The following is a 243,793-nucleotide window of genomic DNA, read 5'->3' on the forward strand; positions in this document are numbered from 1 at the left end:
GAGCCTACCACACAAAAAAAGCCCAGGTCCAGATGGGTTCACAGCTGAATTCTACCAGATACACAAAGAGGAACTGTTACCATTCCTTCTGAAACTATTCCAAATAATCCGAAAAGAGGGAATCCTTCGAAAATTATTTTATGAGAAAAACATCATCCTGATACCAAAACCCGGCAGATACTCAACAAGAAAAGAAAACTTCAGGCCAATATTCATGATGAACATAGATGCAAAACTCTTTAATAAAATACTGGCAAGCCAATTGCAACATCACATCCAAAAGCTTATCCACCATGATCAAGTAGGATTCATCCCAGTGAGGCAAGGCTGGTTCAACATATGCAAGTCCATAAGCGTAATTCACCACATAAACAGAAACAAAGACAAAAACCACATGATTATCTCAATTGGTATAGAGAAGGCCTTTGACAAAATTCAACAGCTCTTTATGCTAAAAACCCTCAATAAATTCGGTATTGATGGAATGTATCTCAAAATAATAAGCTATTTACGACAAACCAACAGCCAATATCACATTGAATGGGCAAAAACTGGAAGCATTCCCTTTGAAATCTGGCACTAGACAAGAATGCCCTCTCTCACCACTCCTATTCAATATAGTACTGGAAGTTCTAGCCAGAGCAATCAGGCAAGAAAAAGAAATAGAGGATATTCAAATAGGAAAGGCGAAAGCCAAATTGTTTCTATTTGCAGAGGGCATGGTAGTATATCTAGAAGACCCCATCGTCTCAGTCCAAAATCTCCTGAAACTGATAAGCAACTTCAGCAAAGTTTCAGGATACAAAATCAATGTGCAAAAATCACAAGCATTCCCATACACCAATAACAGACTTAAAGAGAGCCAAATCAAGAATGAATTACCATTCACAATTGCTACAAAGAGAATAAAATACCTACGAAGACAACTAACAAGGAATGTAAAGAACCTCTTTAAGGAGAACTACAAACCACTGCTCAATGAAATAAGAGAGGACACAAACAGATGGAGAAACATTCCATGTTCGTGGTTAGGAAGAATCGATATCGTGAAAATGGCCATACTGCCCAATGTAATTTATAGAGTCAACACTATCCCCATCAAGCTAACAATGACCTTCTTCACAGAACTGGAAAAAAACCACCTTAAACATCATATGGAACAAAAAGTGAGCCCACATAGCCAAGTCAATTCTAAGTAAGAAGAACACAGTGGGAGGCATCACACTATCAAACTTCAAACAATACAACAAGGCTACAGTAATCAAAACAGCATGGTACTTGTTCCAAAACAGAGATATAGACCAACGGAACAGAACAGAGGTATCAGAGGCAACACAACATATCTACAACCATACAATCTTTCATAAACCTGACAAAAACAAGCAATGGGGAAAGGATCCCTGTTTAACAAACGGTGTTGGGAAAACTGGCTAGCTATGTGCAAAAAGCAGAAACTGGATCCCGTCCTGACACCTTACACTAAAATTAACTCCAGATGGATTCAAAGCTTAAACATAAGACCTACCATTATAAAAACCCTAGAAGAAAATCTGGGCAAAATCATTCCGGACATAGGAGAAGGCAAGGACTTCATGACCAAAACACCAAAAGCATTGGCAACAAAAGCCAAAATAGACAAATGGGACCTGATCAAACTCCACAGATTCTGCACAGCAAAAGAAACAGTCATTAGAGTGAATTGGCAACCAACAGAGTGGGATAAAATTTTTGCAATTTACCCATCTGACAAAGGGCTGATATCCAGAATTTACAAAGAACTAAAACAGATTTACAGGAAAAAAACAAACAAGCCCATTCATAAGTGGGCAAAGGATATGAACAGACCCTTTACAAAAGAAGACATACATTAGGCCAACAAACATGTTAAAAAATGCTCATCATCACAGGTCATTAAAGAAATGCAAGTCAAAACTACATTGAGATACCATCTCATGCCAGTTAGAATGGCAATCATTAAAAACTCTGGAGACAACAGATGATGGAGAGGATGTGGAGAAAAAGGAATACTTTTACACTGCTGGTGGGAGTGTAAATTACCTCAACCATTGTGGAAGACAGTGTGGTGATTCCTCAAAAACCTAGACATAGAAATTCCATTTGACCCAGCAATCCCATTACTGGGTATATATCCAAAGGATTATAAATCGTTCTACTATAAGGACACATGCACATGAATGTTCATTGTAGCACTGTTTACAATAGCAAAGACCTGGAACCAATCCAAATGCCCATCGATGATAGACTGGACTGGGAAAATGTGGCACATATACACCATGGAATATTAGGCAGCCATCAAAAAGGATGAGTTCATGTCCTTTGTAGGGACATGAATGAACCTGGAGAACATCATTCTCAGCAAATTGACACAAGAACAGAAAATGAAATACCGCATGTTCTCACTCATAGGCGGGTGTTGAACTATAAGAACACATGGACACAGGGAGGGGAGCACTACACACTGGGGTCTGTTGCGGGGAATAGGGGTGGGACAGTGGGTGGGGTGGGGAGTTGGGGAGAGAAAGCATGGGGAGAAATGCCAGATATAGGTGAAGAGGAGGAAGGCAGCAAAACACACTGCCAGCTGTGTACTTATGCAACTATCTTGCATGTTCTTCATATGTACCCCAAAACCTAAAATGCAATTTAAAAAAGTATTTGATAAAATTCAACACTGCTTGATGATTTAAAAAGAAAAAAACCCTCAAAAAACTGGTTATAGAAGAAACATAGCTCAACATAATAAAAGCCGTATATGACAGACCCTTAGTTAGTATCATACTTAATGGTAAAAAATTAAAAGCCTTTCCTCTATGACTGTAAACATGACAAAAATGCCTACTTTCACCACTGTTGTTCAACATTGTACTGGAGGTCCTAGCTGGAGCAATCAGACAAGACAAATAAAAGGCATTAAGATTGGAAAAGAATAAGTCAAATTATTCATGTTTGCAGATGGTATGATGTTATATTTGGAAAAACCTAAAGAACCCACCAAAAAACTATTCAAACTGATAAACAAATTCAGTAAAGTTGCAGGATACAAAAGCAACATGTAAAAATCAGTAGCATGTTTACATGTCAACAGTGAATAACCTGAAAAAGAAATTGAGAAAGTAATTCTGTTTACAATAGCTACAAATAAAATTAAATACCTAGAAAATAACCACGAAGTGAAAGATCTCAAAAAAAAAAGTATAAAACATTGATGCAAGAAACTGAAGGTGACACAAAAAATGAAAAGATATTCCATGTTTGCGGATTGGAAGAATCAATATTGTGAAAATATCCATTCTGCCCAAAGCAATCTACAGATTTAATGCAATCCCTATCAAAATTCTAGTGCCATTCTTCACAGAAATAGAAAAAAAGTCCTAAAATTTAAAAAAAAAATTCTAAAATTTATATGGAACCACAGAAGACACAGAATAGCAAAAGCTATCCTAAATAAAAAGAGCAAAACTGGTGGAATCACATTACCTGACTACAAATTATACTACAGAGCTATAGTATAGTATTGGCTGGCACAAAAACAGACATATAAGCCAGTGGAGCAGAATAAAGAACCCAGAATTAAATCCATACATGTACGGTGAACTCATTTTTTACAAAGGTACCAAGAGCATACATTGGAGAAAGGATAATCTCTTTAATAAATAGTGCTGAGTAACCTGGATATCTATATGCAGAAGAAAGAAACTAGACCCATGTCTCTCAACATATGCAAGAATCAAATCAAAATTCATTAAAGACCTAAATCTAAGACCTCGAGCTATGAAACTACTCCAAAAAGACATTCTAGAAACTCTCCCAGAAATTGGATTGGGCAAAGATTTCTCGAGTAATACTCTATAAGCATAAGCAATCAAAGGAAAAATGTACAAATAGGGTCACATCGAGTTAAAAATTTCTGCACAGCAAAGGAAACAATCGACAAAGTCAAGAGAGAGCCTACAGGATGTGATAAAATATTTACAAACTACCCATATAACAAAGGATTAATAATCAGAATATGTAAGGAGCTCAAACAACTCTATAGGAAGAAGAAAACTCAGAATCTGATTTTAAATGGACAAATGATCTGAATAGGCATTTCTCAAAAGGAGACCTACAAATGCCAAATAGGCATATGAAAAAGTGCTCAACATCATTGATCATCAGAAAAATGCAAATCAAAACTACAATGAGATATACTCTCAATCTAGTTAAAATGGCTTTTGTCCAAAAGACAGGCAATAATGAATGCTGGCAAGGATGTGGAGAAGGGAACTCTTGAACACTGTTGATGGGAATGCAAATTAGTACAACCATTATGGAAAACAGTGTGAAGTGTCCCCAAAATACTAAAAGTAAAGTTACCATATGATCCAGAAATCTCACTCTTAGATATATATCCAAAAGAAAGGAAATCAGCATATTGAAGAGATATCTTCACTCCCATGTTTCTTGCAGTTACTGTTCACAATACCCAAGATTTGAAAGCAACCTAAGTGTCCATCAACAGATTAACAGATCAAGAAAATGTGGTATTTATATGCAATGAAGTACTATTCAGCCATAAAAAAAGAATGAGATCATATCATTTGCAACAACATGAATAGAACTGGAGTTCATTATGTTAAGTGAAATAAGCCAGGCACAGAAAGACAAACATTACATGTTATCACTTATTTCTGGGAACTAAAAATAAAAACAATTGAGCTCATGGAGATAGAGAGTAAGGATGGTTATCAGAGGTTGGGAAGGGTAGTGGTGGGGTGAGGAGAAGTAGAGATAATTAATGAGTTCAAAAAAGTTAGAAAGAATGAATAAGACCTAGTATTTGCTAGCACAAAAGGGTTACTATAGTCAAAAATAATTTAATCACACATTTTAAAATAATTAAAAGGTTATGATGGTATTGTTTGTAACACAAAGGATAAATGCTTAAGGAGATGGATATCACATTTACCCAGGCATGATTGTTACACGCTGCATGCCTATTACAAAATATCTTATATACTTCATAAATATATACACCTAATATGTACCCACAAAAATAAATAATTATTTTAAACTCTAAGAAAAAATAGGTATTCAGCCTTAGTACAATAAAACACTTAAATTAACAATTTTTACTTGATTACATGTTGAAGTGGTATTTTTATATATTGGGCTACATAAAATATATTTTAATTAGTACAACAAAAGGCTTAAATTAATAATTTTTACTTTGATTATATGTTGAAATGATATTTTTATATATTGGACTAAATAAAATAAATTGTATTTAGCTTCTCCTGTTTCCTTTTCCTTTCTTTAATGTGGCTAACAAAAAAACTGAAAATCTTTGGGTTGAATTTGCAGCTTACCTCCTAATTCTGGTGGGGACAGATTACAATAGGAGGGCCAACTTTGCAAATTCAAGCCTAGAAACTTGAATGATAAACACTAAAATCCCTTTCTGGTTTCTTGCTTGATTATTCCAGGAAGCATCAAGAGTCAATATTATAATAAATACTTGCTTTTGGCTACATTCTTTTTCTCTTGAGTTAATTGTTTAATGTCTTCCTAAGATAGTACATTTTTATGCCAAGGACTCCAGTAGTAGAATTCCTGACAAAGCAAATGCCACAGAGGGTAGCCACAAAATGCCCTAGGTACATGAAATGTCTTACTCATTAATTTTGATGCCAGACACAGTCTGATATCTCTCTTTTTAAAAGTCTCACAAATTAAATCAGCAACACTGAAAAAATTGGCTTCTCTCAGTTTTTACTCCTTTGCTATCTACAGTTCATACTGTTCTCCCTTCTTGGGATTTCCACTTCATTTTCATCAATTTCAAATGTTTTCTTTTCTGTTGATATTAACAAAGAGGCTTGAATTTTTGCTTATCTACTTTTGAGGTCTATTTATTGTGTCCCTCATCACCCAGAGTGAGATTAAATTAGATTTTATCCAGTAACTGTAAGTCTTAGAGGACAAAGCCTTCTAATTTTTTGCTTCAGTCCTGGTTCTCAGGAGACAATAGTCAAAATGAATGAATGAATCACCTAGGCCCCAGGAATATTATCTACATTGTTCATCTGATTTCTCAAAATCAAAAAAAAAAAATCCAGAGGAAGCACTCTTATTTTCCCTAAGTCAAGGTTTAGATGCCACACATGGCCCATCCCTGCTTTCCCATGCCAAGTCCAATGGCTAGACTTGTTTTTAGACTTGTTTGGCTAAACTGGGAGGCAGGGAGATCAGATAGTGTGGTCCTCAGACAGATACTTGAGAATCACCTAAGTTAGAAATGCAAATCAGTAGGCCTCAACTTATACTTCCTGAATCAGAAATTCTGAGAGGATTTCTGGAAAAAATTTCCAGTCTTTGCCTGGAAATCTGTACTTCAGTAAGCTTTTCATGTACATACACCCTAAAGCTTGCAAACCAGAGAGAAGTGTAAGTAACAATATGGAAGGAAAAATGCAGGGAGAAGACTAAGGAAAAAGCAGACAGAAAGGCAGGGATAAGCCTTCTCAGAGGGTGGTATTGCTGTACATTTTCATACTATCATGTAACTTTTTTTTCTTTCTCAAACACTTTTCTTTAGAATACATTGTACAACACTCATAAGCACACTGTCTCCCAACAAGTCTTCACCAATGACAGCTGAAGCATTGTGTCAACATTTATGGAAGATATGTGAGGGTAAGCAATGTCTATTGCTCTCTTCTGGGTAGTCTTGTGAAATTCTTGACCAAAATAAATTGAACCCAGACAGGACACTCTAAGGGAGAAAACACAATACAGCTTACCTGATAAAGACAGCCTGTTTCACCCACCCCAAGGCCAGGCTGATGATAGTAACTATGGACCCCTTCGTGGTATCTCCAAAGCTTCCCAAGGTCCTCTGAATTTCTCAACCCACCAGCTCCACAAGCCACACTTATACAACATGATCCTGCTCCTAAGTCAAATTTGCCTGTCCCTTTTTTTGGGGAATGTGAAAGTGAGGCTGAGAGATTCTTCTTCAGTCTAGGCTAGTCTCTTCAATGAGGTAGATATAAATTTAAGAGCTGTAACATGGTATTCCAAATCTCATGTACTCACATTTCAAAACCAGTCATGCCTTCCCAACAGTCCCTAAAATTTTAACTCATTTCAGCATTAACCCAAAAGTCCACAATCCAAAGTCTCATCTAAGATAAGGCCATTCCAAATGGAATAAATTGGCCAAAATAAAGATGTGTCCCATTTGAGACAAGGCAAGTCCCTTCTGCCTATGAGCCTGTAAAATCAAAAGCAAGATAGTTACTTCCTAGATACAATGGAGGTACAAGTAGGTATTGGGCAAATACAACCATTCCAAATGGAAAAAGTTGACCAAAATAAAGAGGTTACAGGGCCCATGCAAGTCCAAAATTCAGCAGGGCAGTCAAATTTTTAAGCTCTATAATGATCTTCCTTGACTCCAGGTACCACATCTAGGTCATGCTAATGCAGAGGTGGGTTCCCATGATCTTGGGCAGCTCTGCCCCTGTGGCTTTGCAGGGTACAGTCTCCTTCCCATTGACTTTCACAGGTGTTGAGTGTCTGTGTCTTTTCTAGGTGCATGGTGCAAGCTATCAGTAGATCTACCATGTGGGGTTTAAAGGATCGTGGTCCTCTTCTCATAGCTCCACTAAGTAGTGCCCCAGTAGGGACCCTGTGTGGGGGATCCAACCCCACACTGCCCTAGCACAGGTTCTTCATGAGGGCCCTTCCCCTGCAGCAAACTTTTGCCTGGGCATCCAGGCATTTCCATACATCTTCTGAAATCTAGGCAGAGGTTCCCAAGCCTCAGTTCTTGGATTTTGTGCACTCACAGGCTCACACCATGTGGAAGCTGCCAAAGCTTGGGGCTTCCACCCTCTGAAGCCATAGCCTAAGCTATACATTGGCCCTTTTTGGCAATGGTTGGAGTGGCTAGGACACAGGACACTAAATCCCTAGACTGCACAGCATGGGGACCCTGGGCCAAGCCCACAAAACCACTTTTTCATCTTAGGCCTCTGAGCCTGTGATGGGAGGGGCTGCCATGAAGGTCTCTGACATGGCCAGGAGACATTTTCCCCATGGTCTTGGGGATTAACATTAGGCCCCCACCTAATTAGGCAAATTTCTGCAGCTGGCTAGAATTTCTCCCCAGAATATGGGTTTTTTTTTTTTTCTATTGCATAGTCAGGCTGCAAATTTTCCAAACATATACGCTCTGCTTCCCTTATAAAACTGGGAAGCAGTTTATTTAAAAAGCAATGTATAAAGAAAGCCTTTAACAGCACCCAGGTCACTTCTTGAATGCTGCTTGGAAATTTCTTCCACAAGATACCCCCAATCATCTCTCTAAAGTTCAAAGTTCCACAAATGTCTAGGGCAGGGGTGAAATGCTGCTATCTCTTTGCTAAAACATAACAAGAATCACCTTTTCTCCAGTTCCAGTGGAGAAATTGGGAGAATATTACTGTCAGCCTTTTGGACAAAGCCATTCAACAAGTGTCTAAGAAGTTCCAAACTTTCCCACATTTTCCTGTCTTCTAAGCCCTGCAAACTGTTCCAATTTCTGCCTGTTAACCAGTTCCAAAGTCACTTCCATATTTTCAGATATCTTTTCAGCAACACCCCACTCCTGGTACCAACTTGCTGCAGTAGTACATTTTCATGCTGCTGATAAAGACACACCCAAGACTTGCAAGAAAAAGAGGTTTAATTGGACTTATAGTTCCACATGGCTGGGGAAGCCTCAGAATCATGGTGGGAGGTTAAAGGCACTTCTTACATGGCAATAGCAAGATAAAGTGAGGAAGAAGCAAAAGTAGAAACTCATGATAAAATCATCAGATCACTTATTCACTATCATATAAAGTAGAAACTCATGATAAAACCATCAGATCACTTATTCACTATGAGACTTATTCGCTATCATGAAAATAGCATGGGAAAAACTGGCCCTCGTGATTTAATTACCTCCCCTGTGTCCTTCCTACAACACATGGAAATTCTGGGAGAAAAAATTCAAGTTGAGATTTAGGTGAGGAAACAACGAAACCATCAAAGATCAACCTTTTGTTCTATTCAGTTTTCAGTTGATTGGATGAGGGCCACCTACATTAGGGAGAGCAATCTGCTTTACTTAGTCTACCCATTCAAATGGTAATCTCTTTCAGAAATACCCTCACAGACAAACCCAGATCATGTCTAACCAAATATTTGGGGACCCTGTTGCCTAGGCAAGTTGACACATAAAATTAACAATCAGAGGGACTCTCTCAACCCATTGCAGACAAACCTCATTTGGCTTCTACTACAACTCCAGCTACAAGACTCAGGATTTAGCTTTCGTACATGACCTTTATCAACGCCTGTCCAGTAGGTGCTGGTTTTTGTAGAGATACAATGCAAAGGTGAAACAAGAGGATCTGAACATCTCACTTACGTAAATCACACTTTGATAAAGAAAAATAAGAAAAAATGAGTGAAATAAGGGTAATGCTGCTGCCATACAACCTGCAGTGAGACCTTGCATCTTGACAACTGTCAGAATATCCTCAATCCATGGACAGATGTTCAACTGGGGAGTCAGAAGCCTCAAGCTGAGGAAGCAGTATGTTTGGAATAAGGGAAGTCCCCACGACTATCCCAGGTTTGCTCAGAAAATTCACTACTCAAAGCCATGATGTATTATGCTGAAAAGATAAAAATCAAAATCAGTAAATAAAACAGGCACATGGGCAAAGTCCAGAAGAAACCAGGAACATACTTCCAAGAGTCCTCTCCCAGTGGAGCTACATCTCCTCTGTGCTTAATTCCTCCAGTATCAAATTGTGACAATATATGTGAAAAACTGTCTACTAGGGAAGCTTACTGGAGACTCATCACCCAGGGTTCTTATTAGGGGCTGCTTATGTAGGTACCCTCTACATGGCACAGACACAAATTCCAAACTCCCAGAGAAGCAAGTGTGAAGTATAAACCTCATTGTTTGCACAAACAATTTAGGCACAGTGAGGGAATCAGGAAATGATGAGAACTACACTCATGCCCCTTACTTTGCATTTTATCTAAAAAGACATTTCCTTTAAACAAGTTCCAGACACAGGCAAGAGTCAGTCTTGCAAGTAAACTATTCTAAGAATAGCAGTCTCAAGCCTACTACATTTTATCACAAGGAGGAAAGAACCCTGCACATAAACACCAGATCTGGGGTAAGTATGAGAATGGTGAAAGGGCACTGCTACAGAGAGGGAAGTGGGAAAAGTGAAATTTATTAACAAAAGCTTGTGAAATGAAAGAGTTCCCTGACACCCTCATGGGACCTGCAACAGGGGTGCTGCTCATTTGCTCAACTGTCACAGGCTCAAGCCCCTTATGAGAGAGGGAACATGTAGAGGGGCAGGAGCAGGAGCAAGGGCATGCACTTTTTGGCTCCAGCCCCATGGTAGCATCCAGGGGTGTGTTACAATTAATGCTCTTTTAGCAATTGCCATCCATAAAGTGCTAAGTGTTACACCAGCTGAGTGGAGAGTTTTACACCCTACCCTCTTGGTATCCAGGTCCTTGTCCAGCATCCAGGAAGAATCAGGTTGCATGAACTTTAAGGATGTGAATTCAGGGATTTTTTGAGTGATGGAGTGGCTCTCAGTGGGATGGATGGAAAGTTGAAAATGGGATGGAGTGGAAGATGATCTTCCCCTGGAGTTGAGCCATCCTGTGGCCAACCTCCTCTCCAATGATTCCCAGCCAAACTCCTCTCAATGTTCAGACACTCCTCTTCTCTCCTCTGCCATGCCACTCTGCTGCTCTGTCAGTGGTCTGGGGTTTACATGGGCATAGGTTATGGGCATCGTGGGCCACAGTGGTCTTGGAAAAAACAACATTTGGGCACAAAAACAGGAATGCCTGTTCCCACTTAGGGCCGGGGTTTTCAGTATTGAGAGTGGGGCCTTTCCCACGGAACTGCTCTCTTCTACCCAGCATTTCCTTTCCTCCCATCTGTATCAGTTGGACCAAGAGCTGGACTTTGTTTTGCCACTTTCTATTGCAGGTCTCACTGCAGAAACTTGGAGATGTGTTGTCCCTAGTTCAGAAGTCTGTGGAGGGTGAGAGTGAAAGCATTTACTTCAATGGTCACACAAGACGAGTAACAGATTTTACCAACTCTCAAAGAATTTGGGTACTGAGCCAGAACACATGGACCGAGATCATAAGATCATCACTGAGTGCATCAATATATCCAGAAGTCCTATTTACAACCGTGATCAGCAGAAATGTAAAATTCTAAATGCTCACATGAACTGTCTGCAGTAAGTGGATGAGTGGAGCAGAGCTGAGCATTCTACACAGGGTAAAAAAAAGGGGGGAGACAAAGGTTGCAGGACTGTAGCAAGAAAAGGAACACAACTACGGAACACTTGCAATTGAATGAACGTATCTTCAAGATGTTACTATTTAATTATTCATTGCATACAAGTTCTAAAGATGCTAAATAAAGTAGAATTTGCTGTTACTAAAGTTTATTCCATTGAAATAGAATATTCTCTTTTTGTTACTTGGAAAATAAAAATTAACAACTCATCTGTGATTCAAGAAACATTTGCAAAAATATTTTTGCTTTTCTTTGGTCATGAGGTTAGAACCACAAATATTTATCATATGTTGGAAAAAAACTGCCCTTAAATGAACAAGATACAAGAGCACTGTAGAGCAGAGATCTTCAGGGAGAAAAAAATCCCTGGTGGCAAACAATTGCTCTTGCCTTAGGATTAGGGCTGTGTGTATTTAAAAGGCAATTGTTTTTATTTTGAAAGTGGTTGCCTAAAAATTCTTGGCATCATCTGAGAAAAACCACAAGGACAAAGGCAGAAGCTAAATGCAAAAATCCTTTGGATGGCCTTACCAGCTCTCCATCACAGACTAAGAGCTTTGCTACATTTATGCCTTTCCTTTGCATTTTAGCTAAAGGGACATTCCCTTTAAACATGTAAATATCTGTTATAATCATAAAAATCCTTCAGATATCAACCCCAGGGGAAGGCTTAAAAGCAAGATGGGCCCATCTTTTAGCTTAAAAAGAAAGGCTCCAAGCCTGGGGAGGGCATAAACAGTACTTTTCAAGGAGCATCTTTCTCCCTCTCTCTGACTCTATTATGCTGATAGACATCTATGTAATAGTAACTTACTTTTTAACAGACTGAAAAGTTCAATGTCTGAAGTCAAGGGTAGCTACCATCTTTGTTGGATTACATAGGATCGAGAAAATTGCAAAGATAAGGTGAAATTTCTGCCTGAGTCTATAGATGACAAAGCAGTCTGTCCAGAGATGTAATCATCCAATAAATAGTGCTGTGTCCCAACTCATGGGAAAGATACTCTAAAAGCTTTCATTATTGCGAGCATCTTGTGTCTTCCTCCATCTTCCTTATCACTAACAAGTCATAGAAATAGTTGTATTTGGTTTTTACCTTTGGGGGAAAATCTTTTTATGTTAAAATGCACTTGATGATTCTATCTTTCATAAATCTAAGTGTAAAAACACAAAACACGGAGGAAGAAAACTAGATTGTGCTCCTGCTGAAAAGCAGTGGGTGGGTGCAGAGACACTGATGGAGCTCTCTCCATCCTGCAGCTAGGCTGGAGGATGACAATTTTTTCCATCACCCTCTTGGTTCCCAAATGGTATTAGACATCTTCCTGACTGTCTGCAGTTTCTCCCCCGCACCAGATTTCTGAGTTGCATTAGAGACAAAATGGAACAAGCCTGGTATACTCTCACATATTAGAATTATCGGGGCCAGAAATCTATTAGATTTCTTGTGAAAAAAGTTACAGGGTCAGAGTTAAGATACAATATGCGGTCATGAACTGGTTATCTAATTGGGCCATAGCCCATGATTCTGTGGAGTATTCCAAAGTGGGTGAAATAAAAACCAAAAGGGTAGAACTGGCCACTACTCCTACTTTGGTCAGAGCTGCTCTATCTTTATTTATCTGCATGTGTGTACACAAGTGTATATTCATGTATCTATGCATAGGAATGTGCATATATGTATTGCTTATATGATTAATCTGGAAAAAAAAGGATTGAGTTGCCCAGAAAAACAATTTAACAGTTTATGAACCACTGCTGGAGATTACAAAGTAGTGAACTAAGAATCAAAGGATTAATTTCCTACGTGGCCTCATGCAAGTTACTTCACCCCTTTAAACCCTTTTACCCTGATCAGCTAAATAAAAGCGGTTGCCTTTCTGTTGTCCAAAGTTCCCTCCATCTCTGAAAGTTTATGATGCTTTGATGGAGAAGGGAGCAGCTCGAGAAGAGTCAAACTGTCACAAGCATGCAGAACTCTCCTTAGAAATCAGAGAGGCCATGAACAGCTTGGGAAAGGGTGAAATGCCTTTTCTGTGTTAAAGCAAATGCAATACTTGCCAAAATGCCACTCCGAGCTATGTCTCAGCCCCGAGATACTTTCTGATACAGCTTCTGGGCCGTAGAAAACAGAAGTCCACATCTTGTACTGAAAGTAATTGCTTTTTGTTCCCCTAGAAACTCTACCTTACTTCTGCTGTAAACGAACAATAAAATTCTGAGGCCCTACAACCATCTGAATTGACTTCCTCCTTTTCCAGGAAACTCTAAGAAGCATTTATACTTGATCCAAGATGGCTGAATAGGAACAGCTCCAGAGTGCACTTCCCAGTGAGAGCAGTGCAAAGGGTGAGTGCTAGCCACATTTCCAAACAAGTTTTCACTGTCCACAGACCAGGAGATTCCCAGGCCGAAAAGCACCATGAGTTTTCAGCACAGCGGTTTCAGCCAATGCTGCATTGGTACACAGAAACTCACACAAGTCTGGTCTGCCTTTTTGGCTGGCACCTGGAAAGCCTGAAAGACAACTGAAAGGAAGAGGGCTGAAAGGGAGGGGGCTAAGACAGGGATCCAGGAGATCTGGCTCAGAAGGTACCACCCACACAAAACAAGCAATCTGAAACACCCTGGATTGAGTTTCACAGCAAGCACAGCTGGACCCAGGACCGTCCAGCTCAGTGGGGGAAGGGCATCCCCCACTACTGAGGAAGTCCACCATGACCCAGGCAGTTCACACAGCAGCAGGGCAGAACCTGCAGCAGCTCACCAATGCCTCTGCTGGCAGACTGACTAGACTACTATGTGCAGGGCAAGGCATCTATTTTTAAAAAGGCAGAAGCACAACAGGGACTTATAAATAAAGTCGGCCTTCCTAGGACAGAGCACCTGGGAAAAGAGGAAGTTATGAGTTCAGCTGCAGCAGACTTAAAGGTACCTGCCCAGCAGCTCTGCATGGAACAGCGGAGCTCCCAGCACAACACTTAAGCTCCGTCAGACTGTCTCCTCAAGCAGCTCCCTACCCCCATATATCCAAAGAGACACCTCAAAAAAAGGAGCTCACACCAATATCTGGCATATATCCTTTTGGGACAAGGATAGTAGGGGAAGAATCCTGCAGCAATCCTTGCTGTTCTGCAGCCCCTGCAGGCAATCCTCAGGTGAGCAGGGTCTGGAGTGTACCTCCAGCAGTCCTGCAGCAGAGAAGCCTGATTTTAAGAAATAAAACTAAGAAGCAGAAAGAAATAGCTTCAACATCAACAAAAAGGAAATCCACTCAGACACCCCATCTAAAAGTCACCAACTACAGAGACCACAGGCAGATAAAACCACTATGATGACAAAAAAAAAAACAGCGCAAAATGGAAGAAAACACCAAAAACCAGAAGGCATCTCCTCCTCCAAGGGATCACAACTCTTCACCAGCTAGGGATCAAAGATGAATGGAGAATGAATTGGATGAATTGACAAAAACAGGCTTCAGAAAGTGGGTAATAACAAATTTCTCAGAGCTAAAAGGACATGTGCTAACCCAATGCAAAGAAACTTAGAACCTAGAAAAAAGGTTAGATGAGATGCTAACTAGAATAAACAGCTTAGAGAAGAATGTAAACAACTTGATGGAGCTGAAAAACACAGCACAAGAACTTCGCAAAGCATACACAAGTTTCAGTGGCTGAATTGACCAAGTAGAAGAAAGGATATCAGATATTGAAGATTAACTCAATGAAATAAAATAAGAAGGCAATAACAGGAAAAAAAAGAGTGATGAAATAAAATGAGAAGGCAAGAATAGAGAAAAAAGTGAAAACAAATGAAGAAAGCCTCCAAGAAATATGGGATTATATGAAAAGACCTAATCTATGTTAGATAGGTGTACCTGAATGTGATGGAGAAAATGAATCCAAGCTGGAAAACACTCTTCAGAATATTATCCAGGAGAACTTCCCCTAGCAAAGCAAGCCAATATTTAACTCCAGGAAACACAGAGAACACCATAAAAATATTCCTCAAGAAGAGGAGCCCCAAGGCACATAATCATCAGATTCACCACGGTTTAAATAAGGAAAAATGCTAAGAGCAGCTAGAGAGAAAGGTCAGGTTACCCACAAAGGAAAGCCCATCAAACTCATAGCAGATCTCTCTGCAGAAACTCTAGAAGCCAGAAGAGAGTGGGGGCCAATATTCAACATCCTTAAAGAAAAGAACTTTCAACATCGAATTCATAACCAGACAAACTAAGCTTCATAAGTAAAGGAGAAAGAAAATCCTTTATGGACAAGCAATTTGCTGAGATTTCCTAAAAAAAGCACTAAACAAGGAAAGGAACAACCAAAACAAGCCACTCCAAGAACATACCAAATGGTAAAGACCATCAACACAATGAACAAAATGTGTCAACTAACAGGCAAAACAACCAGCTAGCATGAAAATGGCAGAATCAAATTCACACATAACGATATTAACCTTAAACGTAAATGGGCTAAATGCCCCAATAAAAAGACACAGACTGCCAAATTGGATAAAAAGTCAAATCCTGGAGGCGGACTCAATATGGCGCGGTGAGAACAATGCAGGATAGAAGATCTCAGTGAACGCAAGAAGGGTGAGTCAGGGTTGCATTTCCAGACGGATCTTTGTTGCCCAAAGAACGGGGAAATTCCCAGGTATAAAAAAGACGTGGGACGCCAGCACAGTGGTTTCGGCTGGTGCAACCGGCAGCCGGCGCTACAGCACAGTGGCGCTCCACAGCGCTCTGCACAAAGCACACTGGTCCGGGTGCCCTGTTTAACTGGCAATGTGAGACTTGAGAGGGCAGATTGGCATATCCATTTGATTGAACAGGACTTGGACAGTGAGCCAGGCCAGGAGATTTCAGGGAAACAGCGTTTGGGCCAGCGCAGTAGGACAAACAAAACGGTGATTCCAAATGCTCTGGGTGTACAGTTTCACTGCGGGCACAGCTGAACCCAGGATGGTGAAGCTCCGTGGGGGAGGGGCGTCCGCCATTACCGAGGCAATCTGCCCCTACTGAGGTTACACTCCCATTGCTAACGCAGTCTGCCGTTGCCGAGGCAACCCGCCACAAGAGAGAGACTCCGCCACACAGCGAAGCCCAAGGTAGCAGGGCAGAGACTGTAGCAGCAGGGCAAAGTCTGCAGCAACAGGGCAGACCTCACACCAGCAAAGCAGAGCCTCAGCAGGCAAAAAGTGACTAGACTGCCTCCTAGCTGGGCAGGACAGCACAACGGACACTCATAAAGCCCAAAGCCCCTGAGACAGAGCATCTGAGAAAAAAAGGGGTTTTTTTTTTAATGAGTTCTGCTGCACAGAATTAAACGTAGCAGTCTAACAGCCTGAATGAACAACAGAGCTCACAGCTCAGCACTTGAGCTCCTATAAAGTACAGACTGTCTCCTCAAGTGGCTCCCTGACCCTCTATATCCAGAAGACTGACATTTGGCAGGCATCATCCTGGGACAAAAATAGCAGAAAAAGAAACTGGTAGCATCCCTCACTGTTCCACAGCTCCTATAGGTGCACCCCAGAAAAGCAGGGACTGGAGTGGACCTCAAAAGTCGTACAGTAAAGGGGCTAGACTGGTAAAAGGAAAACCAAGTAACAGAAATACTTCACCATCAACAATCTCGGTGTCCACTCAAAGACCCAAACAAAAAGTCAGCAACTACTCAGACAACAGGTGAATAAATACACAAAGATGGGAAGAAACCAGTGCAAAAAGGAGGAAAACACACGAAACCAGAACACCTCGCCTCCTACAAAGGACCAAAACTCCTCAACAGCAAGGGAACAAAGCTGGATGAAGAATGACTGTGACAAAATGACGGAATTACACTTCAGAAGGTGGATAAGGAGAAACCTCTGTGAGCTGTAAGAACATGATTTAAATCAATGCAAAGAAACTAAGAATCTTAAAAAAAAGATTTGAAAAAAGATACGAGGAAATGATAACAAGAATGGATAACCTGGAGAGGAATATGAATGAATTGAAGGAGCTGAAAAACAAAATACGAGAACTTCACGAAGCATGCACAAGTTTCAACAGCCGAATTGACCAAGCAGAAGAAAAAATATCAGAAGTTGAAGATCAACTCAATGAATTAAAATGAGAAACCAAGATCAGAGAAAAAAGCACAACAAAGAATGAACAAAGACTCCAAGTTAGGACTATGTGAAGAGACCTAACCTATGTTTGATAGCTGTACCAGAATGGGACAAAGAGAATGAATCCAAGCTGAAAAATATTCTTCAGGATATTATCCAGGAAAATTTCCCTCACCTAGCAAGACAGGCCAACACTCAAATGCAGGAAATAGAGAGAACACCACAAAGATATTCCGCAAGAAGAGCAACCCCAAGGCACGTAATCGTCAGATTCAACAAGGTTGAAATAAAGGAGAAAATACTAAGGGCAGCCAGGGAGAAAGGTCGGGTCACCCACAAAGGGAAGCCCATCAGACTCACAGCAGATCTCTCGGCAGAAGCAATACAAGCCAGAAGAGAGTGGGGGCCAATATTCAACATCCTTAAAGAAAAGAACTTTCAACCAAGAATTTTATATCCAGCCAAACTGAGCTTCATAAGTGAAGGAAAAATAAAATCCTTTGCAAACAAGAAAGTACTCAGAGATTTTGTCACCACCAGGTCTGCTTTACAAGAGCTCCTGAAAGAGGCACTACACATATAAAAGAATAACCAGTACCAGCCATTCCAAAATCACACTAAATACTAAAGAGCATCAACATAATGAAGAACCTACATCAACTAACGGGCAAAACAGCCAGCTAGAACCAAAATGGCAATATCAAATTCACACATAACAATATTAACCCTAAATGTAAATGGACTAAATGCACCAATCAAAAGACACAGATTGGCAAATTGGATAAAAATCCAAAACCCATCAGTGTGCTGTATCCAGGAAACCCATCTCACATGTAAATATACATAAAGGCTCAAAATAAAGGGATGGAGGAAGATTTACCAAGCAAATAAACAGCAAAGAAAAAGCAGGAGTTGCAATTCTCATCTCTGATAAAATAGACGTTAAAGCAACAAAGATCAAAAGAGACTAGGAAGGTCATTACATAATGGTATAAGGATAGATACAACAAAAGGAGCTAACGATCCTAAACATATATGGACCCAATACAGGAGCACCCAGATACATAAGGCAAGTTCTTCATGACTTACAAAGAGACTTAGACTCCCACACAATAATAGTGGGAGACTTTAACACTCCGCTGTCATCATTACAGATCAACCAGAGAGAAAATATACAAGGATATTCAGTGCTTGAACTCAGACCTGGAAAAAGCAAACCTGATAGACATTTACAGAACTCTCCACCCCAAATCCATAGAATATACATTCTTCTCAGCACCACATCACACCTAATCTAAAATTGACCATATAATTGGAAGTAAAGCACTCCTCAGCAAATGCAAAACAACGGAAATCATAACAAACAGTCTCTCAGACCATAGTGCAATAAAGTTAGAACTCAGAATTCAGAAACCTAATCAGGACTGCACAGCTTCATGGAAACTGAAAAACTGGCTCTTGAATGTTGACTGGATAAACAACAAAATGAAGGCAGAAATAAAGAAGTTCTTTGAAACCAATGAGAAAAAAGACACAACATGCCAGAATCTCTGGGACACATTTAAAGCAGTCTCTAGAGGAAAATATATAGCAATAAGTGCCCATATGAAAAGAATGGAGAGATCCAAAATTGACATCCTATCATCAAAATTGAAAGAGCTAGAGGAGCAAGATGAAAAAAACTCAAAACCTAGCAGAAGACAAGGAATAACTAATATCAGAGCTGAACTGAAGGACATAGAGACACAAAAAAAAACCTTCAAAGAATCAATAAATTCAAGAGCTGGTTTTTCAAAAAGATCAACAAAATAGACAAACCACTAGCCAGACGGATAAAAAAGAAAAGAGAGAACAACCAAATAAATTCAATAAAAAATGACAAAGGGGAAATCACCACAGATTCCACAGAAATTCAAACCATCATCAGAGATTATTACAAACAACTCTATGCACATAAACTAGTAAACCTAAAAGAAATGGATAAATTCCTAGACTTCTGTGTCCTCCCAAGCCTAAACCAGGAGGAAGCTGAAACTATGAATAGACCAATAACAAGGACAATAGTCGAGGCAGAAATTAACAGCCTACCACACAAAAAAAGCCCAGGTATAGATGGGTTCACAGCCGAATTCTACCAGACACACAAAGAGGAGCTAATACCATTCCTTCTGAAACTATTCCAAATAATCCATAAAGAGAGAATCCTTCCCAAATCATTTTATGAGACCAACATCATCCTGATACCAAAACCTGGCAGAGACCCAACAAGAAAAGAAAACTTCAGGCCAATATCCATGATGAACATAGATGCAAAAATCTTCAATAAAATATTGGCAAGCCGATTGCAACAGCAAATCAAAAAACTTATCCATCATGATCAAGTAGGATTCATCCCGGGGATGCAAGGCTGGTTCAACATACACAAGTCTATAAATGTAATTCACCACATAAACAGAACCAAAAACAAAAACCACATGATTATCTCAATTGATGCAGAGAAGACATTCGACTAAATTCAACAGCCCTTTATGCTAAAAACCCTCAATAAACTCGGTATCAATGGAACGTATCTCAAAGTAATAAGGCTATTTACGACAAACCAACAGCCAATATCATACTGAATGGGCAAAAACTGGAAGCATTCCCTTTGAAATCCGGCACTAGACAAGGATGCCCTCTTTCACCACTTCTATTCAATATAGTACTGGAAGTTCTAGCCAGAGCAATTAGGCAAGAAAAAGAAATAAAGGGTATTCAAATAGGAAAGGTGGAAGCCAAATTGTCACTATTTGCAGACGACATAATAGTATACCTAGAAGACCCCATCTCCTCAGCCCAAAAACTCCTGAAACTGATAAGCAACTTCAGCAAAGTCTCAGGATATAAAATCAATGTGCAAAAATCACAAGCATTCGTCTACACCAATAACAGACTTAAAGAAAGCCAAATCAAGAACGAACTGCCATTCTCAATTGCTACAAAAAGAATAAAATACCTTGGAATACAACTCACAAAAAACATAAGGGACCTCTTCAAGGAAAACTACAAACCACTGCTCAATGAAATAAGAGAGGAAACCAACAGATGGAGAAACATTCCATGTTTATGGTTAGGAAGAATCAATATCGTGAAAATGGCTATACTGACCAAAGTAATTTACAGAATCAACACTATCCCCATCAAGCTACCATTGACTTTCTTCACAGAACTGGAAAAAACCACCATAAACTTCACATGGAACCAAAAGAGAGCCCGCATAGCCAAGTCAATTATAAGCAAACAGAACACAGTGGGGGCCATCACACTATGGGATTTCAAACTATACTACAAGGCTACACTAATAAAAACAGCATGGTACTGGTACCAAAACAGAAATATAGACCAATGGAACAAAACAGAGGAATCAGAGGCAACACAACCTATCTACAACCATACAGTCTTTGATAAACCTGACAGAAACAAGCAATGGGGAAACGATTCCCTGTTTAATAAATGGTGTTGGGAAAACTGGCTAGCCATGTGCAGAAAGCAGAAACTGGACCCCTTCCTGACACCTTACACTAAAATTAACTCCAGATGGATTAAAGACTTAAACATAAGACCAGGCACCATAGAAACCCTAGAAGAAAATCTAGGCAAAACCATCCAGGACATAGGAGTAGGCTAGGACTTCATGAACAAAACACCAAAAGCATTGGCAACAAAAGCCAAAATAGACAAATGGGACCTTATCAAGCTCCACAGCTTCTGCACGGCAAAAGAAACAGTCACTAGAGTGAATCGGCAACCAACAGAATGGGAAAAAATTTTTGCAGTTTACCCATCTGACAAAGGGCTGATATCCAGAATTTACAAAGAACTCAAACAGATTTACAGGAAAAAAAAAAGCCCATTCAAAAATGGGCAAAGGATATGAACAGACCCTTTACAAAAGAAGACATCTATGAGGCCAACAATTATATGAAAAAATGTTCATCATCACTGGTCATCAGAGAGATGCAAATCAAAACCACATTGAGACACCATCTCACGCCAGTTAGAATGGCGATCATTAGAAAATCTGGAGACAACAGATGCTGGAGAGGATGTGGAGAAAATGGAACACTTTTACACTGTTGGTAGGAGTGTAAATTAGTTCAACCATTGTGGAAGACAGTGTGGCGATTCCTCAAGGCCTTAGAAATAGAAATTTTATTTGACCCAGCAATCCCATTACTGGGTATATATCCAAAGGACTATAAATCGTTCTACTATAAAAACACATGCACACGAATGTTCATTGCAGCACTGTTTACAATAGCAAAGACCTGGAACCAACCCAAATGCCCATTGATGATAGACTGGATTGGAAAAATGTGGCACATATACATCATGGAATATTATGCAGCAATCAGAAATGATGAGTTCGTGTCATTTGTAGGGGCATGGATGAATCTGGAGAGCATCATTCTCAGCAAACTGACACAAGAACAGAAAATGAAATACCACATATTCTCACTCATAGGCGGGTGATGAAAAATGAGAACACATGGACACAGGGAGGGGAGTACTAAACACTGGGGTCTATTGGGGGGAAAAGGGGAGGGCCAGCAGGGGGTGGGGAGCTGGGGAGGGATAGCCTGGGGAGAAATGCCAAATGTGGGTGAAGGGGAGAAAGGAAGCAAAACACACTGCCATGTGTGTACCTATGCAACTGTCTTGCATGTTCTGCACATGTACCCCAAAACCTAAAATGCAATAAAAAAATTTTTTTAAAAAGTCAAATCCCATTCATGTACTGTATTCAGGAAACCCATCTCACATGCAAGGAAACACATAGGATAAAATCAAAGGGATGGAGGAAGATTTATCTAGCAAATGGAGAGCAAAACAAAAGCAGAAGTTGCAGTCTTAGTCTCTGATAAAATGGACTTTAAACCAACAAAAATCAAAAGAGACAAAGAAGGGCATTCATAATGGTAAAAGGATCAATGCATCAAGAAGAGTTAACAATCCTAAATATATACGCACCCAATACAGGAGTACCCAGGTTCATAAAGCAAGTTCTTAACAACCTACAAAGAGACTTCGACTCTCACAAAATAATAGTGGGAGACTTTAACACTGCACTATCAATATTAGATCAACGAGACAGAAAATCAACAAGGATATCCAGCATTTGAACTCAGATCTGGACCATGTGGACCTAATAGACATCTACAGAAATCTCCACCCCAAATCCACAGAGTATACATTCTTCTCAGCACTGCATGGCACCTACTCTAAAATTGACCACATAATTGGAAGTAAGTCACTTCTCAGCAAATGCAAAAGTACGAAAACCATAATTAACTATCTCTCAGACCACAGTGTAATCAAATTAGAACTCAGAATTAAGAAATGAACTCAGAACTGCACAACTTCATGGTAACTGAAAACTGGCTTCTGAATGTCAACTGGATAAACAATAAAATGAAGACAGAAATAAAGATGTTCTGCAAAACCAACAAGAATGAAGAAACAGCATACCAGAATCCCTGGGACACATTTAAAGCAGTGTCTAGAGGGAAATTTATAGCAATAAATGCCCACCAGAGAAGGGAAGAAAGATCTAAAATCAACATCCTATCATCAAAATTGAAGGAGCTAGAGGAGCAAGCTCAAAAAAACTCACAAGCTAGCAGAAGACAAGAAATAACTAAGATCAGAGTGGAACTGAAGGAGATAGAGACACAAAAAATCCTTCACGAAATTAACAAATCCAGGAGCTGGTTTTTTGAAAATATCAACAAAATAGACAGACCACTAGCCAGATTAATAAAAAAGAAAAGGAAGAAGAATCAAATAGATGCAAAAAAAAAAAAAGCGATAAAGGGGATATCACCAACTCCACAGAAATACAAATTACCATCAGAGACTACTACAAACAACTCTATGCACATAAACCATTAAACCTGGAAGAAATAGATGAATTCCTGGACACCTGCACCCTCCCAAGCCTAAACCAGGAAGAAATTGAAACCTTGAACAGACAAATAATAAGGGCTGAAGTTGAAGTAGAAACTAATAGCCTACTAACCAAAAAAAGTCCAGGTCTAGATGAGTTCACAGCTGAATTCTACCAGACCCCCACACAAAGAGGAGCTGGTACCATTCCTTCTGAAACTATTCCAAACAATACAAAAAGAGTGAATCCTTCCCAAATTATTTTATGAGACCAACATCATCCTGATACCAAAACCCAGCACAGACTCAACAATAAAAGAAAACTTCAGTCCAAAATCCATGATGAACATAGATGCAAAAATCTTCAATAAAATGCTGGCAAACCGATTGCAACAGCACATCAAAAAGTTTATCCATCACGATCAAGTAGGCTTCATTCCGAGGATGCAAGGCAGGTTCAACATATGCAAGTCTAAAAACATAATCCACCACATAAACAGAACCAAAGGCAAAAACCACATGCTTATCTCAATAGATGCAGAGAAGGCCTTCGACAAAATTCAACAGCCTTTTATGCTAAAAACTCTCAATAAACTAGGTATTGAAGGAACATATCTCAAAATAATAAAAACTTTTTACAACAAACCTACAAACCTACAGCCAATATCATACTGAATGGGCAAAAACTGGAAGCATACCATTTGAAATCTGGCAGTATACAAGGATGCCCTCTCTCACCATTCATATTCAATATAGTATTGGAAGTTCTAGCCAGAGCAATTAGGCAAGAAAAAAATAAACAGTATTCAATTAGAAAAAGAGGAAGTCAAATTGTCTCTATTTGCAGATGACATTATTGTATATTTAGAAGACCCTATCATCTCAGCCCAAAATCTCCTTAAACTGATAAGCATCTTCTGCAAAGTCTCAGGATATAAAATCAGTGTGAAGAAATTACAAGCATTTCTATACACCAATAACAGGCTTAAAGAGAGCCAAATCATGGGGGAACTCCCATTCACAATTGCTACAAAGAGAATAAAATACCTAGGAATACAACTAACAAAAAACATAAAGGACCTCTTCAAGAAGAACTACAAACCACGGCTCAAGGAAATAAGAGAGGACACAAACAAATGGAGAAACATTCCATGCTCATGGTTAGGAAGAGTCAACATTGTGAAAATGGCCATACTGCCCAAAGTAATCTATAGATTCAATGCGATTCCCATCAAGCTACCAATGACCTTCTTCAGAACTGGAGAAAAAAAAAAAACCACCTTACACTTCATATGGAATCAAAAGAGAGCCCAGATAGCCAAGACAATCCTAAGCAAAAAGAACAAGGCCAGAGGCATCATGTTACCCGATTTCAAACTATACTACAAAGCTACAGTAATCAAAACAGTGTGGTACTGGTACCAAAACAGAGATATACACCAACGGAACAGAATAGAGGTTTGGAGGCAATGCCACACATCTACAACCATTTGATTTTTGACAAACCTGACAAAAACAAGCAACGGGGAAATAATTCCGTTTCATAAATGGTGTTGGGAAAACTGGCTAGCAGTGTGCTGAAAGCAGAAACTGGACCCCTTCCTGACACCTTACACTAAAATTAACTCCAGATGGATTAAAGACTTAAATGTAAGACCTCATACCATAAAAACCCTAGAAGAAAACCTAAGCAAAACCATTCAGGACATAGGCATAGACAGGGACTTCATGACTAAAACACCGAAAGTATTGGCAACAAAAGTCAAAATAGACAAATGGAACCTAATTAAACTCCAGAGCTTCTGTTCAGCGAAAAAAACAATCGTTAGAGTAAACCAGCAGCCAACAGAATGGGAGAAAATTTTTGCAATCTACCCATCTGACAAACGGCTAATATCCAGAATCTACAAAGAACTAAAACAGATTTAAAAGAAAAAAACAACCCCATTAAAAAGTAGGAGAAGGATATGAACCGACAGTTTTCAAAAGAAGACATATATAAGGCTAAGAAACATGAAAAAATGCTCATCATCACTAGTCATTAAAGAAATGCAAATAAAACAACATTGAGATATCAACTCATACCAGTTGGAATGGCGATCATTAAAATATCTGGAGACAACAGATGCTGGAGAGGATGTGGAGAAATAGGAACACCTTTACACTGTTGGTGGGAGTGTAACTAGTTCAACCATTGTGGAAGACAGTGTGGCGCTTCCCCAAGGACCTAGACATAGAAATTCCATTTCACCCAGCAATCCCATTAATGGGTATATACCCAAAGGATTATAAATTATTCTATTATAAGGACACATACACAGGTATGTTTATAGTGGCACTGTTTACAATAGCAAAGACGTGGAACCAACCCAAATGCCCACTGATGATAGACTGGACAGGGAAAATGTAGCACATATACACCATGGAATACTATGCAGCCATAAAATGATGAGTTTGTGTCCTTTTTAGGGACATGGATGAATCTGGAAACAATCATTCTCAGCAAACTGATACAAGAACAGAAAATCACACACTGCATGTTCTCACTCATAGGCGGGTGTTGAACAATGAGAACACATGGACACAGAATGGAGCATCATACATTAGAGACTGTTGGGGTGGACCAAGGGAGGGACAGCGGGGGTGGGGGTGAGAGGTCGGGGAGGGATAACAAGGGGAGAAATGCCAGATGTAAATGACAAAGGGGAAAGAGGCAGCAAACTACATTGCCATGTGTGTACCTATGCAACAATTCTGCATGATCTGCACATGTACCCCAGAACCTAAAGTACAATTTAAAAAAAAGAAAGAAAAAGAAAAAAACAAGAAGCATTTGCAATCTATTCTCTCTGAAGCCTGCTACCTGGAGGCTTCATCTGCATAATAAAACTTTGGTCTCTACAGCCTTTTATCACAACCCAGACTTTCTTTTTCTATTGACCCCAGGTCCTTAAACTCAACCAATTGTCAATCAGAAAATTTAAAATCTACCTATAACTGGAAAGCCCCCCACTTCCCAAGTTGTCCCACCTTTCTGGACTGAACCAATGTTCATCTTAAATGTATTTGATTGAAGTCTCCTGTCTCCCTAAAATGCAGCCAAGTTCCACCCCAACCACCTTGGTCACAGGACCTCCTGAGGGCAGTGTCACAAGCCATGGTAACTCATATTTGACTCAGAATAAATCTTTTCAAAGACTTTACAGAGTTTGACTCTTCATCAACAGTGTATACCTCCTCCCACTCACACACACACACACACACACACACACACACACATATATTATTGTTCCCAGCACTAGTACACTAAAGGCAAGGAAATCCAGCATCTCCCTGAACACATCAGAGGAACTATGGGCTGAAATGTGGGATTGATTGACATCCAACCCCCTGGAAAATGTCAGTCTATTAGGAATTCATGAATGTGGCAAAAAAAAAAAAAAAAAGTATCTTCAGCCCATCCAGTTACACTTTCTGAAACCTCTTTCTCTTAAACTCTTGAAGCACCAGGCATCAATTTGGCAATTGTATGAGATGCTATGCTAGAAGCCAAGGGTACAGAGGTGAATAGAGCATTGTTTCCACTTTGAGAAGCCCTTGGCCTGTGGGTAGGGAAAAAACACCCACTATAATGTATAATACTGAGGACTCTGATAGCTGAGGGTGGGAATGTCTTGGGCATTATTCTCTACTTAGTGCCTAGCACAACTTCAGTAAGATAGCACATGCTTAATAAAGATTTGTAAAATAAATAGATGAACTAATGGAAATGTAGGAGGGAAAGCAGTTAGTTTTGACTGGGTTGTGGGTGGGGTTGAAAGCAATCGAAGCTGTATCATTTGTGCATAGAAAGATTCTGATAAGCTGTGAAATGCCTGATGACACTTGTTACTCTTCTTTCTAGGGATTTGTTCATCTTACCTGGATACTGAAAACTTTCAATCAAGGGAATAAATATTTGATGCTAAAGTATTAGACACAACTGAGTGAAGTTTCTGAGAGTTGGTTTGTTTCAGTTTTAGGTAGAAATGGGTACACTGAAATTTTCCATCCCAATTCTAATTATTACCGACTTTTTTGCATTGCCATCACTCCTGCCTTCCAGAAATATGCACCAAGGCAATAAGAGATTCATAATTTTGTGCCCCAAGCACACTAGTTTAATTGAAGGGGCCCAAAACACTAGAACCTCAAAAAGTATGTTTAACATATTTTGATTTATTCAAACCTTCCTCTCCACTTATAATTAATGGTGCTGGGGGTAGAGTTACCAGATAAAATACTGGATACTAGTTAAATTGAAATTCCAGACAAACAACAAATAATTTTTTCATGTATGTGTGTCCTCAACATTACATGGAACATATGAACCCTAGGCACATGTAAACTCTGGAAGACCTAGCTGAAGGGAGAAGAATTAAGGTAAACAGGAGCAAAGAGCTATGTCCCTAATAAAAATTGCCACCAATTCCAAAGTTTATGTGTTAGACTCAGTTCCAAACTTTCCCATATAGTCCCATTTCCTTGGAATTTCATTAATCCTGCAAACATGTGCCCTCTTCTGGGTATTTTTGTGAAATCCTTGACCAATATGAATTGAGCCCAGAAAGGATATTCTAAGGAAAAAAGCACAATAGAGATTAGCTGATAAAAACAGCCTGTTTCATGCACCCCAAGGCCAGACTGATGACAGTAACTGTAGACTCCTTCATGGTGCCTGCAAAGCTCCCCAAGATCCTCTGAATTCCTCAGCCTACCAGCTCCACAAGCCATACTTATATAACATGACCCGACCTACCCCTAAGTCACAGTTGTCTGGTCCTTTCTTTGGAGAATGTGGAAATGAGGCTGAGAGATTCTTGTTCAGTTTAGACTAGTGTCTTCAATGGGGTAGATATAAATTCAAGAGCTGTAACATGGCTGTATTCTGGCATCCCTTATGATCTACGAAGAAGAGAAAATGGGTGTTTGGGGTTAACAAAAAATAATAGACAAGAGCAGTGTATTCATTTGTTTTCATGATGCTGATAAAGACATACCCAAGACTGGGAAGAAAAAGGGGTTTAATTGGACTTACAGTTCCACCTGGCTGGAGAGGCCTCAGAATCATGGCAGGGGGTGAAGGGCACTTCTTACATCATGGCAGCAAAAGAAAATGAGGAAGAAGCAAAAACAGAAACTCCTGAAAAACCCATTAGATCTCATGAGACTTATTTACTATCATGAGAATAGCATGGAAAAGACCAGCCCCCATGATTCAATTACCTTCCCTTGTGTCCCTTCCACAACATGTGAGAATTCTGGGAGATACAATTCAAGTTGAGATTTGAATGGGGACAGAGTCAAACCGTAACATTCTGCTCCTGATACCTCCAAATCTCATGTACTCACATTTCAAAACCAATCATGCTCTCCCAACAATCCCCCGATGTTTTAACTCATTTTAGCATTAACCCAAAGTCCACAGTCCAAAGTCTCATGTGAGATAAGGAAAATCTCTTCTGCCTATGAGCCTGTAAAATCAAAAGCAAGCTGGTTACTTCCTAGATACAATGGGGGTACAGGTATTAGGTAAATACAGCTGTTTCAAGTGGGAAAATTTGGTCAAAAAGGGGGGGTTACAGCACCCAAGGATCTCCGAAATCCAGTGGGGCAGTTAAATTTTAAAGCTCCACAATGATTTCCTTTAACTCTAGGTCTCACATCCAGGTCATGCTAATGCAAGAGGGTTCCCATGGTCTTGGGCAGCTCTGCCCCTGTGGCTTTGCAGGGTACAGCCTTCCCCCCACATCTGCTTTCATGGGCTGTTATTGAGTGTCTGTAGCTTTTCCAGGTGCACAGTGCAAGCTGTAGGCAGATCTGCCTTTCTGGGGTCTGGAGGACAGTGGTCGTCTTCTCACAGCTCCACTAGACAATGCCCCAGTAGAGACTCTGTATGGGGGCTCCAACCCCACATTTCCCTGCCACATTGCCCTAGCAGAGGTTCTCCATGAGGGCCCGCCCCTATAGCAAACTTGCCTGGGGATCCAGGCATTTCCATACATCTTCTGAAATCAAGGCAGAGGTTCCCAAACCTCAATTCTTGACTTCTGTGCACTTGCAGACTCAACAATGCTTGGGGTTTCCCTGAACTGTGGGCTTCTCTGAAGCCACAGCCTAAGCTGTATGTTGGCCCCTTTCCACCATAGTTGGAGTGGCTGAAACAGTGGACACCAAATCCCTAGGCTGCACACAGCATAGGGACCCTGGTCATGGCCCACAAAAACACTTTTTCCTCATGGCCTCCAGGCCTGTGGTGGGAGAGATCTCCCCTCTTTCAGGGGGAAGGTCTCCGACATGACCTGGTTACATTTTCCCCATGATCTTGGGGATTAACGTTAGGATCCTTGCTACTTATGCAAATTTCTGCAGCAACCTGAATTTCTCCTCAAAAAACTGGGTTTTTCTTTTTTACTGCTGCAAATTTTCCACTTTTATTCTGTTTTCCTTTTACAATGGAATGCTTTTAACAATACCCAAGTCACCTCTTGGATACTTTTTTGCTTAGAAATTTATTCCACCAGATACCCTAAATCACTTCTCTCAAAAAATGTTGCCAGTCTCTTTGCTAAAACATAACAAGAGTCACCTTTGCTCTAGTTCCCAACAAGTTTCTCATATCTATCTGAGACCACCTAAGGCTGGACCTTATTTTTCATGTCACTATCAGCATTTTTGTCAAAGCCATTCAACAAAATCTCTATGAGGTTCCAAACTTTCCCACATTTTCCTATCTTCTTCTGAGCCCTCCAAACTGTTCCAATCGCTGCCAGTTACCCAGTTCCAAAGTTGCTTCCATATTTTTGGGTATCTTTTCAGCAACACCCCACTCTACAGGTACCAATTTACTGTATTAGTTCATTTTCATTTTCATTCGTTTTTGTCATGCTGCTGAAAAAAACATACCCAAGACTGGGAAGAAAAAGAGATTTGATTGAACTTACAGTTCTACATGGCTAGGGAGGCCTCAGAATCATGCGGGAGGTGAAACACAGTTCTTATGTCTCAGCAGCAAGAGAAAATGAGGAAGAAGCAAAAGCAGAAACCCCTGATAAATCTATCAGACCTTGTGAGACTTATTCACTCTCACAAGAATAGCATGGGAAAGACCAGCTCCCATTATTCCATTACTTAGGTCCCTCTCACAACACATGGGAATTCTGGGAGATACAATTCAAGTTGAGCTTTGAATGGGGACACAGCCAAACCATATCAAGCAGACATTTAGAAAAGGACAGAAGTAAAGAGACTAAAAAATCTCATCATTATTGTAGTCCCTTCTGAGAGTTCAGCTGCATTTCTGCATGCAGTTTCCATGAAAACAAGCTATATCCTTAATCAGTTCCCTCATTTTACTTGATCCAATTCAAGTCAGTTTCTATAAGTACCAGCTGTACTGCAAATAATTTATTTTCTTTACCTGCCTCTTTCACAAGGGATTTCAGAAACCTATGAATAAAAGATTGATGGGCAGATCAATAGAAGACAGACAGATTGACTTCTTCCCAAGAGTGAAGTCACTGATGGACAGAGCAGCCAAATCACCCATTCTGTTCTACAAATCCATCAATTAATTCTGCAAGATGTCCATTGAGCACTTGCTCTGTTTCAGGGTCTTTTTGGGGTGCTAGGATGCAGCAGTCAGTAAGGTGACAAAAGGTCTTCCTTCCCAGAATTATATGTATATACACACACACACACACACACACACACACACAGTATGGCAGTAACCTAGACCCAGATGATGTTGGAAAATATAGGAAAGGAAATTCAAATCCAAGATATGTTTCAATAGAAGACATTGAAAGAATTGTTGCTCCATTAAATATATGGAATGAAGAAAAGATTGTATTTATGTCCATTGTCCAGGAGAATGAAGGCGTCTTAACAAAAAGAGAAACTAAAAGTCAGGAAAAACTTAAACTAATCTTCTGCTGGGATCTGTGTACAGCATAATTGTTTCTACCATTTTTTCCAAATTATCAGCCTTCCTCATTCTTTCAACTAACCTATGTTCTCCCTATATTTCAAAAAGGTAATTCAAAAACTATCACCATAGACCTTCTAGTCATAAAATCAAAGCAAATATTAATAGAGCTAAAAACTGATAGATTTGACTATTAAAAAAGAAAAATAGGCCAGGCAAGGTGGCTCATGCCCATAATCCCAGCACTTTTGGAGACTGAGGCACAAGAATCACTTGAGGTCAGGAGCTTGAGACCAGCCTGGCCAAGATGATGAAACACCATCTCTACTAAAAAATAAGAAAATTGGCCAGGTATGATGACAGGCACCTGTAATTCCAGCTACTTGGGAGGCTGAGACAGGAGAATTGCTTGAACTGGGGAGGTAGAGTTTGCAGTGAGACAAAATTGTGCCACTGCACTTGAGCCCAGGTGATAGAGCAGGACTCTGTCTCAAAAAAAAAAAGAGCAAGAAGAGAAAAGAAAGATATATGGAGGTCATAAAAAAGATAAATATCTCCGTATAAACATTCCCCAGGGAAAATTGGATCACATAGGAATGAGAAAATACAAAATGGGTACAGGTAATTGGTAAATTAAAAGCCTATCAATTGCTCCAATAATCAAATAAATGTACATCAAAATATAAAGCTTATTTTTCAACTATCAGATTGGCAAAGTTGTAAAAAAAATGGCATATATATATCAGGTAAAAACACTGCAGTGGACAGAAGTGAGATTCTTAGCACTTCACAGAGAGCAGTTTGGTAATACATACCAAAATATTAAACATGTTAGCTCCGTGGCCCAGCATTTTACTTCTCAGAAGCTTTCTCTAGGAAATAGGAAGACAATGGAAAATAGTTATAACTACAATATATTCACTGTAGATATGTTTGCAGTAGAAAAAAAGGAAACATTTCAACACATCAGTTAATACGGGAATTGATCAAATAAACTAGGTGTATCATGTATAGTATCCATGAAATACTAGTCACAGAGTAAAGATAATAATATAGGTTTATATTACATTTACTGGTATGGAAAAGAAGTTCACAATCTACTACATGAAACAATACAATGACAAAGTAGTTTAAAAATAGGGACCCTATTTTTCTCATTTTTGACATATGTCCCTATTTACATGCATATATATGATCATGAAAAAATCTGAAAGAAAATTCACCATCTGGCCAGGCATGGTGGCTCACACCTGTAATCCCACACTTCAGGAAGCCAAGGCAGGAAGATTGCTTGAGCCCAGGAGTTGGAGAACAGCCATAGAAGTATCGTGAGACCCCAGCCCTTAAAAAAAGAGAGAGAATATTCACCAGCATTTTAACAAGGGTTATTTCTTGGTGGTTGGATAATGGCTGATACTGACTTTCTCTTTTAAAATGCATCTTCATTTTCTGATTTTTCCAAAGAGAAATATTATAATGACAAAAAAGGCTATTAAAAATATTATTATAAAAAATATTTCATTCAATTATAAGAAAATATAATTATAATATAAACAATTGGAAGATGGCCATTTAGGAGTAGCTCAGGATTGCAGCTCCCAGTGAAAGCGCAGAGGGTGAGTGGACACTTCATTTCCAGATGGATCTTTATTGCCCAAAGACCAGGAGATTCCCAGGCAGAGGAGCCCCATGGTTCGCCAAGGCGGCTGTTTTGGCCAGCATGACTGTTTTGGCCAGCGTGGCTATTTTGCCAGCACCCCAGCATGGCAGTTATCCATACAAAATAAGTTGATCTGGTTGCCCATTTAAGCTGGCAATTGGAGCTCCAGGAAGGCAGAGTCACCCATTCATCTGATTAAATAGGGGACTAAAACAGGGAGCCAGGCCAGGAGATTCCCAGGCAAAAAAGTGCCATAAATCTCAGCACCACTGTTTCAGCCAGTGCAGTGGGTCACCACATTGGAAATCACAGAGATCCTGGCGCCTTTTCAGCAGGCTACTGGAACACCTGAAATAGAGTCAGCCATTCAACTTAAAAAAAAAAAAAAAGGCTCTGAGGCAGGGAGCCAGGTAATCAGGCTCAGCGGGTACCACCCAGATCAAAGAAAAGAAAAAACAGCAATTTGAAATGCTCTGGGTTGAGAGATTCATGGCAAGCACAGCTGAACCTGGAACAGTACAGCTCTGTGGGGGAGGGGCGTCTGCCATTACCGAGGCACCCCACCCCTACAGAGGTAGTCCGCCATTGCTGAGGCAGCCTGCCATTGCCAAGGCAACCTGTTGCTGCCGACACAACCCACCATTAAAGAAAGAGTTAACCATTACAGAGGTGGGCCATCATTGCCGAGGCAGTTCTAACCACACCCATATAAACAGGACTGCAGGGAAGTTCACACAACAGCAGGGCAAAGCCCACAGTAGCTCAGCAAAGCCTCTGCAGGCAGACAGTGACTAGACTGCCTCCTTGCTGGGCAGGACAGCTCTGAAAAAAAAGGCAGCAGCACAAGGAAAACTCATAAAGCCCTAACTCGCTGGGGCAGAGCACCTGGGGGAAAAAGGGGGGTTTGTGAGTTCTACTGAAGCAGACTTAAATGTACTTGCCAAGCGGCTCTGAATGAACAACAGAGCTCACAGCTCAGCACTTCAGCTCCTACAAAGGACAGACTCTATCCTCAAGCAGCTCCCGGACCCCCAAATATCCAAAGAGTCACCTCAGAAAGGGCTGATCCAACTGACATTTGGCGGGCATCCTTCTGGGACAAAGATAGCTGAAGAAGAAACTGGTAGCCACCCTTACTGTTCTGCAGCTGCTTCAGGTGATCCCCAGGCAAGCTGGGCCTGGAGTGGACCTCAGCTGTTAGAAGAAAAACTAAGGAACAGAAATAACTTCATCAGCAACAAACTTGACGTCCACTCAGAGACCCAATCTGAAAGTCAGCAACTACAAAGACGACAGGTGGATAAATCCAAAAAGATGGGAAGAAACCAGCACTAAAAGGAGAAAAACACACAAAACCACAATACCTCTCCTACAAGAAATCACAACTCCTCACCAGCAAGGGAGCAAGGCTGGATGGAGAATCAGTGTGATTAAATGCAGAATCAGACTTCAGAAGAGGAGTAATGAGAAACTTCTGTGAGCTAAAAGAACATGTTCTAACCCAATGCAAAGAAACTAAGAACTTTGAAAAAAGATTTGATGAAATGCTAATGAGAATGGACAACTTAGAGAGGAATATGAGTGAATTGATGGAGCTGAAAAACATGACATCAGAACTTCATGAAGCATGAACAAGTTTCAACAGCCAAATTGACCAACCAGGAGAAAAAATATCAGAGGTTGAAGATCAACTCAACGAAATAAAACCAGAAGGCAAGATTAGAGAAAAAAGCATAAAAAGGAATGAATAAGGTCCCCAAAAAATATGGGACTATGTGAAAAGACCTAATCTATGTTTGATAGATGTACCTGAATGTGACAAAGAGACTGAATACAAGCTGGAAAATACTCCTCAGATTATCCAGGAAAACTTCCCCAACCTAGCAAGGCAGGTCAATATTCAAGTCCAGGAAATACAGAGAACACCACAAAGATATTCCTCAAGAAGAGCAACCCCAAGGCACATAATCATCAGATTGATCAGGGTTGAAATGAAGGAGAAAATGCTAAGGGCAGCCAGAAAGAAAGGTCGGGTTACCCACAAAGGTAAGCCCATCAGACTCACAGCAGATCTCTCAGCACAAACCCTACAAGCCAAAAGAGAGTGGGGGCCAATATTCAACATTCTTAAAGAAAAGAACTTTCAACCCAGAATTTGATATCCTGCCAAACTGAGCTTCATAAGTGAAGAAAAAATAAAATCCTTTGTGAACAAGCAAGTACTCAGAGATTTTGTCACCACCAGGCCTGCTTTACAAGAGCTTCTGAAAGAGGCACTACACATAGTAAGGAACAACCAGTACCAGCCACTCCAAAAACATACCAAATGGTAAAGAGCATCAACAAAATGAAGAATCTGCATCAACTAATGGGCAAAACAGCCAGCTAGCATCAAAATGAAAGTATCAAATGCGCATATAACAACATTAATCCTAAATGTAAATGGACTAAATGCCCCCATAAAAAGACACAGACTGGCAAATTGGATAAAAAGCCAAAACCTATTGGTGTGCTGTATCCAGTAAACCCATCTCACATTCAATGATACACAAAGGCTCAAAATAAAGGGATGGAGGAAGATTTACCAAGCAAATGGAGAGCAAAAGAAAAGCAGAATTTGCAATTTTCATCTCTGATAAAATAGACTTTAAAGCAACAAAGATCAAAAGAGACAAAGAAGGATATTACATAATGGTAAAAGGATTGATACAACAAGAAGAGCTAAAAATTCTAAATATATATGCACCCAATACGGGAGCACCCAGATACATAAGGCAAGTTCGTAATGACTTACAAAGAGACTTAGACTCCCACACAACAATAGTGAGAGACTTTAACACCCCACTGTCCATATTAGACAGATGAACAACACAGAAAATTAACAAGAATATCCAGGACTTGAACTCAGACCTGGAACAAACAAACCTAATAGACATTTACAAAACTCTCTACCCCAAATCCACAGAATATACATTCTTCTCAGCACCACATCACACCCACTCTAAAATTGACCATATAATTGGAAGTAAATCACTCCTCAGCAAATGCAAAACAAAGGAAATTATAACAAACAGTCTCTCAGACCACAGTGCAATCAAGTTAGAACTCAGAATTCAGAAACGAACTCAGAACCACAAAGCTTCATGGAAACTGAACAACTGTCTCCTGAATGTTGACTGGATAAACAATGAAATGAAGGCAAAAATAAAGATGTTCTTCAAAACCAACGAAGACACAACATACCAGAATCTCTGGGACACATTTAAAGCAGTCTCTAGAGGAAAATATATAGCAATAAGTGCCCACATGAGAAGAAAGGAGAGATCCAAAATTGAAAGAGCTAGAGGAGCAAGATCAAAAAAACTCACAAGCTAGCAAAAGACAAGAAATAACTAAGATTAGAGTGGAACTGAAGGAGATAGAGACACAAAAAAAAATCTTCAAAAAAATCAACAAATCCAGGAGCTGGTTTTTTGAAAAGATCAACAAAATAGACAGACCACTAGCCAGACTGATAATAAAGAAAAGAGAGAATAACCAAATAGATGCAATAAAAAACGATAAAGTGGATATCACCACAGATTCCACAGAAATTCAAACAATCATCAGAGATTATTACAAACAACTCTATGCATATAAACTAGTAAACATGGAAGAAATGAATAAATTTCTGGACACTTGCCTCCTCCCAAACCTAAACCAGGAAGAAGTTGAAACCCCGAATAGACCAATAACAAGGACTGAAGTTGAGGCAGCAATTAAGAGCCTACCACACAAAAAAAGCCCAGGTCCAGATGGGTTCACAGCCAAATTCTACCAGACACACAGAGAAGCTGGTACCATTCCTTCTGAAACTATTCCAAATAATCCAAAAAGAGGGAATCCTTCCAAAATCATTTTATGAGACCAACATCATCCTGATACCACAACCTGGCAGAGACTCAGCAAGAAAAGGAAACTTCAGGTCAATATCCATGATGAACATAGACACAAAAATCTTCAATAAAATACTGGCAAGCCAATTGCAACAGTACATCAAAAAGCTTATCCACCATGATCAAACAGGATTCATCCCAGGGATGCAAGCCTGACTCAACATATGCAAGTCTATAAACGTAATTCACCACATAAACAGAACCAAAAACAAAAACCACATGATTACCTCAATTGATGCAGAGAAGGCCGTGGACAAAATTCAACAGGCCTTTATGCTAAATACCCTCAATAAACTAGGTATTGATGGAACGTATCTCAAAATAATAAAAGCTATTTACAACAAACCAACAGCCAATATCATACTGAATGGGCAAAAACTGGAAGCATTCCCTTTGAAATCTGGCACTAGACAAGGATGCCCTCTCTCACCACTTTTTATTCAATATAGTACTGGAAGTTCTAGCCAGAGCAATCAGGTAAGAAAAAGAAATAAAGGGTATTCAAATAGGAAAAAAGGAAGCCAAATTGTCTCTATTTGCAGATGACATGATTGTATATCTAGAAGACACCATTGTCTTCTGAAACTGATAAGCAACTAGAGCAAAGTCTCGGGATATAAAATCAATGTGAAAAAATCACAAGCATTCCTACATACCAAAAACAGACTTAAAGAGAGACAAATCAAGAATTAACTGCCATCACAATTACTACAAAGAGAATAAAATACCTAGGAATACAACTAGCAAGGAACGTAAAGGACCTCTTCAAGAACTACAAACCACTGCTCAACAAAATAATAGAGGACACAAAGAGATGGAGAAACATTTCATGTTCATGGTTAGGAAGAATCAATATTGTGAAACTGGCCATACTGCCCAAAGTAACTTACAGATTCAACGCTATCCCCATCAAGCTATCAATGACCTTCTTCACAGAACTGGAAAAAACTACCTTAAACTTCATAAGGAACCAAAAGAGAGCCCACATAGCCAAGTCAATTCTAAATAAAAAGAACACAGCAGGAGGCATCACACTACTGAACTTCAAACTATACTACAAGGCTACAGTAATCAAAACAGCATGGTACTGGTTCCAAAACAGAGATATGAACCAGTGGAGCAGAACAAAGACCTCAGAGGCAACACAACATATCAACAACCATCCTATCTTTGACACACCTGACAAAAACAAGCAATGGGGAAAGGATTCCCTGTTTAATAAATGGTGTTGGGGAAACTGGCTAGCCATGTGCAGAAAGCAGAAACTGGACCCCTTCCTGGCACCTTACACTAAAATTAACTCCAGATGGATTAAAGGCTTAAACATAAGACCTGATACCATAAAAACCCTAGAAGAAAATCTAGGCAAAATTTCAGGACATAGGAGTAGGCAAGGACTTCATGACCAAAACACCAAAAGCATTGGCAACAAAAGGTGAATTAGACAATTGGGACCTAGTCAAACTCCACAGCTTTTACATGGCAAAAGAAACAGTCATTAGAGTGAATCAGCAACCAACAGAATGGAAAAAAGTTTTTGCAATTTACCCATCTGACAAAGGGCTAATATCCAGAATTTACAAAGAACTAAAACAGATTTACAAGAAAAAAAACAAGCTCATTCAAAAGTGAGCAAAGGATATGAACAGACCCTTTACAAAAAAAGACATACATGAGGCCAACAAACATATGAAAAAATGCTCATCAGCACTGCTCATTAGAAAAATGCAAATCAGGAGGAACTCAAGATGGCGCTGTGACAACAACCCAGGATTTAAGCTCTCGGTTAATCCACGGACAGGTGAGTCAAAGCTGCATTTTCAGACTGATCTTTTTACCCACAGAACAGGGAAAAGGAGATGCAGGACACCAGGCAGAGGCTCTGCCTGGAGAAGCCAGCAGCCAGGGTGGCAGCGGCCAGCCCTACCCAGCGATCCCCACAGGGCGCGCTTGTCCAGGTGCCCTGTTGAAACAGCAACCTGAGACTTGAGAGGGCTGAACTCGAGGCTGAAAGGGACTTGGGCAGTGGGCCAGCCCAGGGGATTGCAGGGACACAGCGTGTGGGATAGCGCAGTGGGACACACAAAACAGCGATTCCAAACGCTCGCCGTGGAGACCGTCCCTGAGGCGCTCCGTGGGGGAGGGGCGTCCACCATTACCAAGGCAACCCACCCCGACTGAGATACACGCCCACTGCTGACACAGCCTGCCGTTGCCGAGGCAACCCGCTACAACAGCGAGACTCCGCTGCATGGCGTAGCCCGTGGTGGAGAACGCAGCAGAACAGCAAGAGCCTGCAGCAACAGGGCGAGCCTCACAACAGCAGGGAGGAGCCTCGGCAGTCAAATAGTGATTAGACTGCCTCCTAGCTGGGCAGGACACCTCAACAGACATACAAAAACAAAGCCCCAACCCCCCAAGACAGAGCATTTGAGAAAAAAAGGGTTTTTTTAATGAGCTCTATTGCAGCAGAATCAAACATAGCAGCCTAACAGCCCTGAATGAAAAACAGAGCTCACAGCTCAGCAATTGAGCTCCTATAAAGCACAGACTGTCTCCTCAAGCAGCTCCCTAACCCCTCTATATCCAAAGACTGACATTTGGCAGGCATCATCCTGGGACAAAGATAGCAGAAAAAGAAACTGGTAGCATCCCTCACTGTTCTGCAGCTGCTATAGGTGTACCCCAGACAAGCAGGGCCTGGAGTGGACCTCAGCAGTCGTATAGCGAAGGGGCTAGACCGGTAGAAGGAAAACCAAGTAACAGAAATACTTCATCACCAACAATCTGGGTGTCCACTAAGAGACTCAATCGAAAAGTCAGCAACTACGCAGACGACAAGTGGATAAATCCACAAAGATGGGAAGAAACAAGCGCAAAAAGGAGGAAAACACCCGAAACCAGAACACCTTGCCTCCTAGAAAGGACCAAAACTCCTCACCAGCAAGGGAACAAAGCTGGACGGAGAATGACGGTGATGAAATGACGCAATTAGACTTCAGAAGATGGATAATGAGAAACTTCCATGAGCTAAAAGAACATGTTCTAAATCAATGCAAAGAAACTAAGAACCTTGAAAAAAGATATGAGGAAATGATGAAAACAATGAATAACTTAGAGAGGAATATGAATGAACTAAAGGAGCTGAAAAACACAATACGAGAACTTCGTGAAGCATGCACAAGTTTCAATAGCCAAATTGACCAAGCAGAAGAAAGAATATCTGAAGTCGAAGATCAACTCAATGAAATAAAACGAGAAACCAAGATCAGAGAAAAAAGCGCAAAAAGGAATGAACAAAGTCTCCAAGAAATGTGGGACTATGTGAAAAGACCTAACCTACGTTTGATAGGTGTACCAGAAGGGGACGAAGAGAATGAATCCAAGCAGGAAAATACTCTTCAGGACATCATCCAGGAAAATTTCCCCCACCTAGCAAGACAGGTCAATACTCAAATGCAGGAAATACAGAAAACACCACAAAGATATTCTGCAAGAAGAGCAACCCCAAGGCACATAATCGTCAGATTCAACAAGGTTGAAATGAAGGAGAAAATACTAAGGGCAGCCAGAGAGAAAGGTCGGGTCACCCACAAAAGGAAGCCCATCAGACTCACAGCAGATCTCTTGGCAGAAACACTACAAGCCAGAAGAGAGTGGGGGCCAATATTCAACATTCTTAAAGAAAAGAACTTTCAACCCAGAATTTCATATCCAGCCAAACTGAGCTGCATAAGTGAAGAAAAAATAAAATCCTTTGCGAACAAGCAAATACTCAGAGATTTTGTCACCACCAGGCCTGCTTTACAAGAGCTCCTGAAAGAGGCACTACACATAGAAAGGAACAACCAGTACCAGCCATTCCAAAATCACACTGAATGCTAAAGAGCATCAACATAATGAAGAATCTAAAACAACTAACGGGCAAAACAGCCACTTAGCATCAAAATGGCAATATCAAATTCACACATAACAATATTAACCCGAAATGTAAATGGACTAAATGCACCAATCAAAAGACACAGACTGGCAAATTGGATAAAAATCCAAAACCCATCAGTGTGCTGTATTCAGGAAACCCATCTCACATGCAAGGATACACAAAGACTCAAAATAAAGGGATGGAGGAAGATTTACCAAGCAAATGGACAGCAAAGAAAAAGCAGGAGTTGCAATTCTCATCTCTGATAAAATAGACTTTAAAGCAACAAAGATCAAAAGAGACAAAGAAGGCCATTACATAATGGTAACAGGATCGATACAACAAGAAGAGCTAACGATCCTAAACATATATGGACCCAATACAGGAGCACCCAGATACATAAGGCAAGTTCTTCATTACTTACAAAGAGACTTAGACTCCCACACATTAATAGTGGCAGACTTTAACACTCCACTGTCAACATTAGACAGATCAACCAGACAGAAAATCAACAAGGATATCCTGGGCTTGAACTCAGACCTGGAGCAAGCAAACCTGATAGACATTTACAGAACTCTCCACCCCAAATCCACATAATATACATTCTTCTCAGCACCACATCACACCTACTCTAAAATTGACCACATAATTGGAAGTAAAGCACTGCTCAGCAAATGCAAAACAACTGAAATCATAACAAACAGCCTCTCAGACCATACTGCAATCAAGTTAGAACTCAGAATTCAGAAACCAACCCAGAACCGCACAGCTTCATGGAAACTGAACAACTGGCTCTTGAATGTTGACTGGGTAAACAATGAAATGAAGGCAGAAATAAAAAAGTTCTTCGAAATCAATGAGAATGAAGACACAACATGCCAGAATCTCTGGGACATATTTAAAGCAGTCTCTAGAGGAAAGTATATAGCAATAAGTGCCCATATGAGGAGAATGGAGAGATCCAAAATTGACACCCTATCGTCAAAATTGAAAGAGCTAGAGGAGCAAGATCAAAAAAACTCAAAACCCAGCAGAAGACAAGAAATAACTAAGATCAGAGCTGAACTGAAGGAGATTGAGACATGAAAAACCCTTCAAAAAATCAATAAATCCAAGAGCTGGTTTTTCTAAAAGATCAACAAAATAGACAGACCACTAGCCAGATTGATTAAAAATAAAAGAGAGAACAACCAAATAGATTAACTATAAAATGATAAAGGGGAAATCACCACAGACTCCACAGAAATTCAAACCATCATCAGAGAATATTACAAACAACTCTATGCACATAAACTAGTAAACCTAGATATGGATAAATTCCTGGACTCCTGTGTCCTCCCAAGCCTAAACCAGGAGGAAGCTGAAACTATGAATAGATGAATAACAAGGTCAGAAGTCGAGGCAGCAATTAAGAGCCTACCACACAAAAAAAGCCCAGGTCCAGACAGGTTCACAGCCGAATTCTACCAGACACACAAAAAGGAGCTGGTACCATTCCTTCTAAAACTATCCCAAATAATCCAAAAAGAGGGAATCCTTCCCAAATCATTTTATGAGTCCAACATCATCCTGATACCAAAACCCGGCAGAGACCCAACAAGAAAAGAAAACTTCAGGCCAATATCCATGATGAACATAGATGCAAAAATCTGCAATAAAATATTGGCAAGCCGATTGCAACAGCAAATCAAAAAACTTATTCATCACGATCAAGTAGGATTCATCCCGGGGATGTAAGGCTGGTTCAACATACGCAAGTCTATAAACGTAATTCACCACATAAACAGAACCAAAAACAAAGACCACATGATTATCTCAATTGACGCAGAGAAGGCATTTGACAAAATTCAACAGCCCTTTATGCTAAAAACCCTCAATAAACTCGGTATCAACGGAACGTATCTCAAAGTAATAAAAGCTATTTATGACAAACCAACAGCCAATATCATACTGAATGGGCAAAAACTGGAAGCATTCCCTTTGAAATCCGGCACTAGACAAGGATGCCTTCTTTCACCACTCCTATTCACTCCTAGTACTGGAAGTTCTAGCCAGAGCAGTCAGGCAAGAAAAAGAAATAAAGGGTATTCAAATAGGAAAGGTGAAAGCCAAATTGTCTCTATTTGCAGACAACATGTTAGTATACCTAGAAGACCCCATCTCCTCAGCCCAAAAACTCCTGAAACTGATAAGCAACTTCAGCAAAGTCTCAGGATATAAAATCAATGTGCAAAAATCACAAGCATTCGTCTACACCAATAACAGACTTAAAGAAAGCCAAATCAGGAACGAACTGCCAATCTCAATTGCTACAAAAAGAATAAAATACCTTGGAATACAACTCACAAGGAACGTAAGAGACCTCTTCAAGGAGAACTACAAGCCACTGCTCAACGAAATCAGAGAGAACACAAACAGATGGAGAAACATTCCATGTTCATGGTTAGGAAGAATTAATATCGTGAAAATGGCTATACTGCCCAAAGTAATTTACAGAATCAACGCTATCCCCATCAAGCTACCATTGACTTTCTTCACAGAACTGGAAAAAACCACCATGAACTTCATATGGAACCAAAAGAGAGCCCGCAGAGCCAAATCAACTCTAAGCAAAAAGAACACAGTTGGGGGCATCACACTACTGGATTTCAAACTATACTACAAGGCTACAGTAATCAAAACAGCATGGTACTGGTACCAAAACAGAGATATAGACCAATGGATCAAAACAGAGGCACCGGAGGAAACACAACATATCTACAACTATACAATCTTTGATGAACCTGACAAAAACAAGCAATGGGGAAAGGATTCCCTATTTAACAAATGGTGTTGGGAAAACTGGCTAGCCATGTGCAGAAAGCAGAAACTGGACCCCTTCCTGACACCTTACACTAAAATTAACTCCAGATGGATTAAAGACTTAAACATAAGACCTGGCACCATAAAAACCCTAGAAGGAAATCTAGGCAAAACTATCCAGGACATAGGAGTAGGCAAGGACTTCATGAACAAAACACCAAAAGCATTGGCCACAAAAGCCAAAATAGACAAATGGGACCTAATCAAACTCCACAGCTTCTGCACGGCAAAAGAAACAGTCACTAGAGTGAATCGGCAACCAACAGAATGGAAAAAAATTTTTGCAGTTTACCCATCTGACAAAGGACTGATATCCAGAATTTACAAAGAACTCAAACGGATTCACAGGAAAAAAACAAACAAGCCCATTCAAAAATGGGCAAAGGATATGAACAGACACTTTACAAAAGAAGACATATATGAGGCCAACAATCATATGAAAAAATGCTCATCGTCACTTGTCATCAGAAAGATGCAAATCAAAACCACACTGAGATACCATCTCATGCCAGTTAGAATGGCGATCATTAAAAAATCTGGAGACAACAGATGCTGGAGAGGATGTGGAGAAAAAGGAACACTTTTACACTGTTGGTGGGAGTGTAAATTAGTTCAACCATTGTGGAAGACAGTGTGGCGATTCCTCAAGGCCTTAGAAATAGAAATTCCATTTAACCCAGCAATCCCATTACTGGGTATATATCCAAAAGACTATAAATCGTTCTACTATAAGGACACATGTACACGAATGTTCATTGCAGCACTGTTTACAATAGCAAAGACCTGGAATCAACCCAAATGCCCATTGATAATAGACTGGATTGGAAAAGTGTGGCACATATACACCATGGAATATTATGCAGCAATCAGAAATGATGAGTTTGTGTCGTTTGTAGGGACATGGATGAATCTGGAGAACATCATCCTCAGCAAACTGACACAAGAACAGAAAATGAAACACCGCATATTCTCACTCATAGGCGGATGATGAAAAATGAGAACACATGGACACAGAAAGGGGAGTACTTAACACTGGGGTCTATTGGAGGGAAAAGGGGAGGGCCAGTGGGTGGAGGAGGTGGGGAGGGATAGCCTGGGGAGAAATGCCAAATGTGGGTGAAGGGGAGAAGCAAAGCAAAGCACACTGCCATGTGCGTACCTACGCAACTGTCTTGCATGCTCTGCTCATGTACCCCAAAACCTAAAATCCAATAAAAAATTTAAAAAAAAAAATCTGGAGACAACAGATGCTGGAGACGATGTGGAGAAAGAGGAACACTTTTACACTGTTGGTGGGAATGTAAATTAGTTCAACCATTGTGGAAGACAGTGTGGCGATTCTTCAAGGACCTAGAAATAGAAATACCATTTGACCCAGCAATCCCATTACTGGGTATATATCCAAAGGATTTTAAATCGTTCTACTGTAAGGACACATGCACACGAATGTTCATTGCAGCATTGTTTATAATAGCAAAGACCTGGAACCAACCCAAGTGTCCATCGATGATAGACTGGACAGGGAAAATGTGGCATATAAATACCATGGAATATTATGCAGCCATCAAAAACAATGAGTTCGTGTCCTTTGTAGGGACATCAATGAACTTGGAGACCATCATTCTCAGCAAACTGACACAAGAACAGAAAATGAAATACCGCATGTTCTCACTCATAGGTGGGTGTTGAACAATGAGAACACATGGATATAGGGAGGGGAGCATCACACACTGGGGTCTGTTGGTGGGAAATAAGGGAGGGACACTGGGGGGTGGGGAGTTGGGGAGAGATAGCATGGGGAGAAATGCCAGATATAGGTGAAGGGGAGGAAGGCAGCAAATCACACTGCCAGGTGTGTACCTATGCAACTATCTTGCATGTTCTTCACATGTACCCTAAAACCTAAAATGCAATTTTAAAAAATAAATAAATAAATCAACAACAAAATATACATATAAACAATTGGCCAAAATATATTAGCAATTCATTAAAAAACTTTAAATCACATACAAACATGAAAACATATTCAACTTTACAAGTAACTGAAGAGATGAAAATTAAAATGTGCCTTTGATTTTAGTGAATATTCTTTAAAATTTTAAATACACAGTGCAGGTAAGGAGTAGTTAAACAAGCATGATCAAACATTGTTAACAGACATATAAAATGATACCACCCTTTTGAAAAGCAATTTTGCAATATTTTTAAAAATCTTCAATTCTTTAATTTATTCATATAGTTTGATACAGTATTTCTACTTTATGTAGTATTTCAAAACAAATAAATCTAAATGCAGACATACATACATGCAATATTTAGTGAACCATGTTTATTATAAACAGAAATTTTTAAACAAAATAAATATCTATCAACCAGGGAATGATTTAGTATATCTTATAATAGAATATTATGGCCCAGCACAGTGGCTCAAGCCTGTAATCCCAGTACTTTGGGAGACCAAGGCAGGTGGATCACTTGAAGCCAGGACTTCAAGACCAGCCTGGCCAACATGGTGAAACCCCATCTACACTGAGGCAGGAGAATTGCTTGAACCTGGGAAGTGGAGGTTAAGGTAAGCCAAGATAGCCCCACTGCACTCCAGTCTGGGTGACAGAGCGAGACTCTCTCAAAAAACAAATATACATATATATATATATAATGAGACACTGGATATTATATTTATAAAGAGTTCCTAATAATGCAAAAGCACTTATGTTTTTTAAATATATAGAACTTACATAGGCATATTGCATATGTATATGTTAAAACTAAGTACAAAAAAGAAAAACTATACCAAATTCTTAAAAATATCTATGAGTAGTAGGACTAAGGGTAATTTTTTTCTTCTTATACTTTCCTATATTTTCTAAATGTTAAATCACGAATATAGATTATTTTTATAGTTGAATTTTTCTCCCAATTTTCTTCTCTAGGTTTGGTAGATTTTCTACTCCGTGAAGCTACAGCACTTAAATATTCAGTTTGCCATATATAGTCTTGTCCAATAGCTCATTTTATCATATCATGCCCTTCTCAAAACCTCCTCTAGTTCCCCATTGCCTAAGATACCAACTTGAGATGCCATGTTGGCATGACTTTCCAAAATTCAATAAGCTGCCCCCAACCTAGCCTCATTTCTCACTCTTCATCATGCTCATTCCCAAGCATTTTCATTCCTAGTTTCGAACCTTCATCCAGGCTGTCTCCCAACCGGAATGGCCCATCACCATCACCTCTGCCTCTCCAAGAGCTCTCTTTCCTTATGAGGCTCAGACTAACTCCACTTCTTTGGGAAGCTTCCCATAATCACTCTGGCTGTCCTGATCTCATTCTTGTCTAACTCAGTCTCTACCACTTAACAGCTCATTTTGACCTTTACCTTACACTGCCCTCTATAGCTAATTGGAACAGTATTTTTCAGGTGCATTGAGTATTGGCAGGAAGAGGCGCTACACATGAGCATCCACTAAATTTTTCTGTCTACTTGCTAAAATAAATCAGAAACATGAGGCAGAGCAAAGCAGCCATGCAGACCAAAAACCAAGGCAGCATCTTTCAAATGTTCCCCAAGTCTCCTAGTAGGAACCAGAAGCTGCCCATGACTTCCTTCACCACAGGTATGATCTTCCCTGATCTCCAGATTGAGTTAGCTCTACAGTGATCCCCCCTTATCTGCAAGGAATATATTCCAAGACCCCCAATGGATGTCTAAAACTGCGGATAATACCAAGTCCTTTATTATACTGTTTTTCTTTCTGCACATACATACCTATGACAAAGCTTAATTTATAAATTAGACATAGTAAGAGATTAACAATAGCTACTAATAAACTATAACAATCACAACAATATGCTGTAAGAAAGTTGTGTGAATGTGGTCTCTCTCTCAAAAATATCTGGTTATCCTGTACTCCCCTATTTTCAGCCTGCGGTTGACTGCTGGTAACTGAAACAGCAGCTAAGCAGGGACTACAATAGTACAGTCCTTTTGTATCCAAGCCCACCTCACCATTCAGGAAGAATTTACCCAATAGTCTGTGTATGTAATGATCCCCTGTGAGAGGATATTTCTAGATGTTAGACTCCCTGGTTCTTAAAACAACTGCAGCATCAGTGAAGCAACATCTTCTCCTAGGAGAGAAAAGTAGAGCCTGTGTGCAGGAGTTTCTGAGGCGCATAGCACTTTTAAGCATCTCAGGTAGCCATGGCCCCTCCCTTGATCATCCACCATTTACAACCATAGGACTTCACCCTCAGCGAGATTGTTAAGGGTAAGGGAATGGGAACCAATGCTTTTGGATCACTTGCCATAATCATCAGGATCATCATCATAGTATCATATTAAGCACCACCAGTTTTGAGCTGCTCATGTGGGCCAGGGATGTGACATGAATTATCCCATCCACGTGACAATGTTGTGAGGTGAGTATATCATCTCCACTTTTTCAGATACAGACACCGGATTTCAAGGTCAGTGTCTCACTCAAGGTTGCATACCTTCAAAGTAGCAGGACCAGATGTAGAGCCTCTGCCTGCAAAGCACCACCCGATGGGGCTTTCTGTAAATCCTTCACACCTACTCTCATGTGTTAGTGACCATCTCAGTCAAGAGCTCAATTGTGACATCTAACCTAATTCCTGAATGTTGCAGCTTCACATCCTTTCTTCCTGATCTCTTCTTGTAGGAACTGGGCTTTGAAACAATCGCTCTTTTTCCAGAATTGTTAAATCACTCCTTGGCCATCTTTCAGGATGAATCATTCTAGATCTTCCTAGGCCTAATATTTTGAGCCATTAATCATTTCCATTTCCCATTCTCTGCAGCCCTCTGACATGCACTCTCCATTTTGAAAGGTCCTTAAGAATTTCCAGAGTTGTTTTGGGTTTTTTTCTTTTTTTCCCAAGGGACTTTGGGAGAGGCACGGTGGTCAGGGATAGGAAATTTTTCTATCTATCCAAATAAAATGGCTTGTTTCTGAGGGAAGAGAAATTAGAGGAAAGCTCAGAGGGCTGGGGCCAGGAAAATAACTTTGAGACTTAAAATAGATGAATTCAAATAAAGATGAATCAGAAACACAGGATTAAATTTTTCCAAGGCCTCCAATTTAGCAGGAAATGTGCCGATAAAATAGATTTGGATTTGATTTATCAAATGCAAAATTTTTTTTCTTTTTAAAAAAGTTGGTAAGATTCTGAGTATACTCCCAGCCCTCTCACTATCAGAATCAAGCACCACCAAGCAGCCATTGCCTGCGACTAGGAGCCAGGTTAAAGCTGGATGCCTGGCTGAGTCCCTCCAGAGCTAGCATTTTCCAGTGGCTTCCCATGTTAATCAGCATAAGAAACACCAGGGATGTAGAAGTAAGAATTCCAGGCAGGAAATCAAGAGACCTGGGTGCTAGCCCCAGTTCAACCAGATGACCTTGGCAAGTCCTGGGCCCTGGACCTTCCTGGGCCTCCATTTCCCCAACTTTAAACTCAAGGGTTTGAGACTACATGATCACAGTGGTCCTTTCTAGGTCTCATATTTCATAGTTCTCCAATGAATATCAGCAGTTTTCAAAACGGCTTCCACCAAGCACTGATCCTACAAGATGCTCAGTGGAAAAAGCAGTTCAGTGGTCCCATGTGTTGGTAAAAGGCTGCATATGTGAACTTCCCATTAAGATTCAAAAAGCTTAATTTAACCCAAGAGTTCCCAAATCTTATACCATGACATTCTTTTTTAAAGGGTACTATTACCTGCGAAATGTATTTTGGGAAACACTGACAGTAAAAGTTCATCCTTCCTCAATTCTCACCTCTGGGGTCTTGTCATCAATGGTGTCTCTCCTCCCCACTCACATCAGAACTTGGAGAGCTCCATTTGGCTTGGGAGACCCTGAGGACTCTGCCCTTAATTAGAGGAGCATAAAGGAGCAAGTTCGACCACGGGCAGGCAGAGGTAGACATGGGCTATCTGTGTGTTTGCAAACAGAACCAGGGCTAATATGGCAGACTGATGAGCTCATTATGTATTGATGTTTTGCCCTTCATGCTATAGAGAGGCTGCAGGTGCATCCCCCTCCCTGCGTACCACCATAGAGGCCTTTGCAGCATGTTCTCTTTCCTCACAGGCGCAGGTGTTTCTGGATAAATAGAAAGAGCAGCAAGACCTTCAGAAGAGCAACTCCCCACTGGGCTGCTGTTTTGGAAAAATCCAACTTCTCTGAGGGTCTGTCTTAGTCTTTTCTAGAAGCCAAGATAAAATACCACAGCCTGGGTGCCTTAAACAAAAGAAATACATTTTCTCAGTTCTGGAGGCTAGAAGTTCAATATCAAGGTGCCACCGGGGCTTGTTTCTGGTGAGGCCTTTCTTCCTGGCATATAGAGGGCCTTCTCGCTATGTCCTCACATGAACTTTCCTCTGTGCATGGGTGAGAGACAGAGAGACCTTTGGTATCCCTTTCTATTCTATACAGACACTAATCCTATTAGATTAGGGTCTCATCATAACCTCATTTACCCTTAATTATCTTCTTCAAATACAGTCACCTCGGGGCATTAGGACTTCCATGTAGAAATATGGAGGAGACACAATTCAGTCTGTAACAGGGAGAGTCCTCTTGATTGCTACAGAGAGGGAGGGAGAGAAGTGAGTTTGGGAGTTTAAGAAGCAGAAAGATAAGAAGCAACAGAAATGTCTTCCAGGGCTAAATGGATAAATGACTATAGTCTGTGGGTATATCCTGGCATGATATATGCATGATTCCATGGGCCAGCTTGGCATAGAAGATGCAAAGACTTTGTGTCCACATGAGTCCCTCATCTGAATCTATGTGACCTGCAACAAGGTCACATAGATTCAGACAAGAAGTGACTTGTGTGGACACAAAGTCCAACCTCCCACCAAGTGTACAAGATCTCAGGACATTTTCCCATGCTGTGGAATAAGAAAGAGCCCAGGAATGACAGAAATTTATTTTCCCACCATCCAGAAAGACAAAATGTTGCAGTAGATTAAATTTATTTAAATAAAATAAACATGACCCACATTTTGCATTTTGGAAAAAATTTTACAGCTGACACTCTAATGGCACTAGTTGTAAGCAGGATGGGTGGGATGCCAGGCCCCTAAGAGCCAGTCCAGATATTGGTGAAAAAGATTTGGCGAAGCAATGGAGGTTCAGCTAAAAGTTATTAGACAAGATTTGTATTAATAAGACCTGACACCTGCAGGACAACCAGGCCCCAATAATTCACCTGTTTTGCCCCTTTTGTTGACTTGATGAGAGGTATATTAGTTTCTTGTAGTGCTATAACAAAGGATCACAAAGTTGAGGGCTGAAACAACAAAAATTTATTTTCTCACAGTTTTGGAGGCCAGACATCCAAGGTCAAGGCATTAGCAGGCATGTATGAGCTCCTGCCAGAGACTCTAAGTAGGGGTATTCTGTTCTTTGCCTCTTCAAGCTTCTGGTGGCTGCCAGCATTCCTTGGCTTAGGGCTGCATCCCTCTAATCACAGTCTCTGTTTTCACAACACCTTCTCCTCTTCTGTGTGTCTGTCTCAAACTTTCCTCTGCCTCTCTCTTATAAGGACACCTGTGCCTTTAGAGTCCATCCAGACAATCCAAGATAAGCTGCTTCTCTTGGGATCCTTAACTTAATCATAACTTTCACAAAATAAGGTAACATTCACAGGTTCCAGGGAGTTGGCATGTATATCTTGGTGAGGGGGTGATATTTTCAGCAAACCATAGGAGCGGGAAGGCCATGGATAGCTTGGCCAAGCATGATCCATTCCACCACCAGACAAGCCCACCATCACAGCTCCTAGTATGAGGCCTGCCACATAGGGGGCTCTTAATGTGAAATGAAGACTTTGTTGGGTAAGGGCCAATATGATGAGAACTAGACCTGTCACCTGGGCTTACCCTTGAAAAGACTTAACCCAGTAGAACCCAAATTTTTAGATTCTTATTGACTAGATGAACTTACAGACAAACATAAAGCAGAGAGTGAGGGTGAGGTATGCATATTCAGGTATCCACATAAAACTTCCAGCTTTTTCAATTGCCAAGTAAGGAGCATAAAAGAAAATTTTACTTTAATAATTATTTCATAAAAGAAAGAGCATCTTAGCACCAAAAGGAAGGTCATTCCTTTAGAATAAAGGACACTGTTTAAAATTAAATAAATCCAGCCTTATTAAAAATTCACTTCATAGTGCTTTTTTCCCCCATTTTGCCACAAATGAAATTTCCATCATAGACCTACACCAGTTTGCAAATGGTCATTTGAAAGCAACTGCAGGTAAAAAATGTTGGAAGGGGAAAAGCCACTCAATTCTAGAAATGAGGAAAAGAGCATCTGTCACTGGGAGACTCCCCCATCTTCCAAATGCCCCAAAGGCCATCCGAACTCCAAGGCATTATCCTCTGACCCTTTCCCTGCCCATAACACAGCCACTACAGCCTTCTGCCAGGACCCCCTGAGAGTGAACATGGGGGAACCCCTTGAGAGATGCCCCCTGTGACATGAGACTTGTTGATTATAAACAACCTGAACCCTCCCTCTGGTATCTGCCCTCCTGGCTTCTTCCCTTTCTCTGACCAACTCAACCTCTGCCCACTTCTGCCTCTTGCAAGACCTTCCCTTCTATGGCACTGATACAAAGTCCAGAGGCCTTTGCCATTCCAGTGCCTGTCAATCCCCACCTGCCACCCTCACCAGGTGACCTATGGGGTATGTGGTCCTGTGCATATGCCCACATTCCTCAAGACCCTCTCCACCCACCAGAAAGCTACCCCAGGCCTGTGTAAGCAGCATCACTTCCTTAAGCATCTCTGCGCCTCATCTGTAGGTCCAGGTAAGGTGAGCTGCACATTTGCTCCCCTATTGCTGGAGAAGCCAGCCAAGGAAGGATGCAGGATGCATGTTCTGCCTGGTGCAAAGTAACCATGGGAACTTCAGCACTGGATTCCACAAAGTTTTCAGGACGTATTGCAAATAGAAGGCCACTCATGCCCCAAAGTCAAGCCTGGCAAAGTCCTTCATGCCTGATGAGGTCTCTCCTATTCGTGAGAACTTAGGACCGTGCAGATTGCTGACTGACTTGGGGTTTGCACAGCAGTCTGGAGGACAAAAAAGACCAAATTCCTTAAACACAGGCCAGAGCCTTTGACCCAGTGAGATCAATTCTAAAAATTCAAAGAAAACATCAGAGATCAATCCACACTTTAGGTATCAGGATGTTCGTTACAGTTATATATAATAGTAAAGTGTTTGGAAAATGGGAAATATTGACACATTAGAATCTCTTGCAGTTAATAAAGGTTGTCCTGTAGAAGATTTCTTAATGGCATTTAAATATAGTCACTGTGTAATGTCTACTACATAATAATAAGTTGAGGTATTAGTTGGTGCTTGTTTTCACTACATAGAAGAATCAGGAAAAACGGGAGCTGTTGTATTTTGTTACCCCTGAGTTTTCTTCTCTCCTATATAAGCTAAGACTGTACTCACTGGTCTCAAGGGACATACATGTTGCCCTCTGAGTTTTTGTTCTAAATTCTAAATTCACTGGGGCAATTTGCAGAGGATAGGGAGAAGCTGCTGATGGGGAGAGACTGTGAGAGAAGAGAGGGCGGGAGAAAGACTTGCGGAACAGTCGCCTTGCCTTTCTTACCATCCAAACCCCTCTGCACCACAGCCAGATAATGGTCCTCAGGGAAATGGTGGCAGTGTGTCCCGGGGCATTCAACCCTAAGTCCTAGCCCCCTCCCCTCATCCTGGCAAAGATTCTCTTGGCAAGCCTGGCACAGAAACTGCAGCATGCCCAACTTCAAGGAACTTTGCACATATGTCAATGCCCCCACATCATGATACACACCAAGGTCCCAAGACAAGACTTGTGCTATTTCCAGGTCAGTTCTAAGGAGTCTCAAAGGGTGAACATGGAGAGCCACCAGTGAGACAGGGTAGGTACAAACAGTCAGAAAATATTTGGTATAAAGAACTAACCTGCCTCTTCTTACATGTGGCATAAAATTCATAACAACAATAAAAGCTAAGTGCAAAAACAGGTGTGGTCTGTATCTTCCTCATCCTGTATTTTTTTTAATGGATGGATATGTATGGATGTATACTTATATAGACACACATATACTGGCTAAGATGTATTGAGTGTTTACAAGGTGCTGAGCAGAATCTGCTTGTCCCTCTAACTCTCTAGACAGTCCTATGAGAGACAATGCCATTATCCTCATTTTGCAAATCAGGAAACTGAGGCACAAGGAAACCAAGTCATTCACTTAGGGCTGTGAAGCCAACAAGTATCAGAAAGAGGTTCTGAACTCAGGTTTTCTGACTCAAGGGTGCCCCTCAGCTCCTACAGCCCCCATTGTCGGTGTCACCCTAGTGTGAGTGCCCCTCTGCAGACTAAACCCTCAGAAAAATAGACAGTAAAGGGTTCCTAGTATAACCTTGGTGGTGGAATTATAGGAAGTATTAATTTATCTTACTTCTCTCATGCCTGTCCTCAGCCCTGCATGGCCAGGCCTTACTCCTCTCATGCCTGTCCTCAGCCCTGTGTCCCATGCCCAGCATGTGCCTGCTATCCTGGCTCTGGCCTTGCTGATATAAGGGCCTAAAAAGCAAAAGTGGTGGCCCCACTCATAACTCAAAAGAAGGAAAGATCCCAGGGCCTCAACAGGGTTTCAAAGGCTGCCAACCCCATGTGAGTGCCCGGCAGCCTCTATTGCCAAATCACCAGGGAACACAGACAAATGCCACCCCCGCCCCTTGAGTTGGTGAGAGCTATTTCCCACCACATCCTGTCCTCCCACCAACAATCTGCAAACCAGCATGTGTGCCTCCATTTCACTAATTGCAGGCTGACTGATGGGGTTATAACAGCATTCTGGCTTCTGGGTACGGGCAATCAGAAGCCAAGCTGGAGCCTCAGGAAGGCACTGCCTGGACCCGAATGGGAGCTGACACCTCCCCAGTTCCATGAGCCCTGGAGCCCTCCACCACAGGGTCTAGAACTGATCCTAACATCTTCCCCAACTCCGGAGCTCAGCTCCTAAATTCTCCAGGAAGGGATTTCCAGTTAGAACAAGGCTGTCAATCTCCCAACCTCACCAGGCCTTCTCAGACAATCCAGAGACAGCTGAGATTCCAGCTGTGGAGGAGGAGGGAGGGAGATCACAAGACCTTCTTCATTAATTAGTCAGATAAAGTGGTGCCTTCACTTCGATGCCTGCTTCCAGTCTGAGGCAAATTCAGGGGATAGTTCATGAGCTCAACAGTTGCAACAAACACTGCTGACACAGGCTGAGTGGTTCCCAGACACCAGGTGCTCTCAATATATTAGCTCATTTAATTCTTACAGCAGCCTTAGGAGATTAGCATTTACATCTACTTTTTATAGATAAGGAAACTGAGGCACAGAGTAGTTAAGTAACTGTCTTAAAGTCACATGGTCTCTTAGTTCATTTGCGCTACTATAACAAAATACCGAGTTGCTAAACAAAAACAGAGATTTTTTTTTTTTTTTTTACTTTAAGCTCTGGGATACATGTGCTGAATGTGCAGATTTGTTACATAGGTATACATGTGCCATGGCGGTTTGCTGCACCTATCAATCTGTCATCTAAGTTTTAAGCCCCACATGCATTAGGTATTTCTCCTAAAGCTCTCCCTCCCCTTTCCCCACCCACTACCAACAGGCCCAGTGTGTGACATTCTCCTTTCTGTGTCCATGTGTTTTCATCGTTCAACATCCACTTATGAGTGAGAACACACAGTGTTTGGTTTTCTGTTCCTGTGTTAGTTTGCTGAGAATGATGGTTTCCAGCTTCAACCATGTCCCTTCAAAGGACACAAACTCATCTTTTTTTATGGCTGTGTAGTATTCCATGGTGTATATGTGCCACATTTTCTTTATCCAGTCTATCATTGATGGCCATTTGGGTTGGTGCCAAGTCTTTGCTATTGTAAATAGTGCTGCAATAAATATACATATGCATATGTCTTTATAGTAGAATGATTTATAATTCTTTGAGCATATACTGAGTAATGGGATTGCTGGGTCAAATGGTATTTCTGGTTCTAAATCCTTAAGGAATTGCCACACTGTCTTCCACAATGGTTGAACTAATATACACTCCCACCAACAGTGTAAAAGCATTCCTATTTCTCCACATCCTTGCCAGCATCAACAACAGAAATGTCTCTTTCACAGTTCTCAAGGCTGAGAAGTCCAAGATCAAGGCACCAGCAAATTCAGTGTGTGGTGAAGGCCAGCTTCCTGATTCATAGACACTTGACTTCTTGCTGTGTCTTCACACGAGGAAGGGAAGACAGGAGGGATCTCTCTGGAGGCTCTTTTATAAGGTTTTTATCCCATCGATGAGGGCTCAGCCCTTTTAAACCAATTACCTTCCCAAAAACTCCACAGGTACTCTCACACTGGGGATTAAGTTTTAATATAGGGATTTTGGGGGGACATGAACATTCTGTCCACAGCACATGGCTGATAAGTGACAGAACTGGTATCTAAACCCAGTCAGCCTGGTTCCAAAAATTCCATACCTTTAACTGCCACCTTGTACTTATCAAAAACCTACTCTAGGTATTGCAGGTGTACATTAATTCACATGGAGACATCCTACTCATTGTTATTATTATCAATCTATTATTGAGTGAAAGAGGAAGTGGCAAAAGAATAACAATTTGATCCCTTTGGATAAAAATATATATATGAGCATATCATTGTGACAGCAAGGACATAAAAGGTAATGTAATGTGACAAGGTGGTGGACGAGGGTGGCTACAAGTATAGACTTGAGAGTCAGTCAACTAAATACAGGAAGCCCCACTCACTCCCTGTGTAACTATTTCCAGCAATCACTTGCCCTCATTAAGCCTCAGTTTCCTTATCTGTAAATGAGAGGCTGAAACTAAAATCATCAGTATACAGGTCAAACACGAAAGACCATGTAGTGTCTTATTCCGTTTATATGAAATGTCCAGAAAAGGCAAAACTGCAGAGACAGAAAGTAGATTAGTGGCCACCTGGGGCTAAGGGTAAGAACTAGGATTAACTGTAAATGAGCCTAAGGGGTTTTACCAGGATGATAAAAATATTCTAAAACTGGACTATGCTGATGGTTGCACAACTTTTTAAACTCACTAAAAAATCTCTGAATTGAAATGACTAAGGAATTAGAATGGATGAACTTTGTATATAGAAGCTATACCTCAATAAACTTCTAAAAAATAATGTAAAACTGCTATTACATAGTAAGCCCTCAACAAATAAGGTGGTTATTACCATTATAATTCTTAGTGGAATTATTAACAAGCTTAGAAAGTGGTATTCCCAATAAATTAAAACTCTTTTGCTAATCTGTAATTTTTACACTTATTCAAGAAGTGTATTTCTTGTACGATAAAAAGAGAAAGAGAAAAACTCAATTCCATTAAAATATCATGGAAGAAAAGGATACTATTAAAATCATGGGAATGATCCTCATCTTCCTTCCTTGGCTTATTTTCAATTTTGCAACAATCAACATGTACTGCTTAGATAAAATAGCAGATTATAGTTTTTCATAAATAGTTTATTTTATACTCCATCTTGTGCTAGACACCAGGCAGCATATAAGGTGATCTGAGAGGTTGCCTCTTTGGGTCTTGCCATCTAGAGTGGAGGCAGGACAGATAAAGGGTCGATCTGGAAAGCTGGATAACAAGCAGTTCATGCTAAGAAACCAAATGAATTGCCCCCAGCAAAGCTAGAGGACCCCAAAGAGGAGGAATGAGCTGGCTCAGGGCCAGGGACACTCTCCTGCGGCAAGCCTGGAGCAGGGCCTGGGGAGACAGCCAAAGAGGAGGAATGTCCACATACTCCGTAAATATTAATTGAGCACCACCTAAATGCCAGACCCTGTAACATGGTAACAGGACTGGCAAGGTCCCTGCTGTGCGATGCCACACCCCCTGGGCATGGAGGGGTGTCAAGACCCTGCCACCTCCAGCTTGATTCTGAGCACAGCATGCACCAATTATCCTTTGACTGGTCGATGTGCTGGTGCCTGGGAAGGGTGGGGAGGTGGGGAGTCTCCACAGGGACTCCCTGCTGCCCAAACCCTCATCCACAGTTGGACAAGGGCAAGAATTAGAGAAGGCCCAGCATTACAAGGCCTAGGTTCTCATCCTGGCACTTGGTTCCACAGGACTGAGTCCCTTTCCTGCCCAGACATCAGCTTCTTAATCTGCATAAATGAGAGTGTAATGGTCATGTGCCACTGCTCTGTAGCCAGAGCTTCTAGGTTCAAGCCTGGCTCTGCCACTTACCCAGCAACTTGACCTCAGCCAACTTTTAAGCCTATGAAAGCTCCAGTTTCCTCTTCTAAGAAAATGGGTGAATTGCTGGCACCTAACCCAGAGAGGTTTGTGGAGATGGGGAAGACTGAACAAGGTAAAGCATAGAAAGCTCAGAACCAGGTGCCAAGCATGTATACTTGGCAAACTACAGCTGCAGATTACTTCCAAGTCTATCATTGGATGGCTCTAGGAGATTCGGAATTCCTGGGGCATCCCAACCTGGAAGACTGTGAGGTAACAAACAGCACCAACTCAGCAAAAGCATATCTAACAAAATAGCTAGAATTTGGGAGGGAGAGAGGGGCTATAAAAACGGGAGAGAAAAACAAAGATTATGTTTCTCCCATTAGCTTCTCACATCCCTTACCCACATACTCAGTCCGGAGCTGACACCTGCTGGCTGAAGGGAGCATTGCAAAGAAGAGACATTTCTCAGCAACTGGGGGATCTGGAAGAAATGTTAAACCCCAGAGAGAAAAGACAGGTGGGAGCCTTAGATATGAGGATGAAGGGGTATGGAGATGTTTTCATTGGAAAGGTTTGGGTAGAAGGCATTTAGGCTGCTCTGGAGCTATGAGACCTAAGTTCAAATCCCAGCTTTTCTACTTACCAGCTGTGAGACTTTGGATAAACCATTTAACCTCCCAGGCCTCAGTTTGCTCATCTATGAAATGGGAATAATAGTGTCTCATTCTAGGGTGATAATGCACATAATGTACCTGACAGAGTTAGGAGTGACTCCATAAAGAGGTTACTTTCCCTCTGGATTTCTCCACCTCACTTCCCAGATCTCAAAGGTGAAGTACCTTGCAGGGGTCCTCAAACTCTTATTTATGTCACCATCCCCAAGTACCTACCAAGAAGACAAATGCTCAAGCCCCCTGACGTTGCTCTGAATCAGCTCTCTGGTATGACAACCTAGGGGTCTGTGTTGTAGCAAACTCTCGATCCTTATGCCCCTCCAAGTTTGAGAGCCTCCAGAACAGCGTGCGAGCACCAGGTTAGGAGTTCCAGCTCTGTCCATACACACACATAACCAAGACCCCATCTGCCCCCAGGGTGTAGAGAGGTTGTGAGTCTAGCCAGGTTATAGGCACCCGGGAGGGAATAGGAAGGTGACCTGGGAGGGCCCCAGATGCATCCCCTTGGCCTCTCTGGCTCCATTTTCCCACCCATTAAATGTGGCCTGGAGTCCTGCCTGGCATGCCTCTCAGCAGGGAGGGTGCTTTGGAAACAGTGATGCTGATGCAGACATGAAAAGCTAAAAGCAGGTACTTGCCCTCATGGACTGTCTCCTTGAGAATGAGAAGCTTGGGAGAAATAAAGCCACTAAAGTCAGGGTGGAGATGGAGGGAGATGATGGAGATGAGAGGGGAAGCTGGCATTGCTCCTTCAGGGCATCCAGGGGCAGGCTGTGCAAGGATGGATGATCAGGAGATGGTCACTCATGAGCTAAGTGACCCATCCCAGCAAGAAGAAGAGTCTGGCAGCAAGGAGAGAATTCCAGCTGCGAGACTCACAGGAGCCCCCACAGTAGAACCCAGTGGGGAGAGCTGTGCCCAGAGCAGCAGTCCCTCCACTGCCCTAGGGCCCTCCTAGGTCACCTTCCTCTCCCCTCCTGGGTGCCTATAACCTGACTAGACTCACAGTCTCTCTACACCCTAGAGGCAGATGGGGTCTTCATTTTGGGTAAATGGACAGTAAAATCAAGGGTCCAAGAAGAGAAAGGAGTCTCTTCCCAACTTCCTAATGAATCCTCAGCCCAAACCTCCCTAAATTTTCTTGACAATAACAGAGGAGGCTGGGCAAAGATTATTATCACACAGAGGAGAAATCCAGATCAGAGATGACATGTAATTTGTCCAAGAACACATAGCAGAGGTGAGCCTCAGACTAGTCTATCTTATTACTACCACTCCGCACATGTTCATTCCTGCTGCAGGTAAAAGATTGGTTCAGTGACCCCCTGCGTCACTTCCAACTCTGTATTTTCTAATTCCAGAACTGCAATCTATTCTTTCAAATTTATCTCTTTCTCATTCCCTCAATGAACAAACAACTTGAACCAAAATAGCTTTCTCTTGATTCCCTGAACAAACCTGAGACTTCCCACTTATTTTTCTCTCTTCCAAACCTCCCCTCACCACACCCATCACACCCCCATCCTTCCATATTTGTGAACATTCTCCAGTCCTTCAAAGCCCAGTTTAATTCTCACCTGCTCCAGGAAACCTTCTCTAATCTCCCCAGTGAGAAATAATATCAACTTGTGTGAGCAGAGAAATGGAATCAGAAACACAAGCTATGTAATGAGCATCTCTACCTGCCACTGTGCTATGAAACATATACACCTGTATTATATGCCTTCTATATGTGCACATTACTTGCAGTACAGTTGACCCTTGAACAACGCAGGGGTTAGGGAGCCAACCCCAGGCACAGTCAGAACTCTGGGTCTAACTTTTGGCTTCCCAAAAACTTAACTACTAATAGCCTACTGTTCACTGGAAGCATACGGATAACAAAATCAATTCACACTTATTTGTATATGTTACATGTATTACATACTGTATTCTTACCCTAAAGGGAGCTAAGGAAGAAAAATATATATTTACTATTTATTACGTGGAAATGGATTATGATAAAAGTCTTCATCCTCATCTTCACATTGAGGAGGCTGAGGAGGAGGAGAAAAAGGAGGAAGAGGGACTGGTCTTGCTGTCTAAGAGGTGGCAGAGGTGAAAGAAAATCTGAGTGTAAGTGGGCCCGCACAGTTTCAACCCAGGGTGGTGAAGGGTCACCTATGCACGATGTACATGTGTATATATTATCTCACTTCATCTGCAAGACCTCAACAAATCATTGAGAACAAAGAGTAAGCCTGTATTACAGATGTGGAAACCAGATCTCAGAGAGCTTACATGTGCACTTAAGGTTATCTGGAAGGCTGTGGTATCAAGAGAAAGGCTCAGAAGGAAAATATTAAAACCCAGTGCAGGGGAGAGGTAAGGGTGTGATGGGGAGGCAGGTTTCACAGCAACATGAGAAAGAAGGTAGAGAAAGCAAAAAACTAAAAATCCTGAGAACCTGGGGTCAGAAGATTCCAGGTCTGAAATACAAGACAGGAGAGTCATTTCCCTCATGTGACAGCAGCACATGAGGTGTTAGCTCACACAGCACCTTCACCTGCTTTATCTCATTTAAAACGATCATCTTTAGCCAGGTGTGGTGGCTCATTCCAGCACTTTGGGAGGCCAAGGTGGGCGGATCATGAGGTCAAGAGATCGAGACCATCCTGGTCAACATGGTGAAACCCCGTGTCTAATAAAAATACAAAAAATTAGCTGGGCATGGTGGCGTGTGCCTGTAATCCCAGCTACTCGGGAGGCTGAGGCAGGAGAATTGCCTGAACCCAGGAGGCGGAGGTTTCGGTGAGCCGAGATCACGCCATTGCACTCCAGCCTGGGTAACAAGAGCGAAACTCCGTCTCAAAAAAAAAAATCATCTTTTTAGATAGACAACATCATCATTCTACAGGAAAGAGAATCAAAGGCTTGAGAAAATCCTAACCAAGCTCACACAGTATATAAATGAGACTGGAACATGAAGGAAGCTAGATTTCAGAATCTGTGTTCTTTCTGATATACAATTGTATTACTTACAATATCACCTAGAAATGCTTGCCTAGAAGGCTGGTTCACCTTCTGTTTGTCATGGGGCCTAAGGAGCCACCATTCTGCATGTCAATGCTCTCCCTCAATGCTCATTCAACTCTGACATTCCAGGACTCTTTTAATTATGTGGAAAAGTGGCTTATGGATCTTCAAGAGCTCCATGTGAAAATATAATTATGTCTAGAGTAGCTCACCCTTCAGTAGATCCATGGATAGGTGCCAAAACCAGGCTCTGGATAAACAGAAAGCAGAGCAGGGAGAAAAAACTTGGAGCAGGAGTGAACACCCATTCATTCAGCAGACGGCAGTGAGTCCCTCCACAGTTGAGGGTACTGTCAAGATGCACAGCCCCACTCCTGCCCTCCCAGATTCCCAGATGCAAATGTCTCCTCCCTCACCAGTTTGCAGAGGGTTGCCCATGGAGAAGGAGAGCACAGAAGAGCACTTTCTACCCTGGGTCTTGATGGTCAAATGAATGGACAAGTCCAAACCCTGAGAATCTCAGCAGCTGCCGTGGGCTCCACTACTCTCCACCACTGGAGAGGGGCCAAGGGGGCCAAGGCACCTGCCAAGGGCTCACCTGCTGCCACTGCCCTGGAGAGTCCTGCCCACTCTCAGCCACAAGCTCTACCTGTTACCACTTGTCAACCTCCCAAACCCAGCTGTGAGTGGATATTTTCTGGGTGACCCCTGGCAGCATCCCATCTTTCTCTCCATCCCCACAGCTGGAAATGAGCTTTCCCTTCTCTGTGGTGGCATCTTCCCTTTGTCCTCTCCCTGCCCCCTGTGTCTTTATCTGGTCCACCCAAACAGATCCCAACCAGGAGTAAGTTCTGATTCCCTCAGGGATCCCTCCAGGCTCTAGCACCTTGTAGGTGCTAATAACAATTTCTAAAACAATGAGTGAGTGTTGAGTGAGTGAGGGAAGTCAAATAAGGACAAGCTCCATGGTCTGGACTGTAAAAGCAGCTGGTTGGTGACAGGTCATCCAAGCCACAGCATGTGGGTAGTTTGGGTCAGTCAGACAGGTCTACCTGGGACACCACCAGCAGGAAAGCTCACCAAATACCAGTGGAGGGGAACCAGGGAGCACTAAAATGCTGAGCAATTGTGGGCAGTGGTGACCTGGTTATCTAATAATGGGTTCAGACAGTTCTTTCTCAAAGAAACTTCCGTGAAAAAGGAGCAATTGAGAGGTGACCTGCAAGAAAGGGCCTGTGGTGAAGTTTGTTCGTTGAATACAACTCTCTCCTTCTTACTGGCCCCCAACGCCCCCAGCATATTAAGGCTCTGTGAAGTCATGTTGCAAGGCAGCTGTTTAACTTCATGTTTCTCACCCTTAATTTACAGCTTTCTTTTTCTTTTAATAAAACCTGTTTCACATCTCAAGAAACTAGTGTTCCAGTGGTCACAATTAGAAAATGGGGGGTAGCTAGAGTTTCAGACATTTTGGCTCTAAAGGAGATAATTGATGATGATCTGGGAAGCCTTCTCTTCCTTCTTCTTCAGATCTACTTCTGCCAGAAAAAAAAATAAAAGATAAATAAGATAAAAATGAATCTATACTTTATAGGCATTACAGCCTTAAAGTAAAAGGACAAAATTATAATGGTGGAGTTTGAGGCTCTGGCCAGTGACATGGGAAGGCAGAAGAACAAGGCTATGAAATCTCGCCCTCTGTCATTGACTAAAGATCTAACCTTCAGCAAGTTCCTTAAGTTTCCTGGGCCCTAGGTCCCTCCCTGTTCTGTGAACAGTTGTGAGGAGCAAATGAGTTACTAGCTAACAAGTGCTTAGACCAGCACCTGAAAGATTCGCAGCATCCAAATAACCTTTTATATTGTTAATGGTTCTTATTAGCTGAAAAGATATAAATTTAGTGATTTCCTTTTCTACGCACATGGTAACTTGAGGATCTTATGAATTAGTAATACAGTCCTTGATGTGCATAATTATGGAGCAAAATAGACAAAGGACAGAAGAGAGACCATAGGCACTAGGAAAGTTTGGAAAGGGAAGGACTCGTGTGTGCTGCAAGGTCACTGAGAATGGGAAGGAGAGCTGGGCCAAGCATGAGCAGAGAGCATGCAGTCCTGGGGCAAAAAGAGCATCAGTCAGCAAAGGTCCATATGTGCCAATGAGCACAGCCCAAGCCTGATTAACTCCATCAGCTCCATGTGAGCAGAGAGTTTGTTCCGAGAAGATTGCTGTTGACAAGACACCAAACCAACCACTGGGAGTTGGCAGCTTTGTTGATGTTTGGCCAAGGAATAGAGTCATCTCCAGGTCCTGGAGGTAACGAGAAGTGACAGACGGTCTGTTGAACAGAATGGAGCATTTGCTTCCGCAGCTTGCAACATTTGCTTCCCTGGTGTATCTGTGAGGGCCCCTCCTCCATGTCCCCCCAAGGCTGGGTTGGTTAAGAACCACATCTTTGCAAGAGACAGAAGCCTACTGAGGCCCACTCAAGAGTCAAAGAGTTTCCTGGGAAGATTTGGGGGTATCTTGGAGAAGGTAAAAGCAGGAAGGTCAGTTGGGCCTTGGGAAAAACTGGAGAAATACCCAGGGCCAGGGCAGGCAGGCACTGTCTCTGTCTGTCTGACTTTTTGTCTTTCATTATTTCTCTCTCTCTCTCTCTCTGAATCAATCTGGATTCTCTATTCCAGTCTCTGTCTCCCTGTGAGTCTGTATTTATATTTCTTTGTCTCTCTCCATGTCTTTGTGAATGTGTTTTCTCTTTTTGCCTCCTCCCCCATTTGTATTCAGCCTCTTGCTTCCTCTGTCTCTCTCTTCTTCTCTTTTGTGTGCGTATATCTGTGTTTCTCTCTCTGTCTTTCTCTCTGTTTTCCTGTCTCTGTGTGTGTGTCTGTGTCTTTCCATAGAATGTGTGTGATTTTCTCCCTGTCTCTCTTCATCTCCCTCTCTCCATCCTCACCCTTTCTGTCACCACCTCAACCCTGGGATCTACTTGACCTCTTAGTTCCAAGGCCCAGTGATAACTCCCTTTCAAGATGATCACTCTTGGTTTAATATTTTCAGCCAGGGAGAGTCATATGACACCACGAGAGCTTCAGAGATCCATTCCTTCATCTAAGAAGGAGTCTGGGATAGACACTCACCCTAAAGTGTGGCTCCTACAGCAGGTAGGAGAGAACTGCATGGTGAAAAGAGTACTCAATTCGAAGTCAGGTGATTAGGTCTCCTGTTAGCACTGTGTGGTCTGAGGCCAGGGACTGCCCTGCTGTGTCTAAAACATTCCAGCTAGAAAACGAGGAATTGGATAAGGTTCCCTATTACAAATATCTCTAGTCCCCCAAATTCTATGATGTTCTACTTACAAGACAGGCATAGAGGTGGGGTACAGTTGTGCATGACTGTAATCCCAGCACTTTGGGAGGCCAAGAAGGGTGAATCACCTGAGGTCAGGAATTCAAGACCATCCTGGCCAATATGGAGAAACCCCATCTCTACTAAAAATACAAAAATTAGCTGGGCATGCTGGAGGATGCCTGTAATCCCAGCTACTCAGTAGGCTGAGGCAGGAGAATCACTGGAACCCAGGAAGCAGAGGTTGCAGTGAGCGGAGATCTGTCTGGGCAACAGAGCAAGACTCCATCTAAAAAAAAAAAACAGGTAACAGAGACTGGGAAAAACAGAACATGGCAAATGGTAAGGGAGCAGAACATTTAAAAAAGAGAAAAATCACATGTCCTGTAAGCAAGAGTTGGTAGAACAGGCAGGGGGCTGTTATTCCTGGGATGCCAGAGAAGTGGATCTGTGGTTCCCAAAGTTCAATGTGCCTCATCTGCAGAGGCTGTTTTACATGCAGATCCCCAGGTCCATCCCAGATGGCCTGATTCAGCAAGTCACCCACAGTGACTCTGGTGCAAGGGGTCTCAGAACCACTCTTGAGAAATGTTGAGTGGTACTTTTCAAAGGATTAGAGCTGCCTTGCTGGGCTTTCTGTGGGGGGCAGGGATCTCCCTACCTTTGCGTGCACACAAGGAAGGCAGGGCTACCCTTCTTGTTCTCTATTTCTCCAACACTCTGAAGTTCAAACAGAAACAAGACTGCATTAAGAGCTCAAGACCCAAGTGAGGAAAGGTTTTGAGCTCCTTTCAATGTCTACCTCTTACTCTGGGCCTCACTCTTTAAACTAGAGGCCGAGAAGGGAGGACACAGGGGTCAAATTATCCTTCTCTGCGTCTTCCTTTACAACTGAGCTTTTAGAGACTAGACTCTGGATCAGTGGGAATGCCTTCAACATACTTTCTGGGCTGGAAGATAAGAGAGTATACTACCCTCTCATCGAAGCCTTCAAATTCCTCCAGCTTCCATGTGTCTCCCTCCTCTGAGGATCCATGACACTTGGGCTAAGTTGGTACCAATCAGCACCTGGAGTTTTATGTGGCTTGAGAAGAACCCAGACATATCTAAAAATTTCTACTTTAACAGGGTGCTCAAGAATTCCCACAGCACCTTCACACCAACCATCCATTTAATCTCAGTAATCTCATGGAGGTGATGATGTGTCAGACAGAGAGACTGAGGATCCAAGAGGCTGGGCTGGAGAAAGGGCAGAGCTGGAGGAGAATGCAGGTCTCTGCCTCCCTCTTCTTTCCATGTCCTCATTCCCCCAGGAAAGCTGTGGCTTGGAGAGATGGAGATGGGGCACTCCACCTCATCAAGCCTGGAGCTAGGACCAGGAGGGAGTGGGTTGTTGTGGTGGCAAGTGGATGGAGCAGTGTGCTTGTTAAGCCGAGGGCCCTGTCTCAGAAGCAAGGGGAAGAGGTAACCAGCTGGGATAGAAACCTGGGAGAAAGAGTAGGCAGCAAGACAGAGTGGGGACCGTATGGATTTGGGTGTCAGGAAACCTGGAACCTATGTGTGTGACCTGGAGCAAGACTCGGCTTCTCCATAGGTGAAGATGGCCTCAGTTTCCTCATCTATACACTGAGGAGGTTAAATTCACTGGTCTCCAATGTACCTTCCTCCTCTAACATTTGGGCTTATGCATCACTGGATGCCTCCTTGAGTCTTCACCAGCCACTATCAGCAGAAGGCCAAACAATAAGTGCCAATGTGACTCAAAGACCACAGAAATTCCCTAGACTTTGAGGATAACCCTGGTGCTATCCTCTTCTACCTCCCACCCACCACAGCCAGAAAGTTTCCTAGAACCCTCGAAATTCTAAGGCCACAGTAGATGACAGACAATGCTGCAGAAAGCTACAGTGACAAAAACTGACCAGAAGATGGAGCCAGATGCCCTGGAATCCAAAACAGTTTTATTTGTAGTTTTTAATTCTAGGGCTACAGTGCAGAAACTAAAAGAAACTAAAGCCGCGAAGGCAGTAACATGTGTTCAAGGTCTCCCAACTGCTCAGGGGCAGGGCTGGGAACCAGAACCCATCTCCCACCCCTAGGACCAGACAGTATTTTTCTACCCTACTCAACTCTGCTTATGCTACAGGATTGTGGTCAAGCTGAGTTCATTCCAAAATGCTCTGACCTAGTTATAGCTCATTTATATTAGGTTGATGGGGACTGGGAAAGGGGCACATCGGTGAGAAGAGCCAGGTTAGCCAATCAGAACACTTGGGTTCCTGTAACTGGCTTCACACACCCCAAGTCCTTCCCTGGCTCTTCATAAAACTGCAGCTTTGAGATAATTAATGGCTCAAAATCACCTGCCTGCATGGAGGATCCTGAGCAAGACACACTGGACCTGGAAGTGAACCAGTCGGGAGTGCGGATATGCAACATAATCAAACCGCCATATCGGAAGCTCTCCTCTCCCCCACCCACCCCTCAGCTGTGTTGACTTCAGGTAAGTCTCTTAAGCGCATCCTTAACCTATTAGTAATAGGTTATCTAGTAATGTAGAATGATGAAACTACAGACTTGTTGGGTTGTTTAGAGGGTTACATTAAATAATTGAGATTAAAGCTCTGAGCATCATGACTGTCATATAGTAGGTGCTCAATAAATATTGGTGTTTTGTTGTTACTGTGCTGTGTCAAAATGACCTAAATGAAGTGATAAAACAAAAACGAACATGAAAGTCATGGCTAGTGTGAGTGGACAGTTCTGTTGTGTAACCATTCCTCCTTCACGCTCTCTCCCCTCACTGCCCCTTCTCCAATCCCTCCTGAGCTCCAGCCACCCTGTCAACTGGTTCTAGCAGTGAATGAAAGCATTCCTTCTTTTTCTTAGTGATCTCTTTCTACTTTTGTGTGACAAGCAGAAAAAAAAATCAAACTGCCAAGATGAGGCAGGAGGAAACTGGTGGAGGTTACATGGCCAAGGCATGTGGGGATTCCCACGGAGCTTACTCTTCGGCTTCCCCTTCTCTCTCTGCTGAGCCTTCTTGTAATCATCTTTGCCAAACCCTGGAGGGAATGGTGGAGAGAAAACAGGCTCAGGTGAGAGGCTGGCTTGATGACATGACCTGCAGTGATCAGGATCTGCTTCCTCCTTGTCCACCTTTCATCCTCCCTCCCCTCCCTCTTATATGTGTATGGTTTGTTTTCAGCTTTCTCAAAGCGCTTTTGTATCTGTTCTATTATTCCATTAGAGCCTCGCTGCCACTTTCCAACATGGGCAGGGAAAGGATTATGAACCCATTTTACAGAAGAAGAAACTGAGGTCCACAGAAGGAAAAGGACATTTCTAAAATGATACAAGAAAATTGGTGCTATGGTGAGACCAGAACCTCAGACTCCTTCCTTCCAGGCCTGCCGAGTAGGGCAGCACTGTGAACGAGGGAAACATCCCAGTTCCCACATCAACATTGACATCCCAGGAAAGACCCAGAGCCCCTGCTGAGCACTGCACAGCCTGGGGTCAGCCTTTGGGGCCACTGTTAGCTACTGGAATGGATGTGTGGCCATCTGATACAATGTAATGACACGAGAATACCACCTATGATGCATGTACGTATGACATGCACAAGCTAGTGCATCTGAAATTCAACAATTTACAGACATAAGTTCCCCAGTGACCATTTATTTCTGCTCATAGCTGACATGCCCTTTGACCCCAGTATTGTTTATCTGTGGCTCCAGACTACCTGACAGACAACATTTTCTGGAGCTCTTAATCCAGATTTCTGGCAATTCTGGAGATAGTTTCCTGCTGATAAGGCCCCTTCTCCCACTGCACCCCAACTCACAGACCCCTGGAGGACATGCCTAGGATACAGAGAAAAAAACTCATCTAAGCAGGAACCCAGGAACTCATACTTTAGGACAGAATCCATCTCAGCTGAGATGTATGGCTTCTGTGCACATCAACATGAGAACAAAGAATAACAGCACCTGACATCTTTCTGGGACGTTCTAACATAGACAGCTGGTTGATGAACATTATTTTACCTGAGGAGCACATCAGCCCTGTGAGATAAACATTGTTAGCTCATTTGATGAATGAAGAAATGGAGGCTCAGAGAGGTTGGAGGAAGTTCCCAAGTACTCACAGGTAGTCAGTGTCCACACAGAGTTCTTCAGATATCCCCTGATAAAAGAGATGGGTCAGGCCTGGGGTAGGGGACAGAATGAGGCCCCTTTGAAGCTGCTTATGCCTCCTTGTTCTCTTATCCTATGTCTCCCTCATCAATGCTGCAGCCTCAAAGAGCGCACAAGCCTGAAGGGACCCCTCCACAGGGAGGGCTTCACATGGTACTCCTCAGACAGACCCCACCCAAAGAGGGTCCCTCCAGCCCAGGGAGCACAGGCTCCAGGGACCCTCAGCCCTGACACCTTGTTTCAGAGCAGGAATGACAGCCATCTAAAGCCTACATCTCCATCTCTCATTAATCCACCCAGCCCTGAACTCCGCAAGCACAGCTCTGTGGGATGAGCAAGAGTGTTCCTTCTCAGCCTGGATTGTTTTATTCTTTCCTAAGAATCCTCACACCTTCCCCCTACCACCCTCAACAAAAAACTTGCCCAGAGCAGACAGCACAGGGCATTAAAAATGGGACTGCAGATGATGAGGACTGGAAGGATGATTGTATAAGGGAAAACTGAACCCCAAGAGGGTAGGGAGGTGCTCAAAATACTTTAGGGAGTTAGAGAACTCAGGGAAGAACCCAGGTCCCCCACTTGGCCACACATCTGCTGAGACCCCAGCATCCCTGGATCATGGGAATCGGTTTTCACCGCCCCCTTGACTTCCCCAATTACTCCTTTCCTCCTCCACAGGAAGTCTGCCCTCTGATCTGAAGACCACTCAGCCTGAGTTTAAAAGGAGGCTTCCATGCCAAGTGAAAAGGTGAGGTAAGGCTCAGTGCAGTGGCTCACACCTGTTCTCCCATCACTGGGAGGCCAACGTGGACAGATTACTTGAATCCAGGAGTTTGAGACCAGCCTGGGTGACATGGTAAAACCCCATCTCTCCAAAAAATACAAAAATTAGCCAGTTGCAGTAGTGCATGCATATAGTCCCAGCTACTTAGTAGGCTGAGGTGGGAGGATGGCTTGAGCCCAGGAGGTCCAGGCTACTACAGTGAGCAGAGATGGTGCCAAAGCACTCCAGCCTAGGCAGCAGAGTGAGACCTCATCTCAAAAAAAGAAAGGGAGATGAGTTTCTCACAGCACAGCCAACTCAGAGGTATAGGTGCTCTCTTCTACCGTGCCTTTGACTCACAAACTCTCATGGTGTGTAAATATCAAGTCCCACTGCCCATCCAAGGGTAGAGGAATTGGACCTTTTCTATGTGGCCCTAGTGGGTAGAATTAGGACCAGCAGGTGGAATTTATATAGAGTCAGATTCCAGCTCTATATAAAGTATAACTTTATTATAGTCAGACATATTCAAAAATGGAATAGGCTGTCTCCCAAAGTAGTGAGTTCCCCAACACTAGAAGTAACCAACTGCTGGGGATGTTATAAAACAAAGTTCCTCAAAGTGTAACCTCCATGCATTAGAATGTCCTAGGCAGATTCTTAAAGAGGCAGATTCCTGGGACCCACCCAAGATCCTAAATTAGATTAAGTATGGGCCTACGAACCTACCTTTTTAAGCTCTTAGGTGATTCCCATGTAGGATTCTGATCCACAGATGAACGTTTGAGAATGTCTGTTCTAAAAGAATATTGGATGGAATTTGTTCCCTTCCATCTCTCAAATTCTATGACTCTCTCATTCTGTGAAATACATATCTTCCCTGGATATTTGCATTGTATAAGGGACATCATAAAGACAAATTACTTTTTAAGCCACAAATCCATCATGGAAGACTGTTGACAAAGGAGATATTGGGGGCAGGCAACCACAAAAGCAGCTATTAATCCTCCCTGTTCCTACACCTGAAGTGGCAACCCTATCACAGATCCCTGGCTGCTTACAACTCAGTGGTCCCATCCAATATCATCTCCACTCTCATGTATCCAAGGCCCAAATTCCTTAGTCATGGCAGGAACCAAGGAAGAGAGAAAAATACCCACTTAACCATTCTGGAGCACAAACTGCTTTCTCTGCTAGCCCACTAGATGCTTTCTGGGGTTCTCTGGAAGGATTTTATATTCTCTATCCTTCCTGTTTTCAGCCCTGAAGTGGAAAAACTGGTTGTACAAATGTCCACCTGTGTCACACTCACATCATGACAAATGTTTCCAGCCAAAGCCTGGGGCTTAACCTTAAACCCCACCCCAACCTCAGGCCCTCTGACTCCCTGTCAGCTTCAGGGAGCTTCCATAAATTGTGGAGACACTCTATGCCAGCATTTAGAATACTCATTCCTCAGATCCAGTAATGCAACTTCTTGGAAATAATCACTTATATGTTCAAAGATGTATGTAAAATGGTATCAACCAGAGCATTAACAAAGTAATAGAGATAGCAGAATCATGTTAGCTAACACATATATGGTACTTCCTCATTTCATTTCCTAAATACTATTTATATGTTAATTTATTTAATCCTCAGAAAACCTATGAGCTGGGTGCTAATATTCTGAGTTTATAGGCAAGACATTGAGGCTCCAAAAGGTGAACTAGTTGCTCAGGTTTACACATCTAACCTAGATTTAAACCCAAAACAGTCTGCCTCTAAAGCACATCCTCTTAAGGACTTGGTACATTTCACTTTAGTAACTGAAAAATAATTAGAAACCACTTGCGTGTCCTACAAAAGGACTGGTCAAATAAATTAGAGCTTCTCTAAAATGAAATATAAAGCTATTAAAAATAAGGTTAAAAATATTATTGTCCTATTAGACAACATGCTCATAATGTTTGGTAATTGAGCCCAGGAGGTCCAGGCTACTGGAATAAGAAAAGAAACAGAGGGAATAAAACTACATTTCATATGAATAAATTTTGAATAAACGTGCATATGAAAGAAAAAATACTCTTGGGAAGTTCTTGGCAGGGAAGGCTTTATGGAGGAAGCTGGTATTGAGCCAGGGTTTGGAAAGCTATATTAGGGGCTGGGGCACTGGCTGCAGTTCCTGACAGATGCTATGGCCGCTCAGAATTACCCAGTATCAAAGTCCAGAATAGGTCCTCAGCTTGAGATGCTCAGCACTGACTGAGAGTCTAGAAATCACCACTCAGTTCTGACTCTGTTACTAACTACAGATTGACTGTAGCCAGGGCCCATTCCCTCTCTGGGTCTGTTTTCCCATGTGTACAAAGACAATAATGATACCTTCCCTGCCTCTTCCTTGAGCCAGGCTGGAGGTGCAAATCTCAAGTGAAGGCTTAAGCTGAGATTCCTAAGGTGACCAATGAGTGAACAAAATTGACTCTCTCTACCAACCATTTACTGAGTCCTTACTATGGGCCAGAGACTGTGCTAAATGTTTTGCAGGAATATTCAGGTCTGCCTTCAGGGATATGCAACCAGTACAGGCACTCAAGACCACACTTAGAAAGGCCAACATTTGGGGGTTTAATCCCTGTGGTCCCATCTTGAAGCATTTAATAATTTTATCTTTGAATTCCAATGGGACAATGAAACACGTGCTGAGACATGGAGCCTCGGTTCCCCCATGGCCCAGTGCACTTAGGTAGAGCCCAGGTACCTATAAGTGCCTGCACTTACCTGGCAACTATCCCCACACCTGAGAAAGCAAAACATTAAATAGCAAATAAAAACACAATGGCAGGCCAATGACACCGCGGACAAAAGGAAAAAGCTGTTTCTTTTTTTTAGACAAGTTCTCGTTCTATCACCCAGGATGGAGTGCCGTGACACCATCACGGCTCACTACAGCCTGAACTTCCCTGTGCTCAAGGGATTCTCCCATCTAGCATCCCCCCGCCACCCCACCCAGTAGCTGGGACTACAGGCATGCATTACCATGCCTAGGTAATTTCTGTATTTTTTGTAGCATCGGGGTTTCACCATATGGTCCAGGCTGATCGCGGACTCCAGAGCTCAAGCAATCCATCCATCTCCGCCTTCCAAAGTGCTGGGATTATAGGCATGAGCCACCAGACCCAGCCTTCTTTTCTTTTTGAATTAGAAACTCCATATTTTCATTTTGCACTGGGGCCTACAAATTGAGTAGCCAGCCATAACATTCCTGTAAGGTATGTGTTCATTTTATTCCATTTTATAAGTGAAGAAGTACAGCGTTGAGAGTATGTTGCCCAAGGTAACACAACTGGCAGTAGTTTATCCAGAATTTGAACCCAGGTCAATTTGATCCCAGAGTTCATGATCTTAACGCTGCACTATATATAGAAAGTCAGGCAACTGCATATGTGAGAAGCCCCTCCAGAGCCCTATAACCACAATCAAGGCCATCACTATTCACATCAGGGTCAGTTTCTCACCTGGGTGAAGAAGACAAAGTCCTCACACCAGGAAGTATCTTTTCTGTCTACTGAGAAATTATTGTCTCATCTACTAAAATAAGAGTTTCATCCGCTGTGTGAGATTACATCTCTGAAGGAAGCTGAGTGGACCTCATTAAAAAAACCCACAAGGTGCCCATTTCACCACTGCCACCTACTAGCAAGTGACTTTGGTTCCCCTCTTGACTCCTGGGGACCTCAGTTGACTCATGTTAAAATAGCAGTGGAACTGCTTATGTGGAAGTTCTTTATAAATCTGGTACAAATCAAAGGTGGTACCATTGCTATTAGATGCCATCTGACCTTGCCTGTATCAGCAGGAATTCACCAGAAGCTGGCTGTTTTCACCGTATTAGTCTATGCACAAGCGAATGCACTGGGTACTGGAAGTATGAGCAGCTGCATCTTCTTTGAGGAGAAGCCTTGAGAGAAGCCTAGTGATCACAGGAATATCATTTGGCCTCCAAATGCTTTGCTCAGGATTCCAGATCCCTTCCTGCCATTCTCTAAATCAAATATGTAAGCAAAACTCACCGTTCACAAAGTCGGGGAGGTGGGGGAGAAAAAAGGATAGGATCCAACCAGTAGTTCTGACTCTAGAATGAAGGAAATCACCATAAAACTGCAGCTCAAACTGACTGGGTGGCTACAGTGAGGCTTGGTCATGGCTTTACTTCGCCCAACAACCACACTCCCCTCTCACACTCCCAACCCAGAAATTAAAATGAGGATTACTTAACTAGGAAACGTGATCATGGTAAGGACTGCAAATGGTAGGAGAAGCAGTTCTGTGCTGGTATCATGTTCCAAGGGCTTTATCATCTTAATCCTCACCCTGGGAAGCAGGTATTACTATTTACATTTTTTAAAGTGGAGAACACAGCCTCAGGGTGGTCATCATTTACTCATGGATTAAATATTTAAACATAAGACCTAATACCATAAAAGCCTTACAAGAAAACCTAGGCAAAACCATTCAGGACATAGGCATAGGCAAGGACTTCACGGCTAAAACACCAAAAGCAATGGTAACAAAAGCCAAAATAGACAAATGGGATCTAATTAAACTCCAGAGCTTCTATAGAGCAAAAGAAACTGTCATTAGAGTGAACCAGCAACCAATAAAATGGTAAAACATTTTTGCAATCTACCCATCTGACAAAGGACTTATATCCAAAATCTACAAGGAACTAAAACAGATTTACAAGAAAAAAAAAAAGAAAAAAAATCCATTCAAAAGTGGGCAAAGGATATGACATATATGAGGCCAATAAACATATGAAAAAATGCTCATCATCATTGGTTATTAGAGAAATGCAAATCAAAACCACATTGAGATACCATCTCACGCCAGTTAGAATGGCGATCATTAAAAAATCTGGAGACAACAGATGCTGGAGGGGATGTGGAGAAAAAGGAACACTTTTACACTGTTGTTGGGAGTGTAAATTAGTTCAACCATTGTGGAAGACAGTGTGGCGATTCCTCAAGGACCTAGAAATAGAAATTCCATTTGACTCAGCAATCCCATTACTGGGTATATATCCAAAGGATTATAAATTGTTCTACTATAAGGACACATGCACATATATGTTCACTGCAGCACTGTTTACAATAGCAAAGACCTGGAACCAACCCAAATACCCATCGATGATAGACTGAACAGGGAAAATGTGGCACATATACACCATGGAATATTATGCAGCCATCAAAAAAGATGAGTTTGTGTCCTTTGTAGGGACATGGATGAACCTGGAAACCATCATTCTCAGCAAACCTACACAGGAACAGAGAATCAAGAACCACATGTTCCCACTCATAGGCAGGTGTTGAACAATGAGAACACATGGACACAGGGAGGACAGCATCACAGACTGAGGTCTGTCGGGGGGGACTAAGGGAGGGAAAGTAGGGGGTAGTGAGTTGGGGAGGGATAACATGGGGAGAAATGCCTGATATAGGTGATGGGGATGAAGGCAGCAAACCACATTGCCATGTATGTACCTACGCAAAAATCCTGCATGTTCTTTACATGTACCCCAGAACCTGAAATGCAAATTATATATATACATGAAAGAAAATGAAAAAAAGAAAAGAATATCTCTTAACAATTTTAGTCCTCACCACCAGGCCTTATTCTCCATAAAGTACTTCCATATACATTATCTTAAGAGATGCATAAGATATCACAAGGCAAACAGAAGTGTATGTTATTATTCTCATTTATGGATTAGGAAACTGAGGCACTGAAAGAAAAGTTAAAAGACTAAGGCAAGAAGCCCACCTTCTCCACTTTCATCCTTCAGGAGGTCCCAGAGCCATACAATTAAAACAGAAACAAATCTGCCTGGCAGAATATGAGGAAGTCTTTTGGGTCTCAGAACATGCTCTGCCATCTTATAGTCAGAAACGATTATAGCTAACTGATATAGTGCTCCCTCAATGGAGTTCATTGACTTACCCTACCCTGTGAAGTGGGTACCATCCCATTTTAATGATTGTTAAACTGAGGTGCAGAGAGATCGGATAAGCAGGACACACAGGCAATAAAAGGTGGAACTGGGACTTGAACTGAGACTCTCTGGCTCCAGCCATCACTCTTGCTCTTAAACATATATGCTGTTCTGCTTCCTAAGTGGAAATGAACAGGAAAAAGCTTACAAGCCAAAGTGGATTTTAAATCATCACTGACAGCTGATGGGGCTGCCTATGCTAGGTGGCAATGGTCCCTTACCCAGTTCCATTTGGGAGACCATGGAACCTTGAAGATAGAGAAGAAGCAAGAACCATCCAAAGTCTCCTCCTTCAATCCCAAGGAACTACAAGATGCAGGAAAAAATTAAAACTTCAGCAATATTCATTTCTTTAATTTGTTGTTGTGTTTGTTGATTCTCTGTCCTCTTAATCTGGGTCTTGGCATCTCTTTCCCACCTTTCACCTTTGGCGCATCCTGTCCTGGTTTCCTTCCTACGGCTTCTTAACAGGACCAGTTGTCTTTCCAGGTGGGCTCTTCATGAACTTGACTGAGCCAGCTCACAGATATTTTGTCTTCCCACTTCCCTCTTTTAGATAGTAAAGAGATGGGCATGCATTCAACCGATGGGACTTTTTATAGACCCTAAGCACTACCGGAAAGAGCAGGCTTATTTTTCACATCGAATCAGGATATAACAGGATATCCTAAGTAAGTCACATCTCTTCAAAGGGTGACAAATCATTCTGTTACCCTGTCTGTGCTGGGTGCCTCTATTCCTCAACCTGCCCAGGTTTGTCTTCTTCCCTGTAGGGCAAGATTGGCAGTTCTTAAATTATTTCTTTGCTGTGCCCTGTTAAGTTCAGGTCAGAATTAGCTAACTGGGTCAACAGCACTCGAGCCATGAAGAATCCAAACCCCTTGGCCCAGTCTCTTCCTTTATGGCTAAGAACTGAGAAGCAGTTAGTGCAGTGGTTATGTACACAGGCAGAACAGGGGTTCAATCCACTCTACTACCTTCGAACCACATTACCTCAGGCTGATGTATGTACCTGCATGTACCTGCAGGCTACGGTGTCTTCATCTGTAGACAGAGATAAACACAGTTCCATCTTTGTGGGACTATGTGAAGATAAATAGGATACTGTATTTAAAGCTTTCAGCACAGTGGCCTGGCATGTAGTAACTACTCAGTTGATATTAGCTGTTATGATGATTAATAGAAAGTATCTCAGTATAAATCCTGTGAGGTAGGGGTCAGGTCAGAATTAGTATCCAGCTGTCTTGGGCAGGTTTCATTTAATTTGTAGAGTTTCCTTCATCTGTTTAACGCAGCATATGGCATTAATGAAGCTGGAAACAGAATTCCATAACCTTTTCTACTAAATTGGTGGATTTCAATGAGGAATGATAGAATCCCTCAGGAAAACTTCTCAAACTCCTGCACTCCTATCATCCCACTTTGGATCCCAATGTACCTGATTTTTGAGAGGAGCCAGTCTGAGCCACACTTGCCACCATTCCTGTTTCTGAGGGCTCATGAGAGGGACACTCACAAGGGCCAGAGGACCCACTAGGTCTTTGTTTCCACTCCCAGAGAGTGGGCCACATTGTTTACTTTTTGGATCCCTGGCACAAAAGCCCTCCTCTTCCTTCAAAAATAATTAAAATATTTATTGAGATAATTGTAGATTCATGTGCAGTTGTTAGAAACAGAGAAATTGTGTACATTTTATCCAATTTATCCCAATAACAGCTTGCAAAACTAAGTATCCTTTCATAACCAGTATACTGACATTGATATAATCCACCTATCTTCCTCTGATTCCTCAGTGTTCTTACATGCATGCACACATGCATTTAGTTCTATACATTTTATCATGTGTAGGTTCATGTGCCCACTACCACCACCAGTCAAGATACTCCATCACCACAAGGATCCCTCCTGTTGCCCTTTTTTTTTTTTTTTTTTTTTTTTGAGATGGAGCTTTCACTCTTGTTACCCAGGCTGGAATGCAATGGCGCAATCTTGGCTCACCACAACCTCCACCTCCTGGGTTCAGGCAGTTCTCCTGCCTCAGCCTCCTGAGTAGCTGGGATTACAGGCACGCGCCACCATGCCCAGCTAATTTTTTGTATTTTTAGTAGAGACGGGGTTCCACCGTGTTGACCAGGATGGTCTCGATCTCTTGACCTCATGATCCACCCACCTCGGCCTCCCAAAGTGCTGGGATTACAGGTGTGAGCCACCGCGCCCGGCCCCCTGTTGCCCTTTTAAAACCACACCTACCTTACCTCCTCCCCCATCCCTAACACCTGGCAATTATTAATCTGTTCTCCATTACTAAAATTTTTGTCACTTTAATATCATATAGAATTATACCATATGTAATCTTTTAGGATTGGATCTTTTCACTCAGTATAATTCCCTGGAGATTCACGTAAGTTCTTGCATGCGTTGATGGTTTATTACCTTTCATTGCTGAGAACAATCCACAGTATAGATGTACTACAGTTTGTTTAATTTGCCAGCTGAAAGACATCTGTGTTGGTTCCAGCTGGGGGCTCTTACAAATAAAGCATTTTTTTACAAAAGTATCCTCTATTTATTACAAATAAAGCCACTAAGAACATTAGTGTACTCCTCTTTCCTTTCTGATCACAAATTGATAGATGCTCCCAGCTGACTGAAGCCTTTGCTCCTGCTGTGGCAAGCATGACTTGTCACCACACTATCCTTTCTATGCCAACTCCTAGTGGCTGTAAATACTCTGTCCAGATGCTCCCTGCAGACATTCATCTCTAAGTAGGCACCTCCCACGCCTTTCCCCTTAAAGAAACACAACAGAGCAAGCATGAGTTAGGGAACCTGACAACCTAGGCTTATACTGCAAGGGCTCTGCCAGGTACAGTTGTAAAATCTTGAGCAAGTCACTCAGCCTTCTGAATCTCTTTCATACTCATCATAATAAAGTAATTAATCATTGTTGAGGTTTCTTTACCAACAGCGTGTAGTGACAGTGCAATGAAAAGGTGAAAAGCAGGAACTCTGCTACCAAGCTGCCTGACTTTAAATCCTGGCTCTACCATTTGTCAGCTCTGTGACCCCAGGTAATTTACTTAACCTCTCTGTGCCTCAATTTTTCCATTTATAAATGGGCATGTCAACAGCACCTGTCCCATGGGGTTGTCGTGAGAACTGAATTAATACGTATAACTAATACATGTAATGCACGTTCAGAACAATGCCTGGCAAAGTGCTTGAGTTCATGAGCATAAGCTCATCTTGTTATGCGGCAGGCACTGTTCTAAGCACTTTATGTAGATTATTTTGTTTAATCTTATCAATAACTGTAACACAAGCGTTGTTATGAGACTGATTTTACAAATAACAAAGAATTAAGGGAGTAAGTCACTTGCTCATAGTCATAGGCCTGGAAGATGCGGGAGCTGAGATTCCTTTTTAAGTCTGTCTTTGTTCTTAACTTCTACACCCTCGTTGCAGCTCATAAACTGGGGGTGTCATTGCCTGGCCTCACAGAGCAGTTTTGAGGATTACAGAGAAAAATGTGTCCCATGGTGCTTGGTATTCAAACTGTTCCACATGTTAGTTTCCCCTTTTAACTACCAGTGGCCAATGTACAGTAGATGATTCTGTAGTTCCATACACAGCAGAAATTGGCCCCTTAAGACATAACTCACCAAACAAAGGTAGCAATTTGAAGATATTGACAGATGCATCTGCAAACATTTGCAATGTTTACCTAACTCAAGAATCACAACCAGATTTGGGACAAGTTCATCCAACTCAGCCCACAATTCATTACAACAAAGCAGCTGTCTCACTTCTTTTTGTTGCAGGACAAGCAAGACCCAAAACTGCACAGGAATATTTTTGGCTTTGCCCAGGAAAGATGATGCTTAAAGAAGCTTTTGGCTCTGCAGCTTTGATCACTGTAGTGCTGATCACCATTTCTCCATTTTGCCATCCTACCATCCAACTGACCACCAATTGCTTCCTCTCGCTTGCTTGTCAGTCACCATTTCTCACTGTCTCTTGTCATCTTGCCTCTCCACCAAACTCTATTGCCACGGTCTCCACTGTTTATTGCTTCATTGGTCACTGCCTCTTGATTGCTCTATTCATCCCTTTGTGGTTGCCAGATGTTGCAAGACAAGCAAGCCCCAAAATTAGGGCTTAGCCCAGGAGGGCTTTTGGCTTCACCCAGGAAAGAATTCAAGGGTGAGCCAGTGGTGTTAGACAGCGATCTTTTATTGAATGGTTCTGTCCCTTCAGGGCAGAGTTCACAGGCAGTGCACCCAGAGTTGGTACTTGTGGGTTGGCTAGCTGTATTTATACCCATTTTTAGTTATGTGCAAATTAAGGAGGTTATTCAGAAATTTCTAGAGAGGGGGTAATATCTGAGTTGTTACCATGGCATCTGCAAACCGTCATGGCATTGGTGGGAGTGTCTTATGCCAATGAGCAATGAAGGCCACTAGAGATCACCTTTGTCACCATCTGCTGGTTTCTGCTGGTTTTTTAAACTTTACCCTATCTGGACAAGTTCCTGTTTTGGTCAGCAGGGTGGTGACCAGAAAACAAGTCCTGCTGGTCTCTTACTTCACTTTCTCAGAGGGCTTTCCAGCTATAATGCAGAGACTGCTCAGCCATTGGCATGAGTGTGAGCTCCTATGGGACAGGGGTCACATATTCTGCATTTTGTTCTCTCAGCCATTAACCCAGTTGTATGGGAAGGAGTAGCCTCTCAGTATATGTGCAGAACCCCAGTGAGATTCTAGTATAACATAGAGAACCCAGACCAGGGAATCAGAAGACCTGGGTTCAGGTCCAACAGAGCTTCCTACCAGTTTTGTGATTTGAGAGTCACTTCCTCCTATGAGGCATCAACATCCCTAGCTATGAAATGAGAAGTTTCAACAATACTCTGAAGTCCTTTCCAGCTCTACCTTCTCTACTGGTAGCAAAACAGTAGGCCACTCTTTTTTTTTCTGCTTTTATCTTTAATTCCTTTTCCCCTGCATCCTCCTTCCTTTTCTTCCTTTTTTCCTGTTCTTTCAGTCAGCCAACAAACATTTCCTGCTACACGCCATACCCTATGTCAGAAGCTGGAAACTCAATGGTAAGCAAGATAAATACAGAAAAAAAAGTACTTAAATGTTTGCTGATGTGCTGAATACTAAAACTGCGTACTATTCTATTCTTATTTTGAACATTTGCTTCAACACACAAGCTAACAGTGCAGTGTCTATTACTCCCAATGATATGCCTGTGAGATGTAAAGACCCAATTGTACTAAACACTTAAGAGAAGTCCTTCAATTCTGACATAAGCAGCTACAAAAATTATGTAGACACTTCAGGTTTAAACAGGTTTGGCTGAAATTGCCAAGGTCACTGCAACAGTTACCCAGGTGATGATGGCTGGTAGAAGCTATGTAGCAAACTACCTCCATCCCAACTTACAAATGCACTTTAAAAAAAAAATAAATATAGAAGGAGGATGGATCCAATGTGGCCGCTTAGGAGCAGCTCAGGATTGCAGCTCCCAGTGAACGTGCAGAAGGTGAGTGGACACTGCATTGCCAGACAGATTTTTATTGCCCACAGACCAGGAGATTCCCAGGCGGAGGAGCCCCATGGGTCACCAGCATGGCTGTTTCAGCTGGCGCAGCTGTTTCAGCTGGTACCGCTATATTGGCCTGCACCCTGGCACGGCAGTTCTCTGTACAAAATACATTAGTCCAGGCACCATTTTAGCTGGCAACTGGAGATCAGGGAAGACAGAGTCACCCATTCAACTGGTAGAAAAGGGGACTGAAACAGGGAGCCAGGCCAGAAGATTCCTGGACAAAAAAGCGCCATGAATCTCAGCGTGGCTGTTTCAGACAGTGCAGTGGGTCACTGCAAGGAAAATCACACAGATCCCAGCACCTTTTCAACAGGTGACTGGAACACCTGGGAGACAAAAAAAAAAAAAAAACTGGCTCTGAGGCAGGGAGCCAGGTGATCAGGCTCGGCTGGTCCCACCCTCACAAAAAAACAGCAATCTGAAATGCTCTGGATTGAGAGTTTCACAGCAAGCACAGCTGAACCCGGGATGGTCCAGCTCTGTGGAGGAAGGGTGTCTGCCATTACCGAGGCACTCCACCACTGTGGAGGTAGTCCACCATTGCTGAGGCAGCCTGCTGTTGCCAAGGCAGCCCAACATTACAGAGAGAGTCCACCATTACAGAGGTGAGCTGCCATTGCCAAGACAGTTCTAACTACACCTGTATAAACAGCACTGCAGGAAAGTTTACATGGCAGCTGGGCAGAGCCCACAGCAGATCAACAAAGCCTCTGCAGGCAGACAGTGACTAGGCTGCCTCCTCTCTGGGCAAGGCAGCCCTGAAAAAGGGCAGCAGCGCAACAGAAACTCATAAAGGCCTAACTCCCTGGTACAGAGCACCTGGGAAAAAAGGGGGGATTTATGAGTTCTGCTGCAGCAGACTTAAACGAACCTGCCCAGCAACTCTGAATGAACAATGGAGCTCACAGCTCAGCACATGAGCTCCTATAAAGAACAGACTGTCTCCTCAAGCAGCTCCCTGACCCTTGTATCCAAAGAATCACCTCATAAAGGAGAGCTCAGACTGACATCAGGTGGGTATCCTTCAGGGACAAAAATAGCAGAAGAAACGGGCAGCAACCCTTACTGTTTTGCAGCTGCCACAGGTGATCCCCAGACAATCAGGGCCTGGACTAGACCTCAGCAGTCCTACAGCAGAGGGGCCTGACTAGTAGAAGAAAAACTAAGAAACAGAAAGAAATAACTTCATCATTAACAAACTGGATGTCCACCCAGAGACCCAATCTGAAAGTCAACAACTACACAGATGACAGGTGGATAAATCCACAAAGATGGGAAAAAACCAGCACAAAAAGGGTGAAAACACCTGAAATCAGAACACCTCTCCTCCTACAAGGGATCACAACACCTCACCAGCAACAGAACAAGGCTGGATGGAGAAGGAGTGTGATGAATTAACAGAATCAGGCTTCAGAAGGGGAGTAATGAGAAACTTCTGTGAGCTAAAAGAACATGTTCTAACCCAATGCAAAGAAACTAAGAACCTTGAAAAAAGACTTGATGAAATGCTAACGAGAATAAACAACTTACAGAGGAATATAAGTGAATTGATGGAGCTGAAAAACGCAAAATGAGAACTTCATGAAGCATGCACAAGTTTCAACAGCCGAATTGACCAAGCAGAAGAAAAAATATCAGAGGTTGAAGATCAACTCAATGAAATAAAATGAGAAGGCAAGATTAGAGAAAAAAGGGTAAAAAGAAATGAACAAAGTCTCCAAGAAATATGGGACTATGTGAAAAGACCTAATCTATGTTTGATAGGTGTACCTGAATGTGATGGAGAGAATCAATCCAAGCTGGAAAATACTCTTCAGGATATTATCCAGGAGAACTTCCCCAACCTAGCAAGGCAGGCCAATATTCAAGTCCAGGAAATACAGAGAACACCACAAAGATATCATTCAAGAAGAGCAACCCCAAGGCACATAATCATCAGATTCACCAGTGTTGAAGTGAAGGAGAAAATGCTATGGGCAGCCAGAGAGAAAGGTCGGGTTACCCACAAAGGGAAGCCCATCAGACTCACAGAAGATCTCTCAGCAGAAACCCTACAAGCCAGAAAAGAGTGGGGGCCAATATTCAACATCCTTAAAGAAAAGAACTTTCAACCCAGAATTTCATATCCAGCCAAACTGAGCTTCAGAAGTGAAGGAAAAATAAAATCCTTTGCAACAAGCAAGTACTCAGAGATTTCATCACCACCAGGCCTGCTTTACAAGAGCTCCTGAAAGAGACACTAAACATAGAAAGAAACAACCAGTACCAGCCACTCCAAAAACATACCAAATGGTAAAGAGCATCAACACAATGAAGAAACTGCATCAAATAATGGGCAAAACAGCCAGCTAGCATCAAAATGGCAGGATCAAATTCACACATAACAATATTAACCTTAAATGTAAATGAGCTAAATGCACCAATCAAAAGACACAGACTAGCAAGTTGGATAAAGAGCCAAAATCCATTGGTGTGCTGTATCCAGGAAACCCATCCCACATGCAAGGATACACAAAAGCTCAAAATAAAGAGATGGAGGAAAATTTATCAAGCAAATGGAGAGGAAAAAAAAGCAGGAGTTGCAATTCTCATCTCAGATAAAATAGACTTTAAAGCAACAAAGATCAAAAGAGACAAAGAAGGACATTACATAATGGTATAAGGATAAATGCAACAAGAAGAGCTAATGATCATAAATATATATCCACCCAACACAGGAGCACCCAGATACATAAAGCAAGTTCTTAATGACTTACAAAGAGACTTAGACTCCCACACAATAATAGTGGGAGATTTTAACACCCCACTGTCAATATTAGACAGATCAACCAGACAGAAAATTAACAAGGATATCCAGGACCTGAACTCAGACCTGGAACAAGCAAACCTAACAGACATTTACAGAACTCTCCACCCCAAATCCATAGAATACACATTTTTCTCAACACTACATCACACCTACTCTAAAATTGACCACATAATTGGAAGCAAATCACTCCTCAGCAAATGCAAAAGAACGGAAATCATAACAAACAGTCTCTCAGACCACAGTGCAATCAAGTTAGAACTCCGAATTGAGAAACTAACTCAGAACTGCACACCTCCATGGAAACTGGCTCTTGAATGTTGATTGGATAAACAATGAAATGAAGGCAGAAAGAAAAATGTTCTTTGAAACCAACGAGAACAAGACACAACATACCAGAATCTCTGGGACACATTTAAAGCAGTGTCTAGAGGAAAATATATAGCAATAAATGCCCACATGAGAAGCAAGGAAAGATCTAAAATCCATACCCTAACATCAAAATTGAAAGAGCCAGAGGAGCAAGACCAAAAAAACTCAAAACCTAGCAGAAGACAAGAAATAACTAAGATCAGAGAAAAACTGAAGGAGATAGAGAAACGAAGAAAACCCTTCCAAAAAGTCAATAAATCCAGGAGCTGATTTTTTGAAAAGATCAACAAAATAGACTGACCACTAGCCAGATTAATAAAAAAGAAAAGAGAGAAGATTCAAATCAATGAAATAAAAAATGATAAAGGGGTTATCACCACAGATTCCACAAAAATACAAACCATAATCAGAGATTATTACAAACATTTTTATGTACATAAACTAGTAAACCTGGAAGAAATAGATAAATTCCTGGACACTTGCATCCTATGAAGCCTAAACCAGGAAGAAGCCGAAATCATGAATAGAAGAATAACAAGGTCTGAAGTTGAGGCAGCAATTAAGAGCCTACCCAGGTCCAGACGGGTTCACAGTCAAATTCTACCAGGCATACAAAGAGGAGCTGGTACCGTTCCTTCTGAAACTATTCCAAATAATCCAAAAAGAGGGAATCCTTCCCAAATCATTTTATGAGACCAACATCATCCTGATACCAAAACCTGGCAGAGACTCAACAAGAAAAGAAAACTTCAGGCCAATATCCATGATGAACATAGATGCAAAAATCTTCAATAAGATACTGGCAAACCAATTGCAACAGCACATCAAAACACTTATCCACCATGATCAAGTAGGATTCATCCTGGGGATGGATGCAAGGTTGGTTCAACATACTCAAGTCTATAAATGTAATTCACCACATAAACAGAAACAAAGACAAAACCCACATGATTATCTCAATTGATGCAGAGAAGGCCTTTGACAAAATTCAACAGCCCTTTATGCTAAAAGTCCTCAATAAACTAGGTATTTACAGAACGTATCTCAAAATAATAAAAGCTATTTATGACAAAACAACAGCCAATATCATACTGAATGGGCAAAAACTGGAAGCATTCCCTTTGAAATCTGGCACTAGACAAGGATGCCCTCTCTCACCACTCCTATTCAATATAGTATTGGAAGTTCTAGCCAGAGCAATCAGGCAAGAAAAAGAAATAAAAGGTATTCAATTAGGAAAGGAGGAAGTCAAATTGTCTCTATTTGCAGATGATATAATTGTATATCTAGAAGACCCCATCATCTCAGTCCAAAATCTCCTGAAACTGATAAGCAACTTCAGCAAAGTCTCAGGATACAAAATCAATGTGCAAAAATCACAAGCATTCCTATACACCAATAACAGACTTAAAGAGAGCCACATCAAGAATGAACTGCCATTCACAATTTCTACAAAGAGAATAAAATACCTGGGAATACAACAAACAAAGGATGTAAAGGACCTCTTCAAGGAGAACGACAAACCACTACTCAACGAAATAAGAGAGGACACAAACAGATGGAGAAACATTCCATGTTCATGGTTAGGAAGAATCAATATAGTGAAAATGGCCATACTGCCCAAAGTAATCTATAGATTCAATGCAATCCCCATCAAGCTAACAATGACCTTCTTCACAGAACTGGGAAGAAACCACCCTAAACATTGTATGGAATGAAAAGAGAGCCCACATAGCCAAGTCAATTCTAAGTAAAAAGAATACAGTGGGAGGCATCACACTATCAAACTTCAAATGATACTATAAGGCTACAGTAATCAAAACAGCATGGTATTTGTTCCAAAAGAGAGATATAGACGAATGAAACAGAACAGAGGTATTGGAGGCAACACAACATATCTACAACCATACAATCTTTCATAAACCTGACAAAAACAAGCAATGGGGAAAGGATTCCCTGTTTAATAAATGGTGTTGGGAAAACTGGCTATGTACAGAAAGCAGAAACTGGACCCCTTCCTGACACCTTACACTAAAATTAACTCCAGATGGATTAAAGGCTTAAACATAAGACCTAACATCATAAAAACCCTAGAAGAAAATCTAGGCAAAACCATTCAGGACATAGGAGAAGGCAAGGACTTCATGACCAAAACTCCAAAAGCATTGGCAACAAAAGCCAAAATAGGCAAATGGAACCTAATCAAACTTCACAGCTTCTGCACAGCAAAAGAAACAGTCATTAGAGTGAATCAGCAACCAACAGAATGGGAAAAAAATTTGCAATCTACCCATCTGACGAAGGGCTGATATCCAGAATCTGCAAAGAACTAAAACAGATTTACAAGAAAAAAAAACAAACAAGCCCATTCATAAGTGGGCAAAGGACATGAACAGACACTTTACAAAAGAAGACATACATGAGGCCAACAAACATGAAAAAATGCTCATCACTGTCATTAGAGATATGCAAATCAAAACTACATTGAGATACCACCTCATGCCAGTTGGAATGGCGATCATTAAAAATTCTGGAGACAACAGATGTCAGAGAGGATATGGAGAAATAGGAACACTTTTACACTGCTGGTGGAAGTGTAAATTAGTTCAACCATTGTGGAAGACAGTGTGGTGATTCCTCAAGGACCTAGACATAGAAATTCCATTTGACCCAGCAATCCCATGACTGGGTATATATCCAAAGGATTATAAATTGTTCCACTATAAGGACACATGCACATGAATGTTCATTGCAGCACTGTTTACAATAGCAAAGACTTGGAACCAACCCAAATTCCCATCGATGATAAACTGGACAGGGAAAATGTGGCACACATACACCATAGAATATTATGCAGCCATCAAAAACAATGAGTTCGTGTCCTTTGTAGGAACATGGATGGACCTGGAAACCATCATTCTCAGCAAACTGACACAAGAACAGAAAATCAAACACTGCATGTTCTCACTCATAGGTGGGTGTTGAACAATGAGAACACATGGATATAGGGAGGGGAGCATCACACACTGGGGTCTGTTGGTGGGAAATAAGGGAGGGACAGAGGAGGGTTGGGAGTTGGGGAGAGATAGCATGGGGAGAAATGCCAGATATAGGTGATGGGGAGGAAGGCAGCACATCACACTGCCAAGTGTGTACCTATGCAACAATCTTGCATGTTCTTCACATGCACCCCAAAACCTGAAACGCAATAAAAATAAATAAATATATTGGCACATTCACAGTCAAGTTGGGAAAATGACTTCTTTTGTAATACAGTTTTTTAAACAGTTTGATGTTCTGGAGTGAACTCCCCTCTCCCTTAAAAAATATGATGCCTTATCAGATTCAATATGGGAGAACTTGGCATGAGCCCCTCTCCCCTTGGGACTGTTACATTAAAACTTATCAGACTCCCATAGGCAAGTTACCAAGTTATGGATCTCAACTACTGGGCTTCAAAAATAAATATACATTCAAAAGTTCGACAGAAACCAGGGCTATCCTCTGTCTAGCAGGGCTATCCTCTGTCAGCTGCTTCTCCAAACACAGAAAGCTCAGACTCTGCTCTGTCATCCTGCAACAGGATGACACCGTGTAGCCTTCGTGCTAATCTCTGAAGACCTGCCCTAGAGGGACCTCACCTGTTACATGTATCTCCACTGTGTTGGTTAAGCCAGCTTCCCTCTAAAACCGCTTGTACAAAGGTACATCTCAAATTTTAACTAGACTTACTCTCCACTAATTTACACTCTCCACAGAGATCTGCTCCTATCCTAACTGAGCAACTACATTTTTAATAATTTTGGAACTCACTTACTATATGGTTAACTTACCTCTTCTATAGAGTACATTCTCTGTGAGATTTATTCTCATTATTCTGCCCCTCTTTTTTTTTTTTTTTTTTTTTTTTTTGAGACGAAGTTTCGCTCTTGTTATCCAGGCTGGAGTGCAATGGTGTGGTCTGTGCTCACCGCAACCTCTGCCTCCTGTGTTCAGGCAATTCTCCTGCCTCAGCCTCCTGAGTAGCTGGGGTTACAGGCACGCGCCACCATGCCCAGCTAATTTTTTTTGTATTTTTAGTAGAGACAGGGTTTCACCATGTTGACCAGGATGGTCTCAATCTCTTGACCTCATGATCCACCACCTCAGCCTCCCAAAGTGCTGGGATTACAGGTGTGAGCCACCACGCCCGGCCCTCTGCCCCTCTTTAAGCACGATGAAGCTAAAACATTTTTTTTCCATGGCAATAACCTATGTGATTTGTAAAATCGTACTTTATCTATTTCCACTATACACAACAGCTTTAGAACTAGCTGGAGAGCACAGAATGGCTAATGTATACAGAAAGAAACAAATGTGGTACTGACAAGTAGAAACAGATGATGGTTTCACTCAATTTGCAGTTTCTGTAACTGCTCTTATAAGGGTAGGTCAGTCAGATTCTTAAATGTCTGAAAAGTTCAACATTGACTTGTGAGGGTGAAGTGATGGCTGTAATCTACCTTCCTTTACTTTTAGCTCAAAGGACAAATGAGTTAAAAAAAATTGAGTTTTTTTTTTTTAATTGACTTTAGGACTCGATTGGGGAAATGATAATTAAACATGAAGGGCCTTTCAGATTTGGCTAGATGACACAATAACAGGGAAGGATGGGTCTCAAGTTAAGTAGGGAGGAACGAATGAACCAGTGCTTGAGGAACATCAAGGATATAGTTAGAAAGCCACTTACCAGTGGGCAAGTTTTCAAAATTCTCCTCATATAGTTGCCAGAAGTCTTTATGACATGTTAACTAAGAGGCTTATTATTTTTAGAATTTCCTCATTTCTCAAATACTTTTTAAGTCTTTTATGAAAAAAGACATCATGTTTTGTTAAAAGATAATAAAAGATCTTAGTCTCTGGCATTTGTGAAATATCACACTTGTTGATGGCCACTGTGGGTACAATTTTATTCCGGGTTTTTCTAACCTGAAGAATTCCAGTTTAAAATTGAGAACACTTCTAGAAATACCGAAAAAAAAGGCTATTTCTCAGATGGAGACACCAATAGCAACTACCGATAAAATAGCTCTCCCACAGAAAGGTCTTTCATTAAAAACAAGTACTAAAGATAGCATCTTTTTTCAGCAGTAAGAAACCATGAAATCTTGTTATGTGATAATAGGATTGAAAAATTTATATTTGTACACCTAGCACTGATTTCAGATTTGTAGTAATGCCATCTATACAAATTACAATTTCACATTTCAGAGGCCTGTCAACCTGGATATCTATGCTTTAAAAAAAAAACTATCAAAAGCAAGTAAGGAAAATATAGCTTGCCTTTAATACATTTCTAAGATATTATGTAAAGGAAAAGAAAAATTCTTTCATAGAGGTTTCTACTTCTTTTAATCACAGCCTTTAAAAACCTCAATAGTAGGAAAATAAGCATTTACCCTAGTAACACCTGAATATTTTACCTATTAAGGTGTTAAGTGAATTGGAAAGGCATATATTAATTAGTAGTAAATCTTAGACACTAAAAATTTTAAAGGAAAATAGTGCCAAAGTGTAGCTGTTACCCAAAACTACACTGTAGCTACCCCAAATAAAATAATGAAGCACATACCATCCAAAAATCATCACCATAATCCAGTACATTCCTGGCTCTTAACAAAATTTTGCTACTCAGTATCAGCTTGAATCAATCCGTTATATTGCTTTGTTCTGGGCCCACTAGAAATGTAATTTATGCTACTAGGCTACCTCCCCAGTGCTCTGCAAACCGCAGCACAGCATCCAACCAGATGAGGTGAGGTCAGACTCCACCCTCTCTTTTTTTTTTTAGACGCAGTCTTGCTTTGTCGCCCAGACTGGAGTGCAGTTGTGCAATCTCAGCCCACTCCAACCTCCTCTTCCCAAGTTCAAGCGATTCTCCTGCCTCAGCCTCCAGAGTAGCTGGGACTACAGGCACCCACCACGATGCCAGCTAATTTTTGTATTTTTTTTTTCTTTTGACATGATGTCTCCCTCTGTCGCCAGGCTGGAGTGTAGTGGCAGGATCTCTGCTCACTGCAACCTCCGCCTCCCAGGTTCAAGCAATTCTCCTGCCTCAGCCTCCCAAGTAGCTGGGATTACAGGCCCCCGCCACCACATCCAGCTAATTTTTTGTATTGTTATTAGAGTTGGGGTTTCACCATGTTGGCCAGGCTGGTCTCCAGCTCCTGACCTCGTGATTCTCCCACCTTGGCCTCCCAAAGTGCTGTGATTACAAGCGTGAACCACTGCACCTGGCCAGGCCCCACCATTCTTATGGTAAGTCTTATCTACCTTGCAACTGGGATCCTTCCTGAGAAGGGTGTGCCTTACTCATTTCCAAATTCTCCTCCTCTCCTCCTCCCACCTCTGCCCAGCCTTTGGCTTCCCTCTAAGAAGGTGATGTTCATAAGGGTCTGCAACGAATTTTCCTTCTTCCAGAGAAAAAGACTTCCAAATTGTGTGCCCCAGGAGTGAAATGGGATGAGAAGAGAATGAGGTGGAGTAGGGCAAGATTCCTCGGACTTAACTACCTGACTGCAACCAGAAATAAAATGAAAAGTAAAAACATCTGACCTGCAGCTTCCTTCCAGGAGCTGGAATGAGCCCCAGATCCCTGATGGAGATTTCTGAGTTTCTAGAATTCCACCACTGGTTCTTGGAACGTTTTTGTTTGTTTTGAGATGGAGTTTTGCTCTTGTTGCCCAGGCTGGAGTGCAATGGCTCAATCTCAGCCCACCGCAACCTCCACCTCCCAGGTTCAAGTGATTTTCCTGTGTCAGCATCCCAAGTAGCTGGGATTACAGGCATGCACCACCACGCCTGGCTAATTTCGTATTTTGAGTAGAGATGGGGTTTCTCCATGTTGGTCAGACTGGTCTCCAACTCCCGACCTCAGGTGATCTGCCTGCCTCGGCCTCCCAAAGTGCTGGGATTACAGGCGTGAGCCACCACATCTGACCAGTCCTTGGAATTTAATCACAGTTACAGTCAACAAATTCTTCTTGAGGGACAAGTACACCTCCAGGAAACGGCTTTGAGGAAGCCAGTTTTAAAAAACAAAACTTAAAAGCATTAAAGTCTCTATAATAAAATAATGCAATCTCTATTATTTTATTAAATATCAAGTTCCGAGAAGAGTAAAAGAAAATAAACACACCACATCACTGCTTGCTCTGGCAATTACCTTTATGGTCTTGGAAGCCCAGACACCAGTATTTATTTCCAGCACAAACCAAAGCACACTCACCACATGCATAAATGCAAACAATACGTCTTTCCTAATTGCTCTGGGAACTCTTGCTGCTTGAAGAATGCATGAATTTCTAGATTATTCACCAGAAAGACAGAAGTTAATCCACCAGATGGAAATTTCAGATTCTTCTTTTGGTTTGGTTGTTTCTCCATGTTTGTAGAGATCGGGGGCACTTGCGGTCAGGCTTGTCTTGAACTCCTGACCTCAAGTGATCCCCCTGTCTCAGCCTCCCAAAGCCCTGGGATTACAGGTGTGAGTAGCCTCAGCCAGCCTCCAGATTTTTTGCTTTACACTAAACAGCCAAACGAAGAACTGGAAACCTGTGGATGTTCTTACACCTGTTTCTGTGTAACAGTTTAACAGTCTATAAGATGAAGGCACACATGGGCACACCCATCCCTGCCTCAACGAATCCCTTCTGATCCTTCCTATAGTCTGTCTTTCTTCATCCTTCTATCCTCACCTATCTCTTTTTCTTGGTAACTTTATCTTCACAAATCACGATACAGCAGACTTTTTTATTTTCCATAGGCCCTGAATTTACTTTTGTCATCTCTTTTTGGTTAGAGACAGAGGGAGAAAGAGAGAGAAAAACTCCCCACTTGACCTGTTCCATCTCCTAGATCAGCTCAGGTCTCCCAGGAACTCTTCAGGAAGGAGCTCAGCCTACATTTAGAGCTTAAAAGGAGCTAATAACCACTATGAAAATGGCACAAGAAATCCTCACTGCTTCACAGTGCCCTTCCTTCCATGGTATTGTGTGGCCAAGAAGTACACTTCTGATGATTCTTTCCTGCTGGCTTCCGGTTTGATGATCCTTATGCTCTGGAATTCTCTGACAGTCTCCTCTGTAACTGACAGCTTTGACTTCCAGCCCATGTTTTACAAAGGAATGTTCCCCCAGGGTGGAGGATGTCTGAGGTCATGCCCAGAAGGGACAGGCACAGGCTAATGAGCCTGTCGGGATCTAGGTCCCTGACCCCTGTGGCATTGGGCACCATGTCGCTCAGAATCACATCTGCTCTCCCGCCAGGAAGCAGTTCTAGGATTCTCTGTGAGGTTCTTGGGTCAGTCACATCAGCAGGACACAGAAAAGTTGCTCCTTCCAGGGGGAATATGTGAAGAAGATCCACCCCAAGCACAAAGCCAACAGGAGAGCTGAGATCTAAGGAAGAAATGGTGAATGTGTTATTTATTTATACCCTGAATCTTTTCACAAAAATACAGTACATGCTACAAAGTGATGAAATAAAAATAAAATGTCAACCAAGGCAAAGAGCTAATGTGCAAATAAATGAACACAGGCCTTATCTCACTATCTACATCCTATAAAGACACAGTTGGGGAGGTGGCTGCTCTTAACACCTGAGAAGCTGAGGCCTAGACAGGAAGTGACTATCCTAGAGTCAGCATCAGTGATGGGCAGACCTGTGCCAGATGCTAGGACTTCTGATTCCAAATCTGCTATCATTTCAGTACCCAAGGCCAGATCCTAGGACTTCTGATTCCAAATCTGCTATCATTTCACTACCCAGGGCTCACTCTCTATGAAAGGGTTCTTATCTCTGAGTGGTCTTTTTTATAAACTAAAATGGAAAATAGACCAGGTGCAGTGGCTCACACCTGTAATCCCAGCACTTTGGGATGCTGAGGTGGGCAGATCACCTGAGGTCAGGAGTTCGAGACCAGCCTGGCAAACATGGTGAAACCCCATCTCTACTAAAAATACAAAAATTAGTCAGGCTTGGTGGCACATGCCTGTAATGTGCAGGAGAATCACTGGAACCCAGGAGGCGGAGGTTGCAGTAAGCCAAGATGGTGCCACTGCAATCTAGTCTGAGTGACAGAGAAAGACACCATCTCAAAAAAAAAAAAAAAGAAAGAAAGAAAGAAAAGAAAATAATATACTAGTACATAAAGTGCCTCTGGATTAAATCAATAAATCCATTATCCAGCTTAATCCAATTGCTTTCAATGTAGGAACTAATGGAAACAAGTCAAGAGATGGGGAAAATTAACAGATACAAAATAATGTACAAAAACTGATACTGGCTGGGTGTACTGGTTCACACTAATAAATCCCAGCACTTTTTGAGGCTGAGAGGACTGCTTGAGTCCAGGAGTTCCAGTCCAGCCTTGGCAACATAGTGACATCCTGTCTCTACAAAATACATAAAAATTAGCTGGGTCTGGTGCCGTATGCCTATAGTCTCAGCTACTCAGGAAATCCAGCTAAAATGAGGCACAAGATGTCCCATTTTCCTGGGCTGAAGATTGAGGGTTTTCACCTTTGAAAAATAAGGTACTCTTCAAAATACGTGGACTTCCAATGTTTAAGCCAGAAATGAAACACGAACCCTTCCGTTCCCCTTACCATTGGAACAGCCTTTCTGTTAAGCAGACTGAACAAGAAAATCTGTGGCTGTGCCCTTAGTTTATCAACTCTGACGTTTCTCAACAGAACTACGCCACTCCTCAGTGGAGGCGACTGAAGAGATAAGGGCATTGAGCTTGTGAAGTGGGGCTTTGAATGTAGGTTCAGAGGGAGAAGGGGGGAGTAGACACTGAGATCAGTTATGGGCAAAAAGTCTTGTTTTAGGTAGGCGAAGCAATGGCATCTTTTTAGTTTTATAATGGGTATTACCGAAATATCAGCAAGTTGGCCAGGCATGGTGGCTCATGCCTGTAATCCCAGCACTTTGGGAGTCTGAGGTAGACAGATCACAAGGTCAGGAGTTCAAGACCAGCCTGGCCAAGAAGGTGTAACGCTGTCTCTACTAAAAATACAAAAAAAAAAAAAAAAATTTGCTGGGCGAGATGGCACGGTCCTACAATCCCAGCTACTCAGGAGACTGAGGCAGAGAACTGCTTAAACCTGGGAGGTAGAGGTTGCAGTGAGCTGAAATTGTGCCACTGCACTCCAGCATGGACAACAGAGTGAGACTCTGTCTCAAAAAACAAATAAACATCAGCTTTTTGTGTGTGTGTGAGACAGGGTCTCACTCCATTGCCTGGCCTCAGCTCACTGCTGCCTCAACTTCCCCAGGGTCAAGCGACTCCTCCCACCTCAGCCTCCCAAGTAGCTGGGATGACAGGCACATGCCACAACACATGGCTAATTTTTTTTTGTAGAGAGAGGGTTTCATCATGTTGTCCAGGCTGGTCTCGAACTCCTGACCTCAGGTGATCCTTCCACCTCAGCCTCCAAAAGTGTTGGGATTACAGGCATGAGCCACCGCACCTGGCCTCATCCCTCACTTTTTGCTCCTGTAACATCCCACATGTTACAACCTTCGGAAGTTTCCATCGAAGGCGGCTTTGGCCGCATGCTTGTGACTTACAGGAGGAAAAGAACAGGCAGATCACCCCACGTGCTCTGCTCCTGTCACTTCCTCCTACAAGGCAAACTTTCTTGCTTCATCTCAAGAGCACTTAGGGGAACAGAAACCATGGAAATCAGTTACTCGGAGGACTCCAGAGTGATAAGCTCAGCAATAAGAAAAGGAACTGACATTTCCAACACAAACTTACTCATTTAGACAATAATTGTTGAGCTAAAAAAACAAGAAAAGGGCTGCTCAGGGCACAGTGGCTCATGCCTGTAATCCCAGCACCTTGGGAGGCTGAGGTGGGCGGATCACTTGAGGTCAGGAGTTCAAGACCAGCCTTGCCAACATGACAAAACCCTGTCTCTACTAAAAATACAAAAATTAGCTGGAAATCAATTGAACTCAGGAGATGGAGACTGCAGTGAGCCAAGATCACGCCATTGCACTCCAGCCTGGACAACAGAGTGAGACTGTATCCCAAAAAAAAAAAAGGAAAGGAAAAAGGGGCGAGGGCTGTTCAAAACCCCGAAGAGGCATATCCTGGCCTAAGTACGGGCAGGGACCACCCAGGAGATGCAGGTAGACACCAAGCGTTCATGGCAAACCTACAGCAAACCAGCAGTGAGGCTGACTTGCAGATCCAGGGGGCCAGCATTCCAGGTCTGCACTGTCAACAAATCACAAAACTCTTGAGCCTCAGTTTTCTCACCAATAAATGGGTACCAGTATCCCCACTGTAGGGTATCTGGGAACGCTCTGGGTGGACTGTCTTACCCTGTTCAAATGCCAGTGCATGTAGGTACCCTGGCTTGACAGCAGGAAACATCAGTGGCAAAGATATTCACCACAGCACACGCATCCCAGCAAAAAGCCACAAGCAACCTTGATGCCCACGGTGAGGGAACTGGTAAAGAACCTAACGTACAAGCATATCATGGAACAGGATGTAACTGTTCCCAATGATGACAGTTTCTTAAGTTGTATGGGTGGCTGGTTGATCTCATTATTCAGGGGAATCTTTTTATATAGAAAATCTTACTCAAAACCCTAAGATACAAACAGATGAAAACTGTCTCAGCTTCACCCAGAGTGGAGAATCCATAGCCTTGGCCACAAAGCCTCCTCTAGGCTCCAGAGGCAGCAGCCCCAGTGGGGTCACCAGGAAGCCCTAAGGCTTACAGGACTTGGAAAGCTCTGGAGTCGATTCAGCTGTGCTGTTGGGGAGAGAGGTCAATATATCATTAAGAGAGGCCAGGCACAGTGGCTCACACCTGTAATCCCAGCACTTTGGGAGGCCGAGGTGGGCAGATCGCCTGAGGTCAAGAGCTCAAGACCAGCATGGCCAATATGATGAAACCCCATCTTGACTAAAAAAAAAAAAAAAAAAAAAAAATTAGCTGGCTGTGGTGGCAGGTGCCTGTAATCCCACGTACTCTGGAGGCTGAGGCCGGAGAATCATTTGAACCCGGGATGCAGAGGCTGCAGTGAGGCGGGATCATGCCACGGCATCCAGCCTCAGCTACGAGCAAGACTCCATCTTGGGGAAGGGGAACAAAAATATATATATGTGTGTATTATTAAGCAAAAATAGCTCCAGTAAGGCTGAAAATTAGCAATAAGAGTATGACCCGACATTGCTTTTAAACACATGAGGGATCTATGCAAACATAGGCCTGGAAGGACATACACCGGCGTGCTGGAGCCATTACCTCCTAAAGGAGGTATCATGTGAGGTCATCTCCATTTTCACTGCACCTTTCTACCTTGTCTTTCAGTTTGAAAATGGCAGGATCCTGTTTTTATCATTACCATTACCAAACCACCAACTCGGAAGTGGGTGCTTTCAGAAAAGGGCTCAACCATCCCATATCCACTGGCAGAGGCAGCTTGCCTGTGCCCACTCAGCCTCAGGGTAGCCAGAAGGTGCCAACAGCCATGCAGAGTTCCCACCTGTGCCTGTGGCACTGACCTTTCGCACCGCCACCTGACTCCACGCCCCAGGAGCTGCCCCACAGTCTAACACCCGAAGGCCAGGCCGCAGAATCTGATGCCTCTCATTCATCTCCAGGAGCTTGAAGGTGCTTCGACACCGATAACTCTCCACCTTCGCAGCCTTCACAAATGGGTCCCTAAGATGCCGAGTCAGCCACAGGTGCTCAGCACCTGTCTGATTCTTGCAGTGACTCCTGGCAGTGTGGAACCCTTTACGCTGAAAGGAAGCACACACCAGCTTCAAGAACCTGGTAGGAGAGAAGAGAAGCAGGCAGGTTGGCAATCACACAGATCAGCAGGTCATGAGCTGGGAGAGCCCTCGGTTCAACTCTTTCATTTCTAGAGATGAGGCACCAAGACCCAGGAGGGGAGGTGAACTGACAAAGCAATACAGTCAGAAAGCAGGCATTGCAGGCCGAACTGTGTCCCCACAAAATTCATGTATTGATGTCCTAACCCCCAGTACCTCAGAATACAAGTGTATTCGGAGACAGGGCCCTTAAAGAGATGATCAAGTTAAAACAAGGTCATATTGGTAGGCCCTATTCCAACAGGACTAATGTCTGTATACAAAGAGATTAGGGGCCGGGCATAGTGGCTCACGTCTATAATCCCACCACTTAGGGAGGCCAAGGCAGGTCTTGGATCATCTGAGGTCAGGATTTCAAGACCAGCCTGGCCAACATGGTGAAATCTTGTCTCAGCTAAAATTAAAAATTTACAGGCATGGTGGCGGACGGCTGTACTCCCAGCTACTCGGGAGGCTGAGGCAAGGGAATCACCTAAAACCAGGAGGCGGAGGTTGCGGTGAGCCGAGATCATGCCATTGCACTCCAGCCTGGGTAACAAGAGCAAAACTCCGTCTCAAAAAAAATAATAAAGAAAAAAAAAGAAAAAAAAAAAAGAAAAAAAAATAATAATAATAATAAAGAAACTAATTCATTAAAGTAATATTCTTTTCTCATCTGGCAAAAAACCTTCATTGGGCTATGAGAGACTGCAAGAAAACCTCCTAAGGACAGGTCCTTGCCTGAGTTACCTAGTTCCAGGGCTTTGGCAGCTGGCACAGAGGATCTGGCCTGTCCCATTTTTTTTTTTTTTTTTTTCTTGAGACTAGGTCTCGCTCTATAGCCCAGGCTAGAGTGTAGTAGCAAGGTCATGGCTCAACACAGACTCAAAGTCCTGGGCTCAAACAGTCCTCCCACCTACATGTCTTAAATAAAATTGAACTAAACCCGTGTGAATTGCTGAAGGACAATTTCCAAGATTCTCTGGACAAGCTGTGCTGTAACAATTTATTCATAGCCCACAATAGCTAATCAGGTGAAAGCTATACACACCTCCCCTGTTTAACTCTGAGAACAACCTCACCAAGTAAGTTCTATGCCCTTTTTTCTTTTTTTTTGGAGACAGAGTCTCACTCTGTCACCCAGGCTAGAGTGCAGTGGTAGCTCACTGCAACCTCCAACTCCCACGTTCAAGCAATTCTCCTGTCCCAGTTTCCCAAGTAGCTGGGATTACAGGCACCCACCACCACATCCATCTAATTTTTGAATTTTCAGCATAGATGGGTTTCACCATGTTGCCCAGGCTGGTCTCAAACTCCTGATCTCAGGTGATCCACCCACCTCGACGTCCCAAAGTCCTGGGATTACAGGTGTTGAGCCACTGTACGTGGCCATTTTTCTTTTTTTTTTTTTTTTAGACAAGGTTTTGCTGCCACCCAGGCTGGAGTGCAGTGGCACAATCACAGCTGACTGCAGCCACAACCTCTGGAGCTCAAGAGAACCTCCCACCTCAGCCTCTTGAGTAGCTGGGACTACAGGTGTGTACCACCACTTCTGGCGTATTTTTCTATTTTCAGTAGAGATAGTGTTTCACCCTGCTGGCCAAGCTGGTCTCCAACTCCTGACCTCAGGCGATCCGCCCACCTCGGTCTCCCAAAGTGCTGGGATTGCAGACATGAACCACCTCACCCGGCCACTTTTTGGTTGTTTGGTTTTTAATAGGCAGAGTTTTGCTATCACCCAAGCTGGAGTGCAGTGTCAAAATCGCAGCTGATTGCTGCCATAACCTCTGGGTCTCAAGTGAACCTCCCACCACCTCAGCCTCGTGAGTAGCTGAGACTACAGATATGCACCACCATGCCTGGGCTTTTTTTATTTTATTTTTAAAAACTTTTTTTAGAGATGGCATCTCACTATATTCCCTAGGCTGGTCTCGAACTCCTAAGCTCAAACGATCCTCCCGCCTCAGACTCCCAAAGTGCGGGGATGACAGGTGTGAGCCACCAAGCCCGGTCTCCATGTCCATCTTTCTAATAAAAAAAAAAAAAAAAAGTTACTACCCCCATGGCTCCAAAACCAAAGCTTCTAGCTTCTGCAACACCAAAGTGTGCCAACCAGCCAGGACGCACTGACTGGTGACCATGAGTCGTTGTCTTCACTAGGCTGAAGAGGTCTCCCGGGAGAACGGCACAGGCTGGTCCAAGGGGCGAGAGCATACTCGACAGCCCCGGAAACGTGGGCAGTGGAGCTACCCGGCTCATGAAAGGAAGCCCCCGGCGCAGCCCCGGGCGCCTCGGATCTGGGCCCCGGCGCTGCTCCCGCACCTGGACTCGGCCCCCACCGCCTCGGCCTCCCCACGGCTCCGCCGACCCTTGGAGATCTGAGGATGCCCTCCTCCCAGGAATCTGAGACCCGGAGCCCCGGCCTCGCTCCTGTCGCGCTCGCTCAGTGCAGCGACAGTGCCCAGCGCTTGGGATCCAGACCTGAGGCCAGGACGGAGGAAGATGACGGGGCGGACCCACAACCACTCCCGCCTCCTGCACGCACGCCACCGGCACCCCTCTCACCCCGCCATGGGTAGCCCCCGCGCCTGCAGCAAGCCGCCGGAAATGCCTCACCTCACTTCCGGTCAGAGGTTCCGTCCCCAGAAGCGGCAGTGCAGGTACGGAAAGTGCGCGCGGGGATTCTAGTAGCAGGGGTGACCAGGTAGGGGAGCTGAGCCAGCGGGCTGCAGGAGATCCGGTAAGCGTAGCCCATGGGCTTGGAGGAGACCAGTGGAGCCGAGCCGGGGGGTCAGGGGCTTGGGGGAGACCAGGAGAGCGGGGTCGGGAAAGACCGGCAGTAAATCATCACAAAAATTTACTTCGGAAACCATGGCTTCTGGCAGGAACAAATCAGTGTCAGGACAAAGTACACGGGCCTCGTGAGAAGCTCAGCCACAAACCCATTTACTCTGTCTGACCTGCCTCCACCACCAGGACCCAGTCTCAATGAAATGGGACAGGTTCCCTTGCCCTTCTTGAAGGGCGTGCGATAGGGATGTGGCTCACTTCTTCAGTGCCCCGCTGCTCAAGCCTCTAGGGGAGCATACAGACAGGCAGGCTGTGGGACTCTGACCTCACAGTAGTGTCTAGGGGTGAATGTTTGCAGCTCCTGAAGCCCCGCTGGGCATGTATTACAGGGTGCTCTTTCAGTTTAGCGGTATAGGTGGCTTGTGTCGGCTCAATTAGCCTCCTTGCCTTATCGCAAGGGCAGAGGGCTTTCTGTATCCCGGGGTTTCTTGCCTTGGTGTACTGGAGCAGTGGGATCACACGTGGGCTTGGAGAATGAGTGCAAGGTTTTATTGAGTGGAAGTAGCCCTCAGCACATGGGGGAGCCAGAAGGGAGTTGGAGCAGGAAGATGGTTTTTCCCTTGGAGTCAAGGCCGCCAGGCAGCCCAGGCTCTCCTCCCACCGCCCCTGCCAAACTCCTTGTGGTTCTGCCAGTTGATTCCCTGCCGGCCTGCTGCTGGTGCCTGTTGGTTTGCTCTTCACATCCTCTTGATGTCTAGCGGCTTGTGTCTCTCTGCCCAGTAGGGTCTGGGGGGTTTTAAAGGCACAGGATGGGGTCCTGGCGGGCTTGGGAAATACAACATTTAGGCAGGAAAACAGAAATGCCTGTCCTCACCTAGGTTCCTGGGCACAGGCCTGGGGGTGGAGCCCAAGCCAGAAACCACGCCCTCTTCTAGCCAGCCCTTCCCTGCCCCGCTTCCTTATTGTCCCATCCCTTTTCTTAGACACCACAACTTCTAAGGAGGATCACTGGTCCTGAATTCTGTGTCTGAGTCCTGTCCTGGGGGACAGGTGTAGACCCCAGAAAAGTTGGTCCTGGCTGGGTGCACTGGCTCATGGCTGTAAATCTCAGCACTTTAGGAGGCCGAGGTGGGTGGATTGCTTGAGCCCAGGAGTTCAAGACCAGCCTGAGCAACATGGCAAAATCCCATCTCTACTAAAAATACAAAAATTAGCTGGGCATGGTGGCTCATGCCTGTGGTCCCAGCTATGCTGGAGGCTTAGGCAGGAGGCAGCTTCAGCCCGGGAGGCCGAAGTTGCAGTGAAACCAGATAATACCACTCTCCTCCAGCCTGGGCAACAGAGCAGGCTCTTGTCCCTAAATAATAAATAAATAAATAAAGGAAAATTGGTCCTGGTCCCCCAGCTCTTGTCTCGAAAGAAAGGAGGGAAGGTCTCAAAAGAAAGAAGGAGAGAGAGAGGAAGAGAAGGTAAGTTGGTCCTGGTCCCCCAGCATTTCTCCAGAGTCCTTTTTCCAGCAGAGACTTGGTGGAGGCATCACCCTCAGAGTCCTTCTCTGGACCTGGACCTGCCCACCTGTGGGAGCAGGAAGGGCCCTTGCTTCCAGTGGCCTCTCTGGGTACCAGGTCCCACAGTGGCCACAGTAGGAGCAGAGTGAGTGGGGTATAAACTCCTGTCACAGGAGGGAGGACTAGCCGGGCCCGGCTAAGTGGACCTGTGTCTGCAGTCACGCATTTCCTGTGAATTGGGAAGCCTGCTACAGGAGAAGCAGGCCAGGTCCCACTAGGCTGGAAGAAGCTCCTGTTAATCAAAAGGCCAGTGTTGAAGCCTGACCTGAGAACCACAGGATAAATTGTGTGGTTCTTTTGGTGTCAGTCAGGCACAGAGACTGTTCTGCCCCACTGCTGTGCCTATGGCCAGGGGGTTCCTGGGGGCAGACGCAGGAGCAAGAGTCTGCTCTGGAAAGGTCACTTTGTCCTTTGCAGCTGAGTTAGGGGAAAGGAAGTTAGAGCCAGTGTAGTGTTCGCGCCAAGGGCTCGAGACAGCTAGTTGACTCGCCCCAGTTTGGCTGCTGGACCTGTCTGCATTTCCCCACCTCGAGGGCTGTCGAGTGAGACAAAGGGCCGCGAGCTGAGTCACTAAAAGCAACAACAGAATGCAAAGCAAAGGCCTGAAGTTTATGAGGACATTATGCAGTCTGCTTCCATGTCCCCATCAGTCTCTGTGTAAGCAATAAACTTGCTGCAATTGAGATGCCTAAGAGGAGCAGAGACCTCTGCCCATATTTTCCCTGGAGCCAAGCCTTTGTTTTAGCTCCTGGTGAAAAACAGGTTTAACCAGCCACCTTAAGGGCGCCATTGTATCTTTGAAATGTAAACTCCTATCACAAGCCCCCTTAAACTGCTTTCTGAGCGGATATCACAAGCCCCTGATAACTATTTTTTATGGAGTTTCTATTTCCTTTCTGTTTACCCCTTTTTTTTTCTTTCTACTGAGATTAAGTAAATGTAACAAGAAAAAGGTATAAAAGCTGTAACCCACAAGAATAAAATCGCTGTGGCTGTCACTGTGGCTCGCTGTGGCTGCTGCTGCACTGCCCAGCCCTCCAGACTCTACTTTTCTATATTCTTTCTCTTCCGCGCACTCTCTCTCTCAGGTTGAACGAGACATCTACGTTGGCGGTCTCGGGGACTCCCGCAGGTCGGTAGTCCCCCGGCAGACGTGCCGGACCCCAACAAGCCAGCAATCACGGCTTCCCCTCCCCGCCTCCCAAAGCACATCCCCTTCCTCCTGGGCCTTGGCACCTGCTTCCTCCATGAGTGTCACCACCAACTCTGCCCTCAGAACTTTCCTTTCAGAACCCAGGGACCATGGGCGCCTCCAGGCTCTCTACGCTGGTGCTGGTCCTGCAGCCTCAGCAAGTTCTCCTGGGCATGAAAAAGCGAGGCTTTGGGGCCGGCCGCTGGAATGGCTTTGGGGGCAAAGTGCAAGAAGGAGAGACCACCGAGGAGGGAGCCAAGAGGTACAAGTGGGGCGGGGCTGGCCGTGGAACCGGCTTTCCCAGGGCACAGGGATTCGGGCTGCAGGGCCAAAGCCTTGGCTTCACCACTTAGAGCTAAGTGACCTGGAGCATGGGTTAACCTGTGAGCCTCAGTGTCTTCACCTCAGAATGGGAATAAGAACAGCATCCAGACCTTAGAACTCTTGAAGATTAAATGAGAGCAGCATAAAGGACTTAGAGCAGTGCCTGGTGTGTACTGAGTGTGGAGTGTGTGTTAGGTGCTGTGGTGTGGTGTGTGGTGTGTAGTGAGTGGTGAGTGTGTGAGCTGCTGTGGTGTGGTGTGTGGTGTGTGAGCTGCTATGGTGTGTGTGGTGTGCACTGAGTGTTAAGTGTGTGCTGCTGTGGTGTGGTGGTGCGTGGTGTGTAGTAAGCACTGAGTGTGTGTCAGCTGCTCTGGCGCAGTGGTGCTGGGGGTGCGGGTTGTATCTGGGAGCTACTGTACCTTCTGGCTTAATTGAGCACTCCTGGCATCCTCACTGTCACTGGAGGGCTCATCAGCCAGTTGGTTACTTTGTGCAAAGGAGTTGATCGCATTTATCTCACACCCTTTGCACACAAAATCTCACTGCATCCTCAGCTTCACTGAGATAGGAACTGAAGCCCAGAGAGGTTGAGCAGCTTGCCCAAGATCACACAGTCCTCCAGACACCCCTCACCCATCACAGGGTCAACGAGATCGTCTGTGTAAACATCACAAAGTCCTGCCCAGATGTAGCCCCTGTTCGTGTTCCTGCTCTGAGAAAGGTAGGTCACCTTCCCCGGAGAGGAGAAATACAGAGGAAAGAGGGTCCTGGCAGCCGGGTGCGGTGGCTCACGCCTGTAGCCCCAGCACTTTGGGAGACTGAGGCAGGCAGATCGTGAGGTTAGGAGATCAAGACCATCGTGGCCAACATGGTGAAATCCATCTCTACTAGAAAAAACAAAATACAAAAATTAGCCAGGTGTGGTGGTGCACACGTAGTTCCAGCTACTCGGGAGGCTGAGGCAGAATTGCTTGAACCCAGGAGGCAGAGGTTGCAGTGAGCCAAGATTGCGCCACTGCACTCCAGTCTGGTGATACAGCAAGACTCCATCTCAAAAAAAAAAAAAAGAGGGTCCTGGCACGGGGGAAAGCCAGGACACTGCAGCCCAGGGGCTTTCCAAATTTTTCATCACAACCTGCAGTGAGAAATACGTTTTATACTCTGATAGAGTATACACGCTCAGGTTTACAGGTACAGCTAAAATAAGCTGCAGAAGCCACCCTTACTACATTAAAAAGCACCCTACTATTTCTGATTCTTTTTTTTTTTTTTTTTTCCCCTCCAGAATCAGGATCTCACCCAGGCTGGCGTGTAGTGGCACGCTTATGGCTTACTGCAGCCTCAAACTCCTGGGCTCAAATGATCCTTCTGCCTCAGCCTCGCGAGTAGCTGGGACCACAGGCTCCTGCCACCATGCTCAGCTAGTTTTTTAATTCTTTGTAAAGATGGGGTCTCATTCTGTTGCTCAGACCGGTCTCAAACTCCTGGGTTCAAACGATACTCTCACCTGGGCCTCCCAGAGTGCTAAGACTGCAGACATGAGCTACTGTGCTGGACCCTTTTTTTTCAATTGCAATCCTGATTTCATAGGGCACATGGGTTCCAACCCTCAGTTTGGAGAGCCCTGTGTGTGACACACTGAGCGTGTACATCCCCTCCAAGGCCTGGGACCCTGGGCTGCAGCCACACAGACACATTTGATCAGCACTGTGGCAGGTGCCAATGTGACGGGCTCTGCTGGGGGCTGCAGCTGGGGAAGAGGCCCACTGGATATGAGTTGGGCATCCAGTGTGCCCACACCTATAGTGTGCGCAGAGCAACAGCAGCACAGGAAACAGGCAGGAAAGGTGCCCCAGGGGTCCTCCTGCCCAGCCCTTTGTCTTCCATCTTGTAAGACCACCCATCAGCTCATGGATTGATCTAGCACTGCTCTGTGTGGGGCCTGAGGATATGGGAGGAACAGATCAGTCCCTGCCTCTGTGGGGCTCTCGTCATACAGCTGCTAGGTTCAGGAGACATGCAGAAAGAGATCTGGTCCACACCTGAGGCCCAGGTGTGTCCAAGACAAAGGAAGGGTGAATAACGGCACCAGGAAAACACCCTGAGGGTCTGTCTGATGTTCACTGGGAGGACGTGGAGGGAGGGAGGAAGGAGACATTCGCAGAAGCACAGAGGGCTGGAAGAACACCAGCTGTGCAGGGAAGTGGGAGTGTGAGGGGAGCAGGCGGCAGGGCTGAGGAGGCTAGACAGAGGAGCTCCAAGTGACTGGGTTTCTGCTTGTCCTGCCAGTGACAAGCAAAGCACAGGCCGCCTCATCAGCCCTGATGTGTTTTCTTCTGAACTTTCTCACGGTCCAAGGAAATTCCCTCCTGCCCTCTGTAAATATTATACAGAGGGACCATCACTCCAGACCCTCAGTGCTGAATACAGTGGTAGCTTGTTCTCAGGGTTTGAGGGAGGGAACTAAGGCACAGCAGGCAGCCTGTGACTTCATCCTCAGGTGTAACCTGGATCCATGGATCTATTTCCCACCTGGACAGGTGCAGCAGCCCTGTAGCTGGCCTGGCTACCTCTACCCTTCCCTCTGCAGTTCCCACTCCACACAGCTGCCAGGTGGCCCTTCCCAGACTGCATCTGGGTCTCCCCCAACCCCCTACACACAGACACACACTCACACATTAAGCCCTTAACACCTCCCAATGCAGTGAAAGCTGCCCTCCTGTGTCAGCCACTGAGCCCCCCACAGGCTTGCCCTGCCCCTCCCTCCTGACTCTGCCCCTCAGACACCCCAGACTGTTGCCCACCTTGCTCTTCATCTGGCTGAGCCCCCATCCCACCCTTCAGCAGCTTTCACAGCTAAGAAAGTGCCTTCCCCCACCCCACTGTTCTCAACAAATCTCATCCTGTGTCTTTCCTTCACGGCACTCTCACCCTTTCTAATCGTATTTAATGATTCACTTCCTATCTGTCTTTCCCTAGAATCATTCTATAAGGTCAAGACTGCCCAGGCTAGAGTGCGGTGACATGATCATAGCTCACTGCTTTCTCGACCTCCTGGGCTCAAGCCATCCTCCCGAGTAGTTGGGACTATTAATGCATGCCACCACACCTGGCTAGTTTTTTTATTTTTGGTAGAAACAGGGTTTCAACATGTTGCCCAGGCTAATGTCAAATTCCTGGCCTCAAGCAATCCTCCCGCCCAAAGTGCTGGGATTACAGGCATGAGTCACTGTGCCCAGCGTAACTTGTGCTTTTTTTTGAAGTGTCATGCATATATAGAAAACTACAAATCTCCATCAGTAGTGAGTTTTTAAGAAGTGGGTTCACTTGTTTCTTTTATTTATTTTATTTTATTTTTTTGAGATAGAGTCTTGCTCTGTCACCTGGGCTGGAGTGCATTGGCACAATCTCGGCTAACTGCAGCCTCCACCTCCTGGGTTCAGACAATTCTGCCTCAGCCTCCTGAGTAGCCCACCATGCCCAGTTAATTTTTGTATTTTCATTAGAGATGGAGTTTCACCATGTTGGCCAGGATGGTCTTGATCTTCCAACCTCATGATCCACATGCCTTAGCCTCCCAAAGTGCTGGGATTACAAGTGTGAGCCACCTGTTTCTTTTTTCGAGATGGAGTCTTGCACTGTTGCCCAGGCTAGAGTGCAGTGGCATGATCTTTGCTCACAGCAACCTTCACCTCCCAGCGATTTTCCTGCCTCAGCCTCCCAAATAGCTGGGACTATAGGTGTGCACCACCACGCCTGGCTAATTTTTGTATTTTTGGTAGAGACAAGGTTTCACCATGTTAGCCAGGCTGGTCTCAAACTGACCTCAAGTGACCCAGCTGCTTCAGCCTCTCAAAGTGCTGGGATTACAGGCATGAGCCACTGCATCCAGTTGGTCCACCTGTTTAACCATTTTGCAGATCAAGAAACAGAAGTGGACCGTGAACCCGGCCCTCCATCCTGACTTCCAGTACAGTTGATGACTTTGGCCTGTTCCCGGTGCAGGATTTCAGAGGCTGCGCCCTCCTCCAGCTTCTTTCCAGCATCACATGTGCCACAGCAGTGAATCCTCCTCCAGCTGCTGGGTGGTGCCCTGCAGAGGTATGCACTGCAGCTCACCTGCTCTGCTGCAGGTCACCCGCTTTGCTGCAGGTCACCCGCTCTGCTGCAGCTCACCTGCTCTGCTCCAGCTTACCTGCTCTGCTCCAGGTCACCCGCTCTGCTGCAGCTCACCTGCTCTGCTCCAGGTCACCCGCTTTGCTGCAGCTCACCTGCTCTGCTCCAGCTTACCTGCTCTGCTGCAGGTCACCCGCTTTGCTTCGGCTCACCCGCTCTGCTTCGGCTCACCCGCTCTGCTGCCAGTCACCGGCTCTGCTCCAGGTCACCCGCTCTGCTGTAGCTCACCCGCTTTGCTCCAGGTCACCGGCTCTCTCCAGCTTACCTGCTCTGCTGCGGGTCACCCACTCTGCTCCAGGTCACCCGCTCTGCTCCAGTTTACCTGCTCTGCTCCAGGTCACTCACTCTACTGCAGGTCACCCGCTCTGCTCCAGGTCACCTGCTCTGCTGCAGGTCACCTGCTCTGCTCCAGGTCACCTGCTCTGCTGCAGGTCACCCGCTCTGCTCCAGGTCACCTGCCCTGCTGCAGTTGTGCATATGGGCCTTCCCCTTGGAAGCTGTTGCAGGCCACTGCCAGGAACCATCCTGAACATGTCTTTTGGTGCCTGTGTGCACCCTTTCCTGGTGGACAGTTACCTTGGAGGAAACCTGTAGATATTTGGCTTCAGCAAAGATTGCCAAACCATTTTCCACAGATGTTTCACTGATTCAAACTCCCACCACGGGCATGTGAGTTCAGCTTCCTCCAGATGCTCAACAGCATTTGGCACTTTTCTCCTTTTCATCTTAGCCATTCTGGTAGGGGCGGTGAGCTCACTGAGGTTCTGTGTGCCCTGATGACTGAGGAACAGGAGTGCCTCCTCAGTGTCTGTGGGCCGCTTGGATCTCCTTTTTTGTGAAGTATCTGCTCAAGCCTTTTGCCCGTGTTTGAATTTAGTTACCTTTTCCTGATTTTGTTTGTTAAGAGACTGGGTCTCACTCTGTTACCCAGGCTGGTCACGATTTCTGATTTATTTGTAGTTCTTTAAACATTTTGGATGTGAGTTGTCAGATATTATATATATTGCAAATATTTTCTATTCAGTGGCTTCTACTCTTAGTGACATTTTGGTAAACAGAAGTTTATTAATCTAAAATGTAATTTTTATTTTATGGTTAGCATTTTTCACATGCTTTTAAAGAAATCTTCCTATCCCAAGCTTAAGATATTCTCAGGCTAGGCACAGTGGCTCATGTCTGTGATCCAGCACTTTGGGAGGCCAAGGTGGGAGAATCACTTAAGCTCAAGAATTCAAAACCAGCCTTCTCTGCTAAAAATTTTAAAACTCAGTCAAGTCTGGTGGTGCAGACCTGTGGTCCTAGCTACTCAGGAGACAGAGGTGGGAGGATCACTTGAGCCCAAGAGGTTGAGACTATGTTGTGATCGCACCACAGCACTCCAGCCTGGGCAACAGAGTGAGACCCTGCCTTTTTTTTTTTTTTTTTTTTTTTAATTTTATGGAGTCTCACTCTTGTTGCCCAGGCTGGAGTACTGTGGCATGATCTCAGCTCACTGCAACCTCCTCCTCCCAGGTTCAAGCAATTCTCTTGCCTCGGCCTTCCATGTAGCTGGGATTACAGGGGCTCACTACCACACCCGGCTAATTTTTTTGTATATTTTTAGTAGAGACGGCGTTGCACCATGTTAGCCAGGCTTGTGTTGAACTCCTGACCTCAGGTGATCTACCCGCCTTGGCTTCCCAAAGTGCTGAGATTAGAGGTGAGAGCCACCGTGCCCTGCCAACACCCTGTCTTAAAGGGGGAAAAAACATCCCTCATTGGGGAGCATCTGCAGGCGTGAGGAATGGGAGACACTGGAGCCAGATAGGCTGGTGCTTAGGGGTCCCAAGGCCCTGGGAACCCAGCAGCAAACGGCCTCGCTTCCCAGGGGATAACACAACAGCAGCCCCAGGCCACCAGCATGGCCCTAGGCTTCAGTACCTGTGAGTCTGAATAGATTTGCCCCTGGGGTGACCCCAGGCTCTTGCTGCCCAGTAGGGGGAGGCAGGGAGGAGCCTTGGCAGCCCACTCTCCAGGGAGGCTGGTTCCTGCCTTAGCCCCATTCACCTGCAGGGGGTAGGCCTGAGCACTCATCCCCAGTCCAGAGGGCTGGACTCAGAGCCTCTGTGGGGCAGGGGACATGTACGGGGGAGTGCTGGATTATGGGGGTTGTGCAAGTTTGGGCATTAGGTGCACAGTGTGAGACAATCTTTCTAGGCAGCATCTTTGACCCCAAAGGCCAGTGAGACCCGGGACATGGGAGCAGGACCAATGAGAAGCAGGCCTGTAGGGACCTCTGACTCCCGCCTCCCCATACCACCAAGGCCTCGCCACCTGTATTTTTGTTTAATGTATTTCTCATCCTGTTCCCCGTTTGCTGTCTGAGGAAGTGAGTAGCACGGATAGAGCAGACACTTGAGCAGAACTGAAACATCATCATCTTCGCCTGCGTGGCGCTCCCCGCCTGTAAAATGAAGCTTCCACGCTGTCTCCCAGAAGATTCTTCATGCTTCCTATGCTGCCGTGTGTTGGGGAAGATTAACTGAAATCAGTCACAACATTCTGTCGGGAGGTGACGCTTTTTAAGACAAGCAACAGCTGGCCACCAAGAGGCTGGTGAGGCCCCACTGAGCACATCTGTTGCATCTAGCTGGGGAGCCATTTGCACCCTGCAAGGACAAACAAACATGTTAATTGTTTAGCTCAAGTCCAGCTTTAATTAGCCATCTCCCTGAATAAATGTTGATTCCAGGTCTGTTTCCTCTCCAGTCCCTACAGCTTATGCTGAGGAGGCATAACTTAAATCAGACCATGTAGGCCAGGCATGGTGGCTCACACCTGAAGTCCCAGCACTTTGGGAGGCCAAAGAAGAAGGATCGCTTGAGCCCAGCAGTTCGGGACCAGCCTGGGCAACATAGCAAGACCTTGTCTCTACAAAAAAAAATGAAATAACACAGGCACACCCACAGATAAATTAGCCAGGCATGGTAGGAGGAGCAGACTGAAATGCCCGGGGGCCACAGCCCGTGCATTCCCAGGGTCCCAGCACAGAGTAGGTCTTGGAGAAGTGTCTGCTGAAGGACTAAGCAAGAACCCAACTGAGCACAGCCAGCAAATGCTCAGAACGGGATGTCAGCAGCACTGCTGTATCCAACATGGGTTTCCACGATAACCCGACATGGGAACACTTTATTCTTTCACAGCAAACAGCAGTTGAGAAGCTGGCTGGATTCCTTGAGGTGTCGAACATCTCACTCCTCCTTTCTTGAGTAGAAAGCACAAGGTATAAAATGTGTATAATGTTTTTTTGTTTTTTGTTTTTGACAGGGTCTAGCTCGGTTGCCCAGGCTGGAGTGCAGTGGCATGATCATAGCTCACTGTAGCCTCTAACTCCTGGGCTGAAGCGTTCCTCCCATCTCAGCCTCCTGAGTAGCTGGGACTACAGGCAAGTGTCACCATGCCCAGCTAGTGTAGAAACAGGGTTTTGCCATGTTGCCCAGGCTGGTCTCAAACTCCTGGGCTCAAGTGATCCTCCCATCTTGGCATCCCAAAGTGCTGGGATTACAGGCATGAGCCACCTTGCACCCAATCTGTTTGCATTTTTATTTTTATTTTTTATTATTTTATTATTTTTATTTTTTTTAAAGATGGGGTTTCACCATGATGGCCAGGCTGGTCTTGAACTCCTGACCTCAGGTGATCCACCCACCTCGGCCTCCCAAAGTGCTAGGATTACAGGTGTGAGCCACTGCACCCAGCTGCATTTTTATTTTTTAACCTTAAGCGATTAAGGGTTAATGTCTGCATTTTTTAAGGGATGTACAGAGGAGAAAGAGCCAAAGGAAAACACTGATATGGTGGCATTCCTGGGTGATGAGTTTATGGTGTTTTGTTTCCTGGTCGTCTACAAAATATATGTAATTTTTAAAGTATTTTTAAGTTAGCAATAGCATTAGATTACTTCAGGGAAGCCTTCTGGCTCTGTGTGTGGCAAAGCAGAGGGAATGACTTGTTACCAGCCACAGCAGCACTTGGGCACTCCGTGGTGAGGTCAGCCCCTTCACCTCCTTCAGGAACAGCTGTGGGGAGCAGGTCCCAAGAATGTGCAGGAAGAGGCTGCAGCAAGAGGCCCAGGGCACGTGTCCTGCGTGGTCAGCCTGGGGTCCAAAGTTAAAACCAGAGCTCCTCCTTCAAGAAAGAGATCATAGAAGGCTGCGGTTTCAGGGCCGGGCGCGGTGGCTCACGCCTGTAATCCCAGCACTTTGGGAGGCCGAGGCGGGTGGATCACGAGGTCAAGAGATCGAGACCATCCTGGTCAACATGGTGAAACCCCGTCTCTACTAAAAATACAAAAAAGTAGCTGGGCATGGTGGCACGTGCCTGTAATCCCAGCTACTGAGGAGGCTGAGGCAGGAGAATTGCCTGAACCCAGGAGGCGGAGGTTGCAGTGAGCTGAGATTGCGCCATTGCACTCCAGCCTGGGTAAACAAGAGTGAAACTCCGTCTCAAAAAAACAACAACAACAACGAAAAAAGGCTGTGGTTTCATCCTGTGTTCTCAGAGAAGCAGTGCCAGGCTAGAAAGACATTTCTTTCAGCAGGCAGGCCCAGCATACAGGACCCAGGTTCCTGGAGCAAACGTCCCAGGGCTCCGGCAGCCATAACTACAGCTGCATAGGCTCTGATGCTCAGCCACGGAAATGAGCAACCAGGAATGAAGGAAGTGGTATCAGTCCCAACCCTGCTGCCCTTGTGTCTCAAGACCGTGGGCAAGTGGCTGGACTCCACTGGGCTGCCACTGATACACAGAGGATGGTGGACTAGAACTGCGATCCTCCCACCAGTGGCTCCACACCATCTTCGGGCTCCTCCCCAGAGCCTCTCCACCAAACTCAGTGTCTTCAAAGTTCAAGTTGATTGTGAAGCTCAGGCAGGTCGGGACGAGCTAATGCATTCCGGGTAACGTCTTGGGTCTCCCGTCCACTCCAGTGGCTCCCTGGGCTGTGCAGATGCCCAGCTCCTCCTCCCCTGCCATCATGTGGGCATGGTGGCCTGCCTGACGCCCTCCATCCTCCCTCCCCCGTCCACCTCTGCCTACAGGGAGCTACAGGAGGAGAGCGGTCTGACAGTGGATGCGCTGCACAAGGTGGGCCAGATCGTGTTTGAGTTCGTGGGCGAACCTGAGCTCATGGATGTGCATGTCTTTTGCACAGACAGCATCCAGGGGACCCCTGTGGAGAGCCTCATGGGGCCTGCTCCCCACTCCCCACCATGCACGTTCCATCTCCTGGCTGGGAGAAAGACCATCAGCGCAAACCAGCTCTGAGTGCCAGGTAGCAGGCAGCCTGTGTCCCATCCACCCCACAATGCCAGCGTAGGGCCCTGAGCTATGGTCACTGCAGCCACTTCCTACCCCAAAATGAGAAACATGGTCAGAGGATTAAATACGAACGATCATCAGTTCCTCATGATCACTCAGTGTACTCCTCAGAGAGCCAGTTTAAGTTTGGGCTGGCCTGATGCAGTGGCTCACAGCTGTAATCCCAGCACTGTGGGAGGCTAAGCCAGGAGGATCGCCTGAGCCTAGGAGTTCAAGACAAGCCTGGGCAACATAGTGAGACCCCCGTCTCTACAAAAATAATAATAAGCATTAAATTTGGGTTGCATGTCAGTGCCTCCTCTTCTCCCCTCGGTACAGAAATGTGCCCACACTGGTTCCAGCTGGACCAGATCCCCTTCAAGGACATGTGGCCAGATGACAGCTACTGGTTTCAATTCCTACTTCAGAAGAAAAAGTCCACGGGTACTTCAAGTTCCAGGGTCAAGACACCATCCTGGACTACACACTCCGAGGGGTGGATGCGGTCTAGCGGGAGCCTGGGGAGCCCCTGGGCAGGAAACTTGGCTGCTGAACAGCTGCAAACCGTCTGTTCACCTGGGCGCAAGTGGATCAGAGCTGGGTTTTGTCTGTAGTGTGATTGTACAGAAAGGAAAATAAAGGTCTTCAACCTTTGTTTTTTGGAGATGGGAGTCTCGTTTTATTGCCTCTTTTGCCCAGGCTGGAGTGCAGTGATGTGATCTCAGCTCATTTCAACCTCCACCTCCCAGGTTCAAGCGATCCTCCCATCCATCTCGGCCTCTCAAGTAGGTGGGATTACAGGTGCACACTGCCACGCCCGACTAGTACTTGTATTTTTAGTAGATACAGGGTTTCACCATGTTGACCTGGCTGGTCTTGAACTCCTGACCTCACGTGATCCGCCTGCCTCAGCCTCCCAAAGTGCTGGGATTACAGGAATGAGCCACCACGCCCAGCTGGTCTCTTTTTAAACTTCCTTCTCCAGACACCAGCACAGCCTGCCAAGTCCTGTCCACAGGAAGCTGCCAGATGTGCTGGGCTGCGACCCGTGCTGCACAGAGGTGGGAGAGGATGGAGACTGTCCCAGAGGTGGGCAGCTGGCGGAGGGCAGGACACATGCTCAGTGCCACTAGCTGGAGGTGTCATCTCAAAACCCCCCTGCAGTGTGGGAAACTGAGGCTAAAGCCCATAGGCTTGTCCCCCTCCGCTGCCCAACTTTCATACACATTTAATAAAAGTTGTTCACACAGTTATCCATAAACTGTCCAAAATGTAGGTTGTGTGTAAACAATTCCAGTTTATTGGGTGTATTGGGTGTTGATCCCAGCAGCCTCCTAAAGTGCTCTGGACATGACCTGACCCCCAAAGCAAGAGTAAAGGCCTCAGGTGCACAGAGCCACCCTGACATCCCTCAGCTAGGAGTCCCCGTGCCCATCAAAGCCCTACCTGTCTCCCCTGTCTGCACTGCCTCTATGGCAGACAGAGGGCAGCTGTCTGCATGGTGACCCTGAGTCCACAGGACAGGAGGATCCAGTAAGAATGTTCCCTTTCACTGTGATCTGCAGCCCCCCTCCTGTGACCCCGCCAGCTGCCTGTTCTCCCAGGGCGGGCGGCATCTGACATCTCCACTGGCATCACACCCAGCTGTCCCTGCCAGCTGGGCAAGGCTGCAATGCCCAGCACAGGCTTGGGCTTGGGCCATGGGCAGCAGGAGGGCTGGAGAGACATGGGGAACCCCACTCTCCCAGCACAGGGCCTCCACCTGCAGCAGGAAGCAGCCTCTCTTCCCCCCGATCAGCCCCTAGGCCTGGGTACCTGCCAAGGCAGCACAGGGCCAGGGCCAGGGCCAAGAAGTAATTGTAAGAAGGAAGGTGGCCTCTGCCATCCCCTGCCTTGCAGCCTTCTACTGCCCTTGAGAAGGCACTGGGTGGCAGAAGGAGGGAGGGAGGGAAGTGTTCCAAAGCCAGTGTCTAACCCTCCACAGAACCAATGTCAGGGCATGCAGGAAGCGGCCACAGTCACACATAGGAGACAGGCTGCCCTCCTCACCCCTACCTCCCCCCCCTTGCCCTCCTGCTCCCCCCCCGCTCCCCCCTCCCCCCTGCCCTCCTGCTCCCCCTCACCCCTGCCCTCCTGCTCCCCACTCACCCCTGCCCTCCTCCTCCCCACTCACTCCTGCCCTCCTGATCCCTCCTCATCCTGGCCCTACTGATCCCCCATCACCCCTGCCCTATAGATTCTTCCTCACCCCTGCTCTTGTTCCCCCCTACCCCTACCCTCCTCACCCCGCCCTGTCCCCTCACCCTGCCCTCCTGTTTCTTCCTCATCCCCGCCCTCCTGCTCCCCTCCTCACTCCTGCCTTCCTGATCCCTCACCCCTGCCCTCCTGCTCCCCCCACGCCTCCCCTCCTGTCTCCCACTCACCCCCACCCTCCCATTTCTCCTCACCCCTGCCTTTCTGCTTCATCCTCACCCCTGCCCTCCTCCTTTCTACCTCCATCCTCAGCCTCTGGACACAAGGACCCTAAGACCCTGGTCCTGAAATTTCCACCACGGGGAGACGCTGCCAGGCATGTGGCCTCCTATCATACTCACTGACCCCAGAGTCCCTGCCAGGAACGCTCCTTCAGAAATGCTCATTTGAGTCTTGCTCTCTCCTTGGAGGGCTGTATCGGGAGCACATGCCTTGCCTACCCTGGAGACACGAGGCCCCAGCGCCTGATGCCCACCACGACTCTGCCCACAGCCTCTATGGTCCTGCAGCTGGACAGGCCCCAGGTAGGTGCAAGCAGACGGCGAGGCCTTGCAGCCTTCTGCCCACACAGGGTCACGCTGCATGGCTTAGCTGTCACAGCACCACTCATGGAAACTGAGAATCTGTCTCTGCAGAGGGGGTCAGATTCGCAGCACAACCCAAGACTTGGCTGGGCTAGGGACTCACAGGATAGCCCACCCATCAGGCTCCAAAGGGAGCGCTGCCCTCTGCTCCTCTGGCTAGAAGGGAGCAGCCCACCCTGCAGCAGGAAGGCACCAGCAGAACCCACAGGGCAGGGCAGGGTCCAAGCCCCACAGCCATGTTGTCAGCATAGCCAACAGGGCCAGAAGGTGCAGCCACTCCCTCTGGCCAGCTCACAGTCAATGGTGGACCACCTGCTTATGGACACAAACAGGTGTCTCCTTCTCCATCCTAGGGCCATGAGATCCCCATGGGTGCAGGCAGAAGGGAAGCAAACTGTGAGTGGAGGGAACGCCCGGAGGCCAAAGAGCATCCGGAGAATGGAGGGACCTCAGAAACCCTGGCGCCCGGGATCCTCTTCCAGCACCTCTCCCCACAGGGAGGGCCTCAGGCTCTGGAGAAGCACAGGGGTCTGGGAGACCCCCCCAAGTTCCATGTGCCTTCCGCAAAAGGGGTTTGGGGCAGGAGCAGACCCAGGCCTAGGGCAGACATTCCAGCCCCACAGACCTCAGGAGAATGGCTTCTTAATCCAGAGAAGGGAACGGTCCCCTCTGTGTGCGGGTGGCTGGGCCGGCAAGTGCATGGCGGGAGGCTGAGGGGAGACTCTAGTTGCCTCAGAGAAGGAAATCCATCTAAAAGGGGGCTATCCCTCCTCTAAAGCCCCAGCTGGAAGGGAACACATCCCCCATGCCCCCCACCTGTCCTCTGCCAGCCCATCCAGCCTCAGTGCCACACGGTGAAGTCCCCAATACTGGCCACCAGAAATGAAGGGAGTCCAGGGGACAGGAACAGAACCATTGTAGCGCCCACTCTCAGAGACCTAGCTCTCCGTCACGCCTTTGTCTTCCAGGCCTGAGACCAGAGGCACACACAGGGTTATGATGTGGGCACAGGGCACACATGGAGTCATGGAGTGAGCAGGGGGACATGGGACCACTGGATCCTGGAGGCCAATCCCAGACCAGAGCTCCTGGTATTTACTGCAGCAAGTCCCCTAGAAAATTCACAGTGCACGCCCCATGCCCGATGGCCAGCCCTCCTGGCCTTGCCACCACAAAGAGCCATGAGAGCGTCCATACCATCAGCTCACTGGCTGTCCCCTTGCTGTCCATGGCCAGTCCCGTGCCTGGCTGCAGGGTGGCCCTGCCCTTCCTCTCTCCTCCACTGACCAGCACCACGAGGCCGCCCCTCCTGACTGTTCCAGCATCTGGGGGCCCCGCCCCCATGCTCCCCCAGGCACAATCTCTGTGACATGAGAGATCCCTGCCTTCCCCCATGGCTCTGGGTGTCAGGAGGAACCCCACCACCCCTCTCCACCAGGCTAGCAGGCCACGGGGTGGAGGACAGTGTGGCACAGCTTCCCTGTGGTCCATGGGTGCCCTCCCGGCCTGCGGACTGAGTGCATCTGCTCCAGCTGCAGCACTGGCGGGAAGGGGAGCTGCCGTCCAAAGGGAATTACACGGGACACACTGTTTGGAAAGAGGTTTTAGTGTGGCCGCAGGGAGCACTGCCTTAGCCTCGCGCTAGTGAGGACACAGGCCATCCTCTGGTGGGGACTGCAGCGGGAAGCGCAGTGGAGTCAGGGCGCTGTGTGAGCTTGGGTCTCAGGTCGTTCCACACCTTGCTCATCTGAAAGGGAACACGAAGAGAACAAGGTCAGCAGGGGGGCCCCAGCTTTAATCCCAACTCCTTCCCATCCCTCCTTCCCCTGCCAGTGACAGGGACAGAGGGGCATGTGGGTGCGTCAGCTCCTCAAACCTCCAACAGAGCCAGTGCTGCCCATCCTGCACAGAGGAAGTCCAAATGAGGAGTGGACCAGTGGCCTCATGTGACCTGTGGTCACAGATGCCCTTGCCTCAGACCCTGCACCCAGGACCAAGGGCCGCAAAGCTGCCTGCCGTGAAATCACGAGAAGCGTTACTGTCAGGTCATTGCCAGTACGTGCTCTAGCTACCGTGTAGGCACTGGCTTCATGGAAGCTTTGGCAGGTCAAACACCAAGGCCAGCCTGGGCCACAGAGGGACACCCAGTCTCCACAAAAAAATCAGAAATCTTGGCCGGGTGTGGTGGTGCATGCCTGTGGTCCCAACTACTCGGGAGGTTGAGGCTGCAGTGACACCACTACACTCCAGGCTGGGCGACAGAGCAAGACTCCGTCTCAAAACAAAAAAGCAAACCAAAAACACAAAGACCACATCCACCAAATCAGTAACACACAAACCGGAATGCAAACGGTGGCCCCACTCACCAACACTTTTGGAACCAGGGCAATGAACGGATACTGTGGACGTGAGGGGGAGGGTGTGGCAGCAAGGCAGGGGTCAGGACAAGACCTGCCGTGCAGGGGCTTAGGTGGCCAGAGACGGGCAGGGCGCAGCCCTGGGGGCCTGCAGGGGAGGCTGAGTCACTGGAGCACAGCACACTCATCTCAGGATCACAGGACTAGGAACTCCTCATCACCACAATAATGGAACTGGTAGGACTGGGGTGACAGCATCATGCCCCAGGCAGGACAGGGCCCCACCTGTTGCTCATGTTACTTCACTGAGGACACACCCAGCCACTGAGATGTCCAAGCCCAACCTGGTCCCCTGAGACCCTGGCCATCTCGCAGTGATGCTCCTAAGGGCAGCTGTCTCCGCCTCTCCAGCCCCACCACTGCCACCTCCGGCCTGCCATTCCCAAACTGCCAGACGGCACCCAAGGCACCAAGCACCTCCCAGGGAGAGCGTGAAACCTTATGGCCATCCCAGACACTCGGCACCATTCAACACATGCCACAGACCACGGCTTCAAACCTGCTTGCAGCTACTTAATATAACAATCTCAACCAGGCGCAGTGGCTCACACCTGTAATCCCAGCACTTTGGGGGGCCTGTCTCAGTACTGCGAGAGCATTTCTTCTCAAAGGCTGAAGGAAGCACCATCTGGAGAAAGCTGGCTAGTGCTCTTTGGAAAAACACCCCTCCTACAGCGCTCCCAAGCACTCAGAACCTTATCTCAGTCACAGGGTGTGGGAGCTCTGCGGGCTTTACCTCTGACTTCTCAAATCCCTCCAGAAGGCAAACTGTCCCTGTCTGTTCCTCCCTCCGCCCCCAGAAATCACAGGGACACCCTCATGATTCTGACTTTGGCTACAAAGGAGACTAGAAGATCTGGGTGAGCACCATGTTCCAGGTGGACCCCAACTCCACTAAAGAACCTCTCAAGGGTGGCCGGCCACCGCGCTGCCAGGCTTGAGGGAAGGGCGTCAGGGAAGAAGGAAGGCCGTGGCCAAGACAGCATCCTGAGCAAAGGGGGACTCACCTCCTTGTGCCCTTGGATCTGGGAGTTCACGAAGGCACGGAGGATATGGGAGGTGAGGGGCAGGTAGACGTGGATGAGCTGTGTCTCCTGGTGCAGGCAGTACAGGGAGAAGTAGTTCCGCAGCTCCATGGTCTGAATCGCATTCTCCTGCTGCAAATTCAACAGCCAACTTCACAACTGGCCCAGCCAGAAGCTGGAGGAGCATCAAGGCCTGAACACCAGCGTGCTCCCTGAGCCAGGGTGGCCCCTCCTCCTTCAGCCTTCACCAGGCATTTGGAAGGTGGCAAGGTAAGAGGGAGCCACGTCACTCTGGGTACCCGGGGCAGCTCCCAGACTTCATTGTACCCCCAGCTCTGTTCCAGATGCCTGGGGCCAACCCAGGAAAGCCCACCGGGACAGGTCCAGGGCCCACCAAGGCTGCGAGGGGAAAGGCTCCCAAAGGCGTGCCTAGCCATCCAGCCACCCACCTCCACAATGCGGGACTCCAGCTGCTCCACGGACTCCGGCTCGCAGTTCTGCACGGCAGCGCTCATCATCTGCCTCTTCATCAGGCTGTATTTGTGCAAGGCCCGCTGGTGCTTGTGCAGCACACCCTTCTCGTGCCACTCACACAGGTCCTGCAGGGCCAGGGGAGGCATTCGGCCTTGGCTCCTGAAGCCCGCACCAGGGCCCTGCAGAGCCAGCTGAGGGAGGCACACCCGAGAGACGGAAGGTCCCATCTCCCGCTGCAGCCCTGGCTTCTCAGCTCCTCCCATCCCCCAGGAATTACACCCTTGAAAGCTCCTAAGATCATTCTCAAAAGCTCTGCCCCCAACCAAGGAGCAGCCAAGACTCACCTTATATGACTGCAGCAGATCCAAGAAGAGGTTCAGCTTCTCCACCACGTCATTCTCCGCCTGCTTACCCTAGAAGGTGAGGGGGAGAGGGAGCTTACCCACGAGGACACACACAGGACCACGAACCCTGCCCAGGAACTCAGACCCAAGCCTGGCCTGGGCAGGTTCCTTCCTCCCAGAGTCAGAGGGACTCCCCAGGACCACCAGCCAGGTCTACAGGGGGCTCCCTTCCCCACCGGCCCACACAAGACCAGGCGGAGACACCTCTGAGCCCAGCAGTCTTGATGGGCACAAGGACTGCAATCCAGCAGGATAGCTGCCCAGAATCCTGCTGATCAGACTGTCCAGCCTTCCTCTGGGCTTCAAAGAGCCGGTGTCTCTCCCGACACACATGCTGGGAGAGCCAGGCACCCCGGACCCCGCAATCCTCGGCGGCTCCATCAAGCACCGCAGAAAACCTGAGCTCCCCCATCTGACGCTGTGAGCTGTGTTGAAAACAGGCACGCCCGGGACGGATACGGAGGAGAATGAGGCCATCATCTCCACATCAGCAAAAGAAAGAGAAATGCAGGCCTAGGAAGGGGTGCAGGGTAGGAGGGACAGCAGCTGCAGGAAGGACGTGCTGTGAAACCACAACGGAGAGGCCAGCAGAGGCGTATGATGCCTGGGATGAGGAGCCAGGAAGGGAGGCGGCTGCCTGGGGCTGCACACAGAAGCATCACACTGGACGGCAGGGATGGCGGTGGGCACAGGCTCCTCTTTGGCCTCACACATGGTTTTGTGCGGGCAGCACAGCCACAAACACAGCCCAACAGGGCAGTGAATGCACAGCAAATGGCAGGCAACCCTGTAGTGGAACAGGGGCCCCATCATGGCAGAGGGATGATCAGCCCCTAGAGTCCCACAGCACCTGGGGACACGGGGCAGCCCCCACGGGCCAAACCCCACGCAGAGATTGCCTCCGCTGCTCCGCTCACACTGGTAGCAGCTCTCGGTGGGGGCACAGGCCAGGCCACAGCACACACAGCCTGACCCCACGGTCAGAGGCACCTGCAGTATGAAGGATCAGCCCAAAGCCCTGGGCTCTGGCTGCCACTGAGGGGAGCATCCAAGCTCTGGAGACAGCAGGGGGCTGGGGATGGCAGCAGAAGGGGCAGCTCGTCCACCCCTGACCTGTGCAGCCCACCACAGACCCCCAGCCACAACGACAATGAAGCCAGCCCGATGGCAGGGATCCTGGGGAAACCCCTGACACTGACGCCTTTAGTCATACCCCGGCCCTGAAGGGCTCCGGCACAGCTCACTGAGCACCTCAGGGACATGAGGCTCCCTCCACAATCCCTCGGGCTCCACCCGCAGCAGGGGGTGAAAAGCTCACAACACAAACCACACGTCAAGCTCAGCAAGAGACAGCACAGACACAAGTGACTGGAAGGAGTTTTGTGGGACATAGAGCTGGAATGGGAGCCAGGGATGCTGCCCAGGCTCTGCTGCACCCCAGGGCACCCTAAGATGCCCTTTCCACCCTCCAGACTTCAGGCCAACTGAACAAGGAGGCTCCCCGGCCACCAAGCCCACACCTACAGCAGCTGGGATTCCAGCCAGTAAAATGTGCCAGGAGAAGAAATGTGCTAAGAATTTTTAACACTCTAGAGGGAAAATGCCAGCTGACCACAGATGCCCAGCTCCCACCTGCCCAGGCAGGGGCTCAGGAAAATGGAGGCGTATCCCCTGACCCAGCAGAAGAAGAGGAGCTCGGGGGTCCCCCTGCTCGTGTCATTTGCCACCAAGTTCCGTCTGTGGTTTAGTGCTGCACAAAACCCTAAACCAGGGGTGTCTAATGTTTTGGCTTCCCTGGGCCACACTGGAAGAATTGTCTGGGGCCACACATAAAATACACTAACATGAATGATAGCTGATGAGCTTTAAAAAAGAAGAAAAAAAAGAAAAAAGGTCTGTGCATAAATCTCATAATGTTTTTAGAAAGTTTACAGATTTTTGTTTGTTTTGAGACAGAGTCTCACTCTGTCACCTAGGCTGGAGTGCAGTGGCACGATCTGAGTTCACTGCAACCTCCGCCTCCCTGGGTCAAGCAATTCTCCTGCCTCAACTTCCTGAGTAGCTGGGATTACAGGCGCATGCCACCACACCTGGCTAATTTTTGTATTTTTGGTAGAGATGGGGTTTCACCATGTTGGCCAGGCTGGTCTTGAACTCCTGACCTCAGGTGATCCACCCACCCTGGTCTCCCAAAGTGCTGGTTGGACAAATGTGCCCTAAACCATCACTGCATGTGCCGTTAACCAAGACAAAGGCCCCATCACCATGGAAAACACAGACCAGTCTCATGTGTCTTGCTGGGATATGGCTTCCTACAGCTCCTAAGAGGTCTGGGGAGAATAAAACTAGTGTAAATACAAGCAGAATTAGGAAAAACAGTCTTCGCTGTCTCTGACTACAGCAAGGGTGAGGTGGAACTTTTGCTGTATCAAATTAAAGGCCTTGAGGTTTATTTCATGTAAAAGCTCAATTTTACTACAACTGAGGACAGTGAGAGATATTCAGGAAACAGCACTTCTCCAGACATCACAGACCCAAAACAGAACTCATGAAATGTCAGTCACAGAGCTGGGCAAAACCTCAAACCAAAAACTCCTACCACACCAGAAGCCTGAACCTTCTCTCCCTCTTCGAGATGGAAATGCAGCATCATCCAGGGCTAAATCAGTAAAAAACTCTGGGAATCACTTCATGAGTATGTTCATTCTGTGCTCTACAGAGCCCAGGGGCTATCTGGGCACTCTGCTGGTCGCCACCTGCTGCAGAGGAAGTGGGCTGTGGTAAGGGTCTGGGTCCCTGTGACAGCAACGGCTTTTACGTTTTGCTTGGAGGAAAGGGTCAGCAGGTTAAAGAAACAGCTCTTTTGGCCGGGCTCAGGGGCTCGTGCCTGTATGCCCAGCACTTTGGGAGGCTGAGGCAGGCAGATCACTTGGGGTCAGGAGTTCGAGACCAGCCTGGGCAACATGGTGAAACCCCATCTCTACCAAAAATACAAAAATTAGCCAGGCGTGGTGGTGCATACCTGTAATCCCAGCTACTGGGGAGGCTGAGGCAGGAGAAGTGCTTGAACCCAGGTGGCAGAGGTTGCAGTGAGCCAAGATCCCACTACTGTACTCCAGCCTGGGGGACAGAGCGAGATTTTGTCTCAAAAAAAAAAGACATAGCTCTTTTAATAATCGAGTTCAACCCCCTTGTATTTAATTGATGGAGAAACTGAGCCCCAGAGACCAAAGTGGTTTGAGCACAGTCACGACACAGACACACAATGCAAGGGCAGGCAGACCTGAGCTCCACTGCCTCTATCCTGACAAGCCCCCAGCCCCACGTTCTCAGTCCTCTTCACCTGGGGGGAGTGGGCACACAGACCTGGAGATGGCATGGACCCAGCCCCAATCCACAGACACCAAGAGTGCCCTCCCTCCGTTTCTAAAGGGAACACACAGGCACCGGGATGGAAGAGGAAGAAAACCTAGGACTTTCCACACCAGCAAAGACATCAAATTTCCTCTTCAGCACAAAAAATGTCATGGGCACCTGAGTGCCCTGTTTCCAACTTGAAAAGCCCCAACTCCACAGTAGGTGGGTTCACAACTCACCAAGCCATTCAGGAGCTCTGGGGCTCACTGGGGGGCACTGACCTCACAGGCACTCCGATCACTTAACTTCAAACTAATATGAGTAGCCTGGAGGCCACTTTCCCAAGAAACAGAAACGAGGCAGCAAGCTCTCACCTTCACACCTATGGAAGCTTTCTGTTTTTGAGACCGACTCTTGCTCTATCACCCATGCTGAAGTGCAGTGGCACCAAGGCTCACTGAAGCCTCTGCCTTCTGGACTCAGGTGATCCTCCCACCTCAGCCGCTTGAGTAGCTGGGACTACGGGCATGTACCATGACCCCTGGCTAATTTATTTATTTATTTTTGAGACAAATTCTCGCACTGTTGCCCAGGCTGTAGTGCAGTGACATGATTTCGGCTCGCTGCAATCTCCATCTCCCGGGTTCAAGCAATTCTCCTGCCTTAGCCTCCCGAGAGCTGAGACCACAAGCATGCACCACCATGCCCAGCTACATTTTTGAAAATATTTTTAGTAGAGTGGGGGTTTCACCACATTGGCCAGGATAGTCTCAATCTCCTAACCTCGCGATCTGCCCGCCTTGGCCTCCCAAAGTGCTGGGATTACAGGCATGAGCCATCATGCCCAGCCAATTTTTAAAATTTTTTTTTTTTTTTTTTTTTTGAGACGGAGTTTCTCTCTTGCTACCCAGGATGGAGTGCAATGGCATGATCTCGGCTCACCGCAACCTCCGCCTCCCGGGTTCAGGCAATTTTTTATAGAGATGAAATTTTGCTCTGTTGTCTAGGCTGGTCTCAAACTCCTGGGCTCAAGCAGTCCTCCTGCCTCAGCCTCCCAAAGCACTGGGATGACAGGTGTGAGCCACCATGCCCGGCCACATAACACTTTTTTAACATAAAATCCCCCAGATGAGCCTTTCAGTTTGACAGTAAACACTTATCTTCAAACTGACCCCAAATGACTCCAAGATCTTGGCGGATTTCTAAGAACAGCTTCTGCCCATGCAGCAGAAGCACTTCCTGAGGTTGTGTGTGGAGCGGGAGGCGGGAGTCTCCTGGGTGCTGGGGCTTCATGATTATTCTGATGAGTTAAGTCTCAGTGCCAAATCCTGGTGGACTCAGACAGCAAAGTGGTAACTATCTGGTCCACCCAGAAGTATGCCTGGAAATCCAAGATTATCTTTCCAAAAACAGTCTATCTTCCAACCTCAGCAAAATCAACACTCAAGACTAGAGCCCAATCTGTTTTGTCGCTGGAAACCCCCTCTCAAAAGTGTAAACACTCCTAGGGAGCAACCAGGAACAGATTGGGATGGGCAGCTCCCAGCTAGGGCACAGCTGCTCATTCACTCGGCTCAGAACTACGAAGCTAGCCAGACGCAGTGGCTCACGCCTGCAATCCCAGGGCTTTGGGAGGTCGAGGCGGCTGGATCACCTGAGGTCAGGAGTTTGAGACCAGCCTGGCTATCATGGTGAAAACTCGTCTCTACTAAAAATACAAACATTACTCGGGCGTGGTGGTGGGCACCTATAATCCCAGCTACTCAGAAGGCTAAGGCAGGAAAATCGCTTGAACCCAAGAGGTAGAGGTTTCAGTGAGCCGAGATCAAGCCACTGCACTCCAGTCTGGGCAGTGCCAGAGCAAAACTCTGTCTCAAAAGAAAAAAAAAAAAAAACGAACTGTGAAGCCCATCTGAGGAGGCAGCAGTCCCCGATGCCAGGGCCGAGAGTGCTCTCTGGAGCAGGTGCCTGGGACGACCGATCCATTCACCTGTTGTGCAGCCTTGTCTTCGGGCAGCGCGAATTCCACAGACAGGCCTTTCAGAGCCCACTTCAGGGACCCCCACGTGCTGCTGTTCAGAGCGGCCCAGGAGGGCAGCAAGGTCGTGTCAGACCCTATGGCACTGAGGGAGCAAGCACACAGGAGAGGAGATACTCGAGGACCTGGAGCTCACCCTGTGGTTGAGTCTGGCATCGCCTGCAACGGACGTGCAGCTCTCAACAGTGCACCCTCCACAGCAACCTGTGTGCCCCCCACCACCCCGCCCTCTGAGGCCCCTGCTGCTCAAAGAGAAGCCTGCGGGAACCCTGGGAACCTGGGAGAAAGGATGGCCTCGGGGCTGTACCCCAGGCCCTGCTGCGTCCCTTCTTCCTGACCAGCCCCCAAGTGACGTGTGTGCACAGGTTAGGGGCATTGCTCAGGGGAGCAGAGTCCTGGATGGGGTCTCCCTGACCCTCAAGCAAAGGAAGCACTGCCAGTCCCTGGTCTGTTCTTCCCCAAGTCAAAGGGATCTTTTCTGTTTATTTATTTTTTTGAGATGAAGTTTTGCTCTTGTTGCCCAGGCTGGAGTGTAACAGCTCAATTCTGTCTCACTGCAACCTCCACCTCCCAGATTTAAGTAATTCTCCTGCCTCAGCCTCCCGAGTAGCTAGGATTACAGGTGTACACCACCATGCCCAGCTAGTTTTGTATTTTTTTAGCAGAGAGGTTTCACCATGTTGGTCAGGCTGGTGTCAAACTCCTGACCTCAAGTAATCCACTCACTTTAGCCTCCCAAAGTGCTGGGATTACAAGCATGAGCCACCACACCTGGCCTGGGATCTCTTTTAAAGTCTCATCCTAACAGTGGGAAAAGTACCACACTAGAAACTGGTGAGCATTAGACCAGGCGCGGAGGCTCACGCCTGTAATCCCAACATTTTAGAAGGCTAAGGTGGGCAATCACCTGAGGTCAGGAGTTTGAGACCAACCTGACCAACATGGAGAAACCCCATCTCTACTAAAAATACAAAATTAGCTGGGCTTGGTGGTGCACACCTGTAACCCCAGCTACTCGGAAGGCTGAAGCAGGAGAATCACTTGAACCCAGGAGACAGAGGTTGCAGTGAGTGGAGACTGTGCCATCGCACTCCAGACTGGGCAACAAGAGTGAAACTGTCTAAAAAAAAAAAAAGAAACTGGTCGACATTTACGTGTGCTCAGGAATCTGCATTTCTGGGCCGAAATTCTCCCTCGTTTCTTCCAAATATGACCCCCGTGTGCCTGACCTACTTTGTGCCCCTTCTGGAGTGAAACAGGTCAGGATGCTAGTTATTACGGTAAACACATTTTCTGCCCAAGCCCTTCACCAGCGTGAACTTCCGTCCCACCGCGCCTGTCCCTGCAGAAGCTGAAAGGTCACCTGCCTTAGCTCCTTCCCAAATATGAGAAGACCTGCCGCGTTGTCAATGGCCCTCGACGCGACGCAATCCGCTCAGCCCTGTCCTGAAGCTTGTGAAAGCTGTTGTAGATGTTCCGGATCAGCTCCCGGCTGATGGCAAACTGAGCTTGGATGTCAGCTGGGAGGAAGTCCTGACATGATGAGAAGAGGGAGAGATACTGTGTGTTACCTGCTGTGGAGCACCTGTCAGATGGCAGCAGTCGACCTCTCAAAAGCTAAGCCACAGGAGACCCAGCAGGTCCATGAGCCACCCCAGGAGCCCCACTCCTGCAGGGATCAGTGCAGGGATCACTCTGCATGTCCAAACAAGAAACAAAAACCATCATCACCTGCATGCCGCAAATACAAAGACAAAAGACCACAGAGTCCACTGAAATGTCATCACACTGGAGGTCCTATCAAAAAACACTCAAATGTCCGGGCATGGTGGCTCACGCCTGTTAATCCCAACACTTTGAAAGGTCGAGGCAGGTGGATCACCTGAGGTCAGGAGTTCAAGACCAGCCTGGCCAATATGGTGAAACCCCATTTCTACTAAAAATACAAAAATTAGCTGGTTGTGGCGGTAGGCACCTGTTATCTCAGCTACTTGGGACGCTAAGGCAGGAGAATTGCTTGAACCCGGGAGGCGGAGGTTGCAGTGAACTAAGATTGCACCACTGCACTCCAGCCTGGGCAACAAGCGAGACTCTGTCTTGGAAAACAAACAAACACTCAAATAATTATCTTTGGAGCCAGGTGCAGTGCCTCATGCCTGTAATCCCAGCACTTTGAAAGGCCGAGGCAGGCAGATCATGAGGTCAGGAGTTTGAGACCAGCCTGATCAACATGGTGAAACCCTGACTCTACTAAAAATATAAAAATTAGCTGGGTGTGGTGGCACGCACCTGTAATCCCAGCTACTCAGAAGGCTGAAGCAGAAGAATCATTTGAACCCAGGAGGCAGAGGTTACAGTGAGCCAAGATCATGCCATTGTACTCCAGCCTGGCCAACAGAGCAAAACTCCATCTCAAAAAAAATTAAAAAAAAAAATAATAATCTTTATCTGGATGTAGTGACTCATGCCTGTACCCCAGCACTTTGGGAGACTGAGGCAGGAGGATTGCTTGAGCCTGGGAGTTTAAGAATAGCCTCAGCAACATAGCGAGACCCCATCTCTACAAAAAAATTAAAAAATTAACCAGGTGCAGTAGAGCACCTGTGGTCCCAGGCACTTATAGAGGACTGAGGCAGGAGGATCACTTGAGCCCAGGAGGTCCAGGCTGCAAGGAGCCATGATCACAACACTGCACTCCAGCCTGGGGACCCTGTCTCCAGAAAAAAAAAAACAAATAAAAATCTTCATATTAAATACAACAAACAGGCCAGGCATGGTGGTTCATGCCTGTAATCCAAGCACTTTGGAGGCCAAGGCGGGCAGATCACCTGAGGTTGGGAGTTCAAGACCAACCTGACCTTTTAAAGACATGGTGAAACCCTGTCTTTAAAAAAAAAAAAGAAAGAAAAAGAAAAAAACACAACAAACAAATTCTTGAAAGACTCTCCACATGGGGGGGAAGGCCTCTTGTTTGCCTCATTTATTCCCAAGGACTTTTTATAAGCTTTGATACCATCAGTGTTCAGAAAACAGAAAGCTCAGAGAGTGAAATGAAGGGAAAAGTTTCGGCCAGGCATGGTGGCTCATGACTCTAATTCCAGTACTTTGGGGGGCCATGCCAGGAGGATTGCTTGAGGCCAAGAGTCTGAGACCAGCCTGGGCAACACAGTGAGACTCCATCTACACCAAAAACAAATTAGCCAAGTGTTGTGGAGCACACCTGTCATCCCAGCTACTCTGGGAGGCTGAGGTGGGAGAATCGCTTGAACCCAGGAGATCATGGCTGCAATAAGCCAGGATTGCACCACTGCAATATAGCCTGGGGGATGGAGCAAGATCTTGTCTCAAAAAAACAGAATAATATAAAACAGATTTTTTTATTTTTGCATCAAGAAGCAGATTTTTTTGTGTTTTTTGTTTTGTGTCATGTTGTGTTGTTTTATGAAACCAAGTCTCACTCTGTTGCCCAGGCTAGAGTACAGTGGCAGGACCTCGGCTCACTGCAGCCTCCGTTTCCTGGGTTCAAGCGATCTTCTTGCCTCAGTCTCCCAAGTAGCTGGGATGACAGCTGCCTGCCACCACATCTGGCTATATATATATTTTTTTTTTGGTATTTTTATTAGAGATGGGGTTTTGCCATGTTGGCCAGGCTGGTCTCAAACTCCCGACCTCAAATGATCCGACTGTCTCAGCCTTCCAAAGTGCTTGGATTACAGGCATAAGCCACTGCGCTGGCCTGAAGAAGAGGTTTAAGAAATAAAAATCAGATGGGGTGCAGTGGCTGTCACCTATAATCCCAGCCACTCAGGAGGCTGAAACAGGAGAATCGCTTGAATCTGGGAGATGAAGAATGCGTCTCCAGCCTGGGCAACAAGAGCAAAACTCGATCTCAAAAGAAAAGGAAACAGAAAAAATCAAAAACAAAAAAAAACTACCAAATAGCTACCTTAATCCTTTCTGGAAAAAGACCAGATTTTAAACATTTAATAATAAACAAATGCAACAATGAATTCCCTGAAATCTGAAAAGATGGTGACACAAGCATCCGTCCATCTGAGTCACAGACAGGAGCAGAGGGCACAAGGTGCCTGGAGGGCCTGAGGTCAGAGCTCGGCCGAATCCTGGCCCTGCCACTTACAAGCTCAGGACCTCGGCCAACGACAGCCTTGCTGAGCCTATTTGTCCATTCATAAAACAGGCCTCCCAGCTGTGTCAGGGCAGCTGAAACAAGGGTTAAATGAGGAAACTGGCCATGCACGTTGGTTCATACCTGTGATCCCATCACTTTGGGAGGCTGAGGCAGGTGGATTACATGAGGTCAGGAGTTCGAGACCAGCCTGGCCAACATGGTGAAACCCTGACTCTAGTAAAAATACAAAAATGAACCAGGTGTGGTGGTGCATGTCTGTAATCTCAATTTCTAAGGAGGCTGAGGCATGAGAATTGCTTGAATCCAGGAGGCAGAGGTTGCAGTGAGCCGGAATCATGCCACTACACTCCAGCCTCAGCAACAGAGCAATACTTTGTCCAAAAAAAAAAACAATGAGAAAACCATGCAAGGGATCGCAGCACAATCCCTGCCATGCAGAGGAGGCAAAATCAATATGAAGAGTTAAAACTATTGTTTCTCTGATGAAGTTAGAAAAATACCTTGGCCCTGGTAGCCAGCTTACAGTTCATGAATTCGTCCCCAACACACTGTGCTGATTCCTTTAACTTGTTCTGCACATCCTGCAAAAGGAAAAGAGAAAACTTCACCCTCTTCTACCAGCAACAAGAAAGCTGATGTGAGGCGAAGGTCACCGTGGAGCAGGGTGTCATCCTTCCTTAGGAGAAATATATTTCCGTGTGTTAGCTTTGACTTTAGGATGCTGCAGTCTCTTGACTCTCCCTTAGATGTCTTTCTCACTGAACAGGACAGCCTGGCTTGGTTGCAGGAGCAAGCCAGGCTGTCCTGTTCAGTGAGAAAGACATCTAAGGGAGAGTCAGAGGCACGGCCCTCCATCCGCAGACCTGGGGGCAACTCTGCAGAGGCACGGCCTCTGTATCCACAGACTGGGGGCAGTAGCAGCCCCAGAGACAGACGGCAGATGCCTGAGACCCTGGTAGATTCCAAAAGCGCCATAGAACAGGACGAAAGTGTCTTCCTTCCTAGGAATGCATCCATGGCACCAGGAACACCAGAGCCCAGGGAGCTGCTGGGCAGAGCAAGGACAGGCCCAACCCCCAGCACTGGAGCCCTCTTACCTGAACGAGCCTTCGAATCAGGAGGCTCCCAGGAGATACAAAGGGAAACCCTAATTTTCAACTGTTCATGCATCCAGGAATTCTAGAATTTCAGAGATGGCTTAAACATCATCTGACTCGACTCTCTCATTTTACAAAAAAAAAAGCACTGAGGTCAAGCACGTAGTCCCAGCTACTCAGAGCTTGAGGTGGGAGGATTGCTAGCTTGGGTAACACAGTGAGACCCCATCTCTAAAAACAGAAAGGAAGCAAGAAAACTGAAGCCAGGAAGTGACAGATCATGCTATCTATGGAAAGGCCACAGGGAGCGTCCTGCCCCTATAATGGGAGGGTCACCCACCTGTGACCCACCACACCCCTCCTCACGTGGCTCCTCTGTTGAGAGCCTCAGTCCCCACTCAGGTCCTGCCACATTCCTCTCTGACAATCCAGATCTCCTTCCAAAGGAACGTTTCCACTCCCAGGGCTCAAAAGGTCCTACTACCTGCTCCAGGTATCCCTAGGGGCATCCCAGGGACAGGCCACCCTCCTACAGGGCGAAGGCCCTTCTGCCTTCATGGGAAATGAAGACAAAAGGAATCAAGACTTCTGTGAAGTCAGCCTGGGAGTGGTGGTGTCTTCCTGCAGCAGGGAGAAGGGCAGAGGCCCTCAGGTTCCCATTCAAGAAGGGGTTTCCCTAAAATAGAAGAGAGTCTGGAAACCTCTATTCCAGTGGAGCTCCCACCCTCCCCATACAGGGAAAGGGTCCTCTAGGCACAGGCGGAGAGGGAGCACAGAACCCAACTTCCCTGGAGGGCTAGCAGCTGCCTCCTCCTCAGGATCCTAACAGGAGCTTTGCTGCAGGGTTTTCCTTTGAGACAGGGTCTCATTCTGTCACCCAGGCTGGAGTGCAGTGGCACAATCACAGCTCACTGCAAGCTCGACCTTCTGGGTTGAAGCGATTCTCAAGCCTCAGCCTCCGAATGACTGGGATTAAAGGTGTGTACCACCATGTCTGGCCTCAGTTCTGTTTTGTTTTAGTAGAGAAGTCTCCCTATGTTGCTCAGCCTGGTTTCAAACACCTGGACTCAAGGGATTTTCCCACCTCAGCCTCTCAAAGCACTGGGATTAGAGGCATGGGCCACCGTGTGCCCAGCCGAGCTATAGCTTCTTTTTTTTTTAATGAAATTTCACTCTGTCACCCAGGCTGGAGTACAATGGCACGATCTTAGTTCACTGCAACCTCTGCCCCTAGGTTCAAGCAATTCTCTGCCTCAGCCTCCCGAATAGCTGGGATTACAGGTGCCCGCACCACACCCAGCTAATTTTTTTATTTTTAGTAGAAACAGGGTTTCACCATCTTGGCCAGGCTGGTCTTGAATTCCTGACCTTGTGATCTACCCACCTCAGCGTCCTAAAGTGCTGGGATTACAGGCATGAGCCACCACACCTGGTGCTATAGCTTCTTGATACTCACTATGGCTGTGCAGCAGCAGCTGGGAGGAAGGAACTCCGCTTGGATGTCTGACTGAGCACATGTACAAGAAGTTGATTCCCAGATGCAGGTCTGTGCTGTGGCTCTGACAAGGAGGCTCAGAGTGCTTTCTCAGTGCTCTAGTCAGACAGGGCCTTATTTTAAGTGAACACTTCTTCCCATCTGGAGTCTCGCATCTCCCTAAACCCTCCAAACCACCCAGCCTAAAACCTCAAAGTGACTGAAGAGACCCAGGATCTCTATGTAGATTTACAAAACCCTGCGAAGTCAACACCAGGGACACCTCTGAAAATCACATTCAGGCTGTTATCTGGACAGGAAAGAAGCATTGTCCATGTCATTCCTGCTGGGCGTCCAAACAAGGGACCAGGAGGTAAGAAACCAAACCTGAGAGAGGAAAGAGCAGCTCCGGAGGCTCCCGGGACAGGGACACGCGAGGGGCAGATGCACTCACCGAGCCACTGAAGGACAGGAAGAGCTTGAGAACCACATCCTCGGAGAACAGGGGGTGCCGTGCCACCAGGTTGACAAAGCGCTTCAGAGCTCTCCTCCTGGCCTCGATGAACTCCCTGTCAGCTGGAGGAGTGCACAGGGTCACTGGACAGAGTCCAGGGTGCCAGCCCCCATCTTCCGCTCTGAGCGAGTTCTCAAAGCTCTCCCTAGAGGTGTCAGAGTGCCTAGCTACCACCTAGTGGAGGGCACTGGCTGGGCCCCCAGTGCGACCCAGACAATGGGCCTGCAAAAGCGGCCCAGAGCAAGAGCCCCACCCCCAAACCCTGCCTCCAGCCATACACACTTGGGTCCAGGAGCTGCCAGGGAAAACCACAGATCTGCTCCTTTCCATCAAGAGTCCTGTGAACCAAGTGAGTGGTCACTCTGATCACCTCCATTAAAGATACATTCCATAACCCCTTCCTGGCACTTCTCTCCAGGGAAAAAATGGGTTTTGCTAGCTCCAACACTAACGCAACACAGGTTTTCTTTTCTTTTTTTAATTTTAATTTTTTCTTGCTGGTACCATCTTGGACTTTTTGATGTCCCTTTTTTTTTGGAGACAGAGTTTCGCTCTTATTATCCAGGCTGGAGTGCAGTGGCGCAATCTCAGCTCACTGCAACCTTTGCCTACCTTTGGAGTAGCTGGGATTACAGGCACGTGCTACCACACATGGCTAATCTTTGTATTTTTAGTAGAGACGGGGTTTCACCATGTTGGTCAGGCTAGTCTCAAACTCCTGACTTCAGGTAATCCAGCCTCGGCCTCCCAAAGTGCTGAGATTACAGGCATGAGCCACCATGCCCGGCCAAGATTTTCTATTCACTGTGCTTATAACTCACTCTACAATGGATCCAATTACTAATTGCTTCCATGCAGGTTAAATATTTTCACTCCAAAGGGAAAGTAAAAACATATATTGATGCATTCAGGACATTTCAATCTGAACAGAAACAAAAACGGTATTTAAATACCTTTTTTTTTTCTGAGACAGAGTCTCGCTCATCACGCAGGCCAGAGTATAGTGGCACAATCTCAGCTCATTGTAACCTCCACCTCCTAGGTTCAAGCGATTCTTCTGCCTCAGTCTCCCAAGTAGCTGGGATTACAGGCATGCACCACCACACCCAGCTAATTTTTGTAGTTTTAGTAGAGATGGGGTTTCACCATGTTGGTCAGGCTAGTCTCGAACTCCTAACTTCAGGTGATCCAAAAGTCTCAGCCTCCCAAAGTGCTGGGATTACAGGTGTGAGCCACTGGCTCCTGGCCTTTAAATACTATTTTTAAGTTATTAAGAAATACAGCCGGGTGCGGTGGCTCATGCCTGTAAGCTCAACATCTTGGGAGGCCAATGTGGGTGGATCACTTGAGGTCACAAAGTTGTACAGCAGCCTGGCCAGCACAGCAAAACGCTGTCTCTAAAAAAAAACAGAATAAAAGAAAGAAAACAAACAATACAGTTGCTGAGGCCCACCTCCTGGCTTAAGAGTAGCAGGCTCCTTCCAAGTAGGCTGCGCTTCCATAAACGTCAGCACGAGTGGCGCAGTACGTGTGTGCAGTTTCCAGGCGCCGAACACCAGCCAGCACTCATGGACTCGGATACCCAGATTTGAGCCAGTATCAGGCATCCCTGTCGCATCCTCCGTTCTCTGCTTCCCTGAGCACCCTGTGTGCCCTTCAGTGTGATAAGAATGATCTGCTCTGGGGGGTTCACATGGGGCAGGGAGAAAATCACATCATCAGGCTCTGGGCTGCTTGCTCAGTGACCCACGAGAGGCAGAAGCATTTATGCACCATCGCACAATTTCAGATGCAGGGAACTGGCCACTGTGTTAGCTCCCATGCTGCATCCCGTCCAGGACACGGTGACTGTGGAAGTGTTGGGAATGGCGGAAAGCCAGCTGATCTGCTCTAAGCACTCGCCTCCCCAGCATGTTTTATTCAGAATTTGAGGAAAGGGCTGATGGAGTGACCACCAGTGAGACTGGAGCTGGCAGCCGCCATCCCTGTGCTCTGTAGCCCTGGGGTATGCAGGCCCCGGAGGGGTTCCAAGGTCATCTACTGTCTCCCACTGGCCCGAGGCCATCTTCAGGCAGGGAGGTGAAGGTGTGGCAGCTATGTGCTGTTTTTTCTCTCCTACAAGACACAGCTTAGACTTCCTGCTTGCAAAATGTCTGTTCTCTTCCGTGAGGTCACGGGGCGTTCCCGTGGTGCCCATGGCTCAGGCTCCCATGGCTTTGCAGATGCAGACAGAGCAATGCCAGCCAGGTGAGCACACAGTGTTCCTGGCAGCCCTCTCGGGAGCTCTGGGGAGCCCTGGTCACTGTGCTCTAGAGAGGGGAACTGGGGTTCTGTTTCACAACTGCACAGCAAGGCCTTCTCCACATGTCAGTCATCCAGCCAAAGGCTCCCGTGAGCCCAGGGTGCCAGGTGCCAGTCTCCCAGCCTACACCAAGGCTGAGCTCAAGCCATAGCTCTGCCCCAGATGACAAAAGGCTTGAGCTTCCCCACAGCTCTGTACCTACCCTGTACAACAGGGGGTCAATTCCCGAGCCATGACCACTGGGTCCAGGAGGTGGGCTGGCTCCCCCCGCCCCCAATGGGCAGCACACCAAGCTTTACCTCCCAGCATCCTCTTGGGTGGCAGGGCAGGCACCATCCGGTAGGGGAACTTGTGCAGGAGCATCTCCTGGAAGACCACAAAGTCGTTGTACCGTCTGTACACGGAGGACTTGAAGCGCTGCAAGAGAAGGGCTTGGTGCTTACATCCGACAGTGGAAACTGTGCGGCTTCATCACTTCCCTCAACAGGACCTGGAAAACAACAGCACCGAGCGCATCTTCTCTCACCAGGCATCTACTAAAGGAGGAACCCTGTAATGCCTTCATCTATGGCAATGTCACTTTCAAATTTTGTATAGCTCTTAGGCTGGGCGCTCATGCCTGTAATCCCAGCACTTTGGGAGGCCAAGGTGGGCGGATCACCTGAGGTCAGGAGTTCGAGACCAGCCTGGCCAACATAGTGAAACCCCATCCCTAATAAAAATAAAAAATTAGCCAGGCTTGGTGGTGCATGCCTGTAATTCCAGCTACTCAGGACACTGGGGCACAAAAGTCACTGGAACCAGGAGAAAGATGTTGCAGTGGGCTGAGATGGCACCACTGCACTCCAGCCTGGCAGTGACAGAGGGAAAAAAAAAAGGTAATGGATAAGAATAACACATTCTTCACTTCATTCATGCTACTGCAAGCATCACTGTTGTCTCCTGAAGTAGCCCCAACTCTCTTAGAACAGACCAGGCGCTGATTATAAATTAATACAGAGCAAACACTTGATCCAAACATATTTGCTTACAAACTGCATTGTGAACACCACCATGAATACAACTTCAGACTCCACAAGGTTAGCATCCTATTCACTTGAGTAGCCTAATCTGGACCTAATGAAGAGCTTACCCAGGAAACACACATAAACTATTATCTTTAAAATTAAACATGTGTGGCCCAGTGTGGTGGTTCACGCCTGTAATCCCAAGACTTTGGGAGGCCAGGGCAGGTGGATCACGTGAGGTCAGGAGTTTAAGACCAGCCCAGCCAACAGGTGAAACCCCATCTCTACTAAAAACAAAAAAAATTAGCCAGGTGTGGTGGCCGGCACCTGTAATCTCAGCAACTTGGGAAGCTGAGGCAGGAAAATCACCTTAACTCAGGAGGCAGAGGTTGTAGTGAGCTGAGATCACGCCACAGCACTCCAGCCTGGGTGACAGAGTGAGACTATCTCAAAAAAAAAAAAAAAAAGTTAAACATATGAAGCACAGTGTCCCCACCTCCACTCAGCACACATCTGCTTCACGTTGCATTTCCCAGGCTCCAGCATGGAGGATGAGCAGGCACATGACTGGAGAACGCACCTGGCAGAGGTTTCCCACCTGGTTGGTGGCTGGCAGGCTGGCCCGTGACAGCATCAGGGGATGATCAAATTTCCCCCTTAACAATGTTTCTTACATGGTGATTAATTTACATAAGGGACAGGCAGCTTAGTAAGACTGGCAGAAAGGCCAGCTGCTAGCTCCCTAACAAGGAACAGCATGTCTCACACACACAGAGCTGCCTCCCCAAAGGCTGCCAGGCCCCAGAAGGAAGGGCTAGCTCGCTCCGCTCCCCCGTAGCATCCCGCCAGCTGATCCACATCCCTAACTGTGGCCCAGAGGGCCAGGAACCATGGCAATGCTAGGCAGCAAGGCAGCTTTGACATGGTCCTCAAAGGGAATCCTCCCCTCTCTGATCCCCTTCATCCTTTGCTAGCCGCAGACAACCATTGGAAACGTGTGGCCACAGGCTCTGAAACACAATGAGGCAGAGCAGAGCAGATGGCAGGGAAGGGAGACCTGCTCGCTCGTCCTTAAGGCCAGGTATGGAGGCTCATGCTTGTGAGTCCAGCACTTTGGCAGGCCAATATGAGAGGAATGCTTGAGCCAGGAGTTCGAGAACAGTTGAGACAACATAGCAGGCCTCCATTTTTAATTTTTTTTTTAAAAAAAGCAAGTTTGGACATGATGGCTCTTTCCTGTAATCCCAGCACTTTGGGAAGCCAAGGTGGGAGGACTGCTTGTGCCCAGGAGTTCAAGACCAGCCTGGACAACATAGCAAGATCCCATCTCTACACAAAATTTAAAAATTCGCTGGGTGTGGTGGCATACACCTATGGTTCCAGCTACTTAGGAAACTGAGGTGGGAGGATTGTCTGAGCCCGGGAGGTTGAGGCTACAGTGAGCTATAATTGTGCCACAGCACTCCAGGCTGGGCAACAGAACAAGACCCTGTCTGTTTAAAAACAAACAGCTTGGGAGGCCAAGGCGGGTGGATCACGAAGTCAAGACATCGAGACCATCCTGGTCAACATGGTGAAACCCTGTCTCTACTAAAAATACAAAAAATTAGCTGGGCATGGTGGTGCATGCCTACTACTCAGGTGGCTGAGGCAGGAGAATTGCCTGAACCCAGGAGGCAGAAGTTGCAGTGAGCTGAGATCGCGCCATTGCACTCCAGCCTGGGTGACAAGAGCGAAACTCCATCTCAAAAAAAAAAAAAAAAAAAACAGCTGAGCGCAGTGCCTCTTGCCTGTAATTCCAGCACTTTGGGAGACCGAGGTGGGAGGATCACAAGGTCAGGAGTTCAAGACCAGCCTGACCAATATGGTGAAACCCCATCTCTACTAAAATTACAAAAATTAGCCAGGCCTGGTGGCACATGCCTGTAATCCCAGCTACTTGGGAAGCTAAGGCAAAAGAACTGCTTGAACACAGAGGCGGAGGTTGTAGTGAGCCAAGATTGCACCACTGTACTCCAGCCTGGGCAACAGAGTGACACACTGTCTCAAAAAATAAATAAATAAAAATAAACACAAACAAACAAAAAGACACACCTTTTACCCAGGACCATTTCGAGCTTTGAAAAGCTCATGACGCTTTTCAAACAAACCCCTGGTAGTGCTATCCAACCGGAGCTGGGCTGGGGCCACCCTCTCCCACACAGGAGTGGGCTCTGCTCTGTGCGAATCCCCCAATCCCTGCTGACTCCGCAGCTCCCAAGGACAGTGTTGGCTCATCAGTTACTCAATGCCCAGGACGAACAATGAAAACTCTTATCAGAATCTGTCCTAAGGGAACTGAGATAACAAGCAAAGGACAGAGAGAGCCATGATTCCAACGCCAGACAGGCATCAAGTACTCAGTGTCTGCGTCTGATTTGCCCAGTATCAAAGTACCCAGCAAGAGGAGGGATGTGTTATTAAAGGGGATTAGAGTGACACATATTGATCCTGCCATGCAAGTTTGATTCACTGTTTGGGGTCTGCATTAGATGGGGCTGACATTCTAATCCTTGGGGGTTCCCCAGCATTACAAAGCTAAGCTAGCATGGATCCTGCTTTGTGCTCTGCGGACCATCCACAGATTACTAAGAAACAGGACTCCAGAGCAGAGTGGAGGGGAGGACGAACTGGGCCAGGTGCGGGTGTGGCTGGGCCAGAGTGAGGTGCAGGGAGCAGATGCGTGGAAAAGTCTGCTCCGCAGCCTGACTCTGCTGCAAGTTCTGGATCTCGCCTGTAAGCCAGGCGCACAGACTCAGCCTTCTTCTGTCGCACCGCCCCTGCCTGGAGGTTTTGAGATGTGACCCTTTCTCCCCTCCTCCCCCAACACACACACGATTTGCTAGTTACCTGGCTGGAAACCTCATACTCCGCATGCTTCAGGAAGAGACCCTTCTTCTCCGGAATGAGCTCTACCTGCACGGTGTCCCTGGCCAGCAGCTCCTGCAGGCTGTGGGACAGCAGCAGCAGGTTCCCCTGTGGCATCTGCATTCGACTGGGGGCTGGGGCCCGCGGCACAATGGCCTGGGGCTCGATGGCCTGGGGCGTTGGCAGGTCTGCAGGAGAAAGGGGAAATGACCAATGAGAACGGCTGCTCAAAAGGTGAACCTTGGCCAGGCACAGTGGCACGCCCCTGTAATCCCGGGCTTTGGGAGGCCGAGGAGGGAGGATCACTTGAGCCCTGGAGTTCAGGACCAGCCTGGGCAATATGGTGAGACCCTATCTCTACAAAAATAAAATAAATTGAAAAGTAGAGGCCAGGCATGGTGGCTCACACCCGTAATCCCAGCACTTTGGGAGGCCAAGGCTGGCAGATCATGAGGCCACAAGATCGAGACCACCCTGGCTAACAAAGTGAAACCCTGTCTCTACTAAAAATACAAAAAATTAGCTGGGCGTGGTGGCGCACACCTGTTAGTCCCAGCTACTAGGGAGGCTGAGGCAGGAGAATCGCTTGAACCTGGGAGGCAGAAGTTGCAGTGAGCCAAGATCATGCCACTGTACTCCAGCCTGGGCGACAGAGCAAGACTCCATCTCAAAAAAAAAAAAAAAAAATAGAAAAGGGGAGCCTCCCTCTCCTGTGTGCTAGCTCAGCATGTGCTAGCTCAGCAAGTCCCATCCTCAGCCAGACACACTCATTCTTTCATACTACAAAGTCAACACTGGGGGTACATCCTTTTCTTCAAAAAAATCATGGTGGTCAGGCACCATGGCTCATGCCTGTAATCCTAGAACTTCGGGAGGCCAAGGCTAGAGGATCACTTGAGCTCAGGGGTTGGAGACCACCCTGGGAAAGACGGCAAAACCCCGCCTCTACAAAAAATACAAAATTAGCCAGGCATGGTGGCTCACTGGCTAATTTTGTAGTCCCAGCTACTCGGGAGGCTGAGGTGAGAGGATCGCCTGAGCCTGGGAGGTCAAAGCTGCAGTGTGAGCCATGATTGCACCATTGCATTCTGGCCTAGGCAACGGAGTAAGACCCTGTCTCAAAAAAAAAAAAAAAAAAAAGAAGAAGAAAAGAAAAAAGAATGCCAGGTGTGGTGGCTCAAGCCTGTAATCCCAGCACTTTGGGAGGCCAAGGCGGTTGGATCAAAAGGTCAGGAGATCGAGACCATCCTGGTCAACATGGTGAAACCCCATCTCTACTAAAAATGCAAAAAATTAACTGGGCACGGTGGCATGTGCCTGTAATCCCAGCTACTCAGGAGGCTGAGGCAGGGGAATTGCCTGAACCCAGGAGGCAGAGGTTGCGGTGAGCCAAGATCGCACCATTGCACTCCAGACTGGGTAACAAAAGCGAAACTCCATCTCAAAAAAAAAAAAAAAGACTGCCCTGGGAGGCTTCCACCTGCTCATGAATCAGCAAGTACACCCACATTTCTGTGACTAAATCAAATCTAGTCTTAACCTTGAGGAAGGAAAACAAAGTGAAATATGTACAAGTTATGTGTGAAACAGAGTCCTCCTTTTCTCTAGAGCCAAGAGAAGGGACTCAAACCAAAGAAACTGGCCACAGGATCTTCTCTATGCCCTAGTGTGTCCACAGTGAACACGTTACTTTCATACGCCAAAAAATCATCTGGACAGGAGGGAGGGAAGGAGGAGAGGGAGGGAAGAAAGAGAAAAAACTCTAGGTCTGCTTACAGCTCACACTCCCAGCCATATGCACTGAAGAATTAAGCCTGAAAACTCCAGCCGCCTTACAGATGAGAAGCCACTGTGCACCACACAAAGCAGCACAGGCAAACCAGAGACTCCATGCCCAGCAATGTGCAAAGAAAAACCAAAACAGGCCAGGCGCGGTGGCTCACGCCTGTCATCCCAGCACTTTGGGAGGCTGAGGCAGGCAGATCACGAGGTCAAGAGATCGAGACCATCCTGGCTAACATGGTGAAACCCTGTCTCTACTAAAAATACAAAAATTAGCTGGTAATCTCAGCTACTCGGGAGGCTGAGGCAGGAGAATCGCTTGAACCCAGGAGGCGGAGGTTGCAATGAGCCGAGAATGTGCCACTGCACTCTAGCCTGGGATGTCCACAAGGCACCTGACACAAGCAACTCACCTTAATCTGCTGCTCTTGGTCTGCTCTCTCGCTTCTTGGCTGGCCTGGAGTTCCTGGATTTTCTGACTGGCTTCCTGCCATTTTCTATTAAAAAAAAATACATCACATACAGAAACAGGCATGTGGCAAGGCCAACAATTCTCTTCAGCCTGAGATCCACTCCAGCACAGACCCACACACTCTCACTCCCACCCCAAAGTTCAGGACCCCCACCTGCACAGACCCCCCCCACACACAGTCCCACTGCATGGGTACCCCAACGTCCTGGGTCCCAGCCCCTGCTGGCTGGCTCTGAGGCCTCAGTCTGCTCATCCGCACAGAGTGCATAGTGAGCCCAAGCCACCTGCAAGGTCCTGGACAGCAGCGGCACCCACACTTTCACCTGCCGGCCGCAACCCGCAGCCCTGGTGCAGTTGTGGCAGAGCCCCGCCCAGAAATGACCTCTCCTCTCTACTACGAAACTAGAACTCTCCTAAAACCACATCTGCCGAGGGAAAGGTCAAACTCATTAGGAGATGCCCATGGTGCTGGGCATCTCCTAAATGCTGGGTAGGAGATGGCCCCGGTGCTGGGCATCTCCTAAATGCTGGGTAGGAGATGCCCATGGTGCTGGGCATCTTAGGAGGTGCAGACCGCACCTCCATACAAGGCTCTCATGTCTGTACCTTGGCTGAGCCCAGCCCTGTGCCTGGACATCCCTTCCCAGCCACATCCCCTGCACCTCCAAGGCACATGGTGCTACCCTTTAAATCTAGCCCTGAATAGGGCACAGTGGCTCACACCTGTAATCCCAGCACTCTAGGAGGATGAGGCAGGAGAATCACTTGAGGCCAGGAGCTCAAGACCAGCCTGGGTGACAAAGTGAGACCCCCATCTCTACGAAACATTTTGTAAAATTAGCCAATTGCAAAATTAGCCAGGCATGGTGGCAGGTGCCTGTAATCCCAGCTACTGAGGAAGCTGAGGCAGGAGAATCACTGAACCCAGGAGGCAGAGGTTGTGGTGAGCCAAGTTGGTGCCGCTGCACTCGAGCCAGGGTGACAGAGTGAGGCTCCATCTCAAAAAATTGGCCAGGTGTAGTGCATATACCTGCAGTCCCAGCTACTCTGGAGGCTGAGACAGGAGGATCACTTGACCCCAGGAGGTCGAGGCTTCAGTGAGCCATGATTGCGCCACTACACTCTAGACTGGATGACAGAGTGAGACCCTGTCTCAAAAAATACAGTAAAATCTGCAGGAGCCCTCTCCAGGAAGGAATGCAAGGAAGTTGCTGCCCTCACTCTGCTCTAGGGACATGAGGACACTTTCTGGGCTCATGGTCCTGGCTCCAGGGGCCTCAGTGTCTGCCCCTCTTGACTGTCTGTGAATTAGGACAGCATCTGGGAGTGCATCCACATCCCACCCAGCCACCAGGAGAGAGGCAGGCCCCACACCCCAACCCATGACCCAACCCCTGCCAGCTCCCGCCCTAACCCTACACCCTGGCCCCCACCCACTTGTGCTTCAGGTCCAGCTGCTCCTGCAGCTCCTGCTTCTCCGACTCCAGGTGCTTCACCCACATCTCCTGAGCCATCATCTTCCATTGCAGTTCCGAGATCCTCCCCTTCAGTGTGTTGATGGTCTGAAAGCAGAGGGGGCCAGAGAGCGGCTTAGTAAGCCAAGACCATGAGCAGGGCAGGGGGCAGAGGAGCAGGGAGACAGGAGGCAGAGGGGCACGGGGGCAGGGGGCAGAGAGGCAGGGGGGAGGGGGCAGAGGAATAGAGAGGCAGGGGTACAGAGGGGCAGGGGGCAGGGGGACAGAGGGGCAGAGGGGCAGGGGGCAGAGGGAAGAAAGGCAGAGGGGTGGGGGGTCAGGAGAGCAGGGGAGCAGGGGGCCAGGGGGCAAAGTCACCTCCTCCAGGAGGACATGCACCCAGCAGACACTGACATGCAGGGCCCACCCTTCTCCAGGCGCTCCAGAACAGCGCAGCTCAGTGTCTGCCACAGGCCACCCAAGAGCTGACGGAAAACACCCAGGCCCCAGCCAGGGCCCCTGGAAAGGAGGCTTGGTGAGGAGGCTTCAGAAGCAAAAGCCCCCACCAGCCAAGATGGGCCTGGACTCTCAGGCCTGGCACCTGGCAGTCTCTGTGCCAGTGCCCCACACTCCCAAAGTCCCACCAAGCATCCAGGTGTCTGCCACACCATCATTTTGGCCTTCCCTCCAAACATGGCTGTTGGCATCCCTCCCTAGCCACCCCCATGCTACTGTGTCGGCTGTTTGCTAATGACATCACCTTCAAACAACGGTAAGGCAATGGCCAACCAAAAGGACAAAGATGGAGGCTCTGCAGAGGGCTGAGCAGTACCTGCTGGCAGGCCATGTGCTTGGAAGGGGAGTGCTTGGCACAGGAAGGAGACACCTGGGGAGGTGGTCCCTGAGCAAACCCAGCAGTCCCTCCAGCAGCTTCCAGGACAGCAGGTGCAGGTCTGCCTGACATCACGGAACCCAAATGCAACACAACCAAACCGCCACACTTCCTCCTGATCATTCCCCACGGGCAACCTTCTGAGGACCCTAACCCCCTGGAAAAGCTCAGAAAACCCTAGGTGTCCTCGGGTCAAGCCAATGTGAAAAGCCAGATGGACAGTGAGAAGCATCGCTGTAAGTTAACACACGGAAACACATGGGGGTGATGTAAGCTCTGGGGACCACGCATCCAGGGCAGGACAATGGCAAACTCACACAGCAAACAACCTAGGGGGACCTGGCTGGGCGGCACCCTCCGCAAACAAGGAGGCCACAGCACTCATTTCCCTGTCCCAGAGAACCCATGCCCAGCTCAGGGCCACTGAAGCCCGTCACCGCTGTCCACCCAATGCCACTCTGGGAAGGCCCACGTGGGGCTGTGCGTGCTCCCTGCACACCCACAATCTGTATGGTTTACTTCACCACAATAGTGAGGGGCCAACCTGGGAGTCAAAAAAGAAGGAAGGTATTGAAAACATACTAACAATAAACACATCCTCCCAGAGGTCTTAATACACAGCGGGTGCCAGGGGTGAGCCAGATGCAGAGCTGAGCCCACCTGCCCACAGGGGCACCTGTGTTGTAGGGGATGCAGGACAGTCGGCAAGGAAGAGGCACATAAGATAATTCCAGAGTAAGGAGGGTGACAGTCAGGGCCCTGTCACCAGAGAAGGAAGCCAAGGCCTAGTGAGCAGGGAAGGCTTTCCTGAGGAGCTGCCACCTTGGCTTAGACGTGACAGGGCCCTGCACGTGACAAGCTTCCTCTCACTGCACCCCACCCCACTGGGCACCGCCCTGCAGCTCCTACTGTCTCCTGCTCCTCTGCCCCCCATGGAGTGCTGGGCACAACTCACCCTTCCCCATGGAATCCCTGACCTGCCTCCAGCATAGCCCAGCACAGAGGGCCTGAAACCCAGAGCAAGGCAAGGCAAGAGCGGCTTCTCAGGAGCCAATCACACCTCCTCTCCTGCCAACATTCCCTCCAGAGGCAGATGGGGGAACAACCTGAACATGCCTCCCTAGCCCTGCCCAGAAAAACCACCACAACCAGCTTCTGGACCCCTCCAGAAGAGCTGCAGATGGAGAATGTGCACGAGGCACTGCACGTCCACCCCACCAGGACCCCCACACCTCTACCCCCACACCAGCAGATTTTCATGTTTCCTTTTGGCACCAGCGATCTTGATCACCACAGAATAGGGACAGGAGAGGTCAGATGATTCCAGTTTCCACCAGCACCCATGTCCGGGCTGTTTCTAAAACTAACGCAACCTTCACACAGACTGCAGTTCACACTGGCTCCAGTTCAGAGGCAATTCTCTGATGCCATCGGATGCCTGCAGACCTTGCCGACAGTCAAAGAAATGCAAATCCAGACATGCCTATTTAAGCCTCCTGAAAAAACAACACCTATTTCCAGAAAAGACCACCATCCACGACAGGAAAGGCTGCAGGGAAACTGGAGCCCTCAACTAGGGCTCTAAGAGCAACCGCCACAGAGACTGCCATCGCTGGGGACCTTATAACCCAAACCCAGGGGTCTGTCCAAAGTCAACAGAAGCGAGGGCTAGAGGATGGGCTACCTGCCACATAGATAGGACGAGTGAACGCAAACACACTGAACATTCACAAATGACAAAAAAGCAGATTCGTCAACCATTAAAATTCATAATTACAGAAGAAAAAAAGTGCTCATTTTTTTTTTGAGAGAGAATCTCGCACTGTCACCCAGGCTGGAGTGCAATGGCATGATCTTAGCTCACTACAACCTCCACCTCCTAGGTTCAAGCAATTCTCCTACCTCCGCCTCCTGAGTAGCTGGGATTACAGGTGCCCACCATCACACCCGGCTAATTTTTGTATTTTTTGTAGAGATGGCAAGAGCGGCTTCTCAGGAGCCTGACCATGTTGGTCAGGCTGGTCTTGAACTCCTGACCGGGTGATCCACCCGCCTCAGCCTCCCAGAGTGCTGGGATTACAGGCGTGAGCCACCATGCCTGGACCAAACGCTCAACTTTTTAACTGAAAAACTACAGAATGGAAAATTAATACTTCTACTGATTACAGCTATGCAAAAAACACAGCTGCCCATGTGGGAAACACAACTAAAAACACAAAGGTGGCACTGCAGAGGCAAACAAGAGCATGCATTCCCTCTAGGGAACACAGCTTCAGGAGGGCGGACCCAGCCCAGCAGAGGCCCCACTCACCTCGCCAGCCTGAGCCAGGCTGTCCTCTTTCTCACGCAGTCTCTTGCTGGTAGCGTCCAGGTTCTGCTGACACTGCCTACTGCGCTCCAGCTGCTCCTGCATCTTCTCCTCCGCACCAGCCTCACGCTCCTGAAGCTGCCGGATGCGCGTCAGGAGCTCCTGGTTGCGGTCAACCTCGCGCTGTCAAGAGAGCAAGAGTAAGATGCCACATGCCACCGATGGGAGGGTCAGCGGGGAGCCCTCACCCCCACGCCTCTCTCAGAACAGGCCACCGAGGCGCAGAAAAGAGCCAAGCAGGACCCGCCAGCCAAGTCAGCGGCAGAGCCAGGACAGGACCTGGGACCCAGCTCCAGCATTGGCGCCCCCACTGAAACACCATGACGTGAGCACTGTGAGAGGTCAGGTCTCCCAGGAAGGGCACTTGGCACAGATCACACACACACTCGTCACACCATCTGCTCAGCAGTTGCCTCTACAGGGAAAGGGAGCATGGGAAATGTGAAATTCAGAATGGACCTTGTAGAGAAGCTGAGCTCTGCAGCACCAGCAGGTCCTGATTAAGCACACTCTGGCCGCACTAAAATGAGCTGGCACTCCCCCAGCAAGCAGATGACAGGGGCAGAGACAGGTGGCCTGGACAGGAGGCTGCAGACAGAAGCAGTTTACACTGGGCTCAACTCTGCCACATATGCACAGCATCTCACACAAACCTCCAGAGCCACCCCGCAGGACTGGCCTTAGGGAGGCCATGTGGCTCTCGCTGGTTAGGATGGGACAGAACCAAGAACCATGCTCAGATCTCCTGACTCTAATGACCCACAGGCCCTGCTGAGTTCACTGCCAGGTACCGAAGTCCCGGGAGGTGAAGACGGTGAGTCCTGGTGGAGCCCAGCACTCCGGGCCATCTCGCCCTGCCTTCCTCAGGAAGTGCCAAGCACTCATAGAGCCCAGGGCAGAGTACGTGTTTGTGCTACCCTTGTCCAGGGTACTCCAGCCCAAAACCTAGGAGAGGTGTGACAGAGGGTGGCCACCTTCTGATGGCTGACCCACATCTCAGAGGGACTCCAGCCCTTGTGAGCTATAAGAGCTGTCTCACCACAACCAAGAAACCCTTCTGTGATGCACAACAAGAAGAAAGCCGGGGTTGTCGCAGGGCTCCGCTGAGCACTGTCACAAGCCAAATGTGGCACTGGGCCTGGTGCTGCCAGTCCTAGTGCAGACAGGGCAGCCAGCAGGTCCCTGGACTTCAGACACTTAGGTTTCACCCCCTAATAGGTATTTCCAGGTGGAACTCCAAGGAACAATTGGAAAACTACTGGTTCTGACTGTTCTTGGGGTCTCATGCAGCTTGTCTGTGGGCAAGGAAGGAAAGGCCTGTTAGAAGGTGGCTGGAGCTCAGCAGGGAGCTCCGGGTGTGAGCTCAGTCACCTGCATCCTTGGATTTCCCCAAGAAAGGGCTACGGAGACCCCACAGTGACCCTTCCCTCAATCAAACATTTGTGTGCATCCATAAGGTGCCATAAGATGTGCCACATGATGGAGAACAGGTGGGCCCTGTCCTCAGGGACTCTTGGCCCAGAGAAACTCAAACGGCTGCACACTCCATCCTCCTGCTCTAGAGCCAGAGACATGCCATGAGCATGCTGCCTCCAGACTAATGGTGCCACTAAACTGGTGCCACCTCTCCACCCCTAACCAGGGAACCTCAATAGTCAGGGAGATTCCTGTGTCCTCTCCCTCCCTCTCCCACCAATTCCACCAGGACTGTCCCTCCTAGGACCCACCCAGGCCATGAGCAAAAGCCCCAACCTCTCAGGGAAAACAGCTCTCAAAGCAGCATGGGAGCCACCCCAGAGGCAGCGGCACCCAGCCCGGCAGTGTCTTGGGCTCACTAAGCCCACACAACACACCGCAGCCAGGATCTGCGGGCCAGGGACAAGGAATCCAAAAAGCATCACACCCCAGAATACGTGAGCTATTTATTTTTCTAGGGCCTAGGAGTGTGCGTGAATAAACTGCATGAGGTCGGCAGGGGGAGGGGCTAGACACATCCACCAGCAAGAAAGGGCACAGAGGCCAGGGAGAATCTCCGTCTAATGCTCTGCCTGAGCCTTGGCAGCACCCACAGCTGATCAGCACTTACTGAAACCCTGGCAAAGTGCTGTTAGTCAAAGCAGAGGAGATCCGCACATTCGGTGGAAACCTAATTCCCTCCCCAAGGACAAGGAGCTTTCCCTACTGCCCTGGGCAAGCCAGGAGCAACATCCATCTGCCACAGAGGCCGGCACTCTTTGCTACAGCCCTCCAACCCAAAGGCCTAGCATGGACCCAAGACCCCATTCCACCCCGTGAGCTCCTAAGCCTGTCACTCCTAAACCACTCGGCATTTCTGCCAGACCTACCTTGCAGTTCTTCCAGAGGGAAGAGGAAACCAGGAGGTTTGTATGCCAGTGCCGCAGCCTCACTGAACAGACATAGCAAGGGGCCACCCTTCGCAATTGTCCCCATTTCATGCCACCCTTCTCTAGGACATCAAGCATAACTTATACCTGGCCCCCGGCATGAGTGGCCTCAGAAGGAATGTCCTGGCAACCGTGGCACAGGGCATGTCAGGCTTCCAGCCGGCTGGGTTCTGGATTTCTCATAGCCTGACAGGTACCGTGCACAGCCCCCTTGCTCCCAGGGGCTGGGATCTGATTTCTTACAGCCTGGTAGGTACTCTGCACAGCCCCCTTGCTCCCAGGGGCTGGGATCTGATTTCTTACAGCCTGGCAGTTACCATACAGTGCCCTTGCTTCCTGGGGCTGGCTGGGCCAACTCTCGCCCCACCTGAACCCACCTCATAGTTCCTGGCACTGGTGCTGGCTGCTCTCTCCAGCTCCACTCAAGCCCTCTTGTGACTCAGCTCCATCTGCATCTTCTCCCGCTCCACCTGGATGAGGTGGGACTTGGAACGGATCTGCTCTGCTCTTTCCTCCAACTGCGCAGGTCACACCCAAATAACAAAAGAATCCTCAGTGACTGTATCAAACAAGGTGAGTGACTCCATGCAACAGACACACTCCCTGAGCACTCGTTCCCGCAGGGCCCAGGCTAAGTCTTGGTGTTGCCCAGCCACTGGGCCCCAGGCTGGGGAATGAGAGAGGAACAGGTGATAGGAAGGTGAAAAAGCCTGGGAGGAGGAAGAGGTCATCTCTTGAGATGACATAAAGCATATTAGTGAACTCAATGGCCTCGAATGCCACCTATTTATTTACCAGCCAATGGCTCTGTGGGTCAGAAGTTCATACACAGGTGGCTGCGTTCTCTGATCAGGGTCTCCCAGGCTAAAAATCAATGCAGTGAGCCAGGACGTGTTCTCATGTGGAGCTCAGGATCCTCTCACAAGCTCACAGGGATGGAGAACGAGGTCTCCTTCCCTACCAGGTGCCAGCCCAATACAGCTGTCAACTCCTAGAAGATACCCACATCCCTTGCCATGTGGCCCTCTCCATCTCCAAAGTCAACCACGACCAATCTCCCTCATCAAACCCTCTCCTGCCATGTCTCTGACTGCTCTGCCTCAGACACCTGGACTCAGACTTCGAGGGCTCACAGGAGTAGATCAAGCCCACCCAGGTAATCTCTATCTTAAGGTCAACAGACCTGAGATCTTAACTATATCTGCAAAATCCCACAGCTACAATACCTAGTCAGTATTTGACTGAATGCTTGAGAGACAGTAGAGAAGGTGAGTGTGCACCAGGAGCCTGGAATCTGGGGGCCTCTCAGAAGTGGGCCTACCACACAGGGCTAGTGATTACAGGTGAGCTGAGTCTCAAAGGGCCCCAGAGACTTGCTAAACAGTTCCAGAGCCAGCCTTTGGATACGACCTGCTTAGCTGGAGGAAAAGGCAGAGTCACTGACTCTTCATGTGGCCCAGAGCTTTGTAGTGCAGCGGCACAGCATCTCCCGGCACTTAAATGCAGAGTCTCAGGCTACACCCAGACCGACTGAATCACAATCTTCTCTTTAGGTCGGGCATGGTGGCTCATGCTTGTAATCCCAGCACTTTGGGAGGTCAAGGCTCATGGATCACTTGAGGCCAGGAGTTCAAGATCAGCATGGCCAACATGGGGAGACCCCATCTCTACTAAAAATATAAAAATTAGCTGGGTATGGTGGCACACACCTGTAGTCCCAGGTACCCAGGAGGCTGAGGTAGGAGAGTCGCTTGAACCCGGGAGGTGGAGGCTGCAGTGAGCCAAGATCACACCACTGTACTCTAGCCTGGGTGACAGGGTGAGACTTCATCTCAAAAAAAAAAAAAAAGAATCTAGGCTGGGCACGGTGGCTCATGCCTATAATCCCAGCACTTTGGGGGGACAAGGTACATCACTTGAGGTCAGGAGTTTGAGACCAGCTTGGCCAACATGGTGAAACCCTATCTCTACTCAAAACTACAAAAATTAGCCAGGCATGGTGGTAGCTATAATCTCAGCTACTCAGGAGGCTGAGGTGGGAGAATCACTTGAACCCAGGAGATAGAGGCTGCAATAAGTCGAGATTGCACCGCTGCACTCTAGCCTGGATGACAGAGTGAGACCCCGTCTCCAAAATAAAAAAAAATCTTCTTTTTAAACACATTCTCAGGGCATTCACAAGCACATGAAAGTTTGAGAAGCACCAGAGTAGATCGGTAGTTCCCAAAGGGGCCAGTTTTGCCCCTGGAACATCTGGCACTGTGTGGAGACACTTCCGATTATCACAGGGGGTGGTCGTATGTGTGTGCTGCTGGCTGGCATCAGCGGGTAGAGGCCAGGGATGTTGCTAAACAGCCCACAATGCACAAGAAAGTCCTGGGGAAAAAGAATCACCCAGCCCAAATGTCAAGCATGCCAAGGCCAGGAAAGCCCAGGACAGGGAAGGGAAGTTTCTCCGTCCTCCCACCTGTGTTCTCTGGCGGCCCAGGCCCACATACTCTTTATACCTATGTTACCGTGTTTCAATTCCCAACTGCTGCTGTTTGGGGGTTCCCAAGACTGTCCTTCAAACTCAGTAGCCTTCCTGGTCTCGTTTCTGAGCCTCTCCAGAAGGGCGGGCACCCTGACTGCAGGGAGCACCACTAGCAGGGACCAGGAGTCCCAGACACACCTGATCCGTGTGCCACCTCTGCCTGGAGCTGCCTACAACTGAGACAGGAACTGAAAGCTCGCCCTTATATTTAAATAAACACAGATATGTGAAAAAACAGACAGCACACATTCCCCCAGCCTGCTGTGTTCTCCAGGCCCTCCCTGCCACTCCAGGGGCTCAGCAGGAGAAAAGGAACCATGACAGAAGTCCAGGAATGGGATGTGTGACAGGGGCCAGGGACCAAGGCTGGGCTTGTGGTCATCACTCTGCTAACCACCTCGCTCTGACTACTGCACTCCACCACTGATCCCCTCACCGAGGAGGCCCTTATCAGCGTGAGCTCTGGGGGCCTCCCAGGTCCAAGTGAGATTCTAGAATCCCACAGCTTTGACAGGTAGGACAAGAGGTCCCAGACATCTGCATCAATGAAATTACAACATTTCAGACCAGACGTGCCAATCTTTTTTTTTTTAAGAGGGAGTCTTGCTCTCTATTTCCCAGGCTGGAGTGCAGTGGCATGATCTCGGCTCACTGTAACCTCTGTCTCCCAGGTTCAAGCAATTCCCCTGCCTCAGCCTCCGGAGTAGCTGGGATTACAGGCATCAACGTCCACCTAATTTTTGTATTTTTAGCAGAGATGGGGTTTCACCATGTTGGCCAGGCTGGTCTCGAACTCCTGACCTCAAATAATTCACCCACCTCCGCCTCCCAAAGTACTGGGATTACAGGCATGAGCCACTACACCCAGCTCAAAGTTAGCAACTTCTAATTTTGCCAGTGATAAAAAAGAACTACCATCTATTACCATAATTTCATAAAAGAGCATTTTAACAATAAAATATCTATATATGTAAAAGAGCTTATCTCAGAATAAAAAAGTCCTCATCTAGAAAGGGCAGTGAGCAAGCTAACATTTTAAAAAACACATATTAATTTAATTATGTTGCTAAAAAAAAACCACATATTAATTCAATTATGCAACAAAACGAATGCACATACACACACAACAGTTTCACCAAATGCAGCAGGGCCTCAAATGGGCTCCAAAAGCAGCAGGAAGCCAGAGCCTCCTCTAACAGGGACAGGACTACAGAATGCTTCTGGAGCCTGCAGCAGGGACTGCAAAAGAGGGCCCAGGCAGAGGAGCCTATAGAAGCCTGTGCAGCCACAGGGCCCAGGCACAGCTGGAGACACCATTCCCCACCACTTCCCAACTGGGACTGGGCCCATCACTCTTTGTAACCTGAAGTCCTTCAGAATACCTGAGTCCTCTTCAGCTGTGTATACAGTGAGCAATCCCAAGAACTTGTAATGAAGAAAAATACAACTATTTTATAGAACAAAACTATAAAAATCACCCCAAAATCTGCAAATGGCCCTCCACAGTCTGAGACCACAAAACACCCAGTCCTTCTGCTCACTGCCATGGCTTTCTCTCTGAGCTAACCCACTGTGTTTTCAACACAGCTTTCCCACACAGTCCTGGTGCTCACACTCGCAGGCAGTTTGGGTTCTGTCCTCAATCAGACGAATGAACTGGCTTCCGATCCTGTCCCCAGAGTCTGTGGGTGCATTTGTGTGAATGCAATGCTGAACGCCAGGCCCACTCAGGGTGCTAACAAGGCAGGCCTTTAAGCCATGATGGCTCAGGGCCCCAAATGGCCTCCAGCTACTGCCCCAAAATGAGGAGTGCCCACAGTGAGACCTGGAAGACGAGTAACTGGTCTCTAGGCTGAGCTAATACTGACCCATCTCAACTACAAAAGACTTGAGCGGGTCCTGCCTGGACCTAGGGGTCTCCCCAGAGAAGACTCCCACCCAGGCACATGCCATGCCACTCACCTGCATGCTCTGCTGGTACTGCATCTGCAGAGAACCTGGGGCCGAGGTGGGAATATCCAGTCTAGATCCTCCCTCCACACGCTGAGAGATGAAATTGTTCAAAGATCTCAGGGTGGATAAAACCGTGGTGTTTTCCCCTAGGTCTTCCATGGTTGCTTTCCTTCTGGAGGGGGACAAAGACTGGTCAGATACAGCCTTGCCACGTACCATCAGCTGGGCAGTCAGGGGCCCTCTGGGCAGCCCCACTCCCCTAATGCACATTGGAGTCCATAATACACCAGTGTCTATAACCACATTCTTCAGAGGCAACTGGGGCCGCGCTGCCAACATACCAGACAAAAAATGGACGCAAGAAAGCATGCCACCAGACCCCTGCCACCAAGCCACCGACTAAGTGTCAAGTGCACAGAGGGACAGCTGGTGCCCAGGAGGCAGTGCTCAGCACTCAGGTGACACATTCCCCTCAATGCATTGTAAGATGCTCCAAAGAGAGCCAACAGGACACAGAGACAGACATACGAGAGGGGCTTTATTAGGGAAACTGAATGACACAATTATGGAGATTGTCCCACAACAGGCCATCTGCAAACTGGAACCCTAGGAGCCTGGCAGTGTGGCACAGTCCAAGTCTGAAGAGCCAGTGGAGCTGATGGTGTAATTCTCAGTCCAAGGGACTACTGGGACAAGTCCTGGAGACCAAAGGCCAGCAAGCCTGGAGTGCTGCTGTCAAGGAGAGGAGAAGAAAACTGCATCCCAGCTCCAGCAGGCAGATGGACACTTTTGCTTTTTCTCTGTCCTCTCCAGGACCTCAGGCTCTTGAATGATGCCCCCAACACTGAAGGTGGATCTTCCCCACCTGATCCACTCAGACTCCTAAGCTCATCTCCTCTGGAAACACCCTGACAGTCGTACCCAAAAGCAAAAACAATGCTTTCCCAAGTTTCTAGGAATTCTTAAATCCAGTCAGTTGACACCTGAAATTAACTACCAGGAGCACTCACAAAAGTCTGGCATCTTGCCCAGGCACGGTGGCTTACACCTGTGATCCCAGCACTTCGGGAGGTGGAGACACGCAGATCACTTGAGGTCAGGAGTCCAAGACCAGATTGGCCAACATGGTGAAACTCCATCTCTAAGAAAAATGCATAAACTAGCTGGGTGAGGTGGTATGTGCCTGTAATTCCAGCGCTCCCCTGGAGGGTGTGGCACAAGAATTGCTTGGGAGGTGGAGGTTGCAATGACCTGAGATCACACCACTGCATTCAGCCTCGGTAACAAAGTGAGACTGTGCCTCAAAATAAATAAATAAAAATAAATTAAGGCCAGGCAATGGTGGCTCACACCTGCAATCCCAGCACTTTGCAAGACCAAGACAGGCAGATCACCTGAGGTCAGGAATTCGAGACCAGCCTGGCTGACATGGTGAAACCCAGTCTCTACTAAAATACCAGAACTAGCTGGATGGATATGGTGGCACACACCTGTAATCACAGCTACTCTGGAGGCTAAGACGGCAGAATCACTTGAACCCAGGAAGCAGAGGTTGCAGTGAGCTGAGATTGCGCCCTTAACTCCAGCCTGGGTGACAGAGCAAGATTCCATCTCAAAAAAATAATTAATTTTTTTTAAAAAAGTCTGGCCTCTGGGAATCGGAAATGAGACACACAACAGTGACAGTAAAGATGATGATCACTACAGCTGTGCTAATTTTCATTGTTTATTTCTAATGACGTTAACACAAGCACTACTACTATTTTCAACTGGGTACTGGAAAGAAAGGTATCTGACATTTCCGAGGACCTAGACTTCTCGACCTTGAGTTTCCTCATCTGGAAACTCATGAGAGTGAAATCCACTTGCAAAGTTGTGAGGATCAGGATCAATATCCCTCAAGTTTTCCACTGCTAGATGATGGGAACGTGGCTGCAGGTTGACCAGCACTATACTTGCAAGCTCAATCTTAACAGGATGGGGAATTAGGTCTTTTTACAAATTCTAGAAATGATGAAACTGAAGCTTCAAAAGTTACAGAACTGAGGTTGGAACCTGGGTCTGTCCAGCTTTGCAAGGCTGAAGACAAGCCGTAGCAAAGAACTTTGCACCCCTAAAACCTGCACTTATGATGGTCCCACGCCACGCCGGCCCTCCAGCCACAGCAAGGGGAACAGCCAAGCGCCTTTAACAGCCAAAAGGTGGAACTCCTGCAGCTACACTTTCTGAGTTTTCATTTAATAAGAACCTTGGCCTGGTGCAAGCAGAGCCCTGAGCTCCCCAGGCTGCGAGCCCCGCACAGGCAGGCCCGCCTGAAAGGAGGCTCCACAGCCCAATTCCTCCATAGCCCAGACGAGACCAGGGCGGCCCTTACCATCCCCGAGGGGAAACCGGGCCCACATCCCCGCTTCCCGAGAGCGGACCCGCGCGAGCCACCAGGATGGCAAGAGCCCCTGCAGCCCCGACTTCCCCACCAGGCGCCAGCTCAGGCCTCTTCCTCCGCGCGCCCGCGCCGCAGCCCAGGGACCCCCACGGCGGGCACCGGGACCCTGGGGCTGGGGCCACAAGTGCGAGCCCCTCGGCCGCCCGCCCTGGCACAAGGCACGGCTGTGGCGCCCCAGGCGAAGGACCAGCTGTCCCCGGCCCAGCCAGAAGTGAGGAGTGGGGACAGTGGAGTGGGGTCAGGGAGTGGGGAAGAGGAGAGAGCACAGAGGGGAGAGAGGGCAGTGCACCTAAGGGGGACGAGGCAAGAGCGGAATCCTGAGGCACGGGGTCGGGTCGTTTTGCCCTACCCTTGCAGACACACTTGGATTGGGCCCTCGGCCCCACCCCTGGCGCCCCCGGCAACCCCGGGACTCCGGGCTCCTGCCGCCCGCAGGGGCGGGGCCGCTCACCTCAGCGGCACACTATCCGGTTGCCGCCGCTGCTCAGATCTCCCTCCGCTCCGCCCGCGCCCACTTATCGCGACACTTGCGCCTGAGCTCTCGCGAGACCTGGGTGGGAATCGGGCCGTAAGGAATCCAGTCCGAGCGCCGGCTGAACCTAGGGAGTCTGCGTCCGTACCCAGAGCCGCCACCCTCGGGAGACTCCGCAGGGAAAAGACTCGGAACCGAAGGCTGGGCCACTGCGCGGTCGGTGGCACCCGCCCTCGCGCAGGACACGCTTCCACTAAGGCTTTCGCCTCGCCCAGTAACGTGTGGAATAGGCGCGCACACGGCAGCCTCCTCTAGACAAACTGATCTCTGAATTTACCTACTCATCTGTCATGAATGTTTCTGTTTCTGTCTACCGAATCAAGGAACCTTAATTTTCAGCATATTTTACATGAAGAGTAGACAAATAAAACTCAGAATTGGGCCTTTTATCATTTCACCTGTGATCCCTAACTCCATTAAGATATACATAGGTGTATGAGGGCCGGAGAAGCTAACAGGGAAGATGATGAGAAAAAAAGAGTTAGTGAATCATATTTACCTTATGTGAGACCTAATCTAAAATTTGCCAAATTCAGGGCTGAAATCTGAATAGGTGTATAAAAAGAGATGTTACTCTCTCCTTCATATTTATACCCCATTTCTTGAAATAAAAACCTTAAATACATTTCTAGGTTAAAGAGTTAAAGCTGCCAAACTGCCATTGTAAAAGAGGCTGAATGGACAGGCAGAGTGACCAGTTTTTAACTTTGCCCTCAAGGGATACAGGTTCAGACACATCAACCAAGCTTGAGGCAACAATTCAGAACTAGAGATACCAGCCTTTGTAACCAGAAGGCAACTGTTTTTCTGAAACTTCAGAAATGCTCAAGTTGGGAAGGGTAAAATTTGTCTTTAAAGGGAAACACCCAAAAATTTTCTGATCATATTAAGACAGAATATAAGCAGAGTAACATCGTAGTGCTCTTAGTATGCCTTTTTAAACCAAATTTATTTATCTTCCTTGCTTACTGACTCCTGCCCCAAAGAAGGAGATTACATAGAAATATTCTTTACAATAATCTATGTTATGACTTAGCTTTGCTATTTTTTTTGTCTGAGAAAGATACTAGGGTTTGTGTTTACAAAAGTAAATGAAAGGATCAAATAACATGATTAATACATTTTATTACAAAGGTTTTAGAAGATGAGGGGCAGAGCTAACAAGTTACCTTAATCATTAAAAATCACAACGTTGGAGAACTTTTTTTAAAAGAGTGAATATCAAAATAGCTCTTATAAAGACGACAGCTTAATAGTCTCTTAAGTTGTTGAAGAAAACAAAAGAAGGCTTACATCTGGAGGATAAAAGTTATACTCAAAAACATGCTAAAGAATACAGTAAAACATACAAATAAGAATGAGGAAAAAATAAATTGTGCCTTAGACGTTAAATCCTATCATGAAACACCATTTCTAAAGGACCATGGCCCACTTCAATACTCAAACAAAAAAAATTCATTGCTAAAATAATTTCAACATTCCTTTGGAGTTTACTGGTAAAGAATTTATCCTGCACATAGCGTAGACATGAAACACATCTGGAAGAGACTCAGAATATCTGCAAACATAAAACTGCTTCTCTAAATTGCACTTACTGGCCTTGAATCCAGAATAGGGTTCAGCTATGACATGAAGTGTGTCATCCTGGGGTGGGAGAACGATTCGAAGAAAAAGGGCACTTTGCTATAGTTAATTCATGTGGCTACAAGTATAATAGTCTATCAGCTTCTCCTCAATGCCAAAATATACGAACAATTTTAAAAAGCAAATGCAACTTTCTATTTCCAAGAATTCATGTGATAAGGGGTAATCACCACAGAGTTTAAATGTGCTCAGTTTTCTTAAAGCCATAGATTTTATTCCAGAAAAGAGAAAGTACATGGCATTAATAAACCACACAGGCCATGAATTTTAGAACACTAAATTATTTTTCTCTAGCTCATCAACCAGTTATATCCATGGGCTGAAAATTATATCCATGAAAAAACTGATAACATTTTGCAATATGTCAAAGACAGACCAACATTTTTGCCTGAGTGTCTCACTAATCTTTATCTAGAGCTATTATTCTTGGACTTTCTACAAGTTTCCTTTCAAATAATTTATGAATTGCTAACAACTGGAAAGAATACTGTGAGGACCTGAATACTTCAATCAAACACTGAAGGCAACAACCTTCCTCTTTAAGCCATCTCTCCTGCCTGAATTTTTATATACTGAAGTAACCCCACTCCTTCATTTCTGCAGGAGTAACCAGAAGAAGGTGGCATTTCTTGGCCATCACAAGTCCCAGGTCAAAACTTCCCCATTCTTCAATGTTCTAACAAAGGCTTCTGGCCCTGCAGCTCATGCCTGTGTGATTCAATCTTGTTCTCAATGAGAGAGATCTCTAGCACAGGTAAGAGTAGCTGAAAGGCATCCTGGATGTAGGAAGCACTGTTTGATGCCTGCCAGGATTGAACAAAACAAGAAAAAGAAAAAATTAGTTATTTAAAAGGGAAGATAAATTGTAAGACAAGAAGGGAACAGATTGATTTTTGTAATCTAACTAAATTCATAGCCTGGCAAATAAGAACAGTGACTTGGCCATTTTGGTAAACTCTATCCTTATTATAAGGGAAAGAATCTAGCTCTTAAGACGATATGAGCACCAAAAGAGAATGTCAGCATTTTTGTCCAACTTGCCTATCAGAAATGGTAGCTGTTCTTTGGCAACCTGCTCAGACTTGGTGTTCAAAGCTTATTTATTCCTTTATTGAGTGGGGTAGACTCTGTCACAATGTTGTGGTCAATTACTGAAAGAGGCTTTCAGAAGGCTATAAATCCCATACCTACAGAAGTTCTAGCCCACTGTGATAGCTCTTCTCCCATGAACTCAATGCAATTAGTGAGCATAATAAGTGCTCACAAACATAAACAAAGAATACTGCTTTCAAAGATTACAGTATAGATATATTTCTATCTTGAACAACATTTTTCAGAAGTGTTAGAGAATCATTACCCTGCTGGACTTCATTTACACTGAAAAGCCCTCACCTTTCAAAAGACTATCAACAGAAAGTTCATTATATTAAGACAAAATGTATAATTTCAAGGACAAGAGTGTTTCAATCTGTATGCAGAAAAAAAAAAATCAATCAAAAATAACAACAGGGAACCCGTATCAAGTGAGATTACCTTTTTAAAATTTATCAATGGCAAGTACTCCTATTTAAAATTCAATGTGACATTGAATACTACATTTCCCAGCCAAAAGAGATCCCATATATCATCTAGTTAAATCTCTTATGTTGCAGATCAAATAATGAGTTTGTCAAGAAGGTAAATGCCTAGCCAGAGTCACACAACAAATCAAGAAAGATCCAGGGCAACACTGGGCTCCTGATTTACAAAGTCCTTTCTACTGCACCACTCCACTCTTTATTAAATAACAAACTTATATTTTTTTAAATTATTTAAATGGTCAAAATGGTTTCCCTGACTATTCAATTAAAACTGTTTAATAAAAGAATTAAAATCATTCCTTGATAGTAACATTAAAAGGATTTAAAACTAGAGAAGTAACCGTCTAGAATTTAAAACATTTTTTCAATATCTAAAACTTAACTATCAAATATATTTTCTCCCCCAAGACTTATATAAACATGTTTTAAACAAATCATTAAAGAGTCTTTGTTGTTTGCACAGTTAATTTACAAAGTATAGTTCTTAAAACTTGGAATCCAGAAAGCATCACATATAGAGGTAATATAATCAGAAACAGGATCCTCTTTTCCATTGACTTAAACCATCTACCTTCTCAAATTTAATGGAATGATGAGGATAACATAAACATTACCTTTCTGACAAAACAAAGCATGAGTTCCCGGCAAGGAAATGACAAAGTGTTTTGTTTTTTAACAAACCTCTGCATAAACTTCAGTCCTTTAGGAAACAGTGCTTATCTGTTTATAATTTTCAGCCCTTCATGTTTACCAGCTGGTGTCCAGAAGGTGTTTCATCACTGTGAACTGTCCATTAAGCTGTCAAGGACTAGTACTAAGTATTGGCAATCTACGGCTTCTTCCAATCTACTTTATCCTGCAGCTTTAACTGTATGCTTTGTAATTAAGAAGGAAAAAATACACATCAAAATACACTATTTTGATCATATCTGCATCAAAATGGCTAGACTACCAACATAGTGAAAAAAACTAAAAAGCCAAAAACAAGACTTCATAAGAGTTAATTAGTACATACCTTTGGAGTCAGAGACTTAAAAACAATTACTACTAACCTCTAGAAATACACCAGTGATTAATGGGTTAAGGACGTCTGCCATTTCATTGACCTGGAATAAAGAATACAATTTTAAGTGAACAGAGCAGGTTAAATAAAATAAGTGGAGTACGATCATACTTTAAAACACACACACACCTATACATAAATATTAAATATAAGCACAGAAGTCTGGACCGAGAGCAAAATGCCATCTTTAGAAAGTGAAATTGTAAGTATTTTAAACTTCCTTCTTAGTATCTTTCTGTGCCATCCATATTGAGAGTGTATTGCTTTATTCCTTTTTATTGACTTTAAAAAGTATCTTCATTTGACCACAAAACCTTAGAACCATTTTAAAACAAAATATGTAGACATGGAACATGTGCTCAAAAAACTCAAGGTTCTTTAACACAGGTTGTTTAGAAACGTCTTATTTCATAGAAATAAATAATGTAAATTTAATACTTGTATGTGTCAGTAGCTTATAGTTGATAAGCTGGCTTAAAGTACCCTTACAGAACATACAGAAAGATTTGGCTTCATAAGATTAACCTCAGGAAACCCAGCTCCTCTTTTTTATTTGAGACAGAGTTTCTCTCTTCTTGCCCAGGCTGGAGTGCAATGGTGTGATCTCGGCTCACCACAACCTCTGCCTCCTGGGTTCAAGCGATGCTCCTGCCTCAGCCTCTCAAGTAGCAGGGATTACAGGCATGAGCCACCACACCCAACTAATTTTGTATTTTTAGTAAAAACGGGGTTTCTCCATGTTGGTCAGGCTGGTCTTGAACTTCCAACCTCAGGTGATCCACCTGCCTTGGCCTCCCAAGTTGCTGGGATGACTCACAGGTGTGAGTCACTGTGCCCAGCCACAGCTCCTCTTTTGAAGAAAATACTACAGGGAAAAGTGAAGCTGTACTAAAAGATTATCTTTAACAGGAATAATCTAAACTCAAATTTTAAAAAATTAACATAGGCCATGGTCTTAATTAAAACAAATATAATGCTCATGACTAGGATAAATAAATAAAATAAAAAGAACCCACAGTAATTTTGCTGCTACACTGACACTGATATACCTACTATAAAGTGATTTTCATTTGCTTGTTTAAAATGCCCTTGATTTTATCCTAACTCATTATTACTGGTTTCTCAATCATCTCCTATAGTTTACACATCCTCATAAATTTTTTTACAATTCCAATTTTTAAAATCCCAAAAAGCCTTTAGCTTTAACAACATCTCTCCCACTGGCTGGCAACTGTATACTGTGGGCACTGCCATAGTCTAAGTACAGAATTGTTCTTTAAAACCAGAGTCAAAATCTGAAGTTTTAATTTCATCAAGGTCTATATTTCCATTATAAGTCTCAGAAGACAGCATAAAAAATACTGAAAACTTCATAAACAGAAGAGAACAAAAATTAGAATTAGAGATAGACAAGCTGATCTTAAAATTCATATGGAAATGCACAAGGACCCAAGCAGTCAAAACATCGTGAAAATTAGAACAAAGTTGGAGGACTCACACTTCTTGATTCCCAACCTACTACGAAACTACAATAATCAATATGGTAAACATACATTAGGATAAACATACAGATTAATGGACTAAAGGATAAACAAATTAATGGACTAAAGATTAATGGACATTAGGATAAACATACAGATTAAGAATGAGAGTCCAGAAATGAACCCATATATCTATAGCCAAGTGATTTTCAACAAAGGAGCCAAGACAATTTAATGGAGAAAAAAACCAGTCTTTTCAAAAATAGTACTGGAACATATGAATATTCCTATGCAGAAGCATCAAGTAGGGTCCCCCACCTTACACCATACATAAAAATTAACTCAAAATGGATCACAGACATAAAAATAAGAGCTACAACAAAACTTTTTTTTTTTGAGATGGAGTTTCGCTCTTGTTACCCAGGCTGGAGTGCAATGGTGCGATCTCGGCTCACTGCAACCTTCGCCTCCTGGGTTCAGGCAATTCTCCTGCCTCAGCCTCCTGAGTAGCTGGGATTACAGGCACGGGCCACCATGCCCAGCTAATTTTTTGTATTTTTAGTAGAGACGGGTTTCACCATGTTGACCAGGATGGTCTTGATCTTTTGACCTCGTGATCCACCCGCCTCAGCCTCCCAAAGTGCTGGGATTACAGGCGTGAGCCACCACACCCAGCCTAACAAAACTTTTAGAAGAAAACAAATGAGTAAAACTTCACTGCAAAAGACACTATCAAAAAAGTGAAATCATGACTCACAGACTTGGAGAAAATACATTCCCATCAAAAATCTGGTAAGAAACTTGTATTGGAAAAATATTTTTTAAAAGCCTCCTACAAGTAATAATAAAAACACAAACAACCCAAGTTTTAAAATAAGCAAAGTGCTGAAACAGTTATTTCTCCAGAGAAGCCAAACATACAGCCAACAAGCACATTAAAAGATGTTCAACACTGACTGGGAGCAGTGGCTCACACCTGTAATCCCAGCACTTTGGGAGGCCAAGGTGGGTGGATCACCTGAGGTCAGGAGTTTGAGACCAGCTTGGCCAACATGGTGAAACTCCATCTCTACTAAAAATACAAAAATTAGCTGGGCATGGTGGCAGGTGCCTATAATCCCAGCTAGTCAGGAGGTGGAGGCAGGAGAATTACTTGAACCCGGGAGGTAGAGGTTGGAGTGAACCAAGATCATGCCATTGCACTGCAGCCTGGGTGACAAGAGAGAAACTCCATCTCAAAAAAGAAAAGATATTCAACATCTTTAGCCATTAGAGAAATGTAAATGAAAACCACAATGAAATACCATTTCATACCCACTAGGATGGCTCAAATAAAAACAAGTAATAACAAATATTAGCAAGGATATGGAGAAACTGGAACCGTCACACGTTGCTGTGAGAATGTAAAATTGTGCAGCCTCTCTGGTAAACAGTTTAGTAATTCCTTAATGACCCATATCACCCATATGACCCAGCAATTCCACTCCTAGCTATCTACAGACCCAAGAAAATGGAAACCTATTCAAATAAAAACATACATGCATGTTCACAGCAACATTATTCATTATAGCCAAAAAGCAGAAATAATCCATGTCTATCAACTAATGAACAAATAAAATGTGATATATATCCATAAGACAGATTATTATTTGGTAATAAAAAGGAAGTATTAATACATGCTACAATGTGGATAAGCCTCAAAAACACTATGCTAAGTGAGTGAAACCAAACACAAAATACCACATATTGTATAATCCTGTTTATGTGAAAGACACACAACAGCCAAACCTATAGAGAGAGAAAGCAGACTCATGGTGCTTAAGACAGGGTAAGTGTGGAAGGAAAGGGAATGGGGATTGTATGAGTTTTGGGAAAGTCTGATGAAAATGTTTTAAAATTAGAATATGGAAATAGCTGCATAACTCAGTAAATATACTAAAAACTTAAAACTACTTAATTTTACACTTAAAGTGAGCAAATTTTATGATAATTAAACTGCTAAAGAAACCAAACAAACAGTCCAATGAGAGGCATGAATTCTTACCCCAGCAGTTGTTAGGCAGGTGGTAAACTCTTTAGACAGAGAGGACAACTCTTTACACAACACAACTGTCATCCTAGGAAAGAAAGGAAAAGTCAGAAATGTTTTTCTTTTTTCTTTCCTTTTTTTTTTTTTTTAAAGAAGATATATTTAACAACTTTCAGACTAGAACAAATCACTCCTGGTACTAAATGTGAAAGAAGAAAGCTTTACAAGGGAGTAAATACAGTAGCCTCCTTTATGGTTTCACTTTCTGCAGTTTCAGTTACCCATGGTCAACAATTATCTGAAAATAATAAATAAATAAATTCCAGAAATAAATAATTCGTAAGTTTTCAATTGCACATCATTTTGAGTAGCATGATGAAATCTCTCATTGTCCTGCTCCATCCCACCCAGGACATAAATCATCCCTTTGTCCAGCATATTCACAGTACCCACCTCATTAGTCAGCTATTAATATTAACCATCTTGTTATTAGACTGACTATTGTGTTATCATACTGTTTATGTTCAAGTAACCATTATTTTACTTAATAATGGCCCCTGCTATGGTTTTGATATATCCCCTCCAAAACTCATGTTGAAATTTGATTCCCAATATGGCAGTGTCAGGAAGTAGAAACAAGTGGGAGGTATTTGAATCATGGGGGCACTGCCCTCATGAACAGATTAATGCAATATCATAGTAGTCAGTGAGATCTCACTCTGGTGGGAATAAATTAGGTCCTAGAGAGCATGTTTTTATAAAGCAAGTTCAGTCTTTCAAGCAGGCCTCTTTGCACATACCCACTCGTCTTTCTGCTTCTTTACCATGTTGTGGAGCCATGTTGTGGCTCTCACCAGAAGTCAAGCAGATGCTAGTGCTATGGTCTCGGACTTTCCAGCCACCAGAATTGTAAGCCAAATAAACCTCTCTTCTTTGTAAATTATCCAACCTCAGATAGTCTGTTACAGTAACACTAAATGGGCTAAGGCAGCCCCAAAGCCCAAGAGTAGTGATGCTGGCAATTCAGATATGCCAAAGAGAAGCCATAAAGTGCTTCCTTGAAGTGAAAAGGTGAAAGATCTAGACTTAATTTTTAAAAAATCATATGCTGAGGCAGCTAAGATCTACAATAAGAATGAATCTTCCATCCATAAAACTGTGAGGAGAAAGAAATCATGCTAGTTATGCTGTTGCAACACTAATTGCAAAAGTTATAGTCACAGTGTGTGATATGTACTGAGTAAGATGAAAAAAGCAAACTACTCATCAGACAGGGGATTAATATCCAGAATATAAAGGAACTCAACTCAACAGTAAAAGAAAAAAAATCTCATTAAAAAATGGGCAAAGGACATGAATAGATATTTCTCAAAAGAACAAATGACCAACAGATATATGAAAAAATGCTCATCACCACTGATGCATCAATCATCAGGGAAATGCAAATCAAGACCACAGTGAGTTATCCTCTCACCCTGGTTAGAATGGCTATCATTATTAAAGACAAAAAGTGGCTGGGAATGATTGCTCATTCCTATAATCCCAGCACTTTGGTAGGTCAAGGCAGCTGGATCACTTGAGATCAGGAGTTTGAGACCAGCCTGGCCAACATTGTGAAACCTCACCTCTACTAAAATATAAAAATTAGCTGGGCATGGTGGCACACACTTGTAATCATAGTTACTTAAGAGGCTGAGGCAGGAGAATCACTTGAACCTGGGAAGCAGAGATTGCAGTGAACCAAGATTGCACCACTGCACTTCAGCCTGAGTGATACAGTAAGACTCCATCTCAAAAAAAGAAAAAAACACATAAAATAAATAGATGCTGGCAGCAATTCCAAGTAAAGAGAACACTTATACATTGTTAGAATGTAAATTAGTACAACCACTATGAAAAACAGTATGAAGATTTCTCAAAAAATAAAAATGGAACTACCAAACTACTGGGTATTTAGCCAAAGGAAAAGAAAAAAATATATAAAAGGGATACCTGCACCTGCATGTTCATTTCAGCATTATTCACAATAGCAAAGATATGGAATTAATATACGTGTCCACCAGTTGACAAATGGATAACAAAAATGTGAATTACATATATAAATATATAGATATAGATATACATTGCAGGTCATTAGGTTAAATGAAATAAGCCAAGCACAGAAAGACAAACACCTCATGTTCTCTCTCATATGTGGGAGCTAAAAAAAAATGATCTTATGGAAATAGAGAATAAAACAATTATAATACCAGAAATGGGGAACGGTGGATGGATGAGTATGTGGGGATGAAGAGAAGTTGGTTAATGGGTACAAACATACAGTTAGAAAGAAAAAATAAATTCTAATGTTTGATAGCAGAATAGGGTGACTATATTTAGCGATAATATTTTGTACATTTCAAAGTAACTTAGAGAGAGGACTTGAAATGTTACCAACATATAGACACAACAAATACTAAAGGTGATAAATACCCTAAATACTCTGGTTTGATCATTAAACATTCTATGCATGTAACATTCACATGTATCCCATATATATTCATATAATATTATATATCAATAAAAAAATCTTTTTAAAAGATGGAAAAGGCGGCCAGGCGCGGTGGCTCAAGCCTGTAATCCCAGCACTTTGGGAGGCCGAGGCGGGTGGATCACGAGGTCAAGAGATCGAGACCATCCTGGTCAATATGGTGAAACCCCGTCTCTACTAAAAATCCAAAAAATTAGCTGGGCATGGTGGCGTGTGCCTGTAATCCCAGCTACTTGGGAGGCTGAGGCAGGAGAATTGCCTGAACCCAGGAGGCGGAGGTTGCGGTGAGTCGAGATTGCGCCATTGCACTCCAGCCTGGGTAACAAGCGAAAACTCTGTCTCAAAAAAAAAAAAAAAGATGGAAAAGGCATTAAATTTGTCAGTGGAAGACATGAATGGAATGTGTTCCAAATGATGGCAATCAAGTTTGAAACTATCCACAGTTTCAGGAATCCACTAGGGGCTTAGAACATAACGCATACAGATAAGTAGGTACACTACTGTATGCCTAAATCAGCCACCTGATATATAAGAAGACCCATCTGAGCAGGCACTCATGCTACATAAAAAGGAAGTTCAGTCCTTAGAAAAACATTTCTCTATAAAATCCTCTAGAAAGCCGTATATGTTCAAGTTAAATCAAACAGAAAATAATAAAAATGCATTTTAGAAGACATCATAATTTAAAGACCCTACGTTCCATTTAGAAAAGTTAAAATATGTATTCATTAATTCTCAGAACCTCAGTTCTTAATAATAGTTATTAGTTACTGAGTACTAATTATATGTCAGACACCATGCTAAGGGATTTACATGTCTCATTCCTAATTTTTACAACAATTCCAAAAGTAAGTGATTAGTCCATCTTTAATCATATTTACCTAAAGTCTTCTAGGTGCCAGACTTTATTTACTTAAAGTCTTTCAAGCAATGGGGATATATCAGTGAACAAGTCCCAGTTGTCATGGATTCCAACTTACTTGCTAAATTAAGGGAGAGACTATATATATATACATATATACACATATAAATGTATACATATGCACATATACATTCATATAAATATATGTGCTATGTGGTGATATAAGCTAAGAAAATAAAGCAGGGTAAAAGGACAGAGAACGGTGGGAGATGCTACTTTAGACTTTGTGGTGAAGGAAGGCTTTTCTCAAAAGGTGGCATTTGAGTAGACATGAACTCAGAGAGGGAGTGAATTCCTCTCTGAGGAATTCCAAGTAGCAGATTTCAAAGAACATTCCAAGTAGCAGATTTAGCTACTTTTCCATAGAACAGGCTCCTTTAGGGTTGTGAGTCTCTCATCCTTAAGGATGTTCAAGAAGATAAATGAGCCCCCTATTATGGGATGCTGATGATACAAGTAAAGAGGAAGTCTGCAAAAGACTGACAGTCCCTCCCAGTTCTAATAATAGGCACTCTCATACATTATTTTTTCCAATGAAAATTCTCATTATTTCAACCAGGAGATATATTTAGAAACTACTGGCCTTTTTTCTTCCCCACCTATGATTATTTATACTCTACTATTTTTGAAAATTTTTGTACAAACCAGCAATACAATGAGAAAAAAAGAATGGGTTAAGGACACTCAGACCTGGATCTAAATCCTAGGCCAAACAACACAGATTACTTAACTCCTCTAGTTTGCATTTCCTCATGATGAAAACAGAACTAATCACTTACTTTTGGAGTTATAAAAATTAGAAATGATACCTGTAAATCCCTTAGCATGGCACCTGGCATATAATTAGCACTCAAGAACTATTATTGAGAACTGAGGTTCTTAGAACTCTTTCTTGTTTTCACTTACACCAAATTAGATTCCTATTAAAACTAATGATCTGTAAATAAATAGTTTTCAGAGCATAAGCTGGTTAATTGAAAAAAAAAGGCAGATTTATACTGTTGATTTATTATGGTTCAATGAAAAGAAAAAACAACCAAAATGAACAAACCGTCGAATATGTGGATGGGCATCACATGAACGGTTTCTTGAGGTGTTTATAAAACTTCGGAAATAGGCCAAGAAAACTCCAGCAATTTGCATCATTTAGAGAAATTCTCATTATACTTACTGGGAAAGAGTCTGGCTCCTTTCTGTGGCTGTCACTTCCTGCTTCCTTCCATGCAGAACCAATGCAGCTGTTTTGTGAAATAGTTCAATTGAGCAGGCAGTAAGTTCAGCTAGGCTCCGGATTGCAAACGCTTGGATATCCTGGATGGAAAAACAAAACAAAGCATAGCAAAACAAAACATTTCCAGGTGGACATGGTACCACTTTACATCTCTCATACTGCAGGATTTGTAGCAGAGACTAATAGCTGACTTCCAATAAACAGTCTTCTTCTTCTTCCACAGTAGTGATGTAATTTTACAGCTGAGCTCATAGCTACAAAAACAAAGACTCCCCTGAAGTCAGGTGTGACCAAGTAACTAAGTTTTGGCCAAATGATTTAGATGAAAAGTGTCAGGTGGCAGTTTCTGGGAAACTTACTCATGACAAAACACACATGCATCCTTTCTCTCTTTTTTCTTCACTCCTTCATTAATCTTATAGTCTGGATCTAAGATGCTACAATCCTAGATCACAAGGTTGAAATTACGGAGAGCAGTGTAAAAAATAGGAACCTAGGTCCTTGGTTGTGATACAACTCAAATCTACTAAAACAAACAAAAAAGTCTTAAGTTGTTTTGGCTACCTCAATTGAATTTCTGTTGACTTGCTCAGCGTTTTCTGCTTCCAACTGTTTCTCTCCTTCTTCATTCCCTGCTAATGGCTTGGTCAGAGACATCCTGATCCATTCGTGGGCAGTATTTCTTGCCTAAATAAGAAAAACATTATCCATCAACAATTCATTTCAGTTCTCCAAATTTACTGTGCACTACCAAGAACACAATAGCAACCTAGAAGTCAGGGCTCTTGTTCTTACCTGAACATACCATCTAACTTTTCAGTCTTATCCTACTAGATTCAACAACACTTATCATTGCTGTCCATCATTCCTTTTTAAAATTCTCTATCAATTGTTTTTTTGTTTTGTTTTGTTTTGCTTTTAAGACAGAGTTGCATTCTTGTCACACAGGCTGGAATGCAATGGTACAATCTCAGCTCACTGCAACCTCCGCCTCCTGGGTCCAAGCAATTCTCCTGCCTCAGCCTCCCAAGTAGCTGGGATTACAGGCACCTTCCACCTCACGAGGCTAATTTTTGTGTTTTTATTAGAGACGGGGTTTCGCCATGTGGGTCAGGCTGGTGTCAAACTCCTGACCTCAGGTGATCTACCCACCTTGGCCTCCCAAAGTGCTGGGATTATAGGCGTGAGCCATGGCATCTGGCCTCAAATCAGCTTAAAAAAAAAAAAAGTATAATTTACATAAAATGCACAAATCTTCAGGATATGGCTTAAGAAATGTTTATAAGTGTATATGCCTGTGAAACTGTGATCAAGATGTAGAATATTTCCTCATCACTAGAAGGGCCCCCTCATGTCCCTTGCTGGCCAAAACTGTTCAAACCACCCCCTCCTCCTGCCCCAAGACAACTACTCTTCTGCTTGCTTTAAATTAATATTGCCTGATCTTAAAATGCATGAAAATAAAAATATAAGTTCATTCTAGTTTGTTTCTGGCTTCTTAAGTACAACATAATGTCTGTTAGATTTATCCATGTTGTTGAATGTATTAGTTCATTCATATTATTAACTGCTGTGTAGTATTTCATTTTATATACAGTCATACACCACATAATGATGCTTAACAACAGACCACATATTCAATGGTGGTCCTGTGAGATTATAATACCATATTTGTACTGTACCTTTTATATACCATTGTGTTGCAATCGTCTAAAGTATTCAGTACCATAACATGCTATACAGTTTTGTATAGGAGCAATATGTTATACGATACAGCCTAAGTGTGTAATAGGCTACATCAGCTAGGTTTGTGTAAGTACTCTCTCTGATATTCGCCCAATGACAAAACTACCTAATGATGCAGTTCTCATAACATATCCTCATCATTAAGCAATGCATGATTGTATATATCATAAATTATCCATTCTCCTGATAATGAATCTTTGGGTTGTTTCTTTGGTTTTTGTGACCCCACTTTCTTCTGTTCTCATTCCTCCTCAGTCTCTCTTACATATTGATTCTACTTGCCCAGTCTCTTAAACACCAATATTATCTGGAGTTCTAGCCTTCACGCCCTACTTGTCTCATCCTATTCCCTCTCCACCCATCCTATGCCAGTGGTTTTAACCATCCTCAGCCTGCTGTTGACTCTTAGATCCTTATTTCTATCCCTGACCTTTCCTGAAAACTTGTTCCAAAGACCTGCTAAACAAAATACTCTGCAGGCATCACACATACAACAAGTAAAAACTTTGAACTCATTGTCTTTCTCTTCCTACCCCCAAATTTTTCATCCTCTTTTATTTCCCAAAATTTTCGAGGTACCACCATATACCAGTCACCTGAGCCAAAATATAGGGGCCATCTTAGATTTTTTTTGCTCTCCAACCAATCACCAAGATGGTCTGATTTTATCCAAGCCCCTCTTCATCCTTTTCCATCCCATCTTCTTCCTCCCTATTATCACTACTTGAGTTCAGATCTACTTCATGACTGGTCTCCCTGCCTCTGATCTGCTTATCTTAAATCTATCTTCCATAATGTTGCCAGTGATCTGTCTTAAGCCCAGGGCTGACCATTCCTCTTTCCTTCAATTGCTCCTCATCAGCTGGATCATACTCTTTACATGATGTAACAGGTCTCCATGACCTAGATCCTACCCACTTTTCCAGCCTTTTCTCTTACCATTTTCCACTTTATGTTCTGGTAAGAATGACCTCTACTGTACTTGTTCTTTCAATCCTCCACCCAGGCATCATCTCTTCCAGGTAACTTAAATTTAGTACTTAATAAAATAGAGTAGAATTATCTGTTTCCTAACTAAACTATGTATTATAGGATACGGTGTGTTTTATTTGGCTTTGCACAACCACACCCAGTGCCCAGCACACTGTGAAGAACATCTACTGTTCTGGATATGAATATAACCAGTAACCATGTCTCTTTTCCTTTGGTGGCAGGTTCTAGATTTTCCTTAGTCCATGTGATCTGGGTGGAGCTGCCTCCATCTTTTGGCTCCAAAAACTGACAAACCATTCAGAAGTAGCTACTGAGAATATTAATTCCCCTGTCCACAGAATGAGTGGTTCATAGATTAAAAAGTAACCCATGCCAGATCAATGGATATCAGTCCCAGGACATCTGGTAAAATTAGCAGCAAAAAGAAGTGTTCTCTCCGCTGGAGTTACTCTAATAGAAAAAAGTCACCAACCCTGAAGTTGCCAATGGTCCATTTACCACCATATGGAAAACTTTCCCTATGAATGAAGCCAAAACAAAAGGAAGCAGGCCAAAAGACACAGATAGGGACAGAGATAGGTTCCTGAATACAGCCATGCCAGAAGCCAGTTCTGCTCCTGGATTTTCTATTTTCTTAAGCTACTGAATTTCCCTCTTTAAAACTAGTTTCTGTTATTTTTAAGTTTCATGAGTTTCTGTTATTTGCAAGTGAGAGTGTCCTGGTTTCTCAGGAACTGTTTATTACCATCCACTATATTAACTTTACATATACAGAATGTGTTCAAAGCTGTCATGAGGTAACAGGAATCCAGAGAAGACCTTGAGAGTCATTGTAACTGAGAGAAACACAGGTTTTATTATAGATACAGCATTGGAGGTAGGCCTTGAAGGATCAGTAAGTGGAACTACGCCCAAGGCCATGAGCTAAAGCCAGAGTTGTGTTCCCAAAATATTCAGGAACAATCTAGCTCTGATCTATACCTTCCCATTACTTAAGCATTAACCTCTCAAGGAACAATCTAGCTCTGTTCTATATCTTCCCATTACTTAAGCATTAACCTCTCAAATTCAAAACATCAAACAGCATGAACTATATAAAGGCTTGGAAACAGAAAAATGCAAAGTGTGTAGGTAAACTGTGAGATATGTAGCAAGACTATCATATAAGAAACAGGCATGTTATTCATTCACTTATTGCGAATATATACCAACACTGTGCCAGTGCTGGAGATTCAATGGTGAATAATACAAACTAGGAGCCTGTTCTTCTCTCTCCTAATGAGGCAATTAACAGAAAACAAAGACTAAAGAAAATAAAACGGGGTAATGGTGAGTATGGGTAGAGCTTGAGTTTGGGTGGTCAGGAAGGGTGCCAGAAAAGTTATGTTTCAGCTGAAATCTGAAGGAGTTGGCCATGCAAATATTTAGGCAAAGAGAGTTGTAAGCACAAGGAAATCAGCTTTGTATACCTGAGAAACAAAACAAAGGCTAGTATGGAAGAATATAGAGCATGGGGGAGTGTGACAGAAAATGAAGTTAGAGTAGCAAGATTTATAGTAGAGAACAGTGACAGATGAGGCTGGAAAGAATCCTAACAGTTGACTAATAATACAAACAGTATGTTAAATTCTTTGCAATATCTTTGAAGAGACAAAATGAGTGAAAAATGAAGGATTAATTTATCTGAGATTTAAAAAGAAAGAAAAATAGAGAGTTGATAGACCACATAAAAGAAAAAAAACTGATACCATAAATTTAATATACCTGAGATTTTTTTGTTTGTTTGTTTTTGAGGAGTCACACTGTCACCCAGGCTGGAGTGCAGGGGCGCCATCTCAGCTCTCTGCAACCTCTGTTGCACAAGTTCAAGCGATTTTCCTGCCTCAGCTTTGCGAGTAGCTAAGACTACAGGTGCCTGCCACCACGCCCAGCTAATTTTTGCAGTTTTAGTAGAGATGGAGTTTCACCATCTTGGCCAGGCTGGTCTTGAACTTCTGACCTCATGATCCACCCACCTTGGCCTCCCAAAGTGCTGGGATTACAGGTGTGACCTACCGCGCCCAGCTGGGAGATACTTTAGTAGGCACAGCATACCCAATGTGACCTCTCTTGTAATAAATGTATTAAGTGAAATCATCATGAAGTATTGTGCCAACTCAAGGTAATTTACTATCCTTTTCCAAAACTACTAATGTCATTCACTTCCTCAATTCAGTCTGGAACTTCCCACTGTTGAGATTTGCAGACCTCAAAAGGCACTTTTGAACTTAGCTTCTCCAACTACTTACTTATCTCCAGCAGAAAAATAATGAGGCCTAGAGAAGAAAATAAATTTGTCCAGCATCACCCCACATGTGAGTATATCAGAATAAGAACCAGAATCAGAGAATTATATTCCCAGACTCCTGATTCAGTGTTCTTTCCCCTATATCACAGCATGACATATAAATATTTGAGGACCAATGGCTAAGGCCTTGATCCTTAACCAATCTACATCTTAAATCTCAATGTCTAAAATTTAAACAATCCAAAGACTGCTTTCAGGGAATGGCTAGAACTGCCAGATAGATAAGGAGTTACTGGTCTTACAAAAATATATATTAAAATGATCTCTCCTTAAGCATGTAAACTCTGTCTTTTTCAAGATTATTTCCCTAGCACCTGACAAATCACTTAGCATAATAAGGGTTTACTGAACATATATGTATATTTATTGAACAGCTGCAAGTAGAGGACATTGGGCTATCTTCTGTGGAGCCATCAACAGTGAGCATTTTACGATGGAATCAAAGCCACAGCAGTGGCAAATCAAACAATTTTTTGCAGGTTTCTTTTATAGTATAAGTTAACCATCCCTAATCTGAAAATCCAAAATTCTCCAAAACTTGAAATTTTTTGAGTGCCAACATGATGCCACAAGTGGAAAATTCCACACCCTGACCTCATGCAACAGGTTGCCATCAAAATGAATTCAAAATTTTGTTTCATACACAAAATTTGTAAGAGTTTTGTGTCTGTGAACACATTAAAACCTCACAGGAACCCTACATTATTACCACCCATCAAACAGATAGAAAAAATGAGGCTCACAGAGGTCAAGCAACTTGCTAAAGGTCACACAGAAAGTAACAGGTAGTAGAGATGGAATTTTAAGAAATACATATGTATAGATCCTGGCTCCGAGAAATTTAAGCTTTAGGATAGGAGGTAAGATATACTTTTTTTTTAAACTATGGTAAATGTATAAAAATACATTATGTACAAGGCTAGTGAAAAAAGCAGAGTGCAAATAGTATGTTAACTTTTGCCTCAGAGGAGATAAGAAAATATATTTGCTTATCTTTACAAAAAAGAAACTCAGGAAGCATAAGCCAGAAACAAAAAAGATGAATACCTACAAAAAGAGGAGAATGGAGTGGAAGGAAGTGGGAGGGAAAGACACCTGAGGATATTTTTTACACAGTTTGATATTTGGAAGCATGTTAATTAATACTCTACATGTTCAAAACTAAAATTAACACATAGGGCAGCAAATAAAACAATTTTTTATGTTTCTTTTATAGTACAAGTTAACCATCCCTAATCTGAAGATCCAAAATTCTCCAAAATCTGAAATTTTTTGAGTGCCAACATGATGCCACAAGTGGAAAAATCCACACCCTGACCTCATGCAATAGGTTGCAGTCAAAAGGAATTCAAAATTTTGTTTCATGCACAAAATTTTTTAAAATATTGTGTAAAATTATCTTCAGGCTATGTGTATAAGGTATATATGAATATAAATAAATTCTGTGTTTAAACTTGATTGCATCCTCAAGATATAACATTATATATATATACATATGTGTGTATATACGCATGTGTGTGTACATATGTATGTCTATACACACACAGACATACATATATATACACACACAGACATACACACAGACATACACACACACACACACATACACACACACAAATATTCCAAAATCCAAAAATAATCTGAAATCTGAAACACTTCTTGTTCCAAGCATTTTGGATAAGGGATACTCAATCTATAGTATAGGCAAAGCAATAAAACTATTTCAGATATATCTCATAATTAAGGAAATGTGTTAATATTGTTGTGAGACAAGGTTCCTACTGTAGAAGGGAGATACAAATGTATAATGGGGAAAGGCAAGGAAAAACCCTGTAGGGATGGATTAAAATTGGAGTTATACTATGTATGAACTCATAATTTCTAAAATACATATAGGTATACATGTGCACATATTTATGTGTCTACATATATAAGACATATGTGTGCATGTGTACCTGAGTATATTTCCTAGCTCTGCTGACAGTCCGTAATCAAAGCCATGCCAGTGGCAATGAGTACACTTAGTACCCAGATCTTGGTCTACAAAACCAAAAAGGAAACATGCTTTCTCAAAGAAATGTCTGCTTGCAGAGCTGGGGCACAGAAGGCATAAGATGAGTAGAATATCTTGTTATGCCAGAAAACAAGGAAGTGTCCAAATATGTTGAAGCCATGCTACCCTAGGAGCCAGCTTGAAAGACAAATTTGAATATCAAAATAATTAAGAACAGTGATGAATTACAAGCCAATACGGAAAAAGCAGAACTCCATGGAAGCATACCGATAACAAATAGAAAAAGAATGAACAAAAATGGGGGAGAAAGGAGAGCTCATGACTACACTAAAATGCTGAAAGCCAACTGGTAAATCTTCACATTAAATATTGGCGCAAGAATCATAAATAGATGCTAAATGTAGGAGAGAAATTATGATAAGTAGCAGGAGGTCTTAAAGTATCTCCTCACAGAAAGTTTATTAGCAACATAGGAAAATAAATTATAACTCTACAGAAAGAAATCAGAAAATATATCACCAATAAGAGGCAGATAGAGATACCATGTACCTTTAGATGTGATACCCTGACCAGGACACACTATCATTTATGGAGTATTTTGGCCAGTAAATTGACATTAATCATAAGAAAGCATTAGACAAATTCCAAATGAGGAATGCTCTATTTTTATAAAGGCGGGGGGGAGCTTTTTTTCCCCCCCAAAAAACACCAAGGTCAAAAGACGAAGGCTGAAGAACTATTCTAGATTAAAGGAAACTAAAAGTACATGACAACTAAATACAATTCATGATCGTGTACTGGCTCCAGTGTTAGAGGAAAATGTTTGATATGAAGGACATCATTGGGTCAATTGATGTAACCGAATAGATTACAACAAATTAGTACAACAAAAGTACTAATGTTAAATTTACTTAAGTTGATGGCTATGCTGTGGTTATGTAAGCAAGTATCCTCATCCTTAGCAGATACATATTGAAACATTTAGAAGAGCAATAATGTTTACAATTCACGCAAATGGTTACAAAAATAATGTGTGTGTTTATGTGTACACATGTATGTCCATACACAGAGAGAAAGAAAACACGTGAAAGCACAAATGTTTAAGCAAATGAGGTAAATATTAACAGTATTGGATTTGAATAAGAGGTATAATACCAGTGTTGTTTGTGCTACTCTTGTAACTTTTCTCTAAGTTTGATATTATTTCCAAAATAAAAAGCACTATAATACAAGATCAGAAGTGCTGTAGTAAAGTGTTACAGTAGAGATGAGGAACAGGGGAGAGATGCCTGGGGATGATCTAAAGAGCTTTCTCAGAGAATGTAGCATTTTCAATGGGCATAGGAGAGTGGGATAACATACCAAGCATCATATTCCTTGCCCTGGGGGATGGAGACAAGGTGACTGGGTGGACTATACAATAGCTCTCAGCTCTCCCTGGCCAGGAAACAATGTGCACCTACAGCTGACTGGTCCTGAAATGCTTCTCAAGATTGGTAAAGGTGGGTAAAGAGGCAGCAAGCAGCCCATGACCCAGTGAACAGTGTCCCATGAGCAGGTACTGGTCTATATGTGCCACAAAACCTCCCTACCCAACTGAGCTTTCATTAAAGTCTCTCCACGTTCCAGATATAAGAAAATACTTCTGGAATCAGTACCAAAAATAAAGGCCTTGGTTGTAACATTCTCTCATTTCCATATGCCAAACAATCATTATCTAAGTCACTGGGCAACCTCTAATCCCTATGGGCAAGGCCACGCATCATCTCTAAATCATTCAGACCCCTAAGAACCATGAGACCTCAACAGAGGCTCACCCATTGGAATCATGAGGCTGGTCAGCACTGGCAACTTTTAATGACCAACACTGTAGCCTAAAGTAAGCTTTCAGTCAAGGAGAGCATGCCAAATAAAAACAGGTGAAGACAGGACACATGTTGGGGGCCAGATGTGGGTTTAACACACTAACCTGGAGGAACAGAAAACAAGTAGCTGCACAATCCAATTCTGGCTATAATGAGAATATACCCTCAATTTTGGTGATACCTCTGCCAGGAATTTACAATCTTATGCTCTTTATCCACTACATTCTTACAAGTAAAATAATGAAAATCACCAAGAAATAATAACTTACCCTGGCAAGTTTCTCTGGTTTGGAGGAAACGTGCAGCTGGGAAAACAGCTCTGTTATCTCCTTGGTAAAATCTTCATCCCCTAAAAAACCAAGTCCCATATAAAACACTCCAGAAAGACTTCTGAGGATCATGAGGAGGCAGGCAAGAAGGAATAAGAGAGGAGTAGTAATAGCAGCAGCAGTAGTAGTAATAACAATAGTAGCAGCAGTAATGTTTACAAGCATGGTGCTTTAGTGCTTATAGAATCCTTTTATGTATATTATATCAATAAATGCTTCAATGGGCTTGAAAGAATAGTGCCATTATCCCATGTTAGAGATGAAGTGATTAGGGTTTGAAGACATTAAGTGACTGCCCCAAGATTGCATAGCAAAGATTAGTAGTCAAACCTCAGTATTCCCTCTCCCAGTCCACATCCTGTGTTTTTAGCATTACATACCAGAGCATGAACGTAGAAATGCTAACAGCATAGACTAAGCAAGTAGTCTGGATGCGCTTCCAAGAAAGTGGAATTTAAGTTGGGACATGAAATTTGAGTATAAGTTAGGAGAATAGGAAGAGTTTCAGGCAGAGAAACTAATGTAAAGAGCCAAAGGTGAAAGAAAGTATGGCAAGAAGTTTAATATGATTGAGAGTATCTCTAATGTAAGGGGGAGAAGTGGTAAATTAGAAAGGTAAGATCCAGACAATAAAGGCCATATAATCAATGGTGAAGAATTCAAACTTTGTAATAAGGAAGTGAGGAATCACTGAATGGTTTTAAGCAGAAAAAGAACCAAATTTAAATTTTAGAAAGATCACTTTGGCTGCTGGGTGGAGATCTGATTTGAAGGGTAAAAAGAAGGGAGACAGGCTGAGGCAATAATCCAGGATCCAGGTAAGAGATAATGGTGGATAAGAAGAAAAGAGGTACAATCATTATGCATCTGTAATAATCAAAAATAAAAAGAAGAGAAGCAAAGGGGATTCCAGAATGTTGAAAAGATGGTAAGGAAGCTGTTGGAGTTAGTCTTGTGAAAGATGATGAAGAACAAGGAATACTAACAAAGAAACAAACAAGCAAATGGGTGACTCAAGATCAAAAAACGACTAGCAAATCCAAACAAACAGTGGAAAATGCTATCTTTCCCTTTCCACTCATCTGAATCCTATCTATTCCCCACTTGTGTTCTAGCCCAAGGTTTCTCTGCAACTTAGAATGCAGAAGAGCATTCTTGTACACAGAAATCTAGCAATCTACTTACAGTCCATATGAATATTTCTTAATTCACGAGTCTATAGTTTGCCAGGGCAAATCATTACTGCTTCAAACTCAGCATCTTCCCTAATATTCCCAGGAATAAAAAGTGTATCTTGGCTGTTATCTCACCATCCACTATCCTTTTGTCCCTCTCTCGGTGTTTAAGGCAGAGAATTAAATGATTTAGTGCTCTCAGGTATAATAAGGTTTGGGAAAAGCTGATCTCACTAACTGATACAACTCCTCCTATATAACCCATCTAAACAACTCCTAAGAACATCGTACTATCTAAAATCTACATTTAGGTAGACATTTTATTTTCCCAAATAATTTATAATTTGGATACAAGGGATGAATCTGAATCCATAGTGGGATGCATATACCCAAAGGGGTTCACAAAATAATTCGATGGAGGGTGGGGAAAAAATGCACTTTTTATTTATAGGGATTTATCTCATTCTATTAAAAATTCTATTTTAAGGTATATTTTAGAATGTAAATTATACATTATTATGGTAGTGTCTGTATATAATTTATAAACATCCACATACCCATATATTATGTCTGAATGTGAAACACTGCTAAGAGTTGTGATAAAAAAAAATTTGACTCTTACAGTCATCTCTCTTTAGAACTGAGTAGAAAAAGTAGTTATTGCGTTAGAATAAAAATGTGTAAGGATGGAAAGGACACAGGGGTAGTGCTTTAGAGGAACTGTGTAGAGTGGCTGGAGTCTTCCAAGCAGGAAGACTCCTTCTGAAAAAAATGAATCAGGTACATAAGGTAGAGGAGCAAGAACCAAGGATGCTGATGGAAAATGAAGATAACCAACATCACCAGAACCAGGTTCTAGGGTATTCTCTCCCCTCTGCTACCACCACAGTTTTTAAAAACAGCTTCATAGAGATATAATTAAATACTAAGGTCACTGTTGCATTCTCAACCAAAATCACTGGGAAAGGCTGGGGCAGAATGAGGTGTGGAGGGAATCCAGTGCTATCTTTTCGGAGTTCTGTTCGGTGAACAAGTAGGAGAAATATCATAAACACAAATCCCTCTGTTTAGAAAACTACTTGGAGTTCTCTGAATGGTATTTAAAGACTGGGATTTCTGATGACTATGCAAAGCCAGATGTTGAGTAAATTGAACAAATACTGTTAATGGAACTACATACAAATAACTTAAGTTTATAAATAACTGGGGATTGTCATGTCAGGCCTTGATTAGGAACAATGGAGCAACTTAAGAAAATCAAAATCAGTATTATCGGTTTCCTGCTAAGTAAGACTTTTAAAATGCATATTTTTACCTATTTACTTAAGCCTCCTAATAACGAAAATATGAATAGCTACCATTTGTCGAGTGCTTGCTATGTGCCACATATTAAATATAATATTCAATTTAGCCCTTAACAATACTTGAGAGAAATTAGCATACTCTTCTTACAGATAAGGAAACAGAAGCTCAGTGTTAAGTAACTTCCCAAAGTCACATGGATTAGTAAATGGCAGATCTTGATTTTGAATCCAAGTCTAATTCTGAAACCCATCCTTTTATTCACCACACTATACTGCCTTCTCAATATCTCAGGACAGCTTTAAAAACTTGTATTCAAGAACCATTTTCCAATCGTGACAAGTACTTTTACATAGAATAAGGTGTCATTTAGCAAGATGCTATATAGCCAGCCAGTTTGACTTCTTAGGACACAATGCAGAACACAAATGGAAACAAAAAAGAAGAAGTCTCAAAAGTAGGCGAGATCGTGGCAGACAGGAGGCAGGACTAGACTACAGCTCCCACTCGGATGGACAGAGCAGCGTGTGGAGGCTCGCACAGTACTTTTGCTCCAGAAAGACTGCAGGAATATGTTAGGAAAGCCAAGATAACCCACATGTCCTCTGAAGGAAGTGGATTGCTCTGCAGGACCCGGGAAACATCCCAAATACTTTGAGTCCCCAAATAGTGTGGAAGTAGGAAAGGGAGACCATCCGCCCTGGAACACACACCCCATCAGGGAACCTGAAGGTATAGATTGCGGGAGAAGAATCTCATCTTACCAGGAGCTGAGTCAATTTAGAGAGCCAAGTGAAATGCGAGGGTAGCAGAAGCAGTGGGAAAACCCCTATGGGCTTGCTGGGTATCCTAGCAAGCAATTTCCACCTTGCCTCACAGGGGGCCTTGGGGAGGATGGCCAGAGGCTCTGGGGAAAAAAAATCACAGGAAGAAGGAAACCTCCGGTTGAACTCTGTAACAATTTAAACTGATAAAAAGTTTTCTGGGCCGGGCGCAGTGGCTCACGCCTGTAATCCCAACACTTTGGGAGGCCGAGTCGGGTAGATCACGAGGTCAAGAGATCCAGACCATCCTGGCCAACATGGTGAAATCCCGTCTCTACTAAAAATACAAAAAATTAGCTGGGCGTGGTGGCGTGCGCCTGTAGTCCCAGCTACTCGGGAGGCTAAGGCAGGAGAATTGCTTGAACCAGGGAGGCAGAGGTTGCAGTGAGCAGAGGTCGCAGAACTGCATTCCAGCCTGGCACCTGGTAACAGAGTGAGACTCTTGTCTAAAAAAAAAAAAAAAGTCTTCTGGCCAGAATTCAGGGGAGGGTATGAATCCAGTGTGTGGACTCCATGGGCAGGGGAAGAATGAAAGCCTTACTTGCTTTCACAGCTGGGTAGTCTGGGGCAAATTCTCAGCCCTGTTCACCCACTGCCTGGAAACAGACTCAGTGTTGTTGAGGGGCAGGCACAGTGGGAGTGAGACCGGCCCTTTGGGTTGCACACGAGCTGGGAGAGGCCTGTGACTGCCAGCTTTCCCCAACTTCTCTGACAACCTGCATAATACAGTGGAGGCAGCCATAATCTTCCTAGGAACATTAACTCCATTGACTTGGGAACCTCATCCCCATCCCCCTTAGCAGCCACAGCAAGACTCACCCAAGAAGAGTCTGAGTTCAGACACAACTAACCCTGCCCTTCCCAACCTGGTGACTGAAGACAAAGAAGATATACTCTTCAGAGTTTCAGGGCCCTGCTCACTGCCTATTCTTCCCCATACTACCGCAACTGATGCTCTCTCGAAAGCTCCACCTCCTGGTAGTAGGCCAACCAGCATGAAAATAGTGCATTAAGCAACCAAAGCCAAGGATGCTCACAGAGTCTACTTCATCCCCCTGCCACCTCCACCAGAACAGATGCTGGTATTCACAACTGAGAGATCCACACAGACAGTTCATAGGACTCTGTGCAGTCAACCCTCAGTACCAGACTAGAGTCTGGGAGACTTGCTGTGTGGCCAGATTCAGAAGAAAGATACCAATCACTACAACTTGGTGCTCAGGAAGTCACATCCCTAGGAAAAGGGGGAGAGTGCTACGTCAGGGGAACACCCCATGGGACAAATGAATCTGAACAACAGCCTTGAGCCCTAGTCCTTCCCTCTGACAGAACCTATCCAAATAAGAAAGAACCAGAAAACCAATCCTGGTAATATCACAAAACAAGGTTCTTTAACACCCCCCAAAATCACACTAGCTCACCAGCAATGAATCCAAACTAAGAAAAAATCCCTGATTTACCTGAGAAAGAATTCAGGAGGTTAGTCATTAAGCTAATCGAGGAGGCACCAGAGAAAAGCAAAGCCCAATTTAAGGAAATCAAAAAAATGATACGAGGAGAGAAATACTCAATGTAATAAAAACAACCCGCTTACAGAAATGCAAAATGCTATATAAAGTCTCAGCAATAGAATTGAATAAGCAGAAGAAAGAACTTAAGAGCTTAAAGACAAGGTCTTCGAATGAACCCATTCCAAAAAAGAACAAAAAAAAAAAAGATTCAGAAAATACAACAAAGCCTCCAAAAAGTCTGGGATTATGTTAAATGATCAAACCGAAGAATAATCAGCTTTCCTGAGGAAGAACAGAAATTTAAAAGTTTAGAAAACACATTTGGAAAAATACTCGAGGAAAACTTCCCCACCCTTATTAGATATCTAGACATACAAATATCCAAATATAAGAAACTCAGAGAACACCTGGGAAATTCATAAGAAGAAGACCATCACCTAAGCACATTGTAATCTGGTTATCTAAAGTTAAGACAAAGGAAAGAATCTCAAGAGCTGTGAGACAAAAGCACCAGGTAACCTATAAATGAAAACCTATCAGATTAACAGCAGATTTTTCAGCAGAAACTCTACAAGCTAGAAGGCATTGGGGCCCTATCCTTAGGCTCCTGAAACAAAACAATTATCAGCCAAGAATTTTGTATCCAGCAAAACTTAGCTTCATAAATGAAGGAAAGATACAGTCTTTTTCAGACAAACAAATGCTGAGAGAATTTGCCACTACCAAGTCAGCAGTACAAGAACTGCACTACAAGAACTGCTAAAAGGAGCTCTAATCTTGAAACAAATCCTGGAAACACAACAAAACAGAACCTATTTAAAGCATAAATCTTGGGACCTATGGAACAAAAATACAATTAAAAAAAAAAACAAGGTATACAGGCAACACAGCATGATGAATAGAACGGACCTCACATCATCTCAGTACTAACGTTGAATGTAAATGACCCAAATGCTCCACTTAAAAGACACACAAATTGCAGAATGGATAAGAACGCACCAACCATCTACTGCCTTCAAGAGACTCACCTAACACATAAGGACTCACATCAACTTTAGGTAAAGGTGTGGAAAAAGATATTCCATGCAAATGGACACCAAAAGTGAGCAGGAGTAGCTATTCTATTAGACAAAACAAACTTTAAAGCCACAGCAGTTAAAAAAAAAAACAAAGAGGGACATTACATAGCAGTAAAAGGCCTTGCCCAACAGGAATATATCACAATCCTAAACATATATGCACCTAACACTGGAGTGCCCAAATTTATAAAACAATTGCCAATATACCTAAGAAATGAGATAGATAGCAATACAATAATAGTGGGGGACTTCAATATCCCACTGATAGCACTTGACACGTCATCAAAACAGACGACAAAGAAACAATGGATCTAAACTATACCATGGAACAAACTGACTTAACAGATATATACAGAACATTCCACCCAACAACTGCAGAATATACATTCTATTCAACAGTGCATGGAACTTTCTCCAAGATAGACTATATAATAGGCCACAAAACAAGCCTCAATACATTTAAGAAAATGGAAATTATATCATCTACTCTCTCAGTGATATAAAACAGTGGAATAAAACTGGAAATCAACTCCAGAAGGAACCTTCAAAACCATGCAAACACATGGAAATTAAATAACTGCTCCTGAATGACCACTGGGTCAAAAATGAAATTCAGATGGAAATTAAATTCTTCAAACTCAATGACAATAGTGACACAAGCTATCAAAATCTCTGGGATACAGCAAAGATGGTGCTAGGAGGAAAGTTCACAGCCCTAAATGCCTACTTCAAAAAGTCCAAAAGAGCACTAACATACAATCTAAGTCCCCTCAAGGGACTAGGGAAACAAGAGCAAACCAAACCCAAACCCAGCAGAAGAAAGGAAATAACCAAAATCAGAGCAGAACAAAATGAAATTGAAACAAACAAACAAAAATTGGAAAATATAAATGAAACAAAAAGTTGGTTCCTTGTAAATAAAATTAATAGAATCTTAGCAAGATTAACCAGGAAAAGAAGAGAAAAATCCAAATAAGTTCAACTAGAAACAAAAAGGGAGATATTAAAACTGACACCACAGAAATACAAAAGATCATTCAAGGCTGCTATGAATACCTTTACACACATAAACTAGAAAACCTAGAGAAGATGGATAATTTCTGGAAAGATATAACCAACCTAGGTTAAATCAAGAAGAATTAGATAACCTGAAGAGACAATAACAAGCAGTAAGATTGAAATGGTAATTTAAAAAATTACCAATAAAAAAAAGGCCAGGACTAGATGGATTTACAGCAGAATTCTACCACACATTCAAAAAAGAATTGGCACCAATCCTATTGACACTATTTCACAACATTAAGAAAGAGGGAGCCCTCCCTAAATCACTCTATGAAGGCAGTATCACCCTAATTCCAAAACCAGGAAAGAACATAACCAAAAAAGAAAACTACACCAATATCCCTGATGAGCATAAAATCCTTAACAAAATACTGGCTAACCAAATCCAACAACATATCAAAAAGATAATCCATGATCAAGTGGGTTTCATACCAGGGATGCAGGGATAGTTTAACACATGCAAGTCAGGGCCGGGTGTGGTGGCTCACACATGTAATTCCAGCACTTTGGGAGGCCGAGGCAGACGGACCATGAGGTCAAGATATCAAGACCATCCTGGCCAACATAATGAAACCTGGACTCTCGTAAAAATACAAAAATTAGCTGGGCATGGTGGTGAATGCTAGTAGTCCCCCCTACTCAGGAGGCTGAAGCAGGAGAATTGCTTGAACCCGGGAGGTGGAGGTTACAGTGAGCTGAGATCGCACCACTGCACTCCAGCCTGGGTGATACAGCCAGACCTCTGTCTCAAAAAAAAAAAAAGCACCCAAGTCAATAAATGTGATATACCACATAAGTAGAACTAAAAACAAAAATCATATGATCATCTCAGTAGATGCAGAAAAAGCATTCAACAAAAAGCAGCATCCTTTTATGATTAAAACTCTCAAAAAAATCAGCATACAAGGGGGACATATACCTTAATGTAATAAAAGCCATCTATGACAAACCCACAGGCAACATAATACTGAATGGGGATAAGATGAAAGCATTCCCTCTGAGAAATGGGAGACAAAGACGCCCACTTCACCACTCCTCAACTCAGTACTGAAAGTCCTAGCCAGGGCAATCAGACAAGAGTAAGTAGTAAAGGGCATCCAAATCAGTAAAGAGGAAGTCAAACTGTTGCTGTTTGCTGGTAATATGACTGCTTACCTAGAAAATCCTAAAGTCTCCTCCAGAAAGCTCCTGGAACTGATAAAAGAATTCAGCAATGTTTCCACATACAAAATTAACGTACACAAATCAGTAGCTCTTCTATACAACAACAGTGACCAAGCAGAGAATCAAATCAAGAACTCAACTCCATTTACAATAGCTGCAAAAATAAAAATAAAATACTCAGTAATATACTCAACCAAGAACATGAAACACCTCTGCAAGGAAAACTACGAAACACTGCTGAAAGAAATCATAGACAATACAAATAAATGAAAACACATCCCATGCTCATGGATGGTATAATCAACATTGTGAAAATTATCATACTGCCCAAAACAGTCTACAAATTCAACATTATTCCTATCAAATACCACCACCATTCTTCATAGAACTAGAAAAAAAAAATCCTAAAACTCATATGGAACCAAAAAAAAGCCCACACAGCCAAAGAAAGACTAAGCAAAAAGAATAAATCTGGAGGCATCATATTACCTGATTTCAAACTATACTATAAGGCCATAGTCACCAAAATAACATGGTACTGGTATAAAAATAGGCACATAGACCAACAGAACATAATAGAGAACCCAGAAATAAACCCAAACACTTAAAGCCAACTGATCTTCGACAAAGCAAACAAAAACATTAAACAAATGGTGCTGAGATAATTCACTAGTCACGTGTAGGAGAATGAAACTAGATCCTCATCTCTCACCTTAATACAAAAATCAACTCAAGATGGACCAAGGACTTAAATCTAAGACCTGAAACTATAAAAATTCTAGAAGACAATATTGGAAAAACCCTTCTAAACATTGGCTTAGGCAAGGATTTCCTAACCAAGCACCGAAAAGCAAATGCAATAAAAACAGATATAAATAGCTGGGACTTAATTAAACTAAAAAGCTTTTGCATGGCCAAAGGGTCAGCAGAGTAAACAGACAACCCACATGGTGGGAGAAAATCTTCACAATCTCTACTTCTGACCAACGACTAATATCCAGAATATACAATGAACTCAAATCAGTAAGAAAAAAAAACAAACAAATCAAAAAGTAGGCTAAGGACATGAATAGACAATTCTCAAAAGAAGATACACAAATGGCCAATAAACATATGAAAAAATGTTCAGCATCACTAATAATCAGGGAAATCCAAATAAAAACCACAATGTGATACTACCTGACTCCTGCAAGAATGGCCATAATCAAAAAATAAAAAAATAATAGATGTTGGCATGGATGCAGTGCACAAGAAACACTTCTACACTGCTGGCAGGAATGTAAACTAGTACAACTGCTATGGAAAATAGTGTGGAGATTCCTTAAAAAAACTGTAAGTAGAATTACCATGTGATCCAGCAATCCCACTAATGGTTATCTAACCAGAGGAAAAGAAGTCATGGTATGAAAAAGATACTTGCACATGCATGTTTATAGCAGCATTAATTCACAATTACAAAAATGTGAAATCAACTCAAATGCCCATCAATCAACAAGCGGATAGAAACTGTGATACACACACACACACACACACACACACACACATACACACACACAATGGAATACTAATCAGCCATAAAAAGGAATGAATTAACAGCATTTGCAGTGACCTGGATGAGACTGGAGACTATCTAAGTGAAGTAACTCAGGAATGGATAACCAAACATCATCTGTTCTCATTCATAAGTAGGAGTTAAGCTATGAGATGCAAAGGCATAAGAATTACACAATGGGCTTTGGTGCCTCAGGGGGAAAAGATGGGAAGGGGGTGCAGAATAGAAGACCACAAACTGGGTGCAGTGTATATACTGCTCTGGTGATGGGTACACCAAATTCTCACAAATCACCACTAAAGAACTTACTATGTAACCAAACACCACCTGTTCCCCAATAACCTATGAAAATAAAAGAACTTTGAAAAACAAAAAACAAAAAAAGACAAAGAGCATTAGTAAAAATAACTATGTAATTATAAATGATACAAATGTATATTTCTTCTCCTTAACTGATTTTAAAAGAAAAAGAAAAAAAAATCCCTGTTTGTAGAGAATCCACATACTTCACTTTATGTTTTCTGACACAAGAAAGACTCTAAGACCCTCACTCAGAGCTCTTGGCTCTTAATGGACAACTCCAATAAAACTAGTTATCTGGTTTTTCACCCACAGATTAGAAATAGAAAAACAAATGAGATTCAGAGGATATCAGAAGCCAGCTCACTAACAGTGAAGTAAAAGATAAACAGATAAATGAACAGAAAGAAATAAAGATGTACAATTCTAAAAAGCAATCAGAGACATTTTTAAAAGCATTGCAGTTTAGGTAATTTAATCTAGTAATTCTCAAACATGTTGGTCTCAGGACCTCATTGCACTCTTAAAACCTTTTGAGAACATCAAATAGCTTTTTTAGTGTAAGTTAGTGTATATATGCATATATACACATACATATATGTATATACATATATATACACACATATGTATGTGTATATATAGTGTACATATATATGCATATATGTATATATCTATATGTGTATATAAATATACATATACAAATTTATATATAAAACTGTGTTTATTAATTCATTAAAAACAGTAAACTAACACTACTTATAAATAACATACTTTTTATTTTTAAAAACTATATTTTTCAAAACTATATTTTATTCTCACTAAAAATTTTAGCAAGAATAGTGCCACCATTTAACATTATGGTTGAATCTCTTTAATGTCTGGCTTAACAGGTGATAGCTAAATTCTCTTATCTATTTTTATATTCAGTCTGCTATGTTGCTTTGTTAAGTATATGAAGAAAAATCCAACTTTACAAAGATACATAGTTGGAAAGGGAAGAAGTATTTTAATAGCCTTTTTAGATAATTGTTAATGTTCTTTAATACCATACCAAAACTCAACAAGTGGTCATTTCTTAAAAATTAGTTGTAATGAACCATATTGCAATATACCTGAAACCATATCATAAAATTTTGTACACTAAATTAAAATCCATTAGGTCTTTTACCCATGGTGATCCGACACTTAGAAAACATTGGTTCTCTGAATTATGCAGATTTTCCAAATGTCGTCATATTTCTTTCTAAAAATCAAAAACTGATCATGTTTGTCAAAACATATCTGTTAAAACACAGATCACATTTGTTAAAATATGATCACCACCAACTTCATCAGCAGTCTGTAAGCATGGGAAAGCCGTCAAGCTCACCACAGCAGCAAATACATTTTACGAAGTTTTAACCTTCATTTAAATTTTTATCATGAGTCACAAATAAGTTAGTTGCTTTCCTTGAAAAAAAGTCTCTCTTCATTAATTTTCAGGAAAATGTGTGCCAAATATCCTATTCTGAATAGTCTATGTGACTGTTATCCTTTCAAGTAAAAATAGCATTCCATGAAAAAGGCATGTAGTTCAGCTCACAACTCAAATAATATAAGTGCTTTTCCTGAGACAACCATCATACTTCAGTAGGCATCACACAGAATAGTTGAAAGATGTGTACTTAAAGGTCAAGATTTAATAAAATTAATAATTTTTACTGCTTTGTCAAGGACAAGATTAAATAAAAGTGGCACTTTTCTGAGAAATGCAGCTATTAAAATATAGTGTAAGAGTTTTCCAAAAAAAAAAAATCTATCACCCACATTTTAGATAATTGCCATCTTGCATGCCTCAATTCAAGACAGTCAGGAGTTACAAGAGTCAGAGAGGTAGAGGTAAAGTACCTAGGAATATAAAAGCTCATATGAATGACCAGTCAAACTAAGGCAAGAATCTGACGAGAGAAGCTAACTGAAAAACAGGCAAAGAAGTGAGTTGCAATATTAGACTTTGAGAAGCCACAAAGAGTTTGGTTGGAAGGAGGTAGGGAGATATGCACATAAGGCCAACTGCCACCATCAATGCCTAGTCAGGTGCAAGACTGTAGAGAATTTTACACAGATTATTTGCATAAAAAATCTCACTGAAGAGCCAAGATCACGCCACTGCACTGGCGACAAGATCTGCCTGGGCGACAAAGCAAGACTCTGTCTCAAAAAAAAAAAAAAAAAAAAACCTCACTAAAAAAGTAAAATCAAGCCAGTGTAATCAGAGAGCAAATAATTTATTTCAAGAGCAATGCACTGCATACAAAGACACTGAGTCCTCTCCACTTAGATACTAAATTTTCATATTACCTTTTATCTCTTCTTCCTCTTCTTCACAAAATTCTGCTAGAGAAAATGCTTCTTTGAGCTGCTCTAATTCAAGTTTGAGAGTCTCTAATTCTTCTCCACTTAGAGAATTAAGGATAGATTTCACCTGGATAGATATAAGAATAAAATGTTGTAGGAGTATGAAAGAAAAGAATAACATTCACAAATAGGAAAGAGACTATATGTAGATCAAATTGAAGTCAAAATTATGAGCTCACAAGCCAGCACAAGTTATTCCATAAGAACCTTAACACAAGAGGCTGGTTATGATAGGAAGGTATGGAGAATCCGTACTTCTAAAAGTAATACCAGCCAGAAATGCCTGGAAATTATTAGTGCTTAACAACAGCTTAGAAATCACAGAAAAATGAGACAATCTTGAATCAATTAAAAGCTAACAGGTAACCATACACAAATTGGCAGCTCAAGTCAACAGATTTCCTGCCAGCCTAAACCAAAGAAACTAAATAAAAGAAGGAAAAATAATAAATGTCCTATTACAACCTCTTTGTTAATCTGTCTTTTTTGTTTAAATTTACAGAACTAATACTTGACTAATTCTATTTCTAGCAATTAGTTCAATCAAACATTAGTTTTTCAATTTATTTTGTAGTAGTATTTCCAGGACATCTCAAGTCTCTATTGAAAATACATTTCATCTTCCAAATGTACAAAGAGAAAAAAAAAAACGATGAAGCATTCTTTTACTTGAAGGCTTTTTCCAGTTGAGATTTTGGCTTTGAATTACCTTTATTTCACTTTCTCGGGAAAGCATCTCCAGAGCTTCCAGATGTGAAAGGCCTTGAAATTCATCAAAGAGTAGCCCATAATGAGTTTTCTTGTCTGTTTCCATGGTAACCTCATTGGAGGTCCATATCTCTTCTTTCTCCTTCGCCTCTCGTAAAACCTAAAAAGAGATAGAGGCATTACACTATAGCAAATAATGAGAGCTCAAGGGTCGGTTTTGAGAATTGAAGGAAGCAAAGAAAGCTGAGACAGGTTACAGTACAGAGAATTGCCCTTTCATTCTTGGCATTACAATTCAAATCTGGTAGGTTCAGGAGCTGCAGAAAGAAAAATGATCATACATAATTTGAGCTAGTTTCACTGTCACCCAGGCTGGAGTACAGTGGCACAATCTCTGCTCACTGCAACCTCTGCCTCCCAGGTTCAAGCTATTCTCCTGTTTCAGCCTCCCAACTAGCTGGGATTATAGGTATACACCACCATGCCCAGCTAACTTTTGTATTTTCAGAAGAGATGGGGTTTCATCGTGTTGGTCAGGTTGATCTCAAACTCCTGACCTCAAGTGATCTGCCTGCCTCAGCCTCCCAAAGTGCTGGGATAAAAGACGTGAGCCACCAAACTGACGACATAATTTGATCCTAGACAGTGTAAATAACACCCAAGGAACCAAGTGTTTTGCTGAAAATGACTTAAACATTAATATAGTTTAAAAAAAAAAAACTGACAGGGTTTAGCATTTTGCACTGCACTGATGGGAGGCTCCTGCAGAAAGGAAAGAGGAGGAACAAAGAGCTGGGTATTTTTGTAAGCATTAGAGCTCTCAATGATCCCTCCCTGACCCCCAAAAAAACGCCTTAATAAAAAAATTATTGAAAATTCTTTCAAAGACAACACAAGGTCCCAAGTAAACAAAGGCAAAAATACAGATCAAAACAGAAACAGGAAGTAAACAGGTAAAGATAATCAGCACCTGAGAGAGTGTAGCATTTCGGTTCATCAGACCCTTGGTTCTTTTAAATCCAGGATCTCCTTCTGCTATCACATCCATTGTCTTTTTTCCAATGAATTCTAAGGCATCCAAACCCCCACTGATAACACTCTTTCCCTAGAAAACACATGCAACCTCATTACAACAATATTGAGAAAACGCATCTGCATATTTTTATTATATAAAAACAGTGGCTAACAATATGAAGCATTGGTAAGAATGTAAGGCAAATAAAACAATCATACACTGCTTGTGGGAATGTAAATAGGTATAACCACATTGGAAAACTTTGTCAATAACTACTACAGGTGCATGACCCAGCAATTCCACAGATGGTTACATCCTAACAGAAATAAGTACAAAGGTTCATCAGAGGACATGTACAAAAATGTTCATAACAGCTCTGTCTGTAATAGCTACAAACTGAAAACTACCCCAATGCTCACCAACTGTGGAATGAACAAATAAAATATGACAAAGCTTCACAATGAAATATAACAAAGAAAGTTGAATCTACCACACAAACTGCACCATAAATTATACAAACACAATGTTGTCTGAAAGAAGCTAGATTATTATATATCTAATTCCACTTATATAAAGCTGAAATGCAGGCAAAATTAACCTATGATGGCAGAAGTCAGGATTATGGTTCTCATGGTGCAGGAGAATGGAAGAGAGGAAGGCACAGAAAATGGGGAGAGGATACAAGATGGTGGGGGGATCTGACGTACAGTAACACTGTTTCTTAGTCTGGGTGTTTCACACTGAAAATTCAAACACTTATTATTTTATTCTTCTGCATGTATATTTCAATAAAAAGTTAAAAACTAGCTATTTATCCTTATGTAGGAGAGATTTTTAGCTTCCTAGATAATCCTTTACGAATGTTTTTAATCACAGTTTTGCAAATATCTGTCATAAAGATCACGTTTCCCCTTTGTCTAAAAAATGCAATTATGAGAAAAATATTTTTGTAAAGCAGACATTTTCTAGGGCCTCCAAATTAAGAATTCCTAATCCATAAAATAATGTCTATTGCCTCTCTATAACTCCTATTCCCTTATTTATTGCTACTCCTTTATTTCCTTCTTTCTTCTTTATTGCTTTCATGAAAGTTTTCAAGTAGCATTAATTCTACCCATAAGATCAAAGTGACTGATCTTCAGTGGCTTGAACTATTTTAAAAGTTATCAGTCTACATGACCATCCAAAGAAAAGAGACAGAAAGATACACAAACCCATTACTATAATGGAAGGGAACGGGCCACCTTGCACTTTCTTACTTACTGTGCTCTGAACAGCAGTAGAGATGGAAGAGAATACACCAAATGGCCCGACCACTGGGGAGGAGTTTTCATTCTCTTTGGCATTTGTCTCTCCTACAAGAGGAAGGGGATGTGTAAACATGAAGGGAAGGTCCCTTAACTCTTTTGCTTTATTAGCATCTATGTGAAATTTTTAAAACTAGACCCTGTTTCCCACACACAAGGTCTTAGTCCTTTTTATCTTTTTAAACCATTTGCTTATTCTAAAATAAAAGCTAAGATAGACAGTTTTCATTTTTATTTCATTTCAAAAATAAAATCCAGTTTTGTAAACAAACTGCTGATGTATACAACAAACTATATGCTGAATGATTCCAATTATATATTCTTCTGGACAAAGTCAAACTATAAGGTCAGAAAACAGATCAGTAATTGCTAAGAACTGAGAGTAAGTGGAACAGAGTGACTACAAACGGGAATGAGAGAACTCTTTTGGGATAATAAAAATATTCTATGTCACAATTATCAGAATGTTTTCTATATATTTGTATTGATAATTGTGACACAGAATGTTTTCTATATCTGTATAATCACAGTGTACTATGATTATACAGTATAAACAGAAGTATACATATATTGGTCAAAACATGTAAAACTGTACACCTAAAAAGAATAAATTTTACTGTGTATAAATTATAATTCAACCTGATTTTTAAAAATCCAGTCTATTTTAAATTTTATCCTAGAAAATTAGGATTAGTAAAAACCAAAAGAACATATGAAAATGGGTATGTTTCAAAAAAATAATCTATTAACTTTAAAAATCTCACACAAGAAAAGAACCATTATACCAAATAATTTAAGTATTATCAAATACTCTGTTATAGAGAGGACTTCCACTTCCAGCCATGGTATTAGATAAGCCCTCCTGTTACAACAACTGAAAAATTGGACAATACATAAGAAGCAACTGTCTTCAGACATAGGACAATGAGCAATACAAGGCTTTGGTTCACACAAGAAAGAAAAACAAAATAAACGTTACAATTGGCTTGGCTTTCTATATAGAGGCCATGACAGTTGGAAGAGAAACCCAAGTGGGGCATGGCAATCAGTATGAGTGGAAGAAATAGAGACTGGAATCTGGGAATGCTAAAGCAATTGGAATTTGCAGGTCAAACACCACAGAGAAGGAAGCCACATGGCTAAAGAGATATGAATCTGCATAGGCATGCCCAAAGACACCTTTAGGTATTTTTGCTTAAATACTACACTGCTCTGGCACTGGGAGACTCCAAAAATCTGTACAAAGAACTACCACAGAGCTGTAAGCTAAACAATCCCCAGAGCTCATGCTAGGCTGAGAGACATTTGACTTCCAACCCACCAAAACAGAGACATTATTAAGCACCTGGGAATTAAGGTGGAGACTTCAGAAGAGTCAAGCCTTAGCAGTAGAGATAAATAGTACTTAGAGTAAAGGCCACGCAGAAAAGATAAATAGTACTTAGAGTAAAGGCCACTCTAGACTCACCCTAAACAAGCTTTAAAAAAAATGCTGTGGCCAGGCATGGCAGCTCGCTCATGCCTGTAATCCCAGCACTTTAAAAGAAGGCCAAGGCAGGAGGATCATTGAGGTCAGCAGTTTGAGACCCGACTAGGCCAGCGTGGCAAAAGCTTACGTCTACTAAAAATACAAAAATTAGCCAGGTGTGATGCATGCTTGTAATCCCAGCTACTCGAGAGGCTGAGGAAGGAGAACAGCTTGAATCCAGGAGGCAGAGGTTGCAGTGAGCTGAGATTGTACCACTACACCCAGACTGGGTGACAGAGTGAGACTCCATCTCTCAAAAAAAAAAAAAACTTAAAAGCATCAATTTAAGTTGCCGATACCTTAACTGCCTACCAACAAAAGGAAACCAGAAGATAGCACCATTTAAAGGAAGACAAAAAAATCCCTAACAGATGATCAATGATTTCCATCAGTAGCCTATGCTTATCTAAAAGTTCCCAAAAGACATATGTTGACTACAAGACACATTCTTGGCAGAGGAATTAACCCCCTTCCTCAGGAACTTTAGTAGATACCAGGGGCTTAGTATCAAAAGGCAGTCCATTTCAATTCTGGAAAGTTCTCCCTGTTAAACTCTTTTATTAAACTAAAACTTAACTCCATATAACTTCCACTGAGTGGTACTAGTTACTAGTTCTCTCTCCATAAACCATAAAAAATAAACTTAAATCCTCTTCTCCATGCCAAGTCTTCTGAGTTATGAAAAGGACCAGTATATTCTCCCAATTTCCCTTCTCCAGATTACCAGATTCAATATCCATAATTCCTTCAACTTTCTAAGACTTTAATTCCAGACATTTCACTATTGTGAAAGAAAATAAAATCTCAGGACCCCAAATTTACTATGCCAAAGGGAAAAGTTAACCAGAAAGCTAAGTTACACAAAAAACTGCCTTTCCTTTTGTTCCTCAGCAGAAAGACAAGACAAAAGGCCTGATGTTTCCACAGGTAGCTACTCCACATTTACTTTATCTCATGTAAACTGCCAATTTGCTGAGCATAAGACAAATACATAATCCTCTGCTCTTTCCCTTTACACGTAAACTGTGGATTCAATGAACACTGATCAAAGATTCAAAAGAAGGCAACCATTTGCCCCTTTTATCTACCCTTCCCTTTTTTTTCTTCCTCTTTCCCCTATAGCCCATTCTTTCTCCTTTAACTATTGAAGTCATCAGACCCTCTTCAAAAAAAGTATGAAAGGCAGATTACTTCCGTGGTTTGTGTTCCTTTTTACCAGGTGCATCCTCAACCTCAGCAAAATAAAACCCTAACTTGATTGAGACCTGTCTCAGATACTTTTTGATTTACATTATCTAGCCCACTCTTTTCAGGATTCACCCAGTTTTTCCACTCCCTTCTTAAAACATGACTCTCTGTGGTAGACATCTTTCAATGCTATGAAGATGTTGCTGTTTACATATGCAAAGCCACTTCTAACACCCTTTTTTCTTCCCTGCTAAACCCATATCCTGATCTTGAGGTTTCCCATAATGCCCAAGATTCACTGTCTCAGCACCTTTTGCTGCTACATCAAGAACACGAGATCCTGTTCTAGGCAATGGCATTCGAGAAGAAACATGCTTGGGACTGCTGGAAAACATTTCCCCTCTTTAAAGAAAGAGGGATGCATGAGGAGAAATGACACTTCCCATCTACTTCATTCCCAACTTTGAGCATGGTTGTTTTAGAACACTATACTTGGAGTTGCATTATCATCGGACAACCATAAAGAAAGTATAAAGAAATCAACAAAGAATACCATAGAGAAGCCAGCCCAGAACCTTGACATCATGGAGCCACTAAACTAACTCTGGAACAGCCTACTTCTAGTCCTTGAGAAAAATACATCCACTTTCATTTACATATTCTGTTACTTGCAGCTAAAATAGTTTAACTAATGCAGGCCTCACTAAGAATGGTGCCTCTGGCCGGGCGCACTGGCTTACGCCTATAAACCCAGCACTTAGGGAGGCCGAGGTGGGTGGATCACGAGGTCAAGAGATCGAGACCATCCTGGTCAACATGGTGAAACCACGTCTCTACTAAAAATACAAAAAATTAGCTGGGCATGGTGGTGCGTGCCTGTAGTCCCAGCTACTCAAGAGGCTGAGGCAAGAGAATTGCTTGAACCCAGAAGGCGGAGGTTGCAGTGAGCCGAGATCGTGCCATTGCACTCCAGTCTGGGTAACAACGGCGAAACTCCATCTCAAAAAAAAAAGAATGGTGCCTCCAATTCACATACATAGCCCTTTGCAGCTATGTTTATATAATGTGACTTGTCTCCTGGCCAAAATTGATCCATGGACATATGACCCAAGTTTAGATCAATCTAATTCTTTCACCTAGGAATTCAGAAGCTGAAATAACTGAGGCCAGGATTCAATATAAAGCTGGAGCTGAGGAAAATAAGCAGCAAAAGTCAGTCAGCTTCAATAAAAAGACTGAGACAGATCAGCAAAAAGAAACAAGACTGAGAGACAATAAAGCCCATAAGAGACAAAGAATGCAAACCAGGCCCTAAAAAGATTCCTATTTTCTAGTCCCAGGCCCTTTTGATTTCTGGTTATAATTCTAGCTTTCATGGTTTGAGAGCAGGTTTCCTGTCTGATTAAGGCAAGCCTCTAGAATTAAACTTAGTCTTCATAAAAATCTAAACACAAGACTACACCCCCAAAGCAATACATTAAAATATTTTTCTTGTTTCACAACAGACTCAGAGAGAATGAACTTGCCCAGCTCCTCCAATAACCCCATTTGATCTGGGGTGCAGATTCAGCTAACTCTTATTGGTCTCTTACTCAATTATGCCAAGCGAAATGCTAAGCAACTTTTATACTGTATATTCATGACCTTATTTGTTAAATATTTATAACAGTCACTTGAGATATAAAACAGCATCCTATTTCAGATGTGGAAAATAAAGTGAAGAGACATATCATAAGTTAAAGGACATAGATGTCTAACTGGGATCTAAAGACTCTAAATCCTCTTTCTCACCACAATCCCATGACACCCTGAGTATCAGATGTCCAATAAATGCCTACTGAAAAATTAGTTCAACTGTTCCATTTCAATTCATAATTCTAGGTCTTTATGTTTCTATATACTGACCTTCTACATACTTGACTTCAGTTGAAATTTCACTGGGACTAGGGATTCCAAGGGAAGTCTCTGCCTTCTCGATGACATTTGAAATACCTTGTCCTGATGAGAAAAATGGTAACTTTTTTTTGCTGTTTGTCACCAAAACTGAAGAAACAAACCAAAAATCAAACCTGAAGATTTTAAAAATCATTTATGACCAGAAGACATGTTATTCTGACAATACATAACTAATCTTGGCACTATCTCCTTTAAAAAAAAATTGATTCATCACCAAAGAATAAGTTTACAGTAATAATTCCTAAACTTAACATTCTAATAAGGAAATGCTGCAAACTCTAGTGGCAGTATAAATCAGCCCATCATTACTAATGCATCTTCAAACTATAAAGTCTGGAAGAAGAATTATTAATAAAGTCATCTGCAACACAGATCTGTATAAAACACACACAAAAAATAACTAAGTGACTGATGATCTTACCTACTGTGGCTACTGTAGCTGAGGCTGAGGAGAGTATGGACTTGCCCCAGCTCCCCCAATAACCCCATCTGGTCTGGGGTACATCTTTGGAAACAGTATCCTAATTTCCCAGTAGAAAGAAAAACAAAAGGCAAGAAAAATTTAAAAATGAGAGGAATATCAGCATGTACAGATAAGATATCTAATTACTAGCCAAAAGCATGAGTGAACAAATACATTATTTAGCTAAAGAAATGTATTGCTTGACTGGCAGACAGTCAGTACCACATAGCAAAAACAATTACTCATAAAGGCTATTATAGAACAGAAATCATTATATTTGAGGTTTGTAACGAGAAAGAAATAAGTGTGATCCTAAATTGGTATTTATGGCAAATTTCTTTTAGCCCCAACATTTTAAATCCTAATGTTTTAATAGATACTCTATTTTGTCTGCAGTCTGTGATACCTGAATAGGGAGAACTTTTGAAGTCTCAAAGTGACTGGAAGGTTTGGTCTCTGGTCTTTTCCGAGTAGAAACCACAGGTTCTGATTTACTCTCTGGCTTGGCACCTTGGTCAACAGACTCAGAATTCTTGGCTGGCTCACAGTTTCCATCTTTAAGGATGGGGGCTGCTTCAGTTAGCAGTGGAGTCTCAATACAATCTTTATCTGACATGATTAGAACATCACCTGGTAAAATGAAAGCCCCCCCCCAAAAAAGAAACATTTATATAGGCTTCTTTGGTATAAAGTATTTGTTTAAACTTTTTAGTTTTAGATTATCATAGATTCACATACAAGTATAAGGAATAATACAGAGATCCTATACACCTTCATCCAGTTTCTCCCAATGGTAAAACTGATACAAATATAATATCACAACCAGGAAACTGATACTGATGCAATCCACTGATCTCATTCAGATTTCACCAGTTTTACACATACTCATTTATATTTAGTTCTATAAAATTTTATCACATGTATAGCTTCATGCAGCTATCACCACAATCAAGATATAGAATAGTTAAATCACAAGGATCCCATGTGCTATCCTTTTTTAGCCATAACCACTTCTCACATTCCTTCCAACCCAAAGCAACTACTGATCTCTCTGATGGACAGGTGTTCTCCATCTCTGTAATTTTGTCATTTTAAGATGTTATATAAAAATATTACCTATTGAGACTGACTTTTTTCACTTAGCACAAGCCCCTCAAGATCCATTTAAGTTGTGTGTATCAATATTCCTTCCTTTTTATTTCTGAATAGTATTCCATAGTATAGATGTATCACAATTTACCCATTACTGAAGGATATCTCTATTGGTTTCCAGTTGGGGGCTATTATAAACAAAACAGCTATGAAAGTTCATGTATAGGTTTTTGTGGGAACATAAGCTTCCATTTCTCTTGGATAAATGACCAAGAGTGCAATTGCTGGGTCATATGGTTAAGCTCATGTTTAGTTTTGAGAAACTGCCATACTCTTTTCCAAACTAGCTATACCATTTTACATTTTCACCAGCAATGTATAAGTGATCAAATTTCTCTGCATTCTTGTCAGCATTTGGCACTGTCACTATTTTTTATTTGAGCCATTCTAATGCTTGTGTGGTGATATCTCATTGTGGCTTTAAGTTGTGTTTCTCTAAGACCTAGTGAGGTTGAACATCTTTTCATGGGTGAATATGCCATCTGTATATCCTCGTCAGTGAAATATCTTTGTATCTTTTGCCCATTTTCTAATGAGGTTTCTTTTTTACTGTTGAATTTTGAACTCTTCATATATTCTAAATTCAAGTCCTCTGTATAGTATGTGATTTGCAAATTGTTTTCCAGTCTGCAGCTTTTAAAAGCAATCTTTTAATTGTCTTCATAAGGCCTGTCACAGGGCAAGTTTTTAATGTTAATGAGATATAATTTATCAATTTTTCCTATTATTGACTGTCCTTTAAAATCATATTAGTTATTAATCATTCATACCTCAATTTTTCCAGGACATTATGAAATTCAAGCCATCAGATAGGATTTATGTCAGGTCAACTTTTGAATACCAATGTTATTCAATTCAATTCCTTCCAGATGCAGAGCTCTTTGGCAATTAAAGCCAAGGTACTATTGCTGTTTCCACAAAGAACAGACATTAGTTTCCAAGAAAATCAAGAATTATCAGAGTAGAAATCAATAGATCACACACTTAGGTACACACACGCCATAGGTATGTACTGATATGTACTAAATGGAGAATTGGACCCAACCCATGCCATCAAAATATTTCTAACGTATTAGAAAAGCATATTAAAACTAAGGTAGACTGGATGCAGCACTGTATTTGAGGTGCTGTATTCAGTACAACACACGAAACGCTGAAACATCCCTGCCTAACCATCCAACACACAAAATCCTGAAAATAACAAAAAGAACTCCATTAGACTCAGGGAATGTAATTCATGAACAAAGTACCTGAAATAAGCTTAGAGCAGTGGTCATAAACTGGGACTCTGAGTGCCATTTCCTGCCTACAGATGTTTTTATTTGGCCTGCACAGTAAACTTTGCAAAAATAAGTTGCCAACATTTAGAAATTATACTTCATATAAAAATACAGGTTTCCAACTTCTCACTTGTAAAATTGAAAGATCTAGCAACACTGGGCCCACATTCAACTTTGTAATCGTGCTTGTGCCAGATAGCTGCTGGGTCCTTTTAGCCCAGGCAGTTGCTCTCCAGCTCTCTACAATCCCCACCCAAATCTACTTCACTTAAATTGTGGTACGTGATTAATCTCTATAGGCATCTGAGTTTGCAACAACCGCCTTAAAAGATGCTTACGAGTTTGACAGACAATGATGCCAATGAGAGGATTCAAGGATATGGAAACAACATATGGACATAGTCAAAGGCCTAATGTCTGACTATGGAATATGGACAGTTACAGTAGGGAGTAGTTACCACAGCAGGGAGAATAACAATGCAGAGGCATGAAGCTAGAAAGGTAGATTAAGACAACACTATGGAGTTTAGAATATATGGGTATAGGCCGGGCGCGGTGGCTCATGCCTGTTATCCAGCACTTTGGGAGGCCAAGGCGGGCATATCATGAGGTCAAGAGATCAAGACCATCCTGGCCAACATGGTGAAAACCCGTCTTTACAAAAAATACAAAAATTAACTAAGCGTGGTGGCATGTGCCTGTAGTCCCAGCTACTTGGGAGGCTGAGGCAGGAGCACCGCTTGAACCCAGGAGGCAGAGGTTGCAGTGAGCCAAGCTTGCACCACGGCACTCCAACCTGGCACCTAGCAACAGAGCAAGACTCTTTCTCTGAAAAAAAAAAAAAAAAAAGAATATATGGGTATATAATATAAACACATTATACATTTCCAAAACACATAGAGAAAAAGTCCAGATACAACTACTCATGCTCTCTCCAGGTTACAACACATCATTATCATGATATATCCTACATATATACTATATATAGTTGATATGTATGGTTGATATATAGTATATATGTAGGATATATCATATACGTATTACATAAATTCATATAATTCCATGAAAGACTAGAAGGACATACTCCTTTTTAAGACAGAGTCTTGCTATGTTGGCCAGATTGATCTTGAACCCTAGGCCTGGCCTCAAGCAATCTTCCCCTGCCTCAGACTCCCAAAGTGCTAAGATTACAGGTGTGAGCCACCATGTCTGGCCAAAAAGAGTCCCTTAACTAAAATATTAAACACTGGTTATCTCTATTCTATTTGTGCCAGATATTTGAGCTAAGCCAGAAGGGAATTTGTTATGATGACTGCTGTTTATATTACCATTACATAAATTCATATAATTCCATGAAAGACTAGAAGGACATACTCCGAAATATATATTTCATATTCCAAAATAATATACCATCTAATAACGATGGCAACATCGTTATTAGAATGACTGCACCATCTCTGTTTTCAACTCATTCATATCTAGGAAAAAAGTTAAACAAAAAAAAAAAAGGAATAAACACCAAGTATGTGGAACTGCACTATGTAGCTTTTGTAAGTTTTCCAGGCATTGTGTAGCAAGTGTGTAGAAATATTTGTGGTTTCCTCTCCGGTTATTTTCCCAATTGGAGAAGAAAGATTCCAATAATTGGAACAATAAAAATAAAAATAAATGGCTGAGCCTTTTTTTTTTTTTTTTTGAGAAGGAGTTTCGCTCTTGTTACCCAGGCTGGAGTGCAATGGCGCGATCTCAGCTCACCGCAACCTCCGCCTCCTGGGTTCAGGCAATTCTCCTGCCTCAGCCTCCTGAGTAGCTGGGATTACAGGCACGCGCCACCATGCCCAGCTAATTTTTTGCATTTTTAGTAGAGACGGGGTTTCACCAAATTGACCAGGATGGTCTCGATCTCTTGACCTCGTGATCCACCCGCCTCGGTCTCCCAAAGTGTTGGGATTACAGGCTTGAGCCACCGCGCCCGGCCCCCATATTTTTAAGAAATAAAAACGTATACGCTTACACACACACACACACTTCCCCCCGACCCGCCCCATTTACCAAAATGGAGAACAGTACAGTTTAGTAGCTAAGAGCACGGGCTCTGGAGTTAACTTTCTCCCTGTCCTGCAGCGATTGCGGGGAAGTCAGGTCAACTGTCTGCTCTCCGTTTCCTCAACTGTCAAATGGGGTTCTGGGTCCCGATAAAGATTCAATAACGCGATATGTGAGGGGCACGTAACTGCCCACAGGTTGACAGCTGCTCTTAGTTGGTGTGGTGGTCCTTATTAATACGGCTGTCTCTAGGTGAGCAAACATGCGCTCTCACTTCTTCACACATCCAAGAACGGGTCCCAAACGAGAGACCTGGTGTAAACGTCCGCTCCCAACAACCAGAATTCCTCAGACAAACGCAGCGCTTCAATCACTAAAGCGCTTTCACAACCCTCGACCCTGCCCGGAGATGTCCGCTGCCCACCGTCAGATCGCCGCCTCCTCCCCATCCCTAGCGACCTCGGCTGCCCGGGTCCAGCACCTGGACATCGCACCCCCCCTGCCTCGTCCCAAGAAGCTCCGCACCTAGCCGTCCGCCACCGCCAGCATAGCCACCACAGCCGACTCGGCGTTTCTACTGCCCCGGAAGTACTCGGTCCGTTCAGAGGCGGGCCCGTCTGTCCGAGAAAACTTCCGGGTTAGGAAGCCGCTGGGGCCGGAAGGAGTTCGACGGTGGTCAGGTAAGTGACGGCTTGGTTGGCGTCCTTAAAAGGGGGCTACTAGGAGCGCCGAGGCTTGAGTGGTAGCCTGTGGCTCGGGGTCGGGAGTGCAAGAGGCGAAGTCTGGCCTGAGTGCGGGAGTTCAGTCATCGAACACTTGCTGAGCGGCAGTTACCTACCAGGCACTGCCCTGGGGTCCAGGGACACATCAGTGAACCAACAGAAGGACCCTGGTCTCAAGCAGCTGACGTTCTAATGAGCAAAGCAGACTATAAACAAGTCAACAATCGGGATTATATAAGGTGGTAGTAAGTGCTGTAAAGAAATTTAGAATGGGTAATATGGAAGTGGGAGAGTAATAAGCCGTATGAAAATCTGGAGTAAAGCATTTCAGGCAGAGAGAATAATGCGTGCAGGGCCATATAGTGGGAACAAACTTAGCAAAGTCAAGGGAAAGACAAAAGACCACTGGCTAGAGCCAAAGGAACAAGATGAGAATGGAGAGAGATAATGCCAGGGACTTGAGCACCAAAACGTGTAAGGTTTACGAACAAGGAGAGAGTTTGATTTTTATTTGGAATCCAGTGGAAAGCTATTGAACATTTTTAAGCAGATGAATGACATGATCTTATTTATGACTTTTAAGATTACTCCTGGGCCCTCATCAGAAACATGCAGCTCTTCTGTTGTCCTTGAGCAGTGAAATTGCGTGAAATCCAGACTGACAGAGCTAGGAAGACATTAAAATCAATCTTATTGTGCAGATTAGAAAAATGGAATCCCAGAGAAGGGAAGGGACTTAGCCTTTTAAGAACTGACGTTTTCCAGCTTTGTTTAATGCCCTTGGAATTATCATCTTAATGTCCAGATAGAGTAATTGTCACTTCTAAAACTCTTCAGATGTTTTCCTTTGCTTTTGACAATGGTTCTCCAAATTTAGGTTCATCAGTATCACCCGGAAGCTTGTTAAAATTCCAAGAAATAAATAACCCGTTTAGATATAAAATGGATCATTTCCTCTGATTTTCTGTCATAATGGAAAATGCATAGAATTTGAGGCTAAAGTATGGAATCTTGAGAAACCACTTATTTTTTAAATGGTGCTGATAATTATAGCAGCAGTTCTCAAACTTTCTGATCTTAGAATTTTTTTATGCTTTTAAAATTTATTAAGAACTTCAGAGTTTTGTTTATATATATATAATAGCTATCAACATTTACTATTTCAGAAAACAACTTTCAAAAAAGTTATTCATTTTAAAATAAACTTATTATATGTTAACAAATAGCATTTCTATAAAGGGTATTTTCCAAAACAAAAAATTATGGAGAATGGCATTGTTTTACATTTTTACAAATCTCTTTAATGTCTAGCTAAATAAAAGACAGCTAGATTTTCATAACTTCTACCTTCATTTTCTTACAATACCAATCATCATGCAACCTCTAGAAAATTGCACCATGTTGTGTGAGAATGCCAAGTGAAAAAGGCATATGTTTAATATTATGTAAATTGTTTTCAAAAAGTCTCAGGGACACCCAGGAGTTCCTGTATGACACTTTGAGAATCACTGAATTACAGTATTGTCATGACAGTAAAAGAAATATGAGTTTGATTTGTAAATCAGTAAACTTATATGCACATTAAAAATGCAGATGCCAGTGGGGTGCAATGGCTCACACCTGTAAGTAATCCTAGCACTTTGGAAGGCTGAAGTGGGTGGATCACAAGGTCAGGAATTCAAAACCAGCCTGGCCAAGATGGTGAAACCCTGTCTCTAAAAAAATTTAAAAATTAACCAGGCTTGGTGGTAGGGGCCTGTAATCCCAGCTACTCGGGAGACTGAAGCAGAGAATTGCTTGAACCCGGGAGGTGGAGGTTGCAGTGAGCCAAGATCGCGCCACTGAACTCCAACCTGGGTGAGAGAACGAGACTCCTCTCAAAAAAAAAACAGATGCCCAGGCATCGCCTGGAGATCCCAATTCAGTAAGTCTGTGGGGCCAAGAAATCTGCATCTTTAACAAGCACCACAGATGAATTTGATATAAATGGTTTAAAAATTTACAGAGTGAGAAAACCAGTCAAATTCTCTAGAGTGTTCTACTAAAACTCAAGAGAGGTGTCTTTCCTTATCTTCACACCTCTTCATCAACAGTTTCCAGAGCCTGAAGCTCTGGAAAGTTAATAAGTTTGCAGCAGACGCCTTTCTGACTACCACGTTGATGAGTGAACTCAAACTTTTGAGCACTTGCCACAGGTAGTGGCCCCATGCTAAGGACAGAAGGTTTTTAGACTCATTCATAAGCTTACAGTCTTTTGAACAGATAACTAACTGCTAAGAGGAAAACTGGTAGGTCTTACAATAGCATACTCTCAATGTGTTAGGGGACTGACAGAGAAAAAAAAACTCATCTGTCAAGAGGGTGGATGTGAAAGGGCTTCCTGAATAAGATGAAATTAAAGTTAAATATTATAAAGAGGGTACAGTTTCCCCCAGAAAGATATTGATGGGAAGGGGCAGAAAGATTTTTAAGCAAAAGGAACAACTAGAACCAGAACCTTAAGGTGAAATGTTACTTAGAGAGAATGGAGAGTAAAACAAGCATAGTTGAAGCTTTGAGCTGTGGCAGGAAAGCTTGGTAGATGGTAGGATTTAAGCAAAGAAAGGAATGATAATGATAATCACCCTCTAGGTGAGGAAACTAAGACCGCTGGAGCACATCACAGCTAATCTGTGAGAGGTACCCCTAGAGACCAGACTTAGTGTTTAAGTCCATTCGTTCCTCCTACAAGCAATTACTGTGCTTAGGTGCACTACTGGGCTCCTCATGCCTTTCTGTTCTGCTACCTGAATCTAATCTTGGAGAATTATAGATGCCAGATTGGAATTTTAAGCTTATCTCATGGGCAGTGAGAAAATTGTAAAATTACCCTGAATTGCTCAGATTTGTGTTTAGGACCAATTCTGAGTGTCATGGTGTTTGGTTAGATCATAGAGGTAAGACTCCAGTTAAGGAGATCCATTCTGCAATTGAAAGGATAGTGTGGTATACAGAAGTGAGATAAAAGGATATGACAGAGGAGAGGGACAGTAGGTCTTATGTGAAAAACGTGTAGGGGGTAGAATAATAACAATAGCATATATTTATAATTTACCCACATTAGTTCATCATATCCTCACAACTACCCTGAGGCAGTTACTGTTAATATTATTGTTATTTAATAGATTTATTTATTTAATAGTTTTCTGTTTGAAAACTAAGGCCTTGCAAGCCTATGGCTTCACCAAGGGGTGGAATCAGACACTTTAACTGTAGAGCCCATTCTCCTAACCACTGAGCCATGACTGTCTTCCTGTTTTGATACTGCAAAACTGGAATAATTGTCTGGCTATTATCCAAGCTATACATATGCTAAACAAGTAGATCTGAGGGTGAGAGGAGTTCTGTTTTAATTAAACTCAGTTTCAAACAGTGAAGGATATTTCAGTCTACAGAGAGAGAAAAAATGGTGTGGGTAGATTATAAATCTAAGCCTGTTTCATTGACATTTTTGTCATTTGCATCCAGTAGCTATTTAGCAAATACCTATGGCAAAAAGGGTTAAGTTGTAGGTATAACTGAAATAATCTGAGTTTAAAGCAAAGCTCCAATAAATACAGATGTTTCTCTGGGTGCCAGAAAATATGTTGAAGTTTCAATTCAGACTGACCAAATGCTAGCTATGAGGTATGTGATGGCTCCAAGATCCTACTAGAAATATAAAGGCTACTTTAATTAGAAACGTTAAGTGGACCTCAAAATAATGATTTCTGTTTGAATATCACTAACATTTTTTATGTTACAGATCCCTATAATAATGCTTGAGTTTAGGCAGAACAACTTTGTGTTTGTTCTTTGCAAAGGATAGGGTAGTGTTAACAATCTGCTCTTCATTTGCTTTTTCTCCTCTTTGCCAATTCAGAATGCTGCTTTGTCAATTTGTGTGCCTGGTATAGGAACTGGTCTGTTTTCCAATTGTGACAGTGCAGGCAGAGAACAGTGGATGAGCTGTAAATGCAGCCTAGAACACATTTGATTATGTAGAATAAAGCACTAATATTCCAATATAATTGGAGGTTTAAAAAAAAAATACCACCTGGGCATCAATGTGTTTCCCTACTTTGCATGTTCCCAGAACTATTTCTGCAAACATCAGTTTCCTCAGCCAACTTAATATTGAGTCACCAGAACGGAAATCAGCCATATTACTTCCTTATTTACTTATGTTGAAATTGGAACAGAATGGAAATATTTCTTCCTTCAGAAGTTGGCAGGAACAGCAAGAAGACAATCTGTTAGGGGTGACAGTTATAGGCTCTTCTCTTTCTCTTTTTAAAATAATATAGACAATATTCAGCATGGTTTCCTGGGGTAAAATCGTCTACATTTCTGATTCTTTATGATCCTAGCCAAGTTTACATTTTATATACCTAAAAGATGAAAAAGGAGTTGGATTAAACTTGAGTATTACCTGTGACATCTTTATTTATGTATTTGTTTTATATGTTATTGCATTTTAGCTTTTGGGGTACATGTGAAGAACATGCAGGATTGTTGCATAGGTACATACATGGCAATGTGGTTTGCTGCCTTCCTCCCCATCACCTATATCTGACATTTTTCCCCATGTTATCCCTCCCCAACTCCTCACCCCCCTCTGTCCCTCTGTCCCTCCCCTAGTTCCCCACATCTTTATTTATTAATGCTGAAGAAAGGTAATATAAAATTTTACCAAGTAACTTCATCCACAAACATAGTGTAGCACTTTTTTAACTGATAACAAGAAGGTGACACTTTGGTTTTCCTTTTTTGAAATCTATTCTTGGGTTTCAAATGTCAGCTGCTGCATTAAGACTAGTAGGCAATATATGTGTGTGTGTGTGTGTATATTTTTTTTCCCAAATACAAATGTATGTGCTCTTGTGTCTCCCATGGCATCTATTATACCTGCCTTAATGACCTCAGCCCATTTAACTGATTTAGTGAACAATTATACATATGAGGATCTATATGTGAGGAAAAATTAAAGAATTGGAAATGAAAGTAAAATAACTGTAGTATAAAGTACCATATGTAAAAAGTATGCAGGCCTAATAGTATAGGAAGTCCCGAACATGTAAGTGAATTGCATTCCTAAAACTTAGAAATTCAGCTTTTCTCCTGACCTCAGGTAATCCGCCCAACCAGCCTGGCAAACATGGTAAAACCCCGTCTCTACTAAAAATACAAAAATTAGCTGGGTGTGGTGGCACAGGCCTGTAATCCCAGCTACTTGAGAGGCTGAGGCAGGAGAATTGCTTGAGCCCAGGAGACAGAGTTTGCAGTGAGCCAAGATCGTGCCACTATACTCCCAGCCTGGCCAACAGAGCAAGACTCTGTCTTAAATTAAAAATAATAATAATAATCTTATCTCCTTTGCATTCACAGCACAATTACATTTCAATCACATTGTCTTAGATACAGTTGGCTGTTTCTGCCCTGTCTTTCAAGCTAGTTTATAAATTCTTGAGGTTCTAGCACAATGTCCTAATTCTCCTCAGCAACTCTTGCACCACCTACTGTACTTCATCTTCCATGATAGGTCCTTGACTTAGCTGTTGTTTTAAAGTCATTAGTCTAGAATGAGCAGAATGGTCATAGGCAATGCAGTAGATGCAGAGTAAGAAGTGCCCAGTATTACCTGGATGTGTAAGGCTATTGTGCAACCTCTTTCTCTTGTGGCACAACATCAGTGTACTGTGTACACAACATCAGGCTACTTCTGCCACCTTTGGCCTAAAAGCAGTTTAAGGGAGTTTATAGTGTTTTCCTAGATCCTGTCTGGTAGGTTTCTGTAAACTTCTAGTAGAGGCAAATGGCTGTCTGTAGAAAACAAGAACTGCAAATCTTGGCCACATGGGCAGTTTGCTTACCACATTCCACGGTGTAAGGAAGAGAATACCTCTGATGAAGACTGCCTGGTAGCCACAGATACTGTTTAATTACTTTTTGTGAACTTAATCGTTTTTCTCCCACCTAACCATTTCCCCATTTATTACATTGTTTGCACGTTCATCTTCACTTTCGTGGTTTTAATTTTGAGTAAAATTTAATAAAGGTGTTTCACGAAAATCAAAAAAAGTAGGAGAACCAGGAAGTAGAATTCTATCAGACACCAAAGCAACATGTATAAGTCTCTCTCTTTCCCCTGTTTCTCTTCCTCTCTTACCACTCTCTCCTTTCCCCATCCTTCTTTTCCTTTCTCACAGCTTCTCCTGGTATGTGACCCAAACCTGACTGCCTCAGCCCCCACTTTCCTTCTTTTCCTCAAATGATCCTGACCCACAAGGGTCTCAATTCCAAGTTCCAAGAACAAAAATTCTATTAGCTTACTCTGCCAATGGATTTCCTTCCTCCTGGGCTCTAGAAGATAGGGCTACAGCTCAAAGAGGGGAGCCGTAGGATAAGTAGATCACAACAAATCTTTTCTACCACAAACTGAGGATACATCACAATGTCACACCATAGTTGGCTTTCAAGCTCAGTTTACAATGCCTGTTTGCTCTATAATATCGCAAAATATTTGCAATGAGAAAAAGGTGTGAAATTTTAAACTTAAGATTAAAATTGCGTAATGGTGTCCCCTTTCCCCCAACCCCCAAGATTTTTAAATGGCTGCATGGTATTCTGAGTGTTTTATAATGTTGTAACTATCAAATGTAAATTTTAGTACAATATCTGAAAGAACCATGAACAATAATAATAACTAGAGCTTATTCAGTGATTACCATTGCCAGGCTCCTTGTTTTATATATATTACCTCATTTGGAATTTGCAGTAATCCTGTGAGAATAGATGCTGTTATTTTTCCCATTTTAAAGATGAGGGAACGGAGGAGGCATTTATGAAAGATGAGGGTACTAAGTAATTTATAAAAGTTGCAAGGCTGGTTAGAGTCAGAGACTGTATTTGGATCCTATACTCTGCTACCCTGCTTTTATTAGAAATGTTCAATTATGTTGATCCAGAGTAATCTAAATCTAGAATTGATGTGAGTGATTATATCTCTCTTGTTGGAAGTTGTTCAAATAGCCTGGAGCACCATTCTGCAGGTCAGTTGTAGAGGAAATGAGGAACTGTATTAGTGGCCCTTAGATGCAGTACATGAACCCAGTACCTCAGAAGCACCCAGGGAGCCAATTAAAAGTCATAAATTCCAAGGTGCAAACAGAGTTTCTTACTCACTCGTTCTGGGGTGGGACCTGGGAATCTATGTTTTTAAAAAAACTGTCCTGGCAATTGTGATATTCAATCTGGTTTGGCAACTCTGGATTTGGTGATCTTTTATTCCTACCATTATCCTCTAGGACAGGATGGTAAATGAAGATGTCAGTGGTTGGGAGTTGGAAGAATGCCTTTAATTAGGTAAATGTCATTTCCAAAACTAATTATCTTGGGACTTTACAAGACATAAAGCTAGGTATTTCATCCCATATTTTATAGAAATAAAAGTTGAAATTTGTCTTTGCAAGTCGGTAGCTTAAAGGGGGAATCAAATTACCAGGAAGGTGATCATAAATACATAGACTGTTAAACTGGGTTGTTATTTTGCCTTTTATTCATGATATTTTGCTTTTCTTTTAAATTTGTGTAACAATCTGTCCCTGTAATTTTATATTTACATTTTTACTAACTAGACACTTAAGCTGTCAACTCCTCCCGTAGCTAGTTTACAGAGTTTGAGCTAGAAATTTGGTATTCTTACAAACTATTAAATACACTGTACTTTGTCTCTTGGTATTAGAGAAACTATTAAAGGAAAATTCTGTTGTCTAACATTCTTGCCCATGAGGGAGGTTCCATAGCTTTAGAAGTCAGTAACTATGTATATGCAATAAGTCCAGTTTTCTTTCCAATATTAAAGAAAAAGCCTCAAGTGTCCCTGCTTTATTTATAACTAACATATCTTTATACTTGAATTACTCAAATTTTGAGCTCCATGGTTATGAGTATGATATGCCAGTTGATTTACATTATTTATATAACAACAGATAGTAATGGTGCAGGTTGAAATAAAAGATCATTAAGATAAATATTTTAGCCTTCATTGGCTCCCTGTTGCATAAAATTTGTCAGAATGAACTAGAATTATAGCATTTCAGAACTGGAAGTGTCCTTAGAGATTATCTCATCCAGTCTCTCATTTGACAGATGAGGAAACAGAAGCCCAGAGAGAATGTTACTTGCCAAGGTCATATAGCTAGTTAGTAGCAAAACTAGGACCAAAATCTAGGTCTGCTATTTCCCAATTCATCTTTGTGAGATATTTAGATACTATTCTCTAATTACTCCCCAATGTCAGCACCAATTATTTTAATTCATTTCACATCTATTCATTTCTGGAACATAGAGAGTTTCATCCCATTATGAGTCTCTGTTGGTTAACCTTTATATCTGGCTTTCTTTTAGGTTGTTCTCCACTCACATCTTTTAATCTCGAAGACTAGAAAATATAACTGGATCTACCATTTGTTTGAAAAATTTCTCCACCAAGCAATAAATTACCCACTGTGCTCTTGTTGTAGTGTAAAAGTTTTTGAGTTCTCCAAATCTAAACAAGATTTTCTTCCATTTTCTCATGAAGCTACATTTTTGCTTATTCACTTTAGTGGCAAGCATTATTGTGCCAGCTGCTTTCGTTTTGGAAGATGTGGACTTTAACCAAATGGTTTCACTGGAAGCAAATCATAGTTCTTACAATGCATCCTTTCCCTCAAGCTTTGAACTCTCAGCAAGTTCACACTCAGATGATGATGTCATCATAGCCAAAGAGGGAACTAGTGTTTCAATTGAGTGTCTTCTCACGGCCAGTCACTATGAAGATGTTCATTGGCACAATTCAAAAGGAGAGCAACTGGATGGCCGAGGCAGAGGTAACTGTGTTAGGGTGTAATTAATTAAGATTATTCATTTTCTGTTTACCGTCTTCTTATTTTTTAACACTTAAACAAGAAGTATCAAAGATGAGGTGCCAAGGTGAATAGTCTAAAACATTTGAAAGGTCTATAGTGTTATACCTATCAGAAAAAGCAAATATTATACTTATTTAACCAGAAGAACAAAAAAAATATCATCATGAGTTTAAAAGATGTTCACATGATGACAATGAGCTATTTTCTCTCCTGATGAGTTGAAATTTTTCTTTGCAAGTCGGTGGCTTTCCTTCTTCATTGAAGGTAGAGTAAATCAGGGCTGCTGCATATAGCTGTACAGGTGGTGCACTACACAACTCTAGGAGCACCCTTCACCTCAGCTACTATGTCAGTAGTACAGTGTGGTAGCCCTGTGTGAATACATCAAGAAAGGTTTTAGCTAGACTTAAGAAAATTTGTTTAAATGAAAAAAGTTTTACTCTGAAATGAGTTACTATAAATTTTAGAGGAAATCCAGGACATTTTTGAAAATGAGTATCAATCTGTGCATAAAACTTTGATGTCGGGTCTCAGAGAATTAGAAAGGAACTGTGGAACTTGTAAGCCCTGCTAACTCACTTTTTTCCATTCTATACCTTAATTTCTTGAAAAGAGGAATTTTTTTTTTTTCGTTTTTTAAAATCACATAAACATAGTGATAATGTGTGCAAGGTCTACTTTTTGACAGATTTTTATTTAACTTTGCTATTCATAGATCTGTCTTAATCCAGACTATTTCCCTAACCAGTGTTCTGTTATAAAGATCTTTTTGATGAGTACTTGAGTTATAATGGACCTCAAAAAGAAAACACCATGAAATAATCACCAAAGGGATGAAGATTAAATTCTCAGATCCCACAAGCTACACTTTCAGAAATTTTTGTGTTAGGAAGATAGTGTAGCCTTTTGAAATTTAAAGGGATTTTGGTTATTCATATTAGGGTGGAAAATACAAAAGAAGATATCCTTCAGACATATGCAGTAAATATTTTAATCTTCTATAGACCGAGTGACTAATCACCAAGAGATTGAAGAGTTTGAATTGTTATAAAGAGCAGAGTATTTTTAATCAGCGTATTTAAAATACAGAACTATTGAATTAGACTATCTAGAGTGATACCTGGAATGTGTACTTTGAACGTGATTTGGGGTTCCATATTTGGACCCACTGAACCAGACTCTCATCTTCTCTGGGCTCTATGACATCCTGACAAAACACCTCTGAGATTTAAATTATTCATTCAGTGTTATCACTGTAAACTGACTGTATAAATAAAGCCTTAGGTTAAGACAAGACCAGCCAAGTGGAATGGCAGTTTTATTTTTCTGTTTTGCCTTTACTTTGAAAACCGGTAGCATCTATCATTGATGCTTTCAGCAGCAGCTCTGGAAAATTGTATTAAATTTTATGAATCTCAAGTGAGAGGAGTTTAAAGAGCATGTCATTCTAGTATAAGGTTCATAAATCTTGAGCTATTATCAGCAAGTGAGCTGGAGAGTTTATATTGTGGTTGTAGTGCAATGGTTGATGAATGGAGTCTTAGCAGTTCATCATACCTTGAATTCAAATGGTGTCCTTTTCATAGGAATGAAACATGAATTTCATTCATTTTTTCATAGAACAGAAGCTTATGGAATAATTGCTATATTCACAACTACATGTTTTCCTCCTCGTTTTCTATTAGTGAAGTGATAGCTCTTAAATATATTAATAGCTGTAGGACTGAGATAGGTTTTGATGATTATAAAAATGGACAAAATCCAGAGTGCTTACTAATTTATGTGCCATTAAAATAATCCAGAACCAGAGAATCTTGAGGATGAAAGAGATTTTGAAGATTGGGCACTCAAGTAATGCTTAACAGGCAGTCAGCTAACCTCCTCTGGGACACCACCTCTAGTGAATGCATTTAGGAATGCATCCTTACACTGCAGGTTAGTCCATCCATCCCATCTTTGAATGCCTTTCATAGTTAAAGCAGAGTGCTTTGGGAATGTATTGCAGAAGTAAGAATTATGTAGGCAGAACCAAGTTATTGAAGCATGTTGAATCAAGATGGGTAGCCAATATGCTTTACTTTTCTTACCCTTATATAGTTCTGTATACATGTTCCCTGAATGAAAATACCTTCACATGTGGAAGAGAGGCAGTATGTTTTAGGTTGAAAATAGAAAGAAGCATAGGCATCTTAAGGGCAGCTTTATTCTTTTTGCCAAGCTTTTCATTTACCCTGACTTGTGAGATGTACTTTTGGCTTGTGCTTCAGTTACTCTTGCCGGAAAATCAAGATATCACCATCAACGAATGTTTCTTAACAACAAAAAAAAACTGATACGTGCAAGGCATGCCAGATTAGGCAGCTAATTGAACAAATGCAATAAATTGCCAGGTTTTTTTTAAATATTTTTTTCTTGTTATATAAGTTCACTATGGAAAGTAAGCAAACACAGTTAAAAGAAAATAAAAATTACTCATAAAAATTTTGAATACCATTATTTTAAACCACTGTTTTGTATTTCACATACCCTCATAGTATATGAAAATGTATTGGTCGCAATTGTGATGTAGACACACACATACGTATAAACTGTAAACCTGTTTATGATTAGTCATTTAGCATTATGTAGACATACCTGTTTCACAGAAAGGCTTTTTAAGTCTAGCAGTGAAAAGAAAGCTATGTCAATTATTAGTGTCATGAAGGAAGATCTTGATTTTCTTTTAAGTTCCAAGCTAATTAAATTCTGACTCTGGGCATGACAATCTGCTTTTTTTTTTTTTTTTTTTAACATGATTTAAACAAACAGTAGAATCTAACATCAGTTGAGTTAAAGTTCTTGATGAAGAAGTGGAATATTGATAAGTCAGCTGGCATAGTTAGTAATAATCTTCTTTGTGCTGTAATTTTTTTTTCATTCCTGTTCGATTAACAGGTGGAAAGTGGTTGGTTTCTGATAACTTCCTAAACATCACCAATGTAGCCTTTGATGACCGTGGGCTCTATACCTGTTTCGTCACCTCTCCAATTCGTGCCTCCTACTCTGTCACCCTACGTGTTATCTTCACCTCGGGAGACATGAGTGTCTATTACATGATTGTTTGCCTGATTGCCTTTACAATCACACTCATCTTAAATGTCACACGGCTGTGCATGATGAGCAGCCATCTTCGCAAGACTGAGAAGGCCATCAATGAGTTCTTTAGAACTGAAGGGGCTGAGAAACTTCAGAAGGCTTTTGAGATTGCAAAACGCATCCCCATCATTACCTCGGCCAAAACTCTGGAGCTCGCCAAAGTCACACAATTTAAGACCATGGAATTCGCTCGTTATATTGAAGAACTGGCAAGAAGTGTCCCTCTTCCACCTCTCATTCTAAACTGTCGAGCCTTTGTTGAGGAGATGTTTGAGGCTGTGCGAGTGGATGACCCTGATGACCTGGGCGAAAGAATTAAAGAGAGACCTGCCTTGAATGCTCAGGGTGGCATCTATGTCATTAACCCAGAGATAGGACGGAGTAATTCACCAGGAGGAGATTCAGATGATGGCTCTCTGAATGAACAAGGCCAGGAGATAGCAGTTCAGGTTTCTGTTCACCTTCAGTCAGAAACCAAAAGTATTGATACAGAGTCTCAAGGCAGCAGTCATTTCAGTCCGCCTGATGATATAGGTTCTGCAGAATCTAACTAACTACAAAGATGGGGCATATGAAAACTGTCAGCTGTAACCTACAGTCTGCTGTAACCCAGTACCTACAAAATCAGCTCTCAGAAAAGGAACCTGTTTCTTAGAAGTAACATTTTTGCCAAAAGATGACTGGAGTTTTCCCTTTGTTGATATTAAGCACATCAGAACATGAATTGCCATAATCTTCCTTAAAAGGCAGCATTTTTTCCTATTTGATACTTTTCAGGCATTTTCCTTAGAGCTTGATTAAATTATGCATGCTAAGATTTAAAGGAGCCCCAGATAAACATGATGGGAAAAGCACTGAACTAAGAGTCCCATGGTTTCTCTTCTGGTCACAGTTCTTCCATTACTTAGATCTGATACTTATCTTGGGACTTCAGTTTTACCGTCAGTAAGATGAGGGATTAGGTGAGATCTGAAATTGTTTCCAGCTCTATAGCTTCTTAACCCAACACCTTTAAATTACCAGAATTTTCAATCTTCACTTATCTCTAAGTAAACCTTTCCCCAGCCTTTTACTCCCTTCTTTTGGAAAGGATAAAGCAAAGATCTAGATTTCCACACCAATGTCATAATGCGCAGAGGTTTTGAAAAACATCTGGGTGTTTTTCAGATGTTTTGCCATGTGGAGCATATAATGATGTGTGCAAGGTTGAATCTTTTCAGTGTAGCTCATGTCTGCATGGTCATACAGATATCAGGGAGCTAACTGCTCACTTGTAAACTGCTTTCCATGAGCAAATTGGTCCTTCTTGGGGGTGTATCATGTTTTTTTTAACTTACCAAGACATCATTGTAGTTCATTGAGGTTGGCAGGGGTTCCCCAACTGATTTTCCAAAGTGAGCAGTTTGTTTCTAAGGAGTAACATCTTTGATGCTTTTAGAACAAGAACAGTGTCAATTCATTTGTATTCTGGCAAATCATGGATTTTGATATTTCTGTTTATAGAATATCTCAGGCTTTCCCTTTTTAAAAGTATTGGACTCTACAAATGGGTTCTATATTTGGGATCTCATCCTAGGAGAAAACTCAGAACTGTATTCCTCTTAAGACCTCTATCAAACCTCCTGCCCTCTGTGGTCTTAAATATGGTGCTATAGGTTACATGCCTCTTTATCTTCTTTGTTTGGTTTATGTTTTGTTGTTGAGGTTTTTATTTTTGTTTACTTTAGAGACATAATTCTGAGCTATGGCTGCTTTTGTAGCCTTTCCAAGAAGCACTAACCTGAAATAAGATTGGATAATTGTGAGGGTGCATTACTATGTTAAAATAAGCACACAATGTATCTAGACATCAAGAGGAAGAAAAAAGATGGATGATGCCACCTGGTTCAACCGTATATAATAAACAGTTAAGATAGCATTTCTTGCCTGGCTGAGATCTGATATAATGGAATTGTAAATACTCTTCAGAAGAATTTATTCAATTACAGAAAGCATGGTGCCATATAATTTTAAGAACTTGGCAGTGGAGCTCCATTTGGGGCTTCACATTTCTTCATTGTCCTGATTATTGAAGAATTACTTCAGCTAGAGGCTCCTGAGGGACATGTTCAGAGGAGTTTTTATCAGGATTTTAATTTAAGGTTTCAAACAGAGGAAGACAGAAAATTCAAAGTGTGACCAGATAAAACTCCATGCCTCCCTTTGTCCAGGCTTATCAGAAGTAATACATCTGCTCTGAATAGCATGAATGAATCAATGTGCAGTTTTATCAGATGGCATCATGGATAAAGATGATAATGCTGCCTTTTGTGTGTCTCAGGCTGTTTCCATGGAAACCTCTAGAGCCAAATAAAAGCTAACCAATCATCTAGCCAAAGCTTGCCTTGGCTCATAGACTGGTATTTCTTTAAGGAAACTTGTTTTCATATATTTGCCTATGAGAGCAAAGGCTCTTGGACATATCCTAGATTATGGAACACATTTTCCCTTCCCACAATGTTTCTCTTGAAAAATTAAATTTTTTTTCTGTCCACCCAGGCTGGAGTGCAGTGGCAAGATCATAGCTCACTGTAGCCTCCAACTCTTGGGGTCTAGCAATCCTGCTTCAGCCCCAGGCAGCTAGTCCTACAGATGTGCACCACCTTTCCTAGCTAAATGTTTCTATTTTTTTGTAGAGATGGGGCAGGGCGGGGGAAGGGAGGTCTCACTTTGTTGCCCAGGCTGACCTTGAACTTCAGGCTTCAAATGATCCTCCTGCCTCACCTGCCAAAGTGTTGGAATTACAGGCATGAGCCACTGCTCCTGGCCAAAAAATATTTTTTTAATCCCTTGTCTGGGGTCAGTACTCTAAACATCCCTCAGATTTCAGATAGTGCTTTCAACCCTATCCTAATGTGGCAGATTTGCAGTAATCTCTTAGAATGTAGCTCATCAAATTAGAGAATGGTTTTACCCCACATGTTCTCATAGGAGACATTTGGAACCCTAACACAGATATGTTTAATAATCAAAGTCCTAAGAAACAGAACTTTGGAAAAATAGAGAAAATGTTTTTAAAATCTGTAAGTTTGCACAAAACTGTACTAGTAACTAAATGCAGGCTACTCCATTGTATCCTGCTTATTTTAGAAACATAGGATAGCCTAATTTGGTGGCCCAGAGTAACGGGTTTACTTTGAATGTACTAGCTTATGGTGCCATTGATGAGGAATTAAAGTAGGTCAAAATTTAATTGGAGTTGATATTACTTTGTAAAGCTAGTTTTCAAGAGGAAGAAAACCACACTAATATTTATACTGTATCTAATCAAATATTCTTCATATATAATTAAGTCTCGTGTTATCTCTTTGTAAAATCCTTAACCTTTTGAACTTCAACTACAGTCTAAAAGTCTTTCGATAGTAACTGTAGTATAATTATCTTTTCATCTCACTGGATTTTATAGTTAGTGAAAAATGCCTTTAAAATATATTTTAAATAGTTCTGTCATCTCATTTGTAAATTTCGTTCATGTATTGTGATATAGCGAACCTTAATGTCCTTATGAAATGGTAGCTTTGTGAAATACATTCACCAAATATCAACATTTGAACATCTTTATGATTCCTTACCAGCTGAAGCTAGATACCAGTTGAGCTGATGCTCCACTTGAGTTTATAGGCTGTTTGATAACTGCCTGTCCTCCAAATTGTGTGTGTGTGTATATATATATATATGTACATATGTTATAATGGTTGAATTCTTGAGTCAGGGCCAGCACACATTTATATTTTCTACCAATTACCTTGATACAAATATCTTGGAAATAGCTGACCTGGAATGAACATGAGAAGACTCCTGGCTTCTTTTTTGCCTCACTTAACAAATACTTTAAGGTCAAAGCAGTATCTCTGCATGGCTGTCCTTGCTCCTCCAGACCCATGAGCCTATTGGTATAGTCCGCTTCACCCTCTGCATGTAGCTTCACCCTAGATCTGACTTTTGTCTCTTGGGTCCCATGTGACACAGGAGCACTGCATGCTTGTTTTCTAGAGCCCAGCCAGTCATGGGTGCTAGCCTCATCTCCACACACCAGCAGTTAGAACCCAAGTGTATTGTATTAATATTTCCTGAGTACCAGTAAGAGAATGCATTCTTTTCTCATCCAGGCCAGGAACATTGAAAATGCTCAGCCTTACATAGAAACTCCTAGATTCTCATTAACACATTTCACAAAAATAAATAAGTATTTCATATAATTCAGATGATGTTTAAATGGTCAGCATTTTAATAAATACTTGCATTATAATTTTGTCTGTTTTTTAAAGTCATACTTTAATATAATTTATTAAATTTTCAATGGAGTATATAGTCTATTTGAAATTTTCTATAAAGTATATTTCATTTGTATGTTTGATGAAATTTGTATGTTTGAAAATTTGATGGTAATGATTTTTTTTTTTTTTTTTTTTTGAGACAGAGTTTCATTCTTGTTGCCCAAGCTGGAGTGCAGTGGTGCAGTCTTGGCTCCTACAACCTCTGCCTCCCGGGTTCAAGCAATTCTCCTGCCTCAGCCTCCTGAGTAGCTGAGATTACAGGCATGCACCACCATAGCCAGCTAATTTTTTGTATTTTTAGTAGAAATGGGGTTTCACCATGTTAGCCAGACTGGTCTCAAACTCTTGACCTCAGGTATCCACCCCCTCGGGCTCCCAAAGTGCTGAGATTACAGGCATGAGCCACCACACCCAGCCAATGTTAATTATTTTAAATGGGTAACTTTTTGGGGGGAAGGGCAGTCTCACTTTGTCACCCAGGCTAGAGTATGGTGGCGTGATCATGGCTTGCTGCAGTCACAACCTGGGCTCAGCAATTCTGCCTCAGCCTCCTGAGTGCACACTACGCATCTGGCTAATTACGGGTGCATGCTAACACATCTGGCTAATTTGTGTGTGTGTGTGTGTGTGTGTGTGTAGAGATGGGTCTTGTGTTGCTCAGGCTGTTTCTAACTCCTGACCTCAAGTAATCCTCCTGCCTGAACCTCCCAAAATGCTGGGATTACAATCATGAGCCACAGTGCCCAGCATAGTAATAAATTTGAATTCAACTTGGATTCCAGTATTGCTACCCACTTTAACCTTACAAATTTTTACACCTAAGCTTTGTGTATGTTTTCAGTGCTATAAGCTACACTGAGATGGGTAGCCTGCCCACAATAGGTCTGGAGATACCAGACTATCCTCCCTGGGCCCAAATACAGCAATTTACTCTTCTGAAATAAAGCATTCCTGGCAAAGGCAAGAGCTTGAGAAAAAAAAGACGAGGATATGGTACATTTTTAATGAGCTTGTGATTGTAGTGTGTAGTTTATGGTGAGATTTGGCAGGCAGGAGGGTTAGCTCTGGTAGAAGCAAAAGTCTGCAGTTCCATCAGGGTGAAGAGTGGTGATGGTTAACAGGCATGGAAAAGCACAAGATGTTAGGAGAAAGCAAAGGCAACAGATGGCAGGTGTGATTCATTATTTAAATGCCAAAAACTCCTTAGAATGAAAACCTAGCCTTTATCTCCCTATGGCAAAAGATTGCTGGACTTTGAATCCTGATTTTACCCCTAGCCTTGTAACCATGGACAAGGGCGCCAGCCTTTCTCTGCTTTAGTGAAACAGAATTGATAATGCCAACCTCAGAGAATTAGCACAGGGACTAAATACAGCAACTCATAAGCAAACCCTATGTTAGCTGTGATCTGCCACCTGATGTAAGGGGCTAGTCATGCAGCCAGTGTCAGCTTTGTTAGTAGCCTTGTCCAACTGATGACTATATTTGCATTTGTGATCAACTAAACATTCCCACACACCTCAGAATTGCATTTGGCTGCATGCCACCTGATTGTGGTGGCTTATCATATTAGCTAAGAGATTTATTTTTCTCAAGTCCAGAGATAGGCAGTCCAAGGCTGGTGCAGGGGCTTAGGAACTGGCATCAGGGACTCAGATTTTTCTAGACCCCTCTCTATCCTTAGCACATGGCTTTCATCCTCAAGGTCACAAGATGTCTTGGGTCAGGGTCCCCCAGAAGACGTTCCTGAGATTCACATGCAAGTAGTTTATTTGGGAAGTGATCCCAGGAAGGTAAGCAAGTGGGGAGGTGAGACAAGCAAAGGAAGCCCACACAGGATGTGTTCATGAGTGGGTTACTGCTGTGGACAACCAGTGTTCAGTCCCACTGGGTACCTCAGGGAGCTGTCTGCCCCAGGTGTATGTAGCTCATGCCTCTGAATTGTCCCACCTCAAGGCCAAAGAGCTGGGATATTTATCCACCAGCTTCCATCTGTCATTAGGTAAGGGCTGCTCGCAGGGTCATAACCCCCCTGGCACTTTCAGCCTGCATTCTACAGGCTCAGCATGATCCTATAACTATCAAAAGCCCTCGGATGGAGACTCACAGGAGTTTTCAACAGGAAGCCTGTGTGGGCAGAGCAATGACAGCACCTGCTACACAGGACGACACCTTTACCTCCAGCTTCGTGTCTACATTCCAGACAGGGAGAGGGTTAGAAGGTCAAAGGACACAGCAGATGAGTTTGCACCTTTTTATCAAGAAAGTGATAGCTTTCCCAAAGCCTAAGGCAACTTCTGCTATGCAGTGGCCAAAACCAGGAGACATGGCTACCTGTTGTAGCTGTAAGAAAGCCTACGAGAGGAACATGTTTATTTTTAACTGGATACATTGTCCCAAAGTTTGGGCTTCTGTAATTAAGAAAGGAAGAATGGTGGTTGTGGGTAACAAGCAGTGTGTGATAAGGTCATCTTCACATGAATTACAGGAACAAAATGTTCTCAGGTGGATAAAATGGGAAACCATATTCCTTAAAAACGATCACATACATGAACAAAACAAGAATTAGAAGCAATAAACGCTAGGCTAAATCTTCAAGTCATCATTTCTGTTGTCTCTAGTACACATAGCTCAAGCAGCAGACAGGTTATCAGATTCTGCTGGGGTATAGTTGGCTTTTCTTAACCTATGTATTCATTAACAGGTATTTACTGACCACCTGCTATGTGCCAAGCGTTCTTCCATAATCCAGGGACTCCACAGTGACAGACAGTGAATGGCAGTGTATATCTATTCACTGGGGATCAGAGAAACCTCTTCAAAAAGGGCATTGTGCTGAGACCCAAATTATGAGGAGCCAGACATTCAAAAATTAGGAGGGATACTCAGGCAGAGGAAAGAGCAATGGCAAGGTCAGCATGTTGGAGGAGCAGAAGAAATAGGCCTGTGTGTCTACTGAACGGAGACAATCACAAAGCAGGCGGGAGAGGGGGGCAAGGAGGGCAAAAATATGTTTAGAAGATTTCAGAGCTCCTTTTGGCTGGCCCTAGAAATGCATTTCTCAGAAGAAATGCTAGAAGTACCTAATTTGGAAAAGAAGATTTACATATTTAGTGGGGAAAGTTTGATAATTCAAGAGTATTTTTAGTTTTTATTCCTAAAATCATCTGCAGCAAAAAAACATTTACCCTAATTTCCTTTTTCTTTTTTTCTTTTTTTTTTTTTTTGAAAGGGAGTCTCACTCTGTTGCCCAGGCTGGTGTGATCTAGGCTCAACCACCACCACCCGGGTTCAAGTGATTCTCCTGCCTTAGCCTCCCGAATAGCTGGCACTACAGGTGCATACCACCATGCTTGGCTCACTTTTGTATTTTTAGCAGAGACATGGTTTCACCATGTTGGCCAGGCTGGAACTTAGGTGATCCGACTGCCTTGGCCTCCCAAAGTGCTGAGATTATAGACGTGAGCCACTGCACCCGTCCCTAATTTTCTTTAAGGAATTAAACTTCTTCAGAGCCCCTTAAATTCCATTCATGTTCTTAAGTTTTCATGTTTTTGCTGGAACCTATTGATTAGGAAATATATATATGTAAATACACATATGTCACTCCATCTGCCTAGAGGATCTGAGGCTGCTGCCAGCATGCTTATTCTTCCTGACAGTTGGGAACACTCTGCTTTGCCTCCAACTCAGCTATGCCACAGGGAGGACTCAAGTGTCCTAAGTGATGATAAATCAGTCTTTAAGGGACTTTATTCACATAGAAGAGCAACCCTCTGGGAAATAGTTTGTCCCTAAGCAGAAGGGAGTTCATCAGAAGACACTCCCTCTTATGTAGTAGTTTTTCATTGTGGATTTCACTCCTCTTTCAGAAACTGTAAGCAGACAGTTGGACCATTCCTGAGGCTGCTCTTCTAAAGCCTCTTTATGCTTTGAACACCTAAGTTCATGCCTGTTCATTTAATTTTTAGCAGATGTTTGTTGCACACAAACTGGGAACACTACTACAAGCAAAACTAGACATGGTCTCTGCTCTTTGGGGAGTTATAGCCTATGGGAAAGCAAATCCAATTCACGTAGTCACATACGGAGTGTATAGTTTAAAACTGAGCAGTGTGCTAAAGGAAATGATTCTATAAGAGCCTAGAATGAAAGATCCTCATTTGGTCAGAGAAGAATTCCCTGAAGAGGTGATACTTAACGCAGTAGGCATTATTTGAGGGCTTGTGTTCAGAGCCATGAGCCCGAGCTATGGATTTAAGTTAGATCCTGCTGAGAAGGAATTTACAGACCAGTTGAGAAAATAAGATGCTCCTGTCATAAACCATCTGAAAGAGAGTGTGTAAAGTGCTAAATGGATTAGCACTAGATAATAAATGCAGGAGGACTTAAAGATGATAAGTGAGTATGTGAGCAGAGAATGGGCAATGCTTTGTGGACTAGGTAAGACTTGAGCTATACATGGGAGGATAAATTAGTCATAGATGCAGAAGGAAAGGTGTTAATCTGATCATGGAAATCAGAAATCTTCAATGGTGCCCTGTTCTCTCTGAAGCATGAAAAATCTAATTTTTTGACCCTCCAAGCTCTGTTCTCATCCTGTCTTCCCAAATCTACCTTTTGAAGATCCTCCCCACTTCCTTGCAAATACCTTACGGTATTCCACCTTTTCTATTAGAATTGTTCTCTCCTTATCTATTTTTTTAGCAACTTGACAGATGACATCATATATTAGTCACCTATTTTTGTAGCTTCTGTATCTTAGGGTAACACCTTTCACATAGAAAAGACAATATGTGCTGCACTTAATGGAACAGGAATGAACTTGCTCTGTGGTCTCTGACTATGTCCATCAGTTGATGTGACAATTAAGAATAAAGGCTTGGGAGGTATGGCCGCCTCTTCTCCATAGCACTCTTCCTTGGTGACATTACCCACTTCCAAAGTTTTAAACGCCATCCTCACACTGAAGACTCCCAAAGGTATATTCCAGCTCCAAATGTAGCCTTTCAGACTTGTAGATATAATGCCTTCCTACTTAGCATCTCCACTTAGCGAGACATCTCTCATGGCATCTCAAAATTCATATGTCAAATATAAAATTTTTTATTTGTTTCCGTGATAATACAAAATCCAGTTTCTCCCCTGCCATCTTCTCTCAGTAAATGACACCATCATCTCATTTGCTTAAGCAAAAGCAACATCTTTGACTCTATTTGCTTTACTCTCCACATTCATTATGTCCACAAATCCTATTGTCTTGCTTCAAAAAACGTATGTGCAGGCTATCCACTACTCCCTACCTCCACTGACACCATCCTAGCCCAAGACCCTGCCATCTCTCGCATGTACTATTTGATGGTCCTTACCAAGCTTCCTGCTTCCACTTTTCTCCCCAGGTCATCCATTCTCCACACTGCCACTGGAATGAACTGTCAAAGTAATAAATCATTTCATGTTACCCTCTGCTTATACTCCACAGCATTTATCCTCACTGAAAAAAAAATTCAGAAGAAAATCCATTGTCCTTGCCATGGCCTAAGTGATGCTAGTATGACCTGGCTCTCTCCTATGGGTCCAAACTCATTGCCTAGCGTTCTTCACCTCACCCATTATATCCCAGCCACCCTGGCCTCCTTGCTGTTCCTCTAAGACACACACCAAGTGTGCTCCCACCTCAAAACCTTTTTCATGCTGCCCCTCTGTCCGGAGTGATCTACCCCAGATGTTCCCTTGACTGGTTTCTTGTCATTCATATCTCAGCTTAGTTATCACCATTTCAGAGAGGCCTCCCTGGCCATACTAAAGTAGGTGTTCCTAGGATGGGGTTAGAATGAGGGTTTAATACCCTCTTTTTCATTTTTCTTTTATTTTCATCATAGTATTTGTTGCTATTTGATATTACTTTTTATTTATTTGTTTTCTTGTTTATTCTCTGTTTCCCCATCTAAAACATGAGCTCCATGAAAACAGGGACCTTACCTATCTTATATTCCCAGCAGCTAAAACAGACCCTGGCACCAAGGTGGCAATCACTAAATATTTGTTACATCATCAGACATAGAAGATGGGTGAAAACTGATAAATAATGTGAACTTAAAGAAATCATTTAGGATCTAGGCCTCAATGTACCTTTTTACTTGATGAATATGAAGGTAATATGCTACTTGGCTCTTCCGGAACACAAAGGAAGTAGGTAAAAGACTGAAGATTTTACCACTTTATGCTGAGAAAAAATATTGGAATTTATGGGCAAGCCATTTGAACATGCTAATGGAGAAAGAAGTTCATTTATTTTCTTTCTTTTTTTGAAACAGAGTCTCACTCTGTCACCCAGGCTGGAGTGCAGTCTTGGCGCACTACAACCTCTGCCTCCTGGGTTCAAGCGATTCTCGTGCCTCAGCCTTCCAAGTAGTTGAGATTACAGGCGCCCAACCACCACACCTGTATGATTTTTATATTTTTAGTAGAGACAGGGTTTCACCATGTTGGCCAGGCTGGACCTCAGGTGATCTGTCCACCTTGGATTCCCAAAGTGCTTGGATTACAGGTGTGAGTCACCACACACAGCCTCATTTATTTTCTTATCCATGAACCTCCTGGGGACTGCGTAAAACTGAGAAAAATAAAATGTATCTATCTGCAATATAAAAATGTATAAATACAACTTACATTAATTCAAATATAGTAACATTTTATCTGGCATCGATAGGTATTTGCTAAGTGTTTTGTTTTTTTCAGATAGTTAATATTCCCATTGGAAGAAGACATTTTTCAATTTGAACATTTTATCAGAAATAGTTTTCCAATGAATTTCAGTACTACCCTCTCTGGCAACACACTGAACAGAGTCTTTGTCAGTAACTTGGGTGTATGATTATAAACATGTGTTATTATATCTGAATATAAAATCGTGATAAGCTTTGCAATCATAGATGTGTAAACCTATTAGGCTTTCTGTGCTCTGTTATGTATATTGTATAGATTTTCCTCTCCTCTTGTTTATTTAATCAACAACTATTAATAGGGCACCTAGCACATGCCAGGCTGCTTGCTGACAACTAAGCCCAGAGTGGTAAGATAAATGTACTCCCTGCCCTTCTGGAGGCCAGAATCTTCTGGGGAAGACATGTCATGATCAAGTAAGTACAAGTGTTACAAGAGTCTCAAAGGCTACCCAGAGGCTCAGAGAAGGCCTCTGCAAAGTAGTAGTCTTTTAGCTCATTCCTGTGAAGGAGATGCTCAGGGGGAAAATGTTCCAGGCAGATATAAAAGCATGTGCAAAGGCCATAAAATATAAGAGCTAAGGTGAAGGGGTGACAAAAAAAGACCAGCATGGGCCGGGTGCGGTGGCTCACGCCTGTAATCCCAGCACTTTGGGAGGCCAAGGCAGGTGGATCACGAGGTCAAGAGATCGAGACCATCCTGGTCAACATGGTGAAACCCCGTCTCTACTAAAAATACAAAAAAAAAAATTAGCTGGGCACGGTGGCGCATGCCTGTAATCCCAGCTACTCCGGAGGCTGAGGCAGGAGAATTGCCTGAACCCAGGAGGCGGAGTTTGCGGTGAGCCGAGATAGCGCCATTGCACTCCAGCCTGGGTAACAAGAGCGAAACTCCATCTCAAAAAAAAAAAAACCCAGCATGGCACCCGATATTGCAGAGTGGGCCAGAGCCAATTGTAGGGCCCCCTTGTAAGCTGAGGCTAAGAATTTCTTTTCATTCTATGAACAAATTAAATGGTTTTAAAGAGAGGAGTGGCATGATCAGTGCTACACTTCAAAATGTGCATTAGAAGAAAGCTAAATAATGAACCTTTGCTTTTATATGTATTTTTGGTTTAGATGAAGTGAAAGTAAGTGGTGCCTCAGTAACCCATCTTTCGTAGACTATGGAATTAACAAGTGGTGCTCAAGGACATGAGAAAAGGGCAAAAATAAAATGGGTATTCAGGTTAAGGGCAAAAATAAAATGGGTATTCAGGTTAGGGGAGTGCGGGTTTCAGAAAGGAACCTCATTATTAGAGTTCTATTACATTACTGGACATATAACATACTCAATTAAATTCCACTCAACATTGTCCAAGACATCCATGTACATATGAAAGATCTAAGGGGAAGATGGTTAGGGTGAAAGAACTCCCGCTGGGAATGGATACCTGAGTCCTAGGCACACCTTGGCCACTACTGGTAAACTAAGATGATGCCTAAGGGACCCTCCCCTCTCTAGAATGCTGAGATACACATACCTTAGCAAGTAGGAAGGTCAAAGGAGGACTCCCCTATCTGCTCCCCAAGTGACCTTAGACAAGTTACTTTACTACTTTATCACTTCACTTATTTGTGAAAATCCTACTTCATCAGGTTGTTGTGAGGGCTAAAATGCCAGGGTCAGAGAAAACCATCAGCAAACATTAGGGTCACTCTATGATTGAATAGCTTACTATCTAATGGCTCACAAATTAGCACTAACAGCAGGAGGAAATATTTGGAAGTGTTTCCTTAAGAGAAAAAGAGGCCCCTTGTAAATTAAGAATTCATGTTACATATTACATTTTACTGTATCCTTTTGAGACTTGGTAACATTTTGGGAAGCATCTTGCACCATCCATCTGCCCAACATTTGCTCTCTGGAACATCTTTCCTCTAACAGCTTGGCCAACTCCACTTTGAATGTGTTCGGTGCTGCTATCCCTGGTCTATTCTGAGCATGTTATTAACCTGAGCTTTCATATATCAGTATACATTATGCTAAGAGCCAACTTCTTAAGAATTTCTGAACATCAGTGCAGAAATAAGCTTGGGTGGTTTCTTTGTGGTATCTTTGCAGCCCCCAGGGATATTAATGATAAGTCAAATACCCTCTACTTTCTTATCATTTTTAAATAACTCAGTTTTAAATCATAAATTTAATCCATACACATTGTTTAAAAATATGAACAGTGTAGAAGGTTTTTAGATTAAAAAAGCAACACTCTTCTTTGCCTCCCACCTCTAGCTCCCTAGTTATACTACCCATATATTAGCAGTATTTTATACATCCTTCCAGGAATTTTCTCCCTCCCTTCTTTCCTCTCTCTGTATATTCTCCATAACTGTCTTTCTTTTATACAAATAATATACCATCTTTACTTCCCAGCTCCCTTCCTATATATATTCTATATAATTATATTTTTATACAAATGTGACTGTACTCTACAGATCCTATTATCTTGGACATTTTTCCATACCAGTACCCATAGATCTACCTCATTTTTTTTTTTTTTAATTATAATGGTCAACTTTTATTGATTTTACATAAATAGCTTATAGAATGCCTTTACAAACTATATTTTTACAATATATTTATGTTGCAACACACATTTCCTTGAAAGTATTTGTTAAATCTTTTTTGCACAGGAAGTAGGGAAAAGTGAGGGGAGAAGAGGAGGAATATGATTTTAAAACTAATCATCAGCAATGGGCCTAGGTATTTGGCAATTATTTCCTTTTATAAAAAAATCACAAGGTTTGTAACTTTGAAATATCAAAAGTGCAGTGCATCAATTTAAACAATCAGTAATGCCTAATATATTATCTGGGCATCAAATTTCTCCTAAATACATCCAGATTCATATAGTTTTACTTATTAAATAATGGTTTTAAATAATAACCATCACAATGTTTAGTTACATAATCCCAGATCTGGATTCAATCATGGTGGTGTCGATATTTTTAAATTCCAATTTATTTATTCATCAGTAAAATGTAATAGGGGACACTGTGCCCAGAAAATGAGCCTCCTATGTATAGAAGATGATAGTCTTATTATACCTGCCATCAATTAGGTCATTTACATAGCCACTAATGTATCAGAATTTTTTTTTCCACACTGATGTTTTGACTTGAATAAAGTACTACAAGTCATCATTCTCATACCAATATTGAAGAATTAACCTCTCCTGAAACAAGAAACAGGCTTTATATTAGTATTTCTTGAATGGTGCTTAGTCTTGGTATTATCAAGCACAATGATTCTTAACAAAAATGAGTGGATTAAGGCAAATGGATATAGCCTAGTCCCCTCAATAATTTATTCTCTATCTTATTTAAAATTGTAGTTGAGACTATACAAACTACAGATCTGCTGCTAGAAAGACACAAGTTGTCCCCTGGACAACATGTGGCATTTTAAGCATGAGATTAAAATCCTGGTGGTCACAGCATCTTCTCCTGACCTATGCTTATGACCATTCCTCAGCAGTACCCACAATGCTGATTTCCAAATGATACCATTTACTTGCTATGTATCCTGGATGTATGTAGATTATTTTTTCCTTGTTAAAAAAAAAGAAATATTATATTCCCTTCTTCGTCCTTACTTAAGAATAATTGGGCAATAATCTATTCAGTCTTCGTAAACGCTCCATTGAATAATTTTTCATTCTTACAACCATTTCCTGCATGGCTGCTGCACTTTTTTTCTGTCATGTTCTTCACATAACTGAGTGGTCCCTTCCCCTCAAAGGAGGAAGGATTTTTGAATGAGCCTCCAATCCTATCCCACAAAGTAAAAATACTGTCCATAATTATAGTCAAAGAACATATGGTGGTCTGTATGATGAGCTGAGCCATTAATAAATGGCTGTAAGATTTGGGGGACACGAAAATCATCATGAATGGAAATTGTCCAGATATTAACCAAGATGTACAGACTTAAATAAACCACCTTGTGTAATGGAAAGATAAAAGGGTATACATGGTAAGGTAGACTCTGAAGAAAGCCATCGACAGGGTGAAAAGCGTGACTTGCAAATGGAGTAGGAATCTTCCAAACATGATGAGGTTTATGTAGGTGCTTATATACCAGTCTATGATGAAGGCCTCTGTGAATCCAGTAGATGAACATGTCAGTGAAAAACAGGAAAGATATTACACTAACAACGAGTTCAAGCAATCCATATGGAAACTCTCCTAGGTCATCATGTAACTTGCTGTAACCTCTTATCTCCAGCAGGAACAGTGAAACAGTAGGTATACTTATCCATGGCAATGCCTGTACAGTAAACTTAATCTCTCGACGGACTTGATTCTTTAAAAATTGTGGATGTTTCATTAATGCATGATCAAAGACAAAATAATAGCTCAATGTTGCACAGAAGAAATAAAGGATGTAAGCACCAACATTTGCTGTAATCAGAAGACTAATAGCTTGTCGGAGGATGTCATCTTCTGGCCATGTAGCTGGATATATGTATGGTGTAAAAAATAATAATCTGCAACACTGAGTACAAGGTCCATCGCTTAGCCCCTGGAGGCGGTCAGCCACCGCTCTGCACGCCACTGCTCCGCGGACTGCCCTGGCAGGTTGGCAGCCAACAAGCGGGCTGGGCCTACCTCATTCTTTTGAGTCTTTTGAGTGGTTTGCTGGCATTCTATTAATGGAATGCACTCTTTAGCCAACCCCTCTTGATGGACATTTTAGATGTTTGTTTCCAATCTTTTGCTTTTACAAACATCTCTGTAGATATGTCATAGCACACTTGAAGGACTTCATCTGCAAGGTAAGTTCTTCACAGTTTCAAAACTTTGAATAGCATCCTCCTATATGTTTGCCAAACCATGAGCATGTCACTGCTAATGTCGGCCTCCAAAAAGAGCTTCTTACAAGGCTAGTGGCTGTCTTACTGGACAACAAAGGAATAATCAATACTGTAAAAGTTATCATTAATCTTTATTGTGAAGACTGGTGATATGTAACAAAGTGCTTAATATCTGGCATATAATAGTTCCCAAATAAATGGTGACTATTCATTATGTTGCCTTTGTCCTTGTGAACAACCAGTCAAAATTTATCTCCAAGGCCTGAGGCTAAATATAACTAGAGTCAATGGATTGGTATAAGTAAATTTTAGGTGGCACTTTTTTTTTTTTAAGAAACTCAGCAATTTATTTAAGAGGAATGTCCAATGGGACAAGAAAGTCCTTTTTATAGATGATAAAGGGAAAACTTCAAAACATTCAGCTTCAATATAAGAAATTTTCTCTAGCTAAGTCTCCAAGAAACCTTCATATTTTCAACAATATGAAATCAATTCATAGCTGCTAGCTATCAGCCTGAGTATGTAAAGAAAAGTAATTGCCAACTTAAACAAAGTGATGTTAATTTTACTCTTAGCAAGTATCATGAGAACATTTTTTTAAGGAATCTTGAGCTGGAGATCATGCATTTGCATTATATTCATTCATTTATTCAACAAATGTTTATTGAGCACCTACATCCAAGCAGGATTCCAGGTTACAGGGGATGCAGAATGAACCAAACCTGTATGGGGCCTGCAATTAAATAGCTGTGTGACCTTGGACAAGCCCCTTACCCTACCTGGACTTTACTCTCCACATCTTTAAAATAAGCTGGCTGAACTACATTATCTCCAAAGATCCTCCCAAATGTATCATTCTGTGCCTCTCTTTAATGCATTCTTAATGGTGATCTCAATCCAGTGCAGCACTAATTGATGTACATGGCACATGAGGGTACCACAAAATCCTTCACAGGTGTACTGCCAAGTTCTGACCAATGGGTACTATGTTAATTGCCTTGGGCTACCATACCAAATTACCACAGAGCTGATGGCTCAAGACAGCAGAAATGTACTCTCACTAGTCTGGAGGCTGGACTTCCGGAATCAAGACTTTGACAGGGCCATGTTCTCTCTGAAGGCCCTAGGGAAGCATCCTTCCTCACTTCTGGTGTTGCCAACAATCCTTGGCATTTCTTGGCTTGTAGCTGCATCACTCCAGTGTCTGTCTTCGTTGTCACATGTTCTCCCGGAGGGTCTGTCTGTGTCTCTGTTTTCTCTTCTTATAAGAATGCACAGTCACTGGAGTAGGGCTCACCCTAATCCAGTATAACCTCGCCTCAACTAATAATACCTGCAAAGAACCTATTTCTAAATAAAGTCACATTCTGAGGTTCCAGGTAGACATGAAATTTGGATGAGGGAGACACTATTCAACTTATTATAGCTACTATTTCTTTTGGCTTCTTACCAAGGATATAAACTGTTCCAGCAGTGTCTATCAGCAGACACTGTGCTGGAAAGGTCATGCCGCCTAGTGTGGAGAGGGGTGGGTCTGAGGAAGAGGAAGGGAGTACATCTGAGCAACAAGGCTGGCAACAAAGGAGTGGGTGTGCTTAATGGAATCTGTCAGGCTGTGCCCTGCAGACATGTACATCACTATAAGCATGGTCAGGTTGAGTGCCCAAGGATGTTCCAGGCAGTAAACAGCTCTGTGCAACAGCAGCACTGTGTTTGGGATGACAGAGTAAAGAGCAAAATAATTGTGGAAGCTTCTCTAGACACTTGGAGACTTTATAAAATAGTGCTGTAGTCATGATTACTTTTGATTGTCAATTTCTTTGATGCTCTTTTGAGTCATTTCATTCCTTCTAACCAAAAATTCAGTCATTTAAAAGGGCATCCCAAATGCAGGAATGCCGATGGCTGGCCTGTGCAGAGCAGGTATTAAGGACTCTAGCTCTGAAGGGGATTCCAGGGTGGAACCTCTGCTCTCTCATTTTATTGGCTATGTGTCTATGGAAATGTTAGTTTGTTTCTCAAATTTAGGCTTCTTTGTCTAGAAATTGAAGATAGTAATAGAGCCTCCTCAATCATTATGTTAAGTAAAATAAGCCTGGCACAGAAAGACAAAGTTTGCATGTTCTCACTTATTTGTGGAAGCTAAAAATTAAAACAATTGAACTCACGGAGATAAAGAGTGAAGGATGGACCAGGGGTGGTGGCTCACGCCTATACTCCCAGCACTTTAGAAAGCCAAGGTGGGAGGATCACTTGAGGCCAGGAGTTTGAGACCAGCCTGGCCAATGTAGCAAAACCACATCTGTGCTAAAAATACAAAAGTTAGCTAGGTGTGGTGGCATTGCCTGTAATCCCAGCTGCTTGGAAGGCTGAGGCATGAGCATCACTTGAACCCAGGAGGCAGAGGTTGCAATGAGCCAAGATTATGCCACTGCACTCTGCCTGGACAACAGAGCAAGACTCTGTCTCAGGAAAAAAAAAAGAGAGAGAGAGAGCAGAAGGACAATTACCAGAGGTTGGGAAGGGTAGTGGGGGACGAGGGAAGTAAGGATGACTAATGGATATAAAAACATAGAAAGAATGAATAAGACTTAGTATTTGCTAGCACAACAGGTGACTGTAGTCAAAAATAATTTAGTTGTATATTCTTTAATAACTAAAAGAGTATGACTGGCTTATTTGTAACACAAAGAATAAATGCATAAAGGGATTTACCCTGATATGATTACTACGTATTGCATGCCTGAATCAAAATATTTCATGTAACTCATAAATATATATACTTATTATGTACCTGCAAAAATTAAAAGTTAAAAATAATGATAATAATAAAACCTCCTCATAGGATTGTAGTGAGAAAGAAATTTGAGGAAAAATAATTTATGTGCAGCATTAAACACACTGCCATGGACATAAAAATGTGCTTAATAAATGTTTGTTTCTATTAAAGTATCTACTCTCTTTTTCCTGTGCTGGAGGATCTCTCCCAACAAAGATATAAGCATACTAATTCTCTCATATTAAAAAATAAATAAATAACCCTTTCTTGATTCTATTCTCCAACACCCTCACTTTGCAGTGAAATTTTTTGAAAGAATTTTTGTTCCCTCTGTCTCAAAATCTCCTCCTCCCAGTCTACAAAGAGGGTCTTGCCCCTCTCCCAAACCCTCCCCTGACATTGTGATCTTCCGTGACCTCCATGCTGCTAATTCCAGTGGTCAGTTATCAGTACTCATCTTACTTAACCAGTCAGCAGCTCATGACTATCATTAACTCCTTCATTCTTAAAACACTTTTTCACTTGGGTTCCTGGAACACCACTTACCCTTGGCTTTCTGCCTACTTCCTTCCTATACTGGAGTGCCCTAGGGGCTCCCCTAGACCTCTCTCTTATCTTTGCTTCCTCTCTAACTGATCTCATCCAGCCATGAGGCTTTAAATACTGTCTATCAATCACTGATGGCACATAAAATTAGATATCCAGCCTGAACATTTCTCCTGAACTTGACCCATTCAGCATCTCTATTTGGATCTCAAATAGGCATCTCAAACTTAACATGTACGAATTCGAACTCCTGATTCCCCTCTCTGGTAAAACTTGGTACTCTTGCAGTCTTCCCCACCTTAGCAAATGGAAACTGCCTCCTTTCCGTTGCTTGGAGTGAAAGTCTGGGAGTCATCCTGACTTTTCACTTTCTCTTACACCCTGCATCCAATCCATCAGCAAAGCTTGAGAGTTCTACCTTTAAGATAAATCCAGAATCTCACTGCTTCCCTTTACTGCTTCCACTGGGGTCTGAGCCAGCCACACTTCTCACTTCTATTACAGCAAAAGCTTCCCAACTATACTTCCTGCTGCTTCCCTTGGCCCCTTTAGTCCATTCTCTACCCGAAAGCCAGAGTGATCTTGTCTGCACATTAGAAACACCTGGAGAGTTTTAGACATTCTAATCCCAGGCCAGGTCTCAGACCAATCTCATCAAAATCTCCAGGGACAGGACTCAGGCAAAAGCATGGGTTTTTTCTTTTTCTTACTTATTTATTTATTTTGAGTCAGATTGTGCTACTCTTCTATCCAGAAACTTCCAACGACTTCTCAGAATAAAAGCCAAAGCCCCCACACTGGCCATGAGGCACTTCTCAGGGCCACCTGGCCCACCCTTAGGAAAGCAAGGATTTTGTTTTGCTCACTGCTCTGTCCATAGTCTCTAGAACCATGCCTGGCAAACAGTAGATCTAAGTATAAATGGAAGGAATGAGGAAAACCCTGAAACCCACGAGAAACCAGACAGTAATGCCTGTAGCTCTGGTGATGGCCACAAGAGGCCGCTGTTGTGTCGTGGAATGAACAGGAGAGCACGCCGCTGTTCTACAGCCAGCAAGGCCTAGCAGAGTTTTGGGTGGGAACAGCAGGCAGGCACCTAGGTAGCCAAACAGGCAGCTGGGACGTGGAAACATGTTTATTATCGCCTCCCAAAGCCTCGTGCTCAACACCAAGCCTGTTGGCTCCTAGAGATCAGTTGCAGCCCATACTGAGTAAGCTTTTTGAAGGGAACACTCCAAGGTGAGTGCATTTCAACAAATCCCCAATGGGGTTTGATGGACGCCAGTTCCTGGAGAAAGCCGGAGGGAAGGGAATGAACTTGGCCTGGTCCTGGTACACACAGCCCAGGAGCTGAATTAGTTAGAGTCGGCAAGTCACTCTGAGTTGTAATCCAGAAATTAAATTTCTAAAAATCGTAGAGGGGACAGGCATGAAGCCTAGCTTGAATGTATCCCTTCCTGCATCAGGAAAGTTCCAGGTCCTATTCTTTGCCCTTTCCTCATTAGTATAGCCATTTCTCTATTCATATGCAGATATATATGCATATATTTACACACACACACACACATATTTATAAACCTATATATATAACTGAGACCCAGTTCTCCTTAAAATTCACCCACTTTTATTCTCTGTGACACAGTAGATAAAAGGTCTGGGCTTGGGAATTTTTAAAAAGTGGGGGCAGGCATGATGGCTCATACCTATAATCCTAACAATTTGGGAGACTGAGTCGGGAGGATCACTTGAATACAGGAGTTCAAGACTAGCCTGGGCAACATAGTAAGACCCTGTCTCTACAACAATTTTTAAGATTTCTGTCTCACTAATATCCGTGTGACTCAATACTTACATGAAGAAGATGGTTAGCATATCTGTGTTCCCTGCTTCAAGGGTATTGATCAAATGATGAAATATTGTAAACCCTCCTTGTGAATTGTGGAAATGTCAGGATGGTTTTTCTTTAGAGTGTGTGTGTGTGTGTGTGTGTGTGAGAGAGAGAGAGAGAGAGAGAGAGAGAGAGGATCTCGCTCTGTCGCCCAGCCTGGAGTGCAGTGGCACAATTACAGCTCACTGCAGCCTTGACCTCCTGAGCTCAAGAAATTCTCCCACCTCAGCTTCCCAAGTAGATGGAGCCACTGGTGCATTTCACAACATCCAGCTGTGTGTGTGTGTGTGTGTGTGTGTGTGTGTGTGTGTGTGTAGACAGGGTCTCATGATGTTGTCCAGGCTGGTCTCATACTCCTGGGTTGAAGTGATCTTCCCACCTCAGCTTCCTAAAGTGCTGGGATCAGGATGGCTTTTCTGATCATGGTGGGATGACTTATTAGCTTTCACTAGTGGCACCTGAAGCCACCAGGAATTTATTGGAAGACCCCACCCAACCACAAATTCAGGGGAACCATAGGATTTATTTGCATGTGGTTTGCATACAATTTAGGAATAATAATATTATTGGCCAGGTGCGGTGGCTCACACCTGTAATCCCAGCCCTTTGGGAGCCCAAGGCGGGCAGATCACCTGAGGTCAGGAGTTCAAGACTAGCCTGTCCAACATGGCAAAACCTCATCTCTATTAAAAATACAAAAATTAGCTGGTTGCAGGCACCTGTAATCCCAGCTACCCAGGAGCTATCCAGGAGACATGCTCAGCCCAGCTTTACTACTTCTGAACTGCATAAGTGGGAAGGTGATTTATCTCCTCTACAATGCTGGATTTTCCACCGTAAAATGAAGATAATATTTCCCTTGAAAGGTTGTTGTGAAGATTAAATGAGGTAACACCTAAAGCAGGAGAATTGCTTGAACCAGGAGGCAGAGGTTGAAGTGAGCTGAGATCGTGCCACTGCACTCCAGTCTGGGTGACAGAATGAAACTTTGTCTCAAAAAAAAAAAGAAGAAGAAGAAGAAGAATATTACTAATAATAGGAGCTAAAATTTATGGAGCCTTTGCCATAGACGCTTAAACCCACTATAGGTAATTTTACTTAATCATCACAACAAATATTTGAGGTAAGAACTAGTCTAATCTTCCATTTTATGTAGATGAGGAAACTAAAACTCAGAAAGGTTAAGTAACTTGCCCCAACTGCCAGACTAATTAATAAACGAGACCTGGACTGAGGCAGTCAGCTCCTTTCCCCATCCTCTACACCAGAGCCTCCTGAGTGAGCCAGAAGAATGGTGAAATCAGACTTCTCAGAAATGGCACGAGAATTTTGGGGTCATGCAGACCTGGTGTGCATCCCAGCTTTACTACTTCATTTTTTTGTTGTTTGTTTGTTTGTTGTTTGTTTTTGAGAGGGAGTCTCACTCTGGTGCCCAGGCTGGAGTGCAGTGGTGTGATCTTGGCTCACTGCAACCTCCACCTCCCAAGTTCAAGCAATTCTCCTGTCTCAGCCTCCTGAGTAGCTGGGACTACAGACACATGCCACCACGCCCAGCTAATTTTTGTATTTTTAGTAGAGACAAGGTTTCACCATGTTGGGCAGGCTAGTCCCAAACTCCTGATCTCAGGTGATTCACCTGCCTTGGCCTCCCAAAGTGCTCAGATTACAGGTGTGACCCACCATGCCCAGCCCAGCTTTACTACTTCTGAACTGCATAACTGGGCATGTGATTTATCTCCTCTACACTGCTGGATTTTCCACCGTAAGATGAAGATAATATTTCCCTTGAAAGGTTGTTGTGAAGATTAAATGAGATAACACTTAAAGCACCCAGCCTAGTTACTGTCAACATAGATGTCCATTAAATATTATTATACCCCTGTGTCCCCATTAAAGATGAAAAATACCAAAGCGCCAAGAGGCTAAACGTCTTAGCCGTGTGACCCAGTGTGTTCTCTTAGGCTGTAGACAGTCCTCAGGCCATCTCCACATGAGATTTTATCCTTGCTTCAGTTAGGAGTCTAGGACCTTAACTTTTCTCAGTTCTCTCTCAGCTAATTTCTGATCTTTTCCCTCCTGGGATCCTGAGAGAAAGAACTACCGGAAACCTTTACCCAGCCTCCCTCCTCTCTTGCTTAAAAGGATAAATGAGAGAAGGAGAGGCTAAAAGCTCCCTTGCTCATCAAGAGAATTAAGGTGAGAAGAAGGGGTAATGTGGAGGGGAGAGATCAGTGGCTCAGGTCATGCCTGCTCTCCAGTCACGAGCCTCTTAGCTCTAAGCCACCCACTTAGGCACAGCAAGATTCACTTAGTGACACAGTCTAGAGACACATTTGATATTAGAGCTGAAAAAGACCTTAGTGATGATTTCATTTTCAGCCAAGCTTTATCTGTGGTAGATGAGGTATCACAGGGTGATTAACTTGCTCGGAAAACAGAGCTGGCCTCAGCACCCCAGGGTCCTAGCTCCCTGTCCTCTTTGCCTTGTACCACTCTGACTCCCATGTCCTTGCTAATTCTCTGCAGAACCACTGGTCCTGGAACTTGACATAGTCAATGCTACAGTGGTGAACTTTGCTCTCCCACTGCCATCTTCTCCGCAGCACTCTTGCTCTACCATGTACCATTTAGGCTCCACTGAGATCCTGGTTACCCAAGACCCTGCACTAAGGTGCCCTTTCTGGGCAAAAGCCCAGGTCCCAAAACTTCCCTATACCCATTTCTCTGTCAAAACTCATCTTTCCAACATCCTAGCCAACTGTAAGATTCAAAAGAAAATTTGCTATGTAATACGCTCCACTATCTTTATGACTGATAATGGACTCAAATGGTTCTATGGTGGTTTCTTTTTAAAACTGGTCTCCTAGAGGAATGAACCTTTACTCAAAGAGTTAAGGCGCTTACGGTAGAATTCTGAAAATTCTGAAGCAGCACATCCTCCTAGTACACCTCCAAGAGTACAGTTGAGACAACCATCAACATTGTCACCATTTGATACTAGGGTTAGGGTATGTGTGTTTTCAAGGACTGTTCTTATAATGGTCTGGTCTCTTTTCTGTCTAAGAAGTGCCCTTCTTCTTATCATATCAAATCTAAAGACATTTATCTCCATTTCCTTGGAGCTCCCTTTTAATCTTTCTCTCCTTCTCGCCCAGTGCCTGCAGTCAAGAGAGTGCAGGAAAGGTGAGGAGGGTCCCAGTTCCCGTTACTGCTTCTTATAGCAACTCCCAAGGCAATTACATTCACCCCTTTCTAAAAATCTCAAGCACCAAGTTTCAAATGGCTCATTCCCACAGGACCTCTTTCCTACAATGCTTTCTAAGAAAATCGTAATAATAAAAATGGTGGTGGTGCCAGATGTAATGGGTTTCTTCTCCATGTTATAACTGATGGTGGTCCTGAGGGATAGAAAGAGCCCATTTGGATGAGCACAGTGGTCAAGAGCTGCTGTCTTGACATAATTATTGATAGTGCCTTTCACTCTCAAAAGTGTCCTGGTTTGGGTGACAAACTATTTGGTCATCCTACTAAGAGCATGGGTTTTGAAGTGGGTTTGACCTGAATTCAAACCCCAGCCTGTTTCTTACTAGCTGAATGACTTCGAACAAGTTACTTAATGTCTATGAGCCACAGTTGCCAAATCTGTAGACAGAGAATACTACTGGCACCAAGTTCCCAGGGTCATTTGGAAGGACTGGCCTTGCACAGTGCCAAGCACATGGTAAGATTGCAACATGAGTCACCTCTGATTCTAAAGTTACAGAACATACATTGTACAACCTCATTTGTAGACTTACCTAGGCAGGAAAGTAGACTCTTGAGGAATGTTTTGCATTGGAAAAATCCGGACTTGTAAGCAGACAGACTAGCATTCAAATCCCAGCTTCGCCACTCACTAGGTCTATGACCCTGGTAATTTAAACGACCTTTCTGAGTCTCACCTTGTTCATCTGTACAATGGGGATTAAAATCTCAGAGTTGTGAAGAGAAAATAAGATGAACACAATAAATGCTGCCTCTTACCATTACATTGGCCCAGGTACACATGTAGGTTCACTGGTAAGGGCAGAAGCAGAACTAGCCCTGTGCTCTTTCAGTTATATCTCATAGTCTCTGGGGACTGCATTCTCCTTCCTCCGTAGAGCAAAATGGTGTCCCAAGCCATCAGCATTATTTCCAATTCTAAATCTTTCTCAAGCTCTCCCCCTCTTTATCATGGAAATTAGAAACAAGAAAAGGAAGCATCATGATGACATGCAGCTGGCCCCAGGGTTTTTGGATTCGAACCAAATTTCATGTTTGTAGAACTGATGTCAATTTGCTGGCTATATGACATTGGGCAAATTACTCTACCTCATTGAGCTGCAATTTCCTACTGTGTAAAAAGAAAATAATACTCTTTGCAGGGTGAGCAGCAAACCCAGGTCATTCTGACTCCCAAGCCCATGCTTTTAACCTTATTCTACTTCAAGTTCAGGAGCTGTTCAGTCTCATGGCCATTTGGGCAGCAGTTAAGATGATAGAAGGTAGTGAGACCAAAGTTTCTGGAATAGAACCTACATTTCAGGTGCATGGAATTGAATTCAAAAGTTTGGGATTTGGGCTAAGGTATGAAGTATGATTGCTACCTCACTCAAAAATAGTCTACAAAGCATCTGGCCTGTTTTTTGTTTCATATAACTATATCCTTGTAGCATAAACCATGGCCCACCAGCCAAAACCAGCCTGCCACCTATTTTTGTAGCATTTTATTGGAGCAGAGCCATGCCCATTCATTTATGTATGCATATGCCTGCTTTCTTGGAACTATGGAAAATTGAATTGTTGAACAGAAACCGAAAGGAATGCAAAGGCTAAAATATGGGCTATCTAACCCTTACAGATAAAGGTTGCAACCCTGCTGTAGGGCATAATACCACTTTAAGTTTTAGTAATGATAATTACAATAATACGTGGTGCTACTGAGTGCTTACTCTATGCTGAGTGCCATTCTATGGCTTTACATGTATATCTTATTTAGTACTTGTAATAACTCCATGATATACACACACTATTATTCCCATTTTGTGAGTAAGGAAACAGAAAGAGGGTAAATAACTTGCACAAGTTCCACTGGCTGGTAAATGGCACAGTTGGGTTTCTAACCCAAGTAGTATCAAGCATTAGATTTCCTTCGAAGCTTGCAAACACGTTTTCTTTCCTGATCAACTTGATCACTCACAATATGAAAGGCAATTTTAGGTGGTTCATAAACACCTTATTAAAAAAGTCCTCTCCTACGGTGAGAAAGCTATTCCCTTTAACGTTCACTTTAACATGATAAATCTCTCCTTAACAGAGAGAGTGAACAGTCTCCTCACACAGAACAATACCTCGCTAAACTTTAACTTTTAAATTATTTAAACTTTTAAATTTAAAATTTAAATTATATTTTAAATTTAATATATTTAAAATGTATTTCTTCATTTCATAGCATGTATTTTTTATGGTTGCCTTTTATTTGTGGCAAATGATCCTTGCTTTCTCTTCACAGCAATTTTCTTTCAAAATAAATTTATTTAAAGATAAAAAATAGAGTTGATTCAGATATTAAGACCATGTTGATAATGATGCAGAGGGTGTGTAAATATGACAGAAATCATGACAGTGGTGCAGAAATGAGTGACAGAGGCCGGGCGCAATGGCTCATGCCTGTAATTCTAGCACTTTGGGAGGCTGAGGCAGGCAGATCACTTGAGTTCAGGAGTCTGAGACCAGCCTGGCCAACATGGTGAAAACCCATCTTTACTAAAAATACAAAAATTAGCTGGGTGTGATGGCACATGCTTGTAATCCCAGCTGCTTGGGAAGCTGAAACAGGAGAATTGCTTGAACTCAGGCGGCAGAGGTTGCAGTGAGCCAAGATCATGCCACTGCACTCTAACCTAGGCAACAGAGCAAGACTCTATTTCAAAAAAAAAAAAAAAAAGAAAGGAATGACAGAGATGGGAAGCCCTGCCCAGAGCACTGGCCCAAGAGTCAGGTGCCCTAGCCCTCAGCCCAGCCAGCAGCAGTTTGATATATGGCTGTGGACAGATCATCCCCTCCCTGAGCTCAGATTCTCTATTAAGTGAAAGAGTTTAAATTAAATTATCTCTAACATTCTGTGGCATCCCAGTTTCTTCTTCTTGTCCTGGAATTTACGATACTTTAACTCAAACCAATATTAAATTAGACTTGTTAGAGATTCACTCTTTCAAGCCCCATAAAGACAAAGAGCTCCACTGTACCCCCTATGTCTTTTCCTCTTTGAGTGAATCTATTAATTCTTGTCAAGGTTCCTGCCAAAAAAAGTGAAGAGATAAATGCATGTGGTGCAGGATTCAATTTTGCTTCTTGCCTAGAAATTAAACAGGTCTGGGTTGGTCCATGGCATTTACCAGGAGAAAGATAAGTTCCTGGACATGTCCTCATTCATAGTGATTCCACCTGGGCCCAGCAGGCCTTCTGATGGGGCTTGTCTCCCTCTGGAGGGCTCTGTGTCTGCTTACCCAGAAATACCTGTGGCCATACCTTATGATGGCTAGGGAAAAAAAGAGAAGGATTTTTAATAAAAAATACAAGACGCACTACTGCAAATGGATGCCAAGCCTATATGAAAAGTAACCTGACTAGAAGCAGCAAGAGTGGAAAACCCATTCTTTCTACATTTAGAAAATGTTGTGGGGTAGAGGGATGCCCCAGATAGGCCAGGCGCAATAACTTATGCTATCAGTCTACTAGATTTACTTCTTTTAACCCCACATCAATCCTGAGAAGGAGTTATCATCATCATTTATTAATTTTTTTATACTTTATAGTATAGATTAAGAAACTGAAATTCAAAAAGGTTATAGTTCTCTCTAACATCAGTACAGCCCTAATAGGTATAGGTATAATGGTTCCCTATTTTATATGTAAGGAACTTGAAATGCAGGAAGATTAATTCATGCCGCTAGTAAGTGGTAGAACCAAGATTTCAACACAGGTCTGACTCTCTACAGGTCTTTTCTCTGCACTTCCTCACATGTAGCCTCAGGAAAACT

General features: G+C 43.5%; 5 protein-coding genes and 1 pseudogene across 13 annotated transcripts; 2 read left to right on the forward strand and 4 right to left on the reverse strand.

Moving 5' to 3' along the window:
* Positions 1 to 92,053: 92,053 nt before the first annotated feature.
* LOC118150627 (rRNA methyltransferase 2, mitochondrial) lies at positions 92,054 to 100,444 on the reverse strand. The gene is given in 4 exon segments (XM_035289153.3): positions 92,054 to 93,051; positions 93,054 to 93,380; positions 97,495 to 97,784; positions 100,391 to 100,444. Coding segments are annotated over 4 exon segments (738 nt in total). The 5' UTR covers positions 100,399 to 100,444; the 3' UTR covers positions 92,054 to 92,938.
* A 34-nt stretch (positions 100,445 to 100,478) lies between these two features.
* Positions 100,479 to 113,876, forward strand: LOC118150622 (uncharacterized). 5 transcript variants are annotated; one of them, XR_008478903.2, is made up of 5 exons: positions 100,479 to 103,637; positions 104,342 to 104,420; positions 107,620 to 107,800; positions 109,479 to 109,574; positions 110,245 to 113,876. XR_008478903.2 is itself a non-coding variant. In XM_078365772.1 (4 exons), the coding sequence occupies exons 1-4, from the start codon at positions 103,486 to 103,488 to the stop codon at positions 110,245 to 110,247; spliced, it is 330 nt and encodes a 109-aa protein (XP_078221898.1). In that variant the 5' UTR covers positions 100,479 to 103,485; the 3' UTR covers positions 110,248 to 113,876. The 5 variants fall into 5 exon arrangements, 1 of the variants encoding a protein (XP_078221898.1); XR_013532500.1 differs by having other exon boundaries at positions 109,482 to 109,574; XR_013532498.1 differs by having other exon boundaries at positions 107,705 to 107,800.
* A 3,763-nt stretch (positions 113,877 to 117,639) lies between these two features.
* Positions 117,640 to 153,233, reverse strand: LOC118151618 (sorting nexin-8-like). Its single transcript, XM_078365971.1, is given in 20 exon segments — positions 117,640 to 117,723; positions 117,725 to 117,796; positions 119,474 to 119,623; positions 119,941 to 120,090; positions 120,310 to 120,378; positions 125,717 to 125,849; positions 127,132 to 127,187; positions 127,190 to 127,297; positions 130,415 to 130,495; positions 132,940 to 133,061; positions 135,601 to 135,718; positions 139,198 to 139,403; positions 142,691 to 142,770; positions 142,907 to 143,031; positions 146,127 to 146,306; positions 146,372 to 146,493; positions 146,975 to 147,128; positions 147,223 to 147,336; positions 152,718 to 152,831; positions 153,084 to 153,233. Coding segments are annotated over 20 exon segments (2,337 nt in total). The 3' UTR covers positions 117,640 to 117,690.
* Positions 153,234 to 157,154: 3,921 nt separating this feature from the next.
* On the reverse strand, positions 157,155 to 203,422 carry FAM114A2 (family with sequence similarity 114 member A2). 2 transcript variants are annotated; one of them, XM_008988530.5, is made up of 15 exons: positions 203,358 to 203,422; positions 200,277 to 200,414; positions 198,761 to 198,984; positions 198,313 to 198,412; positions 197,841 to 197,933; positions 193,176 to 193,267; positions 191,868 to 192,002; positions 190,899 to 191,057; positions 190,133 to 190,256; positions 177,764 to 177,843; positions 169,094 to 169,216; positions 168,470 to 168,609; positions 163,862 to 163,934; positions 160,326 to 160,379; positions 157,155 to 158,496 (listed from the first exon to the last, which is right to left on the reverse strand). In XM_008988530.5, the coding sequence occupies exons 3-15, from the start codon at positions 198,968 to 198,970 to the stop codon at positions 158,362 to 158,364; spliced, it is 1,518 nt and encodes a 505-aa protein (XP_008986778.1). In that variant the 5' UTR covers positions 198,971 to 198,984; positions 200,277 to 200,414; positions 203,358 to 203,422; the 3' UTR covers positions 157,155 to 158,361. The 2 variants fall into 2 exon arrangements, with proteins under 2 accessions (XP_008986778.1, XP_002744468.1); XM_002744422.5 differs by lacking the exon at positions 200,277 to 200,414.
* A 45-nt stretch (positions 203,423 to 203,467) lies between these two features.
* On the forward strand, positions 203,468 to 219,965 carry MFAP3 (microfibril associated protein 3). 4 transcript variants are annotated; one of them, XM_035289181.3, is made up of 4 exons: positions 203,468 to 203,512; positions 210,880 to 210,937; positions 211,982 to 212,445; positions 215,419 to 219,965. In XM_035289181.3, exons 3-4 carry the CDS (start codon positions 212,151 to 212,153, stop codon positions 216,171 to 216,173), a joined length of 1,050 nt encoding a protein of 349 aa, XP_035145072.1. In that variant the 5' UTR covers positions 203,468 to 203,512; positions 210,880 to 210,937; positions 211,982 to 212,150; the 3' UTR covers positions 216,174 to 219,965. The 4 variants fall into 4 exon arrangements, with proteins under 4 accessions (XP_035145072.1, XP_078221899.1, XP_008986797.1 ...); XM_078365773.1 differs by lacking the exon at positions 210,880 to 210,937 and adding an exon at positions 214,287 to 214,419; XM_008988549.5 differs by lacking the exon at positions 210,880 to 210,937 and having other exon boundaries at positions 203,468 to 203,793.
* Positions 219,966 to 229,862: 9,897 nt separating this feature from the next.
* LOC100392016 (lathosterol oxidase pseudogene) lies at positions 229,863 to 231,307 on the reverse strand (annotated as a pseudogene).
* Positions 231,308 to 243,793: the final 12,486 nt, after the last annotated feature.

The sequence above is a fragment of the Callithrix jacchus genome, chromosome 2 (assembly GCF_049354715.1).
Source record: "Callithrix jacchus isolate 240 chromosome 2, calJac240_pri, whole genome shotgun sequence".
In the NCBI taxonomy this organism is placed as follows: Eukaryota; Metazoa; Chordata; class Mammalia; order Primates; family Cebidae; genus Callithrix; species Callithrix jacchus.

Coding starts and splice junctions, on each gene's coding strand:
- LOC118150622 (XM_078365772.1), top strand. CDS start 103,486: ATGGGCGCCTCCAGGCTCTCTACGCTGGTGCTGGTCCTGCAGCCTCAG. Junction 103,638..104,341: donor ACCGAGGAGGGAGCCAAGAG/GTACAAGTGGGG, acceptor CACCCATCACAG/GGTCAACGAGATCGTCTGTG. Junction 104,421..107,704: donor GTGTTCCTGCTCTGAGAAAG/GTAGGTCACCTT, acceptor TTCCCGGTGCAG/GATTTCAGAGGCTGCGCCCT.
- FAM114A2 (XM_002744422.5), bottom strand. CDS start 198,970: ATGTCAGATAAAGATTGTATTGAGACTCCACTGCTAACTGAAGCAGCC. Junction 197,934..198,312: donor AGCTACAGTAGCCACAGTAG/GTAAGATCATCA, acceptor TTTTCTCATCAG/GACAAGGTATTTCAAATGTC. Junction 190,257..190,898: donor CCCGAGAAAGTGAAATAAAG/GTAATTCAAAGC, acceptor ATATCTATCCAG/GTGAAATCTATCCTTAATTC.
- MFAP3 (XM_008988549.5), top strand. CDS start 212,151: ATGAAGCTACATTTTTGCTTATTCACTTTAGTGGCAAGCATTATTGTG. Junction 212,446..215,418: donor ACTGGATGGCCGAGGCAGAG/GTAACTGTGTTA, acceptor TTCGATTAACAG/GTGGAAAGTGGTTGGTTTCT.